General features: G+C 50.4%; 2 protein-coding genes across 2 annotated transcripts; both read left to right on the top strand.

The window, feature by feature from the left end:
* Window positions 1-20,802: 20,802 nt before the first annotated feature.
* Window positions 20,803-84,634, top strand: LRRC27 (leucine rich repeat containing 27). The gene is made up of 11 exons (XM_036735935.1): window positions 20,803-20,871; window positions 25,041-25,303; window positions 26,151-26,281; window positions 39,697-39,755; window positions 43,962-44,114; window positions 57,743-58,109; window positions 66,757-66,930; window positions 70,614-70,710; window positions 79,758-79,873; window positions 81,180-81,306; window positions 84,191-84,634. Exons 2-11 carry the CDS (start codon window positions 25,091-25,093, stop codon window positions 84,335-84,337), a joined length of 1,584 nt encoding a protein of 527 aa, XP_036591830.1. The 5' UTR covers window positions 20,803-20,871; window positions 25,041-25,090; the 3' UTR covers window positions 84,338-84,634.
* Window positions 84,635-116,872: 32,238 nt separating this feature from the next.
* On the top strand, window positions 116,873-135,752 carry PWWP2B (PWWP domain containing 2B). The gene is made up of 3 exons (XM_036734196.1): window positions 116,873-117,109; window positions 126,173-127,817; window positions 135,054-135,752. Exons 1-2 carry the CDS (start codon window positions 116,967-116,969, stop codon window positions 127,797-127,799), a joined length of 1,770 nt encoding a protein of 589 aa, XP_036590091.1. The 5' UTR covers window positions 116,873-116,966; the 3' UTR covers window positions 127,800-127,817; window positions 135,054-135,752.
* The last annotated feature ends 122,349 nt before the right edge of the window (window positions 135,753-258,101 follow it).

The following is a 258,101-nucleotide window of genomic DNA, read 5'->3' as shown; positions in this document are numbered from 1 at the left end:
GGAAGGGGAGAGGAAAGGATAGAATTTGGAACTCAAAACTTAAAAAAAAACAAATATTAAAAATTGTTTTTATGGGTAATAAGGTAAAATATAAGATATTATTTTTAAAAAGTAAAAGAGAAAATGTTAGAGGCCAGCAATTCAAAAGGTTTTTTTTCCCTTTTTTAATACAGATGCTATTAGATTATGAATTAAGCTGTTGAAAGAATGATAAAAATAGATATGTGAAAACTGTTAAATATTTAATGGTGTATATTTTGTTTTCAAACAGATAAGAAGTTTCCTATAAAAGAGTGAGTTTTCATTGGAAAAATTTTGACTATAACTTTTATAAAAATTATGCAAATGTATAGGGTGGTTTTAAGACGTAACTTCAATACACCAATAAGAGTCAACTCAGATATTTGCTGTATGTTTGAAACCCCCAAATTTGGTTAGTTTTATCTTATAAGCTAAAGATAAATGACACATAACTGTTAGGGAAACAGGAGAAATTAGTAGTATTCAAGCCCTAAGTTGTGATTAGTGAAAATTTGCTGTTTGAGGTAAAAATTCTTGGGACTTTAATTTACTGTTGTTTTGAGTTTTGATTACAGGAATGGTTTTCTCAATTGCTGTGAAGCCAATAGTAGAAAATGCCATGTGTGACAGTCTGAGAACTATGAAAAATGAGTGTCTATGCCTGGGAAAAAGTTGAGGGGATGATCTTGACATGGCCTAAGATAGGAGTCTCTTGACTCCCCGTTGTATTATTTCCTTTCTGAATAGGAAATTTTTCCACCTGGTTAATCCTGCGTCTTGCCTTGATACCCTGTGACTACATGATTGACTGTCAGATATGGCTCATGCCTGGAATCAAACAGAGCTAGGGGAGTTTTCCCCTTGTTATGATGCATTTCAGGTTTTAACTGTGTCTCTCCTTTTTCTTTCATAGCAAATTTCTATAATAAGGGCAGGTGAGCAGTAGAAGTTTATCAGCATAATACTCAATCTATTAATTAACAGATTGATACTGGAACATCTCTGAGTTACTATAATAGAATACAAGCATGAAAAATCTTAAAATTTTATCTGTATTTGTGATCAAATTATAATATAGAGATGATATCCGCCAAAACAGGGGATTAGACAAAGTAATGACAATGATATAATGTAAAAGTTTTCCAATTCAATGGAATAGTAAATTTTGAGAAAGCAACAGAATTCGATTTTTCTCTAAGAATTATGTGCATATGTATATGATTGGCTACCAAATATATCTGGCATTGAAATTGAGGCTTTGAGTATGTTTCAGTAATAAAACTCAAAATTTGACTGAGGATTTTACACATAAAATTATACTGATAGCTGTAAGGAAAGTGAAATTATTGTCCCATTTTTTAAAAATCTGTCTGATAATTTTAAAAAGAAAAAAGAGTTCATTTTATAATTTAGACTCTCATGAATTTTTTTATAGATTCTTATATCAGGTATAGGGTTTAGGTAAAGATAAAAACATCAAGTAGTATATAAAAAAATTGAAATTCTCTGAAGTTTCAGGATTGGAGAACCAAATTTAAGGGATTGTAAAAATTGTACTAAGTCTTGTTAATGGCAGATTTTAATCTAGGAACTTCTACAAAAGATTTGGAACCAGAGCAGCAGAGCCCCCTTTAGAGTTGCCCTGAGGATAAGGCCTATTCCAAAATGTCCAAGAGAAGATGTTCAGGACCAAATAACTACATGCAACATCCGGGACTCAAAATGTGCTGATTAAATGGACATTGGGAGTGGATTACTAGGAACACAAGCAGTCAATGTGAGTTAATGTTGAGGCTTGTTATATTGTTCGGACCTTTTGCTTCATGGTGTTTATAGCTAAGTTTTCTTGGTTACCTTAGTTAATAGGGAAATTTCCTTTCTCCAAATTGGTGCACTGTGAGTCCTCTAAGTAGTGACTTATGTAATTCTAATTAATAATTTATGAAAAGACTTCTAGGTTTGGCTTATAGATAAGTGATGCATGGGGGGGTGGGGATGGGCTGCCGACTCCCCCATAAATCAAAAGGGAGAATTGAAGGGATTGGGACAGCAAGAGGTTAATTGCAGGAGTTGAGTGAACCACACTGACTCCATCTTGTGACTCAATTCTGGAGTGAGTTCAGTTCCCCCTCTGTTCAATTGTGGGTCTAGTCCAATTTCTGTCTTGTAAGAAAACTTTATTCAGTTGTGGGAATTGGGAGAAAATCTTATTGCATTGTTCGAACCTAGCCCTGCATGGCTGGAAAACTGGACCTGCTCTCCCTGCTGCTTGGAGACCCTTAACCAAGGACCTAGGTTATGCTGACCAAAAACCTGGTCTGATCCAAAGGCTGATCTAAGGAGTTTTCTCACTGTCGCCCATCTCAAGCTGGCTATATGTCTTATCTGAAAACTGCCCCCAATTGATCAATCAGTTATTGTTCCCATATTCTTTTGATTGTTTACAGACACTTGGGAGGAGTGTGATGCCTCTTTTTCTGATTTCAGGGAACTGAACCTGTTTGCCCTCCCCCCCCCCAACTTGGAAAGTCCCCAATCTTTCCTCCAATTAGAAATCAGATTACCTAATGTTATATTGTTTCTTTTCAATTAATTGGCCTTTTTTAACGTATAAAAGTCTGTCTCCCCTGAATTCAGGTTCCAGGCCTAAGCTGAGGAGGTCTGGCCCCGGTTTGTTGGGTAATTGGCATGCATTGCTTAATAAATCTATATGCTCAAAAGATCATGCCTTTGTTTTCCTCAGTCATTTCGTCTTTCACCATCCACAGCAGCCAGGAAGCAGAAAATCACATGTCAAAGAAGCACCAATTTGAATCACAAAAGAAATTATTCAATAAAGATGAGCAATGACAGAAGCTGGAGAATAGTATAATTTTTTTTAAAAGTAAAATCAGCTTTCAACCAACATTGCCTAGTCTGCAAAACTGAGCATATTGCTTCATGAGAAAAGCTGGTTCTCTAATTCTGTCAAAGACTTGTTAGTCATTTATTCATTCAGTAGAAACCAAAGTTAGATATTTTTGACATAAAAATTGAGAATGCAGAATGATAGCAAGATAAATCTTTAAAGCAAGGAATAAATTAAGTGGCGATGTGATGTACATTTGCTATAGGAGGAAGGGATCTGACAGAAACAGCATCTGGAAAGGGGGAGTTTAAAGTGAAAAAGGCAACCTCTAAACCATCTTCTTATCTGGAATGAGAAGAGATTAAAAATATTTTTCAGTAAAAGTAGAATCCTTGGAACTGTATTGGGGAAGAGGCAACTGTTACTCTACGTGAGCAGATAAAAGGGTTAGATTGTTACAAATCAAACAAACTGTGACACACTTTGTGATGATATAAACATGTACTATGACAAACAGGATATCACAAAGAGAAAAACCAAACTTAATCACAAACTTGAACGTTAATAGATTGAAATTGCCCACAAGGGGCGGAGCCAAGATGACGGCTAGAAAGCAGAGACTTGCATGAGCTCCACCCCCGGTCCCTCTAAAAACCTATAAAAAATGGCGCTGAACAAATTCTAGAACTGCAGAACCCACAAAATAGCAGAGGGAGGCAGGGATCCAGCCCAGGACAGCCTGGATGGTTGCTGGATGAGGTCTATCACATGGAGTAGAGGGAAGCAGAGCCCAGCGTGGGCGGCAGCAGGACCAACCAGACCAGGAGCCAGGCAGAACAGGCTCTAGTGCTCTGAATCAGTGAGCTGTGGCAGTTACCAGACTTCTCAACCCACAATCACCAAAGACAACAGAGAAGGTTAGTGGGAAAAGCTGCGGGGGACAGAGTGAAAGGAGTTCGCAGTTAGGCCACGGCCCCGGGGGCAGTGGAGGTGGTGCAGCTACAGAACAACAGCTGCAGTTGCTTCCAGCCCCAGGCCCACCTGGTGGGAGGAATTAAGTGGCGGATCAGAGCAGGAGTGAAGAGCCTGCTGAAGATTTGCCTCAGGTCTGGGTTGGTGGTTCTTGGGGATGGAGAAGTGCTGCTGTGGCAGAGCTGGCTGTATAGAAATAGCTCTGAAATCAATGGTGCATCCCCTCAAGCTTGGAACAAAGTATTCTTTACTCTACAAGCAGTCATACCCTGCTGAAAAACTCAAGGGTCAAGTAAGTTGGCTGGGAACATGGCCAGGCAGTGAAAACGCACCCAGATTCAGTCTCAGACTTTGGAATCTTTTTTTGGTGACAAAGAAGACCAAAACATACAGACAGAAGAAGTCAACAAAGTCAAAGAGCCTACTTCAAAAGCCTCCAAGAAAAACATGAACTGGTCTCAGGCCATGGAAGAGCTCAAAAAGGATTTGGAAAAGCAAGTTAGAGAAGTAGAGGAAAAATTGGGAAGAGAAATGAGAAGGATGCGAGAAAACCATGAAAATCAAGTCAATGAATTGCTAAAAGAGACCCAAAAAAATACTGAAAAAATATTGAAGAAAACAACACCTTAAAAAACAGACTAACTCAAATGGCAAAAGAGCTCCAAAAGCCAATGAGGAGAAGAATGCCTTGAAAGGCAGAATTAGCCAAATGGAAAAGGAGGTCCAAAAGACCACTGAAGAAAATACTACCTTAAAAATTAGAATGGAGCAAGTGGAAGCTCTCATGTAGAGAAATCAAGATATTATAAAACAGAACCAAAGGAATGAAAAAGTGGAAGACAATGTGAAATATCTCATTGGAAAAAACCACTGACCTGGAAAATAGATCCAGGAGAGATAATTTAAAAATTATTGGACTACCTGAAAGCCATGATCAAAAAAAGAGCTTAGATATCATCTTTCAAGAAATTATCAAGGAGAACTGCCCTGATATTCTAGAGCCAGAGGGTAAAATAGAAATTGAAAGAATCCACAGATTGCCTCTTGAAAAAGATCCCAAAAAGAAAACTCCTAGGAATATTGTTGCCAAATTCCAGAGCTCCCAGGTCAAGGAGAAAATACTGCAAGCAGCCAGAAAGAAACAATTTGAGTATTGTGGAAAAACAATCAGGATAACACAGGATCTAGTAGCTTCCACATTAAGGGATTGAAGGCCTTGGAATATGATATTCCGGAGGTCAATGGAGCTAGGATTAAAACCAAGAATCACCTACCCAGCAAAACTGAGTATCATGCTCCAAGGCAAAATATGGATTTTCAATAAAATAGAGGACTTTCAAGCTTTCTCAGTGAAAAGACCAGAGCTGAATAGAATATTTGACTTTCAAACACAAGAATCAAGAGACGCATGAAAAGGTAAACAAGAAAGAGAAATCATAAGGGACTTACTAAAGTTGAACTGTTTTATTTACATTCCTACATGGAAAGATGATGTGTATGATTCATGAGACCTCAGTATCATAGTAGCTGAAAGGAATATGCATATATATGTGTGTATGTATATATATATATATGTATGTATATATATATATATATAGATGTGTGTGTCTATGTATGTATATATGTAGGTGTATATATATGTATATATAGACAGAGGGCACAGGGTGAGTTGAATATGAAGGGAGGATTTTTAAAAAAATAAAATCAAATTAAGGGATAAGAGAGAAATATATTGAGAGAGGGAGAAAGGGAGAGATAGAATGGGGTAAATTATCTCACATAAAAGTGGCAAGAAAAATCAGTTCTGTAGGAAGAGAAGAGGGGGCAGGTGAGGGGGAATGAATGAATCTTGCTTTCATCAGATTTGACCTGAGGAAGGAATACCATACACACTCAACTGGGTATCTTATCCCACAGGAAAGAAGGAGGAAGAAGATAAAAAAGGGGGGATGATAGAAGGGAGGGCAGACAGGGGGAGGAGGTAATCGAAAAGAAACACTTCCGAAAAGTGATAGGGTCAAGGGAGAAAATTCAATAAAGGGGGATAGGATAGGAATGAGCAAAACATAGTTAACCTTTCACAACATGAGTATTGTGGAAGGGCTTTACATAATGATACGCATGTGGCCTATGTTGAATTGCTTGACTTCTTAGGAAGGGTGGGTGGGGAGGGAAGAGGGGAGAGAATTTGGAACTCAAAGTTTTAAAAACAGACATTCAAAAACAGAAAAAAAAAAAAGTTTTTGCATGCAACTAGGAAATAAGATACACAGGCAATGGGGCATAGAAATTTATCTTGCCCTACAAGAGAAGAAAGGAAAGGGGGATGAGAGGGGAATGGGGTGACAGAAGGGAGGGCTCACTGGGGAATGGGGCAACCAGAATATATGCCATCTTGGAGTGGGCGGGAGGGTAGAAATGGGGAGAAAATTCATAATTCAAACTCCTGTGAAAATCAATGCTGAAAACTAAATATATTAAATAAATAAAATTAAATTTAAAAAAATAAAATTTAAACAAAAAAAAGAAATCGCCCACAAAAAGGAATTAAACAATGGGTTAGAAAACATAATCCAACAATATACTGCACACAGGAAACATGCCCAAAATATAGGGACATATACAGACTTGAAGTGACAAACTAGAATAGAATGTGTTAGGTTTCAGCTGAACCAAAAAAAAGCAATGGTCAAAACCATAATTTCAAATAAAGCAATGGTAAAAATTCGAATCTTAAAGAGAGACAGATAGGAAAACTACATTATTTTTAAAAGCACGGTATAAAAACATAGGCAATTCAGAAACCCACTTAGATTTCTAAAAGAAATGTACATAAGATAGAAGATAAACCAAGTCGATGGATGATAAATCTAAGAATGGGACTCAATCCTATAAAAATAGTGTAGGGAATAAGCCACAGTTGTCCAGGGAAGCTAAAGACGGCAACAAGTGTCAGTGTGGGTTCCTGGACGGGAACAGATTTGATGAAAAATGAGAAATAAGGAGATACTGGGATAAGTAAGGCAAAGAGGAAAGTATGCTCAGTGTCTCTGAGGAATCCAAAACAGCAGAAGACGTATAAACTTGGGTCCTAAAAGAACCAGTGGACATGAAGGCCGATTCATGATCGGGGATCTGTGACAGAGGGAGGGGTATGGAGGGAATAAGCATTTATATAGTGCTTACTATGTTCTAGGCAGCATTCCAAGTGCTTTACGCATATTACCTTAGTTGAACCTCACAACAACCCTGGGAGGGAGGTGCTGTTATTATCCCCAGGTGACAGCTGAGAAAGCTGAGAGATAGATTAAGTGACTTGCCCAGGGTCACACAGCTAGGAAATGTCTGAGGCTGTATTTGAAATCAGGTCTTCTTGGTTCCAGGACCACAGCTCTAGCCCCACCTCTCAACAATGTGAGGGCCATCACAAGTATAGAATAGCAAATGTCTTCATTTGCCTAAAGGGACAAGCACAGTCTGCAAACTATGGGCTGACAAACGATGAACTTGATTTAGCCTCCTGGGAGAATTCCAGGGGGAAAAAATGAGTAATGAGATTGACAAATACCTATAAAGATAAGTGGTAATTATTTTGTCCCTGACAGGTCATGGCAGACTCAGCCCATCCCCACCTCTGGTTACTAAACTAGCAGAAGAGGGGAATGTTCCCACCTCCTTCTGGAGGCCTTCCCCACCCCCAGCCCACAAGCTCCTCACCCTCTTGGATAGATATGCTCTTCTCAGGAACCATTCACCAAGCCCTTCTCAGGCCAGGTTTCCTTCATTTCATGATTTCTTGTTTATCCAACAGATGGCTCATTTGTATGTGTCTGTTTGCACATTCTCTCCCCGACTAGACTAAGCTCCTCGAAGTCAGGGGACTCTTGGCCTCATTTTATATCCCAGTGCTTACTTAGTACAGCCTCCACTCAGTAGGCACTTAATCCATGTTTACGGATTATTTCCCTCTGAGATTGGCTCCCATTTGCTGTGTATGTATCTTGTATATACAGTTATTAGCATGTTGTTTTCCCCAATAGAATATGAGTTTAATGAAGACAAGGACTGTATTTTTCCTCCCTTTGCATCTGCCATGTTCCTCACTGTGCCTGGCACTGTGCCTGCACTTCCTAAATGCTCATTGATTGCTTTGATAGAGTTTTTCCTGGGTTTCAGTGAGACTTTTTGTAAAGCATCTTGTACTATTCCTGGGAGAAGGGGGAGAGATGCAGAGTAGGTGACGATACAACCTGCCCAATTCAGACATGGTTGGATGGCAAGGGGAATGATGCTCCTGGGAAACCACTCAAGGTGACCCCAATTCCGTATCTGAAGAGGTTGAAAGGCAGAAGCAAAACAAAACAAATGAACAAACAAAAACATAAAAGGAAAGTCTTCAGCTGGAAAATAGAAATTCCCTGTGGAAGGGGAAGAAATATGAATACTTTGCTTGCCTATGGAGAGGCCAGCCAGAAACTGAATGGTGCCCCAGGACACAGATTCTCTTCCCTCCTCTGTCCTATCCTCTCTTCTAGACAAGATTTTCAAAGGAGTAAGGGAAGTAAAAACCACCGAACTGAAAATAATTACTCTAAAGCAACAGGGGAAAAACTAATTACCCTAAGGCTTAAGGAAAGAAAGAACTTCAGATCCAGAAAGGATTTCTCTAAAAGAAAGACAAGTTTTCTATGATATCCAGCCTGGAGCTGAGGGAGTCAAAGTGAAGGTGTTTCTGTCACCCTAAGCTAAGAGCTTCAAAGTCTTTGTTGTAGCTGAAAAAAGCACAGTAACTCCCCACCCAGGCTGAAGGTGGAAAAATGATCGAAACTGCCCATCCCAAGAGTGAACCCAGGAGGCCAGCAGACTAATCAGTCCAGCAGAGATGCTGCACCATGGTGAGAAGTCGGTGAAGCTGCTGAGTGAGCTGCCCATTCCAGAAGCAAATTGGTCTATACAAGCCAAACAAAAGACTTAGGAGGAGCAGCCCACCAGAGTCAATAATTATGGCTGGAGAAAAGCCACCCCAGGGAATAGTGGGCCAACCCATAATGAATTTCATGGGATCCCCATGGAGAGAGAAAGGTCATCAAGGATTAGGGAGGATGGAGGCACCACCATCCTTCCAGCTACCCAGGCTTGCAACCCAGTGTCATCCTAGACTTCTCATTTTGTCTTACCTCCCATAACCAATATGGTGTCAAAGCCTGTTGACTGAATATTCCATCACCTCCCCCTGCCCAGCCATGTACTTAGCAGAGTGCCTGGCACACACTAGGCACCAAGTAAATGCTCATTGACTTAAGCCTCTGCAGTACAGAAATTGTGACTCCACTGGCCACAAGGGTCGAACCACATGCAACTCACAAACATAACACTTTAAGTTCATGACCACTCTTTACCCCGATTGGACTCTGTATGTGTCTGTGGGAGAATACACCTGATGTTTGAGGGAAATGCTTTGTATCCACTTGTTATGCCATTTAATGAAATATCTTTGCTTAAAGAATTGAGTCTACTGGCTGATTAGAGGTGGTGGGGGCTCATGATCTTGCATTTAAGAGAATATCCAGGAACAGAGTTTCCCCTGAAACCCAGGAGGAGCCATAGGGGATCCAATATGCTAGGTGGAGATATGGATTGGGTGAATGAGCCCTGAGAATAAGGGGTTCACATCCATTTAATAGGTTTATTGATAAAAGCCTAGAGGGCATGTTCATCAAATTGGCAGATGACACAGGAGATCTAATAGCAAGGGAAAGAGTCAAGATCCAAAAGGGTCTTGACAGCCTAGAGTCTGGGGTAAGATGTAGCAGGGAGGTAAGGGGATTTGGAAGATGTCAAATTGCAGATGGCATGGTTTGTAAGTGGCCAGGACATGGTCTGCCTTGTGCAGCAGCAAGTTTGTTTGGGCGGCAGATTGATGGGCTAGAGAGAGGAGAGACTGGAAGCAGAGAGATCAATTAGAAGGCTTTGGCAGTGGCCCAAGGTGAGGGCCTCATACCCAGATAAAGCAGGATAACAGATTTAGAACTGGGAGTGACCCCAGAGATGATCTGAGGCCTAGGGAGGTGAGGCATGATCAAAGGACAACCCCTTCCTACTGAGGCTCCAGGCAAGGAGACTCCTATATCCCAGCCTCTGTCAGAATTTCAGTCTGCCTACTTCCTGTCTGTCACTAGGGTTCCAGTGCATCTCAATCAAGAGTTAAATAGGGCAGGCAGGCCCCAGCTGCTGCCCCTCCTCCCTCCCCCAGCTCCTAGCAGCTTTCTTCCTGATCTCTGGGGAGCTCAGTCCCAGAGCTGAGAATTCCTGCCTCATTCCTGGCAGGGCTTATTCCCTGTCATTTTACTGGTTCCTGGCTCACCATTCCTGAGGCAGGGCCTGTGTTTGGCCAAATGCTCCCATCGCTCATGGAACGAAGACCTCCAGAGCATCAGAGGCCCTGATAGCCCCAACACACACACACACACACACACACACACACACACACACACACTCCTGCCCCGACCCAATGCACAAGGCAGGGCTGTGCACCTGATTAGGTATCCCAAGACTTAGGCCTCAAGTCCAGCTCAGCCACTGAGGATGTAACCTCCAGGGAATCAGTCCACCTCTTGGGCATCCATCTTGTCCTCTGTATAATGAGGAGTCCCATCAGAGGATCTCTGAGATCTTTTCAGTTCTCAAATCCTATGATCCTACAGTCTCTCAGCTGCCTCATGGACAGCCTGCATCTAGGGCCACAGAGAACAAATGGAGAAGGGAGAGGGAAGATACATCTAAGCCTCCAGCTCAGGAAGGACATCAAATGTGGCTTGGAAGGCTGACCAGGTGCCAGAGCAGCCCTTCAGGGCAAGGCAGGTGAGAGAAGTCTGTGCAAGAAACCTTGGGGAATCAGGATAATTGCCAACAAGGGACATGGTCCCCTTTGACTTCCTGATCTCACGCAGGTTCCTTCAGTCTGCGTAGCTTGTCAGGTAACTCATCTTGCTACCTCTGGTGGGTTCAAGCTCTGGGAGTATCTATCCAAACTGGCTTCTCCAAATCTCACTTCCTCTACCCCAGGGGAAGATTGTCTAAAGACTTGATTAACATCTGGCACGAGTCTCAGCACCACCAGAGCACTGCTCCCTGCCCCCACCCCTTCCCTGGCTTCTTGCCTCCCCACACTCGCCCATAGGTTGCGACTCTGACCATGGACTGACTGCTCCTCCCCCGCACCCCCCCAAACCTTGGCACCTTAGGCTCCATCGAAAAGTCTGAGATCACAGCTCTGGCCTCTCGCCTCTTTTCTTTCCTGACCCAGGTGTGGGTGGAACTTCATGAGTTCATTCCCACTGTGTTTCGCCACCCTCACACCCACTGGTGGCACCATCATTCTGATACTCAGCTGTGAGATTTATCATTTTGTTAAAATTTGTGGAGTGCCCAGCTTTTAATGGTGAAGCCAGTGCAATGAGCAGTAAAACTGAAAAAGAAAAACCGACCACACCAGCTGAGACACAGAAAAACTCATTTTCTTTCTTTTCTGAATTACATATTACACGGTCAGAATGACCAACCTCAGAGCTGGAAGAAGCCTCTGGGACTTTCTCGTTGACCCACCTACACCCTGGGATGAGCTGCCATCCACCTCTGATGAAAACTTTCCAGGGAGGGGGTGTCCTCACTCACCCCCTCTAGATATAACCTAGGCCTCCTCTGACACCTTGAGATGTCCTAACATCATCCAAAATCTGAGCCCATTGAACCCTGTTCTGCCCTCCAGGGTCAAGCAGAACTAGGCTATTACCTATTCCTCTAGACAACCTTTGAATACCATGAATACTGGATGGCCATTATATCCTCCCTGAGACTTCTCTGTTCTTTAGATGGCCAGCTCCTTGAAGACAAGGGCATCTTTTGCTTTTCTTTGTATCCTAAGCACTTGGCACAGTGCCTGGCACAGAGTAGGCACTTCTCCCCACCGGTCTGCTGCCTACCTGTTCTCCAAACGCCATCTCATTCAGGGGGCTGTCCACAATTACTTCAGATGAAATCATTCCACTTGTACTTTCCATGTAAGAGGCTCAGTGCCCTCACCACCACCAACAAGAGAGCACCTTTATGCACATCTTATGGTTTGCAATGTTATCTTACCTGATTCTTACAACAACTCTGGGAGATGGGCACTATGACTGTCTTCATTCTATGGATGTGGAACCCTAGGCAGAAAAAAGAGACTCACCCAGGGCAACACAGCTACTATTATCTAAGTCCAGATTTGAACTCAGGTTTTCCTGATTCCAGCCCTGGGCTCTAGCCCTTCTCCATCTAACTTTCTCACTATGTATGATCACCAACTGCTTGCCAAATTATTAAACCACCAAATGGTTTAACATCAGAAATAGATGTGGTTTAATCAATGGAAATGACACTAGACAAGAGGCCTCAGCACCTGATTTGTGGCTGCACCCTAAGGACCTGGGACCTTCCCTCTGGCTTGCAGTGGAAACTCTTCTCAGGTGTGGTCTCATCTCTCCCACTACAATGGGGAACAGGGACCTGTGACTTGTCGTTCCTACCACCAGCAATTTAGAGATCATTATGCTACACTCCAGGAATACTGAGGCAAAAAGCTTACCCCGCCCCCAATTTCACTTGAGCCCTCAGGACATCCCCCAGCCCCGATTCTACCTGAGTCCTCAGGATACCCCACAGCCCCGATTCCACTTGAGTCCTCAGAACATCGTCCTCAATTCCACCTTCGTCCTCAGGACATCCCCCAGCCCCGATTGCACTTGAGTCCTCAGGACCCCCCCCCAGCACCGATTTCACTTTAATCCTCAGGACATCCCCCAGCCCCGATTCCACTTGAGTCCTCAGGACACCCCCCAGCCTCTATTCCACTTGAGTCCTCAAGACACCCCCCCAGCCCCGATTCCACTTGAGTCCTCAGGACACCCCGCAGCCTCGATTCCACTTGAGTCCTCAAGACACCCCCCCCAGCCCCGATTGCACTTGAGTCCTCAGGACATCCCCCCCAATTCCACTTGAGTCATCATGACACCCCCCAGCCCCGATTCCACTTTGGTCCTCAGGACACGCCCCGGCCCCGATTCCACTTTGAGTCCTCAGGACATCCCCCAGCCCCAATTCCACTTTGGTCCTCAGGACACCCCCCCCCGCCCCGATTCGACTTGAGTCCTCAGGACACCCCCAGCCCCGATTCCACTTGAGTCCTCAGGACACCCCCCAGCCCCGATTCCACTTGAGTCCTCAGGACACCCCCCAGCCTCTATTCCACTTGAGTCCTCAGGACATCCCCCAGCCCCGATTGCACTTGAGTCCTCAGGACCCCCCCCCCCCCAGCACCGATTTCACTTTAATCCTCAGGACATCCCCCAGCCCCGATTCCACTTGAGTCCTCAGGACATCCCCCCCAATTCCACTTGAGTCATCATGACACCCCCCAGCCCCGATTCCACTTGAGTCCTCAGGACACCCCCCAGCCCCAATTCCACTTGAGTCCTCAGGACATCCCCAGCCCCAATTCCACTTTAGTCCTCGGGACATCGCCCTCAATTCCACTTTAGTCCTCAGGACACCCCCCCCAGCCCCAATTCGACTTGACTCATCAGGACACCCCCCAGCCCCGATTCCACTTTGGTCCTCAGGACATCCCCCAGCCCCAATTCCACTTTGGTCCTCAGGACACGCCCCGGCCCCGATTCCACTTGAGTCCTCAAGACACCCCCCAGCCACGATTCCACTTGAGTCCTCAGGACATCCCCCAGCCCCGATTCCACTTTGGTCCTCAGGACATCCCCCAGCCCCAATTCCACTTTAGTCCTCAGGACATCCCCCAACCCCGATTCCACTTGAATCCTCAGGACATCCCCCAGCCCCGATTCTACCTGAGTCCTCAGGACACCCCCCAGTCCCGATTCCACTTGAGTCCTCAGGACATCGCTCTCAATTCCACTTTAGTCCTCAGGACACCCCCCCCCCCCGCCCCGATTCGACTTGAGTCCTCAGGACACCCCCCAGCCCCGATTCCACTTTGGTCCTCAGGACACCCCCAGCCCCGATTCCACTTGAGTCCTCAAGACACCCCCCAGCCACGATTCCACTTGAGTCCTCAGGACACCCCCCGGCCCCGATTCCACTTTAGTCCTCAGGACACCCCCCGGCCCCGAGTCCACTCGGAGCGGCCAATTCTGAGCTCTGCCTCCCTCTCTATCTCATCCTGCTGCCGGATGACCGCTGCTGGCCCTGGGATCCTTGCCAGCCAAGCCGTGGCCGCGGCAGCTGGGAAGGGGCGTTGGACCATACACGTGGGTGACCAGAAGGAAGTCGGCAGGGCTGGAGCCCCCTCCCCAGGCACCCCCTTTGGGGACGGAAGCTTGGGGAGTGTTCCCGCCTCTTTCAGGCCTGGCTGCGGGGCTGTCCCTGGGGCTCCCGGACCCCCAGGTGCCATCCACGTGCCTCGGCTTCGGCGCAGGATTTGGGGGAGGCCCAGCCCGCGATGAGCCCCGGGCTGCGTGACTAAGAGGCGGCTGGGCTGGGGCCACGGCAGGTGGAAGAGGGGTAATGAGCTCCTGCACGGGGTGGTTGGGGGTGGGGGAGTGCGGACCACGTGACCCTCTGTGCCCTGAGGTCAGTGTGACCTCGACGCCTTCCGGCTCTCAGGACCTAGGATCTCAGAAAACCCAGGTCCGCCGCACTGCCTGGCGGGAGAAGCGAGGCTGCGCTCTAGGCGCAGGCGCCGGGGCTGCAGACCGCCGCCAGGCCTATTGCGCAGGCGCACTGGCCTCAGGCCTCGGGCACGCTCCGGATAGGCTCACGGAGGACTGTCCCTCGGTGGCCGCCGTCCACCCTTCCGGCGCGCGTCGGTTCCCATAGTGACGCCTCCAGCGGCCCCACCCCCCGTTTCTTGCGACGCAGGAGGGAGGTGGCTGGCGAGCGGCGGAGGTGCAGGATACCAGAGGGCTGAGAGGTGCGGCAGGTAAGGGGTCCCCTGGGCTGCCGACCCAAGGCCAAACTTGGCGGGCGTCTTCATTGGGGACCCGGCCCCGGGTTCGAGCCTGGACACCATGGCGCTCAGAACCGAGCCTTGGGGCGCCTCACTGCAGACCTCGGCGGGGGGTGCCTCGCACTGGTCCCCTTCCCCATCACCCGCCCTGCCACACCTGCGGGGGAGGGGGAAGGGAACAAGCGTTACTAAGCCATGACTGTGTGTCAGGCACCGGGTTCGAGCTGTCGCTGGATCCTCACAAGGGCCTTGCGCTGTAGGTGCTGTTGGTCCCAATTTACAGAGGAGTAAACTGAGGCAGGTAGCGGCTAAGTACCTGGCCCAGGGAGTGCCTGAGGCTGGTGGTCTCGTCACAAGCTGAGTCCGGTCTTTATTTCTGGTGATTCTCCGTCGCACACTTGGCTTTTCTTCCGTCCCCGGTCCCCATACCTTTGCCCAGGCCGTCCCCGACACCGGGAGTGCGCGCCCCGCCCTTCTCCGAGTCCTTACCGTGGGTCCGAGATCAGCTGGAGCCGCCCCTGTTGTCCTCTGGCGCCCCCTGCCGCCTGTCCAGCACAATGAACCGGTATTCATTATGTATGTTATGCCACCATACTATTCCCCCCCCCCCCCCATGGTAAGCTCCTTGAGGGCAGGGGCTCGAGCTGCCTTTTGTCTTTGTAATCAATAAATGTTTATCGGCTTGATGTTTGGTGACATACTCCCGTTGCCTCCCCAGATAAAATGTGAGCTCCTGGGGACTGAGGACCGGCCAGTCAGTAAACAAGTATTGAACGCCTACTGTGTGCAGGCCCTGCCCTCAAGGGGGAGGCAAACAAATAAGTACAGAACAGGCTATCTGTGCACTGGATCGGAGATGATGAGCAGAGGGAAGGCTTCCTGTGGGAGGCGGGATTTTAGTGGGTACTTAAAAGAGACCGCGTAGTCAGAGCAGAGGAGGGAGACCGTGCTGGGCCTGGGACATAGCCAGAAAGGTGGAGGGTCTTCTGGGACAAGCAGCCAGGAGGCGGGTAACACCAGATCGAAGAGTAGGAGACTGGAAAGAAAGGAGGGGGCTGGATTACTAAGGACTTTGGAGGCCAGACAGAGCATTTTGTTTTGCCCCCAGAGGCCGTAGGGAGCAACTGGAGGTGATTGAGTAGGGGGTAACATGTTCTGACCTGTGCTTTAGAAAGATCCTTTTGGTAGTTGAACGGATGAAGGACTGGAGGAGAGAGAGACTGCGCAGGCAGATACTACTGTGATAGTCTAGGCCTGAGGTGATGAGGGTCTGCATCAGGGTAGGGGCAGTGCCGGAGGATTGGGGGGGTGGAGTATTAGGGAGAGGCTTCAGAGGTAAAATTGACAAGAGGTGAACTGGACCGGAGATGGGGCAGAGGTGAACCGGACCGGAGATGGGGAAGAGGTGAACCGGACCGGAGATGGGGCAGAGATGAAATGGACAGGCCCTGGCACCATATTGATTCTGGGGAGTGAAAGAGAAGGAGGAGTCCAGCGTCACTCCTAGGTGGGAGCCTGGGAAGATGTGAGTGTCCTCAGCAGTAAGAAGGACAGGACGGGGGGAGGATGTTCTGTTTTGGACACGTTGAGTTTGAGGTGTTGGTGGGACTTCCAGTTTGAAATGTCTAAGGGGAAGGCAGTGAGTATGTTGAGGATGTCATATTCATGGCATGAGCACCGGCTAACGGAACTTGCACTATGTATCTAGAGAAGATGTGGGGCTGGGGGGAGAGGAGCTGCACAATTATCAATGTGTTGAGCCTTTTTGTCTGTGCCATTGTTTTTGTTGCATTTTTTTTGTCTTAAGTTTTTAAGGTCTTGAAGCATAGAGTGCATGTATGCATGGGCAGGCCCATGGTTCTGCAGAAAAGTTAATATGTGCGTAAATGTATTGATGGTGAATCAGTTTGGAGGATTTGCCTTGGCTGTGCTGAGCTAAGCCTTTGGAGATTAGCCCCACATGACACGTTAATGCTGGAAAAGGGGAAGTTTTCCTCACAGAGCCTAAGTCTTCAGCTTTGTAGCTTCCTCCTGTGACTCCTGGTCTTGTGCTCCAAGGCTGTGCAGAACAGGTCTAGTGCCTCCTTCACAAGACAGCCTTACAGATAGGGAGGAGGAGGGAGGGTAAATGGAGAAGGGGAGAGATGAGGAAGAGAGCGGGGAGAGGGAGGGGGAAGAGAGAGAATACATGCCTGCATGCATATCCCATTTATTAAGCTCTTATCATGTGCCAGGCATCGTGCTATGCCTTGAGAACACAAAAGTAAGCATCAAGACAGTTTCTACCCCCAAGGTGCCTGCATTTTGATTGGGGAAGATACAAAAGAGGGCAGCGAGGTGGGGCCACAGTGCACAGAGTCAGGAAGACTCATCTTCCTGAATTCAAATCTGGCCTCAGATGCGCACTAGCTGTGTGACCTTGGACAAGTCACTTAACCCTGCTTGCCTCAATTTCCTCATCGCAAAACGGCAAAGTAAATGGCAAACCACTCCAGTGTCTGTGCCAAGAAAACCCACATGGGGTCACAGAGAGTCAGACACACCTGAAAGCAGCTGAACTATGAGTGGGAGATAATTCTTGTGAAGACTTCACAGAGAGCGAAAATATAAGAATTACTTTTTTTTTTATTTCTGGAATAAGCAGCAGCATTAGGAGGATGGAATAGACTCAGGATTTAACCTTGTAGGAATGTGCTTACCTAACTCTCAGGAATTCAGGCCCTGGGGCAATAAGTGCCCCTTCCCCACCCCCCACCCCCGGCCCCAGCACAGACTTGTTACCAAATGAGGACAAAAAGAACCACATACGGGTTGTTCCTTCCCTGCTCCAGGAAGCCCCCTCCCTCTTTCCTCCTTCCTCCTCTTTACCTTACCCATGTTATTGCCGCATCAGCAGCTAGTTACTAAATAAGCAGATATGTTTTGGATTGGCTATACTCAATTTCCTGGTTCTTTGTCTAGCTTTTCATGCCTAGATTGTAAGCTGACCTCCCAGCCAATGGAGAGGAGGGTTAGTGGTGGGTGGGAGTTCTTTTGCCATAGGATATATGTTGGTGCTTTGCCTTCGTGATCTGCCTCCTTCTGCTAGTCCGTCCTACTGGAAGTGATGCCCCGTTCTCCTGAGAATTGAATAAATTCTTTCTGTTCTTGCTTCGAGATGCCTCTTTGCTTTGTAAATTTTATATTGGTAAGGGTCTTGTACCCCACACAGTTTTGGGGCCTTGTCCAGGATCCACCCACTCGCAAGCGGGACCCCCTAACTGGACCTGGGGCTTGATGTTCCATCAGAGATTTCGTCGGCAGCCCCCAGACCAGGCTTGGGGTATTTTCGCTTTGGCTGGGTAAAGTCCCGAAGAAAAAGGAACTCGGAGGAACAGAAACTGAGAGAGGCTCCATTCAAGTGAAACCAAATCCCAGCCAGCCGGTGGGAAGGACAGTCACGTAAGTTATACATGTGTAACCCCGAGGTGGGCGAGATCTGGGGGTCCTGGAGTCTTGATTATGGAGTCATTGACTCAGAAGATCCGGTGGACCTCATCCAAATTACAGGCTGACCCTGCTCAGGGACGCCACCAAGTGAGCCCCATGGGTGACTGAGGGGAGTAGGGCGACCTCTCCTGTAAATTTGGCTAGGCTTCTGACCTGGAAGTTCTGGCCACAGACTTCGTCAATTAAGCATGGGAAAAGGACAATCCAAACCCATTGCTTCAGAGCAAAATTTGTCTGACATAACGGTAGTAGCCCTTTAGGGAGTAGGTTTAAAGATTGGGATGAACTGCCAAAGTAGAAAGGAAAATAGCCATAGAAAAGAGCTCTTAAAATATTTGACCTAGGTGGGGAGAATGGATTTCTCCTAGTGCTTTGAGGAAAAGCACTGGTGGGTTGACCCAGGGAAAAAGGATTTGGGAGTTTGGTGGAATTTGCAGCCCTTTGGCTGCCAGAGGCGAAAGAGTTGGTGTTGGGAAACGGTAAAAATTCTCTCTCTCAGGGAGGGGTAGATTGATTTGCATTTCAAAGCCTGTCACTGCTTCGTGTAGCCTCGAGGGGAGATGTGAAGCTTGAAGTGCATTATTTCTTTTTATTTCAATGCTTGTGATGGGTCTGAATTCAAATTCTAAATTGTTCATGTGCAATGTTTGTCTAATGTCCTGTCTGTGTGTTTAAGAAAAGTTTTATGTTCTGTGTTCATGGGGGAATTTTTAAACTCTAGGAACTGAGAGGTCAAAAGGAATTAATTAGCACAAAGGATTCCTGGAAGGCGGTGGAGGAAGAAACAGGGTTGGGGTGGATAAGCTCCTTTAGTGTGCAAATTGTTAGCCATTTATCTCTTAAGTTCTAAGATAAAAGCAGCTGGAGAAGAAGTTTGGTGAGTATAATCTTTTTTTGTCATTTATTTGAAATGTTTGAGGTAGTTTGGGTCAAGACTAGGAAAGAGATTGAAGTTGGAATGCAGAGGGTAAAATGTTTCAGTAAAAAATTGGGGAAAAAAAAGAGAGATAGAAGCGGGGCAATAAGGGATTTGGGTGGGGGTAGAATGCTGGCTGAGTCCACGCCGTGGCTCTGGGTGCCATGTGCTCTTGGCTATCCTTCCCCCACACCCCACATTGGAAGACCGTGGATGAGTCAATCAGGGACTGATTTGTATAATTCTTAAATTCTTTAGCAATTGAGAAAAATCCTTTCTCAAATTATCTGAGGCAGACAAATAGAAGAAAAAAAAAACTAAAATACTTTGTACTAGGGGACTTAAAGAGTCCAAAGTTTTTTGTTTTTTTTTTAACCTGGAAGAAAGTGACCACACTCCTCCCGCAAAATCCTTGGCCATTTCGTTAATTGCCAGTATGTATAAAATGAGGCTTGGAGAAAGCAGGGGGCCAAATTCAAATGACTAGGCAAATTTTCCTAATACTTGGGCCAGAGGTAGTGGGTAGCTCAGAGGAAAAGCTGTTGAGTGTAAAATAAAATGTATTTAAGGGAATACATAAATACCAAAAGTAATAAGATCAATAATTTCTATATGTGATTATCTGAAAATGTAATTGAAGTCATCTTATTTCCAAATTATATTTTTAGAGTTCTCTTAGGCTGTAAAATTTGAGAGACCCTTATGAGGTCTAAACTTTGTTATAGATATAAATTGATCTTTTGAAAAGGGTGTGATAAAAATGTGATAGTTTGAAACTGTTATGTTTGGTTATGAACAAGTAGTATTACTTTTAAAATTGTTTTTGCTGTAAATCAAGTATTTATACAAAGGCCTTGTTGGGTCCTTTTGAAATTTCTGTCAATTCAGGGTACTTAGTAAACTGTTAAAAATGTGGTTTTATAAATAATAATCTTTTCTTTTACAGTGCTAAGAGTATTGGGCCTTAGAAATTAAAATGTTGCCTCTAGTGATTATGAATCCAGATTTGATTTGCTCATCCAACTAAGTTATGGTCACCTGATTGGTAATTAATTCATTCTGTATCAAGTTTTAAATACATGATAATTGCTTGTGGTATGCTTATATTTCTAAATTTTCTTGTATTGTGCAACTTGGTTAACATTGCATTACCTATGTAAGAAAAACAATTCCTCTTATAATCTAGATGTTGTTAGATTAAGAATTATACTTAATTAAGAAATTGAGGTTGTTAACTGAAACAAGGATTGTTGGCACCATCTAGTCATGAATTTTTATCAATCTTGTGTCAAGTTTTCTGTAGAGGAATTCCTATGGAGAAAGTTTTTAAAGGCTTGGTAAATTTTGTTATTGTGATAAGGCTAATTTAATTGGGTATGTAATTTATATTCTCCTCATTACACCTTTTTGACTAAGGAACCTTGTGATATCTAGAAATTCTGTATAACAGAATTGAATTGTTATAAATTTTAAACTTTTTAAAGAAGGGAAAATACATTTGAAAAATGTTTTGTAAAATCTTTTGTGTAATTTTTAGAAGGCCTGCTGAATTTCCATTTGTAAGCTAATTTGTTGCAGTTCGAACCTACTGTGAATTTTCCAAGTTTCTGGGTGAGAACCTTGCATTTGGGGAATTAATACTTACATAGCGGCTTCTATAGAGGCCTTGGGAGGAGGGTGGTTAAAGATGGATGACAAAATAGGGGCGACCAGGACAAGATAAGGGGTAGAGACTCTGGGTCACCTTCAGGTTAGAGAATAAACTAGGAAAGGGGGGCATGCTTAACCCTTAGGGCATTGTTTCCTCAGGTGTTTTAAGTACCCTAAGAAAGGCCCATTCAATGCCTCATTCTAGATTTTTGAGTAAGGAGTTTTGAAACAGCAGTCCTCGAATTCCCTACTCCTCCCTCCCCCTAGTCTAGACGGAAAGAAAGAGCTTTACCTTTCCCCACCTGTAGAAGGGAAAGGAGGAGGAGGGGCAGCAGTACTGGGATTTAAGTTTTACTGAGAAAGAAAACAGCCGGGGTCAGAAGCCATCGGACCTCCAACCTGGCTTTTTAAGGTCAGAAAAAAGTGATGGGTTTTTAGGATAAGATTAGATTTTGAGATGTTGGCCTTGGTAGTTTTTATTAGTGAAAATTGCAATCTGATATAAAAGAACCCATCCTCAGAGGGGAGATGACATAATGCTGCTTTTTGATAAAAGGAAAGGCATATACCTACAGACCTAGACGGTTTTATGGGGATAAATGGAAAATTGGATTAATGCAAATATGTGCAATCTTGTTGTTTTTAATCAAATGACTGGGCACATTGGTACTCTTGTATAGTCATATGAAAGATAGCATTCTTTCTAAATATTAATGGGAATGATTTGGACAAAGGGAAAAGAAGTTTATGAGATAAGAATACAAATGGCAGATTGAATCATAATCCTATAGACTAAGGCTTGGATTTAAAGTTATTTTGTATCTATGTGGAATAAGGTCCTTAAGTATTTTAAAGTGATATAAGAGCAATTGGGTATTAATACAAATGGTGTAATGAATTGCTGGAATTAAATCAGAGACATTTGCAGTTTGAGGAAAATAATTTCAGTGTTCTTTAGAGAAGTTGTGGAATATCCTGTCATTAATGGAAAAGTTAAATGTGGATTTGAATTCATTCCATCGTCTAAAACATAAAGATAAAGTTGATGTTTGAACCTATCATATGTATATGGTTCAATTCTCTCAGATCAGGCATAACTAGAGAAGAGTAGAAAAATAGAAGAGAAACTGATGCAAATCAGTGTTCGAGCAATAACTTATGATCTTAATAGGAAGATTTTATGAATGAGGAAATGCATGCAAGCTATTTGGAGCTAGCTTTAAGGATGTTCCTAAAGCAATGTGAGATTATAGTCATATCTTAAACTGATTATTGCAACTTGCTATTCAAAGACTTAATGGGACTGTTAACTGGCTGTTTTTCTGAGTCTAACTCCGGGTGTGAATGTCAAGGAAGACTGACCCAAGATGCCAGCAGCCCTTTGTGGGGGTGGGGGGGGGGGCAGGTGCAAACTGCAGGTATGATTTCATGGTGAAATTAAGAGGGCAACTATTCAGCCTGTGCTGAGGTGGGACCCTCTTGACCTGAGCCCTTAACTGAAACCTGGCAGACTTAGGGCCTGGTTCAGTGCAGCTTGCAGTTTGACACACCTTCTGCCTAGAGTTTACAGGAAGCTGGGGAAAATATGGTCCCCTTACTCTAAGTCCCTAATGTCTTGGTGGCAAATTTCTATAATCAGAAAGTTTTGTAAGTACAGTAGCAAATCTGTTAAAATAATTGATTATGGAACATCTTAGATTGCTATAGGACTGGGACTAGTGTTCCTCTGTGAGGTCCTGTATGAGTTAGTTAGGGCCCTTTAATTCTTGGCAATGGTGTGGAGATGATTAGACAATTAGGTCAAGGGCTTGTGAGGAGCTTTGTTACCATTAGTAATGTTAAAAGAACAATGGCTTGTGGTTTATTTTGTAATGTCATCAAAGAAACATGGTGTGACTCAAAGGTTAAGATTTTATATGTACTGTGTTAAAAATTGGTTAATGTGTTTATGTACATACTGGATCCTGTTGTTAATTTCTTAGTGAAATCTCACCCTCCTGGTGAGGAAATTAATAATGAGTTCATATAAAATATAAGAAACTGGGTTCTGATGTGAATTTCTTAAACAGGACAGTTGGTCAAAGTTCCAATTTTGAAAATGTAAAATGATTAGGGTATAAGGTTCAGAAATGGTAGTTTAAAATTGTGCTAAGGTGACTTTTGTGGGACAGAAAGCTGGTTCCTACAAGAAGATGAGAGGAAGAAGATGCTGACGATGTCTAGAACAGATTCCAAGGACCAGAGGACCTCATTGACAATTGCATTGTTTTCCTTTGGGTCTCTGTATCTGTATTTTCAAAGAGGACTTCCCCCTTTGGTCAATGCGTAGATCAATCCTTCCCATATTTATTAAAAGGGGAGGAGGGGAACCAGTCTGAGAAGGGTAATGGGGATGCAAGCATGATGGAGAAAAGAATGTGGCATGAAAGTGTGATAAATGAAGAAGATAGGCTTGTGGATAATTTATATCAACAGTGGTGTGTGATGTCTTCAAGTAGTATGAAATAAGAACAGGGATTGAGTGGGAGATAATTCTTACGAAGACTTCACAGAGAGAGAAAATATAAGAATTACCTTTTTATTTCTGGACTAAGCAGGGCATTGGGAGGATGGAATAGACTCGGGATTTAACCTTGTAGGAATGTGATTACCTAACTCTCAGGAATTCGGGGCCTGGGGCAATAAGTGCCCCTTCCCCCCCCCAGCACAGACTTGTTACCAAATGAGGACAAAAAGGACCACATATGGGTTGTTCCTTCCCTGCTCCAGGAAGCCCCCTCCCTCTTTCCTCCTTCCGCCTCTTTACCTTACCCGTGTTATTGCCACAGCAGCTTAGTTACTAAATAAGGAGATATGTTTTGGATTGGCTATACTCAATTTCCTGGTTCTTTGTCTAGCGTTTTGTGCCTAGATTGTAAGCCCACCTCCCAGCCACTGGAGAGGAGGGATAGTGGGGGGGGGGGGGAGTTCTTTTGCCATAGGATATATGTTGGTGCTTTGCCTTTTTTCAACAATCCAGCCAGCAGCTACTGTGTCTGTGTAAAACCAACAACAACCAGCACACACAATGCTGCAAGCCCAGGTTCTTTTGATCTGCTTTACTAAGGAAAGCAACGTTAAGGGGTTAACAGTTTTACTTTAACCCAACATACAAATGTCATTCACTCAGCTCAGGGGGAAAAGCCAGCACCCTGAGCTTCAGAGCAAATACAAACAAATTGCAAACATCAACAGACAGACCTTGTCCAATTCAAATCTCAATGCATAGTTACCAGGGTTTAACAAAGTCCGAATATCCGGGCTTACAAGCTGGAGGGCTCTTAAACTACAGCTGCCCAGATTCTCCATGTCAGCACACCGCCAAGAGAGCCCTAAGCAAATAGCTCTGTTCTCTCTTTTTATGCATTCTTTAGCCGTCATCAAACGTCATCTGAGCGACCAGAACTTAAGTTCTTACTATTGGCTCTGGTCTTAGCAACTCCCCTTAGGACCCTGGGGGCTTTATGCCCACATCTGCTTAGCACCTAGTAGCTAGGGGTTTTGGGCCTACTTGGGAGCAAAGATGTAATCAGACCTCCCTTCATTGGCCCCACCTGGAGCTCCACCTTAGTTACCAATGTATGCCTTTGTGATCCGCCTCCTTCCTCTAGTCCATCCTAGTGGAGGTGATGCCACTTTCTCTTGAGAATTGAATAAATACTTTCTGTTCTTACTTCGAGATGCCTCTTTGCTTTATGAATTTTATATTGGTAAGTGGCTTGTACCCCCACACAACTACAACACAAAAGAGAGCTGAAAAGGAAGCGGGGTTGGGCATGGCTGGCCCAGGTACTTCCTCAGATGGAGGTTCCAGCCTCTGGGGCCAAGGCATCCATGGGAGTCGGCAGCATCCTCAGCCCAGTGAGAGAGCTGTGCTCAGGAGCTCCGGGCTCTGGCCCTTCCCTCTAGTGCCCCTCCCTAGGCATATGTTATTATGTTGCAACCCCCCCCCCACCTTCCTACAGTTCTGTGACTCTTCAGAATAAGTAATTTCCCACTTCCCCTAGTTATGTCCGAGTTAATGCTGCAACCTCATGTCCATCTGACTGCTGTCCCCAACTCTTTATTTGTTTGTTTTTTTCTGTTTTCAGGTCACTACTTCCCACGAAGGATGAGTCCTGCTCCTTTACACTGCTAACACATGGAAGGGGTCTGCTCTGCCATAGAATCAAAAGGGCTGATTGGCCACATGGAGAGCAGCTCAACCAAAGCGAGGAGCCCATCAATCCTCCTCCCAAAAGATGTTCGGAATGTGATTGAGGGGATCCTTTTCTCTCCTTCCCCTGCTCTGGACTTGAGCAAAAGAGGCCTTGAACATCTGAGTGAGGAAATCTTCAGAATCCCTCATCTGAAAGTGAGTCGCCATGTCGTCCCCTACACTTCTCCAGGGGTGCTCATGCTCACCAGACAGCATCTTTGTCTGGGGCTTCCCAGCCCGCTGTGGACTGGGGCCGACAGCCTGAACCTTCATGGTGTCAGTCTGTTATTCAGATCTGTTGTGGGGATAATAAGGTTGTAGAGATTCCCAGGTCACATTCCAGGCACAAAGCTCTAAGCAGTTAAAGCTTTGTACTCTATTTAATTAGGTTCTCACTGTGTCCTGTTTAATTGTGTGTTTGCCTGCACTCATACACACACACACACACACACACACACACTCTCTCTCTCTCTCTCTCTCTCTGTCACATTGGGGCCGGGGGATTGTTAAAGAGTAGATGTGATGTCATAATAACAGCTATGAGAAGTAAGTGCACAGCGATGGACTTCGTCAGGATGAGCCTGGTTCCTTAAAACAAATAATTGTGTGATATATTTTAGGAAGATGTCCATCACAGTTGGCACAGGGCCGGGGAGGAGGAGTAGCGGGGATGGGCCAGACTTGTCATTGTGGCTGTCTTGGGTGGGGGAGGGGGCCCCTCCCCCCACTTCTGCTGGTGTGAGCAGAGCCTCCCGAGGCACCACAGGGCAAGATTCAGGCTAGTAAGCATGGGAATCCTGGAGCTGTTGCGAGCTGGGAGAGCAGCCTCCTTCATCCCTACAGCAGGAAGGAGCTTGTTATACTAGAGACACCGTGCTTGTCCCAGCGCCCGTTGTCACTGGTGTGCTGGCAGAGTTAGCGTGATAGAATCTAATTCTGTTTTTTTGTTGTTGTTGTTGTTTGTTTCTGTTTTGTTTTGTTTTGTTTTTTGTTTCCCTGGAAGCAATTGCATCTCCAAAGAAATGAACTCAGCATAATTCCTAAAGATTTCTTTGAGCTCCTGCCAAATCTTGTTTGGCTGGATCTCCGGCATAATAAAATTAAAGCTATTCCTTCTGGGATTGGATCTCACAAGTAAGACTTACGTTTCTATTCCTACATTGTAAAAAGTAATTTGGTTTGTTGTCTGTTTAAATACACCAAATGGCCCATTCTTATTTTTCTTCAGCATGCACCTCTGTAGACAAGTTTACTGCAGCTCTGAGAGTCAGCTCAGGGGTCTGACAAATGGACACATAGAGGTGGTTACAGATGAACATGACGCGGCCCTGTTGGGGAGCAAGTGCCAGGCCTGTCTCTGGCTGTGGTGTGGGAGTGAGCGCTCCTGCCCTGTTTCCTCACACATTGCCAGCTAGCTGTCCCTAAAAGACCTCCCCAGGGAACAAGTCAGGGCCTTGTATCTCTCCTTTGGCAAACCAAGACTTGAAGGTGGCTCCCATGTCTCCTCCCTGTTCATGGGTCCCTTGCATCCTGAATCAGGTCTGTCCCAAAGGTCGAAGGAGGAGAAAACCACTTTGCCTTTGGGGAGTGTGTTTATATACTTTGTTATGTCCCTGGAGCCTCACAAAAGGGTTAGCCTGGAGTGAGTGACAGGTGAGGAAGTGGAGGCTGAATTCCTCCTCTAGAGTTCTTACCAAGGTAATGCCTCTCAAAAAGACATTGCTTCTCTTCTCACAAACTGGCTTCCCTCCCCCTCCCCCTTCCTGTAGCCCAGATCCACATCTCAGACAACTTGTACTCCATTTTCTCCATAAATCCCCATATCTGGTCACATTTAAATTAGTGCACAGCTGTTGAGGAAATGCCTTCTCTGTGCTTAGCCCTTTGCCCAATATTGTGGGGTTTGAGCCAGCATGCTAAGGAGCAGGCTCCATCACTGGTGGACATGGCCCAGTGGTCGCTGAGCCTCCTTTCAGAATCCTTCTGGGGGTTCTTCGTCTTTCTCACCACCAACCTGACTCAAGCTCTCATTGCCTCATGCGTGGGTTGTGGGAGTAGCCCCCGAGCTGCCCCCAACTCTCTTCCCTTCATTCCGTCCTGAAATCTGTGTCCTTAAATACTGCTTCCGTCATGTCACCTCAGTGCTCAGAACACTTCCAGGGTCTGCCATTCCATGCCGCCATGTCCAGTCTGATGTATTCCTGGATCGCCAAGCCAAGCGTGGGATGAGATAGGAGGACAAAACTGGTTTTGCCACTCTTGCTGGCTCTGTCACCTGGGTCAGGTCCCTTCACCTCTGTGCCTCCTCGTGGCTCTCTGAAATGAGCCGGAGCCGGCAGGTGGCTCCCATGGGTCCAGCCTAGCTTCTCTGTGCCATGCCTATCCTGGATGCTGCAGTGCGAGCTCTTACACAGTCCCTGGCACTTACTCATAGCAGTCATTTAATGATTTAATGGGTTTTTGTGGAGCTGAGGTCTAAGAGGGAACTCTCTGCCTTCACAAGTAAATTGGTCTACATGTGGATAGTTGCCTCTGTGGACCCTGACCCTTGGCTCTTCCTCCTCTCTGTCTCTTCACCCTCCCTCTGTGCCTGGGTCCCTGTATCTCTGCTTGTGGCCCCAGCCCTCATTCACCCAAGTGTTGTGTGACCTAGATGACCCCCAGATCCGTGGATCTAACAGGATCCCTCGTAGTCAGCTTCCTGCCAAACGCCTCCTCCTAGATATCCCTTGGGATTCCAGGACCTGCCCTTTCCATAATGGAGCCATCACCTTCCCCCTTCCTCCCCCTCACTCTCTGAGCAGCTTCTCAGGACCTGTGGAGGCAGGCCATGGCTTATGGGTGCTGCCCATTCTCATTGAGGGGCTTGCCTGGACTGGCCTCTGAAACCTCTTCCACAGAGCTGCCAAAATAATCTTCCCATGGTGCAGGTCTGACCCACCCTTTGGGGGGGTGGGGCTCCTCCTCATGTACCCTCTAGGAGAAGTATATGCTGGCATGGAAAGCCCCCCACAGTAGGCCTTCTGCTCCCCTTCCTAATCTTGTTGCTTAACAGACACCTTTCCGGCCTCTACTTTGTAGCTTCCCCCTGAACTAAAACCCCCATTTCCTATCTCTGGGCATTTGCTTAAACTGTGCCCTGTGCCAGGAGATCCCTCTTTGTTCTTAGCCTCCCAGAGTCTTTGTGGGCCTTTGCTCTTCAGTCCCCCTGCCTTCCTCAGGCCCAATGGGTAGTCAGTCACTACATCATCTCCTCCTCCCAGGTCAGGCCTTCAGTGTCTTTTCACCTGAACTATTGTTAACGTAGCAGAGATCGAAAGCTGCAAGTGACCTCAGAGGCCATGGGGCCCAACAAATACACGTCCCGACTCCTAGTCTAGCGTCCAGGGCCCTGTTGCTGCTCTGGCCAAAGTCTCCCCAATTGCCAAGCGGTAGCCCCGAGGCATAGACACAGCCATCATTCCACCGCTCACAGTGGCCTTCTGTTACCTATAGAATAAAAATACACCTCTTCTGCTTGGCTTTTTTTCCCAGTGATCATTCGCTTAAGGTTTTGTGGGTATCTCATTTTGGGTTTCATCTTGAGATCCTTTGCATTTGGGAATATACGATTCCATTCCCTTCTGTGGTTTCTACTGGGTGTAGAATACTAATAGTCTTGTGTCATTCAAATTTCATTCTTTGAAGGTCGCTGGTAGAACCTACCGTTTGTCATTGTTAAATGTAACTACTTCCTGAATGCCTCGGCATTTAACGTGGGCTTTTATTCCCTGCGCCGCCCCCCCTCCCCTTTCCCGGAAGTGACGTCCCGCCGGTCTAGTTAGCTTTGTGCTGTTGGAGGAGCGGAGGGAGGAGAGGGGAGGGGAACGCGGGGAAAGCTGTTTCTTGCGTCGTGGATTTGTCGTGTTCTTCTAGGAAAGCCGCAGGTAACCCTTTACTTTTAACTGCGCATCCTCCCTAAAGAAGGTAGCGCGCTCTTTGCATTTTAGCGCCTTCAGCTCCTCTTCCTCCGGACTACCCTCCGCGTAGATGTGTGTGTGTTCCGGATCAGTCAGTTCGCTCTTTTGTGTCTCTGAGAACAGCTGCCGCCGTAGATTCAAGTTTTCTGTTCTCAGTTCGATTCAGTAAGTGTTTTTAAGTGCCTGCTAGGTGCCGGACGTGTTTGTTGCTGGACTACAGATAAGAAAAATAAACAGTCCCTGCTCTCAAGGAGCTTATATTTTAATTAATTTAATTTAATTAATTTAATTTAACAAACCCAGGAAGCTGAAAAGCCGGGGGAAGGGAGGGGGAGGGGCGATGTTCCAAGCGTAGATGCTGGTGGAGAGAAGGCCCGAGCCCTCCGTGAAGGAAGGTGGATAGACGGGAGGGTCTTGCTCCACCTTCCGGCCCTGAGGGAGCTGAGAAGTGTCCCCCGGACTTGGAGCCAGGCAGAATGGCGGGTGAGCGCGGAGGAGCCGCTGTCGCCGTCGTTCCTGCGGTGCGGGCAGGGGAGTCCTAGTGCTTCTTCTCATCCGATTGGACTTTTTGTGTTTCGTCTTCCTCTTCAGACATTCTGGAGGCCGCCCTCTTGGGGTTCTACGGGACTCCCCGTTAGATCAGGCCTCAGTTCCACGGCTTTTGTCAGAATACTTGGTATAGGGAAGTTTGTAATTTATTTGGCGTCCGGTTTTAGCAGCCTCTCCGTTGATTCATGCGTTTGTGTCCGTTGACCTGAAAATTTGGTTAAAGGAGGCAAACGAGCTAGATGATAAGAAAATCCATATTGTTTATTGTTTTCCCTTAAAGCATAGCGGACATGCACGCGTGGAGTCAGACAAAAATCTGACTGCTGAACAAAAGAATGAGAAGGCTTATATACGTCATTTCTAGCAGACTCAGCATATCTGGGTTACTCAGTTTTATAATCCCCATGTATGTTTAACCATGATGCAAGACAAGGATTTTCCTTAATGGAATAAGTTGTAAATACAATAAGTCAGGATAGTTGACAAAGCGTCAATTGGAATTACAACCTAGGATCTTTGTGTTTAATTTGCCATTAACATTCCATAACATAGTATATGCCCATAAAATATTAAGATAAGAAAAGTCACATAATTCAAGATAGGGCCGGGGTCAGCGTTCTCACCCTTAAAGGCTTAAATCAGCACCCCCTGGGCTTGTTGACATAACAAGAGGCATTTTCTGGGTAAACTCAGAGAACAAAGGGGCTTGGGTTCAGCTCTTCGTCTAGTTGATCATTAATAAAAGGCTCTGGGTCTTATTGAAATTACAAAAATGATATAAAATTGTATTAAATGATCCTCGTGTCCCAGGTCTTTAATCCAAGTTTCTTCCTCCGAAATCTTGAGTGGTTCAGGCCTCTTTTCCTTCTATTTCCCCTTGCTTTCTGACCTGGCCCACCCCTTTGACGGCTAGTTCACCACAGGAATTTTGGACAGAAATGCTGCCTCAGTCGCTTCCTACACGGAGGGATTGACTTTTCAGTGGACTTAGTCCAGCCCTAAGGGAGGCAGGACCATTCTCTTCTAGCCCAGTGTAGCCTGGACACTTGTCCTCTGCTGTTTGTAGAATGGATTGGGGGCCGGTTGAGGGCCAGACATGTCCGTGCTGTGGGAGGGGAGCCCCTTCCTGGTCTCGGACACAAGCATTCTCATTCTCCAGCATTAACTCCTCAGGCTGTCTTCCTGGGCTTCTTGTTGGCTCATCCTGTGGCTCTGGCTGGGCGGGAAGTTTGGGGGAGTTAATGGAGACTAGAGAATATGGCCGGTCCTCCATCTTGTAGGAAACTCTCCTGTTGGCCGTTTAAGGCCCTTCATGGTCTGGTTCTGACCCCTCCCCTTCCAGGTTACCGCTGAGCTCTCCCTCCTCAGATTCCGGGCTTGGCTCCTTCCCACAAGAGGCCTTTCTGGACCTTTCGGTCACTAGTGTTTCTTTGCATGAGCAATTATGAAGCACCTACCAGGTGCCAAGTCCTGGGGAGATAAGGAAGGGCCAACGATAGGCATTTCCTTGACACATAGTTTGCCTTTCCTTGTGTGTATACATGTTCTTTCTTTGGATCGAATGAAAACCTCCTGAGGGCAGAGTGACTGGCTCATAGCAGGCAGTCAGTGAGTTCTTGTAGACTGATGGATTGATGGTGGAGGCTTCCGGCTCCCTTCCTCCTTAGACTCCACTCACTTCATTTATATTTAAGTTGCACCTCCCAGAAGAACGTAAACGCTTTGTGTTCCTTTCCCCAGCACCCCCAGAGTGCCCTGCTCTGGCATCTGATGAACAGTTTTCGGATTGAAGTACAAGGCATGGGCCATTCAGCGAGCGTGTCATAAGCGCCTAACAATAATAATTAATGATAACAACACCTGCCCTTATGCAGGGCTCCAAGGTTGGTAGAGCGCTGTGCATCTATTGTCCCATGCCACCTGGGAGGGAGGTGCTGTCGTCATATGCCCATTTCACAGAGGAGGAAACTGGAGCTGAGAAAAGGACGCAGGTTTACACTCAGGCTTTTCGGACTCCTGTTCTCCCCGCAGGCCCTGGCTCTAGCCGCTGTGGCGTCCCCTGCTGCCAGCCGCAGGGGAGGCCCCATGTTCTGCCCTGGGGAGCAGATGTGGTCTGCCGCAGTGGTGTTTGGGTCGGGTGTGAAGGAGAGAAGGCATTCTAAGAAACAGGCACGAGAAGGGAATAGACTCTGTGTATGGGCGAGGGAAGAGAATAAGCACTAATATGGCACCAGCTGTGTGCTCAATGCTGTTTACAGCAACCCTGCGAGGGAGGTGCTGGAATTATCCCATCATACAGTAGAGAAAACCGAGTCTACAGAGGCTGTTACTCACCCGTGGTCACATGGGTAATAAGCGTCTGAGGCTGGACTTTGACTCAGATCTTCCTGACTTTGAGCTCATGTGGAGGCACAGAGATTGGAGACGAAGTGCCCTGTGAGGAACTCAACAAAGCCTTGGGAAAATACAGGAAGAGAAGAGTGGTTCTAGCCAGATGGCTGGGTGGGTTGTGGAGGGCTCTCAAAGCCAAGGGGAGGGGATCAGCCAAGATGGCAGAGGAGGAGGGGGCAGTACAGCCAGCTCACTCTGCTGCTACTCCAGCAACGATCCAAGAAGAATGCTAGATTAAGTAGTGATCAGAAAATCAGGCTAACTACTGGCAAGTGACAGGGCAGGAAATGTGGGATAGAAATGGGCATGGATCATGGGCTCAGTACCCAGAGCCCTTGGCTAGCAGTTGAGAGACTCCCAGGACAGCAGATTGGTGAGAAGTCTCCCAGGAGGCCAAGATTGAAGACTTAGCCACTAACACTCCCAATGGGGTCAGCAACACTGAGTTACCCAGAGCAGATTTATGAAAGAATTAAAAAACCCCAAAAAGTAAAGAGCCATTATGAGGTCAGAGAAGCCCAAGAAAAAACTTAGAAGAGGAGAATCAATCCAAACTTCACAGAAAAATACAGCCCACAAGATCAGTTAGAATTCCTAGAAGAAATTATAAATGAAATGAAAATGACAGAGGAAAAATTAAAAAGGAATGAGGATATGGAAGATAAACTTGGATAATAGTCTAGCACAAGAGGTATAAATCCTGACCCAATTAAAAGACTTTCTGAAAACTAGAATGGGCCAAACATGTGAGTTCGTGATGCCACAGGATAAGAAATAGTAAAAGAAAGTCAAAAGGTTGAAAAAAAATAAAGGAATATAAGAAAATGTAAGACATTTCATTTTTTAAAAACTACTGGGAAATAGATCAAGGAGAGATAATTTAAGAATCATTGGAACAGAGATGAGACATCATGTTTCAAGAACTCATAAGAGAAGACTGCCTGGATCTTTGAACCAGAGGGCAGAGTGAAAATAAAAAGAATCCACCAGTCACATTTTTAAAAAAAAACCCCAAATGAAAATTCCCATGAATGTCATAACCAAAATCCAAAGCTTCTTGTTCAAAGGAAAAATACTGTAAGCATCCAGAAAGAAAGACTCTAAGTGCCAAAGAGCCCTATTTGGGAATCACACAAGATTTAGCAGCCACCACTGCTAAGGAATGGAGAGCATGGAACACAACATTCTAAAAGGCAAGCTAAAGTAGCCTGCTAACCAAACTTAACTTACTCAGCAAAATTGAGTATAATCCAACGGGGGGAAATGCGCTACTAAAGAAGTGGAGGACTTCTTCACATTCCTGATAACAAAAGACCAGAAGCCAAGTAGAAGCTGGAGATCGAAACATGCGAGTAAAGAAAAACGTAAAAAGGTAAATATAATGCAGAGTGAAACAAGGAGAACCAAAAGAAAGTTGTATGTAGTAACAGCAATATTATTCAAAGAGTAACTGTGAATTGCTAAGCTATTCTGACTAATAAGAGCCTTCAGGTCAACTCTGAAGGATTTATGAAGGAAAATGCTATACACCTCCAGAGAAAGAAGTGACATATGGAAGGATGCACATGTATATCTATATCAAATATTGGAAGGAAGGAGGGACACAGACAACTCAAAACTCATAATGTAACTAAAGGAAATATGACTTTTTTAAAAAGTAAATATAAGCTAGTGTTTAGAAAAGATTATCTAAGATGATATGCTTATATTCTAATGGCAATGGATGATCCAAGCATCCCCTGAGACCCATGATATCATCAGGAATCACCTAGGAAATAAAATAAGATGGGGGCCAGGGATGATTTTTGTTGTTTGGATCATTTTGGAATGAGAAATGGAAGGAGAGAGAAAAAAGTTAGAAGCACTAGGGAAGAAAATGAGAGAAATGGTGGATACTTATGTCACATCATCAGGGGTCTGTACAAACCAGGTCTGGGTGAGGGGAGCAGTCCTCAGATGAAACTCACTTTGAAATAAAACAGAGTAAACCCATGCAGTTTCTACTCTAACAATAACATTGTAAAAGTGAACAATTTTGAAAAGTTTAAGAACTTTGATAAACACAGTGATTAATTGTGATTCCAGAGGACAGATGATTTAGCACGCTGCCCACTTTCTGACAGGGAGGGGATGGATGAAACATTCTGAGTAAGATACATTTTTAGACATGGCTAGTATGGAAATTGGTTTTGATTGGCTGGGTGTATTTATTGCAGAGTTTTGTGTGTGTTTGGGATTTTTTTCCATTTAAGAGTGGCAAAGGGCAGGGGGAAGAGATGTGAGGGAAAGAGGACAGTTTACTGTTAATTTTTTTAAAAAAATTTAATTATAAAAGATGCACACAAAAGCCAAATGGAGTCATTCCTACTTTGTTCCAAGTTGGCAGGCAGCCTGTGACAGATGGCCTAGCGAGGGAAGGGGCATGAGGCAGGGTAAGCCATTAGGAAGCTGTTGCAGTAGTGCAGGGAGAAGGAGAGGATAGTCTGGGCCAGGGGAAATGTCAGAGAGGACAAGATCGGGCCCCTGACTGGGTCTGTAGATTGGACGTGAGCGAGGAGCTGAGGGTGACCCAGAGGTTGCTAGCCTGCTGATTGGGAAGAGTTGCATGTGTGGTTCTGGGAGATGATCCTTAAACCCAGAGAGCTTATGAGGTCACCAAACAGGAGGGGGTAGAAAGGGAAGGCCAGAGGCCCAGGACAGAGCACCAGGGAGCAGCCACTGTTGGCGCTGGGTGTGAATGAGGAGCCATCTGGGAAGGAGAACTCAGAACAGGGCCGGGAAAGCCCCCAGAAGGGAGGTTCTGCAGCAAGAACAGTTATGATGAACATGACACCCAGACTTGATGGAGCCTCTGCCGTGGGCCAGGCCTTGTGCTGAGTCTGCACAGCTCTGTCTCATTTGATACAACAGCCCCAGGGGGAAGTGCCATGATCCTCCCTATTGTATAGATGCGGTGAAGTGACTTGTCCAGGGTCACACAGTCCGTGGAAGTGTCTGAGGCCAGGTCTGAACTCAGCTCTTCCTGGTTCTGGGCCCAGCACTATGCACTGCACCACCTGGCTGCCTAGAAGAATGAGGCCATGGTTGGTGATTTTGATGATGAGGTCAGAGGATGGACTGCAGATGGTTTGGAAGAGATTGAGAGAAGGGTGTGAGTGTGGACAGCCTTTTACAGGAGCCCGACTAGGAAAAGCCGGAAAGCTGAAGGGCATGGCGGGGTCTGGGGGGATTGGAAGGAACCAGGTTGATAGGGAGAAGTAGAAGGCCTGAAAGAGGAGTGTGCCTGCATGCCAGGTGTGGCAGGGATCCAGGGCAAGGGTCACCTGGCGGAGACGAGGCGAAAGCGGGGAGTGGGGGCTAGTTTCTGGACTTTGGGCTGTGGAGGAAGGGAGGAGACTACGGGATGGGCGGGGAGAGGTGGAGAACCTCCATGCTGCAGGCAGGTCGCTGGCGAGATTACATGAAATACGTTTGTGACAGACCCAGTCAGCCTCATGGTAGGATTTCTGTTGCTTTCGCAACTGGAGGCCTACTTCACAAAGCTCCCAGCCTGGTCAGGAAGTCTTGACTTCACATCTGGCCTCAGGCACTTCCTGGCGATGTGACCCTGGGCAAGTCACTTAACCTTGCTTGCCTTGGTTTCCTCAACGGGGAGCTAAAGTAGCACCTGCCTCCCAGGGTGGTTGTGAGAATCCCATGAGACAGTCTTAGCACACTGCCCCACACGTGGTAATATTGGTAAATGTCTCAGCATCGTGCCTGGCACACAGTAGGCATCATGTAAATGCTTATTCCTTCCCCTTCTGCTCAGCTGCCTGTGCGTAGGAGGCCAGTAGGAGAAGTGGGACCAGAGGCCAAGGGACTCCAGGGTGGAATACAGCATGAAGGCAGGAGGGTGACAATCTGGGGGCGTCTGGGGGCCAGGGAGAGGAGAGAACAGGCTGGGGAGACAGTCCGAGGGCCTGACGGGTTGGAGTTTGTGATTGTGGAGATTTGCCCAGGGTCACACAGGGTGTGTGAGCCAGGATTTGAACTCGGGTCTTCCTGAGTCAATGTCCAGCAGCCAAGGTGCAGTGAAGGAGCAGGTCATGGGACATTTGAGGGGAGCAGGACCAACAGGGAGAGCAAGGCTGTGAGCCTGGTCCTGGCCTCCTTGAGAAGGGAGGGATGATGAGCCTCAGAGGAGCATTTCTGCTTCCCCATCAGGAACAGCGGGTCCCTCGTCATGTCTGCGGGCAGTCTGTGGACCGCGCTGGCAGCCAGGGGCAGCAGCAATCTGGGAACATGCCTTCCCCGTGTCTGCCCAGATGCGAGGTCCAGCCTGTTTGGCCTCTTCCTTTTCAGTCTGCTGCTGGGGGAAGGGAACAAGCATTTATTAAGCACCTACTGTGTGTGGGAGTTGGACCCTCACAATAATCCTGGAAATGTAGGTGCTTTTGTATCCCCATTTAACAGATGAGGGAACCGAGGCACACAAAGATAAAGTGACCCAGCTGCCAGATGGCAAAGGTGGACCAGCGGTTCTGTCCCACCTCGCTAGTCTTCTGGGCACTGGGGAGAAATCAGGTTGTTGGGAGGCAGGGTCGGCATTTGGAGGATTTTGTTCCTGAATCACTCTAGTGTGGGCTCTGTCAAGGCCCCAAGGAAGGTTGAGTCATTTCTGGCCCTGAGCCTTAGGTATCTCCTTCCAATATGGCCACATCCCTGGGAGGCTAGACCGAGTTCTTCTTCAGACTCAGCTTTCTCAGGTGTTGGCCGTCACATCCGAGTGCTTCTTGGCATTTTAATAGATATTTTGTGTGATGTAGGTCCTATGATATCAGTGTCATTAGATCATCTCACTGGAAAGAAAGCTAAAGCTTATTCATTGGAAAATTGCGGGTTTCTCCCAGGCCTCCGCACTTTACAAAAACCCAGCGGAAGCTATGGCAGTGTACGCATGCTCCCCTTGGTGCTGTCCTGTCATGTAGCGCATGGCACAAACAAAGGGTGCCGATAGTCAGAGTCAGCTTGGTTGGTCTCCAGAGGAGACCTGAGCCCAATTTATTAGTGAGACAAAAGCAGTCTCTGATTGGATTAAGTGAGCCTGGTGTTCACTTTCAGAGAATTCACACATCTTCGCAATAGTCCATCACATCAGGGTGTCTAAAAAGACCTAAAACTCCATGGACCTGACACCTCAGAGAATTGGCTGATGGTCAGGCCGCTATCCATCCACCTGAGGGGCTTCATTCCCCTTGTCAAGCACAAGAACCTTGATTTTCCACAAGTATTGATGAAGCACCTACTAAGTGCCCGGTGCTGTGCCAAGTCCTGGGGAGGCCACTGGGGCAGCCCAGGTGAGCGGCGAGAGGGACCAGAATTCAGGAATATCAGAGGAGGGAAGGGCCTGTGGATGAAAGGCAAACGTTGACCAGGGTGAGCTGTGGAGGCCGAGTCAGAGCTGTAGCTCCTCAGCTCCCGAGGAGCTCATTACCCGCTCTGTGCTGGCGATTCTCCTATCATCTTGGCCAGCCCTAACTGTTCATGCCTCCCAGTGGCCTTGCCAACGTTATCAATTCAACAGCCCAAAGCGACGGTTTCCCCTAAACCCTTCCCTGCTGCCACCTTCTCTGTTCCTGTCGAGGGCAGCATCTCCCAGTCCCTCTGCTCCCAAGGCAGGAAACATCCAAGGCTCCTCATTATGCCCTCTCCCCCCCCCCCCCCCCGATCCAATACAGCACCAGGGCATGCTATTCCACCTGCAAAATCTCTGTCCATGTCCTCTCTGTGGTGTCTTTGCTCCGACACTGGCTCTACCCTGGTGCAGGCCCTTGTCACCTCATGCCTGGACTATGGCCACTGCCTGCATCAAGGCTCTCCCCATTCCCCCACCAAAGTGCAGGTGTGATCACAGCCCCCTCCCCCTCACCCCAGGATCCAATACAAAGTATTATTTGGCATTCAGAGTCCTTCATGACTCGCACATGCACACAGACATACTCCGTGATCCAGTGAGCCCAGCCTCCTGGCTGTTCTGCACACAAGACCCTCCATCTCTCCACTCAGCCTTTTCTGTGGCTGTCTCCCATGCCTAGGAGACTATCTCTCCTCCTCTCTGCCCCAGGTGAAATCCCCCCTTCTACAAGAGGCCTCTCTGGTCCCTCTTAATCCCCGTGCTGATCATTTCCTGTTTATCCTGTAGAGAATTTGTGCAGAGCTGTTTGTAGCTTGTCTCCCCCATTAGACCAGGCACTTCTCAAGATCAGGGACTGCCTCTTGCCTTTCTTTGTATCCCCAGCACTTAGCACGGTGCCTGGCACATAGCAGGAGCTTAATAAATGTTGAGGGACTGATTGGGACTGTGGTGGTACCCTGGAAGAATTTGTGGGGAAAGAGAATTCAGTCTGCTGAGTTTGAGACGTCCCTGGGAAGGCAGTTGGTGATGCAAGACTGAATTTCAGGAAAGGTTAGTGTTGAGTGTGTGGTTTTCAGACTCATCACCTTGAGCCTGCGGGAGCTGATGGGATCGCCAAAGGAGATAACACGGAGCCCAAGTTCTTACTGTTTTTAGTGTCATGGAAGCCTTGGGCAGTCAGTGTGGTATAGAGTCTATGGATACCTTCTTGGAATCATGTTTTAAGAATTGAGGGAAATTTTACATTTTTGTTAGAAAATAGTGAAAATGAAGGTGTAATTTTTCCTGTCCAAATCCATAGACTCCCTGAAATCTATCCTGGACCCCAAGTTGAGAAACCCCAATATAGAGAGAGAAGAGGGAGGGAGTACTCAGGATAGGGCCTTGGGAGATGCTGAAAAGGAAAATACGAAATTAAAATCTAAGTGAGATAATGAACTAATAAATTTTAAAATGAGTCTGGTTATTTCATAACTTGTCAGAGGGGGTGTGGGGTCTGACCGTAAATAGTGGCAGCATAGGGAATTATGGGTAGAAATGAAAAGGGAGGAGTCACTGGATGGTTCCACATTCTGTGACCGCACAGGTATCTTCAGGATTGTGCTCCAGGGTTTTCCGAATAATGGTGCGAGGTCCCAGGATCAACAGTCCAAAGGATCAGGGTGCAGGGGAGGGAGGAACCAGCGGGCTCCCTCGTGCTGACTTTCAGGGTGGATGGGAAGCAAGCAGACCCAGCAGTTGGTCAGCGCAGCATCAGAGACTGGGAGGGAGTGGACCCAGGTGGCAATTGTCAGGGCAGTGGCGAGATCACAAGCGGCAGAGAACATGATCCTGCTATCATTCTTAGACCTAAGCTCTGCAGGATCCCCAAGGTCTGCGCCATAACGCCGCTGCCGCCCCTCAGAACGTCTCTGTCCCTGCCCGGTACAGGGCCCAGTCGGGACTATCGGTGGAGCCGTCTGAGAAGGGAACTTGGCCAAGCCGTACATTGTCTTTGCCTCTGAGCTCACCAAAGGCACAAGCGGCTTCATCTGTAGCTCTGTGCCCTTAGAGTCCGCACACCGTAGACACTTCATAAGGGGTGTTAGTAAGTGCTTCAAACACAACGGGAAGCCCTACCTCTGCCTCTGCATCCTCGGGCGATGCTCAGGCCAGGCCCTTTGGCTTCTGGGCTCCAAAAGACGACCAAGGAAGTAAGGTAGTTTACTGATGACCACCTAACTTTGTTTTTAAACTTCATTTTTTTTTTTAAGGAATCTGAAAACCTTGCTTATGGAAAAGAATCCCATAAAAACACTGCCAGTGGAGCTGGGTAAGCTCTTTCTTTTTAAAATAAAAATTAACTTTGAGTGATTTTTGACGTGATTAAAAGTGCTGTCTTTGAGAAAGCCTGTGCTCACTCCCCATCCAGTAACAAACAGGGACAGCAGCGTCCGTGGTTGCTAGTGGTGGAAGGACGGCCCTCTCATTTTGCAGATAAGGAAGTGGAGACCCAGATGGATGAGTCACAGAAAAGACCCCATGGGTGTCTTGTTCCACCAGTACAGTCTGCAGAGAGCACCCTTGCTGCCTGGTGATCTGCCAGCCAGCCCACTTTGGAGAGCTTGATAGGAGGAGGTTCTTCCTGACCAGAGGCCAGAACCAGCCTCTTTGTAGGACCACCCCACCCTCCACAATGACTCCTGGCTCTGCCCCTGGGCCAAACCAGAGCAGATCAGAAGTGTCAGCTCTGACCCAGATTATCCTTGGGAAACCATTAACAAAAGCTATAAGAAGACAAGCTAGTGTTAATTTGGGGTTGTCTAAGTCCCTGTGGGCCTGGGAACTGTCATTCCTCTCTCCCCTGGGTGATGCCTCTCACATATTCCCTGCCCAAGTCTTCCCTCCTCTTCATTAGGCTGCACCCTGGAATTAGGAGCTGCAGGGCTTCCAAGCACCCCAGATTTCCAGCCCCTCAGGTGCCCCCCATAGCCTGGTGCCCTGGCCTGGTTGGACCTTCTGTTGTGGTGGGAGCGAAGCACTCCGGGAACCTCGGCCCCCTGAGGACAGTCCCTCTTGTCTTGGCAGAGCCAGCTTCTGGGCACGAGAGTGAGACTGGACGGTGGCACCTTTTAAGCACCATCCTGCTCATTTAGCCAGTGCAGGCAGTGCCCTGAGTGGGCCTCCCTGCCTCGCAAGGTGCTATGGGGCAGCTAGCCTCTCCTCTCGTTGCAGCACCAGCTGGCGGGAACATCCAGGAAGGGTCTGTGGCAGAAGTCCCCTCGATGCCAGACTCTGTGCCAAGCTCGGTTTCATGTTCTTGTCTCTTTTGATCCCAATGACAATGCTGTGAGGTCAGCACTGTCAGGATCCCTGCTTTACAGAGGAGACAGCCTAAGTGACTTAGGCAGAGTCACACAGCTAGGCAGCGTCAGAGACCAGATTCGAACTCAGACCCTTTGGATCCCAAGTCCACCCAAGCCACCTCGGTGTCTAAGTATCCTTCCCTTCTTGTAGCATGTGTCTGTGGGCCCTGGCTTGGTCAGGGGAGAGGCATGGAGGTTCCTCCTGTCCACCTGTGCTGGATATATCATGTCCTTTGCCCTCAACCTGTCATCCCTGTCTTTGAAGCTGTGGTCTCTGACAGGGCCATCTTGGGGTCTTCTGCAGCCCTGGCCTTGAGGGCTGCTTATCGTTGCCCGGCCTCCTGCATTGCCTGCCATGGGTGTCAGGGCTGGATGGGCGACTGTGGCTTCCTCCATTGGGATGCCAGCCCACAAGCTGGTGGTCATCAGGACGCAGCTGATAGAACTTTTATCAGGAAGACATGGCCTTGGTGGTCGGGGGAACGGGGTGGGGGGGAGGGAGAAGACCAGGGCCCAGCAGTGCTACTGCCTCACATCCCCAAGACAGAAGGGGATGAAGCATGAGTGACCGCTAGGGACAGGCGTCCAGCCTCCACTGGTCTTGGTTATGCCTGTCACCCTGGCCCTGACAGTGCCAGGGACCTGGGCCCAGAAGCTGTGCAGGGATGAGGCCAGGAGCTGGGGGAGCCTGCTCATGGAGGGCCATTGGTCAGTCCAGGCCAGCTCTGCCCGCAGATACTGAGGAAGCCTCTGCCGCAGGCAGGGCCCGGACACTGTGTGTGTGTGTGTGGGGGGGGGGGGCGGCGCAGTCAGGTCTCAGCTTCGTCCCCAACGAGTATGAGCAGTTGTCTTGTTTGTCTGGAGGCATTTTACCAACGTTGGCACTTGTGGCTCTGGTCCTTCCTTCTTCCTTGAGAGCAGGTGTTGCTGGGGGCAGTGAGGACGTGGACACCAGCAGCCATGGCCCATTGTGGGGAATGGGAAGGACCTGGGAGTAATGGGGGACGGGTGGCACCAGGCAGGGAGTGGGATGGGAACAGAGTCCTGACTGAGCAGGGAGGAGTCCGATGGAGAAGGGCAGGTTTCTGCTCAGTCACCAGGAAGGCCTTCCTGAGCCTGGGCCAGGCTCTGGACCCACAGGCACCGGGTGTGGGCTGGGGAGACAGGAGTGGCTGAAGGGCACGGGGGTGGGGAGGAGGAGGGGAGAAAAGGAGCTTGGATTTCTCCTGTACATTATGTGGTCAGGACAATTGGAAGCACTCTGCAAAAGGAGTGCCCTTTCTAAAGACCTCATCTAGATGTGACCTGCCCTCTATGAGCCACAGAAGCTTGACCAGGGGGGCAGGGGCTGACCTGGACTTAGGATTTCGAGGAGCTGGGCTTGCCAGATCAGGGCCAGGATGACCACTGAGTTGTCAACAGACCAGGAGGTTCTCCCATTTAGAGTACCAGTAACCAGTGATGAATGCTGGGATGTTTGACCCCTCTGCCTCTGCCATCATTGCAGAAGTTTCAGTGGTCACACAGCATCGAGGGTCACTTTGATTTTTTATCTGAGTAGCCATGGCCGAATAATTCACTGCTAAATGGCCAGCATACTGGGGATTGGTTTCTCTGGACATAGCCAGGCTGGTTTACTGTAAACAGATCCAGTCTGTCCTAGGACTATACCTGAAACCATTCTAGCCAAGTAAAGCCTGCCCAGGCTTACATTCACCCATCATGGCCTTCGAGAAGCTGGGGTCATCTCCACTCCATTCCCCCTCCCACCAAAGCACAGGAGCAGGGGGGATCAGATTCCAGGTTCTAGAGGTGTTCTCTGTGGGAGATGTGTTGGCCACATGGCCCTAAATCCTTACACAGTTTCCTGGAAGAGATCTGAAAACACCTTGACAGGTTGGACCTGACCATCCACACAGGAAAGATCCAGAGGGTAAAGACTGTTGCCCAGATCATGAAACACATATGGAGGCAGAGCCAAGATGGTGGAGAAAGGCAGGGATTTGCCTGAGCTTTCTTTAGAACCTCTCCTTTAAATAAAGCTGTAAAGCAATTCTGGAGGGACAGAACCCACAAAAGGTCAGGATGAAAGAATCCTGTAGCCCCAAACAACTTAGAAGGTCAGCAGGAAAGGTTGGTCACACCTGGGTGAGAGTGGAGCGCAATCCAGTGCAGGTCACACCAGCACAGCCCTGGCCCAAGCAAAGCAGGAGCAGGCCTTGGGAGTCACTTGGGAGTTGCTTCCAGAGCTCTGAGCCCACAGACACTAAAGGGGTCAAACAGCTGGTCAGAAGGAGACTACAGGGGTGTTTTTGCTAGCACTGAGGCAGGACTCTGTTACTTGTCCATACTCGGATCCAGGTCATGTCCCAGGATGAGGAGGAGCACTAGCCCAGCAGAGCTTGTGGCAACAGTGGAGGAGGGACCCTCTTCAGAGTTCCAGGGCAGAAAAGAGTGCTTGTAGTCACTCACAGACCAGAGCAAAGGCCAGGAGAGGAGTAAACATCTCTCCTTAGATCATACCACCTTGGAAGACCTAAAAACTTACAGGTCTCTAAAAGTGTCTCTGAAAAACAGCTGCACAAAACCCTTGAAGCTTAGGACAGTTCACCCTCCACCCTGGAAGCACAGCCCTACTTAAGAAAAAGTTAAAAGTCAAGAAATAGACTGGAAAAATGAGCAAACAGAAAAAATTTCTGACCATAGAAAGTTACTATGGTAACAATAAAGATCAAAACACACACTCAGAAGAAGACAGCAAAGTCAAAGTTCCTGTATCCGGGGCCTCCAAGAAAGGCCATGGAAGAGCTCAAAAAGGATTTTAAAAATCAAGAGAGACAGAGGAAGAGAAATGAGAGAGATGCAAGAAAATTGTGAGAAAAGAATCAGCAGCTGGGTAAAGGAGACCCCAAAAAGCTGAAGAAAATACCCCCTTCAAAAGCAGAGTCGGCCAGATGGAAAAAGCGGCATGAACGTTCACTGAAGGAAAGTGCCCTTTGTTGGGAGACTGTGTGTGTCCACAGCACACTGGGGCAGAGCCTGGGACAGGTGGGCGGGCGGGCGGGCATGGCAGCACATGAACTCGGCGCTGCGTCTGCCTCTTGTTGTCCTCCTGCTCATAGACAAAGGCAGAAAGGAAGAAAATGCTCATCACTTTCTTTTTTGTTTTCCAGGGAACTTAACATCACTGAAAGCCCTGAACCTGCGGAACTGCCCTCTGGAATTCCCCCCGCAAGACATCATCCAGAAAGGCCTGCTGGCCATCCTGGCCTTTCTTCGCCAATGGGCCCTGAAGCAGTGTGCTGTCACTGTTCCGCTGTGTCAAGGTTGGTCATGACCCTGGAGGCTTCTCCCTTCTGCCCCCTCCTCACCCAGGTCACCACCACATGTGGAACCTACCCTGACCCCCAGACTCACTGGGGCTCCCACTGAGGGTCTCCTTCTAGGAGAAATTCTGCATTGACATGTAAACTGTCCATCCAGGCAGCAAAGATGACAGAGGGGAAGCGGTCCTTATGGGCAGGGCTGCCCCATAGGGCTCTGACTAGTCTAACCATTCTGGAATGCTGCTCCTCACCCCTGACCCAGCACCACCAGCAGTAGGGCTGTGCCCTGGAAAGGGTCCCGAGGCAGAGGGATAGGCAGAGCAGAGAACTGGGCACAGAGGAGGGGCCTGTCACCCGGGGAGGGGCTGGGTAAGTTGGGTGGCACATTTCTGAATTGTAAGGACGGTAAGGACAGTTTCTCTGGGGCGGGGGGGGGGGGGGAGCAGAGCCAGGAGAACAGTGTCCACCATAAAAGAAAGGCATCATGAAAGGCCCAAGGACTCTGGGCAGCACCTTGTCTAGCCATGCTCCAAAGGACTTGGGAGGTAGCTTCACATCCCCTTCCTCAGAGTTGCTAGGTTTGTGGGTGCAGGAGCAGATAGATGTCCCCCTCTGGGCATGGCTGACCTGGGCAGTCATTTGCTACCAGAGTTTTGTTTTTTCTTCTTTTTTTCTTGTTGAATTGGGGTGTGGGAGGTAGTAAAGAGGAAGTGGTGGTGGTCAATCGTTTTTATCTTTGTGATCCCATTTGGAATTTTCTTGACACAGATACTGCAGTGGTTTGCAGTCTCCTTCTCCAGCTTATTTTACGGATGAGGAAACGGAGGCAGGCAGGATTTAGTGACTTGCCCAGGGTCGTCCAGCTAGGAAGTGTCTGCAGTCAGATTTGAACTCAGGTCTTCCTGCCTCCAGGCCTGGCATTCCATACCTTGTGCCCCCAGATGCCCCAAAGGGGTAGCAGAGTGGCACCCCCCAAAAAATATTTCTAAGAAAGAGGGTCATTGAAGCATCTGAAAAGTCTTCACAGCAGAGAACAAGAAGGAAGCACATAAGCAGGACAGTCATGAAAGTTGTGTTTAGATGTGGATGTGCTTCAAAAACAAAGCAGACTGGCCTCTTGTGTTGTGACTGAGAGATGGAAATGCCCAGTGGGCTTGGCTTTGATTAAGTTCAGAATCTATGTTAGTGAACATATAAACAGTTAGCTATAAAAATGGCCTGTAGGGGCAGCTAGGTGGAACAGTGAGTACAACACGGGCCCTGGAGTCAGGAGGACCTGAGTTCAAAATCCGGCCTCAGACACTTGACACATGTGGTAGCTGTGTGATCTTGGGCCAGTCACTTAATCCCAATTGCCCTGCCTTCCCCCCTCCAAAAAGAAAAAACAAAAACGGCCTGTAAACACTACTGGCTGTTCCAGCCACATTGTTGTGGGTCATGGCTAGGAAGATTCTCATGGAGTTAAGAAACGTTTCTCTGATGTCCTGATGGATGCAATGTTCAGGATGGGGCTTGTGAGGGACAAAAAAGAAGCCTTGGAAGCAATTCCATGACATTCTGGTCAGCTGTTTTCAAAATGACTGAGGGTTAGTCCCTTAGTCCATCAGCAAACATTTATTAAGCGCCTGCCAGCCACTACACAAAGCACTGGGGATACAGAAAGAGGCCAAAAGAACAGTCCCTGCCCTCAAGGAGCTTACAGGCAAACAAGGGAGACAACAGGTAAATGAGTTTACTCTCTGGAAGCCATTTTTGTAACAAAATGCTGCTAGCCACTGCTGTGGCTGTGAAAGACCAACAACACCAGCACACAGGAGGGCTGCCAGCACAGATTCTTTGATCTGCTTTTCTAAGGAAAGCAACCTTAGGGGGTTAACAATCTCACTTGAATCAAATATGCATATAGCCTTCACTTAGTTCAGGGAGAGAAGCCAGCACTCTGAACTTCAGAGCAAATACAAACAGAGAATATCGGCAGATCAAATAACACAAACCAGCAGACAGGCTTCTAGCTTTCTGTCCAACATCTCAGTACATAGTCACCAGGGAAGCACCAACATCTGCATTTTCAAGCCGGGGGCTCCTTAACAACAGCTATCCAGTCTCATCTGGTCAAATCACACAACACTTCTTCCAGCAAGTGAGAGCTTCCACTGGAGGAGGTCCCACCCATTGGGAGAGGCTTCAGTGGCCGGGAAGGGTAGATTGCTCAGCCCAGCCTAGGCATGGGCTGCGCCGTCCACCATTAAAGCAGAGGAGCACAAGGACTCTCCTGGTTTTTAGCTTATTCGTCAGCCCTGATCTAACTCTGAAAATAAGATCTTCATCCATTGACCAGTGAACTGACCCCCTGGAGGAAAGTACTGGTGCACATCAACATTGATATTCTCTCCACAGGCAAGACTAGGAAACGAGAGGATGCTGTGGCTAAGGGGGAGGGTGGCGCTCATGGGCTTCGTCGGAAGGGCCGCGGCAGTTTCACCTTTAGTCCAAAGTCACCACTCCCATTCTCTGGGGCACTTCACCCTTTGATTTGGCCAGAAAGGCCCCTCCAAAGGTACTTGCCACTTTGTGGCAGCATCTGTTACAGAGGATGAAGAGAAACGCTGTCAAGAATGTGATGAGATTGAAAGGGCAGAGCCAAGATGGTGGCTGGAAAACAGGGACTGGCTTAAGCTCTCCCCCAAATCCCTCCAAATTCCTGAAAAAAATGACTCTGAACAAACTCTAGAGCTACAAAACCCACAAAATAAGAGAGGGAAGCAGGTCTCCAGACCAGGATGGCCTGGATGCTCACAGGGAAGGGTCTATGGCACCATGCTTGGAGCGGAACACAGCCCAGCATGGACTGCACCAGAACAGAACAGACCGGGAGTCAGGAGGAGTAGGCATCGGTGCCATGAATCACTGAGCTGCAGCAGTTACCAGACTTCTCAGCCCACAAACGCCAAAGACTATGGAGCAGGTCAGTGGGAAAACTGCTGGATCAGGGTGAGAGAAGCGTGTAGTCCGGCCCCAGACCTGGGGGCAGCAAAGGTGGCGTGGCAGCAGCAGCAGGAAGCTCCAGTGCCTGCTTCCAGAGCTCTAGCCGTGGCTGTTTCCAGAGTCCCTGTCCCACCTGGTGGGAGGAATCAAGTGGTAGGTCAGAGTGGGAGTGCAGGGAGTGCTTTGCTGGTGCTGAGGGAGGGTTCTCTTGCTTTGCCCTGCTTAGATCTGGGGCGCAGTCCTGGTTGGCGATTCTTAGAGGAGGAGGAGCACTGGTGTGGCAGAGCTTGTGGTGGCTTAGAAGTAGCTCTGAAAACAGTTGTGCAAGGCCCCTGAAGCTTGGGACAAAGCACTCTCCACTCTGAAGGCAGTCATAACCTGACCAAAAGCTCAAGGGTCAAGTAGTTGACTGGGAACATGAGCAGCAGGCAGCATAACAGGACACAGATTCAGACTATAGAATCTTTTTTGGTGACAAAGAAGATCAAAACATACAGCCAGAAGAAGTCAACAAAGTCAAAGAGCCTACATCAAAAGCCTCCAAGAAAAAAATATGAATTGGTCTTAGGCCATGGAAGAGCATTAAAAGGATTTGGAAAATCAGGTAAGAGAAGTTGAGGAAAAATTGGGAAGAGAAATGAGAGTGATGCAAGAAAACCATGAAAAACAAGTCAATGACTTGCTAAAGGAGATTTAAAAAAATACTGAAAAAAATAACACATTATTAAATAGACTAACTCAATTGGCAAAAGAGCTCCAAAAAGCCAGTGAGGAGAAGAATTCTTTAAAAGGCAGAATTAGCCAAATGGAAAAGGAGGTCCAAAAGACCACTGAAGAAAATACCACCTTAAAAATTAGATTGGAGCAAGTAGAAGCTAGTGACTTTATGAAAAATTAAGAAATTATAAAACAGAACCAAAAGAATTGAAAAAATGGGAGACAATGTGAAATATCTCATTAGAATAACCACTGACCTGGAAAATTGATCCAGAAAAGATAATTTAAAAATTATTGCACTACCTGAAAGCCATGATCAAACAAAGAGCCTAGAGATCATCTTTCAAGAAATTATCAAAGAAAACTGCCCTGATATTCTAGAACCAGAGGGTAAAATAGAAATGGAAAGAATCCACCAATCACCTCTTGAAAAAGATCCCAAAAAGAAAACTCCTAGGAATATTGTAGCCAAATTCCAGAGTTTCCAGGTCAAGGAGAAAATATTACAAGCAGCCAGAAAGAAACAATTTGAGTACTGTGGAAACACTATCATGATAATACAAGATCTAGCAGCTTCTACATTAAGGGATTGAAGGACTTGGAATATGATATTCTGGAGGTCAAAGGAGCTAGGATCAAAACCAAGAATCACCTACCCAGCAAAACTGAGTATAATACTACAGGACAAAATGTGGAATTTCAATAAAATATAGGACTTTCAAGCATTCTTGAAGAAAAGACCAGAGCTGAATAGAAAATTTGACTTTCAAATACAAGAATCAAGAGAAGCATGAAAAGGTAAACAGGAAAGAGAAAGGGACTTACTAAAGTTGAGCCATTTTGTTTACATTCCTACATGGAAAGATGATATTTGTAACTCATTAAACCTTTCTCAGTATTATGGTAGTTGAAGGAAATGTATGTATACATAGTCAGAGGGCACAGGGTGAGTTGAATATGAAGGGATGATATCTAAAAAAAATAAAATAAAATCAAGGGGTGAGAGAGGAATATATTGGGAGGAGAGAGGGAGAGACAGAATAGGGTAAATTATCTCACATTAAAGTGGCAAGAAAAAGCAGTTCTATTGGAAGGGAAGAGGGGGCAGGTGAAAGGGAATGAGTGAATCTTGCTCTCATTGGGTTTGACTTAAGGAGGGAATAACATACACACTCAATTGGGTATCTTACCCTACAGGAAAGTAGAGGGGAAGGAGAAAAGAGAGGGGGGATGATAGAAGGGAGGGCAGATTTAGGGAGGAGGTAATCAAAAACAAGCACTTTTGAAAAGGGATGGGGTCAGGGGAGAAAATTGGAGAAAGGGGGACAGGTTAGGATGGAGGGAAATATAGTTAGTCTTTCACAACATGAGTATTGTGGAAGTGTTTTGCATAAGGCTACAAGTGTGGCATATGTTGAATTGCTTGCCTTCTCAAGGACGGTCGGTGGGGAGGGAAGAAGGGAGAGAATTTGGAACTCAAAGTTCTAAAAACAAACACTCAAAAAAAAACTGTTTTTTACATGCAACTGGGAAATAAAATATACAGTCAGTGGTGTATAGAAATTTTTTAAAAAAGGTGTTTTTTACATGCAACTGGGAAATAAAATATACAGTCAGTGGTGTATAGAAATTTATCTTACCCTACAAGAAAGTAAGGGGAAAGGGGATAAGGGGGGGAGAAGTGGGGTGACAGAAGGGAGGGCAGACTGGAGAAAGGGGCAATCAGAATATATGCCACCTTAGGGTGGAGGAGGATAGAAATGGGGAGAAAATTTGTAACTCAAAAGCTCGTGGAAATCAATGTTGAAAATGAAAAATATTAAATAATAAAAAGTTAAACTCAAAAAAAAAAAGAACATGACTAGGTCAAGCCAAGCCAACACTAACCCTAAAGGTGCATGAAGAGAAAATGTTTTGGAAAGTGTGGTTCAGATTAGAAGATGCCCAAGGCTGGTGTCATTAGCATCAGAAGCTTCCCTCCTATAAGAATACTCTCTAAGAGGATGGCTAGGAGGCAACAGGCCAGACAGACACCAAACAACTTCCCCCTTGAGAGAACTAAGTGTATCTTTTTTAAAATGTCATTTGTGTGGCTTTCTTTGGTTTTTACATTAGTGCCATGTCCAAGTCTGTCTCTGCCCCATCACTTACAGTAGTGTCTGGTGGCTCTCCTCAGATGGCCAGGCCCCTTAAGGGTGTGTTCTCCCTTGTCCCTGAGATGGGGCTGCTCTTGCTGCTTCTTCCAGCTTCACTCTTCATCAGTTAATGTGGGTTTTCCTTTGCTTCCTTGAGTTCTTCCCTCCTTGCCCCAAGGGTTAGCTTCCTCATTGCCCTCTGGGCTCCCAAAAGGCTGCTGTGAAGGCCACATGGGGAATGGGAACTTTCTCTTCCTAAGCCTGGGAGCAGGCCTTCTGGGTGAAAGGTGGTGGACGTTTCGATCACTTTATCAGCTGCATCCTCAGCCTCTGTGTTTATACTCCTGCGCTTCCCAGCCCCTCTTCTTGTCTTGTCTTTGCCAGTCTGGGGGACTTGAGGTAAAGCCTGGGGGTTGTTGTGGTGTGCATTGCTGTTGGCATTAGTGATTTGAAACAGTCTTTCGTGTGGTTTTTAAGAGTTGCAGTTTCTTTTCTCAGTAGGTTCATGTCCATTGGGAGTGGCTCTTGGTCTTCTGTATTTGTGCTGTGTGTACAGAGCGCCCCCAAAGTCTTACATACTCAAGCTATGTGCTTCAGCAGTCTCCAGACAACTTGAGACAGACTTTGGGACACCCAGGAGATCCTACCTTCCCAGGATCAGATGTTTTAAGCAGCTTTCTTTCTGGTCAAAGCTGCATTGATCTTGTTCATGCAAGACTTTTTATTCATTTCCATGTAATCGAAAAGATCCTTTCTCCTTTGGGATGACCCCCATCCTTTGTCGGGCTGAGGACTGCCTCTTTCTCTCTAGACCAGCTGTGACAAGGACCTGTACCCAGCATTCAGGGTGTATGTGCCTTTGGGGATTCTTGTCCCATGGGGCGGGAGGCATGATCTTGGCCTAGTGTTGGGAAAATTGCTTTCCAGCCCTCTGACCAGTTCCTGTCCAGTGATGAGTCTTCCCCAAGTCACCAACATCCTCAGGCTCGGCACGTTGGGTCGTTGGCTTCAGCCGATTCTTCCTCACCTGGTCTCTTGTCCTGATCTACTGTTCCATTTTTGATCACTGCCAAGTCATTTGGTAATTAGTGCTTTGGAGTCACATCAGAGCTCTGACGGTCCCTCCCCCAGCGCTCCTGTATTTCCCCACTCTTTGCCGTCCTTCCCGCTGACTTTGACTGTGAGTGTGTGCGCCCTTGGTGCAGTGCTCGCTCCACACGTTGACTGAGGCAGCAGCCTCGCAGTCCCACTACACAAGGTGGACAACACTCCTGCTTTTCTGCCTTTTTATTTTTTGAAGAGAGTTTGTAACCCTGCTCTTACGTCTTGAGCGCGCTGATGGTTATTTTGGGTGGGACTTCCCGTGGCTTTTCCCTTCTCCAGACGTGGGTTGGAGGCGTGGAGGACGGCGGACCTGGCAGACTGGAGGAGCCTGTCCTTGTGGGGGCTCTCCCTCACGCAGAGCTGGGATCTGCCAGCCAAAACGAAGGCCTGCTTATTGGCATGGTGGTCATATCGTCAGCTGGTTAGCCGGAGTCTGAATCAGAGTGATGTTAAGAGAAAGAAGGAAATGCTCCTTGTCATTATGCTTCACACCATGCCTGGTGTGTGGAAGGAAACAAGCATTTATTAAATGCCTTCTATGTGCCAGTGCTGTAAGCACTTTACAGATATGATCTCACTGATCCTTACCACAGTCCTGCTATCATGAGGATATCATCATCCCCATTTCACAGCCAGAGAAACTGAGGCAGACAAGGTTAAGTGACTTGCCCAGGGTCACACAGCTAGTAAGCGTCTGGTAAGTGTTTGAGCTTAGGAAGATGAGTCTTTGTGACTCTAGGCCCGGCACTCTGTGCACTTTGCCACCCAGTTGCCTAGCACATAGTAAAGGCTTGTTAATAAAAAAACAGACTTATTCACCCAAACTATCAATGCTGGAAATAGAGGGGAAAGCACATTCCTATAAACCTCGATTATTACCAATTTCCTCAGAAGCTCAGCCTGTATAATTAAGAAGCGTCAAGAGCTCCACCCAAGGCCATGCCAGGGGAAGAGACACACTCCTTGGCCATGCAAGGACAGGTGATGCGAAACATGATCTCTGTACCTCCTCAGAAAGCTCATCCCCAGGCCTCATGTGGTCAGTCCTAAGGAAGCTGGTCAACACTGTTAGCCAGGAGATGACAGCCTGCTTAACCCCTGGGGGTCTCCCCAGACCTTTGGCATTGAAAGGGATGAAGTGGGTGAGATCATAGGTGCTCCCTTGCTGGGTGACCCTGGCCAAGGCACTTCACTGCTCTCTGCCTTAGTGTCCTCCTCTATAAGATGAGTGGGCCGGGCTGGAGGGTTTCAAGACCAATGAATGACCATATGATTCTTCTGGCCAGTAAATTCAGGTTTTGTAACATCCCCTTGTCAAGACCATTGCTGTATAAAGTAGTGTTAGGATGGCAAAAATTGAGGAAATTTGGAAATTAATAAAGCTTCTGGTGGTACCTTAGCATGACTTACCTGGAATAGGGATTTTACTTTATGTGTGGCAAATTCTTTTGGGGTCAATGGAACAGCTGGTAGAGAAGACCAAGTATGTTCAAGGATTGACCATTGATGGTTTCAGGTGGTCACTGGGCAAGTTCACACTTCTCCCTTCCCCTCCTACCCCCTCCCCTCCTCTGTCTTCCTCCTCCTCCTCCACTCCTCTTCTTCTCCCATCCCCTCCTGCCCCCTCCTCTCCTCTCCCCCATCCTCTTTTTCTTCTCTCTCGCCCACTCCTCTCCCCTCCTCTTCCATCCTCTCCTATCCTTCCTGCTCCCCTCCTCTCTTTTCCCTTTCTCCTCTTTTTCTCCCCCCCTTCTTCCCTCCCCTTTCCTCTTTTTCTTCCCCCTCCTCTCCTCACTCCCCATCCCTTCCTTCTCCTCATCAGCATCTTTATGAGTCCTGGCATCTTCCATCTTTGCAGTCATCTGCAGTCACTTCAACAGCTCTTGAAATGCCTCATGTCACCTCTTCTGTGAAGCCTGCCCTGACTCCTGCAGTCCAGATGTGTGGTCCAAGGGGAGATGGGCCGGCCCCGTCCTCCAGACAAAGGGGCGCTGTAATCACTGATGGTGAGGTCTGGGCTTTTTTAGTGTGATAAGGAATGTAATTCAGCTTCATTTATAGCCATTTTAGCACATGTTCTAAGACTTTGGTCTAAGGACGTGAGTCTCTGCTGTTGTTAGTGGTTTGTTTTTCTAAATGTTCTGAGCTTTGATTTCCTTGGTGTTGGGAGGAAGCTCCTTTTCAGCTCACAGAAGCGGCAGTTTTGTGTTGTAGAGCCATAGAGGTCATCCTGGGGCACTTGACTACAGCCACCCAACTTGGCTATGTCAGAGAAGGGATTTGAACCCAGTTCCTTCCTGATTCCAGCACCACCACCCAGCTGCCCAGTGAGACCTGAGTTCAGATCTATCCCCAGGGGATAATAATAGCACCTGCCTCTCAGGGTAGTTGTGAAGATTGAATGAGGTCCTGTTTGTAAATGCCTGGCACATAGTAGGTGCCTTATAAATACTTCTCCCCTTTCCTTCCCTCCTCGGTAGACAAAGGGTCAGAGGACACAAACAAACAGTCCTCAAAAAGAATTGCAAACTATTAAAAAAACAAAGCATAGGAAAGGGTTCCTTGAAATGTACCTCAAAAGCCCTCTGAGGTTTCACCTCATACCTGCGTGGTCAGTGGGCAAAGAGTCTCACAGCCTGTTGTACTAATGGGTTGTTTCAGCCGTTCTGGAAAGTATTTTGGGATTATGCCAGGGGAACAGCCAGAAGGGCCCCACGTTTGTCCCCATGATTCCCCCAAGGGGAGCAGTAATAAAAGAAAGGGCCAGAAGAGATTCTTCTGACATAGCTAAAGCCTGGATCCAAAGCCAGTGCCCATGCCCTGGGGAAGGGCTTATTCAGCCCTTCTCTGCAAGAAGCCAGAAACACAGGCAGGAACCTGCACCAGGAGCAGGAAAGCAGTAGATGCCGTGACAAAGCGTCTCATTGGTGTGTGCCATAATCACTAGTGACCACACAGATTCATTCCTTGCCTGGGAGGGCATGAAGCCCTGCTTTCCACCTCCTTTTTATACTGAATCATAGGGGGAGGGGCGGGAGGTGTGGTTTCATTGGGAAATGTGAGAGCTGGGAAGTCTGCTGAGTCTTTCCAGCCCTCAGTCTGCAGTCTGACCCACTGGCCTCTGAGCCTCCCACTCCAGCGCCACCGCCTGTCTCCAGTATCGTCTTCATGCCCAAGTAGTGAGCTCTGGTCCCTGAACTCAGCATGCAGCACAATCACCCATCTCTGTGTCTTTGCCCACAACATCCTCCTCCTTGTCTGCCCCTCTCAGAATCCCATGTTTCCCTGGAGCCTTCCTTTGTACATACAGTCATCTCTTTGAGGGCAGGGACTTGGATTTTGGTCCGTGAGTGACCAGAGCAAGGCACAGATTGATAGACGCTAATAAAGATTTGTAGATTGAGTAAGACCCTGTTGTTGTTTGGTCATGTCTGACTCTCTGTGACCCCACAGACCATAGCATAGGCCCTTCTATCCACCATCTCCCAGAGTCTGTCCAAGCCCATGCTTATCGCTTCTCTGACCCCATCTATCCATCTTATCCTCTTCTGTCCCCTTTTCCTTTTGTCTTCAGTCTTTCTCACCATCAGAGTCTTTTTTAGTGAGTCCCCTCCCCTCATTATGTGGCCAAAGTATTTAAGCTTCAGCTTCAGTATTTGACCTAACAGGGAACGGCCTGATTTAATTTCTTTAAATATTGATTGGTTTTATCTCCTTGCTGTCCAAGGGACTCTCAAAAGTCTTCTCCAGCACAATTCAAAAACATTGATTCTGTGGCACTCAGCTTTCCTTATAGTCTGCCTCTCTCAGCCATTCACTGCTACTGGAAAAACCATAGCTTTGACTGTACAGACCTTTGTTGGTGAGGTGATGTCTCTGCTTTTTAATATGTGTCCAGATCTGCCATGGCTTTCCTTCCAGGGAGCCAGCGTCTTTTAATTTCATGGCTGCAGTTGCTGTCTGCAATGGTCTTTGAGCCTAAGAATATAAAATCCGAAACTGCTTCCATTTCTTCTCCCTCTGTTTGCCAGGAAGTGATGGGACCAGCTGTCAAGATCTTGGTCTTTTTGATGTTAAGCTTCCAGCTTTTACACTCTCTGCATTTACCCTCATCAAGAGACTTCTTAATTCCTCTTCACTTTCCGCCATCAGAGTGGTATCATCTGTCTATTTGAGATTGTTGGTATTTCTCCCAGCAACCTTAACTCTGGCTTTTCAGTCATCCAGCCTGGCATTTCAGATGATGCACTCTGCATATAAGTTACATAAATAAGGTGACAACATACAGCCTTGTTTACCCCTTCCCCAATCTGAAACGAATCAGTTGTTCCATGCTCAGTTCTAACTGTTGCTTCTTGGCCGCCTGATTCAGGTTCCTCAGGAGATAAGTGAGATGATCTGGTGTTCCCATCTCTGAGAACTTGACATGTTCTGTTGGGAGCCACAGCTCAAGGCTTTTGTGTAGTCAGTGAGACAGAAGTGGGTGTTTTTTCTGGAATTTGTTTGCTTTCTCCATAATCCAGCAAATGTGGCCAATTTGGTCTCTAGTTCCTCTGCCTCTTTGAAAGCTGCCTGCTCTTGTGGGAATTCTGAGTTCACATGTTGCTGTATTAACAATCGGCTAGCAGCTCCTGTGGGTGCTGCCAGCATGCCAGAAAAGCACAGGTTCTTTTTATCTGCTTAAACAAGGAAAGCACGGTGAAGGGGTTGACCAGCTTACTTTAATCCAGCATTCAGTTAGCATACAGACAACATTCATTGAGTTCAGGGGAAAAAAACGCCAGCACTCAGTTAGTTCAGGGGAGCATACGGGCAAGCATCAACAGACAGGCCAAATACAGATTACAGTCAGCTAGTTCAGGGGAACAAACAGCCAGCACCCTGAAGTTTAGAACATTCATTTAGTTTGGGGGAAAACAAACCAGCACCCTGAACCTCAAAACCAAAATACAAACAAATTACAAATATCAACAGACAGACCCAATACAATTCATAGTTACCAACATCTGGGCTCCGCCCGAGAGCAAGGGCTGGCCCAGAGTCACACTCCCCACCGTTCCCACACCAACCGGAAAAGGAAAGAGAGAGCTTCAAGCTGTCGTCTCCCCTCTTACAGAGTTTTTGACATCATCAAGTGCCGCCTGAATGACCAGGCCGATTGGTTCTTGAGTTGGCCTCTCCCCCTAGCGCAGACTAGGTTAACACCCAATAGGGCGTGGCTCTGGAGTCAGCACCTCCCCTCAGCCAGTCCTATGACTCATCACACAGGAAGTTCTCTGATCCCAGGCATGGCCCAGCAACGCTCAATGAGATAAACTGAGTCACTCAAAGAAAACAAAGGCCACTCTGGCTACAGTTGCTGAAGCCTAGCTTGCAGAATCTGAAGCAGAACCTTGCTGGCCTGTGAAATGAGCCCAGTTGTTCAGTAATTTGATAATTCGAACATTCTTTGGCATTGCCCTTTTTTAGGACTGATCCAATCCAGTAGCCACTTTGAGTTTTCCAAATTTGCCGGCATATTGGGTGCAACACTTGAACAGCATCATCTTTCAGGGTTTTAAATAGCTCACCTTAGATTCCGTCACTTCCACCAACCTTATTGTTAGCAATGCTTCCTAAGGCCTGCTTACCTTCATTCTCCAGGATGTCTGGCTCTAGATCAGTAACCACACCATCGTGGTTATCGGGGATGTTAAAATCCTTCTTGTGCATTCGTGACACCTCTTCTTAAATCCCTTCTACTTCTGTTAAGTCCCTACCATTTTTGTCTTTTATCATGCCCATTTTTGCACAAAATGTTCCCTTGATATCTCTAATTTTCTGGAGGAGATCTTGTCTTTCCTGTTCTGTTGTTTTCTTTTATTTCTTTGCATTGCTCATTTAAGAAAACCTTCTTGTCTTTCCTTATTATTCTCTGGAATGCTGCATTCAGTTGGGTCTATTTTTCCCTTTCCCTTTCCTTCTCTCCTCAGCTATCTGTAAGGCCCCATCAGACACCATTTTGCATTCTTGCTCTTCTTTTTCTTTGGGATGTTTTTTAATCACTGCCTCCTGTATAATATTTCAAAATTCTGTCCATAGTTCTTCAGGCCCTCTATCTACCAAATCTAATCCCTAAATTTAGTCTTCACTTCTACTTTATCTTCACGAAGGATGTTAGTGAGAGCATAGAAGAGCACAATACCCCTCCTACCCTTAGAAGCCGCAGTTTTGTTTTTCTTTGCTTGTCTTTGTAAAAGGAGGGTTCACTGGTGGGGGGAGGAGGAGGAGTATGTTTTGAAGTAACAATGGTCTAAAACCTGAAAGTTTCCTAATAGATTGTTGAGAGAACCAGCCAGATCTGAGTCTGAGTCCCTAGTACCCATATTTATTGTGTTGCTTCACCCTTAGGCGCCCCAGGAAACTCCAGGACTAGAGGGAGTTTCCTCACTGGGAGTTCCTTGTATCAGAGAAATCACAGGTCCATATCTCCACCCCCACCCCCCCCCGCAATGATCCTCAGTCTTATGGAAGACTTACTGTGGTGGAGGTGGTTGGAGTGGTCATGCTGGCCTCTTCGTTTTCAAACAGTGGCCACAGGGCTCTCACTTGTTGGAGACCACACAGATGGAAAGAAAATGCTGCTCCTGGTTTGGGGGCTAGAGTGTTTGAAGGCGGGATGCTAAAATAGTCTATTTTTTACCCTAGAAATGAAAAATATGGACTCTTTAAAAGAAATCTCAAAAGCCAAACATGACATGGCCGGAGGATCAGCCTCCCACAAGGAGGCATCGCAGCCTCGGAAATCCAAGCAGGATGATCCAAAAGCGAAGGAACAACTGTTTCCACATGTGGAAAAATTGAACTTAACTGAGGTCACAGAGGCCAGTGGGGATTTTTCTGAGGATTGGTCCAATGAGGAAGAAATGAAGCAGTTCTGGAAGCTGAGGCAGGAAATAGTCGCCAATGAAAAAGCTGAAATTCTCGCAAACCAGCTCCTGCCCATTCAGTTACCTCTCAACCTGCAGGACAACCCTGTGAAGGAACATGTTCAGAAGCTGAAATACAGTTTCAGGTAATTTCTAAAACTGAGTATCCTTTCATGAAATTCTAAAAGGTAGGTGATGATTGTGGCTTCTTCATCTCCAATCCTCAGCCTAAAGTGGCATCGCCATAGAATTGAAAGGAACCTCCAAGGCCATCGAGTCTAGCTGGTAGCCAGAACTGGGTCATTGCTGCTATCACTGCTGCCTTTTAGCACCCTGTGTGCTGGCACCCCCCCCCAACTCCCTGGTGGTGCGGGCAGGGAACCAAGGTCTAAGGACCAAGGGAATCAGTGATGGATGAAAGGGATGAAGTTGGGGAAGGAGCCAAGCTTCACCCAAGTAGGGAGTGGGAAAGGCAGCAAAGGCAGGTGTCTTTGGCTAAAGAGCCCAGCACAGCTCGTGGTCACACAGCAGCCTGCCCAGTCAGAACATTCGTGGTCTGGCCATGCTATTTCAGGAAGGAGGCAGACACCTGGGGTGAGTGTGCCCAGGATGGGGAGGGGCCTGGAGCCCCTGCCTCACAACACAGGGCAGGTTGGGCTAGAGAGGGAGCATGCTGCCTGGGGTCAAGTATCCCTGGAGCAGACTTTGGCTAACCCTGGTGGCCCTCAGTCATCAGTCTGGATGGTTACTTGTGGGGTTTTCTGTCAAGGGCCATCTTGCTCCAGGATGGCCTGGACCAGAGGCCACTTCCACCTCTGACACTTGTGCGTACTTGGTGATGACACCAGTCTGTTCAGAATAATGCTCCCTCCTCTGCCCACCCACCTCCCACAGTGGGGAGCTCCTTTCAGTACACAACATTCTCTGCTTCTTCTTTAACATAAAAAGATTTTTAAGGGGAAAATGTCAGCTCTTTTCCCCATCTACACTTCACCCACCCTTGGCTGCCTCTCATTTAGTGGTAGAAGAAAAGATGAGTGAGTTTGAAGTGTCCTTGGAAATTAATGGAAATGTAAACCTTTGTGTAGTTAATTTTATGAATTACAGTCTCAGAAACACTGAACATGCACCCTGAGCTCACTGGAGCTTTTCCAAAAGGCTGCCTTGGAGATTGGTTCCTATTCATCTGTCCACTGGGCATAGACTGTGGTGGGGACTCTGCTTGAAGCTGGCCCTCCTTAGAAGCTGGGAGCAGGACATTAAGCGTAACAGCGCTGTATAGCACGCTTCTGTCTCCAGTGCAGCTGCAACCTCTGGTCTGGGTGCCCCGAGCCCCCTCTTGAGGGTAGGTCCAGCATTCCCTCATGCCCTGTAGGGAGAACAAGGCCCCGGCAGGCTCAGGACAGCCTGAAGTTCTTCTGTTGATCCGGGTGGGGCTCAGGCTGGCATCCCTACAGACCATGTAAAGGCTGTTGCCTGGCCTTCTCCAGCATGAACAGCTCCTGAGCACTTGGGCTCTTGATAGGATTGAGCGCCTTTGTCTAGAAGGTTCTCTCCCAATGCAGCTCAGCCACTATTTCATGTTCACAGTTTCCATTCACCCAAGAGAGATAAGAGAAAACAAGGGACCTATGAGAAGGGCAGGTGTTCCCCATGGAGGAGAAGCTTTGCAGGGGAAGGAGGGGGGAGATGCTGGCTTGGCCTGGACACTGCATGCACAAGGTGCCAATTATGAGATAAGCCTGGGAAGGTGGGCGGGGGCCGCACTATAGTGGGCTTCCAGTCCTCTGGCATTGACCAGCTGTGTTCACAGCAGCAGGAATACCCCACATCCAAGACTCTTCTCTCCAGGGAGAACCTGTGTGCTGTTGCTAGCAATGTAGAACAATGCCCGGAAAGGCTCCTGGACCAGAAGCTTCGGAGGCAGCTGGCCTTGGAGGAGGGTTAAGGAGGGTCAGCTTATCCTTTAGCCCGCTTCAGCCAAGCTGGCCAGAGGTTCCCATTTGGGAGACAAGTCAGGTTACCTGCTCTTTGGCTGAGATAGACCGACAAGAGATGGAGAGACTGAGAGAAGGGAAAGGAGGGAGGGAGCATCCCTTTGGAACTGTTCAATCCCCTGCCACAGAACTGGGAGAATGTCTTTAGACTCACAGGCTGCCGTGGTCTCCCGGTCTTTCTCACCCATTTATCAGATGAGCGCTGTGTGTGGCTCTGTGCTTGGCCCTGAGGAGAGAAGGATGAGCCAGCACTCCATTCCTGCCCTCTCGGGCCTGCCCTTGGAAGGGAATCAGCCACCGTGGAAATTCTGCGAGGATCGATCCATGGCAGGGCCCAGCAGAAAAGATCAAGGGGGTGCCAGGAATGAGAGAAGGAAGGCTTCTTGGGAGAAGTGATGTCCGAGCCAAGCACGGAGGCAAAGGAAGGATTTCCACAGGCCTCAGAGGCATGAGAGAGAAGACTCTTCCAGAGTGAGAGGGGGGTTAGCCAAAGGCACAGGGGGCTGAACCTCGGTCAGGACCGGAATGAGGAATGAGAACTGGGAGATGCACAAGCAGTGAAGGCTCTGGGCTGAAGCGCCACAATAGGGCTGCCCTGATGGGGCTGGGCTGGAGAGGGCGGTGCCATCAGGTGGGTGGATGGAGCTGTTGGAGGAGGACTCGGCATCTCCCGAGTTGGGCTGGCAATGGACACAGGGGGGCCATCAAGGCTGACTGAGCAGTTCCGACCAGGCTTTGTGCAAATTCCCAAGAAGAGCCGCAGAAGAGCGCCAAGTGGGCCACATGGGTCTATTAATGGATTTACATAGCCATTCCAGGCCTTAGACCCTTACGGGCAAGTCATATAGCCACTGTTTCCTCTGCTGTAAAATGGGGTCCAAACAGCACCCACCCCCTCAGGGTTGTTGTAAGGGTCAAATGAGATCATGTTTGCCTGGCACACAGTAGGTCCTTTATCAATGCTTGTTCCCTCCCTTCCTACTCCCCTCAGGTATGTGAGAAGTGCCTGATGCCAGAGGAGGTGTCCGTAGTGCCAGTGGGCACGATACCAGCATTGAACTCACGAGTGGATGTTCTCAGGGTATCGGTCGTGACCACTTTTTGATCCATGTAAAGTCAAGTTCTTTCAGTGGAGAACATTGATGGTTGTACTATACTGGCCTGCCATGACAGGCAGCGTTTAGGTCTTAGGTAATTTGTGTGGTTTCCATGGATGACCAGGAGGACTTTGGCCCCAGGCCTTGTCAACCCCAAAGCTGCCGAGCAACGAGAAGGGCAGGAGGGAGGGCTTCCAGCCTTCAGCCAGACTGTAGATGGAGAAGTCCTCAGAACTGACCCTCTCAGCCTTTCCAGAGTTTTCTTGGCCTTTGGACTTTTATTCAGAGTTTGAAATGGGTCATTATTTATACTCAGTTTCGCTCCATGCACACTTTGTTTGTATTTATTGGAATCAGTGGAACATTTAAGCAGCTGGTGGCATTGGCGGGGGGGGGGGGGGGGGGGGGGGGGACAGGGGGGACGGTAATTTTTAATGCAAGTTAACATAGTAATCATTCTGTTGGCCATACTTCTAGTAACGACATTGAACCTGAGGTTTATGTGACTTAGAATGAAATATTCTGCTGAGTTTTGTCCTTATTTTTAGAAGTAAGAATAAGGATTTTCCCTCCTTTCTTTGTTCCTTATAGAGGCCTGACCAGCGGGCTGTTATCCAGAGTTAAGTCTTTGCTCCTGCCCTACTCCATTCATCTCCAGCATTCTTTCGCCTTTTTCTCACTATCCTTGAAGGCCACATGCTAACCTCAGTGGCGTCTGCAGCACATGCTGCCCAAGGCTGCCTTGCCCTTTGTGTCTCCTTGGGCCAGTGAATACCATGACTGCTACTCCTCTGCCAGAAAAGTTTCCAGGGCTGGCCCAAAGACAAGGTGGCCCATTTCTCATCCAGAGGACAACCCAGCCAAGGCCAGCCCCACTCAAGTATGCCAGGCTCCTCACCAGCTGGGTACAAGAGGTTGGACGTCCCTCCCCAAGAACATCCCTGAGTTCTTGCAGTAGTGGTCATTAGCAAGTTGGGCCGGCCTGTGTGGCCTTTGTGGGGTCCCTGCTCACAGGTAGCCAACCCTGGAGTTAGGGAGCCAAGACCAACAAATGAAATAAGTGAATAATCAAGTGCTCCTTTGGTGGGATTGCTCACAAGGGCCACAAATGTTCAGAGACAGAGAGATCACTGTGGGTGATTCTTTCTGTGAGGTCAAGCTTCTGTTTCCTTATCAGCAAAGTGAGGAGCTTGGGCAAAGCCATGTCTTCCAGCTCTGAATCTACGATAAATCTTGTTGCGCTGCATTTAAATTCATCTGTTTAACGGAGCTATCAGGAGAGAGGCAAGATCTAGTCATATTTCAAAGGGGAGGAAGGGGAGGAGGGGGATTCATGAAGAGGCCAGGCCTGAAATGGTTCCTGGAAGCAAAGAATCTTTGTGTTGGACAAATAAGTCTAAGCAGTGTGAAGAGGCCAGTGAAGGGTGAGAGGTGAGGGAGGATTTGGAGGTGAGTTTTGGAAATGATGCCCTTCCCACTGGGGACAGGAGGAGCTTCCCTATTTGCTAAGGGCATAAGAAGACAGCATAATTCGTTTTAATTGTTTTTGGGGTTGCTAGGGGGCGCAGAGGATAGACCACCGTTCCTGGGGTCTGAAGGACCCAAGTTTAAGTCTGGCCTCAGACACTTGACACTTACTACCTCTGTGACCCTTGAAGGCAAATCACTTAACCCCGATTGCCTTGAAAAAAAATTGCTTTTTTCAATGAACAAAAATCAGTTTTCTCTCCCACACCACTCCCCATAAAAAGAAAAGCAAAACCCATGTAACAGATAGGCATAATCCAGCCAAACAAACCTTGCATTAATCCACATCCCAAATCCACATCTCATTTTTTTTGTAAGGTGAAGGGAGAGAAGGAGCCAGAAAAGGGGGTTGGAAGGGACACGAGGCCCTCCCCTGAGATGGTTCTTTGGCTAAGTGTCAGTGTGGGTTTCTGGACAGGCATGTGGAACATTGGCAAGGTAAGGGCTAGGCTCTGTCCCTGCTCACTCAGGGCCAGGGTTCTCATGCACCCTGAACAAACTTGGGGGACATTTCCCCCTCCTGCCATTGGTGGTGTTGCCCCCTTTCAGGGGCCCAGTAATTAGCAGCTCAGTTCCATTTAACCATTTAGGGTTGATTGGCATTTACAAAAGGAGATTTACTTTAGAGATGAGCAAGAAAAGATGCACAACATCTCCCCTCAGTGGCCTAACTAAACTTAAAACTTAGCTCTGTTCCTACATAGGCTTGGTCCCGCCACATCCTTTCCAGATGTGGTATAACTGCTGGGCTGGGTTCCCAAAGGTCACCCTCCAAAGTTGCCTCAGCTGCTCATGCTCAGCAGTGTTGTCACAGGCCTCTGATGGGCACAAACATGGCGCCAAGGCCAGCTGCTGCACTGGTGGAAAATTATTGAACCTGAAATGTCTGCACGCCAAGACCGAAAAGGAGAGAGAGCTGTTGGGTGACTTTTTGCTCAGCACAGCCTCTGAAGCCGAGTTGCAACAAAGTGTGGCTCAATACCCTGCTGCTGGTGCTAATTCTGGCCTGACAATTAATACCAAGAAAACACAGGTTCTCCATCAGCCATCACCACACCAGCCCTACGTGGAGCCGTCGGTTACAGCAAATGGAGAAGTGTGGATGAGTTTGCTTACTTTTGTGTTTGTCCTTTGTTCACCATTGTTGTTTGTCCTTCCTTGGACATCAGGGAGGTGATGCCATGACATGCAAGTGGATTGGATTTAAGTGAGGGAGGGCTGTGCAAAGTCGCCAGCCTCACCCTGTCCTCCAGAGCCAGATACAAATCAGGACGCCTGGAGATGGCCCTGGATACAGTGGGAGACCTGGGCCTTTTTAAGCTAAGGTCTTTCCCAGGTCTCAGTTTGACTGAAGCGATGCCCATTCAGTGATTAAGCCTAAATAAGAAATGAGGCAGAGAATGGCCTCTTTTACCTAGTCAAAAAAAAAAAAAATCAATCTGGGAAGGGAAGACCCTCAGGGTTTCTGGCCAAAACAAAACAATTGCTATTTACATTCACTGAACCAATCTTTCTTCCTTCCTTCCTTTCTTCCTTCTTCTTTTCTCTCTTTTTTTCCTTCTGTCTACATAGGGTATCATGCCCTTACCTGCGGGTGCTCTGCCCAAAGGAATGTAAATTTTGATCGCTGAAATCTCGAAAGATATCTTGGGGTTTACTGGCTACATTTCTTTCTTAAGGACCATGCCTTAAACCCACATGTCTCTGATTCTCATTGATTGGCCAGCCCAGGTCCCAGGCCAAGCCCCACTCTTTACTTTCCAGGGAAGTCCATATTGATAATGAGATTGACATGGCACACATTGCCAGAGCTAGCTCAGTGTTTGGGGGGCTCCAAAGGAAAGTATGGGAGAGAAGAAGTATTAAACTGACTACCAAACCAAAGGTCTGCACAGCCCTGGTGCTGACCTCACTGGACAGTTTACCAGCGCCATGCCAGGAAACTGAACAGCTTCCATTTGAATTGTCTGAGGAAGATTCTGAAGATCACCCGGCAGGACGAGATACCAGACACTCAGGTCCTTACTCGAACTATATTGCCAAGCATTCAGACTCCCTGGCATGACCCTGGCCCTGACCCCGCCTTGCTGTGCAGTCTTGTTCTCTGCCAAGTGCTGTGGCCTTAAGCCCTGGCATCCAATCCTCATTTCCATAGTCGATCTCGATTCGCCCTGTCCTCACATTCCGGCTGCAGATATGTGACTGTTCCAGCCCACCTTCAGAGACATCTAATGCTCTGCCCCTGCCTCCCATCCTTATTCTCCCTTGTCTTCAATCTCTCCCTGTCCGCTGGCTGTTCGCCCAGTGCCTACAAACATACCCCATGTTTTCCCCATCCTCAAAAACATTCTCATTTAATGGAAGTATTTCTTACACGGTTTCACAAATATGTGTTTGTGTCAAGTGCTGGTCTTGTATAGGGAGGGCTCACAGAGAGCAGGAGAACTCAAAATGTAGCAAAAATAATGATAAATAATATGTTGATAGTGGACCAAGAGAAAAATAAAAGTCCACCCATCCCTGCCTGCTCTATGTCTCTTCTCTCTTCTGCCGGAATTCCTCAAGAAAGCTACCTACAGTCACTGCTGGTCTGCGCTTCCTCCCATGGGAGATCCCAGGCCCCATCCTTAGCCTGTGTGTGCCCATGATCTCATCTGGAGCTCATGAATGCTCAGGGAGGTGGTAACCACAGGCATGATCATCCCTTTTTTACAGATGAGGAAGCCGAGACTTAATGAGGGATGACTGTCGAGGCTGCACAGCTCACGAGGGTCAGGTGTGAGATTCTGATCCAGTCCTTTCCAACTCCAAGCAGCAGAGTCAATGGTGCTAGAAGGGGAGGGTCCTCAGTTTCATGTCCAGGAGAAGGCAAAGATAAAGCTTTTGTTGATGTTGTGAGGGACCCGTACTGGTGAAATGCCTTCATCGTTCTCGGTGCCCCAGACTTAAGGGATCGAAGTGGCCAAAGCCTGCTTGCTTCCCTTGTTCTGATGCCTTGAGGTTATTCTTGGCTTCTCTACTCCCGCCCCCCCCCCCAGCCCAGTAATTAGTGTGATCAGGATCCTCGACCAGGAGACAAGAGGGGGCTTGAGAAGTCACCTCCCCGTTCCTCATTTCACAGTCAGGACTTGAGCTCAGTTTGTCAGGGTGACTCCAAAGTCAGTCCCCTTTCCCTTGTAGCCATCTTGGGGGCTGGCCTCAACATCGCCCACCTCATCCTCGGTTTTAAGCATGAGCCAAATGCTGCGCCCCTGTGAGGACAGTCAGGAGGTTCCGAAGGCCTGCTACCGGGCACTGGCTGGATACCCCCTCCGCCCACACAAAACACACACAAACTCATTCTCAGCTGGAGGATGTGCTAATACCCAGAGAATCCAAAAAGACGCTGTACTAGAGGGGGCCCCAGAGAGGTGCTTTGTAGCTGGCTGAGGAAAGAGACAGGGGCAGCTGTTGGGGCTAAGAAAGTGCCCGGTGTTTCTGCCAGTTCCAGGGCAGGGTTGGAGAGACTGTAGCCAAGGACTTTGGATCAACCCTTGTATGATACTTCAAACGCAGTAGGAAGTTGTGCCAGGGGAACAGAGGAAGAGTCCGCTGGGACCTGCCAGGCAGGGGGCGTTACCCGCTGAGGGTCTGTGGCTGCACAGGCTTGGCCTTGGGCCTGAGCCCGGTGGACATCATGAAGGCAGGGCCAGCATGTCAGAAGCTGTGTCAAAGGCCAGTGCCTTCTGAGCTCACTCCCAATCTTGGAAGAGTGCTGGTATTAGCTATTAGATGCCTGCTAGGGGATGGGGTCCTTACCTATTGTAACAAGATCATGTGTTTTAACCACATAACCTTAATTTCAAAACTTTTATCCCATCCCACTGATGCTGTGAGTTTTCTTAGAAATAACATAAAGAGGAATATTTCCTTGATGCTTGTCTTAATATTGCTGCCATTCGGTAGCGTTAGCATTGGGATTCCTGTTGTTCACCTGCTGACGTTCCATAATTTCATAATTTAAAAAAATAATGCAGATCAATGGTATAGATTTCTATGAGCATCCCTAGTAGTCGAGATCATTTTAATGTGGAACCAGCCCATAGGCCTTGGTTTAAAATGTTTAGTTATTTAGTATATAATGCCATGTCTTTTCCACCATGAGTGATCATTCATCACTAATTTTTGTTAAGGATTCCACTGAAAAAACCATGTAATTCTAGAAAGAAAAGCTCTTCATTCGAGAACATGTTTCCTGAAATTCCATCCTATGAGATGCCAGTTCAAGCCAAGAAAGATGAAGAAAGACGAGTAGCTGCCCTCAAGGAGCTAAAAGAGAAACATGCCTTAATAGAGCAACGGAAAAGGTAAGACCCTTGATGCAAGAGCATGTGACAAAGGGGTCTGGACAACTTTTCGATGAACTAGATTCCCAATCCTGTTACTGACTGAAGCAGTGTGAGGCTGGGGATGCCGATGATGGTGGCAGTGAGGGTCCTCCAGTGATCTCCATCCTCATCTCTCTACAGTGAGGCCCATAGGGACCTGTCCCTGCCTGCCCATCCCAGGGGACTTTTATCCACAGGTTTATCTCAGGAGGTGTGCCCATTGCTTTGGTGGCTTCCTTCTTTCTTCTGACATCATAAAGGTCCAGTCCTCCCTCATCCTCTCCCCAGGACTGGCTTCTCTTTCTCTCATAATGTCCCTAATGACATCTTTTATTCCTGTGCTTCTAGAAGTTTCTTCAGGGAGTTTCATGTTGCAGCCTGCTTTCCCCAACCCTGTGTCTCCCCATGCTCCTCCATGCTGGGTTGATTTTCCATTCTTTGGAGACTGTTGAGTCCTGTGGCTTGTAGCTAGATAGCAGCTCTAGTGGAAAAGTGTCTTTTAAAAATGGGCCTTCGTTTCCAGGAGAAGCTTAGGGTCTTGGAAGGAGTTGGAAATTTTGGGAAAGGTGGCAGCCTCCAGTGGATTCTCCCCTTCCTGTTCAGTGTTGAGCCGAGATTATGCTGCACCTCAATGCCTGGGCTAGCCTCAGCAGTGAATGTGCCTTGTCCACTTGGGCCTTCCCACATGGGTCATGGACTCTTTCACTGAGAGCTGGAAGGCTCTTGGAGGCCACCTGGTCCACTCTTTTATAGATGAGCACACCAAGGCTCTCATGAAGGTTAGGTATGGATGGGAAAGTAGGGGCATCAGTCATGGGCCATATGCTCAGCAGTTCTCAGCCTTTTTCAGTATAGAGAAGCATCCACTGGGTCAGACAGAGGATTTTCCCATGCCCATCAGATTTCTTGTGAATCAGTCTCATGCTGTCATGATTTTCTCACCTCCAGAAGAGAGAGACCCCCTAGGACAGTCCACCTGCTTTTCCTCTTTTGAGTGTGATATCTACCTTCAATATATCAGAAATCAGGCCTTCTGACTCCTGAGCCAGTGGTCTTTCTGCTATACCACACTGCCTCCAGCTGTCTCCCAAGGGGGTGAGGCTAAACTCTAGGATGGTTAGAGATCTCTTCCAGGAAATTCTGCTGTCTTCTGGGGCTTGATCTGCAGCAAGTTCTGCAGTATTCAGCACAAGGTCATCCGTAAGCAGGCTTCACCACGCACAGGGCAGCCCTCTTCAACATGGGCTTTACATTGGATCTTCTCCATTCGGCTGGTCCATCAGTCAGTCAGTAAGCACTGGGCACCCAAAAAGAAACACCAAAGAGCCTCTGCCTTAGACCTCTCCCTGCTGCGTGCCTTGTCTTGCCTGATGTTTATGATCAGGAATATTCGTGGTGTTCAATCTCTCAGACAATCTTGAATAGTTTTAAGTGTATACAGGAGATACGTTACTGGATGAGAGCCTTTCAGGGTGCCTTCTTCCTCACTGAATCAAATGCTTTCTACAGTCAGTGAACTATAAGCACAAGATTTATGTCTACATCTTCTTTCCATCAACTTAGATGTGACCTATTATAGAGTTTCTAAAGGCCTGCTGCTATGCATTCAGGATGCTCTGGGCTCAAGAGTAGATGGCTCTCATAAAAATTAAGTATGGAAGGGAAAGGAGGGATGTTGTCATGAACCATATCCTCCAGTTGCCTTTTTCAGCAGTGATAAGCATGCGTTGGGAGGTTTTTCCTATGCCCTCAGGGTCTGCCCCCCCATCAGATTCTTTGTGAATCAGTTCCAATATTGTCATAATTTTCTCACCTCCAGAATAAAGAGACATCTTGTATGGTCCAACTGCTTCTTCTATCTTGAGTGTGATTTCTACCTTCTATATAAACACAACCACAACTGTAGGGATCAAGTTTGTTTTTTAAAGCTGATCTTAATCCTCCCCTGCTCTATGCTGAATTCTGTGCTTTTTCCTGAGTTCACTGTCTTCTCACCTTCCCCTAAACTCTTATCTTCCCTACTACTGTCCAGGGCACCACCACCCCATGTGGTGCCAAAGCCTGTCAATTTCACATTCACAGCTTCTCTCATAAGTTTCACCTGTGCAGCATCTCTCACCAATTTCATTTCTGCAGTATCTCTGGTTGATTTCACTTCTGCAACAGCTTTTGTTGATTTCACTTCTGCAGCATCTGTGGTTGATTTCACCTCTGGAGCATCTCTGGTTGATTTCTCTTCAGCAGCATCTCTGGTTGATTTCATCTCTGCAACAGCTTTTGTTGATTTCACTTCTGCAGCATCTCCTCTGACCCTGCCCCCCACCCTGGTGAAGACCCTCATCATCTCACCCCTGGACTACTACAGTAGTTGCTGGTGGTCAGCCTGCCTCAAGTCTCTCCCCACTCTTGTCCATCCTCCAATCAGTCACCAAAGTGATTTTCCTAAAGCATAGGTCTTACTGTGTCATCCCCCTTACTCAGTAAATTCCAGGGGTCCCCTATTGCCTCCAAGTTCAAATACAAAATGCTCTGTTTGGCCTTCAAAGCCCTTCATTATCCATCCCCCCAACCTTTCTCCTGGTGGAAAGGAGTGAGACCTCTACAAGTCTTTGTCCTTTCTCATTCCTTCTTTCTGATCCATGCTTTCCAATTAAAGTCTCATCATCCTCACATATGCATGGAAGTCACTGAGTATCAAAGTAATAAGAAAAGTAATTATCCCCATTTTTTACATGAATGAATTGATGCTGTGAGAGGTTCCGTGAGTTGCCCAGGGTCACACATTGAGGTGTGACTTGAACCCAGATTCTCCATTTAGACCTAAAAGCATGAGGAGCTAAAGGATTCAGTCATTCTCTGACATTTCTTATTATTATGGTGACAAAGTAATTCATGAAGTGTGGAGAAAAAAGATTTTGCTTTCTCTTTTTCGTAAGTTCGTTACCATTTAATTGACCCAACCTTTATTTAATGCCTTCTATGGCACTACTAGGCCCTCATCTTGATACTTCACCATTTTGGCTTTGAGATAAGAAAGACTCTCCATCTCCTCTTACGAGTCACAGATGGTGGGAATCTCTAGGCTTTCTTGCCTAGCATGGCAGAGGCCTGGGCAAGGAACAGAGCCAGTCAGTAAAGGCTCAGGGGCTGATCCAAGGTCAGATCTGAGGACTGAGAGCTCAAATGGGGCACCAAGGTCATCTGCCTCAACTCCTTCATTCTACAGTTAGAAACTAAGGTTCATAGCAAGGAAGGAGTTTATCCTCAAGGTCAGTAGAATGATTTCGGCTTGAAATAACATCAGTAGTAATAATAATATTTATAATAATAAAAAACTAACTAGGTGGTACAGTGGATAGATCTCCAGGCCTGGATTTAGGAGGACTCATCTTCCTGAGTTCCAGTCTGGCCTCAGACACTTACTAGCTGTGTGACCCTGGGCAAGTCACTTCACCCTGTTTATCTCAGAGCTAGAGAAGGAAATGGCAAACCACTTCAGTATCTGTGCTAAGAAAATTCCAAATGGGGTCATGAAGAGTCAAACACGAGTGAAAAATGACTGAACATCGTCAGGCTTTAGACACACCAAAGGAAAACTCTCCCACAGCATTAGTTTAAGGTGCTTTTGACTTGTCATCTGAAATGCCATTTGTTTTTTCCAGAGATAAAAAAGTGCTCCAAAAATGGCGAGAGCAAGCTGAAGTAATGAAGAAAGAGAAGGAGATCCTCATGAATACACAGCATCTGCCAAAGGACATGGTATGTGCCCAGGTCTGAGGAGTGCTGGGGAAGAGCCATTCATAAAGACAGGCCCAGTTAGGGATAGAAGTCAAGAGACCTGGACTGGATCCCCATTCTCTCCAGTGACCCCAAGTCAATCAGCTCATCTACCTAAAACTCAGTGTTCCTATCTGAGGCAGCCAGGTGGCTCAGGGGATAGTGCACTGGACCCAGAATCAGAGCGGCCTGAGTCTTCAGGTTACCCACTGTTACGGTGGGGGGGGGGGAAGAAAAAGAAACGGAGCTTCATCTAGACAAACTATTTTTTTTGGCAATGCATGTGATTGCAAAACAAACGAGGGCCAAGGACCCATAAGTTTGGTTTCTCACAGTTAGCATACAATTTGGAGAGAATTAAAAACAGGATATAAGGATTACAACACCTGGTTTCTCATTGGTTCAAGGGATCAGGAGACATTCAGATGAGGTGGTCTTGTGGCCTGGTGACAGTGGAAAGGGCGAATAAATTGTGCAGTCTCCAAAATCGGGTCACTTACATGGAGTTTGAAACTTAACTTCACAAAAGCAAAAGGGCGTCACGAATGCTAATTTTTAATGTAACGTCCCCCCTTTGATCCTGGGCTTCCCAACCTCCAGGATCGTTTATTGAAATGTTTCATCTGAGATTTCTGGAGGAAATGGTAGCCTGTCATATAGGGCGTCAGTGAGGTAGGATGAGAGGCACACAGAGTACAAGAGTCATCTATATCCCCTAAGGAGACAAACCAATTTGAGAGGGAAGATTTCTATGTCACCAGCATAACCAAGAAAATGCAGCAAACATAAATACCCTGAAACAAAAAGTCCAAGTAATACACTAATGGTCATCAACATTACATAACATCATCTCCTGTAGCCTGGTAACCCACTCCCAGTGTTCCTTTAATCTTGAGTCCCACGTGACCCAGGTAGTTCTCTAGTCCCTGGAAATGCCTTCCCTTGGCCCATCTGGAATAGGGCTCATTCTCAGGGCAGGATAAAGGAAGGGGTTCACCGGTGAGATGTGCTTCTCTGGTTTCGAGTCACTTGGAGAGATTCCTAAGTAATTCTGCTAAAATCTGCCAGTAACACGATTCAACTCTATTTAGTACAACCTCCTAAATTTGGTCCTCCGATAAGTAGTTCATGTGGTGCAAACTAGCTCCAACCTTATGGTTCTGATTCTGTGAACAGCAGAGCTAGAAGAAGAACATCAAATTAGGGATCCATAATTCACCTGAAACTTCAGAGAATTTCCATTTTTACAAACCACTTGCTGTTTCTATCTTGATCTAAATCCTGGTATCTGATCTGGACAGGCTGAAGGAAGACTCTTAAAAAGAATCTGTGAGGGCCTGACTTGGGAAATGAGCCCAGAGATGTTTTAGGTTAGTCTCTTAATTACTAATCTTGCCCCTAAGGTAAGATTGAAATCTTTGATTCTAAGGTCTGTTGGTACTAAGGTGGCTCCAAGATTTAACTTCAATACAAACCATGAACAGATACAATTTCATCATTTTCATAACTGTTGGTCAAATAATCTCAGATAAAAACTTGTTCTTTACTATAAGCAAACTAGTAAGTTTCTCCATTTTGGCTGGGAGTTGCTCAGACTTCAGCATTTTAGAATTTTATCACATGCTGTCAGCAGAGATGATGAAACCTTCTGACCCTTGGCCAAGTAGAAAAGTCTCAAGGAACCTCACGGATGAAGCTCATTTAAGGGGTCTTTGCTTTTTTTCTTTAAACAGTAAATTACTATTATTATTATTAATTACTTTAAAGTAAAACATACCCAATTAAATATTTAATTAAATTGTTTTTGAAGATAGAAGCCCAATTATCAGACTCAAAAATAAAGAGTGAATTTACAATCAACAAAGATGAAATTAAAGCAATTATTAGTAGCTCTTTTGCTCAATTATGTGTCAACAGAACAATCTAAATGAAATGGACACATATTTACAAAAATATAAATTGCATAGATTAACAGAAGAGGAAGTAGAATACTTACATAACCCTATCTTAGAAAAAGCAATTAAACAAGCCAGAAATGAGTTCTCTAAGAAAAAATCCCAGGACCAGATAGATTTACGAATGAATTCCACCGAACATTTAAAGAACACTTAATTGCAATAGTATTTAAACTGTTCGAAATAATTGGTCAAGAAGGAGTCCTACCATATTCTCTCTATGACACAAATATGGCTTTGATACCTAAACCAGGAAAATCTAAAACAGATTTAAAAAAAAACTATAGACCAACTTCCCTAATGAATATTGATGGAAGAATTTTAAATAAAATACCAGGGAGGAGATTGCAGCAGTGTATCACAATGATAATATGATGACCAGGTTAAATTTATACCAGGGATACAGGGCTGGTTCAATATCAGGAGAACTATCAGCATAATTGACCATATCAATAATAAAAACTACAAAGTCATCTGATTATATCAATAGATTTAGAAAAGGCTTTGGGGAAAATACAACACTTATTCCTCTTAAAAATACTAGAAGGCATAAGAATTAATGGAGCTTTTCTTAAAATGATAAATGGTATCTAAAACCATCAACAAGCATTATCTGTAATGGGGATAAACTAGACACCTTCCCAGTAAGGTCAGGAGTAAAGCAAGGATGCCTATTATTACCACTATTATTCAATATTGTACTAGAAATGCTAGCAATAGTAACACAACCCAAAAAAGCAGTCGAAGGAATATGAACAGGCAACAAGAAAACAAAATATGATAGTATGCTTAATAAAACCCTAGAGAATCAACTAAAAAAACTAGTTGAAACAGTTTAAAACTTTGGCAAAGTCGCAGGATATAAAATAAGCACAAATAAATCATCAGCATTTCCATATATTGCCAACAAAGTCTAGCAGGAAGAGAAAAAAGGAGAAAATCCATTTGAAATAACTGTAGACAGTATAAAATACTTGGGAGTTTACCTTCCAAGACATATATAAGCACTATATGAACACAATTACGAAACAGCTCACACAAAGACGGATCTCAACAATTGGAGAAATAGTAATTGCTCATGAGTAGGCCAAGCCAATATAATAAAAATAACAATACTACCTAAGTTAATTTAGTTATTCAGTGACATGGCCATCAAACTACCAAAAATTATTTTATCAAGCTACCAAAAAATAGGAACAAAATCGATCTGGAGGAACAAAAGTTCGAGAATATCAAGAGAATCAGTAGGGGAAAAAGTGAATGAAAGCAGTGTAGCAGTACCAGATCTCAACCTGTATTACAAAGCAGTCGTCTTCAAAATGATCTGGGACTGACTGAGAAATAGAGCAATACATCAGTGGAATAGATTAGATACACAACATGCAGAAACAAGAGACCACAGTAAACTAGTGTTTTCTGTATCCAAAGATCCCAGTGATTGGGGAAAGGACTCACTATTTGACAAAAGTATCTGGGAAACTGGAAGCAGTTTGGCAGAAACTAGGCGTAGATCAACCTCTCACATTGTATACCAAGATAAGCTCAAAATCATAAGCAAATTAGGGTAATGGGGGGGTACCTATCATATTGATGGAAAAGAGAAGAGTTCTTGACCAAACAAGAGATAGAGAGGATTGTGGGAAGTAAAATAGATAATTTTATTTAGATGAAATTTTAAAGCTTTAGCACAAACAAAGTCAACACAGCCAAAATTAGAAGAAAAGCAGTAACTGAGGGGGAGGAGAGGGGTTTACAGCAAGTTTTTCTGATAAAGGTCTCATTTCTTAAGTATATAGGGAATTAGGCCAAATTCATCAAAATAAAAGCCATCCCCAATGGGCAAAGCATATATAAACAGACAGTTTTCAGAAAAAAATGCAAAGCCACCAATCATCACATGACAAAATGCTCTAAATCCCTAATTAGGGAATGCCAATTTCTGTAATGTTAGCCAGCCTGATAGATGCGAGGTGGCAGCTCACAGTTGTTTCAATTGGCATTTGGCTGCATAGAACTGAAGATCTGTCAGAGACCTCAGTGGCCACGTGGTCCACTTAATGCCCAGTGTCACATGAGCAACAAATGATTATGTCGAATACACACACACACACACACACACATACATACACACACACGTACATGCACACACGCACACTCAATAGACTCCAAGGGCTCCCTGTTACCTCCAGGAGCAAATGCAAAGTGCTGCCTTCCCAGGCTTCTCATACCTTACTTTCTTCCACTTTCTTCCACACCAGCCTCCTGCTGTTCCATGGACAAGACCCTCCATCTGTTGACTCTGGGCACTCTTTCTGGCCATCCCCCATGCCTGGAAGGCTCTCCCTCCTCTGCTCCTCCTCATCTTGGCTTCCCTGACTCCCCTCAGGTCTCAGCTCAGATGCCACCTTCTGCAGGGGGACTTTTCCTGGTCGTGTTGCTTGTGTCACTGACAAAGCCTCAGAAAACCAATGTTGAACCTTAATGGACATTGGGCCAATTAACCAGAGAAACATGGACTGACCTACCTTGAGTGTTTTCTTATTGTAGAGCCCATGAATTCCCATGGACTTTTCTTCATGGTTTTCCTAAGTTTGTTATTTATTCAGAGCAGCATCGATGTGTGTTTGTCCCAGACAAGGGGGGTGGGCAACCAGTCTCGAACACTGACTAATGCTTCCTTTTCTAGCTAAAAGAAGTTGTCTGATATCTCTGCTGAGAGGAATTTCTCTTGGAATAGTCAAGGATCTTTGTGGGGTCACCACTGGACAGGATCATGTTATTGTGCCAGAGTTAAAGAAAGCCCTTCAGCAGCCAAACTGACCTGATCTTTTCCCTGCTGCGCTCCATTTTAGCTCAAACCCCATCCCACCCCCACAGGGTAAAGGGTGTGCCAGCAAGCTGGGGGGCTTCAGTCAAAGCCTTCTTTGGGCCTCAGACCCCTGTCATGAAAAGGTTGTAGGTCTATCCTGTGATGAAATCCCATCATCTCTATGCAAAGTGGACATCACTGAAAACGAAAACCTGCAGAAGCCTGGTGATTTCTGAGTTTGCTGGCTTTTGGCTTCATAGCTATATTCCTAACCATGTTTAAAGTTGTACATTAAAAATGCTGAATAACTGAAGTAACAACAGCGATAGCAAAACCCTCCCTGATCTCTCAGGCTCTGGTGCCTTTCTTGTGGAGTTCTCAAGCTGGTGTGGAGGGGTCGTCATTCATAGAGATCCGGCTTGTCATTTGTAGCCATTTTCAACAACACCAGATACAAGTGTTTAATTGCAAAAGCCCATAAATGTTTAATTTGAAAGTTCTTATTTCTTGCTAGCTATAGCAATGAGAAGAAAAAGAAACTAGAATATGCAATGAGGACACAAAGCTATCACACTTTGCAGATGAAATGATGGTATACTTAGAGAGAATCCTAGAGAATCAACTAAAAATCTAGTGGAAATAATTAACAACTTTACCAAAGTTGCAAGATATAAAATAAACCTATATAAATCAGCAGCATTTCTATATATGGCCAACAAAATCCAGCAGAAAGATAGAGAGAGAAGTTCCATTTAAAATAAACATAGACGATATAAAATACTTTGGAATTTACCTGCCAAGACAAACCTAGGAACTATATAACCACAATTACAAAACGCTTTTCACACAAATAAAGTCAGATCTAAAGAATAAGAAAAACATTTATTGTTCGTGGGTAGGCCAAGCCAATAAAATTACACTTCTACTTATTCAGTGCCATACCAATCAAACTACCAAAAAATTATTTTATAGAGCTAAGAAAAAAAATAACAGAATTCATCCGAAAGAACAAAAGTTCCAAAATATCAAAGAAATCAATGAGAAAAAATTATATACGTGTGTGTGTGTGTGTGTGTGTGTGTGTGTGTGTGTGTGTAAAGGATGGCGACCTAGCAGTACCAGATCTCAAACTGTGTTATAGAGCAGCAGTTATCAAAACTATCTGGTACTGGCTAAGAAATAGAATGGTGGATCAGTGGACAAGATTAGGTACACAATACATTGTAGCAAAGGGCCATATTAATTTAATGTCTGATAATCCCGAAGATCCAAGCTTTTGGTGTGAGGACTCATTATTTGACAAAAACTGCTGGGAAAACTGGAAAATGGTATGGCAGAAATGAGGTATAGACTGACATCTCACACTGTATACCAAGATTAGGTCAAAGTGGGTACATGATTTAGACATAAAGATTGATACCATAAGCAAATTATGCGAGCATGGAATGTTTTACCCATCAGATTCCCTTTGGGTAAGGGAAGAATTTAGGACCAAACAAGATAGAGCATTAAAATGTAAAATGAATAATTTCGATTGTATAAAATTTAAAAGTTTTTGCACAATGCAACCAAAATTAGAAGGAAAGCAGAAAACCGGTGGTGAGGGAGAGGAAATTTACAAAAAGTATCTCTGATAAAGGCCTTACTTCTCAAATAAATAGAGAACTGAATCAAATTTATAAGAACATAAGTCATTCCCCAATTTACAAATGGTCAAAGGATATGAACAGGAAGTTTGCAGATGAAGAAATTAAAGCACTCTATAGTCATATGAAAAAAAGGTCTAAATCACTATTGATAAGAGAAATGCAAATTAAAACAACTCTAATGTACCACATCACACCAATCAGATTAGCTAATATGACAGAAAAGGAAAATGATAACTATTGGAGCAGATGTGGGAAAACTGGAACGCTAATGCATTGTTGGTGGAGTTGTGAATTCATCCTACCATTCTGGAGAACAATTTGGAACTATACCCAAAGGGCAATCAAACTGTGCATACCCTTTGATTCAGCAATACCACCACTAGGTCTGTATCCCAAAGAGATCATAAAAAAGGGAAAAGAACCTATTTGTACAAAAATATTTATAGCAGCTCTTTTTGTAGTAGCTAAGAATTGGAAATTGAGGGGATGCCCATCAGTTGGGGAATGGCTGAACAAGTTGTGGTATGTGTATGTTATGGAATACTATTGTGCTATAAGAAATGATGAGCAAGTGGACTTCAGAAAAACCTGGAAAGACTTATGAACTGATGCTGAGTGAAGTGAGCAGAACCAGGAGATCACTGTGTGCAGCAGTCTTATAATAGTAACAATTTCGTGTGATGGATCAACTGTGAATGACTTTCTATTCTCAGCAATACAATGACCCAAGAAAATTCCAAAGGTCTCATGATGAAAAATGCTGTCTGCCTCCAGAAAAGAAATTAATGGCATTTTTACAGACTGAAGCATACTATTTCTTTCTTCTTCCTTCCTTTCCTTCTTTCTTTCCTACTTTCTTTCTCTCCCTTTTTTAGTTCAAGTTTTCTTCCACAAAATGACTAATATGGAAATGTTTCACATGATTGCACATCTATTTGTATAACCTATATTGGATTGCTTTCCATCTCAAGGAGTGAATAGGGGAGGGAGGGAAGGATAGAATTGGAACTCAAAACTAAAACAAAAAAAAAGAATGTTTAAAAAATTTTACACGTCATTGGGGGTAATCAAATATTTTTAAAATGTATTTATTTATTTTTAGTTTTCAGCATTCACTTCCATAGGATTTTGAGTTTCAAATTCTCTCCCCTTCCCCCTTCCTTCTTCTCCCCCCTCCCCAAGACAGCATGCAATCTGATACAGGCTTTACTTATGCATTCATATTAAACATTTTCACACTAGTCATGATGTAAAGAAGAATTAGAACTAATGAGAGGAACCACGAGAAAGAAGAAACAAAATAAAACAACAAAAAGAGAGCAAATAGCATGCTTCCATCTGCTTTCAGACTCCTTAATTCTTTCTCTAGAGGTAGACAGCATTTTCCATCATGAACCTTTTGGAGTTGTCTTAGATTGCATTACTGAGAAGAACTAAGTCAGTCATCGCACACTGTGGCCGTTACTGTGTACAGTGTTCTCCTGGTTCTGCTCGCTTCACTCAGCATCAGTTCATATAAGTCTTTCCAGGTTTTTCCTGAAGTCCCCCTGCTCATCATTTCTTATAGCACAATAATATTCCATGACATTCATACACCACAACTTGTTCGGCCATTCCCCGATGGATGGGCATCCCTTCAATTTCCAGTTCTTGGCCACCACAAAAAGAGCTGCTATAAATATTTTTGTACACGTGGGTCCTTTTCCCATTGTTAGGATCTTTTTGGGATACAGCCCTAGAAGTGGGATTGCTGGGTCAAAGGGTATGCACAGCTTTATAGCCCTTTGGGCATACTTCCAAATTGTTCTCCAGAATGGTTGGATCAGTTCACAACTCCAGCAATGTATTAGTGCTCCCCATTTTCCCACATCTCCAGCATTTATCATTTTCCTGTTTTGTCTGATAGGTGTGATGTGCTGCATCAGAGTTTGCTTTGTGCTGCATTTCTCTAATCAATAGTGGGAATCAAATATTATTAAAAATTAAATTAAATGGAGAAAAAAGAAAATTCCTGCTTCAGGCCAGCTGGGGTTTGTCATTGAATGGCAAGAATTCTCTCTTTAGACGCACTTCTGAATATTACATAGACCATCTTAGATTTCGTAGTGTCATAGGGATTCTAGACTTAACCATAATAATAATAATAATAGCTAACCTTTACAGAATGCTTCCCATGTGCCAGGCACCGTGCTGACTGAGCACATCACCATCATTGTCTCCTTTGATCCTCACAACCACCCCATCTTATAGTTAAGGAGACTGAGGCAAGCGGGGTCACACAGCTAGTTCGAAGTTGGGCGCCCCAGGCACGCCGCCACTAACCTCAGATGCAGAGATCTTGGAGCCCATCAAATCCAGCCCCTCCGTCATTTCTCAGATAAAGAGACTGAGAAGCCCTGAGCTCACTTTGACTCCTCTAGAGGTGACGGTGTCGCTGCTCCTGGGGACGGGCTTTGTTCAGGCAAAGGATTGAAAATACCCAGCACGTCTAGGATGATATCTGTGTCTCTCCTAAGGAGGTGGCTCCGCCCTCTAGACTGATGAAGGCCAGACCAGCCTGTGTTAGCGACGGCTCGTCCACGCCTCGGCTGAGTGACTGATTGTTGAATTTTGCAGATGTTAGAAAAAGCACCGTTTGCAACCAACCCAGTGGATGAGAGCAACGAATTCAACTCCCTCGAAAAAAAGAAACCAACCCAGCTGAAACTGACCCAAGAGCAGGATGAGCTCAGGTCAGTCACTTGTCCGGGGCCGTGTCCAGGGAATTCTCCAGCCTCCTCAAAAGTAAAAGGAAGCAGCAGTTTGGAGGTGCAATTGATGTTTGGGTATTTTTGAATAGAAACTACTTTTCTCACCTGGTCTCCATTCAGTTCAGCACAAATTAAGTACCTACTGTGTGCAAATCGATGCATGGGCTTTAGCCCAGCTTCCTGCCTACCCCAGCACTTAGCACAGGGCACTCTGCAGGTGGTGCTCAATAAATGATCTTGGGTTTGAATAAGAGTCACACATACACACACACACACATAAACACACACACACACACACTATGACGTGGCCTTCTCCAGTATCCAGGCTCTAGAGAGGACCCAAAGAGGAGTCACCATCAGCTTGGAGATGGAATAGAAAGACCAGAATCTGTCTTTGGCACTGTGCTGGGTAACATTTGAGGGGAACATCCACAGTTGTTACTGTTAGGCCAAACAGCTGACCCAAAGGCCTCCTTTCTATCCCAAGAAAAGGAGTCTGGCCTTCCCTGGCAGGACAGGGAGGCTTTTCTGCAGAAGGCCACTTTCCATAGTCACCCAACTGATTGAGAAGCACAAGGGAGACTCTTTTATCTCTGATTAGAAACACAAAGCAAAACTTGGCCAGGTAGAGCTGGACACTGCCTGAATGAGTCTTCCCCTGCCTGGGGAATTGGGATGATCCAAGACGTCTAGACCGAGGCAGTCACAGAGAAAACCTCTCCTCAGGCCAGACTTGAGCCTTGCACAGGGTGCATCATCTTTTGTACAGGTGGTTGGCAGGGACACTGTGCTGGTTGCCCAAAATCCTGGCGTTCTGTCAGGCTGGTGCCTCTCCTTGCTGAGAGATTGGCCTGAGAGAGCACCCAGGAACAAACCCATAAAACTCCCTCGGGTTTATTCAGTCTACAAAGGCGTGGTATGGGCAGTCCGTCCACACAGACAGATGAGGAGCTGGGCCCAGGGTTGGATCTGAAGGAGGGAGCAGAGGGCTCTCTGGTACTACTGCCAATGTCAGGCTGTGCCCTGACCCCTTCCCTGTCCATCCTTAATGTCCCGTGCCCTGCGGCTGTACATTGAGGAACCTGGCCATCAGGTGTAGGATTCGAGAGCTAGTGGTCAGTGTCTCTTCTTTGCCTGGGTCCTGTAACCCCCGTCCAAGGAGGTAGACCATGTGTGCCCAGGGGCCACAGTTCATCAGATCACCCATCCTTGTTACACAGTCAGAAACTGGTGCTTCCCCAAGAGAATGGATGCAGTTAAAGGTGGCGTATACCTTGTGTCTTATCAGAGCCTCCAAAGCCAGAGAGATAGAAGAGCGTATAAAACGTCACATGGAGACCTTTCGTGAAAGAAGGAAAAAAGCCAGAGGGACACCTCAGGAGGAGATCCAGAAAGCGGCCCACGACTTTGAGATTGTGTGTATCTTTGGCCTTGCTGGGAGCTGCCCTGCTCTCTGTGCCTAGGCCCACACTGCCCAGCCTTCTTCCTCCTCAGAGTGACAGTTGGGCACTGTGTCTGCATGGTTCCCCAAACCCTAATGAAGTCCTGTACTGACTCATGAGGCATTGGCCATAGGAAGCCTTTCTAGGTGTGAGGGGAATGAGGTGGGGTGCCATGTAAGTGGTGTGGTCTCCACCACCCTTCCTTCCCAAGGGAGACTTTTTACTCCTTATAGAAGGAAGCAGGAGTTTGGGCCCTGAAGCTGCTCACTCTCCTCTCCTCAGGAAGAGGCTACAATTCTATCTGCTCCCTTAAATATTCTTGTCTAGGGGAGGGAATTCTAGGTGCTCCCAATTCCTGTTCCTTAATGGGAAAGAAGGGGCCCAAGCTATGTATCTGAGCCTCCAGTCTCTGCACCAGATGCCAGTTCCACAATAAATACACATAGTGAATAGCAAATAAACCAAACAGAAATCAGAGAGAGTATAGATATGCCAGTCTTTACTGAACAATGCAGAGTGAAGGGACCTTCCCATTGGGAGGAAAGGAACTCAGCTCACCAAGAGAGGTCATTCTTTGAGGTCCCTGGAATAGCAAATGAGGGGTAGGGGCATGAGAGAGACCTCCTCCATGTCAGCTGCTTCCCATAGAAAGAATAGGCCAAGCAGGTCATGGAGTGCCTGGTAGAGTGGTCAGTGAAATACCCTTTGAGGGTTGGCACATGGGATCTGCCTGGTGAAAGTACCAATTTATGAGAACGAATGTCAGGTTAATGGGGACATGTCACATAGGTTCAAAGAGAGGTGGCCAGAGGCTAGTTCTTAGGGGATAAGACCTGAGCTAGAACAGTGGCAATGGGCATGAAGGGGAAGGGGTACCTTTGAGGAATAGCCATCAGTACCAGACTGAAGGGTGAAGCCAGTGAAGTGAGGACTTGGTCTTTGGGTGACCAAAGAATGAAAACAGGAAAGTCGGGGAAGGGAGCTGGCCTTAGTGAGAAGATGGAAGGCTTAGTTCTAGACTTGTCTAGTTGGAAGGGCTTGTTCTGAACCACCTAGTACAGTCTCTAGAAGCTTGAGGGGCAGCAGAGCAGAGAGGAGGCCAAGGCAGGAGGTGGCAGCAGAAGAGACAAGAGCGGGGAGTAGCGCAGCCTGGGCTGTAGGGAGATGAGAGCAAAGTGATGGGAGAGGGGGCTGTCCCTGAAGCCGGAGGTACGGGACTGCAGAGTGCTGTAGAGGAGCGAAGGGCATGAGAGGGAAGGGACAGGAAGGCCTAACATCGGAGGCCCTGAATCACGCACTTTGGTCAGAGAATTCCATCTGCCTCCTACTCAGAGCCTTTCAGACACCCCCAGCAAACCCTGAACAGTCATTCCCAAGGAGTGCCAGCTGCAGGCTGACTTCTGGGTTTCACACTGTGTGGACACAGCTTTCATTAATGGAAAACTCACGAGCTCAAACACTGCGATTCTTGTCTCTGACCGTGTGACGTGTGAATGCTCTCATCATCTGAAACTTCTTTCTCCAAATCACTTGTTCAGCCGTTTCTCACTCCCCATGACCCCACTTAGGGTTTTCTTGGCAGAGTTGCTAGGGTGATTTGACACTTCCTTCTCCGGCTCCTTTTACGGATGAGGAAACTGAGGCAAACAGGGTGAAGCGATTTGCCCAGGGTCACACAATAAGGGAAAATGCATCTTCCTGATTCCAGGCCCAGCACTCTATCCATGGCACCACCTAGCTGCCCCAAAGTTATTGGTCATATCTTAATTGCCAAATCAAATGACCTTTTCTCGGTCCTCCTCCTTCCTGACACCCATCGATCGCTGTCTTCTCTCTGGCTCCCCTCCCCTCCCTGGTCTTCACTGGGATCCCAGAGGGCTCCTGCCCAGGCTCTCTTCTCTTCTCTCTCAGTACTGTGTGACTTGGTGAGCTCATCAGCTCCCATGGATTCAGTCACCATCTTTATGCCGATGCTTCTCAAATCTCTGTTGGTCTCCACCTGCTTATTAAACACCTGGAACTAGAAATGTCATAGACAACTTAGCAAGTGCAAAACTGAGCTCATCTCTCCACCCAGACGCTCACCGGCTTCTAACTTTCCTCTCACTGTCAAGGGCACCACCCTTGTCCTGTCCTCAACTCCTCCCTATCTCTCACCATCCACTGTGTTCTCAATGCCCATTGGCTTCACCTTTGCACTATCTTCTTTTCTCTACCCCCTCCTTGCCCACTCCAGTGCAGACCCCCAGCCCCTCACACCTGCACCATGGCAGTAGCTGCTGGGGGGTCTCCCCACCCCAGGGCTCTGCCCACTCCATCCATCCTCCACTCAGCTCTCAAGACTGACTACATCACCCCCTTACTCAGTAGATCCTACTGGCTCCCTATCGCTTCCAGGACCAGACATAAAACCCTCTGTATGACATTCAAGGCCTTCCATAACCCAACCCCCTCCTACCTTTCCAGTCTTCTTACACCTTGCTCCTGACCATGTGTCCTTCCATCTAGTGACCCTGACCTCAGCTGTGTCCATCTCTCAGCTCTGAGCACTCTCTCTGGATGCCCATCCCCCATACTTGGTCCGCTCTGACCACTGACCTCCCTGGCTTCTTTTAAGTCCCAATAAAATTCCAGCATTTCCAGGAAGCCCTCCTCAAGTCTTCTCTCTGCTGATCATCTCCAGTTTATCCAGTATACACCTTGTCTGCACATAGGTCATCTCCCCCACCAGAATGGGAGCTCCTTGAGGGCAGGGCCTGTCTTTTGCCCCTTTCTGTATCCTCGGTGCTTAGCTCAGGGCTTGACACATGTTTCCTGGCCAGCTAACATTTGTTTTCCTTCCATCTCACCCCCACAGGCCAAAAAGCTGCATGATGAAGTGCACAAGAGACAACAGGACCGAGAGCTGAGGAAGGAATATCGGTTCACTGCCTTCACTGGAGACGTGAGTCCCCAGGCACCCATGTCACAGCCCCATAATATTTTTTTTAACATGAAATTTTAGGGATCTGGGAGTTTTTAACCAAAACTATTGATGCCGTCGCCTCCCTCGCCGTCACTGGAGCGGCTTTCGATGTGAAACTGTGGAGTTTTTTTTTCTTGGTGGAGAAATACTCAAATAAGAAGTCATTATTTATTGCACAGTCAGCCTGCAGCACATTTTTTTCAATATGTTGCTTTTTCAAAGGCTGTAAAGTGTTTTTCATTAAAATAAATGCATGGGTCATGGGCAGTATTATCATTTATCATTTCCATAAACAAATTTCACAGCAGCCTGATCAGGGTAAAGTATTTTTTAATATCAATAAACATATAAGGTATTAAGAGGTCACCTCCTCTTTTGCATTTAGTTTAAGAGTTTTGTTCCAGATGAATTATGCCCTAGATTCCTGAAACCACTTGAAGATTTGAGTACTGAATGACTTTTGGTGGCCTCTAAAGAATCTTAGAGAATGGGGAAGATGCCCTAGAATTAGGGACTGGCAGACATCCTGATTTTAAAAAGGGGAAGGTAGGTCTTTGCAACTACATTCCAGGTGCTCTTACAAACTTTCCAGAACAGGCTGTTAAATGCATGGCTTTGGAGCCATCGGAGACAAGCCTTAGTGATCCCTTGAAGCCAGCACAGGTTCCCTAAGAATACCTATTTTCATCCCCTTTAGTGACGGAGTAGATGTGATCACCAGACAAGTAGAGGAGAGAAACCCTCTGGCCACAGAATGGGCCTTCATTTCAGCACAAGATGGGAGTGGGAGGTGATAATACACAGCACCACAAGCAATGGCTCCAACCTGCAGCCTCCCAGGGCTCCCTCCAGGCCTGTTTTCTGTTCCACATTTTAAATGGTAGCTTTGATGGGCACACTCAGAACACACTTAGAAAATTCGAGGGTGGCACAAAGTAGGAATGGAGATCTCATAGACTGGGTCAGGGCTATCCAACCTTAGGTTTTTATTGAAACAACAGACAATATAATTTGACTTGCCATTTTAGTGAGAGCTCTGCAGTAACTCAGCTTCATTTACTAAAGCATTTATGTAAATTTCTAAGTTTGTAGGCAGGCCACATAACTTGCACTTCATGCCACGTGCGGGGCCCACCAGCTCCATTTTGGACAGCCCTGGACTGGATGATCCCAAAGACCCTGGCACCCTGTTTCAACAATCAGGCTAGCAGCTGTTGTGGGGGTGAAAGCCCAACAACAAGAACGCTACCAGCACACTGCAAAAGCACAGGTTCTTTTGATCTGCTTAACTAAGGAAAGCAAGGTTAAGGGGTTGACAAGCTTACTTTAATTCAGCATACAAATATCATTCACTTAGTTCAGGGGAAAAAGGCAGCACCCTGAACTTCAGAACAAAGTACAAACACTGACAGACAGACCTTGTCTGATTCAAATCCCAATACATAGTTACTAGAGTTTAACAAAGTCTCAGCATCCAGGTTACAAGCTGGAGGGCCCCTAGCTACAGCTGCCAGGGGTCTCTGCATCAGCACCATCACAAGTGAGAGCCCTGCACAAATGGCCCTGTCCTCTCTTATAGGGCTTCAGATGTCATCAAACATCATCTGAATGACCAGAACTTAGGCTGCTACGATTGGCTTTTGAGTTAGCCCCTCCCCTTAGGACCCTGGGAGGTTCACATCCACATAGGTTAGGTTAACACCTAATAGGGGTTAGAGCCTGGGGCTTAGCACTTAGTAAGACTCAAGAGGGGCATGGCTCTGGAGTTAGCACCTCCCCTTAGCCAGCCCCACCCCTTAGCCAGCCCCACCCCAGTCACCAATCCACATCCACATAGGTTCCACACCTAATAGGGGTTTGGGCCTGGGGCTTACCACCTAGTAAGACTCAATGAAATACACTGAATTACTCAAAGGAAACAAAGGCCAAACTCTTCAAGGGCACTTGGGTGAACTAAGTGCTAAGAGCCCATTTTGCTTACCAACACACTCCCCTGGGAATGCTCCCTCCCCAACACACAGAACAACTCATCTGTGCCTAAGGAAGTTAATGAGTTGATGGAGGTGGGAGGAAGTAAACTGCTTTCCAACATTCCAGTAATGTGGCTGTCTGAACCAGTGTGGTGCTTGGGCTCGTTCCAGCTGCATGGCCTTCAAGGACCAGGGTCACCTCCTTGCCAAGGTGGTGCATTGTAGCAGGAATGTAGTAGAAAAGATGGACTCCCACAGCCTGGCACTGTGTGTAAAATTCTGCACTTAGGTTCAAGAATCTATTGCTAAGGGTGTAGCCAAAGAGACCACCAGTCACATGGAAACGGTATTACATGATCTCAATATGAAGAAAGGTCAGCAGCATTGAGATCAGTGAAAGCCTAAAGCTCTCCCACACTATATTTATGGTGGTGGTGGTGGTGGAATCATGTCTGACTCACCTCATTTGGGGGGTGGGAGGGGGGTTGGCAAAGATACCAGAGCGGTTTGCCATTTCCTTCTCCAGCTCATTTTACAGATGAGGGAACTGAGGCGAACAAGGTTAAGTGACTTGACCAGGGTCACACAGCTAAGAAGTGTCTGAGGTCAAATTTGAACACAGGTCTTCCTGACTCCAGGCCCAGTACTGTTCACTGAACCACCTAGCTGCCGTGTGTTTATATACAAGAGTACGTTATTCAGAAAATAGAAACCCATAGCTTGTTCATTGGGTTGGCCAAACCCCATCCAAAGAACTGCATCCATGTCAGAATGCCACATGTTGGGATCCAGACAAGTTGAAACCTGTCCTGAGGAAAAAAAATAGGTGGGGGACTCAAAACCACAAGATCAGTTGGTCCCCTCAAGTCCTTTGGTGTTTTCTAGCCTTGAGAGGAGGGACTGGGTAAGGAGATAGTACTTGGGTACTATGACGGTTCTGGAACCTAATGCCTGTGGGTACTCCATCCAACCCAAACCAATGCCTTGTTATTGAGCAGCCAGCAGCAGCAGCAGCAGCAGCAACAGTGGTGGTAGTGGTAGAGGTGGTGGTGGTGGTGGTGGTGGTGGTGGCGGTGGTGGTGGTGGTGGCGGTAGTAGTAGTAGTATCCTATGTAATTCCACAAATCCTTCACAGGAATCCCACCTGAACATCCCTAGAGTTTGCATGGATACCAATGGAGTGGTCTGGCTCTCCTTGGTTATCCCTCCTAGCCAATGACCTCCCTGTTAGTATTGTGGTACGACAAGAGAAGGTAGCCAGGTGGAGAGAGGGCACTCAGCCACTCTATGGGAAATCCAAGAAGAGCAGGGAGAAGAAAAGGCTAGATCAAAGTAGGTTTGGAGGAGAGGAGGCTGGACAATCACCCCCTCAGTCCCACTGGAATGTGCACCCCCAACATGGGCTCCTTTCTGTGCCCTGGGTCTGGTCCAGTGGCCCTGTCAGTCCTTGTTTCCGTGGGCCTTATTTCTCTCCTTGGGCAGGACGTTGGCAAATGAATTGGGAGAGCCCAGAAGCGGTGGTTCCATTGCCACTCATGGAAGAATCTTTGTTTCTGGGTTGCCAGGGCCGAGGAATCCATCACCCAGTGGCCAGACCACTAGTAATGAGCCTCTATGTCCGTACCTATCAGGTTGAGAGTTTGTTGCCAACACTATATCAGAAGCTGGCCCCATATGGCAGAACTAACATGGAAGGCTTGTGCTCACTGGCATAACCACTGGGAGCCAAGGACTACTTCCATGCCATAGTAAGGTATGGGAGCAAGACTTGGGGATCCTTATGGGAATAGAGTGTGGAAGAGGAACAGACTTATCTGGCCAGGCTCCTGAGGATAGAGCCGGGAGCAGTGGTAAAAACTTGGCATCTTAGTGTGATGCCAAGAGAGCAAACCTTCCTAAGGATTAGCCCAATACAATTTTTCCACAAAGTGGTCATCTGGCTTTCACTGGAATCCCGAAGCAGGGAACAGGTGCCACCAGCCCAGTCAGGGAGACATTGTGGGATGACTCCTCCCCATCCACCTACTTCAGCCTTCCCAGGAATGAGGATTCCTGTTCTGCTGTCCCTGATAAGCAGCAGCCCAGCCAGTGAGGAGGAGCCCCTTTGGGACAGCTCCGACATGGGCCTCTCAGCTGCTCCTGGCACTAGCCTCAGAGAGGGATCCGAGTGTCACATGCAAGGACTGGACCAAACAACATCGGAGTCCCTGGTCCAAATCCGGACCCAACCACAAAGGGAGAAGAGCCTTCATTTTGTCTTTGGGGCAGGACTATCTCCTGGGTCGTTCCAAAGCACATTTTCTCTTCACAGATGGAGCCTCTGGGTTATGCCTGTGTCTTGGGGTATAACCCAAGGTCTTCCAGGCCTGCTCCGGTTTTCCCTGGTTCCTGAATCACATCCCGGACAGACATTCTGGGTACACTGGTATTTGCTCCTCCCTTGCTGGGGGCTCTTGCCTAAAACCTGAGGGGGCCACCCTGAAACCCAACACGATGTTATTCTCACCTGTCTTTCCTGGTTCTCATGCTGATGTCTAGCAAACCTCGCCCCGGTTCAGGGTGCACTTGGGGAGGGCTTCTGGAGGGTAGGGAAAAGAATGAATCCTTTTCATAGGAATGCGGCTGGTTTTTACCACCTGGATCTGCTCCTTCGTCAGGTGTCTTTAAAGTGATCGTACAACGGACTCCGCTCCCTGATGGCACAGTGGCAGGCACATTCTTCAGGAATCGTCTCCCCTCATCCCTCTCCCCTGACCTGCTGCAGCGGCACCCAAGAGCCTGCCCCAGAGCCAGGGGGCCCACGTCAGGCTACAGCAGGGTCGGGTTCTCTCCTTATGAAGCCTCTGCTCACACTCGGGTCTTTTTCTTACATACAGTAACAACAATTATAATTACATTAATGACAGCTAGTTTGGACAGAGCACCCACTATGCGCCAGGCACATGCTGAGTGCTTTACAAACAGGGTCTCATTATTGACTCAGCTCTGCATCCCACCCAAACCCCGACACTTTTTCACAAAAATTGCTGCTTAGAATTCCTTCTTGTGTTTGTTTGACTGTTTTGGTTTTTTTTTTTTTTTCTCCAAATCCACGCATAGCGAGGGCACTCTGCTCCTGGTAAGATTTGCTCGGACCACATTGACAGGATGAGAAGGGAGAAAAGTAGGAATTTCCTCACCACAAGTCAAACAGACTTACTGTCTGCTGGTTTCCATGCCTGTTTATGGTTTTTTACAGCATGGGTCTAATTCACAAAAGAGCTGAGAGAGCCCCTAAGGTGCCCCCCCACACACACAAGATTACTTCAAATTTTACCGTTTCTACGTGTGGCCTCCCCCATTAGACTGTCAGCCCCTTGAGGACAGGGACTCCTTTTGCTGGTGCTTGGCACATAATCGAATGCTTAATAAAGGCCGATTGACTTGTTGACTTGACTCCTCCAGAATGACAAAGATCCTGCCAGATCCTGGCAGAGAGAAGTCCGGAAGTGGAGGACAGCAGAGGGCAGAAGAGAGCCAGCTAGCACTGAGTGGCCTTGGCCCCTCTCCTCCAGAGGTTTGATGGTCAAGGGGTTTCTTTCTTCCTGGTGGTCTGTGTTCTAGCGCTGAATTCACTGAGGGATGAAGTCACAGGTTCTTGGAATGCCACAAAAGAAGAGACATGTGTATAGGGGGTGGGGGGCAGAGAAGGGGCCCCTCCCCAGGCAGAGCGATATCCCACCTCCAGTGACTTTTTGCTGACTTCTCTGGAAGCAAGAGGAATTCCCCAGTAGAAGACAACATCCTTGTGGGCAAAGGCTTTCCCCACATCCCCTGGAGCTCGGCACAACGCCTGGCACCCAGTGCTTGCTTGCTTAGTCTCACTAGGGCCGGGCCTTGTGGTTCCTCAGTGGCTCGTGTCTCTCTAGGGGACAGCATTGAAGAGTGAAGGTTAAGGGTATGAGGCGCTGCTGGGGCCCGAGTCCAGGTGGGGGAAGCTGGGAATTTCCAATATAAAGAGGGGCAAGAATAATGGAGGCCAGAGAAGTGGAATGGCAGAGAGCCAGACAGAGAAGTCATTGAGATCTCTCAAGGAGGCCCCCAGGAGCCCTGGCGACGGTCCGAGGGAAGCTTGGAAGTCAGGTGAAGGGCAGCTGGTCCCATAGCACACAGAGTCAGGAAAACTCATCTTTCTGACCTCAAATCTGGCCTCAGACACTTCCTAGCCGGATGACCCCAGGTAAACCATGTCACCTCTTTGCCTCAGTTTCCCTATCTGTAAAATGACCTGGAGAAGGAAATGGCCAACCCCTCCAATATATCTGCCAAGAAAACCCCAAATAGGATCACGAGTCAGACATGACTGAAGCCACTGAACAACAACCGAACAAGGGATGTGCCTTGAAGAGAGACTATGGTGCAAGTGTAGACGTTGCGCGCTGGGTACTAGCGATGGCTGTGATGGCATCCCAAAAGGACTATGGGCTTCAGCTCTGATATCTGGAGAATCTCAGCGGCGGCTCTCACGATCACAGGGTCTCCACCCTTGGCCTGGGAGAGCCTGGGAGTTGGAGCCCAGGCCAGGTGTGGCATCCAGCCACCGATGCCCCCAAGGAGCAGGGCTCCTTAGAGAGAACCCGCAGCCGCCCACCAAGGATGCTGAGAAGAGGACTCAGTCAGACAGCCCAGATGCTGTCTTTGGACAAGAACAGGGTGGGAACACCACTATGAGGAACGGAGCTACCCTGGGCTTTCCCGTTGGTCCAGGTGGTGAAGGACAATGTTTGCAGCATGTCCTGGCTGCTAGGCCTTTGAAACAAACATCCTTTTATAAAAGTTACTCACTGTTAGGTGGACAAATGGGGCTGGGGTGCTGGTCATTGACCCCCTAACAAATGGGGGGAACAAAGTCAGTGAGACCACCACCCTGGACCCCTGACAGGAGCCCCAGCAGGCCTGGCCTCCAAGAGCGGGCCGGGACTGTCATGAGGAAGAGACAGAGAAGCCAAAACTGACATTAGCGACAGAGTGTCCCAAGAGAGGAGGGTCCCCAGAGTGGGAGGAGGGTGGGTCCTTCTGGTCTGATTATGGGAAAAGAGCCCAAAGGGGCATGAAGATGCCAAGAGGAGGGGCTGGAGGGGGGGCGGGGAAATTGCTTTCCCAAGGACAGCAAGTGGCATCCAAATGTCAACAGCCAAAAGGCCACTCCCTTTTTTTGTCAACGTCTTTTTCATCCCCCAAATCACCAAATCTCCCAGTTGGAAGGGGCCTCGGGGGCCACCCAACCAACTGCTCCCCCTCCCACCGAGGGAGCACCCAGACAGCGGCCTGCGGCAGAACCTTGCTTCAGGGGTGTACTGGGCTTTGGCCTCAGACAGATCCCCCTCCCTCTTCCTGTCTCCAGCTTGGTTCCTCACCCCCTTCCCTGCTTCCAGGACAAACTCACAAGAATGAGTTTCCCTGGGCGTTTTTGGCCAAGGTTAGTTGTTCACAGATAGAAGGTAAAGGTGGCAGGTCATAGAGAAGATGCTTCCCAGACCTCTCAGCCAGGTCCCTGATTCCCTCCAGAGCTGCACTGGAAACGTGGGATTGGGGATTTCCCAGGTAGAGATGCATGGGGGAGGGAGGCTGCTCTCTGACCCACCCTGAAGCCCTGGACCGGCCACGGACTGCCCTCTTGGACATCATCCAGTCCCATTCCATCATTTGACAGATGTGGAAACTGAGGCCACCCAGAGAGGGCACACAGGTAGGAAGTCCCACCCATATTCTCTTCCTTCAGAAGTCAAATGTCTAGTTTGGACCAGACAACCTAGAAGACCCATCCAACTGAGATATCCTCTGATCCTGAGCCTACCTCCATTCTGTTTCTAGGACCCCCACCCCAAGACAACAGAATCAGAATAGCATAGGGGAGAGACTTGGGGAGTGGGAGCTTCACAAAGGCCACATCCCCAGGGGTTGGGAAGGCTTTAATGATGCTCCTCCCAGGAAAGGAACAGCCCTCCCTCAGCAGTGCCTGGGCTTTGGAGAGCCACATCAGGTGCTCTTCTCCAGCTTTGAGCCTGAGACCCCATGAGGTCCCAGAGCCCGTGAGGAGGCCAGGCAAGTGGCAGGGAGAGACACGAGGAAATAGGGGTTCGGACCCTCAGCATCAGAAAGAGCTACATCTGCCGGGTTCCAGGGCTCCACCCTGGGGTTAGGGGTCTCTTCTCTACTTTCCTCCCATCCCCCACCAGCTGTTTTCTTGCCCTGTTGGGGGACAGCAATTGGTTCCCCACATCTACTTAATATTTGAACATTGATTAACATTTAGTTTAAAAGCAAAGCTGGCACACAGTAGGTGCTTAATAAATTCCCTTCTCCACCCCAATCATCCCACCTGTTAGTTCTCCCTCTGCTCTCTTGGTCTCTCTCTGCTCTCTTGGTCTCTCTCTCTCTCTCTCTCTCTCTCTCTCTCTCTCTCTCTCTCTCTCCCCCCCTCTCTCTCTGTCGCCTTCTTCCTCCTTCCCCCTCCCCCCTCCCCTCTTCCTCCTCTGCCTCCCCCTCCCCTCTCTCCCCTCCCCTTCCTTCCCTCCCCCCTCCCTTCCCCCTCTCCCTCCCCTTCCTTCCTTCCCCCTCTTCTTCCCCTCCTGCCTCCCCCTCCCCTCTCTCCCCTCCCCTTCCTTCCCTCCCCCCTCCCTTCCCCCTCTCCCTCCCCTTCCTTCCTTCCCCCTCTCCTTCCCCTCCTGCCTCCCCCTCCCCCCTCTCCCTCTTTCTCCCCCTCCCCTCCCTCTCCCTCCTTCCCCTCCCCACTCCTGTCCTCCCCCCATGTATATACCAAGTTACCTTGCAGCAGCAGCATCATTCTCTCATGTTATTTCCTGTTGTTGTCCCACAGAATTCCCCGGTTCTTGAGGGCAGGAATGGCTAGGGTTTTTGGTCATAGTGTCCCCAGAACACAGTTCAGGACTTTCCACAAAGCCCTAGTTAGGTATACATGTGTTGAATGCGATTAATGTCTACAATAAAGTCCTATTTCTCCATATTCCATCAATAAACATTCACTAAGCACCTACTATTCTTCAGGCACTGTGTGAAGGGCTGGGGTTACGCAGGAAGGCAAATCATAGCTCCTGCCCTCAGGGAGCTCCTGGTCTAATGGGGGAGACCATGTAGAAACAACTGTGGACTGAAAGGCTAAAGAGGGAAGCCTGGAGGTCATCTCGGGAGGGCCAGCAGCCCAGCCACAGCCTCAAAGGGGAGGCAGAGGCCTCCTGTGGAAGGCAGGACTTTAGCTGGGCCAAGAAGGAAGCCAGAGGCTGAGACTGGAAGGAGACCATCCAAGCTGGGGGGCCAGCCAGGGAAAATGCCCTGAATCTGGAGATGGGGCATCTGATGTAAGCAGCTGCCCAGAGGCCAGTGTCCCTGGACTAGACATAGAAGGCTAGAAGACTGGGAAGGTAGCAGGTTTGGAAAGACCTCGAAGGCCAAACCAAGCATTTGGTATTTGCTCCTGGGGGCCATAGGGAGAGCCATTGAGTGGTGGGAAGGGCCATGATCAGACCTGGCTTTAGGGAGATCCCTGAGCAAAGGTGGGCCCGGCAGCCTGATCCTCAGGAGTGGGGAATTCTCCCTGATTTCATTCAGCAGAAGGGACCACTTGGGATTCCCCCAATGGTATCAGGGGATGTTAGAGCTGGTGACCACTCTCAGAAACCACCTGGTCCAACCTCTCCCTTTTATAGGTGAGGGAACTGAGGAAGAAGAGGGTCAGCAGCCACCATCCAGAGGCAAGATTCCTGGCCTCATGTTGTTAGGCTGTTGGGGCCCAGAGGGGGCAGTGGGCCTGAATCCACAGGAGGCTAAGCATGTTTGACTTTTGTTTTCTTAAAAACAATCCCTGTCCAGGGCCTGGTGTTTCCCTGCCTCTGGTCTCTTCTAAAGGAGCTGGCAGAGTCGAAGGGCTGGCCTATGAGCTTTGGTTTGGCTTCCAGGTCCCTCAGAAGGAGATGAAGGCAGCAGTGTGTGCATGCCTGTGCAAGAGAACACACACACACACACACACACACACACACACACACAACACAGACACATACCACACATATACGCACACTCACATACACACACACCACACACACCACACACACACCCCCCCCACACACACACACACAGACACATACCACACATATACGAACACTCACATACACACACACCACACACACACACTCACACACCGCACACACCGCACACACCACACACACACACACACACACACACACACACACACACACACACAGGCATCAGGAGAAACTGGCTCCACAACCCTGCCAGCCCCTCAGCTGCTGGCACTCTTGCCAGCTCAGGAGCCGGGCCTCCGATGGGGTGTCCTCACTGCTGCAGGTCCCTCCACTGGTCCTAGACCTCTGGTCCAGCAGCCAACATGCCAGGCTTGAGCACCCTGGTGTCCCAGGCACCGCACGTGGAATAGGTAAGTAGGTAGAACTCCACCTGCTCTGCCAAGCTGAAGACTGCCAGCCCTCAAAAAGACAACACAGAATGCCCCTGGCTCCTGCCTCTGTAAAAGGAGGGGGTTCTCCCTGGTCCCTCTGAGCTCAGACATTCTGCATGAAGGCAGACCACAGAATGCTTCTGGCAGACCAGCAGCCGCAGCAGATGTGCGCTCACGACTTCTCCCCAGAACTCCCATTTCTGGAAGGTCTCAGGGCTGGCAAAGAGCTTTCCAAGGGCACCAGCAGAGGGGAGACAGTAGAGAGACAAGCCCTAGCCTATCTATGCACAGCTCTGCCCAGGCTGCAGATGGCTCAGTGAGGCCCTGCCCATTAAGCCCAGAAGAAGTGAAGACAAAGAGAAGGCTGGCATGTGCTATTGGGCCAGGTGAGACCTGGACCCAAGGAGGGGCAGGAAGTTCAAAGTTCAGGGACAGACAAGGCAAGATGATGTTCAAAGCAGATTCTTGCTCATACCTGGCCTGCCCTTACCCACACCTCCCCTCCCCACTAGTGATGGACAAGCTGTAACAATCCGGCTGGCAGCTGCTGTGGGGGTGTAAAACCAACAACAACCAGCTCACAGGACACTGCAAGCCCAGGTTCTTTGGATCTGCTTTACTAAGAAAAGCAGCGTTAAGGGGTTAACAATTTTACTTTAATCCAGCATACAAGTATCATTCACTTAGTTCAGGGGGAAAAGCCAGCACCCCGAACTTCAGAGCAAATACAAAGTACAAACATACATTTATAAACACACCAAATACAATTCATAGTTACCAGCATCTGAGTTCAGTCGGGAGCTCGACAACGGCTGGCTCGGAGCTCCCAAAAAAGGAAGCCAACCTCTGGTTTTATATATCTTGTTCAGGGTCAAAGGTGAGTCACACATACGACTCACCCACGTGACCTAAAATTGTCATGAAAATGCAACTTAAACCCACGTGGTCTAAAAGCCTCTGATGTCACAAACATGTCACTCAAACCCATGTAAACTAGGCTTATCCTTGAGGCAAGGAGGCCATCAAAGACTCCTAATTTAATCAAGGAAACAAAGGCCAAACTCTTCAAGGGCACTTGGTTGAATAAGTGCTAAGGGCCCATCTTGACTCCCAATACAAGCTGATTCTGGAAAGCAGCAGAACTAAAAGCCCCAATCTGGACCCTACCCCCACCCCCTGATGCTGAACACTGGGGCATGGCCATGGTGCAGCTGGGAGCATGCCCGTGGACTGGCAGCCAAACAGTAAATGTTTTATCCTGTGACTGACTGCAAGCAGAAAGGAAAGCACTATATACCCACTCTGGGGTGGGGAGTTGTATTGGTAATTAAGGTGGGACTTTTTTTACTGTTTTAGAATGCTATATTAATTGTCTTTGATTGAGCCTTACTAGGTGCTAAGCTCCAGGCACACACCCTTTTGCTAACTAGGTGTGAATCCTTTGAGCCCGAACAGAGTATAAAAGCCCAAAGGTTGGTGTTTTGTCTGGGGCTCTCATCCAGTGGAAGAATGGTGTGGGACTCTGAGCAGCCACTCTAGGAGCCACCTGGCTTGTCAACCCAGATGTTGATGATTTCCTGGTAACTATGAATTGTGATTTGGTCTGTTTCTAATGTATGTTTGTAATTTGTTTGTATTTGCTCTGAAATTCAGGTTGCTGGCTTTTCCTTCTGAACTCAGTGAATGATATTTGTATGTTGGATTAAGGTAAGATTGTTAACTCCTTAATGTTACTTTCCTTAGTAAATCAGATCAAAAGAACCTGTGCTGGCAGCAGCTCCTGTTGCTGGTCTTTTTGGGGTCTTACACCCCACAACAGCTGCTGGCCGAATTGTTGCAACAGGGGTAGTCCTAGGCCTAGGCTCATGGGAACAGAGTAAGGTCAGGGAACACACAAGGTTTCTGATACATAGGGGCTCAGATCTAATTCTCATGGGGCAGTCCCCACTAACCACAACTCTTAGATTAGCATGAGTGTGAACATCCAGAAAGAAGCCGAGATGGTGACTGGAAGGTCACTCCCTCTTTGAGAACCACAGAGGGGTTGGCCATCTCTCAGAACTCCCTCCAAACTGGGGTCAAGTGCCTAACTACCAGGGTGAGCTGAGGACACCCTGAGGCCAGGGTTTGTAAGGGAAGAGGCTCATGTGGGTGGTTAGCAGCGGCACCTGGTATTTACATTTGGAGGTACACCTGTTAGAATTCTTCATGCCTCTAATAATTCTGCACCACGAAGGGTAGGTGGCTCAGGATTCTGGTCTCTACCACATAAGCACCTTCTGTTACCTTATTTCTAGACTAAGTTTTCCCTTTCATCTTCTTAATCCTTTTCTATTGGGAGAGGGGTCTCTGGCACCCAGTGAATCAATAGTGGATTTAGCTCCATTTGCTGTTGCTGCTGGTGGTGATCTGTCAGCAGCTTCCTCTGGCCTGCTTTTGATAAGAGGGACCATCCCACCAATCATATGCCTTGGTGCAGAATGTCTGAGCTCAGGGAGACCAGAGAGAACCTGGGTCACCTCTGTATCTTAAAGAAGTGTTGGGTGAGAAGTCAGGAGAAACACCCCCATGGATGTCAATTCAATCCCACAAACTTCCATTAAGTACCTATTAGGAAACAGCCCTCTCCAGGATCACTCAAGGTCTCTCCACCTCCTGTTCTGAAAGTCTATAAACCTCTCCTACTGAGCCTCGGGGCCTGAAAGGGGTATTCCTGCACTAGATTGAGTGCAAGCTCACTCACACTCGCGCTCTCTCGCTCTCTCTCTCTCTCTCTCTCTCTCTCCCTGGCAGTTGGATGAGACCAAACAAATTACTGTGGGCTATTTCTCACAGCTTTCCAAAATGGGGGCAGGGTAATCTGGTGCTACGACCATATGAGCAGGATGCATTAGAACTCTGAAGAGACTGCCCAGCCACCCAGGATTGTTAGCTGCCTCCAAAACAGACAGGCATGTTCGTGGGGCCCTTTGAACTGTCTTAGGAAGATTCTGAAGATCACCTGGCAGGATGAGGTACCAGACCATGAGGTTCTGCCAAGCATTCAAACTCTGCTTCAGAGAGCACAACTCCGATGGGCCGGCCACGTTGTTCAAGTGCAAAAGGGACACTTACCTAGTAGAGAACTCACACAGGGTAGGTGCTTGCATGGTGGTCAGAAAAATCGATACAAGGACTCTCTCAAGATCTCTCTTAAGAACTTTGGAGTTAATTGTGAGGTATGGGAGACATTGGCATAGGACCACCAGCATGGTATGACCACATCAGAGAAGGTACTGTGGTCTATGAGCAAAGCAGAATTGAAGCAGCTCAAAGGAAATGCAGGATGAACAAATTTAGGGCATCCACCCTTAATGTTCACATGGACAGTTTGTGCCTGACCTGTGGTAGAGCATTCTGAGCTCATATTGGCCTGATCAGCCACAGTCTGACGCATTACAACTGGACTCTGACATAGTGACATCATTTTAGTCCTCTTTGAGAATGAAAGACAAGAACCAACCAACCAATAGGACCTTTTCCCCCCAATATCCTTCCCTACCAGCGTGTATACACTCAAACCCATGTGACCTTTCACACTGGGATCCTGGGAAGGCCAAAGACATCCCCATGACACTGCCTTTGCTTATGTGTTTGGAGCTATCCAGACCTCCACCTCCCTGATGGTGAAGCACTGAGCCCAAAGGTCTGGTCCTGACAGTCTGTGGCTTCCTGTCCATCAGCCAGTTCACGGAGGCCAGCAAGGAAAGCTGCCTAAGCCACACCTCCTCTCTTCCCAGTGTTGCTCAAGCCTGCTTTACATTTGCAGAGAAGGACACTGAGGCAAAGCAGATACCATTTCCACTGAACATGAGTTTACTAACTACCCTGTGAGTTCCCTGCCCCCAGTTTCCCCTCGGGGAATCAGCATGAATTACTGCTACCTTCAAAGAGCCACATTCATCACCTGCCACCCCCAGGAAAAGCCTTGCTCTCAGTTTGATCCCAGTGGGCAGGTATGACGTCAGCACAGGCCTGAGTTAATTACTTGGCTGTCATTCCCAAGCTCATGTAAGGCCAGGAATGGCTTGCAGAATGACTCAGAATGGTCAGACTCCAGACTGGTGCCTGGAAAACCCAAAGTGAGATGGGTCTTGGCAAAAAGAGAGAGGGGGGGTGGACAGAAAGAGAGAAATAGGGAAAATGAGGAAGAAAAGGAAAAGAAGAAAGTCCTAGGAAGACGAAATAGGGCTTCCTCACTTCTTCCCCCACCCTGCTTACCTCCTAAAAATCAGTTTTATTCCTGCCTTTCATCTTTGCCTCACACACATTTCATCTCCCACAGCCATCTGGACCCTCCCTCAAAACAAGGAAAAACAATGAACCAGAAGGTCAGTTGTGCACACTGTTTTGTCCCAGTGAGCCCTGGCATGATCTGCTTACCTGTCCCCTTGGTTCTGCTTCTTTACAATCACGTCCTGCTTCTCTGAATTCCTTACACTTGTGTCTCAGGGATCCTCTGGCCCTCACCATTGGAGAGCCATCTCTGTTACCAGTCCACCCCTCCCCGTGGACTGGTTCTCTGGTACCCTCGGGCAACTGGGGGCTCTCTTGTCTCTTCCATGGGCTCAAGCCCCTGCCAATTGGCTTCTCTCCAATTTTAGGGACTCCAGTTCCATGTAACAGTCAGATTGGTAAAGAAATCTCAACTAAGGTATAACAGGAGCAAAGATATAAAACATCTACCTTTCCCACCCCCCCAGTGCCTCCGGGGCATAACCCCCACCACCACCACTGTGGTTTTGGAGTAAAGGAAGGTCATTAGATTCACAGTTTAGCTCAGTTCCTACACAGCATTAGTTCCAAGTCCAAAGCCCTGCATGGAGTTTTAACATTTCGAACCCTGACTTCTCAGGGCTTCCTTGCTTGGATGTTACAACATTTATCCTGGAATCCTGGGTTTCAAGGTCCCCATGGCTCAAGTCCTGGGTCAGGGACTCTACTCCCTATATCTAAAACTGAAAATGACAAACAAAAGAGACCCAAATCCCAAGCCCCTTTCTCAAGCCCATGGTCTGAGGGAAAGAGAAGGTGGCCCTTAAGCCCTTCAACATTTACTGCTGCATGGTGTTACTCAGTGACTGTATAAAACCTTCACTCTTAGACAGTGCTGAAAGAGGGGGCAGTCAGATAATTTTAAACATGCAGCCAGTTCCAGCTCTCCAGCTAAAGGAAAGAGGCTGCTCCTAACCACAAGGTAGGTCAGCACACAGTATCCACGCTGTCTCGTAGAAGCAGGGCCCAAGCATTTCTCATATCGGTGCTGCCATGTTAGGTGATTTGGGAATGTACAGAGCCCTCATTAAATTGTCATCTCCTACTGCAAAATAGGATTCCTTTATAATCATTCACCATGATTTTGTCAGCCATTCCCCCGATTAATGGCTGCCTAATTTGTTTCCAGGTCTTTGCTACCACAAGAACTGCTTCTATGAGCGTTTGGACCTTTGTTTCCTTAGGGTAGGCCCTCTTCACCCCTTTTCTTGAATAATTACCTATCAGAAGCCAGAACAGCTGGACCAGCTCCCAACTGTTCAGTAGTGGGTCAGTGTGTCAGTCTTCCCACAGACCCTTTGATATGAATCGGTCTCATTTTTTGTCATCTTTGACAATTCAAATGGTGGGAGGCAAAACCTCAGAACTGCTTTCAGGTTTAGCTCTCTACTTTGCCATTCTTACTTTAAAAACATTTGCATCCTTTGGCCACTCATTTTTTTATTATATTTATTGACGATCACTTACCTTTGAGAATCATGGAGTCTGAGGATAGGGAGAGATGTCTGCGGCTACTGAGTCCAAGCTCACCCATAGAGTGGATGCTCCCAACAGCCCTCCAGGGCTCCACCAGTATCAGTTCTGAGAGTCTCCTGGGAAAGGCAGTACCCGCCGAGGCAGCCGTGCCAATTGTAGGCAGGCTTGAATGTTTGCAAATTCTTCCTTATACTGAGCAGAAGCCTGTATGTCCTGGTAGCCCTGTTGTGGCTTGGGGTGCTGGAAAGCCGGAATGTAAGGGTTCATGCACCCGAACAGTTTATTGGAAGCCAATAGAGGTGGGCTAGATTCTGAGCGAATCTGCAGCTTCATGGGAGTCAGATTGACACTTATATACAAAAAAAGACGAGGAGAACATTTGGACGGGATTAAGGGGTAGTAAATAGCCTGGGGTGGGCCAGGTGTGATAGTGAAAGGAGTATTGAATATCTAGGTGGGCTGGGCTGGGCTGGGCTGGACTGGGCGGAATGCCTAGGGAAGGATGCCAGGGACTGGGTTGTGTGGGAAAACTCAGGGTCCAGGTCCCATCACCCCAACAGCCCCACTAGCAAGCCTTAAGTGTAGAAACAAAGACCATGTTTTAGGCCCAAAGTGAGCAGAAATGTGGCAGAAAGGGCCCAGGCCTCGTTGCCGGTGAGTGGATCCCTGTGCTACAACCCCTCAGAGTAGCCTGGGTTTCCAGCATGTGCCTAGGCAGGACTGGGAGGTTGGAAGCTCTGCCTTTGCATCTGGCCCCACTCAGATCCCTGGGGGCCTGCCCCTGCCTGACTACCTGACTACTTTTCTCTCTGCTCTGCGGCTGGATTCCCCATCACTGCTGCTGACCTCTCCCCCCGGGGGGGGGGGGGGGGGAGGGGGGGGAGAAGAGGGGAGGGGGGTGTGGAAATATCATCCTTTTCTGTTGCAGCCTCCTTCTCTCTCCCCAAACTGCTCTAGGCCCTGGCCAGTGTGCCTCCCTGGGAAAGCGGTCTGCCCATCAGTGCCCATGCCTCGGACCCAGAGCCTCATGGAAAATGCAGCCTCTTCCTACAACTGACACTTTCTGACCCATTCCACATACGTCTTCCTGGTCCTGCTCGACTCCTGTGCAAAAAGACAAGAAAGAAGCCAAAAGAAAAGTGAGTCATCTCCTGCCCACTCTACTATCCTACCTGTGAAAACAAGCAGGATGGGCCAGCGTGGAAAAAGGAAGCTTTGTGGCCTAGACAAGCCTCAGTTCCTCCACCAGGCTAGGTGACCTCCAGCCACTTCTAGCCTCTGGACAGGAACAGTTGAGTCCCTTCCCTCCCTCCCCGACTCTCCAGGCCTCCAATTCTTCCTGCTTCTTTCTCCTCACGGATGGTTTCCTGTTGGTCTCTGCCTTCCAAATGCCAGAAATCTCAGGGCCACAGAAAGAACAAGCCAGACCATGCAGCCCAAGAGAAGCCAAACTCAAGGCCAACACAGCAAAAAGGGAGAGCTCTGGGCTTGAACCCTGCTCCTGTAACTTCCCACCTGGGTTACCCTAGGCACATGACCTTTCCTCTCTAGGCCTACGTTCCCCTTCTGTAGAAAGAAATGTATTATGAATGCATAACATACCCTCTGCGTGCCTTAACCCACATCACCTGAGGATGGCTGCTGCCTCAGCTTCCTGGGCCTACTCTCCTAACACTGGCAAATGAGTCCCCACTGGTATGTTTTGAATTAACATTCAGCCTGTAGACTTATCTCCTAGCAAAAGCATTTACTAAGATATATGTAAAATAAACAAACAAACCAATAGCTACAATCCTCTCTCCCTTTAAACCTTAAGCATACTCTCCCATGTATACACAGTGTCCAAACTTAGATCATGGTGGTAATGAAGTATATGTGCTGGACACATATATGGGAAAGGCAACTCATAATTTCTGGCACTGAAAGATATAGTTGTCTTTTCTCTCCTCGTAGAATCCTCGTACACTTCTCCTTGGTTCACCATATCTTCTGGGTGGCTGGAATACCTGGGTTCCCACAACCTAGTCCATTCCATTCCCTAACTTCTTCCTGCCTCAGATGTCCATCTGGAAGGTGTGTTTCTGCTCTTGCAATTTTGCTTCAAATCTCAAACTGAGAACTGTGGAGCTGCTAGATGGAGTCTCTCATTTTGCTGTTAGATGCCAATCCAGAGGCAGGAGAACATTCCTATCCTCCCCCAGCCTTAGGGGAGTCTTCTCCACAAAGAACTCTTGAACTTGTGCTCACTCCAAACTGGGCTCTCTCTGTGGGCTTAGCCACCTTGGGAGGCTGTGATTCCTTCAGAGAACTTGCCCACATGTCTTTGTAGTTGGTTACCACCATTCCACTCTGGGTCTTGTCAACAGGCAATCACAACTTCAGGAAACTTACAGAAAACTAGGTTTATTACAAGAGAAATGAACATGCGTGTGGAACCCAAAGAATCACAATCCATACAGAAGTTTTCAAGAGTCCTTAACGGTTTTCTGAGCTAGGGGCAGGTCAAAGAAAACCTCCACCAGAAATACAATGGCATGTTCTTGCTCTGCTGGGAAATGAAGAATAAAAGGAATTCAAAATACACAGTGCGTCTTGAGTGAATTTAGTTAATGTATTGGTCATTTAACATTTAGTAAGTGCTAACTGTATGCGTGTCATGGCATCACCTCCCTGTTGTCATCTTCCTTTTCAAGAACAAAGTATGTGGGTGTAGAGTGAAGTAAACAAAATCAAGAAAAGAATGGATGCAATGGCTGCCATAACATAAAAGACGAGATCACTAAAAAAGAAAAGGCAAGACCATAAGGCCCTAGACATGACAGCAGCAAACCCATTTCCCTCCTCTACAAAGGCAGCCTGTCTCATTGGTGATCTGATGGCAATTGTGTAGGTTGGGTTTTCTGATCTCTTCTCTGTTACACAGAAAGGCTTAATGTAATGAGTGGGTCACTGGGTGGGTGTGGAGGGGTGGCTGCATATCTGGAGATAACAGTAAAGTTTTAAAAAAAAAAGGCATTGTTAAAACATTAATTTAAAACAAATAAAATGAGGGCACTAGACCCAAGGGGCCAGTGGATAGAGCAGAGTTCAAATCCAGTCTCAGATACTTACTAGCTGTGTGACCCAGGGCAAGTCACCCAGTTTGCCTCAGTTATATCTGACACATCTATAAAAGGAGCTGGAGAAGGAAATAACAAACCACTCTAGTATTTGTGCCAAGAAAACCCCAAATGTGTGAACTGATTCAACCATTCTGGAGAGCAATTTGGAACTATGTCCAAAGGGCTATAAAACTGTGCATACCCTTTGATCCAGCAATGTCACTGCTAGGTCTGTATCCCAAAGAGAAGGGAAAAGAATGCACATGTACAAAAATATTCATAGCAGCTTTTTTTGTGGTGGCCAAGAATTGGAAATGGAGGGGATGTCCATCAATTGGGGAATGGCTGAACAAGTTGTGGTATATAAATGTAATGGAATACTATTGTTCCATAAGAAATGATAAGCAGGTGGATTTCAGAAAAACCTGGAGAAACTTACACGAACTGATGCTGAGTGAAGTGAGCAGAACCAGGAGAACACTGTACACAGCAACACAGCAACATTTTTCAATGACCAGCTGTGATAGACTTAGCCCTTCTCAGCAACACAATGATATAAGACAATTCCAAGACTCACAGTGGAAAAGGCGGTCCACACCCAGAGAAAGAACCATGGAGTTTGGATGTAGATCTTAGCATACTATTTTCGCAGTTTTTTCTTTCTCGTGGTTTTTCCCTTTTGTTCTGATTCTTCTTTCACAACATGACTAATGTGGAAATGTTTAATATGATTGCATATGTATAACTTATATCAGATTGCTGTCTTTGGGAGTGGGGTGGAGAGGGACGAAGGGAGAAAAAATTTGGAACTCAAAATCTTATAAAAGTGAATATTGAAAGCGATCTGTACATGTAATTGGAAAAAAACAAAATACTACTAAGAAAAAAAAAAAGAAAACCCTCAATGGGATCATAAAGAATGGGACACAACTGAAATGACTGAGCAACAACAGACCCAGTAATCAGATGGGAAGGCCAAGATTAGTATGGGCCAGTTTTGAAGCCTGAGGCCAACTGTCTGGGGTTCTCTCCCTCCTTAAATAACCTTGGATTTAGGCCAAGCTGCTGAGACCTAAGTGATAAGCAGTTCATCCTAGGTAACTTGGAAAAGGAAGATGGAAAGAGGCCCATGGAAACTGGAAAACCAATGAAGGAAGGGAAGATTGTCCCAATCTCCTCTTGGCCAGGGCTTTGTCCAAGGAACAAACATCAATAGAAACTTGATCCCCATTTTCCAAAGCAAAGGATATGTCTGTGTGTGTGTGTGTGTGTGTGTGTATAAGGGGAGGTGTGTGGGCATAGGGACAAGGGGCATCTGTTTCAACAATCCGGCCAGCAGCTGCTGTGGGGAGTGTAAAATCAGCAACAACCAGCTCACAGAATACTGCCAAAGCCCAGGTTCTTTTGATCTGTTTTACTAAGGAAAGCAACGTTAAGGGGTTAACAGGCTTACTTTAATTCAGCATACAAATACCATTCACTTAGTTCAGGGGGAAAAGCCAGCACCCTGAACTACGGAGCAAATACAAACAAATTACAAACATGGACAGACGGACCAAATACAATTCATAATTACCAACACCTAAGTTCAGCCCAGGAGCTCATAACAAGAGCTGGCCCAGAGTCACACACGCCACCACAGCTATGAGTCAGAGCTCCAAAAAAGAGAAAGCCAACCCCTGGTTTTATACCTTTTTCAGGGTCAAGGGTGAGTCACACATGCGACTCACCCACGTGACCTAAAATCGTCACAAAGAGGCAACTTAAACCCACATGGTCTAAAAGCCTCTGATGTCCCAAACATGCCACTGAAACCCATGCAAACTAGGTCCTCCCTTGAGGACTCCCAATCTAATCAAGGAAACAAAGGCCAAACTCTTCAAGGGCACTTGGTTGAACTGAGTGCTAAGAGCCCATTTTGATTGCCAGGACAGCATCTAACAGGTACTTCTAGCCCTGTTTTAATTAGTTGTTGTAATTGGTTGTTGAGGCCTTCTGGGGAGCTGGATCTTTCTCTTCCTCCCCTTTTCCTTTCTCTTTCCGGGCCTGAAGGCTCTTAGAACATCTAGGCAATTCAATTCCATAAACATTTATTAAGCACCTACTGTGTGCCAGTCACCATGTTAGGCACCAGAAATACAAAGACAAAAACAAAGCTCCCTGCCCTCAAGGAGCTGAGGTTCTCTGGGGAATATGGCACATCCTCCAATGTCTCCATACAAGGTAACTTAAGGAAAGTGACAGGACAAATAGGGGAATGAAGACAGGTTCTGCATTCATAGGTGGAGGTTTCCAAACTGGGCATGGATGAAAGCTAGCTGATTTCTACTGGCTGAGGGCTCTCTCCCCAGTAGTACAGAGGAGTGCCCCACCCTGCCCCAAATGAGGAGAGGGTCCCACACCGATGGAAGGGGGCATGAGGGGTGAGAAGGGAGGGCATGCCAGACTTTGAGGCATGGATAAAGGCTTAGAGGTTGGAGAAGACAGAGGGCCCATGTTGGTGCCCGGCTGACTGGCACCGAGAATGGCAGAGGACTGTAATGAAGTGAGTGGAATCAGGCCGGGGTGATGCTCTGTTCTGAGGCAGCTGGGTAGTGTGCTGGGATTTGAGCTATGGCTCCGATAGCTCCCCGATGTATGACTTAACATCTTTGTGCCTCAGTTTCCTCACAGGTAAGATGAGGATAATACTAGCACCACTTCCCTCCCAGGATTATTGTGAGGGTCAACCCAGTGAAATCCAATGAACATTTATTAAGTGCCTACTAGGTGCCAGGCACTGTGCTAAACCCTGGGGATACAAATGAGAATGAGAAAGACAGTCACTGCCCTCAAGCAGCTTGTACTCTAGTGGGGCAAGACAGTATACAAGTAGGAAGAGATGAGGGCATCTTGTTCCAATTTCTCCTCTCCATAAAGAAAGGCAGGGACAATTACATGGCACAACGGCTGGGGTGCTGGGCCTGGAATCAGGAATACCTGAGTTCAAATCCAGCCTCAGACACTTCCTAGATGGGTGACCCTAGGCAAGTCACTTAACGCTGTTTGCCTCAGTTTCCTTATCTGTAAAATGAGCTGGAGAAGGAAATGGCAAAGCCACTCTGGTATCTCTGCCAAGAAAACCCTAAATGGGGCCACAGAGAGTGACTGAACAACAACACTGACATAAAAGAAGGCCTGTACCCTGGGCAGGGCAGCAGGTACAAGGGGGTGGCATGGAGGGGGGAATTCAATGAGATAAGGGATGTAAAGCACTTTCTTTGTGTACACCTGCCAGCTCTTCCCTCTTGTTGGGAGCAGGGGAAGTTTGTGAGCAGGGACTTACTTAGGGAGCCTCTGAGGCAGCTCTGGGTTGAGAGGCTGGGGGTGCAGTGAAGAGGCCAGGAGCCCAAACTAGGGGCTGGCCGGCTGGTGAATGGAGGCGAGAGCGGCCACATGCCAGGGCTAAGCGGTCTTCCAAGCTTGGCAAGACTTGGAAGTGGTTTGGATATGGGGGGGGTGCTCTGTGCTTGTGACATGGGGAATGGGCAGGGAAGGGCACCCCCCCCATTCTAGTAAGCTTTCTCTCATGCTGTAGGCTGGGCTACGGTTCCCACCATAGGAAATGGTGTCCTTATGCTGGCCCCTCTATAAGACTGTAAGTTCCTAGGGAGCAGGACCAGCCATGGGCTCCACCTGAATGGCTCTAGCTCCCTGCATCATGGAGGATGAAATCTTACACTCTTCCCATCCCCTCCCTCCCTGCCCTGGGTCTCGGCTGGACTGGTATGCATCAAACTAGCCACAACAACCTCCTCCTCCTTGTTTCTACCTTCACACCATCTTCAGAATACACTCCCTCCTCTCCTCTGTCCCTGCCCCCACCCCGGGGCAGACCCTCAGACCCTCATCACCTCACCCCTGGACTATGGCAGTAGCTACTGGGGGTGGGGGGAGTGGTCTGCATGCCTCAGTCTCCATCCCCCATCCTCCACTCAGCCACGAAAAACAAAACCCTTATGACAAATACACATAGCCAAGCAAAGCCATTTCCCACGCTGTGTTCCCAAACGCCTATGTCCAGTCGAGTCCATCCCCTCTCTGTCAGGAGGGGGCAGCATCTTCATCATCCATCCTCCGCTTCCTTAGATCAGAGTTTGAATCTTCCAAAGGTCTTTATGTTGTGGTTGTCTCCAACCTGTACCCTTCCCTCTGCATCTATTCACACCAGATTTCCTAGGCTTCTCTTTGTCACTTTTAATAGCCCCATAGTATTCTGTTACCTTCTGTGCCCATCCCTAAGTAAGGGGCACCCTCTTAGTTTCTGGTTCTTTGCCATCACAAAAGCTGATGTAAACATTTTTGTACATACACATCCAATCTCTTTGATCTCTGCACGGCATAGGTCTAGGAGCAGGTCAGAGTAGGAACAGTCCGGGGACTCTGTAGTATAACGCTCAGTTGCCTTCCAGAATGGCCGGACCAGTTCCTAGCATTGCCAACAATGTGTTCATGCGCCTGTTTTCCTGCAGCACCTCCAGCATTTACCATTTTCCCTTTTTGTTGTATTCCCCAATTACCTGAATGTGAATTTCTCCTGTCAGTTTAACCTCTTGACCTTCTCTTGTTGACTTCCCCTCTGGACTGTCTCTTGCTGATTTCACCTCTGCCCCATCTCTGGTAATTTCCCTTCTGCAGCATCTCTCCAGTACCCCCCCTCCTCTCCTCTGATACCACCACCACCACCCTGGATCGCCTCACACCTGGACGACTGCAATAGCTTCTTGGGGGATGTGGGTGTGGCACCCCGTGTCTGCTTGCCTCAAGTCTCTCCCCAAGCCAGTCCATCTTACCATTCAGCCACTAAATTGATTTTCCTAAAGCACAAGTCTGATCATGACAGCCCCCTACTCAATAAACTCCAGAGTCTCCCTACTGCCTCCAGCATCAAATACACAAAATCCTCTGGCTTTTAAAGCCTTCCAAAACCTGGTTTCCTCCTTCCTTTCCAGGCTTCTCACACCTTAGTTCCTGATGCATACTCATCAGTCTAGTGACAGCGGCCTCCTGGCTGTGCCCATCTCTCAGCTCTGGGCACTTTGTCTGGTTGTCTCTCATGCCTAGAAAACTCTCCCACCCCCACCCACATCTGGGTCAGAAGGTGGTAGATGTGATCATTAGAAAATGCTCTCCTATGGGCACTAGGCGGTTGCAGTGCCGCATCCCAATAGGGCCCCCTCCATTCTCTGGGGCTCTTTTGTACGTGGGCAAGCTGCTCAGGCTCTCAATAACTTTACTTGAGTTCGCTTCCCATCAGTTTCTGAACAGCTGAAGACAGTCTTTTCTTTGTCCTTCTCAAACATAGACGGTTCCTCACATCCCCTGTGCAAATACAGGACTGTCTAGCAGACAATCCAGGTCTCTTGAACTGTGGCATAGGGTCCTGGTCCACTGGAGTCTTTTAGTTCAAAGTTCTGCAATCAGTTCACATCGTTATCTTGCCATGTTTTTCAGGCAGCACTACTACAGGTAATGCCTGAGGAGTGCTGGCCTCTGTGATGAAACTGTTAACCAGTATTTCTTTGAGATGGTTCTGATGGGGATGGGATCTGAACTTCTAAAAGGAAAAGACCATGTCTTTGAAAGCAACCCAGCTTCCGAATTTTCCCATATATTTCAGTAGCCCAGATCACAGGTGCCCAAGGCACCTGACCGCCCCTGACCACCTAGATTACTTAATTAGCTTACTTGACACTCCTTAATGCCATTTGGACCCCTCATCTGTTACCCAGGACCTCCCCAGGCTACTTGCCACTCCTTAATCCCGTGCAAATGTCCTCAGTCTTTTCCTTATAAAAGTACCAATCTTACCCCCATCATAATTGTGCAGGTTCTTTGAATCTACCGCTTCTACTGCCAATACAATAAACCTTGTTACTCCACTGAACGGTTTGGGTGGTCGTCTTTCAGGGCAGACCCCCTGAACCCTTGCATTTTGGGCTTCCCAGCACCCCAAACCACCAAAGAAACATGTCCTATTTAAACTCACTCTCAGCCAGAAGATAAACAAATCTAAACTCATCTCACAGTAGGCTTTTTCCCTTCTTGCCTGCACAGGGGGTGGAATCCTTCCTGTCTTCTCTGGACACTGGTGGCCAGAACTCCAAAGACAGACTGAAAAGGTGGGGATCTCTCTTCTCTCCTCGTCGTGCAGACTCCACCTCACTCCTCGTGCAAGCATGAGGTATAGATCTTCACCAGTAAGGAGAGGATGCTGTGCCAAAAGGCTTTGGGGAGCAGATTGTGAACTCCTTGAGGGTGGGCTTTGCCTGCCATTTTTTTTCCAGGGCCTTCATCAATGTGTTAATTGACTCTCTTATTTGATTTCTTTGTTCAGAGGATGGGTGCATTGGGTGGGGGAGGGGTAAGAACCTGTGAACCTGCGATCTCTCCCTCCCCCCACCCTGAGAATCAGAAGGGGGACCACTCTCTCTAGCAGGTGACTCCGTCTCTTCCCAAGGTTTGCAGACATTCCTTTCTGCCTTCTTCATACCTGTCCTGGTCTTCCTTCTCAGGCTTCTAGGCTGGCTCAGGATCAGATCAGCTCTGTGGGCTTGATGGCTATATTCATCTGCTTTTCTTTGCCCTGGGTCTCCTCCACTAGAATATTAGCGCCTGTATCTGTATTCCCAGTACTTAGCACCGAACCTAGAGATCATTCAATCAAATTTTTAAGCAGGGATATCCAGAGAGGCAAAAAAAAAAAAAAAAAACGCAGTCCCTGCCCTCAGGAGTTTGCTATCTATTAGAGAAGAGTACATATAAACATAATGTATAGAAAGCAAAAAGATACAGAATAAATTTTGTTGTTTAGTTATTTCCGGAAGCTTCCTGACTCTTTTAGGGTAGAGGAGCGGGCAGATTCTGGCAAAGATACTAAACTGGTTTGCCATTTCCTTCTCTAGCCCATTTGACAGTAAGGAAACTGAGGCAAACAGGGTGAAATGACTTGTCCAGGGTGTCACATTGGAACTCTGATCTTTCTGGCTTCAAGCCCTAAGCTCTATCCACCATCCTGCCCCAACAACAGCCTTAGAGGCGCTTATAAACAGGAAATGATTAACGGAGAAAAAGCCCTGGGATTGAGAAGAGTTGGGGAAGGCATCCCATAGAAAATGGCACTTTAGTTGGGACTTAAAGGAAGCTGGGGAGGTCAGTGGTCAGTGGAGGTGGAAGAGTTAGAGCTGAGAGGGGGACACAGGCAGGAGGCCGCCATCACAGCACTGGCGAGTTCACAGGACTGGCAGTTCAGGTCAGGAAGTAAGGAATGAGAAGCCTGGAAAGGGAGGAGGGGCAGCTTCTGCAGGACCTCAAATGCCAGAGGGCCTTCGATTTGCTCCAGATAACCCTAACCTCCCCTCAGATTGGAGGGTGGAGTACCACTCCTCCCCATCCCTCCTTTCCAAAGGGCAGAAAATGGTCTCTCCGAGCACTCCATTTGACATCTGCTGCTCCTCCCAGGATAAACTCGTCGCTTCTAATCTTGTCACCCTGGGCTAACTCAAGCCTTGACTGACGCCATCGCCCCCAGGCTCCTCCCCACTCAGATTCAGGGTGGTGGCTGGAGTCCTCCTTCCTAGCCTTTCTTTATAGAGGGCAGAAAGCAGACATTTGGGCTCATTCCATTCTACCTGGTTTTTACTTCATGGGACAAGATTCCACAGCTTCCCCTGCGCCCCCCACCAGGGTGCCCTGGTCCACCACCTCTCCTGCTCCTTTTGTGTATCTCCTCCATTAGGACTGCAGGCTCCTCGAGGGCAGGGACTGCACTTGACACGTTGTTTTTGGTTTTTTTTCATTTGTCCCTCTACTTCGTGACCCCGTTTGGGATTTTCTTGGCAAAGCTACAGGAACGGTTCGCCATTTCCTTCCCCAGCGTATTTTATGGATGAGGGAACTGAGTGACTTGCCCAGGGTCACACAGTAAGGAAGAATCGGATTTAAACTCCAGGGCGAGAACTCTGCCCACTGCACTGTGCCACCTAATTGCCCAAATGTGGCAAACAGTAGGTGCTTAGTAAATGTTTCTTGGATTAGACTGGATCCAACTTGCATCTTAGGAAAATCACTTTAGTGGCTGGAGATGGACATGAGGCAGGTTATTGTAATGCTGAATTCATTCCTTCACCCATTAAAAGCAGGTGCGAACACCTCTTCTGGATCTTTCTTATCTCTAGCTGTTTGGACACTCTTCCCCTTCTTCTCTGACCAGTTGGACTGGTCCTTCTCTCCCTTCTTTCCTGGATGTCCATTCAGGTCATGTCTGCTCACCCTGGGTGTCCTCCAAGGTGGGGTGCTGGGTCCTCCCTCTTCTCTTTCCCTTTTTGCTTAGTGAGTTCACCTCCGGGGGATTCTATGATCCTCTCTACCCTCTTTTGGAGGTGGCTAGGAGGCTGAGAACAATGCTAGGTCTGGAGGGTGTTGGAGGGAAGATCCATATCTATGCTCTAGTCCCCCAGGATGAGTGAGAGCAGCCTTTGAGGAGTCCAAAAAGACATCACCAAGCCTGAAGTCTCTCAGGAAAGAAGGGAGGATCCTGCAGTTGGTAGATAAGAGCTCCTGGCTCTGACTCTGGGTGATACACAGGGATTGCATTAATCTCAAGGGAGGAAAAGATGCTGAGGAGGAAGAACCTGGAAGTGGCTGCCAGGGAGGCTTTGCCAGCAAGAGGATACCAGTGACTCTCCAGCTTCTCCCTCCTTTTCCACATCATCTCTGCCCCTGGTGCCAAGTCTTACATCTGTTGGCCCTGGCCATCCCTGCCTTGGTCCCCCTCCATTCCTCTTGCCCAGGGAGCTTGAACCAAGCCTGGCAGAAGTCACATGACCATGACAAGGCCCTCATTCCTTGTATTTAACCCCTTCATTCCCCTTTGTTTGGGGGGCACTCCCAGCCAGTGGTCATTCCAAACCTCTTCCTAGGGTTCTCACACCAGCCTCTACCCCTCTCTCTTTGTCAGAGGACCTTGCTTCAGACTTCCTGGTGCCCACAAGGAGCCACATATGTGATGGAAGACCTGGATATCCAGTGCTGCTTTACCTCCCTCTCTAGGAAAGCGGAGGCCCTTGTCAGCATCTCTCTGCCTCTCAGATCTTTGTCACCCTCCTCCCCCAGCCACATGCCCATTCTCTCTTTGCTCCTCTCTCAGGGAAGAGATGCCTTTGTGCCAAGGCTGCACCCTCTCCTTGTGCCCTGGTCCCTCCATCTCCAGCCCCTTTGAGCTTTTCTCTGTCTTCATTCCCAATGTCTTCTAAGTGATTGGCTCCTGACTCCTGCCCACTGAGGGCACGTTTGGATCCTGCCCATTCTCCTTGACCTGCCTGTGTCAGCTCCTTTTCAATCAAACTAAAAACTGGCTACACTGTCCCTCTACTTCCTCACCCTCGGCTCCCGTCACAATCCTCCCCAATCTCTGTGCCCCCACCCCATGAAACCGTTCTCTCCAAGGCCACCAATGACCTTGTTCTTGATAAAGCCCCTCTTAGAGACCCTGCTATTGACACTCTCCTTGGGGTTTAATGACCACTTCCTTCTAGGCTGCTTTTGGGGACAGTCATTCAGACCCTCCTCCCATGGGGACACTCAGTCAGGACTTTGTCCTGCCATTTCAAACACATTGCTTTTCCCCTGGGAACCCCACCCTGCTCCCAACCTTAGCCTCGCAGGTCTGTGGAAGGCACTGCCACCCTTCCCGTAGCTCATGGCAGCCCATGACTCATACGCCCAAGGCCTTGCTGCCACCCTCCCCCCCCAGAGCCCGGTGGTTTTTTCCTGACTTGCCCTCACATCTCTTCTCTTTTCCCCCACCTAAACCCTGTGAACCCCGCCAATTTGGTCTTCACTTCCTGCCGGGCTTATTGCGACTGCTTCCTAATTGCCTTCCCCATTCATCCATCACGAGGGTGCCAAGGTGCCTTCCCGAAGATCCCCTAGGCGTGACACGCAAGGCCTCGCCCTGGCTCAAGACAATTCAAATGGCCCCCCGAACATGCCTTGGTTTGGCACAGAGAGTCATCCGCAATCCGGCTTCCGAGATATCCACGGCCCGGCCACCCGTTCAGATACAGACAGGCTTTGCCCCCTCTGTTCTCTGATCTTAACAATATACCCTCCTGCTCCTGCCCCCTCCCCCGTAGACCGCCGGCCCAGGGGCTCTTTGGAGTCTCTCCGCCCCTAGCCAGCCCAGCTGCTGGGCAGGTGCTTACAAAAGCTCGGGGAATGGCTGATTGTCTCTGCTTGAGAAGTCTGGGGGAGTGGACGGAGCCGCCTCGGGAACGAGGAAGGCCTGGGGTCCAGTCCTGCCTCTCAGACATTGTGTGGGACGCTGGGGAGGTGCAGTCGCCTCTCCTGCGCTTTAAGCAGCTCGCTCTCTGTTGCAAAGAAGGTGCCAGCCTGCTTGGGAGGGGCAGGCTCTTAATCCAAGTGGCTCCCTTTATCAGGGAAATCCTGGGGCCGAGCCTGGCCCTGTTCTATGGATCCAGCTAGAAAAGACTGGAAGCTCCCAGAGGGCTGTGAATGATTCCTTTCCGCCCCGGTATCCCCAGCTTCCAACCCCATTTGGGGCATAGTTGGGACTTGGGCTAGTTAAGCTTCGGATGGAAATGCCCGGCTGTTGGATTGCAAATGAGCAGGACAAAAGGCCTCGGGGCACCACCCAGCGGGTGTGAAGCGGGGGGAGGGGAGTGGTGGGAGTGAGGCCGCTCTTCGGGGAGCCGGCAGGGGGCGGGCGTAGCGAGGGGGTTAGGAGAACCTACCCGAGGGGCCAGTTTTGGGTCAGGCGAGCTCCACAGCGAAGCCCCCGGGGAAGGAGACCGCGGAAGGTTCCTCCCTCCAAGAATTTCTAGGCTGGGACAGAGAATTGATTTGCAGCGATCAGGGCTGGGTTCCCGAGTTTCTGCAGTGCCTCACAGCCGGGTTCTTCTGGTCTTCAATAAACATCCATTAATTACCTACTAAATGCCTGGCCCAGTGCTGACAGCCTAAAGAAAGTCGAGGGGGGCGCAATCTGGAAACGGGAGGTTTCCTGGTTGTCGACTCCCCAGGGGGAGTCCTTGCCTGGCACCGCTTTCGATTCTAGCACAATTCAAGGGGCTAGAGAGAGCTCGAGGAACCCCTGAGGGGATGGGACCCTGGGTGGGGGTGGGGCGCTAATGGGAACGCCTCCAGTTCCTGGAGGGCCGGGGCGCCTGGCATTTTTCCTTTCCCCCTCAGCACAGTGCCTGGCACGGGGAGGGGAGGGGGGAGCTTCGTCCACTCTTGTTGGAGGAGTGATTTCCGTGGCACCGGAAGGCTCTCCGCCCCCCACCCCCACCCCACAGGCGGACCGACGTTCGCGTGTTCCCTTCCTTTTCAAATGAGGAAACTGAGGGGAGAAGAGCTAGATTAAGTGCCTACTGTGTGCAGTGCCCTGTTCTGGGTGGTGGGGAGGGAGCCAGAAGGCTGCCTCCAGGAGATCTGACGCTGGCCCAGGGGCAGCTCTCCCCGCTCCCTGAGGACTCCCTCTCCCATCCCGGGCTGGGGTCCGTAGTGCCCAGAGGCAGGCGGGAGGGCGGGGGCACATCTGTCCGGGCCAGCCCCGCGCCGGGCGGGGAGACGCTGCCGGAAGGAGCCAGCCGGGGTGCCTGCCTCCCTCGCCCAACCCAATACCCGCCTCTCCCGGCCCCCGCCCGCGCGCCCCTCACCCCCGCGCCTGGGGCAGCGGCCCCGCTCCCGCCGCTAGGGGGCGTGCCGACACAAGAGCGCTACTATGTAACCCTTCCAACCCCGACACACCCGAAGGCTTTCCCCAGCCCCCTTGCCCCCAAGCCGGGGACTGCCGGGGGCCGCCGGTCGGCCGTGTGACCCGTGGCGCTCAGGTAACGCAGCTCCGCCCCTCCCCACCCCACCCCGCAGCGCTAGGCGCGGCCTTCAGGGCTTGCCTCCCGGCTGGGACTAGCCGCTCGGCGCTCCGGCCTAGAACCTTCCCCCCGCATTGTGCCGCGGCCGCCCCCCACTCTAGGGCCTGCGGAGAGAAGCTGCGGCAGCCGGCGCCCGGTGAGTCTGTCATCTGTCGGCCCAGCTCGGGGGTGGGGGTGCAAGCGACCCTGGCAGGGGTGTCCAGACTGGGCCCGCCCCTGGGCACCGTGGGGGAGCCCCGAGGCCGCCCTCCGGGCTTGGCTGAAAGCCGATCAGAAAGCGGGGACCCCGGCGAGGCGCGGAGATGGGGCTGCGGCTGCATTTCCTGCCCCCGCCCCACGTTCCGGGGCCCGGTGGGGGGAGGGGGCAGAGAAAGGAAAGATGATCCCCATCCCCCTCCCTCCTCCGTGGCCCCGGAGCTGCAGGTAACGCGAGGGCGAGGCTGCCCGAGCCCAGCGCCAGGGCGGGGATGTTTGCCGGGGAGGGAGCGGCGGCCACTGCCCCGACCTTGGCCCTAGCAGCGGGGGGGCGGGGGGGTGACGGGGGGCTGGGCCCGTGGTTGGGGCCTCGGCTCGTGGACGCCCTGGCGGAGCCCCTGGACGGCGGGCCCCCCTCTGCGTCCGCCGGGAGCCTTCGGGTGGGCCCGGCCTGGGGCCCCGGGGGCCTTCCCGAGCGCGCCCAACCCGGGCCCCGACCCGCAGTCTCAGTCCGTAAGGGACAGGCTCCGGGGGCCCTCGCTGAGCGCACCCCCTCACCCCCGCCCCCGTTCCCATCCCCCCCACCCCGGTGCTGCTGGGGGTGGGGCCCGGCGGGAGGCGGGGCCGAGGAGCTGCGGCTGCTGCGTGCTGGGGGCGGAGAGGCTCGGGGCGCCGCGCTGCGGCCCCGCCTCCTCCAGGTCGCGAGCCCGCACCCACCGACCCACCCTCCGTGGGAGCCGGGCCCCCGTGGTCCCCCACCTCCCTTCCCACAGCAACCTGGCCGTGAGCCCGGGTGGCGGCGGTGGCCCCCCACGAGACTCGCAGGTGGCCCCCCTCGGTCCTTTCTTCCAATTAAGCCGGAGGGCCCCCGCCCCGTGCTGCCTCCCCCTCCCTCGCCCCCCTCCCGGACCGGGGGCGCCCCGTTGGCCCGGCGGGGGTCTGGGCTCCCCAACTCTCTACCCCCAGGCATGGGCGGGAGGAGGGGGGGCGCGGCTCGGGTGCCTCCTCCCTTCCCGAGCCTGACCCGGGGCCAATTGTTGCAGAATTCGATCGTGGAACGTTCCCGGGAGCGGAGCATTGTGACGTCAGCGCCCCCAGCCCTCGCCGGGTCCGGCCGGCCGACGGGGAGCCATGGCGTCAGCGCGCCGGCCCCCGCTCTAGCTGAGCCGGGAGAGCGCGGTGGCGGCGGCGGCCCGGCCGGCCGGCATGGAGCCGGGCGCCCCGGAGCTGCGGGTGGGCTGCCGGCTGCCCGTGCGGGTGGAGCAGATCGTGAACGTGGACACGCTCGTGGTCACCCTGAGCTGCGGCGAGCGGAGCTTCACGGGCATCCTGCTGGACTGCACCAAAAAGTAAGGAGGGGGCCCGCTCCCCGGCCGGCCGGGCCCGACAACTTTGTCCGGGCCGGGCCTTCGGGAGACGGCGGCCAGCTGGGCAGGGAGAGGGCGCAGGTCAGCAGCGGGGCGGGGGGGGGGGGGGGGGGGGGGGGAGGGGCACGGCGCGGGTCAGCAGCTGGGCGGGGGCGAGGTGGGAGGACCTCCCCCCAGTTGGATCGTCCTCTGCCGCTTTCGATTTCTCTTTGAGCAGCCCGCTTTAAAGGGAAGCTGGGCCATCGGTGACCTCCCCTCTGGCTGGCAGCCCGGCGGGCAGGCTGGGCACTCGGTGCCTGGGGATCCACGGGCCTGTGCTAGAAACCTCCAGGGTCTGCCGGCTGCAGCCGCTCGGGGGGCCAAGGCACCAGGCCAGGGGCAGCCCCGGGGGCCCCACGCTTCCAGAGGGCCTGCCAAGGCTGGCTCGCTGGCCCTGGGGCTTTGTGGCTCGGTTACCTGCTCAGCCACCACCCCAGGTCAGCGGTGGCTCCCGGAGCTCAGGCCCGGGGGCTAATTCAGACAGCTTTCTTTGTTCCCAAGCCTTCCTAGGAGAAGGGGAGGTTGTTGGGAAAAAATACATGTATGTAGTCCGCTGTTGGAAAAGCAGGGGCCCCCCCAAAGCCGTGACACCCCCCCCTCCCCCACCCCAGGAGCCGCTGAGGCCCTGCCTTCCCAGGCCTGGAGCCCTGCAGGAGCTGGTGAGGGGGCTGGCCGCCTTAAGGAGGTGCCTGAGGAGTTTACAGGAGCCTGCCTGCTGGCCCCAGGGCCTGGCCTGGTCAGCCTGCCTTGGTTGGCAGCCCCAGGGTGGCCTAGATCACCCCTTGCCTTGCTCTAGTGGGCCCCTGCACCTGCCTGTGAGCCAGCCCTGCTCTCATCTGCTACAATGTGTCCTGGGCTCTGGGCTTCAGCCTTACGTGCCCAGTCAATGATTGAGCATTAATCAGATACCCAAGTGTTCTGGCCTGGCTCTGTATCAGGCCATCATTTGGAAACTGCCCAGTCCCTTGGGCCTTGGGCAGGCTAGGCCTCAAGTTTTTCCTTCTTCCTCAAACGTTCCAAACCGGCTGAGCGGAAGCCATGATCTCTGACAGTTCCCATGCTGACGTTCTCTTCTTAATTATCTCGGCTGCAAACCATTAAGACTCCAGGCCCAGGAGGTAACATGGTCTCCCTCCCTGGAATGAGAATTTGACCCCGATTTGGCAATAACTTCTGGGCCGCTTCTGGTCCTGGGTTCAGAAGCAGGCTGGGTGGACAGGAGGGGCTGAGAGGCCACAGGAGCTAGGGAGGCACCCTCCTGTCCCTCCTACAGCCCCCTGGGGGCCAGGGACCTGGGGTGGGCAAGTCCTCCTGGGAGAACCAAAGCTACTGCCCCCCACTTCCTTTAGAGTGGTCAGGCGGGGGAGGGGGGAATGGGGAAGGGGTGGGGGCTGCTCTGCAGCTTAAAAAAAGGGAGCCAGCACTCTGTGTGCTCCCCCTTCCCACTGGGCCCTGGGCCAAGTGCGACAGGCCAGGTTCTGTCGGAGTTGTTGGGGGGCAAGCTGAGGGCTGAGACAGGCCCCTTCTGTGTGGGCAGTGAAGGGCAGGCTGGTAAACTGAGGGCTAGGGGTGTGTGAGGCTCTCTCTGTGCAGGCATGAGGGGCAGGCCTCGGTTTCCATGCTTACATTTGTCTTTCTTGGTTCATTGTGTAAGGCCATGTGCTTGCTGCCCCCCCCCCCCAGGTCAGTGTTTGGGAACTTTCTGGGACTTCCCTGCAGACCAGCAGAGGCTGTGGCACCTGGGTCTAGTTTGGCCAGGAGCCGGCTACCTCTTGGGGGGTCAGGGCAGGAGGCTTCCAGGCGGCTCCCAGAGTTCCTGGACCCTGAAGGTGAACTCGGCTTTGTAGCTCTGGGCAAAGCCTGGCAGACTGAGCCTGAGTCCTGGAAGCTGCTTCTAAGCAGCCAGGCAGGGGAGTCTGATGGAAGCTGTCCCTGTAGAAGCCAGGCTGAGTGACCTTGAATAAGTCATGGTTCTAGGCCTCCAGGAGGATGAAGGTGCTCCTGCTTGTCTCCCAGAGCCCTGAGGAAAGCTCATCGGCCCCTGAAGCTGGGGTCGTCAGCATTGCTCATGAGGGAGCAGATCCCTCTGGCCCCATGCTGGGCAGTGCAGGTGTTGCCAGAGATGGGCAGGCCCCTGCTAGGGGCAGGAGAGTATGGTGGTCTGAGAGGGCTGAGCTGTCAGGGACCTCTGTGTGTGTGTGTAGAGGGCACCCCAGGGACCTCTCCCCCATCTCCTGGGGCCATGCTATGTGTGACTCAGGGGACCCCCCCCCCCTTCCTGGGGGCAGCCCTGACACCTGGCATGGCCCCTACCTCTTGTCCACCAGGGCCCGGCCTCCCTGCCATCCTTGTCTTAAGTCTTTCCTTTAAGAGAGTGGCATATTCATGGTTCTTTGACTCTTGTGCCAGTTGGGTCTACTCAGGGTCAGTAAGAGCCAGGCAGACTCGAATATGGCCCCAGAAAGTGGGGGTTGGTATCCCCTGGGCCACATGGCCTGGGCGCTTTCCTGATGGATGGGCCGGGCATCAGGGAATTGGGGACTCGTGGGCCGCAGTGGGATTTCAAGGGAAAGGATGCCTGGGCTGGCATCCCCAGGCTCGGGGGATGTCAGCTGTTCCTGAAGAGAATGTTTCAGGCCGCCCGCTGGCCAGAGTGGAGAAGCCCACAGCTGGGGTCGGTCACCTGCTTGGCCGTCTTGTGCCTCCCCAGGATACCCTTGGAAGCTATGAGGCCATGGTGCCCCTCGCCGCAGAATGAGGGTCTGGTATGCCCTTGGCCCCAGGACCCTCCCTGAAAGTATGTTGAGTCTCATGCCAGAGGTCTCTGCCCTGGACCCCAAAGCCTGTGAGACCCAGCAGAAACACCTACAGCGGGCATCTTGTACTGTCCAGGAAGTCACAGCATGAGTCATGTGCTGGTCTCCCTGCCTTGGGCCTCCCTCTCCTGACAGCCCCCTGCCTACCTGCTCAAAATGGGGAGAGGGCTTCCTGCACCGTGGCCTAGGCTGCTGGGACGCTCATGAAGGGCTCTGCAGACCTCTCAGAGCCGCCCAGGTGCTGGTGGGTACTGCCTTCCTTCAGGTGTAGGAAGGGGCCAAGACCAACAGGGGGCCAGCAGCATGTGTGAAGGAGGCTGGGAAGCCCCCCGTGGAGAGGAAGAGGAGGGGGGCTGGGGTGTCCTGGGGATACGGGGGTGCAGTCAGAGGCAGGAGGCCTCAGAGGCCAAGCCTTGCGCCTTTATTCCCCAAGAGGCACCAGGGCAAACAGAAACAAAAAGCGTCCTTGTTTTCTATCTCAGTCTAAGCCTGGGCCTGGGTCTGTGACCTCTGAGAAACCTGGCTGCTCCTTTCCCCAGGTCTCCCTGCTCTGGCTAGTGGTTTCTGAGAGCCTCCGACACCTGCCGGCCCCTGATTGGCTGGAGACCCCTCCCTCCGGTGTTGTTCCGTCCTCTTCTGGGGACATGGGACCTTTCTGGGAGGCTGCCTGTCCTCAGCTGGCTGTGCGGGCCCTTGGGCCTGCACCTGGGGCTCTGAGTGACCCTGCAGGGTCCTTTGGAGGAGCTTTTCTCTTGTGCTCTGAGGGGTCTTTTGGGGGGTTGCTCTCTGTTGGTTTGTCTTTGGGGAACAGCTTTGGTCGTTGGGCACCAGTCGCTGTCCTGGCCTCCAGGTGTTTGTACCAGTTACCTTCATATCTTCGGTGTCAGGACCGTTATCCGTGGTATCTGAATTTTTCCCAGGCTGCCGCTTCCCTTCTCTGCCTGGTTGCATTCACTTTGCGCAGAATGGAGATATTCTCCATTTTATCTTTTATAATCTGGAGCCTGTTGGTGGCTTAAGACTTTGCCCCCCTACCCCCTGGCCGTAGCAGGGATGGGCTCTGGGGCCACCTGGGGAAGCCTCAGGGAAGGCAACGAGTAGCAATTGGAGTCTCCGGACGGTTTGAAGCCTGCCACTGACTGTGGGACAGTCAGGCTCTGCTCCTCATTTTCCCCTCTGTAAAGCAGAAGGTCCTGCTGGGGCTCTGTCTCCCAGGAGAAAGAAAGATGGTGAATTTGAGATTCACTTGGGGGCTGGCTCCTGGGGGGATGAACAGCCCCTCTTGAGGTGACCCCTTGGCCTGATGGAGGGAAGGTGGGGAGTCAGGAAGACCTGGGCCTGCATCCCTCAGGCACTCACTAGCTGGGAGTAAGCCTCAGACCCCTCTTCTGTACAGCGGGGCTAATTTCACTGACCTTGCAGGCTTGGAGTGAGGCCTCTGGAGGAAAGGAGCATGTTAACGCCTGCTTTGATGACACTGGGTGCAGGCTTCTCTCACTTCACCCCAGCCCTAGAAGTGTTGCCCGGGAATCATCGGGGGCCTGGCAGGGCACGGAGCAGCCGCCCCAGATAGCACCTCTGCTGGCTGGTCTCCCGCTGCGGGCTCCAGGGCCTTCCACAAAGTGTCCTGGCCCCTTTGCTCAAAGCCAGGAGGAGGCCTCATGTCCAGAGCTCTCAGAGTCAGTCTGGACTGGACCCCACGGAAGCTTCTGGATCCTGTCAGCCGGCCAGCTCATTAACCTTTGGGCACCTGTGCGGTCTAGGCCAAGACGATCCCAGTGGTACCCCAAAACAAATTTGCTTCCACACAGACAGCGTGTTGGCTCTTTGGCTCTGGGTGAGCATCACGGAGCTCCCCCACCCATTGCTGACGCTAAGAGCACCCTCCTCCCGCCTTCTCCCCAGTAACAACATTCTAGACCAAGGTGACCGTCAGCTTCACCTTCCTTTCTAAGGCAAGGGGAAAGCTGCCTTTGGTTCTCCAGAATGTGACTTGCTGGGTTTACAGGTTTCTGCAGAGGGACCCCCACTTTTTGGCCAAGCCTGGATGGGAATTCATCTTCACTAGCAGCTGACAGCCCGGACCATGTGGGCATGATAGGTGGGCAGCACCGAGCAGGGCTTAGCACCGTGGAGAACAGGGTGCAGGGGGCAGGTGGTCCTTGGAGCAGCTTGCCTTCCCTCATCCCCCTTCCCTAATGGAGAGGAAGGAGTCAGGGCACAGGGCTCAGCAGTGGAAACACACCATGGTGTGGTCACAGCCTCCTCCTGTGCGAGACTGCAAGCCTCGGGCTGGTGGGGCTGCTCCCAGGCCCAGAGTGGGCCCTGCTGGCAGCAGCTGCGTGTGTAGGCAGACTGGGAAGAGAAGGCCAGGGTGCGTTGATTGGGCTCTCTGCAGCTGTGGCCTGATGGGTCTAGAGTGGATGCCATCAGCAGCAGACAGATGCACTCACCCTCAGTGAGGGTCAAGGAAGGTTGTACAGATGGGACCAGGCCTGGGACTGGGGGGTCCAAGCCTCCATGTGCCAGGAGCTGGTCTAGGATTCTGTTAATGGCCTTGGAGGGCTGGACCAAGCCTAGGCAGCAGTAAGAAGGGCCCTGGAGGTTAGCAGCTGGGGTGGGAGGAGGGCTCCCGCCAGAGACTTCCAGCCAGGAAGTGTTGGGCATGGCTGGGCGAGGCAGGGCATAAGAGTGCTCCAAATTAGGGGGTCCGTGGGAGAGGAGGTGTGGTCATTGAGGGCTTCAGGGGGAGGCATCTGTGAGCCAGCCTGCAAAGGGGGGGCCTGCCATTGGATGGGACTTAGGGAGCACAATATTAGGGCGGGGTACAGGTGGCCTCATGGTAGGAGCAGAAATGGCCAGGGCCTCATTGAAGCACCAAGGGACCCTACCTGGGTAGGTTTTCTTGGGGCTCTTGGATTTCTCTGCCATTATCATCCAGGTGGAGAGAGGGGGTGTACGTGTGTGTGGGTGTGTGTTGTGGGTCACACATACATGCACATAACAACAGCGAAAGCAACCCCACTGTGGGCCAGGCTGGATGGGTCCCTTCTTGCTGCCTCTGGGATTGTGGGTCTTGGTGTGGCACTGGCCTGGCCCGGTGTTTAAACCAAAGTGCTTTGCTGGCTGTGCTGTGGGATCCCTGTTTCTCAGGAGCCTCAGGCTGGTGGGTTGCCCGTGCTTGGTTTGGGGCAACGGCTGCAGCTTGGCTAAAGGTGATTGGTGCCTCCCCAAAGCTTGGCACAGCAACGGTGACTCCAAGGCTGGGGGCACCAGGCTGTCCAGGGAGTGCCAACCTGACCCTGTCAGAAAGGGAGCAGGTCAGAGGTCCCATGTTGAGGAGCTGGGGATCGGTCCTCCAGGGGCCTCCGCTCTGCTGGATGAGGTCTTGGCGTTTGGAGGGCTGCTTGTTGGGAGTGTCTGGGTTTCCTCTCCACTCACCTGGGAGCCCCTGCAGGCTGTTCTGCTCAGGGCTGATTCTGTGGCTCTGGAGATGACACTTCAGGGACGTCTTTCTCCAAGTCTGGGGCCGTGGTTGTAGTCAGTTTTCTCGTGTTTGTTGCTGGTTTGGCTCTTCTGCCAGGAATGAGACTGAGCTTGGTCTGGGGCACATGAATCTTTGCCCCCATAGCTCCTGTTATGACGTATGACAGAGCTTGGGAGGGCCAGGCCTCCTTCCTGAAGTGGCAGGCTGCTCGTGGGCCGCCACAGGCATTGGCGAAGGGCTCAGCTTGAGCTGCGGCTTCGGATGGTCAGAGGAATTTCTCTCAGGGTTGAGTGATTGTACAGAGGGAATTGTTGGAGAAACTGGAAGGGGGAATGAAAACCCAGTTAGACATGGAACCCCAGGGCTGGAGGCCCCCTTGAGGACAGGCCTAGAAGGATGCTTCGTGTTTACTTTATGCTCAAAGCAGTTTGAGAATACATGGATCTTTTAAACGTATTTGTTGGAGAGATCTAGAGTCAGTCATGGCCGCTGGATGCCAAGGAGAAAGAAGGAGGTGTCTGACAGCATGGCGTCCTTGCCTCAGTTTCCTTGGGTGACACAGCAGTGATTGGGGTGGAATCATCGGCAATCTTGTTGGGATTGCTCAAAAAAGAAACCGTCCCTGCCTTCGGTGGGGTATAGCTCCTTGCCTGTTGTGGTCACGGAGAATTTAACTTGTACAGGCAAGACCAGCAGTGGCTCGTGGGTTTGTTAAATGACTTTAATAGATATTAACGTGCAGATAATAACGTCCCACCACAGTCCTGAGAGTCCTGGCTACAAAAGCCAAGTGTGTCCCTGCCTTCTGGGAGCTTCTGTTTTGGTAAGGGACCGAGGTGGAGTCTTTCTTGGTGCAGTGCCAGTATCGATTTGATGATCAGTCTCGGTGTTCCGTCTGTCCATCTGTCCAGAGAGAACCACGGCAGAGTGATTGGCTGAGACAGACGGCCAAGTTTTGGGTGATTGGATGGGCAGTGAAGCATGGTTCATGGTTGGGGCTGGCCCACGTAGTGGCCTCAGGGCTTTGGTTCCAAAGCCAGGGAGTTGTCACCTAAGCCAATATTAATTGAGGCAGATAGGGGCTAATAGTTGGGTTTAGGGTGAATTCTGCACGTAAAGCCCCAAGAACAAAGAGTATGGCCAATGATCTGTGTTTCCCCTCTGGGCCCCGAGGCTGGGGACCCTCCTGTGCTGCAGACTTCCTGTTGGTCTCCCCACCCAGCTCTTGTCTAGTCACAGTATTTTAGCATTTTCTGCAGCACCCGGAGCCGTGGGTAACCTGCCATTGGGTGGATGTTATAGGGGTCCCTTTTCTTGGCAGTTACAGATTAAACAGCTGCGAATGTTTGTACAGGTGGGACTTTCCTCCTTACCCCCAGCTCCCATCCTGTTTACACGTCTTTGGTTAATATTCAGCACTGCATTGGGTGGGTCAAGGAGCATGATTTACTTCGGGGGGCCCTTTACTGTGGATTGCTGACTGTACCAAGTTTGTACCAGGCTGCAATCTCACCAACAATGTATGAGTGCCCATCTCCCCATAGTCTTGCCGGTGATGTGCGTTAACGGAGCATCCTTTTCTTCTTTGGTCCTCACATCGGCTTGCGTTCATTAGGGTTTTGAACTTTTGTCCTTGGATTCTGGACCAGACACCAACATCAAACCCTAACTGACCCGTTCCCGTTGTTCTGGCGTTTGGATGGACGCTGGAGGGGGAAGGGAATGAATGATCTGTGATACCTCCTACGTGCAGGGCCTCATGCCAAGCGCTTTACGATCCCTACGACACCTGGGAGGCAGGTGCAGTCCTGAGCCCCATTTTCCCCTTGGGGAAACTGAGGCAGGCAGTGGTTTAGTGACGTGCCCGGTGTCACTGAGATAGTCGGTGTCTGAGGCTAAGTTTGAACTCCAGGTCAGGTGCTGGGAACGTTGCCCACGTGAGGGATCCTGGCCAGCTCCCCGGTGTCATGTTTCCCTCGTCCTCTGCCTCGTTCCCCCGACGCCTCCTTGGTTGCCAGCTCCCACACGGTCCTGTCTTGGCGGCCTCCTGCCCGCCGGTGTCCCTCTTTCTTGGGTCCTCCATCTGCACGGTCGCCTGAATGACCCTGTGTTGTTTTTCACTTGGAACCTCCAGAGGCTCCCTTTGGGGACCTCAGGCAGGTGGGCCGGGCCCTGGTGCCAGGAGGAGACGGGGCAGTCAGGGCTTGGGCCTCTCTAAGGACATGTGGGAGGTCACCACAGAGAGGGGAAGACAGAAGGGCCGGAAGAGCATGCGGGTACGTAGACCCAGGAAGGCCACGGTCAGGAGGCTGGTCGGGAGGCTGGCAGAGACGTGTCAGTTCGCTGGTGTCAGAAGCCACACCAGGCTCCCTGGCCTCGGGGAGTCAGAGTTGGCCTTTCCCCCAGGCTCTCCCTGTGTGACAGGGCTTTCCCCAGGCTCTCCCTGTCCTTCCCCCAGACCTGCAGTCAAAGCTCCATCTCTGGGCTTCCCTGCCCAGACCCAGGAAGGACCAGGACCACCCCTATCCTGAGTCCAGACTGGGCCCGGGGTGCTGTAGACCTGGTTCCCCCCTGCCCCCCCCCCCACCTTGCACCAGTCTGAGGGGCCGGGGCCTGGCGGGAGGTAGGAAGAGGTCCGTCTGTTCGGCACCCTGTCCCCCACCCGATTCTGATCTCTCTCCTGTCCCTCTCTCACTTCTGCAGGTCTGGGCTCTTTGGTCTTCCCTTGTCTTTGCCGAAGCGAGATGCTCCCCTATCAGATAGCTGCTCAAGTTGGGACCCGTGTGAAGAAAAAGGAGATGCCCAGGCCCCCGAGACCGTCCTGCCGCCTTCAGAGAAGCCCGCCGCGGCGGCTGAGGGTCCGGACCCTGCTCCGCCCCTGGTGCCCCCCTTGCCCGCAGGGAGCGCTCCTCCTTTCCCTCCCTATTTTGAAGGCGCCCCCTTCCCCCACCCGCTGTGGCTCAGACACACGTACAACCAGTGGGTTCCCCAGCCTCCCCCGCGGACGATCAAGCGCACCAAGAGAAGGCTGTCCCGCAACCGGGACCCTGGCCGCCTGATCATGAGCACTATACGGCTGCGGCCGCGGCGCGTGCTTTGTGAGAAATGCAAGAACACCCTGAACCCCGAGGAGAGCTCGACCAGTCAGCCCAGCACCAAGCCGCGGCGGCGGCTGAGCGCGCCGGACAAGGAGCCCAAGAAAGCGGAGGAGCTGGACTACGAGATGCGCAAGAGCAAGCGGGAGAAGAGTGCGGGCGAGCCAGTGCCCCGCAGCCCCGTCATCAAGATCTCCTACAGCACACCCCAGGGCAAGGGGGAGGTGGTGAAGATCCCCTCCCGCGTGCATGGCTCCCTCAAGCCCTTCTGTCCCCAGCAGGGCCTGCAGAATGGCAGCCAGGACCCGGAGGTGCGAGATGCGGGCTCCGGGGACCGGCTGGCCGGGGGTGGCCCGCCGGCCTCCATCCCCAAGCTGAAGCTGACCCGGCCGGTGCCTTCTGGGGACGCACCCCCTCCCAAGATCCGCCTGAAGCCCCACCGTCTCCCCCGGGCCGGCGGCAGCCCCGGAGGCGGCCAGAACGTCTCCATCTACAAGGCGGAGTTGATCGACCAGCTCGGAGACCTTCAGGGCAGCCGCGAGTCCCATGCATCTTCTGCCTTTTACGAGGACGAGTCCTCGCAGCGGAGGCGGCGGCGCCAGCTTGCTGAGCTGTCCTCCGGAAGCTCGGGGGAAGAGGACGACTTTGGCGGCTTTTCCCAGGCCAAGGATGGCCATGACAACCTGGCTTTTCTCATGAATTACAAGAGGAAGGCTGACTCATCCAGCCTGTCCGTGTGTAGCAACGACAGCCTGGACGAGTCCAGCTCGGACGCTGCGTCCCCCGACGGCTGCGACTTCCTGCCCGGGGACGATGCCTCCGTGTCGTCCTCCTCCCGAGAGGAGCGCAAGACGGTGCCCCCGCTGACAGTGCGGCTGCACACGCAGAGCGTGGCCCGCTGTGTGACCGAGGACGGCCGGACGGTGTCCGTGGGCGACATCGTGTGGGGCAAGATCCCCGGCTGCCCGTGGTGGCCGGCCCGCGTGCTGGACCTCAGCCTGAGCCAGAAGGACGACGGCGCGCCCTCCTGGAGGGAGGCGCGCGTCTCCTGGTTCGGCTCGCCCACCACGTCCTCCCTGTCCATCTCCAAACTGTCCCCTTTCTCAGAATTTTTCAAACTGAGGTTTAACCGAAAGAAGAAAGGCGTGTATCGGAAAGCTATTACAGAAGCCGCCAAGGCGGCCGAACACCTGAGCCCAGAAATCCGGGAGCTCTTAAGCCAGTTTGAAACGTAACTTTGACTCAAGGATCAGGTGAGTGATTGCAGGATCTTGGCTGAGGGATGGGGCCACTACAGGGTTCGAGGCCCCCCATGAGTGGAAGGGAGGGCCGCCACAGGGCTCTGGGCCCTCCATGAGGGAAAGGGAGGGCCGCCGCAGGGTTCTGGACCCCCCCCTCTTCCCATAAGGGAATGGGCAGGGGGAGAGTTGGTCCTTTTGGCTTGGGCTGGCCCAGGCCAGAGACGTTGTCTTACTGCTGGAGAGGAGGGAAGATCTTCTTAGGAGTCAGGCAGCTCGGCTTCTCTGGTTTAGAAAGTTTGGACCCCAGGAGGTCTCTCTGTTCCAGAAAGTTCCTGGGGAATCTTGGGGGGGGGGGGTGCGGCTCAGAGCAATAAGTCATTTAGGGAGAAAGGGATGCTTGTGGCTACCTCTCAGCCAACATTCCCAGTATCCCACAGTTCAGGGTTTGACCTTGGGGGAGCCTCTGGCAGAGGGGGCCCCTTTAGGGGTCTGGGGTTCTGTCCTCAGGCTAAAGGGCACCTCTCACTCTCCAGTAAAGAGGCTGCCAGCCAGTGAGGGGGTGGTCTCTGTCCCTCTACCCTTTGTCCTTGACCTGCTGGTGTGCTTCTGGTCTGTTGGGAATGGAGAACAGTAGTGGACAAAGACTCTTCCCTTCCTGTGAACTCAGAGCATCTGGGCTTGAAGCCTGTCCCTGCCTCACTGCTGGTGTGACCTTGGACAGGTCACTTCACAGGTGTGGGTCTGCCTCAGTTTCCTTACCTGTGAAGTTGGACTAGATGATCTACTGTGGGTTTTGGATCTTTGGCCTAGAGGCCAGGGGCCGCCGTTGAGACTGCATTTATTAATCACCTGCTGATGACACCGGGGACCACCACAGAACAGCCTTTGCTCCCAGGAAATGCTCATCCTGCTGGGAGAAGCAGAGTGTGCATACAAGAAAGTGGGGAGGGTCTCCTGAAGGAGGAGGGCGGGAGATGGGCTGTCCTGCAGGACAAACGGCCAGTTTGGCCAGACCATGACCCCTGCCAGATGTTAGGCTTGGGCACTTCTGAGGGGCTTCAGAAGCCAGTGTTCCTATGTTCCTGGAGGCCAGAGGGAGCTGCTTGGAAAGAGTGACCTGGGGAATCTCCTTGGCAGCAGTGTGGAGGCTGGAATGGAAAGGCCAGTGGGCCATTGTAATCATCCTGGTGTGTTGGGCGGAGCAGTGCAACAAGAGAGGACAGGGTCCCCGTGTAGCATGGACAGTCCCTGGCACCATATTGGATCTGGGGAGGAGTGTGGGCTAGGGGGAATGTCCACTGGGCAGTTGGAGGTGAGACTGGGGGTCAGCAGAGAGGTTAGGCTGAGGCTTTGGGGGAAATCAGCTTACTCCATTTTGAACAGGTTAAGTTGAGGATGTCCGTGGTTGAGTCTGCAGTGTTGAGAGGGCATGAGGGCAGCAGATGAGGGGAGTCATCCAAAGCCACGGCTTGGGGCACCATTGGCTTCAAGAGGGCGGCAGAGCCCTGGGCTGGTCCACCAAGGGGTCAAGACGGGCAGGGAAGGAGAACCAGGCACCAGGCAGTGCCCGCAAAAGGCTCACGGGGTGGAGGGGTTGGTTAGGGTGGCTAGAGGGACATAGGGGACCTGCCAGACCAAGGGATGTTGGGGATCCCCAATGGCAGAGTAGAGCCTGTGGAGGGAGGGAAAGATAGAGGATGTGCCCGTGCCTGGGTGTGGCTGTACTGGGGCCCAGGGAATGGGCAGGTCAGGTGTCTGAGGGACTCAGTCCTTATAGCGTGAGAGGGCAGGGGGCTGGCAAGAGACCTCAGATGGGAAGGGGAGGGGTGTAGACCAAAGCTGCCAGACCCTTAGACAGAGAGCTTGGAAGTGGGTGAGGTCTGTGAGGCAGAAGGGTGGATGCTGCTCAGAAGACCAGGGCCCAGACAGCGGCAGCAGTGATGTCCCCGGCTGGGAGCGACCCATATTTGGGAGGAAGGGGGGTCCTCCCGGGCACCCTGGATCCTGGGGGTGAGGCTAGGCAGGAAGTGAGGGCTTTGGAGAGCCAAGAAGTGCCCTTCCAGCAGGGGAGGATGTTCAGAGAGGGTTGCCCAGCCAGTGTAGAGGCCCCCCAAAGGAGAAGGAAGAGGCAGCTGCTCCTGGGAGAAGCTGCAGCACCCTTCAGTAAGGGCCAGCTCCTGGAGCTGCTGCCGCCCAAGGGAAGACCAGGCCCCCTGGCCTTCCTGGGCTGCACTTTTCCCAGCCAAGGACAGAGCTGGGTGCCTGGAAGAGGCAGACCGGTGAGGAGAAGCTTCCCATGGTGCTGGCTCGGGGACAGCCCCCACCCCGTCCTGCCTGGTGAGCATCTGCTCTGCCCAGCCGTGGGGTCTCCCAGGGCGTGAGCATCTTAGTCACTTCTCCAGACCCCTGCTCCTTGCCTTCGGGATCGATGGGGTGGACTCCCCGCGTGCTTTTCAGATGACTCCTCTGCCTGGCCCATACCCGGCAGACAGATGCCAGAGGAGGCACTGTCCCTGCCCCCACAAGTCCCTCTCATTTCTTCTCTGCTTTTGGGGGAGGCCAGTGATTTCCTAGCTTGGGGAGCTCTGCTGCAACAGAGTACATATCTGGTTCCCGGGGTCCGGGAACACAGCCAGTGTGGACATGTCGGGCAGGGCTCAAACCCAGCTTTCGTTCAGACCCTTCCGCCCTCAGAGAGGATATGAGATGACCAGGAAAGGGGGTTTGGGTATGCAGAGCCCAAATGCCCCTTCCTTTCAAGGGACTGTAGGTGCCTCTCTGATCATCCTCTGTGGGAGGGAGAGTCAGGTGCTGGGAATGTCCCAGGAGGACCCGATGATCCTGGGGAGCTCCACGTTGAGGGTCCTGAGGGTCTGGGGCTGGGAGGGGCAGCTCATGTGGCGATGACTCTCAGGCCAGGCAAGACAAGGGCATCCCCTGGCCAGGTCCAGGGCACACCCCCCACCTTTTCTGCCAGTCTTCTTGGTCCCGAACGAACCATGGTGGGTGGGGTCGTCATCCAGAAAGCAAAGGAGATGGTGCATTGGGCTCCTGAGCCAAGTGTGGTCTCACAGGTCCTAGTCACTCACTAGTCGGGGTCCCTGTGGAGATGAAGGAACCCGAAATCCTTTGGAAATGATTCATGGGAGGTGAGCAGACCCCAGGCATCACAACCCGTGTCAGAAGGCATTTGAATCTTGAGGGCTTTGGGGGCACACTCATGGCCTTGTCGTCCACACATTCCCGTGGCTGTCTGCACATCTGGGCATCCAGGCCCTCAGGCCGACGGGCCCGCCTCAGTCCAGGTCAATCTGGGCTCTGATGTAACAAGTGCAGGTGCGAGCAGTGGCCAGCTCAGGTGACCTCAGGCATCTGAGCTAGTGGTGACCATCTTTCCCTGGTCTGGGGAAGAGTCTAGCGTTTGGTCTGAGTGTGGCTGAGAAAGATGTCCAGGGTGATGCCATGGCTCCGGGGAGGGTCAGCTGGAGGAATGGGGAAGAGAAGCGGGGGGTGGCTGTGGAGGCAATTAACATTCTCAGGCATCGGGGAGGGGGGGTAGGTAGGGTCAGAGCGCTTCCAGTGCAGGTCCTTGACAAGAATGGGGGGGCGCCTACAAAGACCCTCCTGTGGGAGAAGGCTGGCCTTGTCTTCTATGCCCCCAAGGAATGTTTTGGGCTGGGCTCTAGCCAGGCCTCTTGTCAGAGGCCATGATGTCTGCTGCTTGGGGCTGGGGCTGCCAGGGCCTGGGGACAAATGGTCCTTGGTTGGGACAGGCTGCGCAGAAGGGCGTCTTTGTGGAAATTGAGCAGGTTACAGCTGCCCCTCCAGTGGGAGTGGTGGGGGTCAGGGAGGGGCCCTCTTAGGCCTAGTTCTGAGAGGGACAGATTTGTTTTCAGAGATAGGTTTATGACAATCTTCAGAATGAAGGTCCTTGTCTGAAAACTGACCCTGGGATTGAGTTCCTGAGAAATTAGTTAGGCAGCACATAAAGCACTGCCCTCCCGGCCCTTGAGGGGCTCTGTGGTGCTGGTGTGGACATGCCCAGGCGCCCAGACCGCCCCAGACATCCACTGTGTTCTCTTGTGGCCCATCCTGGGTCTCCAGACACTCGACCCTCACTTCCCTTGCCCCTGCTCTTCCCATCACCCTTTCCTCTTGAGTGTGTGTATGTAGGGTCCAGCCAGGTCCCTTTGGATCCCCTCTCCCTGGTGATGGGTCACAAGCCCAGGTGCTCTGGCCAGCATCCCCAGGGGGCCTGCCTGGTATGAAGAGGCTGAGCTTGTTTGGGGGTGTGGGGCATGGTTCCTCCTTCCTAGCCTTTTTCTCTTGCAGCACCCCCCACAGGGCTGGCCTTTCCTTGGACCTCCTGCTGCTTCCAAAGATGGAGGTGGATGCTTTGGGTCTGATGCCTCTTGCCACAGACTCATGTGTGAGGGGGTGCCCGGGCCCCGCTCCCTGGAGAATGTGGGAGAGAGCCAGAGGGACGGAAAGGCACTCCTGTCCAGCACCTTGATGTGCTCCAGAAGGCTGTCCTGAGGCCCAGCTGGAAGGGTCAGTCAGCTGAAGTGAGGGCCCGAGGCCACAGGCATTCTTAAGTTTAGATAGCAAGGAGAAGAAAAGAGGAGAGGGAGAAGGTGGGGGGGGGCTGGGCAGGCTGCAAGGGGTGGGCGGGGACCGAGGGGCTTCCCCAGGAGCAGGTGGGCCCAAGATTGCTCCCTCACCAGCCCCTCCTTTGTTTTGGGGGACAGTTGTGCGTGGTGGATTCCTGGAGGTCTCTGCCAGCACGCGGGGGGGGCCGGTGCCTGCCAAGGAGGCGGGTGGGGCGCTGCCCAGTGTCCGAGTCTGCCCCCGAGTGTCCTTCCCACCTCCATTTGGGAGCATGGAGAACGCCATGGTGCCGCTGTGGAGACGTTGGAAGCGTCCGTCAGGGAGCATTTATTAAGCAGTTCTGGACGACCCACTGGAGTTGGGCCTGGCGCGGTCGTGGCACTTAGCACTTAGGAGGGTGACGTGGGGGACACTGCAGGCAGGGAGACCTTGGGAGCAGGGGAGGCTGAATCGGGGTGTGCGTGTGAGGCTGGCAACGTAGACACAAGCCAAGGCATCCGGGGGCACGGGGGTGTGGGCTCTGGGGCACTGGTCACTGGAAGACAGCACAGACCTGGACAGTACTGAGACAGGCTGGGAGAGGAGGGGTTTCTGATTTGGGTTCAGGTTTGGACGGGTCCTAACTGGAGATGTCTAGGGTGGAACTCGGGGGAGGGTGGAATCCCCTGGAACCTGATGGGGTCACAGAGAGGGGGTCCCAGGGGTGGAGGGGCGGGAGCCTGGGGCGGGGGGTAGCTGGCCGGGGGACCCACGGGAGGAAGTGTCAGCAGGTTAGAGGCTGCCGTGGGGCCTGGCGTTGGAGGCCAGGTCAGGGGGAGCCTTGACTCAAGTGGAAGCCGCAGCAGTGACTGGCTGGTCAGCCCCCCAGGGCTCGGGGTGCTGAGACTCTTCTTGGATCCCTGGAAGGTGTATCCTGGGGAAGAGCAGAGAGGGCCAGGCAGGGCCCAGTGGAGGCTTGGCGCAGGGGCTGCCCTTTCCATGTTGGGGATGAACAACAGGCGGGAGGCGGATTCCCCCACCTGCCCTTTTTACAGACTGAGAAACTGAGGCCCAAGGTCGTGGTCATTCAGCTGCGTCCAGCTCTCTGTGGCCTCCTCGGAGGTTTTCTTGGCAGAGACGCTGCTGTGATTAGCCATTCTCTTCTCTAGCTTGTCTTACAGGTGAGAAAACTGGGGCAAATAGGGCGGAGTGACTTGCCCCAGGGTCAGGCAGCTAATAGTGTCTGAGGCCAGATTTGAACTCCTGACTCCCAGCCCTGCGCTGTATGCACTATGGTGCCACCTAGCTGCGGCCTCCCCCCAGGTCATAGTGTAGTCAGAATTCGAACCCAGGTCCAGGTTGTCTCCCTGAGGATTGTGGGTTGATTTTCCGGCTGCTCACTTATGACCCAAGGCACAAAGGCCCGCAGGATCAGACTGCTCCTGTTCTTGTGGAGTTGGGGACCAAGGCTTGCTGTCCTGTGCCAGACTGGACGGGCATGAGTGACCGCACCCGCCATTACAGTGATGCTCTGGACCTGTGCAGCCTTGTCCTTCCCGCCATGGGCCGAGGTGGGATTGGTGTCTGGGGCTTGGGGCTTCTGGGCGAGTGGTTTGAGTTTTCCAGGGAGATTCTCCCTTTGCCGTGGATGCGAATGGAGCCTCCGTCCCTCCACGTTCTGGCCATCCATGGGGGGCAGGGGCAGCGCTGGTCACTGGCCTCCTAATCGCCCGCTGGCCAGTCCTGTTGGAAAAACAATGCTTCTCCCATGGCCCAGATGGCCCAGGCTGAGTCCGGAGAGCTGAGTGAAGCACTGAGCATACAGTCGGTGCTCCATAAATGCTAGGTGCTGTTTATCACTGCTATCGTGATTCAGATGCTTGTGTGGGCTCTGGTGACCCGGTGACCCATGAGAAGGAAGGAGGAGGGGGAGGGGTAAGCCAGCTTCCTTTGGTGTCATCACCAGGGAGCCCCTAGTGCAGAGATCCAGGATGGGTGAGAAAGGGGGGTGTCCATACAAGGGGGAGGGCTTGATGCCTGGCCATGCCCACACGCTTGGCAGGGATCAGGGATGGGGGTGCAGGGGTGCAGGTAGGGGAGGGCTTAGTGCCTGGCTGTGCCCATGTGCTTGGAGGGGACAGGGGGAGGGGTACAGACAGGGGAGGCCTTGACGCCTGGCCGTGCCCACGTGCTTGGAGGGGCAGGGGTGCAGATGGGGGAGGACTTGATGCCCGGCTGTGCCCATGCACTTGGAGGAGATGGGGAGGGGTACAGACAGGGGAGGCCTTGATGCCTGGCTGTGCCCATGTGCTTGGAGGGGCAGGGGTGCAGATGGGGGAGGGCTTGATGCCCGGCTGTGCCCATGCATTTGGAGGGGACAGGGGGAGGGGTACAGACAGGGGAGGGCTTGACACCTGGCCGTGCCCACGTGCTTGGAGGTGCAGGGGTGCAGATGGGGGAGGACTTGATGCCCGGCTGTGCCCATGCACTTGGAGGAGATGGGGAGGGGTACAGACAGGGGAGGCCTTGATGCCTGGCTGTGCCCATGCACTTGGAGGGGCAGGGGTATAGACGGGGGAGGGCTTGACTCCCAGCTGTGCCCACGTTCTTGGAGGGGCAGGGGTGCCAGTCTGACTTTTTTCCCCTTTCCCTTCTCCCCAGGTAACTGAAGATGGGCACCCAGTTGTTTATGACTCCTGCCAGCATCCTGCCACGCTCCCCACAACAGCATCGAGGATGCCCCTGCCTGGGTGGGCATCGGGGTGGGCTTATATCTGACTGCAGGAAAGGGAAGTGAGTGACCCCCGGCTTGGACCAGGGGAGATGGTGCGGGGAGAGCGCGATGCCTGGCGGGGAGGGCTGCACTCACCCACTCTGAATGTATTTATTCCTGATTCAAAATACCAAGTTAGCTTAGATCCAGGGGCCGGAAGGGGACCTGCTTGAACACGTTGCTGCTGCTGCTTTGAAGAGGACGCCCCCTCCCCTGTTTGCGGGCCCCTCCCCCTTGCTCACAGGCCGTGGCCTTGGCCCTCCTGGCCGCCGGCCACCCCCCCCCCCCAGCCTCCCTGCCATCCGAGTTGAGGCGAGAGCCCCCCTGCCCCGCCCGCATGATCCGGTCTTCCACTCCAGCCCGTGCCCATCGGGATCTCCTCTGCGCCGGGCGCTCAGATCGGCTTGGCACTCTGCGGTGTCATGGCCAAGTAAAGAGAACAGACGTGGGGTGTGGGGGTTTGAGGTTTTTTTCTTCCTTTTGTCACTTTAAAGACCAAAAATGTGTGCTTGGAGCCAGGCGACTCTCACTGGTTTAAATGTACAAAGATCCCAAATAAATCTGTGTGTGTCAGTCGCATCCTGCGACTCTGGGCTCCCGTGTCTGTGGAGGGCTGTGGGGAGACTGAGCCGGGAGCCATGGGGGGCTTCCCATTTGAGGATGTGGGTTCAAATCTTGGCTCCTCCCTGAGGAACCCTCTAGGCTTTAGGGAAAACCAGATCCTGGAGCTGAGAGGCCCTCGGCTCTCCACACATCCCTGGGGAGCAGAGGGGGCAGGTGTGATTATCTCCCTTGTACAGATCAGAACGCTGAGGCCAGGCCATGCAACTTTTCGTGACAGACTCGAGTTTAATCTTGGAGGTTCTGGACTCTACCCATTGGGAGATGGGGCCACAGGGCCAGCCCAGGGGTCCCTGTCCCAGCCGCCTCCCCCAGGTCAGGCAGCTTCTCGGAAAGGCCCCGGAGGACCACCGTGCCCTCCCTGCAGTGGCAGCCTCTGGAGAGTGCTTGGCATGCCGACTGGCCTGGGCCTTTCCTCTCCTGTCCAGGAGCAGGGGAGGGGGCAGGCAGCCCCTTAACCAGGATCCCTCCTGGCGGGGCAGCGAGGCCAGTGAAGGCTGACAGGCTGGGGAAGCAGAAGGGGCCAGGGCCAGGGCATAGGGGGTGGCTGTTGCCAGAGGGAGACACTGTGAGGAGAGCAGAGTGTAAGGTCATGGAGTTGTGGGCTTGGGTGAGTCCATCTATATCTGCTGTGGGCGGGTGAGGCTGGAGGCGTGAGCCATGGGAACCGGGAGGCCCAGGGCATCTCCTGGGCTGGAGAGGTGGTCTGAGCCAGGAGCTGACCCCCTGGGCAAGGCTGGCCTGTTCTGGGGGAGACTGATCGGGGGCAGCATCTGTACTCATCATCCTTCCCTACCCAGAAAAGCAGCTGGGCTGGCATTGGGTGTAGCCCTGCAAGTTCATGGGGTGCCCTGGGGGTCTGCCCTGGAAGCCCCTGGTGGGGAGGGATGCGGGGTGGGGTTCACCCCGCCCCAGAGGCTCAGTCTCCATCTGGATCTGTGGGCAAGCATTCATTTCCAAGACCCCCAGCCGGGCCCTGGTACCTGGTGCCGTCTAGCCTGGCTCCAGTGAAGCAGCCCCTGCAGGCAGGTACCCTGTGCTCCCTGCCCCGAGGGGCAGGTGCTCCATGTGGGTGTCAGCGCTGAAGAGGGTCCCGCTGTGGGCCTCTGAGCAGGCCTCTTCTGGAAGAGGACAGCTGCACCCCATGCTGTCCAGCCCCATTTACTTACTCACTTATATATTTGTTCTTGAATATGCTGCAGTCACTTCTGCCATCTGCTGCATTCGAAGCCCTGGGGGTCCGGGCGCTGACCTGGGTAGGGTGGGGGGCTCCAACAGGAAGTGTTTGGGGGTGATGGAATTCTAACAGGGGTTGGGGAGACCTGGGAAGGCCTCTGGTGGAGGTGGCCAGGCCAGGCTTTGGGGGGACCAGGCCCCTGAGGGCATGGGGGTCACTGGCAGGCACTTCACCTCCATCTTTGCTGGCTGGTCCCATTTTACAGATGGTGGAGGGAGTCGGGGTACCTGTGGCCCTTCCCTCCCAGGACTGACAGGTTCCTCCTCATTTGGAGGAGGACCCTCAGGCCAGGGGGGCCGTGGCTTCCTCCCTTCCTCCTGACTGTCCACCCAGAAGTCCTCGCCAACGCCCAGGCACCTACTGGCGCCTTCACCTGCTTCCTCCCCTCATTAGAGCAGAAGCTCCCTGAAGCTGGGCACTGTTTCTGTTCACTTGTGTCCCCAGCACAAGGCACAGGCTTGGGCACGTAGGGAGCCCAGCCTTGTAGACTCAGTTTGACTTGGAGCTGATGCCTAAGAGTGGGAGGGTCTGAGCATGGGCTGAACCCCTATCCCCTGAGAGAGGCCAGAAGGAAGGGGGTCTCCTTTGGAGCAGCTTGGGACCCCAGAAGCATGCTTCAAGTGTCCGCCCAATACCTGCTGCTCATGTGGGAGTCCCCAGTGGCCCTGGAATTCCTGAGGGGACACCGATGGGGCAGGTTGATGTCCTTGCTGCTTCGGCCAACAAGGGCCCCTCTCTGAGCTTAGTCTGGGGTGGGGGGTCCGCAGGACACTGACAGCCCCAGCACCAGGCAAAAGGAGCAGCTTCCCCTCTGGAGTGGGGGGGGGGGGACTAATGGGGAGGCGCCTTGGAGGTCTGGTGTAAGTGCTACTCCCTGTGCCAGGTGGAGCCCTCGTTTGGGGGCCATGCCCGTGTCTTGGCTGGCACAGGCCACACGCCTGGGTGCCCTGCCTCAGCCTGCTTCTGCTCCAGCTGCTTATAGCCTAGGAGGGAGCAGAGAGGAGCAGCCATGGTCCCCATGAACCCCCACCAGGGGGGTCTCCAGCTTGGCCTCAACCAGGCAAAATCCTCAGGCTCCCAGCCTTATGCCTCCCCTCTCCAGTCCATCCCCACTCAGCAACCAAAGGACATTCTGCTGCTCCCTCTTTACTGCAGGACAGACTCTAAGCTCCTCAGGGCCCCCCACAACCTGGTCCCCTTCCCCTTCCGGTTTCTTTCCTTCCTGTGCTTCTCACGCCAGTCAGACCAGCCAGCTGGTTGCACCCCACTACATCTGCGCCTGGTGGGCACCAGGGCAGGCATGCCCCCTCCTAGAAGTGACGGACTTTATACCTCCCAGGAGAAAGTTAGCTGTTTGAGGGCACGGACCGAGACTGACCCACTCTGGTCATTGAGTCCCCAACCCCAAAGGCGTCCCCAGGGGGTCTCCCCTCAGGGTATGTCAGATTGGGCCGCCGGGGCAGGAGTTTGGAGGTGCTGACAGAGACCCCAGGCAAGAAGGAAGGTTATCATTTAGACATCTGTGCTGTGGTTAATCACAACAGGCTCTGAAAGGGCCCCCAAAAAGTCCTAGAAAGGGGTCTTAACTTCCAGCCCCCCCAGCAGAGGAAGCCCCAGGGCCCCACCTGAGGAAGGGAATCTGGCACCAACACCCACTTTTAATAGCTTGTGAGTTCTTACCCTGCCCTGGTGGCTGGAGGTGGGGCTGGGAGGGTCAGTGAAAGCAGGGAGGGTGAGGCTGGGGGAGCAGAGGGGCGTGGGGGGGCAGTGAGGGCAGAGGGGGGTGGGGCTGGAAGGAAGCAGGATGAGATGAGCCAGGTTCATCTTCTAGAACTTTTCCACTTGCCGTACAGCCCCAGAGGCCCTTGGGAAATGAAGCTGCTGCCCCAGGTTAAGGGAAACTCAGGTGGTGTTGCTGACCCGAGGTGCGTTGTTTTGGGCCAGGGGGCCTTTGGAGGTCCCCAAATTCGGCTGTATTTATCCTAGAGGATATCGGAATTTAGAGGTAGGAAGGGCCTTAAAGATCCTCGATTTTTATTAATGAGGAAACTTGAGTCCAAAGAGCACAAGTGATTTGAGCTCAGTCACTGAGGATTTGAATCCAGGCCTTCTGACTCCCAGAGTGGATGGCTGCCCTGAGAGGAGACCAGCCCCCCATCTCTGCAGGTCTTCAAGCACAGGCCAGATAGCACTTGTCAGGCATGTTATAGCAGGGTAGCATGTGGCAGTGGGGTCCATGGAGTAACAAGGTCCTTGTCCTTATAGAAGCGGGGTCCCTATAGTAGCGGGGTCCTTGTTCCCATGGCTGTAGGTAGAACTGTATGGTCCGCTCTAGCTGAGATACTGAGACTCTGGGACTCCAGACTGGAGCCCCCTGCCCTACCTCCCCTGATATAGGGCAGATCCTTGAAGGCCCCTGGTTGGCTCCAGCCTTCTCGGTCCTCCACATGGCCAGTGCCGTCGATCCCCGGGCCCTGCCTCCTGTTTCCGTTGGGCAGCCATGCCCCAGAGGCGCCATCCCGGCTTGGGTTGGCTCAGCCCCTGACTCGCACTGAGGGCAATGAGATGCAGTCCTGACTCTGCTGCCAATTCCAGTCCAACAGAGAGATTTCCTCCCCATCTTCCCCAGAAGGAGCAGATGAATCCTCCCGCCTCAGCACACAGCCCGGATGCGTCCTGCGCCTCTCTTCTTTCAGGGCCCTGGCCTGACATCCCCTCCTGGGTTCAGCCCTCTGCCCCAGACTTCCTCACTGCTCCCACCTGGGACACCCCTCCCCAGACTGGCCTGCCTTCCACCAATTTTCAAAGGAAGAAAGCTGGCTTCAGAGGAATCTGGGCTGTCCACAACCACAGTAGAAGAGGAATGAATCACATGAAAGCAGTTTCAAGGTTGTACCACCCGCTCCTCAGACTGGCGAAGGTGGCAGAGGAAGCCCAGGCTCAGGTGCGCTGTGGCCGTCAATGGTGTCTCTGCCCTTTGCACCAGCTCTGCACCCAGAGAGACCAAAGAAACAGGCAAAGGGCCCATCGGGACAGAGGTTCCTGGACACTGGTCATGGCGGCCCTCCAGGAAGGGAATGTGTGTGCTGGGAAGACTGCTGGTCTACAGGATGTCCAACGTCAGGGTGAAAGGAGCTCACCCCCACCTCCTGCCACAGAAAGGGAGGGAGAGGAAACAGGCATTGACTAAGGGAGCATCTAGGGAGCGAGTGTGTGTGTGTGTGTGTAGGGGGGTGATTGTAGCTAGGTGTGTGTGTGTGACTGGGTATGTGTGTGATTGTGTGGCATGTGTAACCATGTGTGGCTGCGATCGTGTGTATGTGTGTGGGGTGATTGTAACTGTGCACATATGGCTCTGTGGGAGTATGTGTGTGATTGTGTGCTGGGTGTGGTGAGTGGTTGTGTGTGTGTGCGTGCGCTGTGTGTGGGGGGGTGATTGTAACTGAGTGTGTGCATGTGGCTATGTGGGTGTATGTATGTAGTGAGAGTGGCTGTGTGTGAAACTACTGGTGTGGGGGTGTGATTCTGTGCTGTGTGTGACTGGTTGTGTGGTTGTACTCGGTGTGTATGTGGCTCCAGGTATAACCGTGATTGCGTGTGGCGCCTGTGCGGGATGTGTGGGTAGGTGTATGATTACCTGTGTGGCTCTGTGTGAGGGCAGAGCTGGAGCAGGGGCTCCTTGGGAGACATGGTGTGTGTGTTGGGGGGCGGGGCTTAGGAAGGGGGCAGGATTCAAACCCAGGTCCCTGAACTCCAAGCCCTCCGACCTTCCCGGCACCACGTGCTCTAGGAGCCTTGTGCTCTCCCTTAGACTCCAGTTGGGCCGGGACCAGGGGTGGGGTATCCTTTGCACAGAACAGCTAATGTTTATTACATTTTCTAATTAAAAATTGATTGAAATTCTTCGGAAGGAAGGAAAGAGCCGGGGCTGGACCTGGAGTGAGAAGACCTGAGTGTGAATCCTGCCCGCGCCTCTTCCTAGCTGTGTGACCTTGGCCATGCCTCGGTTTCCTCCGCCGTAAAATGAGTCTGAAGACCCCTGGACCCCTCGCCTGAGTCTTGTGCGGGCCGGCTCCGGTCCCTCGGCCGGAGGACTGTCCCAGGAGGCCCGCTCCCCGAGACCAGCAGACCCGCCCGAGGGGCGTCCGTTCCCTTTCCCAGAGCCACCCTGGCTCCGAGGCCGCCCCTTCTGTGCGCCACCGCCTCCGGGAGCACGCCGGGCTCTCTTGCCCGAGGCCACCCCAGCCAGTGAGTGCGCCCTCGGCAGCCTGCCTCGGGGGAGCTCGGATGGGGAAGGGGCTCCTGATCGGCAGATGAGAGGGAGCACATCGATGCCTCGGACCGCCCTGGGGTGGGGGGGGGCGGGGACTGCCTGCTTTAACTAGAAAGTGTCTTAATAGCAGCCGCCTCTGCCCTCCTCCGGGAAAGCCCCCCCCACCCCGCCCCTCCCCCCTCCATCCCCTCCCCACCCAGGTCTTCATCCCCGCCCCTCCCCCAAGGCCTCCATCCCCTCCCCACCCAGGTCTTCATCCCTGCCCCTCCCCCAAGGCCTCCATCCCCGCGCCTCCACCCTCCATCCCCTCCCCATCCAGGCCTCCATCCCCGCCCCTCCCCCAAGGTCTCCACCCCCGCCCCTCCCCCCTCCATCCCCTCCCCGCCCCTCCCCCCTCCATCCCCTCCCCACCCAGGTCTTCATCCCTGCCCCTCCCTCAAGGCCTCCATCCCCTCCCCACCCAGGTCTTCATCCCTGCCCCTTCCCCAAGGCCTCCATCCCCTCCCCACCCAGGTCTTCATCCCCGCCCCTCCCCCAAGGCCGGCCAGCACACTCATTAATCTTCAGCTGTAACGAATGGTCGGTCGGTCTTCTCTACCTCCCACGCAGAATCCCCAGGATCGGCCGTAATTGGCCTCTGCTCCCGGCCGTGCCTCGGCCGGTCCAGCCTGCTTTGTTCAATCCCGCCCTCAGCTCCGGTGCCCTGGTCAGTTTTCTGGCCGGGGGCACGTGTGTCCAGCAGTGTGACCGTGGACCAGTCGCTGCATCCGCGCCTCTTTGCATCTCTGCAGAGTGGGGGGCTCGGTCCCCCAGCCTCCGAGGTCCCTTTCAGGCCTCCATGGAGCCTCGGCGTTTCCCCAGCGGGCGGCCCCTCCCCTGAAGCTGGCATGGTTCAGCCTGCGCCACTGGCTCCCCCGGTCCCCAGGCCTCGGCCCAGCACTGACGAGGCTTCCAAGGCCCGGAGATCACAGCTGTGCCTCGAGCAGGTCCAGGGAAGACCCCGGCCCTGAGTGCCCGCTGCTGGGCATGTTTGCTCTGGGTGGGACGCCGGGCTTTCAGCGGCTCCTCCAGGGACCCGGCCGGTCCGTTTGGCTCTTCTCCTCAGAGGGTCAGTCTCCCCAAAACTGCAGCCACAGAGGGACTAAGAGCAGGGCCAGGGACAGGGCGTCCTCGCAGGCTGCCAGGCACCGAGGACCAGAAAGGAGGGGGCCAGCCCCCCAACACCGCAGCGGGGGGAGTGGGCTGGAAAGAAGGGCCGGCCTGGACAGAGGCACAAGGCGTGAGCTCAAATGCTGAGCTTACCGGCCCTGAGATAGTGGGCAAGCCACCTCTCCCTGGAGCCTCAGTTTCTCCATCCTTCCCGGGCCAGTATGAGGAGAACTTTAAGACATTAAACCCGATGGGTGTGGTCCATGCTGCTGCCCTCCAAGGGCAGCTTGCTGGGCTGGGGAGGACAGTGAGGGTTTCCTGCTTGTTTAGGCACAGGGCCTTTGGAGGCACCCAGGATTTGGAAGAAATCTTCTGGGCAAAAGAAAAGTGTTTGATTCTGGCCAAACCTGTTCAGGCTGTGGTTACCAGGCTCACAAGGAAGCCAGTATCCTCCTCCCCCTCCTCCTCTCTTCCCCCCTTCTCTCCCTCCTCCCTTCCCCTTCTCCCCTCTCCCCCTTCTCCCCCTCCCCCTCCTCACCCCTTCTGTTTGTTTTTCCTGTGTCCACTGGGCCCAGTTTGGCCTGAGCACAAAGAGCCTGTGGCTTCAGCTCTGGCTCTGGTCCCAGGGAAGGGCTGGGCAGCTTCAGGGGGAGGGTGATTTTGCGCCTGCCATGGGGGGAGGTGGAATCTGCTTTTCTCTGCCGGAACAGTCAACCCCCAAGAATTTATCAAGCACCAGGAGCTGGGCTGGGCTCTGGGCTCTGTCCTCTGTCCTGGAGGAGTTTCCATTGCATGAGGGAGCACCAGCAGTGTAAAGGAGAGGTGGGGTAGGGAGGACTCTCGTAGCTGAGCAGGGGTCAGGAGAGGGACCTGCCTGGAGGAGGGGACTTCAGCAGGGTTTGGAAGGCAGGACAGAGAGAAGGGCCATGGGGAAGGGCAGCCTTGACCCTGTTGGCTCTAGCCTGGGCCTTTGAGGGATTCCAGGTTGGTCCAACCCAAAGCCCCCAGGCTTGTGAGACACCTTTCCTGCCCTACCCCCTTCATCCTCCTGGAAGATAAGGAAGGCTGTTTTTGGAGGCTCAGGCTCAGCCTCCAGCCTTGGATCTGCCCAGAGCTGGACACCAGCCCCAAAAGGAGGGGCGGTATGGAGGCCACTCAGCTCTGCTGAGAAGCTCCTCACCTCCAGTGTCCAGCTGTCCGATGACAGAGGAAGGGAACCCCCAGAACCTGCATTGTACTAGCCTCCTGCTGCCATGGACAAGCCTGCAAAGACCTTGAGGCCAGCATGGAGGCCCGTTCCTACAGAGTGTCTACAGGAAAGGAGGCTGAGGCTGGGATGAACCAGTGTGGAAGCTCTAGGTCTCCCTTGGGTCGGATGGAACTTTGTTCCCACTCTGTTCTTTCTCAGAAATCGGAATCCACTCCAGGCCCAGAGTCTCCATCCAGAAGAGACTGTGGGGGATGCATAGACAGGTGGGGAATTCTTCCAGGAGCAGCCATCTCCAACTGGCCTCAATCTCTGTGCTGGAGCAAAAGGAAGCCTCAGAGGGGCAGGAACTGAGTGTTCTCTGGACAATGTGCCCCCTGTGAACCATGCTGGCTAGGGCGTGGCAGCCCAGTGAAGGTGCCTGGGCAGCAAGGTCAGGGGAGCAGGACCAGGACAGAGGGCACAGCCCAAGGCGAGGTGCAGCCTGCCCAGACCCACTGCTACTTCTCAAGAAAAGAAAGAGGAAAAGGGACACAGATTCTGAATTCTTTTTGTGTGTACATGAATTGAGAAGCAGCCTGACATGTCTATGAGTGGATGTGGAGTGGGGTCATGAGGCGGGGGGGGGGGGGGGGGGGGGGGGGGGGGGGCGGATTTTAAAAAGACCGCAGCGAGACTCTGTTCTGATGCACCAAGGTTAGCAGGACCTGGAGGAGGTGTTCTCCCAAAGCAGCGGCGACTGGAGGGTCCTGTGGGCAGCTGGCACATGTCTGTGTGGTCTGTCTAGGCACAGCTCCCAGGGAGGGCAGGACAGATGCTCTGAGCTGGACACCAGCCCCACAAGGAGGGGCTGTACCCCCTTCTCTAAGGGAGGCTTTGAGTCCTGCTGGGAGGGGAAGCCAGAAAGGGGCCAGAGCTGGCTGCAGCTTCGTCCTCTTCAGAGAGTGTCCCTGGCCCTAGTGAGACCTGTCAGCCACTCTCACTTCTTGAGTCTGGGCCAGTCACTTGAGGTTGAAGCTGTGCTCGTGACAGCTGTCCACTAATGAGGAAAGAGGTCCCAGGCATCATCTCCAGGGCTTGGGTCCCTCCCCCAGATGCCAGTTTCACAGTCAACACAATGAATTACAAAGTCATGTATCCAAATCAATAGCCAAATAGAGGGAGGAGATGCAGGCCAGACTGTACAGAGTGGATGGGGTCTCCCATCGGGAGAGAGAGAGAGAGCTCAGCTCCACACAGAGACAGAGAGTCTGGGTCTCAGCCAAGGGGAAAGTCCTCTCACTCTCCAGCCAAGCCAGGTGGGAAGGCCGTGCTCCAGGCTGCTGGTCGTCACCTTTTCCACCTTCAGGGATCTGAGGGAGCCTGGAGCTGATCCGATCTCTACCCCTTCTCAGGCTCTCCCAGCTGCTCCCCTTAGGCTGGAGCATAGAGCTGTCAGTCACCAATGAGGAGGGTCCCAAGCAACTAGCCCTTTGGGCCAAGGGTTACACTAGCATTTACAAAACACCTTATACTGCTCTGTCCTCAGACCCACCTGGGGAGGTAGGTGCTGTTAATGATCCCCATATTACAAGCCGCTTGCCAGCTGCAGCTGGATTTGAACTCTGGTCTTCCTGACTCCAGGTCCAGCACTCTGTCTGCTGTGCAGCCAGCTGTAAGAGGCCAGCTGAAAGTCACTGACCTTGGTCAGTGACAGGACCAGGGCTAGAACCCAGGCCATAGAATCCCAGAAGGGTGGATCTGGACAGAACCTGGAGCTCGTAGGAGGAGCGTGCCCTCTGGCCTCCCTACCCAGTGTGCCCACCCAGGGCACTGTGCTGACCCCTCACACAGCTCCTGGGCAGCAGGAGCTTCCATGCCTCTCTAGGGCTGGGGGATGTACCTGAAAAGGCACAGTTTGCTGTGTGGGCAGGGCGCAGCAGGAGGTGGGACAGCCCTCTCCCAGAGGAAGAGGTCTGGCTGGCCTCCAGGCAGCCAGAGGGGGCATCCTCCCAAGGGGGCAGCCCCCAGAGGTGGAGATCCCCCGAGGGGGTGGAGCAGAACGGTGCTTTCTGGCCCTGGCTAAATGGATTTGACATGAGCCATCCAGTTGTATTTCCCCTCGTCTCAGGCTAGCTGGCCACCCTTGCTGACCAATACTGACCCATGATGAAAATCTGGTTTTAATGGAAACAAATTTGATGCCTGTGTTTTTCTCTGGAAATAACCACCAAAGTACTGGAGAAAGGGGTTTGGACAGGGAGCTAGGAAGACCTGGATTTGAATCTTGCCTAAACTTGGTACATGTGACCCTGGCCAAGTCACCTACCTCATGGACCTCAGCCTGTTTTCCCAACCAGAAAATGGAGATGATACCAGCCCCTTCCTCACAGGGTCGTTGTGACAATCAGACCAAGTGAGGTGGTCTAGACAAAGCGCTTTACAAACTTGGTAGTACCACGTGCATGTCAACTCTGATCATCACTGAGAAACCACGCTGGGTCTCAGTTTCCCCGTCTTTACTCTGCTGTCCTTCCTCACCACCCTCGGGGCTTGGTGTCCACTCAGACCCCCTCCTCCATGTCCTCTCCAGCCATTTCTCTGGTGCCACTTCCATTCCATTTGGGTTTTTTTTTTGGCAGGGATCCTGGAGTGGCTTTGCCATTTCCTTCTACAGCTCATTTAAGGAAACTGAGGCCAACAGGGTTAAGTGACTTGCCCAGTGTCACACAGCTAGGAAATGTCAAACTCAAGGAGATGAGTCTCTATCCACTTCCCCACCTAGCTGCCCCAAAGTCAGGAAGACCTAGCTGTGTGACCTTGGCCAAGTCACTTAACATCTTTCTACTTCTGCCTCATTTTTCCCAGTTGTAAAATGGGGTTGATGATAGTCCCTCCCTCCCAGGGTTGTTGTAAGGATCAGACAACATTATTTGTAAAGTACCTAGTGCAGGGCCTTGCCCCTAGTAGGCGATCTATAAATGCTGCTTATCAGTGCCAGTCTGCTCCCCGAGGGCCCTTGTGAACTGCGGGGGCATTTCCTTTTGCTTGTGCAGTCCTCCAGTTTAACAAATACCTTTCCAGTCATTTATTCACTCATTCTTCTAAGATGAGGTAGATTGGCCTAGTTCCCAAGGGCCCTTCCAGCCCCAGGCTCTAGTCTAATGACCTAAAGTCCATCTCTGGAGAATCTCCTGCCCCTGGAGGGGTTAGGCCAACAAGCAAGGCTTCCTGCTGGGAGGTGGCCAGGCAGGCAGGGCCCAGGCCCAGGTCCTGGCCCCGCATTGCTGGTGCCTCTGAGCAGACCGTGATTCCGGCATCCCCCTCTTCCCCACGTGGCTCGTCGAAGAACGTCTGTGGCTTCTCCGGTGTAGGGAGCAAGGCCTTCCCTTCCACGCACGGCACTTCTCTAGAGTCGGCATCCCCAGGCTCCGGGGCAGCACATCAGCCCAGCCCCAGGATGGCCCATGACAGCCAGCACGTAGACCCTCAACCACAGCAGCAGAGGTTGGAGCCTTAAGGGGCCCCATCTGACGGCTAGTGATTAATGGCCAGTGTGGCTTCAGAAGGGGCCGACAGCGGGCGCCCAGGGATCTGTCCTCGTGTTCCTTTGTCATCAGTGACCAATAAAGGCAGAGATGAGCCCAAGCTCATGTGATCATCAAGGTAGGGCCCCAGTGGGGCTTGACAGGGCACATGGTCTGTGGGCTTAGTCTAAGAAGATGGGATTCCAGGGGCTGCTGAGTGGCACTGTGAGTAAAGCACGGCCCTGGAGTCAGGAGGACCTGAGTTCAAATCCAGCCTCAGACACTTGATGCACTTACTAGCTGTGTGACCTTGGACAAGTCACTTAAACCCAATTGCCCTGCCTTCCCCCCTCAAATAAAAAAAAAAAAGATGGGATTCCAGAGGGACAAGCAGAAGTTCTTCCACATGGGTTAAGAAGTCAGCTGCCATGTAGAGGCAGTGTTCGCAGCTTGCTGGACAATAACTCGCAGGACCAAGTCTGAGTGGGCAGCCAGTGCCAAGCCAACAGGGTGATGGGACAGCCAGGAGAGGCAGAGGGCCTGATTGGCTTTGACATAAGATGGGGGAGGTGTGGTGGTCCTCAGCTTGTGCACAGAGGACAGGAATGTCATGGAGCAAGGCCAGAGGAGGGCATCTGGGGATGCTGGGGAAGGGCCTTGGGAGCCTCAGGAAGGGTCCTGTGGAAATTAGTCCAAAGAGCTGGGAGGGTTAGCCCAGAGGAGAGAAGTCTCGGGATCTAGGGGTAGGGTAAGACCGGCCTGGCCAGGGCTGGGAGCAGTGGCCTCAGAGGGCAGAGCCTGGAGCCTGGGAAGGCAGGGACGGACGTCCTATGCCGATGTCGAGATGGATCCTGAGTGGAAGGATGGCCCTGCCTCAGCCCCTTGGAAGGCTTCGCCCACTTGTCAGGGTGGGTCTACCGGGGGTTTGTGATTCTGAGATCTGGCCGAGAAAGATCATTCAGTTTGCTTTCGTTGCTCCGACCGAGGATGGAAAAAGCTGCCAGGAAGGTTTGTCATTTCCAGACAACATGGCTGATGCCCGACGAGTAGTCCGGCCATGCCAGAATTTGGCTTAGCTCCTGTTTATTCCATGAGGGCGGTGATCTCTGAGCAAAGCCTGAAGCCCACTCGGAATCGTCCGTCCTCCCCTAAAAATGAAGCTGGTAGGAGCCCAAAGCTCACGTGTCTCCAAGGGCTGTTTGCACAGAGCTTCTGAAAGTGGTGCAGTGTGTGTCTTCTCCATTGTATGGAGGAGAAAACCAAGGTGCCCAGGGACCACGGACCCACTCACAGGGGTCCCCCAACTCTACCTGGAGGCCTCCAGTGACCAATTCACCACCAAGTTCCATAGAAATGTATCCAAGCTCCTGAGGTCCCAGATTGTCAGAGCAGTAAGGAACAATGGGGAGGTCAGCCAGTCCAACCCCCTCTTTGCAGATATAGTCTCATGGGACCCTGGCTCCAGAGTCAGAAGGGACTTTAGAGGCCCAGCCACTTCAATTTACAGATGAGGAAACTGAGGCAGAGAGAAGGGAAAAGATCAGGGCTGTAGGGCTGGGAGGGAACTCAGAGGCTGCCCAGTCTAGTTCCTTAACTTTACAGATGAGGACAGTGACCCTGAGAGGTTCTGAAGCCACATGGCACTCAGTACTGAAGCCAAAGTTTGAACCCAGGCCTCTGATCCCATTCAGGACTCTCCCCCTCTTCCTGGGATGCTTCTGTGGGCTTCAGTGGCAGGCCTTGTAGGAGGCATTCCCCCACCCCTCATGGGCTGACAGCCACAAGGACAATTGGGTCTCAAAAAGACCTTGACAGGCTAAGGCACTGGACTAGGACCACAGGGATGATGGGTAAATGCAAAGTCTTACACCTGGGGTCAAGAAATCAATGACACCATCACACACACGAGCCTGGTATCGAGTGGCTCTAGAAATGATTGCACAGGGAGATCCTGGCGTGAAGCTTTGCCTCCTGAGGATGGTGGTCCTTTGCTCAGACCTCCCTGGGGTCTCATGGGCATGTCTGGGCACCATGGCTTAAGAATTCACAGATCTCCTGGGGAGTGTCCAGGACCACGAAGGGCTTTGAGTCAGTGGCAGAGAAGGGTCAGCCAGAGGAGCTGGAGAGAAGGCTGGGATGCGCAGAGCTGACTTGGAGCACTTGGAAGCCTGTCCAGTGGAGGAGAGCTCAGGCCCGGTAGGGGCGGCCCCTGAGAGAAGCTTATTTTGGCTCACCTCCCTCAGCATGGGCCCTGCCCTTGCCTTGTCTCCTGACAGCCTCTTACTCTTTCTGCTCCCCCATCTCCCTCCTGGCCTGCCCTGTCCTGTTTACTGCACCGACTGTTTGGGCATTCCTGTGCTCGATGAGTGCCAACCCCCCCTCCCTTGCTCCACCCCCATGGGGCCACCCAGGGTGAAGCCTGTTCTCCAGCTGCCCCTCCCCTCTGCCTTGGGGCCTGGGACCTGCCCCAGTCTGGGTTGGGATAGCAAAAAGAAGCTAGGCAGACCCCTCTGCTGCTCCTGCACCAAGGAGTCACTGGTTGCCTGGTCATTTCTTTTCCTTTATCAGTGTGATCTGATGCTCCCTACGGGACAGCAAGGGAACCTTTCCAAAACTGAGGAGGAGGAAGCCGCAGGAATCTGGAGTTGGTGGGACGGATCATAGGCTCAATGACTGAGAGATACAAGGGGCCTGGATTGCCTCTGCCACCGGTCCAGAGAGGGCCGGAGTGGGGAGGGGAGGTCGCCTGGCTGGGGCTGGGCAGATCCCAGTGAGCAGGGCTCCTTCCATCAAGGGGCTTCTTTAGAGGGCTCAAATGAAGCCGGGATAGAGAAACTCTCATTCTCTTGTTCATGCACTCGTTAGCCATTTATGAGCTGTTAAAAACCGGAACTGTTTAGAGGTGGTGGGGCTGGACCTCGAGGGACCCAGAGACCACCATTTACAGATGAGAAAGTGGAGGTTCAGGGAGTGAGTGAATGCGCATTGACCCAAATGATTGTGCCGGGTAGTGAGCTGGGTGCCCGGGGACACAAGTACGAAAGTCGGGCCGTCCCTGCCCTCCAGAAGCTTACACTCTAACAGGAGACAGTATTCGAGGCAGAGTGCTGGCTGGGGAAGTTACAGGGAGGGCTGGGGGAGTGGAGGAGCCCTTTCCAGGAGCAGAGGTTCGATTGATTGATTGATTGTTCCCTGAGCCAGAGGAGGAAGGTGGTGGCCTGGGCAGCAGAGCCGAGGCTGCCCAGGGAGGCCCCTGGGGTCGATGTTGGCTGGGTGAAGCTCTAATGAGTCACTCACCTCTACTCAGGCTGGGGGTGGAAGGTGGCATGTGGGAGGGGAGGGGTGGAATGGGGGGCAGTAGTTAGGGGGTGGAATAGGGGGGTGGCTGGGATAAGGGGGAGGGTGGATGGGGGGCAGTAGTTAGGGGGTAGGATGGGGGGTGGCTGGGATAGGGGGGAGGTGGGATGGGGGGGGCAGTAGTTAGGGGGTAGGATGGGGGGGTGGCTGGGATAAGGGGGAGGGTGGATGGGGGGCAGTAGTTAGGGGGTAGGATGGGGGTGGCTGGGATAGGGGGGCAGTAGTTAGGGGGTGGAATGGGGAGGTGGCTGGGATGGGGGGAGGTGGGATGGGGGGCAGTAGTTAGGGGGTAGGATGGGGAGGTGGCTGGGATGGGGGGAGGTGGGATGGGGGGCAGTAGTTAGGGGGTAGGATGGGGAGGTGGCTGGGATAGGGGGGAGGTGGGATTGGGGGCAGTAGTTAGGGGGTAGGATGGGGAGGTGGCTGGGATGGGGGCAGTAGTTAGGGGGTAGGATGGGGGGGTGGTTGGGATAGGGGGGAGGTGGGATGGGGGGGCAGTAGTTAGGGGGTGGAATGGGGGGGTGGCTGGGATAGGGGGGAGGTGGGATGGGGGGGCAGTAGTTAGGGGGTGGAATGGGGGGTGGCTGGGATAGGGGGGAGGTGGGATGGGGGGGCAGTAGTTAGGGGGTAGGATGGGGGGGTGGCTGGGATAAGGGGGAGGGTGGATGGGGGGCAGTAGTTAGGGGATAGGATGAGGAGAGGTGGGATGGGGGCAGTAGTTGGGGGTGGAATGGGGGGGTGGGATGGGGAGGGGCTAGATGGCTTGATTAAGATCAGGCAGCTGCCAGTCCTTGCCTTTCTTTTCAGCACTTGGCAAACACGCCACCAAATGAACATTTCCGTATACAAAGTAGGCCAGAAAGAAAAAGTCTGGGTGCCCAAACCATTAGCTTTAGCACAGAGTGAGTCTGGTTTTCTTTTGAAGTCTGTCAGAAATCAGCTGTCCCTCTCCGAGCTGTCCTGCTAGTCAGGGTTTCTTCCCTCCCTCTTCCTCCTCCCCACCCCTTATCTCTTCCCTTTTTTCTCCTCCTCCCCCTCCCCGTTATCCCTTCCCCCTTCTCCCTCTCCTCTTCCTCTCCCCCTTCCCTCTCCCCCTCCCTCTTCCTTCTCCATCTCCCCCTTTCCCCTCTTCTGGTCATTTGTAAAGACTTCAGTGACCCACTTTGCTTTTCCTCCTTGTTGGCGATCCTGGTAAGGAAAGGCTGGAGTGAAGCCAAGCAAAGTCTCACATTGGCCATGTCTGCAGAGCGCTGTCTCCTTTGGCACCTGGGGTCCAGTCAGGCAGTAAGCATGTATTAAACACCTGCTGCATGCCCTGCACTGTGACAGGCCCTGCTCTCAAAGAGCTCCCAATCTAGCAGACCCCTGTACGAGCAGGCCAGGCTGGATATGACCCACAGGGAAGGCACTAGCACTGAAGGCTCTGGGGATGCATCCCGGAAAGAGGCAGGAGCTGGGGTCACTCGTGGGGTCGACGGGAGCCGCCTCTATACTGTCCTTGTCTTATTGGCCCCTGGATCCCGCTCCCTCCGTCCAGGGCTTCCCAGGTGCCTCCCGGGTCCTCCTCCTAGGCTCTGGGAATGGGAACAGCGATCAGCCTGGAGAAGGGGCTCCCAGAGGGGACCTAGCAGCAGCGGAGGGAGCCTAGGGGAGGGTATTTCTCCCTTGGGGGTGTTTTCCATTCTCTGTGTGTTGTGGTCCCCCCTGCCCCAGGCAGGATGGGCAGAGGCTTCAGCTCAGCCAGGCTTCCCCCCACCTGCTGGAGGGGCTGAGAGCAGGGACGGGAAGTCCTCCCGGACTTCATCTTGGAAAAGGCTGAGCCACCTTTAAGTGGGTCATTCTTTTTCTGAGAGCCTCCCAGAGGGCAGGGTCTACAGCAAGTCCCACTCATGACCCCCTGCAGTGGCTGCCTCAGGCCATGAGATGCTGCACATCAGGCCAGGTCAACTCAGAAGCCCTGCTTAAGCTGGTACCACTCTGGGTAGGGGTATGGCAGAGGAAGGTCCACAGTCAGGGGACTAACCACAGCCTGGCCACCCTCCAGCAGGAAGCAGCCAATCCCAGGGAGAGGCTTCGGGGCCAAGGGGGGCTGGGGTGGGGGCACTCCTGGGGTGAGAAGGCCATGGGGAAAGCTGAGACCTCTCTACCCTGTGGGCACAGGACCTGGCATCTCCTGTCACAGTGGGCTTGTGCTTACTGAAGGGATGAGTGAATGGTCACATCCCCGGGAGGAAGGACTACCAAATCCAGGGGAGCTTAGTTTTCTCACTCCATGATTCCCAAGAGCCAGAGAGGCTTTGTTGTTTGTCTAAGGACACACAGCACACCAGTGACTAGAACCTAGGACTTAGGAAGGGAAGCGCTTCCCATACCGCCATCACTCCTAGCCAGGTGGGGGCTGGAATAATTAGCCCTGGGGAGGGAGGGCAGCCCAGGCCTTGTGACTCCAGGTAGGCCAGGGATCTGACCAGTGGGTGGCGCCTGCTGCCTCCTTCAGGGCAAAACTCAAGCTGGGCCTTTCCGCAGCAAAAGTGTGGTTTGTCTCCCTGTGGAGTAATTAAAAATTAACTCAGCTCCGTGGCTTGGAGGGGCAGCCAGGAGAGACAAAACCAGGCTGGGTGCATCTGGGGAGAGGAGGGCCCGGCAGCTCTGTTTTCCTTGGCACGCATTGCCCACAGTTCTGCAGCTACTGGGGTTTCATCCATCCCAGGGGCTCAGACTCTGCCGGCCTTAGCAGATGCTCTTTGGGCTTTGCTTCTCCTGGGGAAGGGGGATGGGGGGTGGGGCGGGCTTTCTGGCTGTGGGCTTCTGGCCCCCGAAAGACAGACAAACAGACCCAACCCAATCCGACAGATAGTAATTGAGTGCCCACTATGTGCCAGGCACTGTGCTGAGCCCCGAGAAATCAATTAAGAGACAATCCCTGCACTGAAGGAGATCACAACCCAGTGGGGAGGGGCAGACACCAGGCATGCCTTGTTCCCTGGACCCTTGCCAGGCAGCACCAAGGCCTTCACAGCTTGGGAAAGGTCGTTCCCGAGCTCGACCCCCAGGGTCCTGACCTTCAAGACTTACCCAGCATAGAGAGGCTTAAACGGGGCTTCCTTCCGGTGTCTGGGATAGGGGGCACCTGGGGCTGACTGGGGAGGCTGCTCTCCCACTGTGGTTGGTTCAGGTGGCCTGGTGGCTAGCTAGTCAGGGGCTTCCTGGGGAGCTCAGCCCAGGGTACAGGGTGCCCTCCCACAAGGAATATTGTTACCTAGGAGACACCCCTGTGCCCCACCTGACCCCTCTGATGCTACCCCTGACACGGCTCTCTCTGGGCTGGAAGGGGACAGTCGTGCTGTCCCCCATCACCCAGGGGTGCCCCTGATATGCCTTGTCACCTGGGGGTCCCCCTGCCATGCTCCATCACCTGGGGGTCCCCTCAACCCACCTCATCAGCTGGGGGTCCCTTGACATACCTTATCACCTGGGGGTCCCCCCACCATGCCTCATCACTCAGGGGTCACCTCAACCTACCCCATCAGCTGGGGGTCCCCCTGCTGCGCCTCATCACCCAGGGGTCTGGTGCCATGGCTTTTGCACGCAGTTGGAGGCTCTGGACAACTTCATACCCCCAGCTCTGGCCAGTGGGCTTTGTTCCCTCCTCACGGTGTGGGTGAGAGCCCCCGTCTTGTGCTGCAGTGGTGGGTGGACTCCCTTGTTTCCTGACAGACATGCTCACACGTACATACACACAATCACTCATCTACACACTTGCACCCACTCACAATGCAGGAGACAGCAGTTTAATGGACAGCACCCAAGGGACTTGGCGAGAGAAGACCTGGGTTTAAATTCTGACTCCTTTCCTTCTTGGGTCCCAGTTTCTTCCTCTGTGAAATGGAGTGGTAGTTCATGGGTTACCCTGTTCCGAGCTGCTCCTTGCCCACTGTGTCAACAGCAGAGGTGGCTGTCTGCAGGCAGGGCCCATCCGGCCCATCAATAAATATTTGTCAGAGGCATGAACGAAACGCAAACATTCATGGATAGACTTTCCTGCCAAGTCTCTGCTCCTGCTACCAAATAAACTCCCTCTGACCCGCAAACATCAAAAGTCAGTGAGGGGCCCTGGAGCCCTGAGGTTGCTGAGGGGTACAGCAGAGAGCTGGGGAAGCCACAGCAGCTTTGGAAGGGCGAGTATGCCCTCAGGTAGGGATAGGCCGGTTGAACCCAGCCTCAACTATGCACACGTGAGCGAACATATACACACTGTTACACACACTTATACTCCTATGCATTTACACTCACACTCATGCACATTTAGGCATACTTACACACTCATGCTCACATACACACCTCACTTTTACACACACGTATACATTCATGAGCTTACACAACACTCGTACACATTTACACACTCATGCTCACTTACACACCTCACTTTTACACACACATACATTCATGAGCTTACACAACACTATACACATTTACACACTCATACACACTCGTGCCCATATACATACCTCACTTTTATACACACACGTATACATTCATGAGCTTACACAACACTCGCACACATTTACACACTCATGCTCACTTACACACCTCACTTTTACACACACATACATTCATGAGCTTACACAACACTATACACATTTACACACTCATACACACTCGTGCCCATATACATACCTCACTTTTACACACACACGTATACATTCATGAGCTTACACAACACTCGTACACATTTACACACTCATGCTCACATAACACCTCACTCTTACATGCTTACACACTTATGAGCTTGCTCACGCCTCACCCCTGGCCTCTCCTCACTCCCCATCCCCTCAAGGTCTTTGGGCACAGCCAACATTTCCTGGTTGTCTGAAGCCTTTTAAGGTCTTTAAGATTCTTGGTCCTCAGAAGAAACTTAGGAGGTAGGGACAACCTTAACTCCATTTTACAGATGAGAAAGCTGAGGCTCAGAGACCTTAGTTGACATGCCCAGGGTCATACAGAGTGGCCTCCTCGGAAGCAGAACTGGAACGCCAGCTTTCTTAGGGCAGCCAGATAGTGAAATGGATAGGCCTGGAGTCAGGAAATCTGAGTTCAAATCTAGCCTCAGATACTTCCTAGCTGGGTGACCCTGGGCAAGTCATTTAACTCTATGTGCCTCAGTTTCCTCATTTATAAAATGGGCTGGAGAAGGAAGCCCCTCCAGTATCTCTGCCAAGAAAACCCTAAATGGGGTCAGGAAGAGTTGAACTGAACAAGGACAGTAACTTCCTGACTCCAGGTCTGGTGTTCTACCCACTGAACCACCTGGCCAGGCTGGTGGCACCCCTTGTCTTTCACTCCTTTCCACTGGCCTCCACATCTCTTCTGCTGCCCCTAAATTCAGACTCTGGCCTTTAGAGGCTCCAACCCTCCCTCACTTCTTTCCCCTTGATTCACTCTTGCTCTCCCCAAGTGGGCCTGGGATTTGTGCGGGGCATGAGTCCCCCTTCCTCTCTCCACATGATGGCAGCCAGACTGGCAGCTCCCACTCAGGGTTGTTAGAGGGCCAGGTAAGGGTGTCCGGTGATTAGCACAGTGCCTGGCACTCTGGGGTGCTCAGTCCTTGGCTGGCTCCCTGTCCCAACCTTGGCCACTTCCCCTGGGTCCCCTCTCCGGCTCCGCCAGGGTTAATGATGCTCCACTATTCGTCTCTGTCCTGAGCTGCAGCCCTACCTCACCAACTATTTCTAGGACATCTCAGACTGGGGAGCCCCATCAACCCCCTGGCTCACACTGAGAGGGTTTTCTCTGCCTTCCCTGTGCTTCCAGGGACATGTCCTCTTCCCTCTTGGCTTAGCCAGCTGCCCCCCTCCTCCCAGTCCCCCATCCCTCCTCACCTAGGCTCCTTTGCTTGGGGGGGGAGTGTCCCACTGCTCCCAGGGCTCCCTCTGACCTCCAGGATCAACTCCAAATGGCCCATTTGTTATTTCAAGCCCCTTCCTCCCATTTACACTTAGTGGTGGTCCTTCTGGCCTCCCTTCTTCTAGTGCTTTGCCTCAGAGATGACCAATCCATGTACAGTGAATGTATCCTGGAGGTCCCTGGCTCTTTACGCATGTCTCCCCCAGAAGATCATGAGTTCCCTGGGGGCAGGACTGTGTTTAGTCTTCTGGGTATCTCAGCTCTCAGCATAGACCCTGGCCCATGGGAGTGGCTACTTAATAAATGCTGACAAGCATTTAATCTCCCTGACAGATTGTCTGGAGAGATTGGGCTCTTAGGGTCTCTAGGCTTATCTAGGCTCCAGTGTGGGAGGAGCTGCCTGGGATGGGGCTCAGAGGCTCTTCCCCCTCCCCACCCCCCACAAGGGGCAGCACATCTGAGGCTGTGATGGTCCCAGGAGGGAATCTATGAATTTTGAATGTTTTGTTTTGCAGACGGAAACGCCCATCCTTTGGTAGATAAAGGGTAGGAAGCAAACATCTGGCATGGTTTCCACCCTAACCCTGAGAGAAAAAGATGGCCCCTCTCCCCTCCCTGAGACTCAGAGCCCGCTGGCACCCCAAGATCAGCCGAGTCTAGAACAAGTCCCCAAGTCCCTGCTCTGGGCTCTCCCAGAAGTTTCGTGGAAGGAGCTAAACCTGAAACAGAAAGCATGTGGTGAATGATTAGGGCACGCCTGGGCTCACTTCTCATGGATGTCCGGCCGCTGGGTGGCTGGCCAGGTGCTGCTACCAGGTACTCTGGTTTGGGAGGAGCTGCTGCCACAGGCATCTTTGGCTACGAGAGCAGCCGGTCTGACTGAAGCGTGGGGCCTGGATAGGAGTCCCAGAGTCCCTGAGGACCTTTCCTCGGTGTCAAGGGACACAACCCATAAAAATGGGGTTCTCCACAGGCTGCTAGGGCAGCCAGGCTGGGAGCTAGCCAAAGGGGCTTGCAGGTATAATTTCAGGGGAGGGGGCAGCACTGGCCATTCTGAGCACCCCAGAAACACCAGGCTCTTTCCTTGGGGCAGGGCACAACCCTATTTCTCTGGGTCATTCACAGTGATGTTTGAAAACAAGGATGTTTTAACGACCTTCCTGACGTGTGGCCCCCTGTGGGAGCCGAGCCTTTGGGAACACGGCAGATGGGCAGAGAGCCATGCATTGATCAGCCCCAATTTTCTATTGATTTCCAGTCAGCCTGCCGGCATTTAGGGCTTCCTGGAAAATGCTGATAATGCCCTTCCTTTCTGCCCTGCCCTCCTGCTGCCGAGGCTCGGCCACCACTTAGTTACTGGGGGACAGCAGGGGCAGGGGCCTCCCTGAGGACACTCCTTCACAGTGCCTGGCACATGGGGTTGTCCATCCATTGTTCACTATGTGACCAGTCCACTTCCTTTGCCAGGTTTCTTTTGTAGGTCTCGGCTGCAGGCCCCCGTTGGCAGCCTGTCCCTGCCTATGGGTCTCTCCTTTGTGCTCTGGCAGCCCGCAGTTTGGGATCTTCTCAGAATCCACGCTCCAGGATGCTCAGCTAGGCAGAATCACGAGGGAATATTGGTATTAAGGAGGTGGGTTTGGGGCCAGTCAGTAAAACCTCACACAATTTCCCAAATGCCAACTGATGTCCTTTTCGCCTATCATTTGTGGGCCCAAGTTACTGCCCATCTGCAGCCTCTGGTGGTTTAAATCACGGGGCTGCCCATCCCACTGTGGAGCTGGGCAATGCCCGTAATCTAGAGACTGATCTGGATGCTCCTGAGCCATTGATTTGGCGGGGGGGTGTGTGTGTGTGCGTGTATACGTGTGTGTGTGTGTGTGTGTATGTGGGTGTGTGCATGTTTGAGTGTGTATGTAAGTGTGTGTGTATGTGTATTTATGTGTAAGTGTGTGCAGGACCTAGAGCAAGGTCCCACAGTCCCCCTCCCCCCCATTCCCCAGGACCAAGATCAGTCACCCAGGCTTCAAGGTCACAAATCTGGGATCCAAAGCCCAGGCCTCTGTGTCCCATGAAGCATTGTTCAGAGATGAGACAAGCATGGCCCCACTAAGTGCTGGTGATGGGATCACCCCCAAATAACCATTTGGACTCTGCCCATGTTCCTTTTTGTAGGCTGAACAAGGACAAGGAGGAGCCGGGCTGGGCTAGCCTGAGCCCCACCAGCTGTCTTTCAAGTTTGTCCACTCTTGCTCTACCTCTCAGCTGACCCCAAAGAACAAACAGGGTGCTGTAGAACAGAGTGGCTGCTATTGGCCAGAGAGGAGAGTAGTGTTGGTTTAGCCTGTCAGACCCAGGGCAGTGCCCTGCTCAGGAGAAATGCCTTTGCCCTGGATAAGAGGAAGAGCTGCCGGGGGTTGGCCCAGGGTGCAGATGTGAGGGGGGCTGGGGGGGCTGAAAAGCTGTGAGGCTGGGAAGCTGGGGAATCCAGGAAGCTGGGGGGCTGGGAAGCTAGGGGGCTGGGAAGCTGGGGGGCTGGGAGGCTGGGGAGCCTCCCTTCCTGGGGGGCCTTCAGAGGCTGGCTGATGCCTTCTCAGAAATGTTGTGCTTGGTGGGGCTCCCTCTGAACCTGGGTGTTGAGCCTGGAGGTCCCTCCCCACTCCGGGATGCTCTCATAATCATGTTCTCCCTCCAAGACAGGAGCATGTATGGGGCACAGCAGGAAATGAACCCAACTGGTTCTCAGGGCAGACTCTGGGACCCCCTAGATTTGCAGCTGTGGGCATCACTCCCCCATCTGTGCTTCAGTTGCACCATTTGTCAGATGAGGATAGTGATCTTCAGGGGAGCACGGAGGTGTGTCTAGACTGTCCAACTGCCCTCCTCTCTGCCCTCAGGCTGCAGAGGAGCTGAGGTCAGCATGGTGCCTTTGGCCTCTGGCTACAGGCTAACTTCCTGGGTCTTTGGCCTGCTCCAGAGATTCACACAATGACTAGCCCATGGTAGGTGCTTAATAAATGTTTATTGACCAACTGTTCTGGAAACGCCCCCAAGGACCCCAGCTGCTGGTCCTCAGAAGGGCCTTTTCATGGCACCTGAGCCCCCCAGAGCCTACTGAGCTAGCAAAGGGAGGGAAGAAAGCCGGGCATCCTCTCATCGTCTGTGTGTACCCTTATGCATGGCGGAGTCGGCCTCTCTAGTCCCTGAGTGTTGTTTGAAGGAGCCAGTGCTCCAGGGCTGGCCAGTGCTACCTCCTTACAGATGGGATAAGCATCAGAGGGACCTCTGTCCCCAAAGGGCCCAACTCCCCCAATTCTGCTGCCTCTGCCCTGCCTCTGTTTCCACAAATGCCTTGGCACCTCTGCCATCAGTGGCAAATGCATCGGTGACAAGGATGGCTTTGCCCTGTGGGTTGCTACCCACTTGGCTGCACCACCCCTGAAGCCCTAGAGGATATCATCCCGGGGAATATCAGGCTTCCGGCCCCCACCCTGGATTCTAGAGCCAGCCGGGGCATGAAGCCAGCCTCGCCTGTCATTCACATGTGGGTTTCACCCACATGGAGCCCAGAGGAAAGAATCGGACTCTCCTTCCTCCCCAGAGGCGCCATTTACAGGGGGCCGAAGGGCCCTGGATTTCCCAGTCAGAGGGAAGAACGAGGTTGCCCACCCTGGACCCCGATTTCTCCCCATGTTGGACTTCTGGCAAAGGTCAAAGAAGGTGGAGGGAGCCCTGGCTTCCCGCATCCGCTCCTAGGGCATCCCTGGTGAGACCTGGGTGTGGCCTGCAGGGGATGGCAGACAAATGGGGGGTAGGGGGCGGCTGGGGGGAAGAGAAGGAGCCGGGCAGCCCCGCCCCTGGAGGGGGAGCTTGTTATAAACGTCCGGGCCTCCTCCCTGAGGCCCCCAAAGAATCCCCCTCAGCTGAGGATCAGATGCCCGGGGCATGATGCCATATCATCTCTCCTCATGCCAGGCCTGGCAAAGGGCAGCTGAGGAATGACCCGTAAGAAGTCAGGAAGCGCTGGAGCTGGCAGCATGCGTTTTTAAATCCCAGGCTACCGAAAGCGAACCTCAGGTGTCAGGTCCGGACTCAGCTGTATCCTATGATTCATCAGCTCCTGGGCCGGGTGGCCGGTGATTCCGGAGCTGTTTTCGGCAGCCCAGGAATGCGCAGCCCCTAAAGTGGGGGGGGGGGGCGGGAGGCAGGGGATGTGGGGGTAGGGGGTGTCCTGACAGCCCGCTGCGGAGGGGCAGCCTCCCTGGAGACCTTGGATCATCGCCCTGCAGTCTGAAGGCACCTCAGAATCCACTGAATGTCCAGTCTCTCATTTGACAAGGGAGGAAACTGAGTATCTGTGAGAGGCAGGACTCTCCCAGAGTCACAGGCAGGATTTGAACCCAGGTATTGCTGACTCCATGTCCAGAGCTCTACCCCCTTCTTCGAAGCCTCCCTCTATGGCTCACTATGCTTCTGCTTCATTCCACAGCGGCTCTCTGTTACAGCCCTCCACCTTGTGTTGGGTGCAGAAGAAGCCCCGAGGGGCTGCTAATGAACAGCAGCTGTGCCCCATTCCCCGCACCACCCCCCGCCCCCCCCCAGCTATGAACAACGGGAAGCCAACATGGGGCAGCTGGATTCTCCACCACAGCCCGCAGTGACTGACCATGGGTGCCCCAGAGTCTGGGGTGGGGGCAATGGTGCCCTTGGGGAGGGGTCACTCACTTGTCTGGCAGCCCACGGGGAGCAGATGAGGCCCTGGCCATGTCTAGTACAAGGCAGACTGGCTTCCCAATGGCTTTGGGGAAAGCGCTGATCTGATGGGAAGAATCTCATGGAAGGTAGTAGCCCCCATGTCCATTGTGAGGAGCGACTACCCTGTGGTCTGGTCCAAAGCATGACTCTGCTGGCCTGGCCTTCAGCCTTGGCCGTGACTCATGAGCCTGCTTTTCCTAGCAATGGTACACCAGGTGTAGACGGCACTCCTGGTGTAGATGGGACACCTGGGAGCTTGGGTTCCACTCCCAGCTTGGCCACAGCCTAGTTGGACCGGTTTAGACAAGTCTCCAGACCCACCAAGCTCAGGTTTCTTCTTCCATAATATGGGGCTGATGGTTCTTCTAGACCTCCTCAGGTTGGTATGAAGATGGGGAAGACAAGACACTCAAGGCTCAGAGTGAAGCCAGTGAGGGATGAGAAGGGAAGCGATCACACTCCAGCTGGGGTGGGGGAGGCACCCCAAGGCTGCTCACAGGCACCGGCTTCGCTCTTTGAGGCCCAATTCGGGCCATCTTGCGCTGGGACCATTGCTGCCCCCAAATCAGGAGGAGCCTGGCCAGTGGGGCTGGCAGGAAAGCTGCCCATGGGGCATTTCTAGGGTGGAGCACATGAATGAGACCACCCCTCCTGTGAGCTAAAGGGATGCTGTGGCCCAGGCTGTGGGAGAACCCCCGTCTGAGCGGAAGGTCTCCCCCAGTACTTTGGAGCCCGAAAACCACAGCTCTGGGCTCAGCGGTGCCGAGGGTAGTGATATCAGAAAACCCAATGAGCTGGAGTCTGTCAACGCACTGCTAAATTCCAAGGAGCTACACCAAAGTGGGTGTGGTGTCTATGGATTCCAGAGTGGGACTGACCGCTATCTGAGAGGCTGGGGGCACCACCAAAGGTGCTGGCTAGACTGCACATTCAGAAATCAGTCAGCAAGCTTGCAGGGAGGACTGTGGTTGGGGGGATGGGGGGGGGCTGTGGAGACCTCCCTGGTCCAGGGTGGTGCTCACAGAGCTGAGCTGATGCTGAGTCAGGGGCCCAGAGGGGCCTCAAACACCTATGGCGCCAGGGCCCAGACTGGTTCTGGAAGCTGCAGGGGAAGAGGGGGGAAGGGAGAGAGAGGGAGGAAGGAAGAGGGGAGGAGGAGGAAGGAAGGGGGAAGGAGGGAAAGGAGAGAGAGGGAAGGGAGAGGTGGGGAGGGGGGAAGGAAGTGGGGGAGAAGGCAGTGATTTTTTTCCTTCCCCAGTAGTCCCTGTGCCTAGAGGCTCCTACCTGCATATGCTGGCCAGGAAGCCCTTCCTGATCCCCGGTGATGCTGGGCCTTGCCCCTGTGGGTCATCTCTCATTTGTCCCCCACACACAGTTATCTGCCCTCTGTCTCACTGTTAGACTGGAAGCTTCTTGAGGGCAGGGACTGTCTTTGCTTTCTATCCCCAAGGCTTAGAGCAGTGGCTGGTGCACAGTGGGTGCTTAATAAATGCTCAAGGTCTGCACCAGGTGCCAGCTTTGAGCTTGGCCTAGGCCAGGCCCTGAGAGAGATGTCCCAGCTGCCACCCCCCTGCCCACAGAGATCTCTTGTGGGAGGGAGCATTTGATCTGGGCCTTGGAGGCAGACGTGAGGAGGGACAGCATGTGGTGCATGAGGCACAGCCTGTGCAAAGATGTGCAGATAGAAAAGGGAACCTTGAGGATGAGGAAGCACAAGCGGAACATGTGCTTTTCAGCAAAGGCCGATCCTCTTGGCTGCTCATGGTCACTATCCAGTCTGGGATTCTCAAGTCTGTTCGGGTCGCCAAGCTTTGCGAATGGATCCCAACTCAGAGCCCACACCGCTTGTTCTCAGGCAGTAAGGACATGAGGGCCGGACCATGAACACAGATGGGGGACGTCAGGGAGAGGGGAACAGGGACCAAGGGGAAATCCAGACAAAGAGGACCCTTCCTTGTGGAGGATCAGGGCAGGCAGCCCCGGAGCAAGCACCAGATGTTGGTCCGAGTGGTTTGTGTGGCTGGTTCTGCTCAAAGGGAGGAGGTTTCTGGGGGACATGCCCTTATGATCGAGTGGCCCCTGGGAGGGGGCAGATAACCGGCAGGCCTGGGCTCCCGCTGGCTCCATCAGCCTCCTCCCCATCCTGACAGAAAGCCGAGATCCAGTCTCTCACAAAGTCTTCGCTGCTTCTGAGGAATCCTTGTGGCCTGGCTCTTTGTTCGGACTGAGGCCTGCCATCTGAGAAGTGGCGCTGATGGCCCCCACCCCACCCCCACATTTTACAGGCTGGTCTGGGGCCCTGAAACCCGCTCTTCACTGGGAAAGGGGGAGTGGTTTTTTCCTGTCAAACCTCCCTTCCCCTGCTGGAAGCTCACTTGTATAGTCCCCGACTAGACAGTCTTTTGTTCCCACAGTAGGACGGGCAGGGACCTTAGAAGACTATCAGCCTGAGGCAGAGCCCCCAGGACCATGAGGGAGCCACCTGATGGAGGCCCAGGCCCCAGGCAGGGCATCCTCTGCTGTGTAGGCCCAGCCTGGAGAAGCCAGAACGCCCTTGGTCCCACAAGTCCACGCCGCCGCTGATTTTCTGTCCAGAGAAAGGCTTCTCCTCGGCCTGCACTGGAAGGGTGACTGGGCGGCTGCAGCTGGGAAGAGAAGGAAGGGGCTGGGGCTGGCTGGGGCTGGCTGGGGTGGGGCTGGCTGGCGCTGGAAGGTAGCTTTCCCTCTTCCCAGCATCAGTGAGATTAATAATAATGGTAGGAAGTGCAACAAATCACCACAGCGTTCCTGGAGCGAGCTGAGGTTTCCAAGGTACTTCACATACGCAATCCTATTTAATGCTTTCTACAGCCTTGCGAGGTCTCCATTTTACAGATGAGAAAGCTGAGGCCTAAAATGGACAATGGTCACATGGTCAGGAAATGTCCCAGGCAGGATTTGAATCCAGGTCCCAGTGATTAAAAGGAAGGCTGGCTCCAGGCCATATGCTGTGATGGCTACCCTGTCTGTGCAGCATTCCTCGGCATGTCTAGCCAGGACTCTCCCAGGGGTCGTGGGGAGGCTTTGGGGCAAGGTCTCTAGAACCATCTCATAGAGGCTGACTCTGATCCAGATCATCGGTCTAGCGCTTCTCGCTGGGCTCGGGAGTCTGAAGGCTCTGGTTCCGGCCCATGCTTCACTTTAGCCAGCTGGGCCGCCTTGGGCAAAGCTCTTCTGCTCTCTGGGCCTGTTTCCCCATCTGTAGGATGGGGGACTCAAGCCCCAATACCTCAGGTTGTGTGTCTCTGGTTTGGGCCAAGGGGCCAGGCGAGACCATGACCAGGCTGGGACCAGGAGACCGGCACTCCCTGAATTTCAGAGGGGCCGGGTCCACCCAGTATCGACCCCCAACACCCAGTGGAGGTTGTCCTTCTTCTGCCTGGAGACCCTCCAGGCAGCTCAGCCAACTTTGGGCTGGCTCTCACTGTCAGATGCCTTTCCCTCTTCACCTACACGGCTGGCTGACAGTGTCTGTCTCTCCTGTCAGCTCAGTCCTAGGGCATGGAGTGGAGGAGAACAGGGTTCTCCCCTGTTGGTCACCCCCAGGTCCTAGGAGAGGCCTGGCCAGGGCTGGAGGGCTCCTGGCCATTTATCACCCACACAAGTCTTCCTGTAGCATGACTGACGAGCCTCAGTTTCTGTTCTTTCAAATGGGGAAGGAGCTGGCTGACCTCCCAGATCAGGGTATGCTTAAAGTACAACCCAAATGGATTTGTCTGCAGGTGGCTGCCCAGGACTCCCCTGCCTGCCCCTTGGAAGGAGAGGGGGCTGCCCCAGAGAAGGAACAGAGGGAAGGGCTCCCCTCCAGCTGATCCCTGTGGCCCAAAAGCTTGGCGGGGCTGGGTGGGCTGGGACCTCACACGTGGGCTTCTTAACGTGGAAGTACACCGTTGGTCTTAAATGGGTGATCTGGGGGAATTGGGAAGGAAGACCAGGCTTGTCTAGGATAATTTCCAAACATCTTACAAATAATAATAATGATGACTCCCCATGACCCTCCCCTTCCTGCCTTCAACCCGGCAGCGGCGTCCCTGCCGCAGTGTCCCTGCCACAGCATCCCTGCCAGAGTCTCGGGGAAGGGAATCTTTTCTTCTGTCCCATCTAAAATCCTTCACTCACACCCAGCCCATTTCCTCTAGATGAGAGAAACCAGCCCAAGCCCTTAAAAAAAAAGTCTGAACCCTTACTTCTAAGGGCTTTCTCCTCAGAGAGCCGTGGCTCTAACACTGGGAGGTCATCACTTCCAGCGGATCTTGGCAGTCACCCTTCCAACCTCCTAGTTTTACAGAGGAAGAGATTGAGTCCCAGAGAAGGGAAATCAACCTTGTGTCAAGGTCCCTCTAGTCTGTCAGTAGCCCAGCCAGGATTTGAATTCAGGCCTGATTTCAAATGCAGGGTGCATCCCACAGGACCATGTGTCTAGTTCTGTCCCTTGTCCTGCCTGTGTATGATCCTTTCTCCCTCCCTCCTTCCATGAGGCATTCACTGAGGCCCTCCACATGTGCCCTTTTGACTCCTTCACACCTATCGGAGCTTCATGGGTGGCTCCAGTTCTGTAGCTTGGACCCAGGAACCGAATGCCAGCCCATTGGCTTCACTTGTCAGTGCTTGGGCAGCCAGGCCCAAGCCCTGCATGGATGGAGGCTGCTTCCCCAGAGGTGGGGTTCATGGGGCCAATGAGGCTCACCCACCCCTGGCAGGGACCCCAGTAAAGGCCTCAGTAGGCACCTTTCTGGTATCTGCAGACCTGGTAGGAGTGGTCTGGGTTTCTGTAGGGCCCTCGGAACCTGGCTCAGCCCTATGGGGTCTGGCTCGGTGCTATGCTAGGGGTCTTTGTTTGGGGCTGTTCCCCTGGGTTTCCAGCTTGGCTCTGAGAAAGCCTTCCATAATCTTTCTTTCCAAAGTATTCCTGGGAGCCTTTTTGTCACTTTGGTCACAGGGAGGAAAAACAAAGGCTTCCAGCCCCTCTGTCCTTTTCCCTCACAAAGGAGCTCCTTGGCCAAGGCCCCCTGTGCCAACAATAGAAACTTCCTCAAATATGGTGCCTGGAAGCAACTCTGGGTCTCTTGGGAGAAAACAGGGCTCTCCATCCTGCTGTGTGATCTGGGGTGTGCCCCTGTCCAGCACCCCCATCCAGCATCTCTGAGCTGCCTCCTCTAAAGTGCTTGGATGCCCTGGGGCTCTGGACAGCTCATCCCCAGGCAGTCAGGTTCAGGGGTCCCAAGTGGCCCAGTGGCCTGTCAACTCCACTCTGTCCTGGAGCATCTTCTTCCCCCTCCTAGGTCTGAAAATTTTATCCAGGGATGCTGCTGAGGGCTGGGGGCTTTATCGGGAGGGGGCTGCATCTTCTAGCTTGGAGCGTTCCAAACCCAGATGATTTCAGGAAGGGAAAGAAAAGGGGCTAGATGGGGGTGGGACAAGTCTAGAATGGGCCTAGGCCAGAGAGCCCAGTCTCTCACTGGTGGGGCCTCGCTCTTCCTTCTGCCATTGTCCAGATGCCTAAATGAAGGAACAAGAGAAGTTCTTATTAAGCTCTTACTGTGTGCAAAGCACTGGGGATACACATAGACACTTGAGGGCCTTGCTCCAAGTGGGGGCTCCATTCTAATGGCAGAGACAACCTATGGCAACAGTTTCAGTTTCAGGTCCCATGGAAGGGTCTCAGTGTCCTGGCGGGAAGTGGCAAAGAGGAAAAGATAGGTGGGCCAGGCTGGGGGTGGTATGGAATGGACAGGGCACTTTAATCTCTCCAAAGGACACTGGCTCCTGGACCAGCCTCATCCAAATGCTGTTTGGGATCAGTCCCACAAACATTTGTTCACCACATACCATGACTGACCTTCCTTCCTAATTCAACTCAGGAGACTGAGGGAAGTCAGCCTGCATCCTCGGCTCAATCTCATGGGGAGGGCCAGGCCATGGCCACAGGCCCTTGATGTGTCTCCATTTATTATTTCTGGCCAAAGGTAGAATTCTGTCACATTTGGCTGGAGGGCTAAGCCTTCCTCTTGACATCTGTGTGAGTGTGTGTGTGTGTGTGTGTGTGTGTGAGAGAGAGAGAGAGAGAGAGTGTGTGTGTATGTGTGTGAGAGAGTATGTGAATGTGTGTATGAATATGTGTATGAGTGTGTGTGTATGTATGTGAGAGAAAATGAGCGTGTGTGAGAGTATGTGTGAGTGTGTGTATGTGTGTATGTGTACGAGTGTTGTGAGAGTGTGTGCAAGTGTGAGAGTATGTGAGTGTGTATGTATGAGTGTGTGTGTGCGTACGAGTGAGTGTGTATGTGTGTGAGAGTATGTGTGTGTGAGAGTATGTGAGTGTGTGTGAGTGTGTGTGAGAGTGTGTGAGTATGTGAGTGTGTGACAGAGTGTGTGTATATGTGTGTGTGAGTGTGCGAGTGTGTATGTGTGTGAGAGTATGTGAGTGTGTATGTGTATGAGTGTGTGTGAGAGTGTCTGTATGTGTGTGAGAGAGTGAGTGTGTGAGTGTGTGTGTGTGCAAGAGAGAGTGTATGTGTGAGTGTGTGTGAGAGTGTGAGTGTGTATGAGTATGTGAGTCTGTGTGTGTGAGAGTGTGTGTATGTGTATGAGAGTATGTGAGTGTGTGTATGAGTGAGTGTGTGTGTATGTGTGTTAGAGCGTGTGTGTAGGAGTGTGTGTGAGTGTGTATGTGTGTGAGAGAGTGTATGTGTGCGAGAGTATGTGAGTGTGTATGTGTATGAGTGTGTGTGTGTGACAGTGTGTATGTGTGTGTGGTGTGTGTGAGAGAGAGAGAGAGAGAGAGAGAGAGAGAGAGAGACAGAGACAGAGAGAGAGTGTATGTGTGTGTACATGTGTGTACATGGCTAGAGCCTGGGAGAGCCCTGCTCAGCTTCCTGGATCTCCTCCTGTCATTTACCATGGAAAGACAATGGTAGAGTGATGATGGAGGAGGGCGGGGGAGGGGTAGATATTCTCATAGAAATGGGGGCTTTGGTGGCCTGGGAGGTGGGCTCTGTCAGTTCGGCAGAGCCTCTGGGTATGGTGGGTAATACAGAGCGCTCCTCCCCATGCGGTCTCTCCCATGAAGGCGTGTGGTCACTTCTGAGGGAGAGAAAGCACAAGATGCCCAGGAGGAGCCTGGGAGTCATGTCACAAAGCCTGGCTCCAAGGAGGATGGCATTAGGACCAGGTCCTTGGGATCAGGAGGCTTCTGGGTTGGAGAGGATCCATTTAAATCTGGTCCACAATCCACATTAATTAAACACCTACTATGTGCTAGGCACTGGACTAAGTTCTGGGGATACAAAAGGAGACCAAAGATGGTCCCTGCCCCCCAGGAGCTTCCACTCGAAAGGCTGCTGGTGATGAAAGGATAGAGGACAAGCAGAAGTGGGGCTGGGACAGGGCTCCAGGGGGTCTGCTCCCAGGTCGGCCATGGTCATTTCTCTTCGGGTGAGTCTCTCTTAGCTGTGGGACAGAGGCGTAGTGTCCACTGAAAGAGTCAGCTGCAGACTGAGGGGTGGTGACCTGTGCTCCAGTGAACATGTGCGTGTATGTATATGTGTGTGTATGTGTGTGTGCATGCACATGTATGCATGTGTATGTGTGTGTATGTGTGTGAGAGTATGTGTGTGTGAGTGTGTGTGTGAGAGTGTGTGTGTATGAGAGAGTATGTAAGTGTGTGTATGAGTGAGTGTGTGAGTGTGTGTATGAGTGTGTGAGTGTGTATGTGTGTAAGTGTGTGTTTATGGGTGTGTGTGCATAGGTGCATGTATGCAAATGTATGCATGTGTATCTGTGTGTGTGTGTATGTGTGTGAGAGTGTGTGTATGTTTGTGTGAGTGTGTGTGAGTGTATGTGAGTGTATGTATGAGTGAGTGTGTGTGTGTATGTGTGTGTGAGTGTGAGTGTGTGTATATGGGTGTGTGTGCATAGGTGCATGTATGCAAATGTATGCATGTGTATCTGTGTGTGTGTGAGTGTATGAGAGAGTATGTGAGTGTATGTATGAGTGTGTGTGAGCGTATGTGTGTGAGAGTGTGTGTGTATGAGTGTGTGTGTATGTATGAGTGTGTATGTGTATGAATGTGTGTGAGAGTGTGTGTGTGTGAAAGTGTGTATAAGTGCTTGCAGAATAGAATGGAAGCTCCAGCGCAGCCCAAAGGCCCTAGGCACAGGCCTCTGTGCCCAAGCAGGTTAAGATGCCCAGCTGAGCTCCTCTCTAGGGTGGTGTGTGAGTAGGGGGTGGGGATTGGGGCAGTCTGCGTCAGACACCCAGAAATGAGCCGTCTACGCAAAAGAGGAGCATGAAGGTGATTGGCCATCTTCCTGGACCTGGGTGTCAGGTGCTTAGTCAGTCTCTGGCCCAGAGGATCCTAGTTCCAAAGACCACTCCTTTGGGGGAGAGCCTGTTAAAGCCAGCATGGGGTTATTTTATTTTATTTTATTTTTAAAATAATACTTTCCCCAGTTACACATAAAAACAATTTTTAGCATCTTAAAAGAAATTTTGAGTTCCAAATTGTATCCCTTCCTCCCCTCCCCCGTCTGAGACAGTGAGCTATCAGATATAGGTTATATATGTACAATTTTGTAAAACATTTCCGTATGAGTCACTTTGTGGAAGAAAACTCGAATGAAAAAAAGAAAGAAAGTGAAAACCAGTCTGCTTCTGCCTGTGTTCAGACGCCATCCTTTCTTTCTCTGGATGTGAGTAGCATTTTTTATCATGAATTCTCTGCAGTTGTCTTGGATCATTGCGTTACTGAGAAGAGCTAAGTCTAGCAAAGTCAGTCTTCGAACACCACGGCTGTTACTGTGTACAGGGTTCTGGTTCTGCTCCCTCCATTCAGTGTCACTTCATGTAAGTCTTTCCAGGTTTTTCTGAAACCCGCCTGTTCCAACATTTCTTATCGCACAATAGTATTCCATTATATTCAGATACCACAACGTGTTCAGCCATTCCCCAATTGATGGGCATCCCCTTGATTTTCAATTCTTTGCCACCACCAAAAGAGCTGCTATAAATACTTTTGTACATATGGGTTCTTTGGGATGCAGACCTAGAAGTGTTACCTCACTTTAAAGATGAGAAAACTGAGGATCTGATATATGAAACCCTGGGTCATAAAGCGTGTCAGAGGCAGGATGTAAAGCTAGGTCTTCCTGACTCTAAGCTGAGGACTCTGCTCACTGCTTTACACAGCTCCTCAGGACGAGATCTGGGCTCTGGAACCATGAGCACACGTGCCAGTCCCAATGGGAGCTAAGTGAGAATCTGACCTGATGAAGGGCTGCAGGCCGGCCAGCCAGGAGAGGTCTGGGGTCCTGGGCTCACTGACCAAGAGAGACGGGGAAGGCAGCCTTTGGGCAAAGGCCCCAGATCCCTGCTGCCCAGAGGTCCTACGTTCGCCTCTATCTGAATCTGTCCACCCACATGTTGGCAGGAGACACGGAGAGGAGGGGCAAGCTTTCTCTTTAAGGGGAAGGAGCTGGGCTGGTGACCTCACCTTTGGGTCTAGGGCAGGGGTTCCCAGGCTCTTGGGTCCAGCAGTGCCTCTTTGCTGTTTAATGAGCAGCTATGTGGGAGCAGCCACCATGATGCCAGGATGGAGCAGGTCAAGCTTTCCCATCCTTCCCCGGAAGTCTCAGAGTCACATGAGGCCACTGGAGGGTTGAAGGAAGAAGGCCCCAGGGGCCTAGTGACTCCTTTTTTAAAGGCCCACTGAGTCACTGGCTCTTACTGCTCAGCAGCCAAGCTGCTTGGGCCCTAGAGTGCTGAGTCACACATGTCTGTAACAGCCAGTACAGTTTGCACATGGCCTGTTAAAGCCCCAGGGACCTGTGAGAACCCCTGACCCCTCTGAGCAGGGCAATATTGTCATTAAAGCCCTTCTGTATAGACTACTCTTAGTATAAGCTGGAATCTGGCCACTGAGGTCCCCCCTCCCCCAACTCTGAGACTGTGGTTCTGGGACTGAGGAGGAGGGGGTTCCATGGTGCTGTCCATAGAGCAGTCGTGCAGGAAGTATGAGAGGAAAAGGTGGGGAATGTTGGCAATTGGAGGGGTAAGGGTAGGGGTGGGGACAGCAGCGATTTGTCACCTTGATAACAGCAATAGAGGAATCTGCTGCCTTCCCAGGGCATGTGCCCAGCACGAGATGGAAAACCCTTCCAAACTTGTCAGACCCAAAGCCAACCACTCATTTCTGGTGCTTCATGTGGGCACAAGTATGGTTCCCAGCCAGGCCCCAGAAGGCATGGCAGAGACACTGAAGAACTGAGGGTCACAGAAGGAGTTTCCATCACAGCTCTTAACTGAAGGCACCAATGGATATGGGGAAGTGAGTACCCGCTCAAGACATGGTATTGCAAAGGGGTTTAGATTCCTGGACCATGACTTCCAGTAGAAGCATGGTGGGCTTCCAGCCAGGGATGGAGTCATCTAGTAATCACACCAAAGGAATGTGACTGAAAATTGTATAGCTAGCCACTGAGCAGCTCTGCCAGAGAGGAGCCATGTGGAGGAAGAAACCCAGCAACTCACCAAATCCAAGAACCTCTGTTCTCCCCCGTCTAGATGCTGATATCTAAGTATAGGTCAGAAGGAAGGTGGCATGGAGTTCCTCAAACAAAGAGACAAGTTGGTGCTTGTAGGTTTCATTGAGACTTGGTGGAATGGGACACGGGCCTGGAATCTGGGGCTAGCAGGATGGTATAGTTTATTCCAAAGGAACAGGATTGGGGACTGGGGACAGGGAGCAGAGCAGCATATAGTAAGAAGATATGACCAAGATGGTGGAGTGATAGGAACCACTGTGGGGAGCTCCCCTCCACAAAATCCCTCAGACAGGTCTGGGAAATGCACCAGACAGAATCCTGATGGGGAAAGCCAGAAAAAGTCACAGTGAGTCATTTTTCCAGCCCAGGCTGGTCTAGGGAGACTGATAAAGAGGTCTTCAAACACTGAGGAGGGGGTGGGATAGGGATCAGGAAGAGAACACATCCAGCTCCTGGTGCATTCCAGTGCCCAAGGAGAGGCTGGCTGCTAGGGCAAGAAGGGCCACCATGATGGGGACAGGTGCCAATGACAGGTCACAGATTCAAGCGAGACTGAGAAGTGGCCTGTGCAGGGGAGTTTTTCCAGAGCAGGGAGGCCCTGGACAGAGGAAGCACCTGCTGTGACTCAGAGCCCAGCAGCAAGGCAAGGTCTTCCTTCAAGCCTGTAGCCCCACCAGCAAAGTGATCTCCCGGGCAGGAACTCCAGACCAAAGGGGAGCCTACCATTCTGTGACTCCGAGCCAGCAGAGCTTCCCAGCTGGCTGAGAGGGGCAGAGTCCCTCAGCTCCTCCTCTTGTTCAGACCCCAACCCAGGTTAGGAACTTACAGAGCTCAGACCAGGAGGGCAGCAATCAGTTTGTACCCTGGGCCAAAGTACTCTGGGATCACTGGAAGATTGCAGGGCCCAGCCCAGCCCTGAGACCCCGAATAACACAACACTGTCTATACCAAGAGAGCAGTGATGGGGCCAGCCCAGACCTTCCCTCCAGAAGTGCAGCAGAACTCAGCCCTAACCTCAAGTCTGAAGTCAGGAAGCAGGGTGGGAGAAGGGGAATGAGGGGGAGGGAAGAGTAAGGGAGAGGCTAATCTGAAACAAAAGCTGGACAGAAATACAACTTTCTGAGGTGGCAGAGTATGGGAATCTGGGGGGATACCCAGAGATTGGGAAGTGGGTGAACAAGACCTGGCCCATGAATGGGCTAGAGTCCTCTGCAGTGGGCTGGCCAGCCAGGATTCTGGAGGCCCAATGAGGAAAGTCAGCACCCGCCTCTTTATGGGGATATGGAGGACTCGGAGGGACAGAGAGTTTGGGGACGTGGCCAATTGACTAGATAGACTTGCAACTGGGTTTGCTTTTCTCATGTTCTCAATTATGTTGGGGGGGAAGTAGGAGGTGAAGGATTTGAAAACAAATAAATAATTTTAAAAATATGGCAAAGATCACATGCTCATGAGGCATGGATGGATGGCGATCTGCACCAGTGGAGGGATTCATGTGGGTGGGACAATGAATCCATCAAAGAAGTGGGTTTTGTTTTTTTTTTAACAGAAATTCTCCAGGGCTATGTGGTCAAGTAAGTTTAGATTCAGAAGAATCTGGCTCCTCCACTTTCTAACTTGACTGTACCTTCCTCGCTGGGTGTCAGGTCTTGATGGCCTCTTTCAGCTTCATGATTGATATAAGGGCATATGCTTGTAACTCTAGCTTAAACAGCCTCTCTCGCAGAAACTTTGGACAGTGCTACTGTATCTTTAAGAGGGAAGGAATGAAATCCTGGGCCGTGACACTTTACCTGTATTTGGAAGTGAGACAGCTGTCATGGCTGAGAGAAAACAGGCGGGGTGCCAACAGATAAGATGAGGAGAAATTCTTTCCTGAGCGACTGAGTGTTAACTATTATGGGAGAAAGTCTGAAGAGACATTTTGTTATCGCCAATGTCAGCTCTCCTCCCTCAGAGAGATTGACCTGAAGAGGAGGCTTTGCCGTCCCAAGAGATCGGTAGTGGGGTTCTGCTCCTAGTGTCTGTGGTGGAGTCGTCAGCTGCCGATTCCATCACTGAAAGATTGAAATACCCCTGTATTCTTTGTTCCACTAGAAACAAAGTGTTTAGCCAATCCTTCTGATGTGCATTTAGCTATGAGACTGGAGAGAGAAGACACACAGACACACGTAGTCACAGAGGCAGAGAGACAGCAGTGTCTGAGAGAGAGAGGGAAAGAGACTGAGACAGAGAAAGAGAGAGAGAGAAAGCTTGTGGGGAAAGAGGTTTCTCCAATTTTTTGCTGGATTGGGTACTTGGATTGACTAATGAGACAGACGGTATTTTTCTTAATTTATGAGGAAATATCAGGACATTCCCCTTGGTTGCTTTAGAAATTGGCTAGAGCGTTAATAAGGAATAGAGCCAGTAGCAGTTAGAGAGGGGTAAAGGCTGCTGTGATTAAGTCTTCTTTTTTTAAAATAATGTTTTATTTTCCCCCAACTACATGTAAAAACAATTTTAAATATTTTTTTTGGTTTGGAATTCTAAATTCTATCCCTTCTTTCCTCCCTTCCCCCCCCCCACCCCAAGGTGGTGAACGATCTGATCTAGGTTATAAGTATGCAATTGTGTAAAATGTTTCCATATTAGTTATTTTGTGGAAGAAAACTTGAAAGAGAAAGAAAGAGGGGCAGCTAGGTGGCGCAGTGAGTGGAGCACTGGCCCTGGAGTCAGGAGGATCTGAGTTCAAATTTGGCCTCAGACACTTGACACACTTACTAGCTGTGTGACTTTGGGCAAGTCACTTAACCCCAATTGCCCTGCCTTCCCCCTTGCAAAGAAAAAAGAGAGAAAGAAGAAAAGGAAGGAAGAAAGAAAACTAGTATGCTTTGTTCTGTATACAGATGCCATCAGTTCTTTCTCTAGAGGCAGCTAGCATTTTTCATCATGAGTCCTTTGGGATGGTCTCAGATCAATTGCTGAGAACAGCTAAGTCATTCACAGTTGTTCACCATACAATATCGCTGTTACTGTGTATGACATTCACCCGGTTCTGCTCACTTCACCCTGTATCAGTTTGTGTAATTCTTTCCAGGTTTTTCTGACATCCTCCTGCCCAGCATTTCTTATAGCACAATAATATTCCATTACAGTCCTATGTCTGGGTAATTGTTAACTGGTGTAGTGCCTACCACAGTCCACCCAACCCCACGCTAGGCTGGCCACACATCTACCACCAGCTCTCAAACCTGCTGCCATTCACAGGGTTAGTCTCTATTTGACTGAAGCCAGAGACCCAGGTTGTGCCCCTAAGCCTCTCAGTTTTGTTTCAATGGCAAAGGCATTAAGGAGGATCTGTCTCTACTTCCTGCCTGGTGGTTGGCCTTAAAGCTACAGGCTTTCTCTATGTGCAGTGGTTGGTTCTGGTCGGCATCTTCAGAGCTGCGTCCTCCTCTGACCTCAGCCGAGCCCAGACACTCTTCCATTGGTCAGTAAGAGAACTGAGGATTCATTGAGTCTGCTGTTGGGAACTGAAAAATCCCTTCGAGCTCACGTGGCCTAATTCCTTCATTTAACAGAAGAGGAAGCTGGAGCCCAGAGATGGGAAGGACTTGTCTAAGGTCACACAGGCAGTAGTAAGGAGCAGAGAAAGACTTCTCTTCAAAGACAGGGCTGTGTGGAGGTCGAGACAGGCAGGGGACATGGAGGCACAGTAAATGCCAGATTAGAGTCTGGCTTCTGTCTCTGAGCATGCCCTTGAATCCAGAGGGTGGATGGGTGAGACTCCAGCTCTGCTCCTTACTTCCTGCCCGGCAGCTGAGGGCCTCTGGGAACCTCAGTCATCCGAGGTCCTCTATACCAAGGGGGCAGGCCCAGGTGACCAGGCAGGGCAGGCTTGCTCTCAGTCTTTGGAGCTCCAGACCGGGCTCCCCTTCTCCAAGGCCACGTTTCCTCTCTCACAGGCTTGGGCAGCACCAGCTTTGGGGCTGGCCTGCCAGCAGCTGCAGCAGGGAGCAGGAGGCAGCCCAACCCTGCAATTATCTCACCCTCCTAATTCCTCCTGTCTCCAAGGGGATTTTCCTGCCCAGGGCAGTTTCCCTATCGATGCTGAGGGAATGATGAGGGAGGCAAGCCTTGAACCTTGGCAATGCTGGGGGGCCCTGGGTGCTGGGGCAGGGGAGGGAGAGAGGTCCTCCTTGGCGCCACCCCTGCCACATTTACAAGCAGATCACAGCAACCTGCTCCTCACAGCTGCACACAGCCTTCACGTGTGCGTGCCAGCCAAACACACCTTCTCCATACGTGTGCAGGGCTGTGAAAACAGAGGCCCAAAACTCCACGTGGGGGCCGTGCTTACTAATGAATAATAATGATACCACTAGCTAACATTTAGAGAGCACGCATGTGCCAGGCCTTGTGCTAGGCTCTTCACAAATATGATCGCATCTGAACCTCCTAATGACTCTAAGAAGTAGGTGCTCCTATTCCCATTTTATACATGAGGAAACTGAGGCAGCTAGCGCTCAAGTGACTTGGCCAAGGTCACACAGGAAGAGTCTGAGGTCACATTTGAACTCAGGTCCTCCTGATTCCATGCCTGGCACTCTCTCCACTGTGCCACCTAGCTATGTAGGGATCTAAGAGACCATCTTGGAGGACCTTCCCCTTGTGTGGATTGCAGCCCCTCACCCTTAGTAAATGTTTCAGGGTTCTGAGGTGCCTGAGGACAAAGATCATGGCTCATTCACAGCGCAGGCCCCAAGGATTGGCTCAGAGAAATGGACCTAAGGCATTTGTTCTGTGTCTATGCCTCTCCTTCTAAGCTTCGGGTGCCCCCCAGAGAGGATCCCAGAACAGATGATCCCCACAGGACTCCGGGGTTCAGGACACAAGACCTTGTAGCCAGGATTCCAGGCAGGCGGTGCAGCCTGCTGCCCACAATAGGAACCCTGAGAAGTCGGAGTGCCAGGGACTTGAGCTTGAAGGGGCTTTAGGACTTGGGACTGCACTCTTTGGGAATCAAGCTAAGCCATGAACCTAATCCCCTCCCCCTCCCTAGGGATGGAGGCGCTACAGAAAGACTGGACCTCCCACGTGTTGGGGGAGTAAAGGGAGAGACAGACAGACAGCTAGACACAGACACAGAGAGACAGAGAGACAGACAGTAAGAGACAGAGAGAGAACAGAGAGAGAGAGAGAGAAACAGAGAGAGAGAGAGAGAGAGAGAGAGAAACAGAGAGAGAGAGAGAGAGAGAGATATGGGGGGAGAGACAGGGACAGAGAGAGAGACGAAGACAGAGAGACAGAGAGGGTTCTCTGGGGTGGGGGAATTCCTTGCCCTGCAGCTGCCCAGATAGTGGGAGCCTCTCTGCTTGAGGTGGCAAGACAACATCAGGACCTAGTCTGGAAGCATTTCTGGCTCAGAAGGGCCTGCCAGAGCCCATGGTCCCTCCACACCATGCTGCTCCCTCCACAAGCTTCACAAAATGACCGGACTCTCTTCTGAGCTTCCAGCTCCGGGGGCTCAGCAATCCAAGTTGTACCAAAGGAACCTGGGAAGCGTGTTAGGGTCTGCTTCTCTCCGTACCACCCAGAGTCCCACCCTAAATTCAGAGATGGGGGCCAGAAGCAGTGGGCTGGGGGCTTGTAGACACAGGCCAGGAGAAGCCTCCGCCCACCAAAATAAAGGAAGTCACACTGATTGATAGCTTTGGCCTCATGAATTCAAGTCAACAAACACTGATTAAGCGCCTACTGTGTGCCAAACACTTAGTAACATGTTGGATTAATGGAGTAGAGAGAGAAACAGAGAGGCAGAGACAGAGAGAGAGAGGAGGGAGAGAAGAGATGAAGGTGACCGTGAGGTTGAGGCCTGGGGACCGGGAGGACGGCGGTACCCTCCCTACTAATAGGGAAATCTGGGGAGATGAGTTCAGGTTGGACGTGTTAGTTCTGAGATGCCTCCATGAAGGACGTGGATCTCAGGAGAAGCTTCTGGCTTAGGAGCCGTCCGCTGACAGACAGAGGGTCATTGATCCCCGCATACACAGGTGGACGGACACGTGTGTGTATCCAAAGGTGGGAGAGCGTGCGGACAGGTCCAGACTCCAGGATCAGTGTCCGTGGGCCGCAGGAATCATCATCCTGAGGACACGGAACAAAGCCACCGGCCAAGGTATCTCCTGAGCTTTTTCCTTGGGCACACTCTTTGGGCAGCAGGAGTAAGTAGAGAGGTTGGGCAGCCAAGGACAGGCCCCTCAACTCTCCAGGCCAGTGTGATGACAGAGGAGGCTTGGACATCTTTCCACCCTGGCCAGCATTCCCTCAAGGGAGGGGATGGTCTGGACCCATTTCCACCTGGAAGATGAGACTTTTCTACCCTCAAATTGTGAAATGTGGAGCTACCTTGGGAGAGGACCACAGGCCTCTCTCCCCTCTCTGTGTGACCTTGAGGTGGTATTTGTCTTTCCCGGGCTTGGCACGGGCCCTGCTCTCCTCTGTGCCAGCTCAGGGTGTGGGGCCAGGGACAGCGCATACCATTCGAAGGTCTGGGCACTGAAGCAGAAACCCCTCCTCGGGCTGGGGCCAGGCCCCCCAGGAACCTTGGCACCAGCCATGGCAGGCACGCCTTCTCTGCGTACCCTGCCCATGCATGCCTGGGAATCCTCTGGTGACGGGTAGGTGGGTGCGCTGCCTTGGTCCTGGGCCTGCTGCTGTCCCTGCCACACCTGGGCAGCACCTGGCAGCAGCCGGTTGACTGACCCTGTTTTCTCTGGGAATTTCATGTCGCTGATGTTTGAGAAGAGTTTTCTAGAGCAAAATCCTTGCAAACAGTTCATAACGTATGGACATCAGCCAACAAGCATTAATGGAGCACCCACTGTGTGGGTTGCTCTGGGCGAAGGGCATGAGGCCCAGAAACAAAAACAACAGCCCCTGCTTGACTCCAGGCCTGGCGTTCTGAGCACTACAGTACCCCCTAGGCGGCCATAAGATATCTACAAAGTAACAATTGTGGGAATGGGTGGGGCAGAGAGATGCCTGTTGGGGGAGGGGGAAGTGGAGGGGGCTCATGCTCCCAAGTGGGAAAATCTGGAAGGCTTCGGAGGAGGCAGCAAAGGGATCGATGGAGGAGAAACAGCATTCCAGACATGGGCCACACACAATATATGCTAGGGTCAGAGGCAGGATCTGGAGAACAGCAAGGCCAGACTCTGTGGGGACATCTGGGAAAAGAGACTGGATCCCGACTAAAAAAGTCTGCATGATACTGTCAGGGCCAGAGCAAGGGCTGAGGTCAAACTCGGCTGAGGCTTCGACTAGGGGGCAGAATTTGTCTTTCTCTAAACATCAGTAGAAGCTGTCTTACCTTTCCTTGGGGTCTGGTAATGGGTTTGATCTGCAGCGCCTGTTTATTAACAACTATAATAACCACTGCTTACATAGCGTGTCAGCGTTCACAACGTGCCATCACAGACTAGAGACAGGGTTACTGTATCTTTAAGAGCCAGATGGAATGTTGTGAAAAAGGCAGTTTGAGCTGGTGGTCGGAAGGAGAATTGAAAATGTCTTGTTATGAGGGGCCAATCTCTATGGAGTCAGGCAGAATGTGTGTTTTTATTTTTAAACTCTGAGGTTTTATGAGAAAAGCTAGAGAAAAGACAGAAAGAAAAGGGGAGAAAAGAAACTTCTTTTAAATTAGAACTTCCTAAATTGTTATGTTATGAAGAAACATTATAAAGAGAATTCTATGGAGTTTGTGAGGAACTGAAAGACTCAGTATACCGTTCTGGAAATCTGATCACTGAAGAGGGGACATTTAACAGCTCTGCATTTCCTTAGAGACTGAATTGAACTCATTTTGAACAATAATATGTAGAAGACTCTCCAGAGCCTTTCTTCAGTATTTGGAGTAAACAGAATGGTGTCATTGTACTTCTGGAAGTGAAGAGGGTTTAAGGTGACTCTGGCTTTAATCCTACAGCCAAGATATTTTAAATAATTAGCAGTGTCTTCATGCATTGAGGATTTCATTTCTTAATGAATCAAGTATTCAATCATTTTATTTACTTAATCATAGAGATTAAAGGATTTACTATATAGAGAAATGAGTAATTATTATTATGAAAAGTTTCTCTAGTTTATTAAGTAAATAATATTTAATGAACTGTGATGGGGGCTCAAGGGGATTAATTATGAGAAAGAGGTTGCAATTTTATTAATTTGAAAGACAAGATTCAAGCCCATTCCTGGATCTCTCTATAGCTCAGGCTAATAAGATTAAATATGAGCATCAATCAAGTGGCAGTCTGGCAGAGTGTGTCAGCCCCAGAAGACGTTTTTTTAAGATAGATGCCCATTTTCCAGCACGTTGGCACTTCCCAGCACTTATGTCTTCTTTTTGTCTGTCCCTCTCTTAAAGGAGAGATCCCTGTACTGCACCTGGGAGCCAGGAGATGCCCATGGAAATCAGCCAGCCACGGCTGCCCTAAGTTTGCCAGTCCCATCTCTGGGACTCTGGACAAGCTTTCTTCTGACTCAGCTACTGTCAGGGCTCTTGGGTAGTGAGTCATGGCAGGTTCCTCATAAGCAGCCATGACAGCAAACAGAACAAGCTGACATGGCTACCAGTGCCCTCAGTTGGGTTCATTCTTTGGCCTATTCTGCTGAGCTCAAGCTCGAGGCAGATTGGGTTCAAAGGGCTCTGCCAAGTGCTTAGCCTAGTGCCTGGCACGTAGGAGATGCTTAATAAATGCTTGTACCCTATGAGACAGACCCACCTGAGGAAGATCTCCATGCATGCTGAGAAAGTCACTTTAACTCAGCTCCAAGGTTTTGAGAGTTGATCATCATCATCAGCTCTGCAAGTTTTGTGGGTTAGAACAGAAAATTTCTGAAATGATGGCACCAAAATTTTCCTTCTGGAGAAAGAGAACCCTGGTGGCCAGACCTGAAGGGGGCAAAGAAAAAGCCATGGGAAGAGGCCAGCAGAGGACAAAGTAACTGATCCAATAAAAGGAACGAGAAGCATTTAGACACATGCCTGAATCTAGCTTAGGGTTCATGAGTTATCAAGTAACGGTATCAGAGGAGTGAGGAAGGGGCTGCTGCTGCTGCTGCTGCTGTTCCTGTTACTGTTACTGCTCCTGCTGCTGCTGATACGGAAGATCAGCTTTTTCAGATATCTCAGAAAGGGAAAGGTGCTAAAAGTGTGCGTGCATGTGTGCATTCATTGGCCCCGTGTAGGAACAATCATGGTCAGATTCACTGCAGATGGAATGGACCTGCCAAATTTTGCAGAGTGAAAAACCAGCATGGAAGAGCTAGTGCCTGAGGAACATCTGGGGTAAATTAGAAAGAGAGCTTCTCTTCCAGCCTGGTAGGAAAACTGGGGTTAGCCCAAGTCATCATTTCTAGCAACATTAGTGACACTGAAATGAGGGACCATTATTAGCATTGGGCTCAAATGCCATCTTCTATTCCTGGCAAAATTCTAAATCGTACTACTAAAGTGAAGTGAGGGTGTCCTGGTGTAACATGGGAAAGCCTTGGCTAGTGGACTACTCTGGGTCCATGTTAGAGCGTGGGAAGGAGGTGATCGGCTGGGAGCAGCAGGCTGGGAGTGGGGGTGGGGTGGGATGGGGGGGGGGCGGTTTGGGAGGCAGTGGGTTTAGCAGTCAGGGGATCCAGAAGGCTCAGGGGCTGGCAGGTCCGGGAGGTCCAGGAAGCTGGAGGGCTCACCCTTCTCAGCAGTCTTTAAGCTGGATGACCCTCCCTCAGAAGGGACCAACATTCAGGTAAAGATTCCAACAGAGCCTTCTCAGGTCCCTCCCAGCTCTGTGGGCACCTGCATTTCATTAGAGCTCGCATCTCTCTTGGAATGTTATATTAATGTTTAGGCTCAGATTTTTGTCAAAGACTGGGCACCATTTTGATAGATGGGACAATTTAACAGAAGGAATGGCTAAATTCTCTCCTTCCAGTTCTTGCCTCCAGGGAGCCTGGGCCTATTCAGCCTTTAAGGAGGCTGGACAAAAGCTCCCCGCCCACCTGGTTTCATTTCTCTGCAACAAAGGATCTGGCTTTGCAAAGAGACTCTCCCAAAGGGATGGCCAGGGGCATCAGGGGCAAGGTCCCTCACTCCTCAGCAGTGGGCAGAGAGGAGATGGCCAGTGCCCCTCAGCTGGTTGAGGAGACAGGAACATGACAAATGACTTCAGGAAACCCAGCACCTCAGCGAGCGCTCTGGTGGGGCTATGGGGAATTGGGCCAGCCATTCTGCAAAATGGCCTGGAGCGGTAGCTCCTGGGACCCAGCAGTGCCTCTGCTGGAGACCCCAGAGAGATCCAAGAAAGATGACAGAGACTCCTGCATCCTTCACAATTACTCATAGCAGCTTTTTCTTGATGGCAGATGGCTGGAGACTGACTGTCCGTTGGCCGGGTCATCACTGACCAGACACTGGTGTGAGAATGTAGTCAAATATCACTGTACTGGAAGAAATGGACAAAATGGGCAGTTTCTGAGGATGGGCCTGGTGGAGGACATAGAAGTGAAGTTGGCCTGGAAAAGAGTGTGTGTGTGTGTGTGTGTGTGTGTGTGTGTGTGTGTCTAGAGGTCAGGGTGTAGATAGATAGAGAGAAGGGGACTTATTGTCTCTGGACTTTTTAGAGCTGGGGAGTTCCTCAAAGACCTAGTTCCATGGGCCCATTCTACAGATTCTACCTTGAGGTTTCTGGTCAGGAGCCTAGGCAGCTGGGACCAAGAGATTAGTGAGTAAGGTAGCTTTCTGTGGCCCTGGGAAAGGCCCTTCTGCTAAGTCAATGAATTCTCTGTGTCATTTCTTCTTCAACATGCACGGGTACTATAATGAGGTGGCCTGCTTAGAGTTTCATGGGTGGTTTGGGACCAGATCAGGGCCAGAGCTCCCACTCAACCTCTTGGCCCAGGCTTTTTCCGAGTCTCATTCAAAGGCCTCCTTGGAGAAACCCAAAGGTCCCTGGGCACCTGTCCCTCCTTAAGCCACCCCATTGTCTTTCCCAATTTTTCTGGAAGGAGGATGGGTGATCAGCAGGTAGGGTGATGTCAGAAACTGAAGGAGGTTCCTTCCTATCCCACCCTCTTCTGTCTCCAGGCTTGGCAGCCACCAGAAGCCAGGCCAGTAATTAGGAGCCTCCATGACGTTTGTCCACGTGGGTTTGGCACAGGCTCCTTCTCTTCATTCTGTGCCGAAGACAACAACAGAGCCGGAAGCCGAGGATGAGGCTCAAACACCTCTGGGCAGTGACCCAAGAGTCCAGACAGCCACGCTGGCATCTCTGGGCAGCAGGGGAAGCTGAAGGAAAAGCTGGGGCCTGAAGCTTCCCTACACTGACCAAAGGCCCTGTTGGGGGCCTGAAAATCCTCTGGGATTGGGTTTCAAGGAGGGTGCTGGTCTCCCTCCCAATCACAATGTCTCTGAGAGGCCTTGGGCAAATCAACCCTCCCTCTGGGCCTCCCTTTCCTCACCTGTAAAATGGGGGCATTGCATCAGATGAACTCTGAGGCTGGGGTAGGAAAGGGTCTGCCCCAAGTCTCTCCCTGTTCTAGTCCAATCTCTATTCAGCCAGTAAAGTGATTTTCCTAAAAGGCAGGTCTGGCCATTTCACCCTCTACTCAGTGTCAGCCCTGGGCTTCCTGTTGTCTTCAGGACAGGTACAGACTGCTCTTTGGGGCCTTCAAAGCCCTTCATCTCCAGCCGCCTCCTCCCCTTCCTGTCTTCTCACACCTCTCAGATCCAGTGACCCCAGCCTCCAGCTGTTCTTCTGACCTGATTCCCCCCACCTCCTTTGGCCCCCTCCCTCTACCTCTGGACACCCCCCTCCCCCCATCTCTGGCCATCCCCTCTTCCCTCTTCATGTCTGGCTGAGCTCAGTGCATGCCCCCCCCCCTAAGGAAGCCTTTCTAATCCTGCTTTATTTAGCCCCTTCCCTCTGCCGATTAGCTCCAGTTAAGCCTGTCTGGCTCTGGCTTGTTTGCATGTGTCTCCCCTCACTTGTTTGGACTGTGAGCCCCTCAGGATCAGAACCTGCTTTTGCCCTGTATCTCCCATGCTTAGACAATGCCTGCTTGTTGACTGACTGACTGGCCTCACTGAGCTCCTGTCAGGGGTCCCAGAGCTGCTTGGGTGGGCCAGGCCCGGGAGCCAGGGAGGCCCCTGCCAGGCTAAGCTGCCAGGACTTCTGTCAGTGCTCTTTAGAGGCTAACCTACCTTGGTGGGGATGGGGCTGGGGCCCTGTCCTGGCTCCCCCCCCCTCCAGGTTTCAAGTCATGAGCCAAGACAGCTGGGAGATTAGGGAACAAGGCAGCTTTCTATTTCTCTGGGGAAAGCCCCTTTCTGTGACAGCCTTTAATTATTTTCTGCCTCATATAGACATCAAGATTCACTGGAGCTCCCAAGGACACTGATGTAGGAGGCGGGGAAGCAGCCTGGGGGCTGACACATCCCGGGGATCCAGCTTCACAAGCCTGACCTGGGCTGGGGATGGGGGAGCCAGGGAGGCTATGAAGGAAGAGGCCTGGGCCCAGAGATGGCCGAGCCCCCTCCCCTGCCTCGATGTCCCACTGACCACTCCAGCCAAGCCCGGTTCCCTTGGTGTTGAGGGGCCGTGCCTGAGGAGTCCCAGGGCAGCTGGGGCAATGTGGTGATGACCTGGGGGTGTTGCTTTAAATCCTCAAACCTCGGTTTGCTCAGGGTCAGGCTGGATGGCTTGGGCTTCTGAGGTCTCTTCTGACCTACAGCTTCTATGCTACATCCCCCAAACTTGACTTTCCTTTCCCAATCCTTTGCTGGGCTGATTGTTAAATTTTCAGTGTGAGCCTTGACACCTCAGAAATCAGCCGACGGACAAACCAGGACTTGGCTTATTGTTCTAATTGTCCAGACTAAACAAAGTGATGGAGAAAATGGCAACCCTGGGGATTATCTTTTACAGCAGCCGGGGGCCTCAAGACCTGAGTTGTCTAGCTGTGTGACCTTGGGCAAGTCATTTAACCCTTGTCTGCCACTGTTTACTCATCTGTGAAGTGGGGCTTGGAAGGGCACCAGCCTCCTAGGTTTATTGTGAGGATCAGATGAGAGGATGCAGGCAAACTCACTTAGCACCTTGTCTAGCATGCAGTAGGTGCTAGATAAATGTGTGCTTCTATTTTTCCAAGTTCTTAATCTTGATCCTCTGGATCTTTCTGTTTTTGCCATTTTGGTGTGTCCTCATCCTTTCCCGTGTCCCTGGTCACTGTGTCTGCATCGGTTCTAGACACCTGTCCACGATGCTGGCCATTATTATCACTAGTGTTAATAGTACTAGACTAGTAATGGTATTATTTTAGGTTAGGTTTTTCTTTTGTTAAACATTCACCAGCATACCCGGGCAGCCTCCCCTGCCAGCAATGCCTCCTAGAGCCCAGGGCCTCTTATGGGAAGCCTTTCCAGAATTTCTCCTTCTTGATGTTCTCCTCCTCTTCTCAGTGTCTCCTCCTACTAGAATGTAATCTCCCTGAGGTAACAGACTAATTTGCACTTTCTGTGTGTATGCTGAGCACAGTCTTGCATACAGCAGATGTTTAATAAATGCTTTTTACCATTGGATCGGATAGCAGTTGCTTGGCTATGGCAGAAATGCAAGCACTCTGTATTCTATTCAAGTCACTGGGGAATTCCTCATCTCTTAGGACTTCCTAGAAGGGAGGTCCCCTGGAAGGGAGAACCCCAAACACTGTCTTTTCTGGCTGGGGGGGGGCCTCAGCGAACTTCAGGGGGTTTTCTTCTGATCTGTTTAGTATCTTGTGAGCCTCCTGGAGTCTCTTTTCCTTCTCTCCCTAACATGGCAGCGGGGCCTTAGTTACCTTGGGTCACAGGGGCTTGGCCGTTGGCAGGCACTTGGAGCTGGGCACTCTGGGGGGACAATCTCAGGGCAGCGCTGAGAGTCATGGGCACTGTGGAGATCTGTGAGAGAAAAAGAAAGAAAGAAAAAAGATAGAAACAATGAAGGAAAGAAAAAGAAAGGAAGGAAGGAAGAAAGAAAGAAAGAAAGGAAGAAAGAAAGAAAGAAAGAAAGAAAGAAAGAAAGAAAGAAAGAAAGAAAGAAAAGGAAGGAAGAAGGAAAGAGAAAGAAAGAGAGAGAGAGAGAGAAAGAAAGGAAGAAGGAAAGAGAAAGAAAGAGAGAAAAAAAGAGAGAAAGAAAGAAAGAAGGAAAGAAAGAAAAGAAAGACTGGCTGGAATGATTCTATGTTATCCTCATGCAGACCCCTGCTGCTCCTGTAATTCTCCTTCCTCCTCCCTCCTCCTCCTTCCCTCCCCTTTTCCCTCCCTCCCCCTCCCTCCTCCTCCCCTCTCTCCCCTCCTCTCTCCTCTTCTCCTCATACCCACTTCCTCCAAGGTAACCTCGTGACCTCGATCCCCCTCCCCCTCCCATTTACCTTCTCAGGGTGCCCTCTAGCTTAGCAGCTCCATTCCTAAAGGACTCTACAATGCATGGTTGGTGGAGGCCAGCTACTGGCCTTTCAAAAAAGGTTCTTTGGTTTGAGAAAGAAGACGCTGATGGCCAGGCTGCCCCTCCCCCAGAGCGCCCCCTGGCCTTTCCCCTCAGGAGACCCTGGGGGGCTTACAAAGGCTGGCAGAAGGTGGGAGTCCTGACTCCTGGATCTCCATCCCCGGAATGGGCCTCAGTGGATATCCAGACCCACGCCTTATCTTATCCATGAGGGTGATGAGGATGGGGAGCTGGCCCAAGTCTCCCAGCTGGGGAGCATCTGAGCTGGGATTTGAACACAGGTCTTGGGGCTGTCGCTCGGGGGCTCTCCTGCATAATCCTTCTGACCCTTCCCCTGGTGCTACTTTTCATCTGCTGGCTGGCCCCAGCAGCCTTTGCTGGGCTTTGCCCCTGTGTGAGCTGGCAGGGCATCATCCTTGTGGACTCTGATGGTCTCTGGCCCTCCTGGCCAGGACGCATGTTTACCCTGTGGATTCATTGACCCTGGATGACATCTCCTGCTTGTTCTGGTTAATGTTGGAGAACAGGGTGGGGAGGGGGAGGCACAAAGCCCCTAGGAGCTTGAGGACCACAGACCTGGCAGGAGCTTGTGAGGCAGAGGAAGGTGCACTGCCCCCAGCAGACCAGGCCCCTTCGATGGACTGGCACAGTAACCTCTGACCTGGTGTTTCTTTCCAGCTGCCATTTGTGGGCAGGAAGGGAATAAGCATTTATATAGTACCTGCTGTATACCAGGCTCTATGCTTTGCAAATATCAACCTCACAACAACAGCTGAGGAAACTGATCACGGAGGCTGGACTTGAACTCAAATCCTCCTGACTCCAAGACCTCAGAAATTAAGCCCAAGGGATGTCTTCCTTGCCTGTGTTTGCACCCCCAGCACCCGTGCAATCTTAGATGCTCTGTCAGCTTGTAGTAATAATCCTTCTAAGGGACCCCGGAGTGGGAGAGCTCCTGTAGCTGGGAAGCCCTGAGTTCAAATCCAGCCTCAGACACCTAGTAGCTGGGAGATGGAGGACAAGCCTCAGCTTGCTCAACTGTAGATGGGAACAATAAAAACATCTACTTCCCAGGTAATTGTGAGGGTCAACAAGACAATATTTGGCACCTAACACAGTGCCTGGTATTCAGCAGGTGCTTAATAAATACTCATTTCCTTCCTTTCTGGCATCTGGGCTAGGCTTTGAGCCCTGGGGTCTTTCTGTCTGACTCCAAACCCATTGTGCCACACAGCCCTCTAGTAGGATGCGTCCCTTCAGGGCAGGGGCTGTTTGTATCTCCTAGCCTATCACCTAGGCCATTGTGTTTGTAGAATTTGGGCTGCATCTAGAAAGTCCTTGGAGCCACGACATGCAGTGGAGGCCTTGTTCTGAGTGGTGTAGACAGGTGACAGCCCCCCCCCCCCCAACTGCTGCCCTGCTCTGTCCCTCAGGCTTTCTAGGGATTAAAGAAAGGAGAGGGAGAGTGAGATAGAATCACTCTCGGACACAGATTCTTTGCGGAGCCAGAGGCCAGTTCAGAGAAATCGATAGGGAGGCATAAAGAGCACCTATTTATAAGCTGCTCTGGAGGTGATACTGGGGAAGGAGGTGAGCCAGGTCCCCCAGCCCCTGTCCTGGGGACCCAGCACATCAGGGTGGAGGGGACCCCCCATATATACATACACATACACATTTACACACTGCCAGGGGTGGGAGGTGAGGGAGTGCCGAGGAGAGCACCCTGCAGGGGTCAGAGGACCTGGAGGGCCTCCCATATGCACATTTCAGGGGCCAGAAGCGAGAGGGTGCTGAGGAGAGTACCCCATAGGGCTCCCTATGCACACACTGCTGAGGGTGGGAGGTGAGGGGCTGCCGAGGAGAGTACCCCGCGGGGGTCAGAGGACCTGGAGGGCCCCCATACACGCACTGCTGGGGGTGGGAGGTAAGGGGGTGCTGAGGAGAGCATCCCGCGGGGGTCAGAGGACCTGGAGGGCCTCCCATACGCACATTTCAGGGGCCAGAAGTGAGGAGGTGCTGAGGAGAGTACCCCATAGGGCTCCCCATACACACACTACTGGGGGTGGGAGGTGAGGGGGTGCCAAGGAGAGCACCCTGCAGGGGTCAGAGGACCCGGAGGGCCCTCATACACACACTGCTGGGGGTGGGAGGTGAGGGGTTGCTGAGGAGAGCACCTCACAGGCATCAGAGGACCTGGAGGGCCCCCATACACACACTGCTGGGGGTGGGAGGTGAGGGGCTGCCGAGGACATCACCTCATAGGCATCAGAGGACCTAGAAGGCCCTGCCCGGCTCTCATCTGGAGTTAGGCCTGGGGTGGTGGGGGCTGGTGGTAGGGCTAAATCAGCAGCCTAACATCTGGGTTTCCAGGGTCCCTCTCCCCAGAGGCTTGCCGATCAGGAGAGTGAAGTGAGCCAGAAGTTTCCATCCAGGGACAAAGACCACAGGCCTTCGGTTCCAGAGCTGGACTCTTCTCCCACACTGGGTTTTCTGGGGGTGAGGGTGGGGCTGCAGGGACAGGGCTTGGGCTTGAAGCCTGGAGATACGGGTCAGGGCAGAGCTCCTCCAGGCCAGGACACAATCGCTGCTGTCCAGGCCCAGGCCTAGCCAGGTGAGAGGCCGTTGGGGGGGCAGGTGAAGGGGGCAACCATTTATCAGACCACTGCTTGCCGTGGCTATGCTAAGTGCTTTATTATCTCGCTGGATCGTGAGCCCAAGGCTCTCACCAACCAGGTTTTCCAGTGGAAACCCAGGAGTGAGCCTTTCCTCCTTCTGTGTCCGAGGTTCCCATCCAGTCTGGGGCTCTGCCCCCATCTCCAAAACAGGGTTTACAGCAGGTTTGTCCAGAAGGGAGCCCCCATGCCCACGTGGCTTCCTCCTCCCTGGGCTCCTCACTGACCCAGAGCCAGGCTGCTGGAGACACTGTGAGAGCAGCCCTCCGACGCTTTCCTGTTTTCGGCGGGGGGGGGGGTGGGGGGGGTGGGGGGGGGTGGGGGGGGTGGCAGGGTCGGGCTGATTATCAGAGCTCTCCCAGTGGCTGGACTGCCCCCCATCTGCCTCGAGCCCTGACACCCTGCCATGGATGGCTTCCGAGCTTTACTCAAACACCACCTGGTACAGGAGTCTATCAGTCAGTCCACAAGCACTTATTAAACTCCTGCTGTGTGCAGGATGGCAGAAGCAGCCCCTGCTTTCAAGGGCCCATGGTCTAATTGGGAAATGATGCACAAAGAGTATGTACCTACAGCATAGGAGCAGTCCAGAAGGAAGGCAAGGAAGAGAGGCCCAGGGAAAGGCCCCTTGCAGAAGGCAGGGCTAGAGAAAACTTGAAAAGGGGGAGGTAAGGGAGGACAGAAGTTCCTGCATGCAGGACAGCCTCCAAGGCAGGGCCTGGGACCCCCATCCAGGTGGAAGCAGTGACCTGGGAGGAGCCTGGGGACCAGAGATCATTTTGTATTTGATTCCAAAGCACAAAATCAGGCCATCGGGACCCCCTGCTGTTCTGGGTTCTCTTGTCTCCCTGGGCTGAGCTTCGGCCAAGCAATACTTCTAGAACCCCAAGAGGGCTTTGTCCAGGTGGTGCTTCTGGGGGCCATTCCCTGCCCCCTCCCAGTTGTGAGACCCCACTGAGCTGGCCCGAGAACCCCCAGGGCCTAGTTTCCTGATGGGCAGGGCATCTCTGTTGCCAGCTGTCTCTGCCTTCTTCAGCAGCGCACAGGCAACCTTTCTAACAAGCTCATTCAGAGCTTTGAAAAGGGCACCGCTCAACGTGTTAATGCCAAGGTCTGCTGCTTGGCTTCACGTGGCTGATTTATTCACAAAGTCTCGATTTAGGACAAAAAGCTCCCTCTGAGATGGGTCTTTGTGATGCTGCCCTGGCCCGTGGGGAAGGCTGGGGCAGAGACCTCCCAGCTGGACCAGCTCTTCTGGGGCAGGGAGCAGTCCATCCCACCAGGGCAGACCCTCCTCTAAGGGGTCAGTGCCTGGGATTGGCTCAGCCAAGCCCCTTCTCTCCACAGTGCTGCAGGGGAGGGGGTAGCGGTCTAGAGAATGTCCTGCATTGTCCAGGCCGTGGGCAGAGATGCTATGGGGGGTGGGGAGGGCTTCTCTTCCTGGCCTGCTTGAGGTAATCATCCCCCCTGGCTAGACCCATCCGTGATTTTCCCCTCTGTAGGCTCTAAATGCCCTGAGGGCTTGGGGGCATTCCCTGAGAATCCACTTGCAGCATGGACCCTGGGCCTGAGAGGTCAAGGAGAATGGAACCATCTAGAACACTCATGAAACCTGGCTCTGGAGTCTGAAGTCCTGGGTTCAAATTCTGAGTGCCACTTACTACCTGGATGACCTTGGGAAAGTGAATTCATCTCACTAGGCCTAATTTTCCTGTAAAAGGTGGGGTTGGAGTAGATGGCCTCTAGCTGGACAATCTGTGGCCCACCGCTCCTGATGTTTTTAGGTGTTTCTAGGACTACGTAGATTTAAGGTCAGATACCCTTCAGGCTCCAGGGTAGAAACAGGGACATTGTGCACAGAGGAAAGAGAAAACCAGGAGGGCTGGGTTGGCTGGGTTTCTATATGTCCCTTGTGGGTTGTGTGGTACAGTGTCTCAACGAATGGTCTGGGTACTTGGGGATATAAGAGAGTTTGGGACAGCCCAGGGTTGTTGAATTCCTTGATGACTTGATTCAGGGTGAATGCTCTCCAGGAACCTGGGGTACTGCCAAGAGGCCAGGGCCCCCACTGGCCCCAAACACCAGCAGATGAATGGGTGAATGGATGGATGGATGGACAGATGGATGGACAGATTAATGGACGGATGGATGGACAGATGGAGGAATGGATGGAGGGAAAGAGGGAGGGATGGATGGATGGATGGATGGGTGTATGGATGTGTAATTGGGTGGTGTTCTGTATGCTGCCTGGTCAGAGAGGATGTAAGAAGGCTGGAAAGGTTGGGGGAGGACATCACAGACAAAGCTTATTTTTAATCCTGGAGGTGAGAGGGAGTCACTCCAATAGGTGAGTGTGCGCGCATGTGTGTGTGTGTGTGTGTGTGTGTGTGTGTGTGTGTGTGTGTTTCTCTCTCCCCAAAGCCCTCTGGGCCTCATCGTGGATCACCCTTCCAGGTCTGTGAATCACTTGCATTTCTCTTGGTTCTCTCTTTTCTATTCTGTTCTGAGCACCATCATTTATTTATTTTATTTTATTTTATATTATTTTATTTTATTTTATTTTATTTTATTTTATTTTTAAACAAGTGTTACTATCTTTGCCTGCAGATAGAGACTAGGAGTGCCAAGTGCCTACATTAAATGAACCTCAGGAAACCACCTGAGGCTGTTTGAAAAGCAGCCCCCTCCCTTTAAGGGGTCTGCTGGGGATGAGTTCCCCAAAAGCCTCTGCCAGTCCCATCTTAGAGGACGAAAGCAGAGTGGTGGGATCAAAGATGAGTTTAAACATGGCTGGGCAGTCCCTGCTCTCAATGGCTCCTTCCAAGTGATCCATCCATCTGCTCAGTGCTGGCCAGACATTCTTCAGCACAGGCGCAGGCAGCCTGAGGCATCACCGGGTCTCTTTGGTCCACTGCAGCGCCACATTGCCATTTGTGTAGGGAGACTCCAAGGACGATGGCAGAGATGTGAGTAACTATTGTCCCCTTGGCCAGACATGCCTCTGGGCAGCTCCCCCAGCTCAACGGCTTTTCTCCGTCACCCAATATGGAATGAACATAGACTCAGGAACAGCCAGTCAGAAGAATAGGATGAGGCCCAGCTGCAGAGAAGGGAGACAGATCCTGGGCTACGTCTGCTGGCCAGAGCAGGGCACCTTAGCTGCGGGGTATTATGGGGCCCTTTGGCAGGCACAAAAGTGCTGCTATAAATATTTTTGTACGTATCTGCCCATTTCCCTCTTGGGGTATCTGTCTTACAGTGAGCTTACTGAATCAAAAGGTATATACGGTTTACTAATTTGGGGGGACAGTTCCAAATTGTTTTCTACAGTGGTTGGACCAATTCACAATTCCACCAACAATGCATTAGTGGATCTGCCCTCCCAGTGCCTCTACAACAGCTCTCCCTTCCCTGTTTTGTCCTATTGGTCAGCCTGATGGATATCAGGCAGGGCCCCAGAGTCGTCTTAATGGGAGTTTCTCTGATTAGTCATTTGGAGGTTTATTCATATCATAGTTGATAGCTTGCCACTGTTCTTTTGACAACTGCCTCAACATATCCTTTGGTTATTTCTCTATTGGAGGTGGAGCTTTTACATATTTACATCAATTCCTGATGAATCTTACATGTCAGACCTTTATCAGAGACATTTGGAGATAAGGTTTGTTTCCTCCAGTTAACTGTTTCCCTTCTAATCCATTTATGTTGTTTGTGGGAGAACTTTTTAATTTTGTTTAATCAAAATTGTCCATTTTATCTTCAGTGATTCCCTTGTTTGATCAAGAGCTTTTCCCCTAACCATGGGTGAGGAAAATATTTCTTTTCCTGCTCCCCTAGTTTGTATATAATATGACCCTTCCTATCTAAGTTCTAGGTCCATTTGGAGTTCAAGGTAGTATTTGCTATGAGATATTGGTCTAAACCAAGGGCTCTTAACCTTTCTTAGATCATGGGCCCCTTTGGTCATCAATCTGTGAAGTTTCTTCACCTCTTTTTGGAAGGAGATTTTTAAAAGCTTAAAAAAATGCGTAAGATTACAAAAAGAAACCAATTATCTCGCCATTCACCCTTATACATGTTTGGGCCCTGAGTGAAGAGCCACTGGCCCCAATCTAATTTCTGCTAGACCCCATTCCAGTTCTCCTGGCAGCTTTTTTTGTTCTGTTTTTTTTTAATTTATTTATTTTTAGTGTTCAACATTCGCTTTTATAAGATTTTGAATTCTAAATTTTCCCCCTCCTTTCCCTCCCCTCTCCCTAGACAGCATGTAATCTGATGCAGGCTATAGGCATACAATCATATTAAACATAGTTCTGTATTAGTCATATTGTGAAAGAAGAATCTGAACAAACGGGAAAAACCATGAGAAAGAAAAAAAAGAGAGAAAATAGTTTGCTTTAATCTGCATTTAGACTTCATAGTTCTTTCTCTGGATGTGGATAGCATTTTCCATCACGAGTCTTTTGGAGTTGTTTTAGAACCTTACATTGCTGAGAAGAGCTGAGTTTATCAAAATCAGTCATTGCACACTGTGGCTCTCACCGTGTACATGTTCTCCTGGTTCTGCTTACTTCACAATACCAGTTCATCTAAGTCTTTCCAGGTTTTTCTGAAGTCTGCCTGCTCATCATTTCTTATAGCACAGTAGTTTTCCATTACATTCATATACCATGCTTTGTTTAGCCATTCCCCACTGGATGGGCATCCCTTCAGTTTCCAATTCTTGGCCACCACACAAAGAGCTGCTATAGATATTTTTGTACATGTGGGTCCTTTCCCCATTTGTATGATCTCTTTTGGGATACAGACCTAGTAGTGGTATTGCTGGATCATAGGGTACACAGTTTTATAGCTCTTTGGGCATCGTTCTAAATAGGTCTCCAGAATGGCTGGATCAGTTCACATCTCCACCAACAATGTGTTAGTGTTCCAGTTTTTCCACATTTTTTCCAACATTTATCATTTTCCTGTTTTGTCATGTTAGCCAATCTGATAGGTGTGATGTGGTACCTCAGAGTTGTTTTAGTTTGCATTTTTCTAATCACTAGTGATTTAGAGCATTTTTCATATGACTACAAATAGCTTTAATTTCTTCATCTAAAAACTGCTTGTTCATATCCTTTGACCATTTATCAATTGCGGAATGACTTGTATTCTATAAATTTGACTCAGTTCTCTAAATATTTCAGAAATGAGGCCTTTATCAGAGGCATTGGTTGTAAAAATTGTTTCCCAGCTTTCTAATCTTGGTTGCATTGGTTTTGTTTGTGCAAAACCTTTTTTTCATTTAATGTAATCAAAATAAGAACAACAAGTTGTGGTATATGAATGTAATGTAATACTGTTGTTCTATAAGAAATAATAAGTAGGTGGACTTCAGAAAAACCTGGAAAGACTTAGATGAACTGATGCTGAGTGAGGGGAGCAGAACCAGGAGAACGTATACTGTAACAGCCATGTTGTACAATGACTGACTTTGATAGACTTGGCTCTTCTCAGCAATGCAAGGACCTAAAACAATTCCAAAAGACTCATGATGGAAAATTATGGATTCTGAATGCAGATTGAAGCTCTCCTTTTCTTTTGTTATTTTATTTCTTCTTTCTCGTGGTTCCTCCCACTGGTTCTGATTCTTCTTTATAATATGACTAATGCCAAAATATGTTTAATATTAATGTATATGTAGAGAGTATATCAGATTGCACACCATCTTGGGGAGGGAGGGGGAGAAAAATTTGGAACTCAAGATCTTAAAGAAGTGAATGTTGAAAACTAAAAATAAATAAATTAATAAAAAACAATAAATTTAATGTCATCAAAATGATCCATTTTGCATTTCATGATGTTCTCTATCTCTTGTTTGGCCATAAATTCTTCCCTTCTCCATAGATCTGACAGGTAAAGTATTCTTTGCTCTCCTAATTTGCTTATGGTATCACCCTTTATGTCTAAATCACGTACCCATTTTGACCTTATTTTGGTATACAGTGTAAGATACTGGCCTATGCCTAGTTTCTGCCATACTATTTTCCATTTTTCCCAGCAGTTTTTGTTAAATAGTGAGTTCTTCTCCCAGAAGCTGGAGTTTTGGGGTTTATCAAAAAGTAGGTTACTATAGTCATTGACTACTATGTCTTGTGTCCCTAACTTATTCCACTGACCACCATTTCTTAGCCAGTACCAAGTAGTTTTGATGATTGCTGCTTTATTCTACAGATGTTTGTTATACAGATCTAGATCTGGCACAGCTAGGAACTGGCAGCTTTTGTTAAGCAGTGCGTCCCTCCCCCTGTATTTGGAATCTTTGGATTTATTAGACATTATGCAACTGTGGTTTATGGACTTGGTTCTTGTGTTCTTGTCTGTTCCATTAATGAACTTCTCTATTTTAATTTTAAAATAATATTTTATTTTTCTACAATTACATGCAAAAATAATTTTTTAACATTTTTTTTTGTGTTTTGAGTTCCAAATTCCATCCCTCTTTCTTTCCCCCTGCCCTGAGACAGTAAGCAATCTAGTATAGGATATACACATGCAACCATGTAAAACATTTCATATTTTCCATTTTGTTCAAGAAAACTCAAAAGAAAGAGAGAGAAGCAAAGGAAGAAATAGAGAAAAAGAAGAAGAGAAAGAAAGAAAGAGTCTGCTTCAGTCTGTATTCAGACAACATCAGCTCTTTCTCTGCAGGCAGACAACATTTTTCATCGTGAGTCCTTTGGGATTGGCTTGGATCATTGTGCTGCTAAGAATAGCTAAGTTATTCATAGCTGATCATCATATAATATTTCTGTTACTGTGTACAACATTCTCCTGGTTCTGCTCACTTCACTCTGTAGCAGTTCATGAAAGTCTTTCCAGGTTTTCCTGAAATCACCGTGCTCATCGTTTCTACTAGCACAACAGTATTCCATCACAAGGTTACGCCACAGCTTGTTCAGCTGTTCCCCAGCCTCCTGGGCATCCCCTCATTTCCCAATTCTTAGCCATCATGAAAAGAACGGCTCCAAATATCTTTGTCCAGATAGGCTCTCTACCCCGTCCCGCCCCCACCACCTTTTTGGGATCCATACCTAGCAGTGCTATTGGTGGATCAAAGGGATGCACAGCGTTATAGCCCTTTGGGCATGAACTTCTCTGCAAAGTAAAGCTTCTTCACCTTTGGCTTGCTCAGATGAGTTCGTTTACTATTTTTTCAAGTTGCAAAAAGTGCAAGTAGTTTGGTATGGCACCGAAGCTGTAAAGTGATTTGGGTAGAATTATCGATTTGTGATGCTTTTTATTATATTGTCATGGCTAAGCTATGGGTAATTAATATTTTTTTCCAATTATTTATCTGAGAGTCAGAGACACAGAGACAGAGACAAAGAGATAGGAAGGGAGGGAGGGTTGGAGAGTAAGGAGGAGGAGGAGCAGCAGGAGGAAGAGCAGCAGCAGCAGCAGCAGGAGGAGGAGCAGCAGGAGGAGGAGCAGCAGGAGGAGCAACAGCAGCAGTCCCAGCACCAGTACCAATAACAGCAGCAAAAACAAAGGCTGAAGGACATTTTCCAGGAGTACGCTAAGCCTTGTGATGGCCAGAGCCTTGCCTTTCCCTGGCTCACCACTCAGCTGATTAAGGGAATCATTGAAAGTGATGAGGGAGGCCCTCAATGATCGTAACTTGGAGGAGCCGCTGGAGTAATAGAAGATTTATTCCGCTGTCTCTTTTGCTGCTGCATGCAATGGGTGGCACGGTTATTTACCAAGTGTTTTTCCATTTTAAGTTATGCTTACTAGCCCTGACTCTAATTCTCACTTTTCCCAGTGCTAAGCCATCCAGGTGTCTCTGGTGCCAACCCAGCTTGGTCAGGATGAATGATTATTTGAATAATAGCGGAAGTCTGTTTGACAGGATTCCATTTGAAAACTTTGGAAATTTGGAATCCTTATTATTATTATTATAACAATAAAGTGACATTTATATGGTGCCAGGTACTGCGCCAAGTGCTTTATAATCTGACTTGCTGTGGAACACACAGCTCTCTCGCCATTGCACCACGAAGCTGCTAATATCGCTCATTAATGATGCTGGTTCGTAGTTTTCCTTCTGTGCTTTATCCTTCCCTGGTTTAGGGATTTGGACTAAACTGATCTTTTCACAGGAATCTGATCGGAGTGCTTTTGTGGCCTATTTTGGAGAAGGATTTCTCTAGTATAAGTGCTAACTGTTCTTTAAAAGTTTGAAAAAAATCTCCTGTGAGTCTGCCAAGACCAGGAAGTTATTTTTCTCCCACTTTGGTGATTCCTAACTGAAGTCAGTACTATTTCCTTTTCTGAGATTGGCTCTTTAGTATCTCCATTTGATCCTTTCTTAGTTGAGTTCTTTTCGATTTTTGAAGGTATTCCTCTTTTCCTTTGTTTTCTTAGTTTTGTTATATCATTGTACGTGGGAGACTGAGAATCCTTTTTATTTTTATGCTTTGTTGTGATTTCAACTTAATCGTTTGTTATTTTGTTCATCCGATTTTCTGCTCTCTTCTTAATCAGATTGGCTAAACATTTATTAATTTTATTAGTACTTTCAAAGAACCTGCTTTTAGTGGTATTGATCATTTCTGTAGGGTTTTTAAAAAGAGCTTCTAGTTTATTTCCCTTCTAATATTTAATATCTCATCTTTTGTGCTTATTTTAGGTTTGTTTACCTGTTGACTTTCCAATTTTTAAAATGCACTTTCAGTTCATTAATTGCCTCCTTTTATATTTTATTATATTATATTTGTACAGATGCGCTTTTTTCCTTGGTGCCTGCTTTAGTTTCATCTCATAAATTTTGACATGTTGTTTCATCATTATCATTTTTTTTCCACATAATTTCTATGATTTGTTCTTTGACCCACTCAGTATTTAGGGTTTCATTGTTAAGTCTCCATTTGGGTCTGTATTTTTTGTTTATGCTTCCTAAATTGATTGTGATTTTTATCATTTTGTGGTTTGTAATGGATGTGTTTAAAATTTCTACCTTTTTACATTTGTTGGCAGTATCTCTGTGCCTCAGTTCACGGTTGTTTTTGTAAAAGTTCCATGTGGTCCTGAGAAATATGTATATCATTAGCAGTCCCATTTAGAAGACACCATAAGTCTTTTAGCTCTAGTTTCTCCAACAATTTGTTCAATTCTCCATTTTCCCTTTTGTTCATCTTTCTGTGGTACTTGTCTAAAATGGAGAGAGGGATTTTGAAAGTTCCCACCACTATCTTATTACTGTCAATACCTAACTTATTAATTCTTTCTTGTTTATCTAGATATTTGTTTTTATCTCTTTTTTCCTGTCAGTTAAGTAGCCAAGTGAAATCCAAACCTCTCATTCCTCTTCAACCTGTTTTGTTTGTTAGCTTTTAAAAATTCGTTTTCTTGCATCTTTTTCCAAAAAGTATTACTTTCCCTTGTTTTATTTATGATTTCTCTTCCTTTTCTATTTTAGACTTTTATTCTTTGATTCATGGTCCTTATACTTATTTATTACGTCTTAATTTCCTATGGGGAAGTTCAAGGGCAGCTAGGTGGCACCATAGTGTATAGAGCACAGGTTCTGGAGTAAGGAGGGCCTAAGTTCAAATCTGACCTCAGACACTTACTAGCTGTGTGACCCTGGTCAAGTCACTTCACCCTGTGTGTCTCAGTTTCCTCATCTGTAAAATGAGCTGAAGAAGGAAATGTCAGTATCTCTGCCAAGAGAACCCCAAATGGAGTCATGGAGAGTCAGATACAACTAAAATAACTCAATGATAACAATTTCCTATGTTCCTCATGGAATTAAAGCTTCTCCTTCCTGTCGTCTCCACCTTCTAACCTATGCCTCCAGGAAGCCTCCTCTTACGTCTCCGGCTCCCAAGGAGCTCTTCCCCACTTGAATTCCTCCCTCCTCTTTGCCCGTTGCCCTCCTTCACATATGAGTGTCCTCTCTCCTTGGAAGCCCCAGCCCCCTGAGGACGAAATCACTTTGGACTCAGGATCTGCTGCAGAAATGGAATCCTGGGATGTCTCTGGGTCCAGCCCTGCTCCTGATGGGCAAGGTTCTACAAGAGGGCACACTCCCAAGGGTGAGCAGTCCGGGGGAGGGACTCAGTTCTTCATCACTTCCACTGCCCATGACAGGTCTTCTCACAGTGTCATGAGCCTGCCTCATTTTTCTTCCCCTGAGAACACCCTCTCCCCTTTCTTCCATGTCTTCCAAGCTTGCCCATCTTTTGAGGCTCAGCTAAAGGGTGTTTCAACAATCCGGCTAGCAGCTGTTGTGGGGGTGAAAGACCCACACAAGCCCAGCAACAAGAATGCTACCAGCACACTGCAAAAGCACAGGTTCTTTTGATCTGCTTTAGTAAGGAAAGCAGCGTTAAGGGGTTGACAAGCTTACTTTAATTCAGCATACAAATATCATTCACTTGGTTCAGGCGAGAAAGCCAGCACCCTGAACTTCAGAGCAAAATACAAACAAAGTACAAACATCGACAGACAGACCTTGTCTGATTCAAATCCCAATACATAGTTACCAGAGTTTAACAAAGTCCCAACATCCGGGTTACAAGCTGGAGGGCCCTTAGCTACAGCTGCCCGGAGTCTCCTCACCAGCACACCAGCATGTACGAGAGCCCTAAACAAATTACAGACATCGACAGACAGACCAAATACAGATTCATAGTTACCAACATCTAGGTTCAGCCCGGGAGCTTATAACCTGGGCTGGCCCAGAGTCACACATGCCACCACTGTTGCGGGAATGAGCTCCAAAGAAGAGGAAACCAACCCCTGGTTTTATATCTTTTTCGGTGTCAGGGGTGAGTCACATATGTGACTCACCCACGTGACCTAAAATCGTCCCAAAGAGGCGACTTAAACCCACGTGGTCTAAGAGCCTCTGATGTCCCAAACCTATCACTCAAACTCATGTGTAAACTAGGCCCTCCCTTAGTTAGCCCCACCTGGGGCCCTACTTTGGTTACCAATTCATATCTACATAGGTTTAGCACCTAATTGGGGTTTGGGCCTGGGGCTTAGCACCTAGTAAGACTCAAAGACACTTAATTAATCATTTTAAAACAGTAAGAAAGTCCTAACTCAATTGATATTACAAAGGGCTGCCACTTCTGTGAGGACTCCCTCTCTTAAAGAGGAAGCAGACCCAGAGGCAGCTTTCTCCAGGTGGAACAGCAGTGCATAGGAAAGAAGCAGAGGCAGGATTCAAATGCAGACCCTGGTACTCCAGCTGCTGGAGAAGTGGAAGAGCTGGGTCCTCAGCTGCCCCAGGGGGCCTGGAGTGACCCCTTTCCAGATGTCATGGGAGCCTAACCCCCTCCTGTTGGGGTTTGAGCTGCAGGTGAGACCATCCTGTTTGGCAGAGGCTGGCCCCTGGTCACACAGCAAAATTCAAGCCTGACCTTCCTGACTCCAATTCTGCCTCCCTGGGTCCCCCTGCCCAGCTGAGGCTGGATCAGACCCCCCTGTGCTTACTCTGGGCCTTTGTCCTGTCTGTCCTGTGGACAATTCCCCCCCCCCCCCCGCCTCCCTGTTCATCTGGCTCCTCTGCCTGCCTTTTGGATGAGAGTGATCAATACCCCCGTTCTGGGAGCTACCCCAACAGCCTCAGTGTGCACAAGTATCATTCCTATCTCAGTCTCTCCGTCTGACAGATGAGCAAAGCCCCCCACCCCTCCCCACCAGAAGGGGCAGACCCCCGTGTCCTGAGCCTCAGGTGGGCACCACAGCCTTCATGCGGCTTCTGGTCCACACTTTCATTCAGCCACAATTCCATAACGAACCACTACGCAGGGAGCCCATTGCAAGGGGGGAGGGGGATCCACTGAGGTTTTGGGAAGGAGGAGGTGGCCAGTTGGGAGGCTAAGGAAGGCATGGGAGGGCCATGGATGCTGGGGGATTGGGCCCCCACATGGAGGAGAAGCGGTGTCCCTGAGGACGGCTGGCCTGGGCCCAGCTCTGAAGCCATGGCTCCACTAGCAGCATATGCCTAGTCTATGGCAAACAATAACTGTTTGCTGATAGTCTGCCATCTTGGAAGGCTGAAAGAGTAACCAAGTGGGGACTCCCCTAAGAGAAACTTGGGAGAAGTTGGGGGCCAGTGAGGGCTGAGAGCTGGTGGGGCTTCTAGAGTCCATGCAGTCCGGCCCTCCTCCTTTTGACAGTGCAGGAAACTGAGACCCAGAGAGCAGGAGGGCCTGGTCCAAGGCCATCCCATGAGTGAGAGGAAGCTCAAGAGCTCTAACTCTTGGTCCCAGGCTCCCACCCCTGGGCTGGTCTCATTTGCCTCTATCAGTGTATCAAAAATGGGTGGGCTGGTGAGCTGGACTTCTGATCCATCAATCCTAGGGTTCTTGAGGTACTTGGGGCCCCTCTCAGGTGTACTCGGATCCCCCCTGCTCTCCCATCATTCTAGGCCCAGGTTCTCTGTCTCTCAATCTGGTATTCTTTCTGGTTCTGTTGCTCCTAGCTCAATAATCTTTGGTCTGAGCCTCAGTTTCCCCCTCTGTAAAATGAGAAGTCTGACCAGACCATCTCTCAGGTCTCTTCCAGCCATGTGTCTCCTGACCCTCAACCAACTGTCCAAGGGGAGGAAGACCTCTGGGTCTGGTGCTGATTTCTTCTTCTGCCCTGTCTGGCATCTGACTTTTCTGGTTCCTCAGCCTCACCCCTCCATTTCTGCCTATGCCCTTGGATGGCATTTTTTCTGGTCGATGGACATGGAACGCTCCCCCTGGCACCCTTCCCAGACTCACACTGGATAATCTCGTAAGCAATCTCTTCCTGCCTCTGCAGTCCTCTCTTCCCTGCCCCCACCACCTTGCACAGGAGCCCCTGGATCCCAGCTCTCCTATTCCCTGATTGGGCTGCTAGGGACCAGCCAGTTAGACCCCTGGGGTCCCGGTGTGCTTCTGGCCAGGCCGCAGACAGGGCTAAGAAGCATCCTGGAAACAGGATGGCTGGGAGGTCAGCCAAGGCCAAAGGCTTCCCCCAAAGCTCAGTCCCTGTCCCAGGCAGCCTCTCCCATTTCCAGCTCACCAAACATCTAGGAAGAGCTTTCAGGAGGGGGCTGACTCTCCAGCCTCCCATGCTTCTCTGTGCACTCCAGTGGCAAGTCCTGTCTACCTGCCCTTGGCCAAACAGCTTAGATATGCCCCCTTTCCTAGTGACCCTGCCAGAGACCACCCGAGTTCAGGCCCTCATCTGTTCTCTCCTGGGTTACACTAATAACAGCCCAGCTGGCCTCCCCACCTCTGTCCCCTCCTTTCTCATGTCTGAGCCAGTGGCTCTTCAGGTGCTCCTTAGCTATGTGACTGGGTAAGTCACTTCACCCTGCATGCCTCAGTTTCTCCATCTGTACAGTGAGCTGGAGAAGGGAATGGTTGACCCCTCTGGTATCTTTGCCAAGAAAATCCCAAACAGGGTCACAGAGAGTCAGATACAACTGAAAGAACAGAACAACAATTTCTTGGCTTGTGTAATTTTCCTAATGCACAACTCTTATCAAGTAATGCCTTTCCTCCTAAGCCATCCATGGCTCCCTAGTGCCCAGTGAATAGAAGAGAAACCCCTTATCCTGGCCCTTCACAGTCTTACTCCATGTGACAGTGCCAGCTTTCTCTTGTATTCCACATCCTTTAAATGCCAAATGAAAAGGGCTCCTTTACCCTGCCTGTTCTGTGAGGCAACTGCCTCCCACCCAGCCCCACTTACCTGCCCAACTGAGGCCATTTTCTTTCTTTCTTCTTTCCTCCAAAAAGCCTCATCTCCTGATGTCCCCCCCACCTTTCTCTCCTCCTTCTCTCTGTCTTTCTCCTTTTTCTGTCTCCTTTGTCCTCTCTTCCTGTCTCTCCTCTCTGTGTCTATTCCTGTCTCTCTGTCTCTCTCCCTCCCTTTCTCTTCTCTGTTCCTCTTTTTCTGTCGGCCTCTCTTTGTCTTTCTCAATGTTTCTCTGTCTCACTCCCATGACATAGCCTCCAGGACTTTTCCCTTCCTGGACACTCGCTTTTTTTTTTTTATCTTTTTTTAAAATTAATTAATTAATTAATTTAATATATTTAGTTTTCAGCATTGATTTTCACAAGAGTTTGAATTACAAATTTTCTCCCCATTTCTACCCTCTCCCCCACTCCAAGCTGGTGTATATTCTGGTTGCCTGTTCCCCAGTCAGCCCTCCCCTCTATCACCCCCCTCCCCTCTCATCCCCTTTTCCCTTCCTTTCTTGTAGGGCAAGATAAATTTCTATGCCCCATTGTCTGTGTATCTTATTTTCTAGTTGCATGCAAAACCTTTTGTTTTTTGTTTCTGAACATCTGTTTTTAAAACTTTGAGTTCCAAATTCTCTCCCCTCTTCCCTTCCCACCCACCCTCCCCAAGAAGTCAAGCAATTCAACATAGGCCACATGTGTATCATTATGTATAACCCTTCCACAATACTCATGTTGTGAAAGACTAACTATATTTTGCTCCTTCCTAACCTATCCCCCTTTATTGAATTTTCTCCTTTGACCCTGTCCCCTTTTGAAAGTGTTTGTTTTTGATTACCTCCACCCCCATCTGCCCTCCCTTCTATCATCCCCCCCCCCTTTTTAATCTTCTTCCTTTTTCTTTTCTGTGGGGTAAGATACCCAGTTGAGTATGTATGGTATTTCCTCCTCAAGTCAAATCTGATGAGAGCAAGATTCACTCATTCCCCCCTCACCTGTCTTCTCTTCTCTTCCTACAGAACTGCTTTTTCTTGCCATTTTTATGTGAGATAATTTACCCCATTCTATCTCTCCCTATCTCCCTCTCTCAATATATTCCTCTCTCATCCCTTAATTTGATTTTATTTCTTTTAGATATCTTCCCTTCTTCTTCAACTCACCCTGACACTTGCCTTTTTCTGGATTTTCTCGCAGGTGTCTCCATCCAGGTACCATGGATGCTGATGTGGGTTCTGTAGTGTACACCTCCCAGGGCAAGAGATTCTATGCTGGGTAAAACAACTGTATACAATTTGCCATGTTTTGTATGTTTCTGTGGGCAGCAGCTCCACAAAACCAAGCAAATTCGGGGGACTTGGTCAAAGGTGGGGGCTCAAAGCCTGGTTCTGCCTGGGAAAACTCCTCATCAATGCTATGACTCCCCAGAGAGTTGGCATGGCCAACCAGAAAGAAGCAGAGTTGGGAGGTAGGAGGTTGGCTGCTCCTGGAGAATTGTTCAAGGAGCTGGTTGCCATGCTTGGAACCCTGGGGAAAGCATGCCTTAGGTCCTGAGCCTTCCTATTGCATAGGCTCAGGTTTGGGGTTAGCAGCACCACCTGGTGGCCAAACAGCTCCCCACACAAACCTTCCTCATGATCAGAGGCTGAATCCAGCCTCCATGGAGTCAGTGACTGGAATCTGAGAGGTCAGACCCAGACAACCATCATTGCTGCCCTTCTGGGCACACAAAGACAGGGACACCACTGCTTTTAGGGCCTGTGCTATTCTGGGCTCTCCCTCAATAGGGACAAGGCTGGTTGGTGAGAGAAGCAGGGTAGTCATAGTCCGCCCTGGGGCTTCTGCCCTGCATCCTTTCTGCTTAAGGGCATGGGGTAGACACTGCCTGTTTTTCACCCCTTGGACTGGCCTGAACTGTGCTGAGCTTCCCCAGCCTTAGGATGGGCCTCAAACCTCCCCCTCCCCTTGATTCCCTTCATCCGCCAGCCTCTCCCATTCTATGAGACTTATTTGGTCCTGATGGATCCTGTTTGCAACCTTGAGAGCTTTTCCATTTTGAGATTAGAGCTGGAGGGCACTTGAGAGAGCACCAGGCCAACCCTCTGGGCCCAGAAAAGGGAGAAGGGCTGCCCAAAAGTGCGCAGCCAAGTAGCAGACCAGAATTTTGCCAGTATTCTTTAGAGCAATTAGAAGAGTCAATTGTCTTCTTATCTCCAAGTATGGACACCCTCCCCATCCTTCCGGGCCCCACTGAGGTCTTCACTTGGACCCCTTTGATGACCTAACCATGTGTTTAAATGGGTAAAATAAGATGTACAAGATTACCTCCAAACCCTATCATACTGAAATAGTTAGCAAAATGTTTTCTTGAAAAAAAATTTTTTTCATAACCCTGGTTAAAAACCTCTTCACAATGGAGATTTCTCATCCCTCTGACTAGAAATGATCCCTCATTCTTTTTTTCTGTGTACATCCACCAAGGTCCTTCAATGAAGTTCATGAGGAAGAGGACTTGTGTAGTAGCAATTTAGATTTGAAGATCTTTGCCACCCATTAAGAGGCTACGTGACCTGCTTATGTCACAGGAAGCCTAAGACATATGTGGTGGGAGGAGCTTCTTGACAGGAAAAAGAAGTTACGTCACAAGAAATGCTGAGAGAGAGATGTTGTGGCTACCAATGGCTGCTAATGGCCACTCTTGTGATTGTTAGAACTGAACAGGCTGACTTAGCTGTGCTGTGAGTTTGTTTTGGGGAAGACCCCAGCAGGGGGTTGGAAAGGTTTTGGGATGGCCAGGTTCCAGGTTGTTATATTGTGTATTGAATGTTTTGGGTTCCTTGCTGTTATGATGAAGTGGACTGACTGCTAGGCTCAACATCAGCTGAACTGAGGTTCTTGACCTCCTTGGCTCCCTCTGCCTTCTAGTTGAATTTGCAACAAGGCTGTTAGCTTCCTGCTGTTCTACCACCTGAGTTTCCCCATCTTGCTGTGGTATAGGCTGAGTATTCTCAGATGTTTTAGCAACTGTCTGAGCCTGAGCTCTTTCTCCTAATAGTCTCTCTCTGTGTTCATATACAATACAATAGGCTGTGAGTAAAATCCAGCCTTGTCTAGAGATCACTCTTGGGATCCCCATTCCTGGCTCAACAGTAACCTCTCTGAGGCATCACTTTAAATCTCTGGGTCCTCCACTGTAGCTTCTGCTTCCAGTCCTCACAGAGACCAGTGTCCTTAGACCATTCCTTTGCTAGGGAGCAATAAGTTACATCCTCCCATCCTGTGACAACCATTTCTTCTTCTAAAGCTCTTCTATTTCTAAATAGAGATCTTATGCCTTGTGATCCCATCCTCGTCACCAAATGAAACAGTAAGGCAATAATAACAATGTAGATGATAATTATCAAAATGCCTGTGTAGTTCTGTATCAAAGAGTATATGAGACTCTCCAAATAGAAGTAGAAGAAGTGAATCATCTATTTAGACACCAGAGAACCATATCCCACAAGCCATTTATCCAGTCAGTCCACTTCATCATAAAAGCAAGGAACCCAAAACATTCAATACACAATATAATGACCTGGAACCTGGCCATCCCAAAACCTCTCCAGCTCCCTGCTGGGGTCTTCCCCAAAACAAACTCACAGTACAGCTAAGTCAGCCTGTTCACTTCTAACAATCACAAGGGCTGCCATTAGCAGCCATAACATATCTCTCTCAGTATTTCCTGTGACAAAACTTCCTTTCCTTGTCAGGAAGCACCTCCCACCACATATGTCTTAGGCTTCCTGTGATGTAAGGAGGTCACATGGCCTATTAATGGGTGGGAAAGATCTTCAAATCTAAATTGCTACTACATTTGGCCCCAAGATCTTTCTTATCCATTACATAGGGCAGTGGGAATTCTGGGATAACTGATGTCAACAGAAATTTACACAACAATATAATAGGCATAACACAAGATAAGCATATAAAACAATGTCATCATTCCCCCCTCAAACAAATGGGGCTCAAAATCTTGGGGTACAGGGTGAAGGTCTCATCCTCCAAAGCTTCTTCCTGCTGAAATTGGACATAGAACTGTCCCTGCCCCAAGAGATAAAGACTCCTATTTGAGAGGTCAGGTCTTTAGCAAGTTGGCATCTGGAACTCGGTTGATGCCAGGTCCGGGGATGACACATCACAGTCATGGACAGGTCCAGAGATGACACATCACTGCTGTGGACAGGTCCAGAAGTGTCATCCGAACACATCAGAGGGTGACATCTGGCTTAAGCGATCAGGCACCTGCAGGTGGATGGTACTAAGTCTGCAGGAAACAAATCTCACAAACAAATTTAATAGACAAAAGTCCAAAAAGAAACAGAGAGTATCATAGCCTCATTCACGATAGAATACATTAGTCAAGGGCACAATTTCATAACCATTTTCTCCTGGGTAAACCACTGTTACAGTATTGTCTTTCCCATGTGCTATAATTTCTGCAGCCTTTGGAACATCAGCCAACTTCTGGTCTACCCAGACTTTAGCTCCCAATTTTATTCTATCAGTAGAACCAAATCCTTCCTTTCCTCTGATAGTTATTTTGGAAGGAGGGTCAGTTTTCACAAGGGGTATTGTTTCACAAGGAATAATAATCAGTTGAACTAGTCTATCATTTTTACACAACTGTATAGGTTCTTCACCCAAATTCTGGAGTGTCACAACAATTTCTCCTTGATAACTAGAATCTACCACTCCAGCCAATACATGCATTCTCTGAGCTGCTAATCCTGGCTTATGTAAAGTGATTCTTAGGGATTCTCATACAGCCCCACAAAATGTGATGTGACCAAGGTTGATCATTCCAGAAGGTAAAGAACTGAGGTGAATTGTGAACTCCTTATGGTCAGCTTCACAGGCTGCTTCCTGCTCTGATGACTTTAAAGTTAACCCTCCTAAGAGGACAGAACAATACTTACAAGCCAGTTTACTGAGTCCTATTGGAAGGCTTTCTGTCAATGCAGTTTGTGAGTCTTTTGTGATTTTTGTATGTTCTTTTATGTGCGGCAAATAAATACCTGCCCCATACCTGATCTATGTTGTATATTTGGTACCTGTTTTCTTCCCTCCCTTTTGAGGAAGGCATTAGACATAAGTGAAAGCCTAAGCTTAAGCCTTTTCTCTGGGGACATGAGGGGGGTGGGGTTCACAAGAAGAATGGGAGAAAAGGAGGTTTGTTCCTCTTCTTAAAGGCCAGGCTTGGCCCATCGTCATGTGGGTGACCATCTTCTCAAGGAGCATGGAAGCTGTTGGTAGGGTCTTCTCTCTTGTCTTACTTCAGCTCTGGCTCAATGGTACTGAATGGAAGCCAGGATTTCCAGATATCACAGACTTGTGAAGTTGACTTCAAGCCTGTACACCCCCATCTGAGGATAGATACCTGTTCATCTGGGATCAGGGAAGGGCAAACACTAAAGAGGCAGCCCCAAGATGGAGGCTCAGGCTTGCCTAGACAGAGAATGTGCTAGATGTCACGTGCTCATGGCCTCATGGCATCTGGGGAGGAGGCTTCCTTCCTCCTCCTCTCCACAGTGGCTTCAAATTGCCTTAATGTAACCTGAAGCTGGAAGGGAAGAGGGCATTGAGGATCCAGCCAGGAGAGACCACACACCCTGGGGGCTGAGTCTGGCACCCCTTCATGGTCAGAAGCAGGAAGGTCAGCTTTGCACATCTTCTGTGTAACTCCTATTTGAACAGGGAGAAGGGCACTTGGAGTGGTCTGGAGAATGCATGGAGGCAAGGCATGGGAGGTGGGTCCAGAAGAACAGCCTGGAGCCAGATTGTAAGAGACTGTCAATGCAAAAACAAAGCAGTCCCACTTTCTCTAAGAGGCGACAGGGAGCATCCTGGAAGGCTTCTTGGGCAGGGCAGTGACATGGGGAGGTTTATGTTAGAAGAAAACCCCTTTGGTGACCCAGTGGAGGAGGACAACCGTCCACCTTATGGCTTGCAAAGGATGTCTCAAATATGATCTCATTCATCCTTTACAACAAGTCACTGGGGAGAGGCAGCTGCTATTATGGTTCCCATTAGCAGTTGAGGAAACGGAGGCTGAGAGGTTGGTTAAGCACCTTGCCCCATGCTCTCCTCACCCACGAGAAGATGGCCCAGGCTTCTGGCCATTCATACAGGTGCAGGGGTGAAGGCCTCAGCTGGGTGACCTTGGGCAAGTCTCTTTTCTGAGTCTCAGAGCCCCGGGCAGACTGGGCAGGCTCTGGGGGGCTCTCATGGTCAAGCCTCAGCCCTGGGCAGCCTAGACAGGCTCTGGGGGGCTCTCATGGTCAAGCCTCAGCCCTGAGCAGCCTGGGCAGGCTCTGGGGGCCTCTTGCGGCCAAATCTCAGCTCTAGGGTGCAGCATAGAACAAGGGGGTTCAGTTTCAGGGCTGAGACTCAGGCACTGATGCCACCTCTCCCCCTTGGGTCTTTTCTGTCCTTTCCCATCATGCTCCCTTGTTTCTGACTCCAGAAAGCCACTGATTCCTGGCTGTGCTTTCAGGGCTGTCTCCTTCTGCTGGGCATCAACCATCAGAAGGAGGGCACCCCAACTTCTCATCTCCCCTGCCAGAGCCTGAGAGCAGCATTTCTGAAAGCAAAGTGGGTGTTGGCAGGGTCCCCAGGTCTGTTGCTCAGGCTGGTGGAGCCAGATGCCAGGCTGCTGCTGGTTCACCACAAGCTGTCACGGGAGCAGTGGGCAGTCAGGGTGTGGTTCTGCAGAGGGAATGCCCCCTCCTTTCTCCTGCCATGCCTAGGTCTACAGAGATGCCTGGGAAGAGATAACTGCCTGTTACTGAGCAGAGCCAGAGGAGGCTGGGCACTTCCAAGCTCACACTTTCCAATCCCTTCACCAAACAGAGGCCAGGAGGCCCATGCCTGAACCAGTGGGTCTCACCTGGTGTCCTCCCCAGAGAGAGCAGGGTCTCCCAGGTTGGCTAAGCACTTAAAGGGGCCTCTGGGTGATCACAGAGGCTTCTGGGCACCCAGCCCTCCCAGGGGCACTTTCCTTACACTCATCACAACCCTCTGGAAAGGGGCTGCTAGCCTCTGCATGTGAGGAGCTGAAGCAGAGATGTCCTCTGGCATCTGTACATCTCTCTCCATCTTGGTCTTTCTCTCACACCTGTATCCCCATACACACACACACATATAGCATATATGTTCATATTCACATCCATATATAATACATAAAATGCACATGTGCTGCACTTCTCAAACCTTAAGGCACTCTGTACACACTAGCTATTACATATAAACTGCTCCATGTACACACGTGTCTCTGCCCTCCCTCCTTCTCCCCCATCATCCCCTGTAACAAAAATTGTACAAGGAAGAGGACAAAGTCAGCTCTGCCAAGGGGTCTCTTCTGAGCCTCAGACAGTGCATTCCATGTTCCGCATCCATAGGACCCCCCCCCCACCCCGAGGGGTGGGGGAGGTGTTTCTCTCTCTCTCTCTCCTGGGGCTGCCATCACTTCAGGACATACAGGTATGGTTTGTTCATCAGGGTCTCCAGGTTCTTCTGTTGCAGTTATTGGGTTTATTGTTTCCTGGGCTTGACCTGCTTCACTCCTCACCTGTTCATATGTGTCTTCCCTGGATTCTTCATTCAGTAAGATTCAATTAATTCATGCACCACCACTGAGTTAGCCATCCCCCCTTCAGTGAGTGTCTGCTACAATGCCCAGGGCTGCTGTGAAGATTTTGGGGCCGTATGGGACTGTCCCTTCTGTCTTTGACCTTCTTGGGGTAGGTGCTTACATGAGACCTCTGGGTCAAAGGGTGTGGACATTGTAGTCAAGTTTCTCAGCCTAACTTCAAATACTTTCCAGGGTGATGGAAGCAATGTACAACTCCACCCACAGTGGATGAGTGTGTCACAAGTCTAACCCCTTCCCCTCCCTTTCCCATCATCAGGTGCCCCAAGTAGACATTGCAGATGCACTGTTCCAGGCTATGTCTGCCTGTGAGCAAAACCACCTCGAGCTCCATGAAACAGCGCCATGTTGAACAAGATTTTCTGGTGCTTTGTGCTTGTCCTGAATTATCCCTGGATTCCACCAGGTACTTTCCCTCCATCTGATGCCCAGAATCCCAGAAAGGAGAGCCTGGTGGCATTCATCTGTGGACCTGCCCAGATGAAGTCCTGGTGATACACCCTCTCCACAGGTCCCTGTGCTTACAGACAAGCCGGGTCTGAGCTCTGAGGGCCCCAGGTGTCCCCTGACTTCAACTGTGGGCACCTTCATTTGTGAGTTTGGCTAGAGCTACTCGTCTGCCAGGATCATGGGATGGGAGGATGCTCTGTCAGGCCAGTGCCTGCTCTGGGCCCTGCCTGCAATGTTGTGCTAGCCTGATGATACATACAGACACATGTGTGTGCATGTGCGCGCGCGCGTGCGCACGCACACACACACACACACACACACACACACATATGGAACCTTGTCAGACACACCATGAGCTGGGAGAACGTTTGGGAGCTGCTGCCCAGGACAGAGGGTGGGCCACCCTGTGCCAAGGATGGCCAGGGCCTGAGCAGAAAACCAGTGCACAGCCCTCAGCAAAGACAGGAGAGGAGAGACGAGGCTTAGCTCTGCCTGGGTGGAGGCTGGGAGTAGAGGATGGCCTCTGATGGGAGGGGAGCCCACCTTTGCACATGAAGGCTACTTTTCTCACCCTGTGGCTCCCTCCCCCACCCAGACACTTTGTACCCCCACCTGGAGCCTGCTGCTCCCCTCCCAGGCCCGCCCACTAGACACAAGGCCCTGGAGTTGCTCCAGGCAAGGACAGTTGCCAGGTGGGATCATGGGGGTTCAAGCCTGGGTTTGAGGGTTGGCTTTGTCACTGACTATAACAACGTTACTAGCAGCTACTGTGGAGGTGTAAGACCAACAACACCAGCACACAGCAGGGCTGCTAGCACAGGTCCTTTTATCTGCTTTTCTAAGGAAAGCAACTTTAAGGGGTTTACAATCTCACTTTAATTAAACATACATATATCATTCACTTAGTTCAGGGGAAAAAGTCAACACCCTGAACTTCAGAGCAAATACAAACAGAAATTATATAAACAGAGCAAATAACACAAATCAGCAGACAGGCCTTCTAACCATTGGTCCATAGCAATATACACAAAGTTACCAGAGAAAGAGGCACCAACATCTCTGGGTTTTCAAAGAGGGGAAGGGGAGGGGCTCCTTAACAGCTCCCCAGAGGCTCATCTGGCTAAGTCACAGGAACAATCTTCCAATGAGTGAGCCTCCAAAGCCAAATGCCAACCTTCGAGTATATCTACACTTGTTCAGAGTCAGAGGGCGTCACAACCATGTGACTTAAACTCATGACTCAAGCTTTCTTGTGACTCAAGTGGGTCATTGAAGACTTGTGAATCCAATCAAAGACTTTTAATTGGTCACCTTAGCTCTGAGAAGCACTAGAACTCCAAAAGAAAAAAGAGCAAAACAGGAAGTCCCACTTTGCTTTTCATTACACTGACTCACTGTGCGACCTCATAAAAATCACTGATCATACCTGGGCCTCAGTGTCCTCCTCCAGGAGATAAGATCGCACACAGTCCATGCCTCCCAAGTGGTTGTCTACAAGAGCAGGAGAGCAGGGCAGCTCCCCAGAGACCAGCTGTCCTGGAGGCCTCTAGCCCTGGGGCATCCTTCAGCCCCAGGGGCCACAGAGGCAATCTTTCCTCCCCCAGCCTGTGGCCTTGGCTCTCCCCCTCTCTCTGCTGTTCCTTCTGTGGGGGTCTCAGCAGGCTCCTGCCACCCCCACAGTGGCTGGAGACTAACATGTCTTCCTACTGATCCCTATTCTCACTCATCTTCCAGCCCAACAGACCTTCCCTCCTTCCTGGGTCTCTGGAGAAGCAGGCCCTGCCGCTGTCCAGCACCAGCAGCCCCCTCTGTGGTATCGCTCTCTCATGGGCCCAGCTCAGAGCCAGAGTTGGGGCCGGACAAATAGGGCCAGACCTTTGGCATTATCATGGTGGTTAAAATGCCCACCTGAGCCTGGTTCTGGAGCCTTCCCTGGGCTCAGCCCAGTTTCCCAAGGAAGCTGCTCAGCCTGTCTGATGCCCCCTTTCCCTCCCCTCCTAAGCTCCTAGCCTAGCAGGGGAGCCCCACAACCAGGAGTTATCCACAACACGAGCAGTTATTAAGCACCAACTGTGGCCAGCTGTGAGCTGAGAGCAGCCAAAGAAAGGCAAAAACAATTCTTGTCCGCCCTTGCGGGGCTCCCAGCCTCTTCAGCTGGAGACTCAAGTGTCTGTACAGAGACAGACAGGATGATCCTTAGGTTAGAACTTCAGCGGGGCTGCAGTGCTAGTGTTAAGGGGATCAGGACAGGCTTCTTGGGGAAGGGGGAAAGCCAGGAGGGCCGGGTGGCAGAAGGGGTGAGGGGGAGAGTGTTCTGGGGGAGCATCTGAGAAATGGACCATCGGGGGAGTGGGGGTGGTGGTGGCTCCAGGAGGCCAGAGTCTGTGTGGGAAGGGGCGGGGTTGTGAGCAGAGGCCTCCAGAGGCCACGTGGCCCACTGAAGGCTGGGCTTGGCAGAAGGTGTGGCCAAGCTGGAATCCTGCTTCAGGCACCTGTCCTGACTGCGTGGCCTTGGACAAATCATTTAGCCTCTGAGCCTCGGTTTACGCACTGCCCCCCAGAGTGGTTGTGACTGTCCAACAAGGTAGTACATAAAGTAAACCCTTTGCAGATGGCAAGGCCAGATGAATGTGAATTATTATAAAGCATAACTCGCTGGCATTTGACCCCGTGTCCGGCCTCCCCTGGTCCCCAGCCCTGACCTCCCCTCCCCTAGCCCTGGCCTCCGGTGGATTCAGCAGATCCTGAATGAGGCCAGCCCAGGGATGTTGGGGCCCAGGGGCCAGGGGCCAGAGCAGAGCCGCTCTGCCCATGCTTAGAGACCCTGAGCTGGTCAAGGCCCACCTCCCTTTACCTCTTCTGTGTTTAATTATCAGGGAAAGGGAAGCCATGCTGGACTCCTGTGGACCTGCCAGCCAGGGCCCTAGCCACTGACTCCCACCACCCTGGATGGTGGAGCTAGGTTTTCTGCTGGGGCTGGGAGGCTGGCCTTGCCTCTAGAAGTCAGTGGAGGAAGCAGGACCTGCAGATGCTGGGTGATGGGCGCAGGGCCACAGAGTGAGTCCCTGGAGGGGCTGGGGTTCAGGCCCAGGGGAATAGAAGGGAACAGCAGTGATTCAGGGTCGGCCGCCTCTGTGTCTATCACCACCCCCATTTTATAGTTGAAGAAGCTGAGGCAGACTTGCCCAGGGCCACACAACCAGTAAGTGCACCAAGGCTAGATTCCAACTCAGGACTTCTTCACTCTAGACTCAGTTTTATCCCTTGGGCCTCTCAGAATGTGTGGGTCAGGAGAAGCTTAGAGGTGAGTAATCTGGGCTGTGGTGCAAGGGGACAGCCTCTGTCTGCTCCAGCCTTCTCACCTGCTGACCTCCCTGCCTGCTCACTGCACCTCCCAGCAGAGAATAAGGCCCCTTGAGGGCATGCCCAGTGCCCAGCAAAGCTCAGGCTTATGGGAGGTCAGGAGGTCACCGATTCGGGGCTGTCAGGGGCCCCACAAGCCACCAGTCCAAACCTCTTCTTGACAGCCAGGGAAACTGGGCTGATCGTCATATACAAAAAGGACTGTGAAGGATCTGGCTGGATTAAGAAGTGGTGAGCAGCCCGGGGTAGGCGAGCGCCAACAGTGAAAGGATGTCAAGCAAGCTGATTAGTCGATCTAGGTGGGCTGGGGTGGGTGAGGTGCCTTGAGCGAGACCTGTGATCTGGGCTGCTGAGGTCTATGCAGGGACTGCACTGCTTTTAAAGACAGGGTCTTTTCCTTTTAGGGGTCCATCGGCTCCAGATCTAGGATTCTTTCCCAGGTGCCCCTCCAGGGCCCCAGCACACTGAGGGCTTCAGCTGGAAGCTAGATTTGGAGTTAGGGGACCTGGGTTCAAACCCTGACTCTCTGGGCCTCCATTTCCTTATCTCTAAAATGGGTTGTTCAGACTAGGCAGTCTCTGAGGTCTCCAGTGGTCTCCCTATGGGGTAGGGAGGGCCCTGGGGTGATCCTCTTGAGGGCGCGTTTGTAGAGGCCTGGCTCTCCTGGGGCTATATAGGCCAAGGCCATCGAGAAGGGTGGAGCTGCCCATCCCAGCTGCTTATCAGAGAAGTGTAGGCTCACCTCTGGTTGGGCCCCATGGATGTGACTCAGGTGCCTCTAGATCTTAGACTGGGCTAGCCCTTGTCCCCCCGGGAGCAGGGCCCCCCACCCCTTCACCTTGCATACCAGGGAGTCTGAAGAAGCCAGAACCACAGCAGAGGGGGGAGGGGGGAACTTCCCTCTTTTGCAGGGAAGCAGGATCTGAGGAGGGGCAGCTGCAGGACAGACATGTGAAGGGCCATCTGTCAGGGGGAGACCACCTCTCACATGCCTTCTGGCTCTAAGTATGTGACTTTCAGGCAGGAAGCTTGGGAGCAGTGACCCACAATGTTGAATGAATGAAGGGCCTGGAGGCCTCGGTCAGGCTTCCTGTCTCACCTCTGGCGTGACACTCTGGGGGCCTCAGTTTCCTCACCTGTAAAGGAGGCAGTCAGGTGGCTGGCCTCAGAGGTCACGACGGGCCCTAGGCCTAGGGTCCTCCCATCCTTAGACCCTCCGGGGCCTTCATCAGTCTGGCTGTCCTCCTCTCCACCAGCCCCTCCATGTCCCTCCTAAAATGAAAAGCCCTGGACTGATCCCAGGCCTCCAGGTGTGGTTTGACCTGGGCCCAGGGTGGGGACAGCTGAGCTGAGGAAGGGCCTTCATGTCAAATGAGGTCCAGCTGAAGGGACTGAGGGTGCAAACCCCAGGATAGAGAAGACTGGATGAGGGGTTGGCAGCCACACATGGGAACCACCTTCAGATGTCTGCAGGTGTGTCCTGGGGGCTGGGGGCAGGGCTGGAGCCATGGGGGCACGGCGGCCAGTCTTAGTAGGCCTGCCTTGCCTTCCTGGGAGCTCAAACCCAGGACTTCTGTGTCAGGGGATCTCAGCTATTGGCCGGCCCTCCCCTATCCTTTTTTGGTGGTTGGTTTCTGGAATCCAGGTGTCAGACTCTACACTGATCTTTTAAATTCATCTTTTTCAATTGGGCCCAGGCTCCAGCTGGTCAAAATCTTTTTGGATCCCGTAACCCAATGTGCTGGTCATAACCATAAGTCCCATTGGCTGGAGGGCTGTGAGATTTACAGGGGCCTGTCCAATGAGGCTGGTGGTACAGGGCTTGTCCCCATACTATGCCTGAGAAGACTGAGGCACTAGGGTCAGTGACTCACTCTAATCACAGTGTCAGGTCCCAGACTCAGCGTCCTTCCTCCTCCTTGTTTCTGCCTCTAGGCCTTTTTGTGGTGAAGCTTCCTGTCATCTACAGCCCTGGGAATGGGACACATGCTAATGAAGTCACACCATTCTGACCAGCCCATGGCCTCAAGCACAGATCCCTGAGGCCCCCCACTAGAGACTGCCTTACAATCTGGGTCTTGGAAGAACGAGAACACTTTACCCTCCTCCAGGTTCTTGCTGGGTCCTGCTCAGCCTTGCTCATGCAAAAGTCATTCTCCTGAGCTGAGAAAACAGGAGACTGGAATGGTTCAGATCCCTCTGCCCTCCTCCATGGGCACCGAGCTAGCCTGGGCTCTCATCCCTCTCAGCCCCTTTGGCCAGTCTGCCTGACCCTGCTGGGCATGGCACAGGCCATCTCTAGGGGTGGAAGGATGATGATGACGACAATGATGTGTGTGTGTGTGTGTGTGTGTGTGTGTGTGTGTGTGTGTGTGTGAGTGTTCAAGGATCACTGTGAGGCCTGTCTGCCTGGCCCTGATGGACATGGCCTGTCTCTCTGGGGATAGAGGGATCCACCCTGTAGATATCTAGGCACATTAAGGGATCTCTTGGACCGTGTCCAGCCAAGCAGAATCTCCCACAGGACAAAAGCCGTGACAAGAGCTGGGAACCATGACCGAGGCCAGAAGCGAGCCCAAGTGGTACCCGATCTGTCTCTGTCTGAATGCTCGCTCTGGAAGGCTCCAGGGGAGCGGTCCCTGCCCTGCCCCCCAGTGTTGCCATACAGCTGTTAGGGGAAGGCTAATGACCCAATCCCTGGCCTGAGACAGAAAACCAATCAGTGTGAGAATTCCTAATTAAAATAGCACCTGGGGGTGCTGGGGAGGCAGCCTGGACCAGAGCCGGTACAGCGGCACTGTTGATGAAGGCCCAGATCTAACACTAACAGTGGGAATAAAATGACACATGACCGGGGCCAGGGTTTCTTGGATCACAAAGGGAATGGAGAGAATCTGCACCTAGGTCATCTGAGACACCAGTAGCAAGGGCATCATGGGCTCCTGGGTTTCTGAGATGCTGATGGTGTCATTCCAGGCCGGCTGGGCCAGGGGAGCCGAGGAGAAGATGCTGGCCCCAGGACACCAGCAAGGAGTGAGGGCCAGGCCCATTCACAAGCCAGCACAGGCCTTCTTCTGATCTCTGATGCCTCAGTGACCACCTCCAGGAGGGACTGGACTCTGCTTCTCAGGTCTTTCAAGGACCCTCGTCTGATCTCTCCAGGCTCAGTGACTGACAAGCCCCTGTGAGCTGCCCTCGCCCTTGGCACAGATTCTGCTCTCTCTTGTCCATTTTCTCCCTGGATTCTGGCTCCACCTCATACCCACCTCCTCCTCCCACTCGGTTCTGTCCATCTGTCTCTGTCCCTTCCCTTAGGCTCTCCATCTCTGTCTGTTTCTGTCTCTGTCTCTCTCTGGTCTGTCATGGGTGATTCTGTCTATAGTGGAAGGATGAGTTAGGAAAAATGTCAGTGAGAAGAGACTGCCATGGTCCAGTCCAATGGAGAGTGGGGACCTTGGGGAAAGAGAAGAGGGTACAGATGGGAGATACAGAGCCAAGGAGACAGCAGCCCAGCAGTGCCGTGGACAGAGGACAGACTGGGGCTCAGGAAGACCTGAGTTCAAATTCTGCTTTGGGGAAACAGACGAATTTCCTAGCTGTGTGGCCTGGGCAAATCATCTCCTCCTTGTAAACCTGTTCCCTCATCTGTAAAGTGAGAAGGTTGAAGTGAAAGGTCCCTGAGGCCCCTCTCAGATCTGAATACTTAGTTCCATGTTTGTGTACACTTTATAAGATTTGATAGAGAAGGAAGGAAGGGACTGAGATAACATCAGGGCCACAAGTGCAGGTGACATGGTGACCAATGGGACAGAGAAGGACAGACAGGAAGAATAACTTCAGGGGGACAGAGTGAGGTGGGTGTGGGCAGGGGAGGGAACATCAGTCAGGACACCCTGGAGTAGGCAGAGAAGTGGCCTGGAGCCTATCGAGGGAGAAGAGGAGCGAGCCTGGGACAGACACCACTTGGGGGAGGAAGGGCCCTGAGGAAATGTGAGAGGAGCCAATGTTCCAGAGCAGGGAGAGCCAGCCATCAGAAGAAGACGTGACTTCCAGGAGAAGGAAGTCCACTGGATTGGATATGAGGAAGCTCCTGGTGGAATGAATGGGCAGCTTTGGGAGTGTTCAGGTCAGGACAGAAGCCAGATTGGAAGGGGCTGGGGACAGAGCAGGTAGTGAGGACATGGAAGATGCCTTTGTTAAGGAGTCTGGTCAAGAATTGGAGGGGTACAGTAGAATGACAGTGGGGAGGGTGACCAAGCTCAAAGGAAGGCTTCCCTTGCCTTTCCCTGACCTGAGCAGGTCTGTGGGGAGTGGGAAGGAGCTAGGGAAGGGAAAATGAGGGGAGGGAGAGGACGCTGTGAGACCAGGGCTTATACACCTGCAGGAGGACCAGCTCCAGGAACCCAAGCTTTCCAGGGAAGGGGAAGGGAGAGACACTCACTAGTCAATGCTGGGGGGAAGCAGTGCCCTTGGGGGATGATCTCAGGCTTCAGTGAGGGCTAAATAAGGACCTTGGGGAGTTGAGACACTTCTCCATTGGTGCCCAGTAGCCCTGAAGGGATAGAGACCATTGGGTGAGGGCAATCCTAGTGATGGGGGACCAGATGGTGTGTTGGTAAGCAAAAAGAGATCTTAACACTTAGTTTGACCAAGTGCCCTTGAAGAGTTTGGCTTTTGTTTAATTCAGTGTATTTCATTGAGCCTTACTAGGTGCCAAGCCCCAGGCCCAAACCCCTATTAGGTGTAAAACCTTAGTGGGTGTGGATTGGTAACTAAGGTGGGGCCCAAGGTGGGGCTAACTCAAGGGAGGGCCTAGTTTTACACATGAGTTTGAGTGATAGGTTTGGGACATCAGAGGCTTTTAGACCAAGTGGGCTTAAGTCGCCTCTTTGTGGTGATTCTAGGTCACGTGGGTGAGTCGCATGTGTGACTCACCCCTGACCCTGAAAAAGATATAAAACCAGGGGTTGGCCTCCTCTTCTTTGGAGCTCTTACCCACAGCAGTGGTGGTGCGAGTGACTCTGGGCCAGCCCTTGATCTGAGCTCTCAGGCTGAACCTAGATGTTGGTAACTGAATTGTATTGGGTCTGTCTGTAATTTGTTTAGGGCTCTCACTTGTGATGATGCTGATTCGGAGACTCCGGGCAGCTGTAGCTAAGGAGCCCTCCAGCTCGTAAATCCAGATGCTGAGACTTTGTTGAACTCTGGTAACTGTGTATTGGGATTTGAATCAGACAAGGTCTGTCTGTTGATGTTTGTAATTTGTTTGTATTTGTTCTGAAGTTCGTGCTGGTTTTTTCCCCTGAACTAAGTGAATGATATTTGTATGCTGAATTAAAGTAAGCTTGTCAACCCCTTAACCTTGCTTTCCTTAATTAAGCAGATCTAAAGAACCTGTGCTTTTGCAGTGTATTGGCAGCTTTCTGGGTGATGGCTGTTGGTGGATCTTACGCCCCCACAGAAGCTGCTAGCCGGATTGCAGGGGATTCTGGGGGAAATCTTGGAGTCAGCCTTGGCATGGAAGTAAATGTGGCCAGCATGGATGGATGGCCCTAGGGCTGAGCCCAGGTACTGAAGGTCAGGAGGAAAGGGAGGAGTAAGTCTCCACAGTAAAGGAGATAGAGGGCAGGGGAAGAATTGAATCCTGCGGTCAGAGGACAACTGCAGAACTCTGGGTCTGAGAGGGGGCTCCACTGGCAGGCTAGTGAGGTCACAGGTGTGGATAGTTCAGGATATGCAGGAGGGAGAAGGCCACTGAAGGGCTAGAATCTGAGGTCAGGTTAGTGTCCTCTGCCCAGAGAGACACTAATTATTGCGAATGGAGAAGAATGCCCAGGGCTTTGTCAGGAAGACTGTGAGCCAGCACTGAAGTCACTACAGAAGCTAGGAGAACCACTTTGGGGCAGATAAACAAAGGGCCAAGTTTGGGGAGAGGGTGATATGAAGGTCCTTGAGTGACAGCAGCAGAGGAATGGGTGGAAGAGGCTATGGACTGGTCTGTTGGGTCTTGGTCTCCACCTTCCATGAGCTGGGACCCAGCAGAGCTGCCTCCCAAGGTAAGGGAAGAGCCCTTGGAGGGAGGAGGTAGAGAGGGAAGGGGAGAAGGAGGAGGAAAAGGTGGAAACGGGGGAGGAGAAGGGGAGGAGGGGGAGGAGAAGGGGGGAGAGAGAGAGAGAGGAAGGGGGGAGGAGGGAGAGAAGGAGGAAGAAAAGGAGGAGAAAGAGGGGGAGGATGGAGAGAGAGAAGGGGAGGAGGAGGAGGGAGAGGGGGAGGGGAGTAAGAGAAGAAGGAGGAGGATGGGGAAGGGGAGGGGGCGAGGAGGAGAGGGACGGAGAGGAAGAAGGAGAGGAGGAAGAGGGGGAAGAGAAGCAAGGAACTTTGGTGGAGTTTGGGGAGTGGGTGTTTGGGGTTACAGAGGGCATATGGCAAGGAGGGAGGATTTGAGCAGAATCTGTAAGGAGGGGGTCTGGGGAGGAGCAGAGCTGAGGAGAATGGGCATGAGGATTCATCAGGACACCTACCTAGGGACAGGTGAGAAGCCAAGACTAGCAGGATGGGGCAGTCAAATGCGGAGAAGGGGAGGGTCCAGGCAGCCTCCCCGCTGTGGTCTCTAGGAGTGATGGGACCCCAGAATACGGCAAGCACAGGGCTGTTGGACCACATGGCTATTCCTAGACTGTCCTGGGAACCCAGCCTTGTGCTCAGGGGCCTGCACTGGGCACAGTGTCTGAGAATTCATCACATTTTACTAATAACTGAGGTAGGTTTCAATTCTATTGCACCACAGCCTACAAAATATCCACATTGTTTTGCCAAATATGTGCATTATTCATTGTGCAGTCTATGAAATATTAATTTTTGGTGACATGCAATTTCTGTTTCAGAGAGCAGATGCCAGCACAGGTGAAGCCTGGTGACTTTCAGCCCTTCTTCAGTTCCAAGGTGATGACCATGGGGGATGTGACCATTTCAAGCAGGGCATTTCAAGGCAGACCAGCAATGGCCCTGAGCACCTTTCCTTAACTCTTCCCCTAGCAGTCACTGAATGAAGTAGAGCCTGCCAGTGAGGCACTTTTCTTCATTATGGCAGTCTGGCATATGCCAGGGGGTTCCAATGGATTCATAAAGTCCTGCTTGGTGAGTAGAGGGGTTGAGGGTCTCATGGTACCCCATTTTCATGGTTTGCCAGCCAGAGAGTGGCAGCTGGCCAGAGACCCACACCTCAAATACCACCACTCAGGAGCTTTTCCATCAGTCATACCCACCAACCTCTACAATGATGGCAAGGATATGGAGAAACCAAAGCCACTTCAACCCACAGAACTTGGGGGCCACCAAGATAAAGTGAGGATGACTTTTGGGGGTTCAGGATCCCCCTGGATCTCCACTGACCAATGGCCAGGACAAGCAAAGCTATGGTGAACACTTCCTGATGGAGTCCAGTGTTTTGGAGAGAAGGACTAACTTGGTGCTAACACCAATTTGGGTCCCATGAAAGCACAGACAAAACCAACTGTTTGGGCTGTCACAGAGGAGAGGGATCCCTGCTCAGGTGAGAAAATTGGAGGTGGGGGCTTCAGAGCTCAAGTCTAGCTCTACAGTCCTGAGAGCCTGGGACTGAAAATCCCAGGGTGCTTTGGCTGCCAAGGGATGTATTAGGTGGAGCCAGTGATCACATGGTCTTCAGAGAAAACCCAATGATCCCTTGGCTGTTCCCTCCCCCAAAATGCCTCCTTTCTTCCTTGGGGTCTTGGACCTGCTGGATCTTTTCATTGAAAAAAATTGGGTCACTTTTGTTTTTTCATTAACTTCTTTTCAGAATATATTATTTCCCCTCCCCCTCCCCAGAAATCCCCCCTTCATACGAAGAATAAAAAGAGAAAAAGGAAAAAACAACCCAATTCAACAAAACCAGCCAACATGCCAGCCATGTCTGATAGTGTAGGCAATGTTCCACAACTACAGATGCCCATCGCTCCAAAGAAGAAAAGGAGGCATTTGTTCTAAATTCTTCTCTAGGGCCAAGATTTTTGGCTTTTAAAATGACATGGAATCCAGTTTTCATTCTTTTGTTCTTGTCCTAAACAAGTAAATAAAAAATAAGTTGTGGAGGGAGAGCTAGAATCAGGAAGGGCCTCCTGTAGGAGATGGCTCTTATGAGCCTTGAAGGAAGCCAGAGCTGAGGAGGAAGGGTATTCCAGATATGGGGAGCAGCCTTTGCCGAGTCCTGGAGGCTGGAGGTGGAGTGTTGTATACAGAAAACAAAGACAGGGGTCTGACTGAAAATACAGTAGAAAAGGATAGTAACCAGCTTCAGTCTGGAAAGTGGGCTCAGCTGAAGGGCCACCTCCTATAGGAAGCCTTGTTCTCATTACCTGCCCCCTCCCAGGGGCTAGCATCTATCCAATTTGTCTTATCTGCACTTTGTGTTTAATTATCTGTGGAGACATTGCTTGGCAAGGGCTCAATAAATGCTTGTCTGTTGAAGGAAGGGAGGAAGGGAGGAAGGGAGGAAGGAGCAAACGAATGAAGGAATGAAGGAAATAAGTAATGGGGTGATAGGACCTGGAACCCTAAAAGGAAAAGACCATGTCTTTGAAAGCAACCCAGTCCCTAAATTTCCCCATACATTTCAGCAGCCCAGATCACTGGCACCTCTGTCCAAGGCAACTGGCCCACCCCAGCCCACCTTGATTACTTAATTCGATTACTTGATGCTCCTTAATCTCACCTTGATCTTTTCACTGTTGCACCTGGCCCACTCCAGGCTATTTACCACTCCTTAATCCCATCCAAATCTTTCCACTGACCCTTTCCCCCTTTTCTTGTATATAAGTATCAGTCCCATCCTCATCAAGCACAGATTCCCTAAGAATCTCACCTGCTTCTTCTGGTGTTACTATAAACCTCCTTCCCTTGACTGAAAGAAGGCTTGAATGATTGAATTCTTTCCAGGCAGACCCCTCTGTACCCTTACATTTCAGGGATCCCAGCACCCAAAACTTCAACAGAAGGAAGGAAGGAGGAAGAAAGGGAGGGAGAAATAAATGTTGACCGCTCTAATCCTCAATGCCTTTTACCTCTTGGATTATAAGGATGGGAAGGAGGAGCAAAGAACTCCCAGTGCCTCTATTGGAAGAGGGCGACAGACACTATTTCTTCTTTCCTACTTGGCTGCATTCCTTTGCACTGGGTTCCATCTTTCATGCTTTTTCAGCTTCCCTCTGTGTGTCTTATTCCCCCTTTCCTTTGTAAGCTTCTTCAGGGCAGGGGCTCTCTTTCTTTTTCTCTGTTTGTACACCCAGTGCTTAGCGGGGAGCCTGACACACAGTGTTTAACAAAGAGAAATGTATTGACTGAATGATTGACAGACTCCTGGTTTCTCTCTTCTCCCTGAGTATTTGGGACATGGCACTGACCTGGGTCTCTTCCTGTGTGTCTGACTGTTCCTCTTTGGTGTTCATCTCCCATCCCTGCTGCACACTGGTACCCCAAGGCTCTCTCTTGGACCCTCTTCTCTTCTTTCTCTGCCCTCTGTCAATGATCCATCAGCTCCCATGAGTTTAGCTGCCATCTCTATGACAGGGAAGACTCCTGGATCTTTGTACCCTGTCACAATGTCCCTGCTGAGTTTCAGATCACCATCACCAACTGTTCCCTGCACATTCCATAGTCATCTCAAGCAAATAGATGCCCCCCAGAATGCATTCCCTTCCCTTCCCTTCTTAACGCCACTCACCTTTCCAGTTTCTCTCTTGCTGTTGAAGACTCTGCCACCCCCCCCCCCCCATACACACACATATTGCAGCCCTCAGGTTCACAGCCTCCAACCCACTCTCACTTGCCCAGCACTTCTGGCTACTCAGGGGCCAAGTCTCACCAGGTCTACAGTGACAAGGTCTCTCACGTCTATTCCCTCCCCTTTACACACACACACACACACACACACACACACACACACACATGTACCTCTAGACTCCAGGCTCTCTCTCTGGAGCTCTACCAACCCTAACTGGTCTTACTTCCTCCAGTGTCTCCCCCTCCAATCAAAATGGATGTTGGTGAATGGATATGCCTCAAAAACAGGTCTGACCAGACCACTTTCCTGCAGAGGCTCCCCAAACCTTCTAAGATCAAATATGGTGCCTCTGGCATTTAGAGCCCTTCCCAGTTTGACTCCAGCCACATCTTCAGGCTTATTTCACATCACTCATTCACACATTCTACATTCAAGCCAACCTGGCCCACATTCATAGATATTTTATCTCCCACCTCCATGCTTTTACTGGAAGGCCAGCCTAGAAAGGGAGAGCTGGCTATCAATCATGACAAAATCCTAGAAGCTGGATGGTGACCAATCCTTGGCTTTTTTCTCTCCTCTTCTAGTGACCACGGTTGTGTGCTTTTACAGCTGAATTCATTGTTACATCAGCCTTTTCATCTTAATTCATCCTCTCTTTTGAGAGGTCACAAGGCTCTTCTGTTTCTTTGGGGATTTTCTTTTCTTTTTAAAAAATTATTTATTATTTTTAATGTTCCTTTTTTTTTTTTTTTTTTTTTACAATTTTGAGTTCCATATTCTCTCCCTCCCTCTAGCCCCTCTCCCACCCATGGAGAAGGCAAGCAATATACCCATTATACACATGAAATCATAGAAAACATTTCCATATTAGCCATGTTGCAAAAAAAGCAAGAAAAATAAAGTTTTTAAAAGTCAGTTTTTTATTCTGAGTGCTTCAATCTGCACTTGGTTCTCTCTCTGGAGGTGGACAGTATTTTTCAACCATGAGTCCTTTGAAATCATCTTGGATCATTGTATTGCTGAAAATAGCTAAATGATTCATGGTTTATCATTGTACAATATATTTCTGTTACTGTGTACAGTTATCCTGGTTCTGCTCATTTCAGCATGCATCAGTTCATGTAAGTCTTCCCAGATTCTTCTGAACCCATCCCCCTCATAATTTCATTTGTTGGAATTTTCAAAAACATCTAACGAGTAATTATCAAATATCTTCCACATGGGTTACCCATAGCTAGGTGCTAGAAATACAAAGACAAAATGAAAACTGGCCCTGCCTTTGAGGAGCTCCTGTTCTATAGTATACACAAAGTGGTATCCCTATATATAAACCTAGATGTTGGCTGTCTGTCCTTTCTCAGATGAAGGTGACACCATTGATGTTTCCTCGCCTAGGGCAGGGCAAGTGCCTTGGGAGTTTTTCCCTTGATGTTGGGCATAGAGTTGAATTGATCTAGGCACACCCTTGTGTCTGCCCTTGCTCAGCGGGGTGCCCAGAGGTGGTTGCCAATGTGTTTAGAGCAGAGTGTGGCTGGAAAGCAGAACCAAGCCTGTGCGTGGCCCTCTCAGGGTCTGAAATGCTGTGACCATGGGCTGCTGAGTTGGGCAGACCCATCCTTTCAGATGGGAGTGGTACATCGTGATGAGGAGAGCCATGCATGGGGAGTCAAGAGACTTGGGCTCTAGTATTTGGTTTGTCACTGGCAAGTCATGAGACCCTTGCTTGGGCTAGATGATCCTTCCCAGCTCCAGCTGTCTCTGGTATTTGAGACAGGATGGGTCTTACCCAGTAGCACTGTCCAAAGGGCACCACCATATGGAGGGCTCACTCCCAGAAGGGCCTGACCAGGGTCTGTCTGGTGGATAACCCCTCTGACTGGCAGCTGTTGAGCAATCCTCCCACCAAGAGCTACAGAGGTGCCAGTTACAACCACTTCAATCACTGTGGGCCATGATACAGAGTCTAATGTGGAACTGCCCAGAGCCTGGCCAGGGCTCCAGCTCACCTCTGGGCAGGTGATCCCCCTGGGATCCCCCAAAGGAAGAAGAGTCCATGGATCATAGAGGCTCCTTGGTGAACTGACTCTGCAGCAGGTCCCTGCTGGCATTCAATACACTGCTAGTGTCTTACATCTCAGCCAGGCTTGGGGTCCAGGGACTGGGACAGGGACCTTTACTGGCTGTGCATCCATGGGCAGAGCACTAACCTTTCTGATCTCAGTTTCTTAGGCATAAAAAAGTAAAAAGGGCAGCACCTACATTGCAGGGCAGCTACGCCCCTAAAACTGTGACAGGGAGGTCAGTTCTGATGGTGGCACACAAAAGGGGTAACCTCTTTCCACGAGAACCTGCTCTTTTGACGGTTCCCTCCCCCAGGGTTCCTGTGGGTTTTGTCTTCTCCTACTGTCCAGGTTCCTGGGGGTTGCTTGTCCCTCAGCCCCTCACCCCCGTCGACCTTGATCCCTCCTGGATTCCATGTGTCAGGCTGTGCATCATAGTGAGCTCTGCCCTCTCCCCATGAGGCTGAGGCCTCCCCAGGGGCAGGTCATGGGCCTTGTCCTCAGCATAGACCTCCAGGGCCTGGTTCACATGAGGCTTCTTGGGTTGGACTGGCCTGAATTGGAACCCTGGATCCCCTGTAGGAGTGTGAGGACCTCAGGATCTGCTGGAGGACCCCATGGGCCTTTCATCTAGTAGTCCCACCAGCTTAGCTCAGCCAGACTGCCCCAGATTCCTCTCCTGATGCCTTGGCCTTAGGCTCCACTGATATGAAGGGCAGGTTCAGAGGCTCCAGAAGGCAGCGACTCACATATCCATTTGGGCAGCAATGCCTCTAATTGGACTCCATGTGTCTGACTCAAAGTGGTGGGGAAGGAGGAGCAGCCCAGGGGCCGGGACAAGGACAAAAGGAACCCTGAAAACAGGAACCTGAGAGGCCCGGGGAAGGAATCTGCTGGGAAAACTGGCTCAGGAGGGTGCCAGGCCTAAATCTGCACCCAGGAAGACTGGATTAGTGCCTGCGGGTGACTGTGGAAGGCCGAAGTCCAGTGGAAAAGCTCCCCAGCCTTCTTGGAGGAGGAGCTGCTCGTGGAGTAGGCCTTCCTGTGGGAAGGGGCCTTTCACTTGGGGGTGATAGCCACCCTCTAGGGGCAAGCTAAGCAGGCTGATGAGGGGAGGGAGCAGCTACCCACCTTAACCCTAACTCGATATTTCATCTGAGCTCATGGGCTCTGGGACCCTAGGCAGTTTCCTCAACTTCCCCCAGATTTCTTGACCAGTGAGAGGGTTAGCCCCACTATGTTCTGTGACCCTGATAGCTTGGATAACCCAGGCTTAAGCCTCTATCTCCTCTGTGTTCAGCAGCCACACTGGAGGCTCCCTGCTCCACAGAAGGCACAGCCGGCCCTTGGTCAGGCTGATTGCCATGGAATTGCTTCCTGCGTTGCTCCAGTCCATCCTCTTCTCCAAAGAATTTTTGGGGTACACAAACACTCTGAACATTATGAACCCTCTCCAGTGAACAAGGAAGGGATTCAATTAGGGAGACCAGGAGACCAGAACAAAAAGATGGGGACAGGAGGAGGGAGCCCTCAATCAGAAAAATGTCAGGATGGAAGTGGCCAGCATAGCCTTGCCAGCTAGGGGCTGTCTACAGCCAAGGAGCTTAGTCTGGGGCCCTCCTTTAGGGTCTCACCCAGTGGTGTCCTGGAACCAGCTCCTACAGGCTCCTGAGAGCTGACTGTGACACGTTCAGTGTGAGCCCAGCTTGTCTCCCCTCATTTCATGGGGGGCACCAAGCGCAGCAGTATTGGGCATGCCAGCCTGTGGGAGCTCCCTGCTGGTATAGCTGTCCAGGCCCATCCCTGAATATATGCAGGCCAGAAGCAGCGAGGAGTGCTTGCCAGGACTATATCTCTCAGACCAGGGAGAGCAGGGCGATTCAGGGGTTCCAGCCCAGGTCCTAAGTGCAGAGTTTCTGTGTCTTTGACTGAAGAGGCCACCCTGGGAGCAGGAGGGCACCCCCTGCTTGGGGGGAGGAATGGACCAAACCCTGTTCTGTTCCCTCAAGCTCCTGGGTTCGGGTGGAATCCCGGCAGGATCTGGGGATTTGGGGGGTCTAGAAGAGGAGCAGGCTTGCAGCACTTTGGTTTTATAGTTTTTTGTATTTTCATTCCTTTGATTGTTTCTAGCTAAAAGGCAATGATACTCTCAGTCTCTGAGCCCATCTGTCTGCTGTGAAGAGCTGACTCCAGGGTGTGCAGTACTCTGGACTTCCCAAAGCTGCTGGGACTTACCAAGGTTGGGGGCTCAGGGCCATTTACTTTGGGCAAATTCACTCAGCCCTTGAGAATGAGAGGCCACTGCCCTACGGAGAGGGAGATCTGAGAGATAGAAAGCTGCTGACTCAGAGAGGCACAAGGAGCTGAGACTCTGGGTTGCTACCTCTGCCCAGCAAGTCAAAGCAGCCTTCAGCGTTGAACACCTACTATGTGCCAGGTACCCGTGCTAAGCACTCAGGATAAACAAAGAAGACAAGAGGGAGTCCAGGCTCCCGAAGAGCTCACAGGCTGCTGGGGGAGAACACCTGAACACAGTCTAGGCAGCTAAAGTGGGCTAATCTCAGAGTGGGGCACCAAGGTTCTGGGGGACTGGGAAAGGCTTCCCGGGAAAGAAGGTGCGGGGAGAGAGTTCCAAGTTCGGGACAGTGAGGAGAGAGATGTTCAGAGTAGGGAGTGGGCACAAATTCTCTCCAGGGGCAGTGGAGGACTCCCAAGGCCAGATCCTTTGGCTGAACAACAGGGAAGAGGCTATTGCTGCTCTCTGGTGGTTGAATTCATATGTAAAGCTGCAGTCATTTGAGGCTTGGATTACTCTATCATAGATCACTCTATAGATTGTTTAGGCAGTCAACAAGCATTTATTACTATGTGGTGTGGATGAGAAGAGCAGGGCTTCCTTTGTGGCCTCAGACACCCCTCCCCATTTATAAAGTAAGGGGCTGGGGCAGATGGGGGTCAGCAAGCTGTCACCTGGAGGCCAAAGAAGTCACTGACCCATTGTACAGGTGGGAACTAAGAATGATTTTTACCTTCTTAAACAAAGGTGTGTATTTCAAAAGGTAAAAATAGGTGGTGGGCTATATTTAGCCCAGGGGATTTGGCCTGAGGGAAGTAGTTTACCAAGCCCTGGCCTAGATGCTCCAGTGTCCTGTTCTATACAGGTTCTGCCTACCTGAACAACTCTGGATCAGCTAATTTAGGAGGGAGTAAGACTAAGAACATGGATGGAGCCAAGCCTTGGTACATTTTTTCACCATATTTCTTCGCATTTCCCAACAGCACCTGGGTGGATTAGCGTCTGTGTATTTAAGCACTCTGCTGGAAATCCCTGCCTTCAGTTAGCTGGGGGGGGGGGGGAGTCATCTCAAGATTCTCCTGAGATGAAAGAGAGAACAGATGTCTCTTTCTGGGTGCCAGCTCTCATGGAAGGGTCCCCGACCTCCAGAAGAGACCAGATTCTGCTAGCGGAGGAGGAACAGGTGCCCTTCTCATCCTAAGAAAGGGATGCTGGCAGCATCTGGGACCTTTCACTGGTTGCATTAACAAGAAAACCCCAAGTTTGGGTCCTAGGATGCTTTATCTCTAACAACCGACATTTCTGCAACATGCTAAGCTTGGTAAAACACTGTCATATGATCTCCTTTGCTATTGTCCCCATGGAAACTGAGGCTCAGTGGGCCTCAGTCACTTCCCCGTGGTCACAGCCAGAGTCAAAGGTGGGAGATGCCAGTGGCCAGTCTCCCCCTCCAGCCATACCACCGAGCTTTCTCCCTACTGATCTACACCCAGGATGACTCTTCTTTCTTTGAAGGGTTAACCACAACCATTAGCATGTGTAATTTCTTGACTGTGGTTCCCTTTCTCCAGGGAGGGGTATGTCAAAGACCAGCTTGAAAGGTCTGGTGCGGCTCAGCATCCAAGTCAAGTCTGATAGTGAAGCTGGAAGGGGAGGGCTGGCATTCTGGCCCCAGAAGGTAATGGGATTCTGCCCCCTGGTGGCATTCCCCTGCGTCCTCTCTCTGCATGACGACCATCTCTTGACTCATCTGCTGCTCATTCACAAGGTTGTCCCAAGAGTGAGGACCAGGAGGAGCCCAGAGCAGAAGCCAGTTCAGAGATGGTCTAATCCAGCCCTAAGTGGCCAAGCATCCCCTCCGCTGCGTCCCTGCCTCATCACAATCTGACCTTTACTTGAATCCATCCATGAGGGGAAACCCTCTGCCTCCAGAGGCAGCCCATGTTCCTTGGGGACAGTGAGTTGTGAGGGCTTGTTCCTGACATTGACCCCAAATTGTCCTTTTGGTGATTTCCAACCTTCAAGGGCTATTCAGTCATTTCAGTCATGTTCTGTTCTTCACGACCCCATTTGGGGTTTTCTTGGCAAAGATACTGAAGTGGTTTGTCATTTCCTTCTCCAGTTCATTTTACAGATGAGAAAACTGAGGCAAGCAGGGTCAGTGACTTGCCCAGAGTTACTGGGCTAGTAAGTGTCTGAAGCTTGATTTGAGCTTAGAAAGATGAGTCTCCCTGAATCTGGGCCTGGAACTCTATCCACTGTACCATCTAGCCATCCCCCTTTAGGGGAATAGGCATTTATTCCTAGAAGACACCACTGTGGACACACTGGACCTGGAGTCAGGAGGCCCTAAGTTAAAATCTGACCTCAGAAACTTTCTTTTTTTTAAAATTTATTTAATATTTTTAGTTCTCAGCATTGATTTTCACAAGAGTTTGAATTGCAAATTTTCTCCTCATTTCTACCCTCCCCCCACTCCAAGATGGCATATATTCTGATTGCCCCATTTCCCAGTCAGCCCTCCCTTCTGTCACCCCACTCCCCCTCATCCCCTTTTCCCTTACTTTCTTGTAGGGCAAGATAGATTTCTATGCCCCATTGCCTGTATATCTTATTTCCTGGTTGCATGCAAAAACTTTTTTTTGAACATCTGCTTTTAAAACTTTGAGTTCAGATTCTCTCCCCTCTTCCCTTCCCACCCACCCTCCCTAAGAAAGCAAGCAATTCAACATAGACCACATGTGTGTCAGTATGTAAAACCCTTCCACAATACTCATGTTGTGAAAGACTAACTATATTTTGCTCCTTCCTATCCTATCCCCCTTTATTCAATTTTCTCCCTTGACCCTGTCCCTTCTAGAAAGTGTTTGCTTTTGATTACCTCCTCCCCCTAACTGCCCTCCCTTCTCTCGTTCCCCCTTTTTTATCTCCTTCCTCCTTCTTTCCTGTGGGGTAAGATACCTAGCTGAGTGTGTATGTGCCTCCTCAGGTCAAATCCAATGAGAACAAGATTCACTCATTCCTTCTCACCTGCCCCCTCTTCCCTTCCTACAGAACTTCCTTTTCTTGCCACTTTTATGTGAGATAATTTACCCCATTCTATCTCTCCCTTTCTCCCTCTCTCAATATATTCCTCTCTCATCCCTTAATTTTATTTTATTTTTTTAGATATCATCCCTTCATATTCAACTCACCCTATGCCCTTGGTCTATCCCTTCAGCTACCCTAATACTGAGGTCTCATAAATCATACACATCATCTTTCCATGTAGAAATGTAAACAAAATAGTTCAACCTTAGTAAGTCCCTTATGATTTCTCTTTCTTGTTTACCTTCATGCTTCTCTTGATTCTTGTGTTTGAAAGTCAACTTTTCTATTCAGCTCTGGACTTTTCACTGAGAAAGCTTGAAAGGCCTCTATTTTATTAAAAATCCATATTTTGCCTTGGAGCATGATACTCAGTTTTGCTGGGTAGGTGATTCTTGGTTTTAATCCTAGCTCCATTGACCTCCAGAATATCATATTCCAAGCCCTTCGATCCCTTAATGTAGAAGCTGCTAGATCTTATGTTATCCTGATTCTGTTTCCACAATACTCAAATTGTTTCTTTCTGGCTGCTTGCAGTGTTTTCTCCTTGATCTGGGAGCTCTGGAATTGGGCAACAATGTTCCTAGGAGTCTTCTTTTTGGGATCTTTTTCAGGAGGCATTCTTTCAATTTTCAATTTCAATGGATTCTTTAAATTTCTATTTCACCCTCTGGCTCTAGAATATCAGGGCAATTCTCCTTGATAATTTCTTGAAAGATGATATCTAGGCTCTTTTTTTGATCATGGCTTTCAGGTAGTCCAATAATTTTTAAATTATCTCTCCTGGATCTATTTCCCAGGTCAGTGGTTTTTCCAATGAGCTATTTCACATTGGCTTCTATTTATTCATTCCTTTGGTTCTGTTTTATAATATCTTGATTTCTCATCAAGTCACTAGCTTCCACTTGCTCCAATTTAATTTTTAAGGTAGTATTTTCTTCAGTGGTCTTTTGGACCTCCTTTTCCATTTGGCTAATTCTGCCTTTCAAGGCATTTTTCTCCTCATTGGCTTTTTGGAGCTCTTTTGCCATTTGAGTTAGTCTATTTTTTAAGATGTTGTTTTCTTCAGTATTTTCTTCAGTATTTTTTTGGGTCTCCTTTAGCAAGTCATTGACTTGTTTTTCACAGTTTTCTTGCATCACTCTCTTTTCTCTTCCTAATTTTTCCTCTACTTCTCTAACTTGCTTTTCCAAATCCTTTTTGAGCTCTTCCATGGCCTGAGACCAGTTCATGTTTTTCTTGGAGGCTTTTGATGCAAACTCTTTGACTTCGATGACTTCTTCTGGCTGTATGTTTTGGTCTTCTTTGTCACTAAAGAAAGATTCCAAAGTCTGAGTCTGAATCTGAGTCCATTTTCGCTGCCTGGCCATGTTCCCAGCCAACTACTTGACCCTTGAGTTTTTCGTGGAGGTATGTCTGCTTGTAGAGTAGAGAGTACTTTGTCCCAGGCTTGAGGGGACTGTGCTGTTGTTTTCAGAGCTTTTTCTATGCAGCAAGCTCTGCCACACCAGTGCTCCGTCTCCCCCAAGAACCGCCAACCCAGACCACAACTCAGGTCTGGGCAGGCTCTGCACTCCCGCTCTGATCTGCCACTTAATTCCTCCCACCAGGTGGGCCTGGGGCCAGAAGCAACTGCAGCTGTAGTTCTGTAGCTGCACCACCTCCCCTGCTGCCCCCGGGGCAGTGGCCCAACCGTGAACTCCTTTCACTCTGTCTCCGCAGTTTTTTTTTTCCCCACTAACCTTCTCTGTTGTCTTTGGTGTTTGTGGGTTGAGAAGTCTGGTAACTGTCACAGCTCACTGATTCAGGGCGCTAGGGCCTGTTCCACCCAGCTCCAGGTCTGGTTGGTCCGGGCACGGCCCATGCTGGGCTCTGCTCTGTTCCGCTCCCAGCTCCGTGCGATAGACCTTACCTAGCAACCATCCAGGCTGTCCTGGGCTGGAGTCCTGCTTCCCTCTGCTATTTCTTGGGTTCAGCAGTTCTAGAATATGTTCAGAGCCATTTTTTATAGGTGTTTGGAGGTTCCTGGGGGAGAACTTTAGGGAAATCCCTGCTTTCCAGCTGCCATCTTGGCTCTGCCCCTCTGACACTTTCTAACTGGGTGACTCCAGATGAGTCATTTCACCTGTGTTTGCCCCAGTTACCTGATCTGTAAAATGGGGATGATAATAGCACCTACCTCTCAGGGCTGTTGTGAGAATTACATGAGACCATAGTTGTACAGCGCTTAGCGTGGTGTCGGCTATTACTGTTATGTTAACGTCACTTATTATTACTGTTATTGTTCTGCCAGCACTGCGCTAACCTCAGTACAGATATTATATCAGAAACTCCTGTTTTCGTCCTCTGAGGTGAGGCAGGGCACCTCACATCCTTCTACCCAGCATGCCCTCAACTCTTTGAAGACAACAAGCATAGCCCCCAAGCAGTTTCTCATCATTTCCAGGCCATCCAATGTGCCCATATGGGGCACTGGGGTGAGGCAGAGGCTCTAGGCTTTATCACCTCCACTTTACAGGTGAAGAAACTGAGGCTCAGAGAGTTAAGTGATGTGTCCACGGTCACACCAAGCTAGTAAACAGCAGGAACAAGCCCGGGTCTCCTGCTGCCAAGCTGTTGGCTTTCCACTGCTCCATACGACTTTACAAGGATAGATGTCATCGGGCACGCTGAGGCTCAGATGGCCAGAAGCCAGCAAGGAAGGATGGCTAAGGAAAATGGGAGGGAGGGACAGGACCCTAACAAGTAGGAATAGGCAAAGGGCAGTGCTGCTCCATTCTCCTTTCACTTCTGCTGACAAACTGCAGGAAAGAACCTAACGAATGTGGCTAATAGGAGGCTGACACCCAAGGAGCTGCTCAGGAAGTGCACCATGTGGCCCTTGACCAGTTTGTCTCCTGACCCACACAATCTCTAGCCTTGGGTACTGAAAGAACTGAGCCATAAGCAAGGGGTCTTAGGCCCCCAAAAGTACAAATGTCGTCCTGCTTCCAAAAAGGGAAGAGAATAGGGAGTGCAGACTATATGCCAGTGAGCTCGACTTTAAGTCCCGGAAAAATTCTGCAACATATTGTTAGAGGGATGCTTAGATTACATGTGGAAAAGGCAGCAGCAATCACTAAGAGCCAGTCCGGCTTCCTCCAGAACAGGGAAAAATAATTGTAATATCAATTGAGTTGGGACTTTCTTACTGTTTTAAAATGATTAAGTGTCTTTGAGTCTCACTAGGTGCTAAGCCCCAGGCCCAAACCCCTATTAGGTGTAAAACCTATGTGAGTGTGGATTGGTAACTAAGGTGGGGCCCAAGGTGGGGCTAACTAAGGGGAGGGCCTAGTTTACACATGAGTTTGAGTGACATGTCTGGGACAGCAGAGGCTTTTAGACCACGTGGGTTTAAGTCGCCTCTTTGTGACGATTCTAGGTCATGTGGGTGAGTTGCATGTGTGACTCACCCCTGACCCTGAAAAAGATATAAAACCAGTGGTTGACTTTCTATTCTTTGGAGCTCTTTCCCACAGCAGTGGTGGCTCGAGTGACTCTGGGCCAGCCCTTGTTATGAGCTCCCAGACTGAACCTAGATGTTGGTAACTATGAATCTGTATTTGGTCTGTCTGTCGATGTTTGTAATTTGTTTAGGGCTCTCACACGTGCTGGTGTGCTGGTGTGCTGGTGTGCTGGTGAGGAGACTCCGGGCAGCTGTAGCTAAGAGCCCTCCAGCTTTTAACCCAGATGTTGAGACTTTGTTAAACTCTGGTAACTATGTATCGGGATTTGAATCAGACAAGGTCTGTCTGTCGATGTTTGTACTTTGTTTGTATTTTGCTCTGAAGTTCAGGGTGCTGGCTTTCTCCCCTGAACTAAGTGAATGCTATTTGCATGCTGAATTAAAGTAAGCTTGTCAACCCCTTAACGTTGCTTTCCTTACTAAAGCAGATCAGAAGAAGCTGGGCTTTTGCAGCGTGTTGGCAGCTTTCTGGGTGCTGGCTGTTGCTGCTAGCCAGATTGTTGAAACAATGATGAGGATGATAAGGAAGATTCGTGAAATGCTCCAAGGCTTGTGAAGGCCTCCGCATATTTTGCTAACTCATTCTGAGGTCACTGCAGGCAGCCTCACCTTGTTTCTTTAGTCTTGATGAGAAGCGTCCCTGATGGACTTGGATTTCCTGTGCGAGGATTTTTAGGCTGACGCTTCAGAGTGATTCTAGGTGTCTAACAGGAGGTTCCATGGGGTTCCAGGCAAGGACACTATCAGCCCTATGCCAGTCAGAAGGAGCAGTTGGGAGGACCTCACTGTCTGTAGGGAACACCAGTTCAATTCACTTCACCTCATTTCAATTTAATTCATCTCAGTAAGCATTTCTCATGCACCTACCATGTTCCAGGAAGGCTGCTAAGTAGCAGGGATAAGAAGACTTGAGCGAAGCAGTCCCTGTTTTCCAGGAGCTCACATCCTATCGGGGAAGGATGAAACACTCGCCAGATACAGAGGTTCGATATAGACAGCCCTCTGGGATCTCACCTTTGAACGTGGAGACAACGTGGAAACATTGGAGAAATCTTCTAGAAGATGGACTTCATCAAGCAGAGACCTGCAGGGAGTCACATACCAGGCAAAGACCCCTTGTGAACGCGAGGTGGCGAGCCCCCTGGTCTGTGGGGGAGCAAAGCACAAGGATTTCTATTTTGTGTCGTGGCTGACGTATTTTCGCTTGCCAAGCCTTTAAAAGTTAGCCATACTCCAATAAAGCAAGAGAGGAGTGATGGGAGTGAGGGGGAGAGGGGGGTGACTGGGGCGAGAGTGGCAAGGGGGGCGAGGGGGTGAGCTCCCTCTCTGAGCGGGACTGAGCCGGCCCAGAACGCAGTCGGAGGGAGACGTCTCAATGAGCGCAATTTGCGTTCTCAGCTCAGCGAAGGCTGGACAGCTCAGCCTATGCGGCTCGCCAGCACCACCTGCTGCTTACAGGAAATCCTACAGTGGATTCAACACTACGCATCCTTCTGGTTACCCAAGAAGGACCAAGAGGCTGGCAGCTCCGGCTTAAAGCTCCAGACCCCAAAGGGATGCTTCCACTTGGGGGAGGGGCCTTGATGGAGAATGTCGGGGAAGACACGGACAAGGGTCACACAGGATGGGGCACGATCTGCACTGGGGAGATGACCCGCACATAGAAGGGATCACAGCTCCAACAAGGCATTGAACCATTTGGGCATTAATCAATGTATTTAACTTTGAAAATCAGGACACCATTTGTGGTATCTCTCATTAAGCAGGAAATTCAAGTAGCCAGAACCTGTCCTTCTCCATATGTCCTTAACTATGGGCTCCATTTTGATTTCTCCTTGTTTTGCATTTCTATGATTATTTTTCTCTCTCATTTGCCTAACCCAAGGGTAAGGCCATTTTATAGAGATGCCCAGTTTTAAATGGCAAGGGCTCCCAGAAGAGGTTCATTGACATTGACTGAAAAGCCAGGGTTGGTACGAGGGGGTCACATGTACCACGTGCCCCCCCTTCCTAAACCAGAACAAAGAGCATGGCCCTCCATCAGGCCACAGCTGGGGGCTGGGACAAAACCAAATGCTAGCCTCTAATTACTCAGGGAATAGTCTTTTTCAAGAATCTCCTGATTACAGGGTTGAGCCTTACAAGTTCAAAGGATTAGATGCCCTCTCACCACAGGACACAATGAAGAATGAATTGGATCCTGCCAAAGTAGAAGGGTACTGGGATTTCTCTGGGTGGCCAGCCAGTGTCCTCCAGCAGAAGTCATCATTAGCATGCTGCAGACCCAGCCCCTCATGGTCTGTGGTCTCCACTCCTGTCAGGCTCCTGGAATTTTCTATCTTGGGATTAGCTTGACTGGTGGTGGGAGTGGGGCAGCAGAGGACTGAGACAGAGGGGGTGACCAGAGGGTGTGAGATGGAGGGTCTGTCTGAGAGCCAGCAGGGCAGAGAGACAAACAGATGGATGCCACACCTTCCAGATAGGGAGTGGTCCTAGGAGAACTTTGTTCCCTGGCCAGCTTTGACTTCTGCTTTCCCTCTGCCACAGAGGAGCCGAGATACCTGGGGGCATGTGCCTGGTCCCTCTAGCATATGGATTCCTGGGGTGTAGGTAACAGCTGGACAGTGATTTAGTCAGATCCCTCTTGCCCCCAAGCCCCACAATTTTTACTGGAAATATCTTCTCTAAGGCCAGGCCCCACCCAAGTCTAATTCCAAGCCTGGCCTGGCCAAAACCGCTCTTTGGAAGACATGATCTTCTGGACTGAGAAATCAGTAAATACTGAATATAACTTTTGTGTCATCTGTAGGAGAAAAGAGAAAGGGCAGCTGAGTGAGTTGCTACCATAGAAACAAAGGCTTCTGGGAGAGATGTCTCCAGCTTCCCTGATATTCTGCCTGTGGAATCTAGGCCCCAGAGCTAGTGAAGCAAAAGAGAGAGAAGGCAGAATTCCCGTGTCAGAGAGGGGAGACAGCTGGCAGCCTGAGATAGTATCAGCAAATTGCTGTGCAAGCGCTACTTATCACCATCGGGATCCTCCTTCTCCTCCTCCTCCTCTTCTTCCTCCTCCTCCTCCTCCTCCTCCTCTTCCTCCTCCTCCTCAGTATGATCATGATTCACACCAGAGATGCTAGTCTTCCTGAACATCCCATACACCCAGGGTTGGCTGAGCTCTTTGCAGGACTGCTCACCCACCCACCAGGTCCACCTGATTCACCCAACTCTCACCTGTAGCTCCAAGAAGCTGTAGCAGGTGCAGCCACCACACCCTAGTAGGACCGTCTTTGGTTAAACCAGGTTGAGGGTAACCAACAGGGCACACATCCTGATTTAGCAGGGTGTGTACCCCAAGCATGTGGAGACTTCCCCTGGTGGAATGGGCTGATGAGAACAATTTGATCCAATGGCCATGAAGGCATCTGAAGCAGGTGCTGTGGAGGGCTTAGAGCTTGGTCAGACATGGGAGACACCAAGGTTATCCACTGTATCCCAGGCCATGGCTGGTCATCCTGACTGTTGTCCTGCCTCTGGTCTCTGATGATTCTGGAAAAGAGAGTGAGGTCAACAACTCCATGCAGCCCTGCCTCAGTGAAATCCAATTTCTGAGTGAGTCAAGACCTCACCAGTGATGTTGTTGGTCCTCTTTGGAAATGAAGGACAAGCAGCAGCAGCAGCAGCAGGAGTAGGAGTAGAAGGAGGAGGAGGAGGAGGAGGAGGAGGAGGAGGAAGAGGAGGAGGAGTACCTGTTGTACCCCGTGTGGGTTCCTACTTTCTGAACATCTTTTCAGACAATAACATCTCAAAGAGTCACAGAATTTCAAACTTGGAAGGGACCTAAGTAGCTTCTAGTCCAATCACTGCCATGTGCCAGGCACCATGCTCAGAGCTGGGGACACAAGGACCAAGAAAGAAACAAGCCCGACTCACAAGGACCTTTCATTCTAAGGAGACCGACAACAAGGAGAGATACAGACGTGTGTGCGTGCATGCGTGTGTGTGTGTGTGTGTGTGTGTGTGTGTGTGTGTGTGTGTGTGTGTAACAAGTGTATGCAGCATAAATATAAAGCATTTATCAATCAATTATCTCCTATAACCCATCATCTCTCTATGCGCACATACATACACAGAGCAGTTAAGCATGTGGCCCTGTGAGATGGAGCAAGAACAGACACTTTAGGTGTCTGCCTGAAGAAGCAGCCCGGTCCTGCCCCCAGCAGTGTTCCCTTGGGCTCTGCTTGAACACTTCCCGCACCTCCCATAGCAGCCCATTGAACTGTTGGGCAGGCCTCATTATGAGGAAGTTCTTTCAGTTAGTTCTCATGTTGAACTGACTTAAGGCCCTTCACTGGTCTGACTGCCCTCCTCTTCACTCTCCAACTTACTGATAAACATGGTGAAGGGCACAGGGCCAAGCCAGATCTTTGGGTAGCTTTACTGAAAACCTCCTTCTGAGTTGACACATAGCCATTAACAATGAATCTGATCACAACCACATGAAAAAATGCTCCAAATTACTAATGATAAGAGAAATGCAGATCAGAACAGCCTTGAGGCTTCATCTCACACCCAATAAATTGACAAAAAAAAGACAAAAATAGCAGCAATCAATGTTAGAAGGGTTGTGAAAAAATAGGCACACTCATACATTATTGGTGGAGCTGTAAACTGCTACCATTTTGGAAAGCAATTTGGAATTATGGAAATAAAGTGACTAAAATATCCATACCCTTTGAACTGGACACTCCATTATTGATACTGGGCTTATACCCCAAGGAAGCCATAAATAGGGAAAAAGTCCTCATATACTCCAAAATAGTTCTATATCAGCACTTTTTGTGATAAAGTTGGAATCTGAATGGAATTAGAAACAAAGTAGTTGCCCATCGATTAGGGAATGCCTAACACATTGTGGTCCATGGATATAATGGAACATTACTGCACTACAAGAAATGATGGGTATGATGGATCCAGAGAAGCCTGGGAAAAGCTACATGAACCGATGCTGAGTGGAGTTAGTGGAGCCAAGAAAACAATCTACACAGTAACTACAGTGACATAAATGGAAAGGACCACTGGCCCACAGGCTCACTTGCACATGTGCACACACACACAAGTAATTGTAACAAAATGATAAAGATCCAGCAGGACTCAAAAGGAGAAAGATGAGCGGTGCCCCTAGTCCAGCTCTTCATGGAGAAGGAAGGTCTGCAGGCATCACCCCCGTCACGTTTTTGAACTTTGTCCATGTATTGATCAATTGTGTTGATTATTTTTTTCTTTTTCCTCTGCAATAAACTCTTTGATCCATGAGATGGTTCTCAGGGAGGAGGAGGACAGACACATGTGATACCCTGGTGATGGAAGAAACAGAAAATATCAAGAAAAACTTCTATTTAAATTTTCAGAATGACCCCAAGTGGAGCCACCAGCCAACCCTGGATATCTCTCTTCTATTCAGCAGCCCAGGTGTCTCCATCTTTTCTACAAGCAAAGTATGAGAGACTTGCAGGTCAAATGACTTTCAAAAATCTAAGATAGTTAAACATGGCATCCCCTGCGTTATCAGACAAGACCACGTCACCAAGGAAGTGAGGTTATTTGGGGGCCTGTCACTCTTCTTTCCTATCTTCCTTTTCCCCCGTTGTTCCTTTCAAAGTTTTTTTTTTATTTGCTATTATTCTGATCTTGGCAAACATCAACATCATTTCAACATGCAAGTAAAAAGAGTAAGAGAGAATTGGATAGGAAGCACGACCCTCTATTATATACAATTTGGTTTTTCAAAGAGTATTCACAATTCAGCACATTAGTTCCAAAGTTGTCTTGCTTATCTGTGTCTTCTTCTCAGCTCCCTCCTGTTCTCTTCTGTGCATTTAAAAATGTTTCATCCATGCTCTTTTCTTCTCTTCTTCTTATTTTAGGCATCACTAGTACTGACGCCTCTCCCCAAACATGCTCCCTCTCCATCCCACATAGAAGCCTTACTCTTTTGTAATAGAAAAGTAGAGCCAAGAAAAACAAATGCACATGTTGGCTGTGTCTGAAAACACAGATCTCCTTTTGTGTCTCTGGTCCAGTGCCTTTCTAGTGGGAGGTGGCAAACAGGCTTTATCACTGGTCTGCTGGAGTCACGGCTGGACGTTGCATTGATCAGTTCTCCTTTATAAGTCTTGTATTCATTGTTCTCCTGGTTCTGCTTGCTTCACTCTGCATCCTTTCGAATAAGTTAGCCCAGGTTTCTCTGAATCTGTCTCTTTTGTTATTCCTTATGGCATGATTTTTTTTCATTTCATCCATATGACATAATTTGATCAATTATCCCCCAATTTATGCTTTCAATTCCTCGATACAACAAAAAGTGCTACTATGAATATTTTTGTGCACATGGGTCCTTTTCCTCTTTTAAAGATCTTCTGGGGCTGTTTACCTAAAGTAGTATCAATGGGTCAAATAACAAACACAAATGAGTGACTTTTAAGACAGTTCCAAATTTCTTTCTAGAATGATTTATCAAATGCACAGCTCCACTAACAGTGCATTAATGTACCTGCCTCTTCAACAATTGCTATTTTCCTTTTTAGTCATCTTTGTCATTCTGATGAGTGTGACATGGACTGTCAGAGTTTAATTTTCATGTTTCTCAGCAAGAGCAATTTAGAGTATTTTTTCCTATGGTTGTTGATCTTTTCTGAAAACTGCCCTGTTCATAACCTTTGGCCATTTATCTTTGGGGAATAATTCTGATTCATATAAATTAAAATCTATTGTCTATGTATCTTGGATATCAGATTTTTTCAGAGAAATTTTCCACAAAGACTTTTCCTAGTTTTTCTTATTATACATACTAATATATATAATACATGTAATAAGAATTCTTCAATTCTTCAGAATTCTTCCTAGTTTTTCTTCTAACTTTAGTTGCATTGGTTTTGTTTATGCAAAACTTTTCAATTTCACGTAATCAGAATTGCCTATTTTATATCCTATGAAGCTGTCTGTCCTTTGTTTGGTCAATGACTCTTCCCTTTAGCTATAGATGTTTGAAGTATCTCCTTCCTACTTCCCAAATTTGCTTATTGTGTCCTTTCATAGCTAGGTCCTATATCCATTCGGAGCTGTTGGTGATATATATGTTATGAGATATTGACTCCAACATTCCAAGAGTCAACTTTTTCCCAGTAAAAACCCAACTTGACTATAATATAAAACTTATTTTTATGTGCCACTGTATCCTCTTTGCTAATATTATATTCAGTATTCTTTAATATTGATACTCATTAGGGATATTGGTCCATCATTTTCATTTTCAGCTTCCTGGATTTGGCATTAAGACAAGATTTATATCATAGAAGGAATTTGGTAGGATTCCTCTTTTTCCTATTATTGGAAACATACATTTCATTTAAGTATTCTTTCATTTATATATGATTAATAAAGTAGTTTCTAACAATTCCTTTTATTTCCTCTGAATTTTTTGGTAAATTTTCTTTTTAATATTTTATATTGGCAGTTGGGTTTTTTCTCTCCTTTTCAGATTAGCAAGCAGTTGAGATATTTTATTGTCTTTTTTAAAAGTTTCTAATCTTATTTTTTAATTCAATTTAAAAAATACTTTCAATTGCGTTTACATCTTTCTTTGATTTTAATAATTTTATTTTTGTTTGTAATTGGGATTTATTAATCAGTTGCTTTGCTCGTTTTTTAAGTTCGTGTGTTGATTTATTATTTCACTTTTTCTTTTGTCAATGAAAATGTTTAAAAATATAGAATTTCCTGCAAGGACTACTGTAAGTACATGCCAAAGGTTGTCTTGTAATCATTTTGTCTGATGAGATCATGAATTCTTCTCATGATGTGTTCTCTGACCTAACACATCTTTAGCACTAAATTCTTCAGTCTCCATTTAAGTTGGAATTCTTCCTTCAAAGGCCTTTTGACACTATTGTATTGAGGTCCATAAAGCATGTGTTTGATACTCCTGATTCTCCACATGGTCCTAGAATGCAGTCAGTTTTTTGTAAAGGTTCCATACATGATTTTAGTTTGTTGTCATTTTTTTTTTTTTTTTCCATATGCCATTAAGCACTATGAATACTCCCTTCTATTCCTTCTTTACCTTTTTTGTTGTATTGTCCTAGGTCTAGACCCCTCACACCATGCTGCTGGATAAGCTCCAAAGGGACACATGACCTAGATAAACAAATTAGAGGAGCCACAAGCAATTACGATTTGGATCTTTAGATAAGAAGAGTTTATGACTAAACACCCAGCAAAGACAATCACCAAAAAATGGACAATTCTGATTAAAAGTTTTTGCACAAACAAATTTAATGTAGTAACTTGGAAAAGGAGTAGATAACTGTGAGAAAAAATGTCTTTGCAAAAAGTTCTCCAATAAAGGTCTCATTCAAGATATGTAAGAAAGACCTTGAGGTCTGGCATGGACAGGAGGCCAAGAAGGCCCCTTGTAGCTCCCAAACCTGTGACTGTAACCTCTCAGTATCTCCTCTTCTCCCCTCGGCCAGGGGATCGTAATTCGGGTCCTCGTCACCGCTGCTTCGGACAGTTGCCGGCGCCTCCTCATCAGATTCCTTGCTTCCAGATCCTCCTCTTCCGATCTGTCCTCCACACAGCAGCCCACTGAACATTCCTGGACGACAAGTCTGAGCGGGTCACTCTCTTAAAAACCATCAGCGTCTTCCTTGGTGTAAGATACTCCATCCCGCGCCTCAACTCTTCAGACCTTCACCGTCGGGTCTCCAGCCTTCTCTCCAGGCTGACTCCACGCGACTCCCGGATGCCATCCACGTGCCTCAGTCCACGTTGTCCCTTTCGGCAGCATGTCCCCCCTCTCCCTCGCCCCCAGCTCCCTTCAAAGCGCCTTCCCTGGTATCCCCGGTAAGAGAACACTTGCGCTTTCTCCCTCTCGTAACCACTGCATTTTCTTCGTTAGGTGTCCGTTGCAGCCCCCGGGTAGAGTTCGGGCTTCCGGGACTGCCTACTTTGCGTCCCCAGCACCGCCAGCAGGGAGCTAGGCATACAGCAAGAGCTTCATGCACTTGTAGACCCAAAGGGGTCACTTCCATCCAGGCTGCGGTGTGTACTGTCTTGGGTCCCAGGGTGCCTTTGGGAAAGAACAAAACCCATGCGCAGCTGCAAAAAGTGGGGCGCGACTCACTATTCCTCACCTTTTCACTCCTACGCAGGGTTTCTCAAAGCTGGGCCATTCACTGTGACATGGGGATCCTGGTTCTGTTTGGTTTCTGTGCCTTTTCAGGGAAACTGGGTACATTGGGGAGAAGGGGGTGCCTCTAGTTAAATCTTTGCATGGGCACCAAAGGCTACAGGAGCCCACCTGTGTCCCTGAGGACAGACAAAGTGGAACCTGGCACTGAGGCCCTAAAGGACCACCTGCTGAGGAGACAGTCCATTGGGAGGGCATTTCTTACCCTCTGGGGGCTTCAGGTTGGGCTCTCTTCCCTGGGTAAATAGCCAGAAGCTTTCTGACGAGTTAGCAGCTGCCTCCCCCACTGGCCACGCCATTCTCTGGACTCGGAGGATAGCGCCTCACTCCCATACAACCCACCAGGGATCTCACAGACTTCCCGCCTGGAGCCCTCTGAGCTTTGGGCACACAAGGAGTTCCTGGAGTACGGGGGTCTCCAGGGTAGTCACATGCAGCCAGTAGCAGCACCTTGGGTCTAGCCGAGACTTGGCTCAAAAAGCACAGACAGGATGATTCTGATTCAAACAGCCTCAATGTCCACCACATGTTGGTCTATGATCCCCAAGGCCAAGGGCCACATTTGCAGTTGGGAGTCCTTGGGCTTGAATCTCGGATGGGGCTTGCCCACCTTCATTGGTATCACCTCCCCACCTAAGAGAGAACAAGCTCCTTGAGAGCAGGAATAAGCTTGTTCTCTTTGGAGCCCAGTGCCTGCCTGGCACACAGTAGGTGCTTAATACATGTTTGTTGGGTAATTGATCAAAGTGCCTTCTCTTCTTCTCTGAGTCTCATCTGAGACTGGAGGTGAAATGAGGGGGTGGTTTAGGTGAGTCCTTTCCCTTTCTCCTCTAGGTCTGGTTAGCCAAAGACTTCTAGGCCTCCTTACCTAAAATGTGACTTCCTGTAGGGTTCAGATGTTATCTGCCTCTTCTGTACAGGGCCAGGCTCTCAGCAGTTGTCCATACACGCTTGTGGATTGAAAATAGATCCTAACACCACAGATTTAGGGTTGGAAGGCCAACCCCTTCATTTTTGGATGTTTGATTGTATTTTTATTTATTTTGTTAAATATTTGCTAATTACAGCTTAAAACAATGTTTTATTTTCCCCCAATCACATGTTCAAACAATTTTTTAACATTGGCTTTTTCTTAAAGTTTTATTCTATCCATCCCTCTCTCCCCTTCCCGATCCCTGAGATAGTAAGCCAGGGGTGGGGAACCTGTGGCCTCAAAGCCCACATGTGGCCCTCTGGGTCCTCAAGTGTGGCCCTTTGACTGAATCCAAACTTCACAGAGCAAATTCCCTTAATAAAAGGACTTGGTCTGTAAAACTTGGACTCAGTCAAAGGACCACACCCAAGGATCTAGAAGGCCACCTGTGGCCTTGAGGCCGCAGGTTCCCCATCCTTGTGGTAAGCAATCTGATATGGGTTATACATGTGCAATCATGTAAAACATTTCCATATCAGTCATTTTGTATAAGAAGATCTGAAAGAAAGTAAGAAAAAGGAAGGAAGGAAGGAAGGAAAGGAAGAAAGAAAGAAAAAGAAAGAAAGAAAGAAAGAAAGAAAGAAAGAAAGAAAGAAAGAAAGAAAGAAAGAAAGAAAGAAAAAGAAAGAGAAAGAAAGAAAGAAAGAAAAGGAAGAAAGAAAGAAAGAAAAGGAAGAAAGGAAGAGAGAGAAAGAGAGAATGAAAGAAGGGAGGAAAGAAGGAAGGAAGGAAAGAAGGAAGAGAAAGAAAGAAAAACAGTCTGCTTCAGTCTGTATCCTGACAGTATCAGTTCTTTCTCTGGGGGTGGAAAGCATGCTTCACCATGAGTCCTTTGGGGTTGTCTCGGATCATTGTGCTGCTGAGAAGAGCGAAGTCATTCCCATTTCTTCATTGTACAATGTTGCTGTTACTGTGTACAACGTTCTGGTTCTGCTCATGACCACTTCATTTCTTAAAGTGTACTTCACTGTTTACAAGAGAGGATTTACAAGGAGAGTTTAAAAACACTTCCTTTAATTTTCCCCACAATTTTGTTTTATTATTTTTTCAGAATGACAAACATTTCTTTTTTTTCCTCATTTCTTTTCTCCTCTCTAAAAGTAGAAAAGGAAAACTATCAAAACAACCACAAATAGTCCTGCCAACAGATTCCCACATTGGCCATAACTACAAATGTCCACCTCTCTCTGCATCCCTGGAGGAAGGGAGTAGCCAGCTTCCTCATCTTGCCTGCGGCCTCCCTGAATCTTGTAAATAGACTTCAACTGCTTCTGTTCCCTTCACTCTGCATCTGTTCAGAGAGGTCTTCACAGGATCCTCGGGAAACTGTCCATTTGGTCATTCCTTACGGCACATGAGCAGTCCATTATGTTCAGATCGCCTCATTTGTTTGGCCCTTTCCAGTAAGCAGGCAGCCCCCTAGCTGCTAGGAATACTTCTGTGCCTCTGGGTCCCTTTCCTCTCTTGGATCTATTTGGGGCAGGGGGCTAAGTCATGGCATTTCTGGGCCTGAGGGTATGCACAGTTTTGTGACTTTAGCCACAGATCCAAACTGCCTTCCAGAATTGCTGGACCAGTCCACAATTCCAACAACTCTGCTCATTTTCCTGTAAGTCCTTCAACATTCGTCGTTTTGGTTATCTTTCCTGGGCTGGGGGTGGGGTGGGGTGAGTGGGTGGGTCAGGCAGCTTCTCCATGCCTCCATGCCAGCTGCCTGGCCCTTCTGAGCATGAGTCTGTCCTGAGGCAGAGCCCTACTCACCGACTGGCAAGTGTCTGGGACTTTCATCTCTTTAGGAGACCCAGACACATGACTCACTCCTCCTTCAACTCACTCCCTGGTCTGCTCCACCTCCATACCAGCTGCCTTGTCCCTCAGAGGGGGTCCTCCTCCCTTCCTTCCCCCTTTCCTTCTTCCCTTCCTTCCTCCTCTGTCTTCCCTTCTCTCCTCTCTTCCCTCCTCCTTTCCTACCTTCCTCAGCTTCCTTTTTTATGTTTTGTCTTCCTGCAATAGAACATAAGTTACTCAAGGAGTAGAGACCATCTTGTTTTCCTGGCTCATGAGGAGACTCTTCATCAATGCTTTTTCAGCTTGCTTTACCTAATTATTGGCAATTTGGAGCATTTTTCATACGGCTGGTCATGGTTTGGATTTCTTTCTTCGAAAAGGGCCTCTTACCTCCTTTGACCACTTATTTATTGGGAAACGGGTCTTAATCTTATCGATTTAAATCAGTTCCTTACACGGACAGTTCTCATTTTCCACATTAGGCAAAATCAGCCATTGGCCTCTGGGCTCAGGCTCTGGACATTGGTTGCAGCCCCAAACCAGGGGCCCTCTGACCTAGGCACTGGCCCTGCTGCTGGCCCTGCCAGGAGTCCTGGAGGGGGTTGGGTCACACAGAGCTCCTGGTCTCGGGAACTGTCCACTTGTGGCTAGAAATGTCTGTGTATCTTGAACATGAAACTTCCACAGAGGAGCCTGCTGCCAAGTTCTCCCCCACTTACCTGTTTCCCCCATCTCATCATCCTAAGGCTGAGGAAACATAAACCCAGCAAGGCCAAGGACCTGGCCAAGGTCATCTAGAAGTAAGCAACAGCTCTGGTCCTGGGACTCCAAGATCGGTGCTCCCTTTCCACTGGCACCTTCTGCCTCCCCCTGCTGAGGCTTCAGCCCATGACTCTTCTGAGACGAGAGCTGCCTTCTTGTCAAATTCAGAAATGTCATTGAATTTAAATGTTCACACGTGGGTGACCAAGAATTCAATGCATTTTCTGTGATCCAAATCCTGCACAGCTTCTCCTGGTTCCTGCCTTGAAGGGTCCCCCACCCCCTGGCCTGACTCTGCATGCCAGGAGGGGCACCATCTGGAGGGGCTCCCCCTTTTTGGAGCTAGTGCAAGAATGTCCGTCTCCCGGGAACAGCTCCTCCCTTGTAACCAACAGGATCTGTCCCCAGCTGCTTGCTGCAGTCTGATGCGAGGGCCATTAAGATGCTTTAACAAGATATTTCTTCTCATTGTCAACAGATCATAAACCCTGGCAGACCGGGTCACCCAGGCAGGGATCATTCTTTTGCAGTATTACCTGGGGAAGCACATGCAACTACTCACACTGACAGGAGAGGAGCAGAGCACCTAGCATCAGCCAGGAGAGAGTGGCTGGATGGCCTGGGACCCACTGATGAGCATGGGGAGAGCGCTCCGAGGAGGGCAGCCTCTCCTCACTGCCCTGGCACAGACAGGATCCCAGTAGTGGGTGTTTAGGCCCACATGTACTAGAGAAACAATGCCTCCATGACAGAGGGAGGAACGCTCACCCCCTTCCTGCCAGGGCAGCCCCTGGGATGGCTTGCTTCATGAGGACATTTTTTTCCCTGACATCAGCCTATATTTGCCTCTTTCCAGCTCCCCGCCGACCCCACAATTCTCAGTGGGACTGGTTCCCCACGTAGGAATCCATCCTGAACCAGACGTCTGTGTAAAGTCAGACGATATTGAGCCAAGAGCTCAACAAGGAAGCAGCTGGAAGAAGGAACAAATGTGAAAGCAGACACCTCCAACATGACCTATGGAAAGGCAGTATTGACTTCCCATTCGTCATCATCCAGAATTATTCCAATAGGTCAGGCTGGAGGTGTTCCCCAAGGTAAATCAATGCTGCGATGATGAGACCCAGCATGCCTCATAGTGCTGTGGTCAGCCAGTGCTTGCCAGCCTCACAGGGAGCCCAGGAGACCAAGGCAAGGACTCAAGTTTAGATGATGACCTTGTGATAGCAAAGTCTTAGGGAAACACCTGGTGGGAAGTCATGTGTAGACCTGCCTGGGAGTGTGTGTGGCGGGGCGCAGGGAACCAGATTCAAGAAAGCTTTGGAGAGACCCTGAGTCATATGGACACTCGAGAACTGGACAGAGGAGAGCAAACACAGGAAAGATAGAAAGAATGCACATAACATTTATTTTGAACTGCTTTTAAACCTTTAAGGAGCTGCAGTCCTTCAACTCCAACATCACAGTCCTGCATTTGCAGAAATGATGCTGAAGAGGGGGAAGATGGAAAAAGCCTCCAGCCCGGACCAAGCACACCCCAAGAGGTCTGGTCTAGAGGCAGAATAAATGGGGAGGGGAGATCAGTTCTCAAACTGTCCCCCAAAGAGGGAGTTGGGTGTGTGTGATACCTAAGGCTTGGGGGAGAAAAGATTCTAGCCTCACTGCTCCCAAAAAAGGGATCTGAAAGTCAGGCTCCAGCTTTCCCACATGCAACCTCCATTCTGGAAAGCTTCCAAAAGCTTTGGCCACGGAGTAGGGGGAGATGGGCAGGGCTGCTGTCTCTGGAGAGGCCCCTCCCCCACACTCTCTAGGCTCCATGGAGCATTTCTGGAGAACCAGCTGCCCAGAAAACCTTTGGCTCTGACCATGGGAGAGGCGTGTGGGTAAGTGAGGTGGAAGCCAGGCCCCTTGGGAGAGAGAGAGAGGGTGAGAGAGTCTCATCCTGTTGAATGGGTGGAGAATGGCTGTGGCTGGAGCCAGACCAGTGCCCCAGATGAACCTTCCTGCCCAACTCTGCTGTTATGAGCTGACAGAGCTCCATAAGCCCTAGGGAGCTGTGGGCAGATCACCAGCCCTTGCCACATCAGAACAGGCTAGTTGGTGAGTCTGCTTGTGGGCACAGTGGCAGAGAGAAGGTGCTGAGAAGCTAAATCCCCCCTGCCCCTGCCACACCCACTGAGATCCAGCCTCAGGTTTCTAGGATGAAAGAACAAATTTCTGACCTTCCCAGGTGAGGAAGGGTGGGAAAGTGCCTTTGTGCAGAGAGTGGGAAGAGATGGTGGGTGGGTGGCAGGGCTATAATTAGGAATTCTGGCAGGGGAGGACAGAGGTGTCTTGAGGGGCTGTAGCAGGAGGGGCCATAGCAGGAGGGCTCTCGGTGGCATGCTAGATGTCTGAGCCATCATCACTGGGGACACCTTCTCCCCTCCCTCCCCCTCTGGCCCTTGGCCATCCCAGAACCCATCTGGGAGGTGGAAATTGCACCCTCCTCCACATGAGGCATCCCAAGCCCATCTGGGCTGCTTGACTGGTCATGCACACTCTTGGGTGAAATGAAAATCATAATCTTGATTCCCTGCAGTGAGATGAAGAAGGAGCAGGCCTTAAGATGTACTCTGCCATGGCATCCTCAGGTCTTCTGGGCATTACCATTTGCCCCGCTCAGGCTGTCTTGGCCCTGGGGTACTGCCATTGGACCTTCTCATGGAACCTAAGAACTCCTGTGCTTTGCCATCTTACCAGCTTCTTCCTCTCCCCCAACTTTGGGACTTCCAGGAACATACACCTTCCCTGTGCCTCTCCCTGATTAATGTGTGGGCTCCTCAAGGACAGGGACAAGTGTTTCCCCAGCACTTAGCAAAGTGCTGGGCACATAGTAAGGACTTTAATGCTTTCTCCTTTATTCGCAAACTGTGAACACTCAGTTATCAGAAGACTGGAAGGCTCAAGAGAAGAACCATCATGGGGTTATTGGCACCCAGCTTTTGGCATCCTAAAGTGAAGCTCAGGATGCCTTGACCTAGTTACATCTCTGGTGGGTAGAGCCAGAGATATAGGTCTGCACCTACAAGGCCATGAAAACCACTGAGTCATTGGAGATGGGGACATACCCTCCCAGAGCACCCAAGGATTGCCCAAGAGTGCAGAGAGTATCTCCGGGGACATCTTTAGTCCTTTTCTTATGACATAAAACCAAGAAGACCTTTTGTTTTCTGGAACCCCCGGCTATAGCAAATGGAGAGGTTTTGAACGCTGTGGGTAAGCACACTTACCTTGGTAGTGTACTTTCCAGGGATGTTCGCATTGATAATGAGGTTGATGCAGGCATTGCCAGAGTTAGCTCAGTGTTTGGCAGGCTCCAGAGGAAAGTATTAGACTGATTGCCAAACAAGGTCTTCACAGCCCTGGTGCTGACTTCATTGTCGTATGCCTGAGAAACCTGGACAATCTACCAGTGCCATGCCAGGAAACTGAATCGCTTCCATTTGAATTGTCTCAGGAAGATTCTGAAGATCACCCAGCAGGATGAGATACCAGGCATTGAAGAACTCTACTGCAGAGAGCCCAACTCTGATGGGCTGGCTAGGTTGTTCAAATGCTGAATGTACTTTTGCCTAAAAGACTATTTTACAAAAAACTCACACAAGGCAGGTGCTCACATGGAGGTCAGAAGGAGTGATACAAAGACACTCTCAAGGTCTCTCTGAAGAACTTTGGAATCAATTGTGTGACACAGAAACACTGGCACAGAACTGCCCAGCAAGGTGTGGCCATATCAAAGAAGGTGCTGTGTTCTATGAGCTAAGCAGAACTGAAATTGCTCAAAAGAAACACAAGCTATCTCCACTCCAAATGTTCATGTGGCCTATTTGTGCCTCACTTGTGGCAGAGCCTTCTGAGCTCCTATTGGTCTGGTTAGCCACAGCTGGACACACTGAACCGTGACCCTAGCATTGTGATTTCATTTTGCTCTTCTTCACGAATGAAGGACAACAACCAACCAATAAGCAAAACAATGAATCAGGCCCTGACTTGTAGTGTTTATCAATTTCAGAGGGATAACTACTCACACTGAAAATTTAACCCTAGGCTCTTGTGAGCTGTCTCAAGCTGGTTCCAGCATGCCCTGACCTACAGACCAACATATTGGCAACATCATTCTCTTGTGGAAAAAAAAGGATTGGAAACAAGGCTGGGAGTGACTGAAGAACCTACTGTAATGGAATGTTATTGTGATGTAAGTAATGACAAACATGATGGATACAGAGAGGCCTGGGAAGACTAATATGAACTGATGCAGCAGAACTGAAAAACAAGCTATGCAATGACCACACCGATGCAAATGGCAAAAGCAACAACCAAAACTGAATATTGGGAAATTGTCAAGAGCAAGATTGGCCCCAAAAAACAGAGATGAGAAGATTCCTCCCTTCCCTTCTTTGCAGGGGTGGAGGTCCATGAGTGTGGAACGTTGCACGTAATGTCAGCGTTTTTAAGTATGTTGGCTGTTTTGCTGAATTTTGGTTCCCTTTTCTCTCTTTTAAAATTCTTTATTAAAATATATTATGTTGTATAATAATAATATCAAAATAAAAATTTAAAAAGGGATGGATCTCTCAGAAGAAGGAAGGATGAAGGGGGAAATGTGGATGATATAAAAACAAAAGATATCAACAAATAGCTGTTATAAAGTGATTTTTTAAAAGGTTGCTCTGGATAATTTGGGGTTCATGGAAACTTTTTCTGCTTTTGACCTCTTAGTGTCATAGACCAGGTAGTATATAGTATCTCTGGGTCAAAAGATGTGGACACTTTAGTCAGTTTTCTAGTGTAATTGCTAATGGTTTTCTACAATCGTTGGATCAAATCTCAGCCCCACCTGTCAAGAAAGTATATGTTGAACAAACCTGCCAAAGGTGGCAGGCACCATTTCCCAGACTATGGGTCCAAGTCTTGGGTTTTAACATATGGCCATTGAACCTAGGTAGCCATTGCTCAAGGTCCCACTTGGTGGCAACAGCCAATGTGTCATGGCTGGGGAGGAATTCACTCGCCTTGCTAAAACCCTCTTAGATGACTACCCTTGTTTAGTGACAGAAAATCTCCTAACAGAAGGGAATTCATGGATTCTCCAGAAGTCTCAGGTCACAAAGTGCACTTATGGCAGAGGAGGTTAGATCTCTGGCCCAATGGTCTTCTCCCCTCATTCTGCTCCAGGGCACCACTGACTGGCCCCGACTTTCCTCTGGGCTCTGGATTAGAGAGACCCCACCCTTTGCTAAACCCTTTTCTTCCCAGAGGAAAATGAAGGCAGGGCTGGAGATCGGTGGGTAGGATGGGTTAGTGGAGAAATGGAGACCGTTTCCTCCAAATTAGTGGGAGAGCTTTATATTTTTAGATAGTAGAGCATAAGCCAGAAATTCCTGGCATCGCTGGGTCAGGGAGTGTAGATATTTCGGCCCCAGAAACACGACACAGGAGACCCAAGTAAGGGCAAAGAATCTGCCTCAGTTCCTATAGGTCCTGGTTAATGGCCTTCCCAGAGCTGGCTGATTGCTATGGGCTGTGGTGGGTCCCTTTACGTGACGTATGCATTTGATTATTGGGGGAGCGTCTTACTACCCTTGGGGAAAGAGAAGCAGCGATGCCAGGGTGGCAGCCCATAGCATTCATGCTCCCCACTCGTGGGGGAAGGGCTGACTGTTGCCACTCCCCTCCACCCCCCCCCCCACCCCAGGAGACCTCCACAGGCTGCTTTTGCCTTGTCCCTGACTGGTCATCTGCAATTCTTTTCTATCTCCCTCTTCTCTCTGTGTCTTTCTGTCTCTTTCTCCCTGTTTATTTCTCTGTCTCTCCATTTCTGCCCCTGTCTGTGTCTCTGTCTCTCTTCATTTCTCTTCCCTTCCCCCTCTGTCTGTCTCTCCCTCCTTCTCTCTGTTTCTATATCTCTCTCCTTTCTATTTCTGTCTCTCCCTCCCCCTCTCCCTCTCTTTCTGTCTCCCTCTTTCCTTTCTATTTCTGTCTCTCCTTCCCTCTCTCTCTTTCTCTTCCTCTCCCCTTCCCCCCTCTGTCTCTTTCCCTGACTTCTTCTTTCTCTGTCTCTGTATCTCTCTCCTCTTTATCTCTATCTCTGTCTCTTTCTCCCTCTCTCTGTCTCTCTCTGACCAGGAAGGAGGATGCCAGCTGTCTCAGTGCCTGCATGAGGTCCTGGCGCCCCTTCCCTTTTCCTCCAGGCTGTGCTTTAGGAGAAGTGAGAACTATCTTTTCCTCATTCAGTTTTATCCCTTGGGGCCCAGGATCCTCTTGGAAATACAGTCTCCTCACTAGATATATGGAAGCATCATTGAAAACTAGTTCTGAGAAGACATTTTCCCCATCACTGATGCTGTTTGGGGCATCATTTCTTATTCTGAAGCTTCTCCAGGAGGCAGAGGAAGGAAGGGAGGGAGGCAGCATAGGCCCACAAGGAGATGGGTCAGGAACTCCAAGGTGAGCCCATGCCAGACACATGTCCAGAGGAAGACCAGCCTTCCTTTGAAATCAGAAAAGCTTCATCACTGCACTGAAAATGTCCATTACGCAGCCTGTGGCTAGCAGGTGAAAACCCTGTAGAAAGGTCTGAATGAGGGGTCTTTCTCCATTGGCCAAAAGCATTTATTGTCAATCAAAATGACGCATCATCTCAGGGGACTTTGGCCATAATGATGAATATGCTACTTGGCTCAATGTGGCTCATCATTGTGAGTCCCTCACAAAGGCCATGAAAATGAGCAACCATAAAATTGACTGACCCAGACTGGAAACCTCCCCAAGCTGCCAGCTCCCCAACCCCTCACAACCCTATGACAATGGGGCAGCCTCTGGGTTCCTGGGATTTGTTGGGGATCCATGATGGAAGCCTGGCAGCTGCCCTGTGCTTGTGCCCTCGTTGTGGCAGGGAGCTTTAGGAGCCTTCTAGTCCCAATATCTCTGCAGCCTCTGAAGTGAGAGTGATGGGAGGCAGCCAGGGTGTGTCTCATCCTTCAAAGAATGATGCCCTAGTCTATGAGATAGTGAAGCCTGGCTCTGGGGAGGGAATGCCCTCCTATTACTTTTCTCATTATGTTTGTTCACCAAATGCCTTGACTTTGAGCCAATGTTGTCTGTCTGACTAGAAAAAGTAGACATATTGGTGGGGGCTTGTGAGCTATGGCTTAGAGTCCATGTGACCCACAGAGAACTGGATGCCAGGGCAGCTTTTTAGGGGGCCCCACATGAGGGGGGGTGCCCCATCAATGGAGGCCACTGGAGACCTGGGGGCAATATTCTGGGCTGCTCTCCACATTTATACTCTATGAAGAGAAGGAACATGGGGAAATAGAGAGATGCCAGTGGGACCCTGGACTTGCGAGCCTCTGATGAGTGAGGTCTGTGGGAAAGGACCTGAGGTCACTTCAGGTCACAGATCGGGGGATGGAGAAACAAGCAAGGTCATAGCTTCTTGTCCCCTGCATCCAAAGCCACTAGACATAGCAGGACATCCAGGATGACAGCTGTGCCCCAGGAGGGTGGCTGGCACAGCTGCTCTTGGGGCTTGAAACGACAGAGAACCAGGAGAAATGCCACCACATGGACATCAGGAGATAAGGCAGATCTTCTAAAGGAGAAGGGGAGCTTTCATGGTGCATCTGCGCTGGACAAAGAAACCAGGTGAAAACAGTGTTGTTTACAATCCTGATGACAGTGCAGAGGGATCTGAAAACCAGTTATTGAAGCTGACCTTGGAGGAAATGGAATAGAAGAAAAGCAACCACAAACATCTCTGAGTTGTTGGGGGTTTAATCGGCCTGATGAAACAAGGCTGAGGACCGCATCTCCTCTGTCTTTGGCAGGGAGCGAGAAGAGCCTCTTTGTGTTCCTATAAATCAGTCCCATCACCATTTTGGCATTGCTCCAGAGCTTAGCACGGTGCCAAGCACATAGTAGGTGCTAGCTGACTGGATGAAATAACGGTGAAAAATGGCAGGGGTGTGGGGTTGGGGGGAGGGAAGGAAGGGCACCCCTTATTTTCCACCAATTAGCTGTTCTTACAGGGCCCAAAAGATCTTGTGCCAGGTGTCCATTGCATTTTGGGTACATGTTAAAACTGGGTGAGAGGGAGGAACAAGAGAATAAAAGAAGAGACTCTTCTAGCCAGGGCCCTCCCAAGAGGAGGCTCCATGCTCGCTCTGTGACCCAAGCCTGGTTCCCCAAACTGGCTGCCTGGAGACCAGGGCATCAGTCAGTTAAAAAGGCACCAAAGAACCAATGTCCAAAGGGCTATCAAACTGTGCATACCCTTTGACCCAGCAATACCGCTTCTGGGGCTGTATCTCAAAGAGATCATAAAAAAGGGGAAAGGACCATGTGTACAAAAATACTTCCAGCAGCGCTTTTTGTGGTGGCCGAGAACAAAATTGAGGGGATGCCCATTGGTTGGGGAATGACTGAACGAGTTGTGGTACATGTAGTACATGAATGTAATGGCAATGTGCTATAAGAAAGGATGAACAGGCAGACTTAAAAAAAGTGGAAAGACTTACATGAACTGATGCTGAGTGAAGTGAGCAGGAGGTTGCACACAGTAACAGCCACATTGTTCAGTGAAAAACTGTGAACGACTTAGCTCTTCTAAGCAATGTGATGCTCCAAGATAACCTCTTGATGAAACGTGCTGTCTGCCTCCAGAGAAAGAACTGATGTCATCTGAATACAGACCAAAGATACTATTTTTCTCTCTGCTTTCTTTTTTCTTTTTCTTTCTTTCTTTCTTTCTTTCTCTCTCTCTCTTTCTTTTTCTTTCTTCCTTTCTTCCTTTCTTTCTTTCTTTCTTTTCTCTCTCTCTCTTTCTTTTTCTTTGTTCCTTCTTCTACAAAATGACTAACATGGAAACATGTTGTACATGATTGTACATGTAAAACCCATATCAGATTTCTTAACATTTCAAAGAAGGGAGGGGGAGAGGAAGGAGGAAAGGATAGACTTTGGAACTCAAAACTTTAAAAAAAATTGTGAATGTTAAAAATTGGTTTTATATGGAACTGGGGGGAAATAAAATATTATTTCAAAGTAAAAAAAAAGTTTAAAAGGCACCAAAGAACCCTTTGAAAGAGATGGAAGATGTCGCTTCCTTAGGCTGCACTTACACCAGGCGGGGGATCCTGGGAAACAAATGAAAGGTTTGCAAAGACTCACCCTAGCATCATCAGGCAGAAGAGTTTGGGGCAGGGACTCCTTCCCCTGCAAGGGTTGGAGAGTAAAAATCTACCCCAAGTCTCAAAAACAGTGAGTCTCCATTTGATTTCACACCATATGGACACACACACATGCACATACATATTCATACACAAACATGAACACACATACTCACATACACATACATATCCCCAGTCTCAGGATTGCCACACACCACAAAGGTGACCTCTAGACCAACCAGGCCTGACCAGGAATCTCCTCATCAGCATCATTGACGCACCTGACTGTCTGTCTTGGCTTAGAACTGCACTCGGTGAGAGGTCCACTGTGTCTGGCGCCATCCTAGGCTCCTTTCCAACACCTTTGCCAGGAAGGATTTGATGACGCTGAAGCTCAGTTGGCTTCTGCCCCTTCTCCCATTTGAGGGGGGCCAGTGTGGCTCTCTCTAGATGGGGAGGCCCCTTCATTCCTCTTCAGCGCTGCCCTTTGAAGGCCTGGCCTCAGCTTTTGTGTTTCCAAGCTTCTCTTCCCAGAGCTGACCAGCCCCAGGCCTTTCAGCCAGTGACCTTGAAGCCCTTCACTGCCCTTGTTGGCCTCCCAAAGCATGGAAACTCTCCCAATTTTCAGGTGCCTTCGTAAAAGGTGGCATCCAGGTCCTGAATCCGAATGACTGAGGCAGACAACGGTAGGGTGCTGCTTTCCTGACTCCTGGAAGCCAGGCGTTCTGCGTCCAGGGAAAGGGGGCTTTCTTCAGCATGGGAAGAATGGAAGGGTGACCCGTAGCTGTCACGATTCCCTTTGGGGGTGTCTTCCTCACTGTCCCCCAGATGTGGTGTGGCTTTCCTGCCAGGCTCCTCACGTAGCCACTCGGATGATGCTGCCGGCCGCAGGGATGGTGGGAAGTTTCCTGGACCTCCCATGCTCAGAGTTCTCCCCTCAGCAGGGAAGGAGGGGCGGAGCCAGCTGAGTCTGGGAAGGGGGCCTTCCCACAGAGTCAGTCGGACTTGCCTCTCCTCCCATAACTCACTTGCTCCGGGCCAAAGCGGCTTGATATTCTGGACCATGGCCTACCGAGCCACTGTGTTTTCTCAGCCCGTCTGAACCCATTCTGTGGGACCTGGATCCCATGTTTGACCAGTAGCTGGTCAGAGCAATCGGAGGTGGTCCAGGTTTTGCCACACTTAATGGGAATATCTCTGATCGATCGGAT

Source organism: Trichosurus vulpecula, chromosome 8, assembly GCF_011100635.1.
Source record: "Trichosurus vulpecula isolate mTriVul1 chromosome 8, mTriVul1.pri, whole genome shotgun sequence".
NCBI classification, from domain to species: Eukaryota; Metazoa; Chordata; class Mammalia; order Diprotodontia; family Phalangeridae; genus Trichosurus; species Trichosurus vulpecula.
Note: the sequence above shows the minus strand (reverse complement) of the source record. Positions and strands in the feature narration are given on the sequence as shown.

Bases quoted from the DNA above. Each gene is read 5' to 3' on its own strand.
- LRRC27 (XM_036735935.1), top strand. From the start codon at position 25,091: ATGGAAGGGGTCTGCTCTGCCATAGAATCAAAAGGGCTGATTGGCCAC. The intron at 26,282-39,696 runs GTAAGACTTACG...TTTTTTTTTAAG, and splicing joins TCTGGGATTGGATCTCACAA to GAATCTGAAAACCTTGCTTA. The intron at 70,711-79,757 runs GTATGTGCCCAG...TGAATTTTGCAG, and splicing joins AGCATCTGCCAAAGGACATG to ATGTTAGAAAAAGCACCGTT.
- PWWP2B (XM_036734196.1), top strand. From the start codon at position 116,967: ATGGAGCCGGGCGCCCCGGAGCTGCGGGTGGGCTGCCGGCTGCCCGTG. The intron at 117,110-126,172 runs GTAAGGAGGGGG...TCACTTCTGCAG, and splicing joins CTGCTGGACTGCACCAAAAA to GTCTGGGCTCTTTGGTCTTC.